This window comes from Bufo gargarizans, chromosome 2 (genome assembly GCF_014858855.1).
Source record: "Bufo gargarizans isolate SCDJY-AF-19 chromosome 2, ASM1485885v1, whole genome shotgun sequence".
NCBI classification, from domain to species: Eukaryota; Metazoa; Chordata; class Amphibia; order Anura; family Bufonidae; genus Bufo; species Bufo gargarizans.
In genome coordinates this window covers 15258547-15546904 of record NC_058081.1, presented here as the reverse complement: position 1 = coordinate 15546904, position 288358 = coordinate 15258547, and the positions used below count along the sequence as shown (strand labels likewise).

The window sequence follows — 288358 nt, the reverse complement described above, 5'->3', positions numbered from 1 at the left end:
TTTGGTTGCTTTTGCAGTATGCTTTGGGTCATTGTCCATCTGCACTGTGAAGCGCCGTCCAATGAGTTCTGAAGCATTTGGCTGAATATGAGCAGATAATATTGCCCGAAACCCTTCAGAATTCATACTGCTGCTTTTGTCAGCAGTCACATCATCAATAAATACAAGAGAACCAGTTCCATTGGCAGCAATACATGCCCACGCCATGACACTACCACCACCATGCTTCACTGATGAGGTGGTATGCTTAGGATCATGAGCAGTTCCTTTCCTTCTCCATACTCTTCTCTTCCCATCACTCTGGTGCAAGTTGATCTTGGTCTCATCTGTCCATAGGATGTTGTTCCAGAACTGTAAAGGCTTTTTTAGATGTCGTTTGGCAAACTCTAATCTGGCCTTCCTGTTTTTGAGGCTCACCAATGGTTTACATCTTGTGGTGAACCCTCTGTATTTACTATGGTGAAGTCTTCTCTTGATTGTTGACTTTGACACACATACACCTACCTCCTGGAGAGTGTTCTTGATCTTGCGAACTGTTGTGAAGGGTGTTTTCTTCACCAGGGAAAGAATTCTCCGGTCATCCACAACAGTTGTTTTCCGTGGTCTTCTGGGTCTTTTGGTGTTGCTGAGCTCACCGGTGCGTTCCTTCTTTTTAAGAATGTTCCAAACAGTTGTTTTGGCCACGCCTAATGTTTTTGCTATCTCTCTGATGTTTTTGTTTTGTTTTTTTTTCAGCCTAATGATGGCTTGCTTCACTGATAGTGACAGCTCTTTGGTTCTCATCTTGAGAGTTGACAGCAACAGATTCCAAATGCAAATAGCAGACTTGAAATTAACTCTGGACCTTTTATCTGCTCATTGTAATTGGGATAATGAGGGAATAACACAGACCTGGCCATGGAACAGCTGAGAAGCCAAGTGTCCCATTACGTTTGATCCCTTAACAAGTAGGAGGCACATATGCAAACTGTTGTAATTCCTGCACCGTTCACCTGATTTGGATGTAAATACCCTCAAATTAAAGCTGACAGTCTGCAGGTAAAGCACATCTTGTTTGTTTCATTTCAAATCCATTGTGGTGGTGTATAGAGGCAAAAATTTTAGAATTGTGTTGATGTTCCAATATTTATGGACCTGACTGTACTGCGCTGGTCCTTAAGTCACAGACAGTCCCCCCCGCCGATCAGCTGTTTGAAGAGAAAGCAGTGCACATACAAGCACTGCCTTCTCCTCATTGTTTGCCTGCTTGCCCTCGCAACTGCATTCATTTAAATGGGACAGCTCCTTCCTGTCCAAGTGAGTAGTAGGGTAATGTCCCATAGAAGTGAATGGGGATGCCATAGTTGCAATTACACTGATCTTCACTGCAGTCGGTAAGAAGGTTAACAATGAGGAGAAGGCTACACTTGTATGAGTGCTGCCTTCTCTTCAAACTGCTGATCGGTGGGGGTGTCGGGAGTCGCTCCCTCCCCCCACTGATCTGGAAAGGTCATGAATAGGGATGAGCGAACTCGAACTGTATAGTTCGGGTTCGTACCGAATTTTGGGGTGTCCGTGACACGGACCCGAACCCGGACATTTTCGTAAAAGTCCGGGTTCGGGTTCGGTGTTCGTCGCTTTCTTCGCGCTTTTGTGACGCTTTCTTGGCGCTTTTTGAAAGGCTGCAAAGCAGCCAATCAACAAGCGTCATACTACTTGCCCCAAGAGGCCATCACAGCCATGCCTACTATTGGCATGGCTGTGATTGGCCAGAGCACCATGTGACCCAGCCTCTATTTAAGCTGGAGTCACATAGCGCCGCCCGTCACTCTGCTCTGATTAGCGTAGGGAGAGGTTGCGGCTGCGACAGTAGGGCGAGATTAGGCAGATTAACTCCTCCAAAGGACTTGATTAACTGATCGATCTGCAGCTGTGGATCATTGAGCTGCTGATCCTCAATTGCTCACTGTTTTTAGGCTGCACAGACCGTTTGTCAGTCTCATTTTTCTGGGGTGATCGGCGGCCATTTTGTGTCTTGTGGTGCGCCAGCACAAGCTGCGACCAAGTGCATTTAACCCTCAATGGTGTGGTTGTTTTTTGGCTAAAGCCTACATCAGGGTGAAGCTGTCACACCAAGTGCATTTAACCAGCAATAGTCTGTTCATTTTTTGGCCATATACAAAATCAGGGGCAAGCTGCGCCTGTCACCAAGTGCATTTAACCCTCAATGGTGTGGTTGTTTTTTGGCTAAAGCCTACATCAGGGTGAAGCTGTCACACCAAGTGCATTTAACCAGCAATAGTCTGTTCATTTTTTGGCCATATACAAAATCAGGGGCAAGCTGCGCCTGTCAAGAAGTGCATTTAACCCTCAATGGTGTGGTTGTTTTTTGGCTAAAGCCTACATCAGGGTGAAGCTGTCACACCAAGTGCATTTAACCAGCAATAGTCTGTTCATTTTTTGGCCATATACAAAATCAGGGGCAAGCTGCGCCTGTCACCAAGTGCATTTAACCCTCAATGGTGTGGTTGTTTTTTGGCTAAAGCCTACATCAGGGTGAAGCTGTCACACCAAGTGCATTTAACCAGCAATAGTCTGTTCATTTTTTGGCCATATACAAAATCAGGGGCAAGCTGCGCCTGTCACCAAGTGCATTTAACCCTCAATGGTGTGGTTGTTTTTTGGCTAAAGAATACATCAGGGTGAAGCTGTCACACCAAGTGCATTTAACCAGCAATAGTCTGTTTATTTTTTGGCCATATCCCAGTCTAATTCTGTCACTAAACCCATACCTGTCACCCAGCGCCTAAATACTAGGCCTCAAATTTAATTCCCTCTAAATCTCTCGTTACCCACCGCTGTACTGTTGTTGCTGGGCAAGATATTTAGTGTCCGTCAAAGCACATTTTTTGTTCTGGGTTGAAGTACAATTCTCAATTTAGCAATTTCATAATTTAGTGGTTTCTGCTATATCAGAGCTATTTGAAATCTATCCCTAAAAGGGTATATAATATTGAAGGTGCACATAGGGTCATTCAGAATAACTTCACACACACGCTTCTGTGCATTTCCAAGTCTAATTCTGTCACTAAATCCATACCGGTGACCCAGCGCCTAAATACTAGGCCTCAAATTTAAATCCCTCTAAATCTCTCGTTACCCACCGCTGTACTGTTGTTGCTGGGCAAGATATTTAGTGTCCGTCAAAGCACATTTTTTGTTCTGGGTTGAAGTACAATTCCCAATTTAGCAATTTCATAATTTAGTGGTTTCTGCTATATCAGAGCTATTTGAAATCTATCCCTAAAAGGGTATATAATATTGAAGGTGCACATAGGGTCATTCAGAATAACTTCACACACACCCGCTACTGTGTATTTCCAAGTCTAATTCTGTCACTAAATCCATACCGGTGACCCAGCGCCTAAATACTAGGCCTCAAATTTAATTCCCTCTAAATCTCTCGTTACCCACCGCTGTACTGTTGTTGCTGGGCAAGATATTTAGTGTCCGTCAAAGCACATTTTTTGTTCTGGGTTGAAGTACAATTCTCAATTTAGCAATTTCATAATTTAGTGGTTTCTGCTATATCAGAGCTATTTGAAATCTATCCCTAAAAGGGTATATAATATTGAAGGTGCACATAGGGTCATTCAGAATAACTTCACACACACGCTTCTGTGCATTTCCAAGTCTAATTCTGTCACTAAACCCATACCTGTCACCCAGCGCCTAAATACTAGGCCTCAAATTTAAATCCCTCTAAATCTCTCGTTACCGTTGTCCTGTTGTAGCTGGGAAAGTTATTTAGTGCCCGTCAAAGCACATTTTTTGTTCTGGGTTGAAGTACAATTCCCAATTTAGCAATTTCATAATTTAGTGGTTCCTGCTATATCAGAGCTATTTGAAATCTATCCCAAAAAGGGTATATAATATTCAAGGTGCACATAGGGTCATTCAGAATAACTTCACACACACGCTTCTGTGCATTTCCAAGTCTAATTCTGTCACTAAATCCATACCGGTCACCCAGCGCCTAAATACTAGGCCTCAAATTTATATCCCGCTGAATTTGAATACAATACATTGGGCCAAATAATATATTTGTTGTTGTGGTGAACCATAACAATGAGAAAAACATCTAGTAAGGGACGCGGACGTGGACATGGTCGTGGTGGTGTTAGTGGACCCTCTGGTGCTGGGAGAGGACGTGGCCGTTCTGCCACATCCACACGTCCTAGTGTACCAACTACCTCAGGTCCCAGTAGCCGCCAGAATTTACAGCGATATATGGTGGGGCCCAATGCCGTTCTAAGGATGGTAAGGCCTGAGCAGGTACAGGCATTAGTCAATTGGGTGGCCGACAGTGGATCCAGCACGTTCACATTATCTCCCACCCAGTCTTCTGCAGAAAGCGCACAGATGGCGCCTGAAAACCAACCCCATCAGTCTGTCACATCACCCCCATGCATACCAGGGAAACTGTCTCAGCCTCAAGTTATGCAGCAGTCTCTTATGCTGTTTGAAGACTCCGCTGGCAGGGTTTCCCAAGGGCATCCACCTAGCCCTTCCCCAGCGGTGAAAGACATAGAATGCACTGACGCACAACCACTTATGTTTCCTGATGATGAGGACATGGGAATACCACCTCAGCATGTCTCTGATGATGACGAAACACAGGTGCCAACTGCTGCGTCTTTCTGCAGTGTGCAGACTGAACAGGAGGTCAGGGATCAAGACTGGGTGGAAGACGATGCAGGGGACGATGAGGTCCTAGACCCCACATGGAATGAAGGTCGTGCCACTGACTTTCACAGTTCGGAGGAAGAGGCAGTGGTGAGACCGAGCCAACAGCGTAGCAAAAGAGGGAGCAGTGGGCAAAAGCAGAACACCCGCCGCCAAGAGACTCCGCCTGCTACTGACCGCCGCCATCTGGGACCGAGCACCCCAAAGGCAGCTTCAAGGAGTTCCCTGGCATGGCACTTCTTCAAACAATGTGCTGACGACAAGACCCGAGTGGTTTGCACGCTGTGCCATCAGAGCCTGAAGCGAGGCATTAACGTTCTGAACCTGAGCACAACCTGCATGACCAGGCACCTGCATGCAAAGCATGAACTGCAGTGGAGTAAACACCTTAAAACCAAGGAAGTCACTCAGGCTCCCCCTGCTACCTCTTCTGCTGCTGCCGCCTCGGCCTATTCTGCTGCTGCCGCCTCGGCCTCTTCCTCCGCCTCTGGAGGAACGTTGGCACCTGCCGCCCAGCAAACAGGGGATGTACCACCAACACCACCACCACCACCTCCGTCACCAAGCGTCTCAACCATGTCACACGCCAGCGTTCAGCTCTCCATCTCACAAACATTTGATAGAAAGCGTAAATTCCCACCTAGCCACCCTCGATCCCTGGCCCTGAATGCCAGCATTTCTAAACTACTGGCCTATGAAATGCTGTCATTTAGGCTGGTGGACACAGACAGCTTCAAACAGCTCATGTCGCTTGCTGTCCCACAGTATGTTGTTCCCAGCCGGCACTACTTCTCCAAGAGAGCCGTGCCTTCCCTGCACAACCAAGTATCCGATAAAATCAAGTGTGCACTGCGCAACGCCATCTGTGGCAAGGTCCACCTAACCACAGATACGTGGACCAGTAAGCACGGCCAGGGACGCTATATCTCCCTAACTGCACACTGGGTAAATGTAGTGGCAGCTGGGCCCCAGGCGGAGAGCTGTTTGGCGCACGTCCTTCCGCCGCCAAGGATCGCAGGGCAACATTCTTTGCCTCCTGTTGCCACCTCCTCCTTCTCGGCTTCCTCCTCCTCTTCTTCCACCTGCTCATCCAGTCAGCCACACACCTTCACCACCAACTTCAGCACAGCCCGGGGTAAACGTCAGCAGGCCATTCTGAAACTCATATGTTTGGGGGACAGGCCCCACACCGCACAGGAGTTGTGGCGGGGTATAGAACAACAGACCGACGAGTGGTTGCTGCCGGTGAGCCTCAAGCCCGGCCTGGTGGTGTGTGATAATGGGCGAAATCTCGTTGCAGCTCTGGGACTAGCCAATTTGACGCACATCCCTTGCTTGGCGCATGTGCTGAATTTGGTGGTGCAGAAGTTCATTCACAACTACCCCGACATGTCAGAGCTGCTGCATAAAGTGCGGGCCGTCTGTTCGCGCTTCCGGCGTTCACATCCTGCCGCTGCTCGCCTGTCTGCGCTACAGCGTAACTTCGGCCTTCCCGCTCACCGCCTCATATGCGACGTGCCCACCAGGTGGAACTCCACCTTGCACATGCTGGACAGACTGTGCGAGCAGCAGCAGGCCATAGTGGAGTTTCAGCTGCAGCACGCACGGGTCAGTCGCACTACAGAACAGCACCACTTCACCACCAATGACTGGGCCTCCATGCGAGACCTGTGTGCCCTGTTGCGCTGTTTCGAGTACTCCACCAACATGGCCAGTGGCGATGACACCGTTATCAGCGTTACAATACCACTTCTATGTCTCCTTGAGAAAACACTTAGGGCGATGATGGAACAGGAGGTGGCCCAGGAGGAGGAGGAGGAGGATGAGGAAGAGGGGTCATTTTTAGCACTTTCAGGCCAGTCTCTTCGAAGTGACTCAGAGGGAGGTTTTTTGCAACAGCAGAGGCCAGGTACAAATGTGGCCAGCCAGGGCCCACTACTGGAGGACGAGGAGGACGAGGATGAGGAGGAGGTGGAGGAGGATGAGGATGAAGCATGGTCACAGCGGGGTGGCACCCAACGCAGCTCGGGTCCATCACTGGTGCGTGGCTGGGGGGAAAGGCAGGACGATGACGATACGCCTCCCACAGAGGATAGCTTGTCCTTACCCCTGGGCAGCCTGGCACACATGAGCGACTACATGCTGCAGTGCCTGCGCAACGACAGCAGAGTTGCCCACATTTTAACCTGTGCGGACTACTGGGTTGCCACCCTGCTGGATCCACGCTACAAAGACAATGTGCCCACCTTACTTCCTGCACTGGAGCGTGATAGGAAGATGCGCGAGTACAAGCGCACGTTGGTAGACGCGCTACTGAGAGCATTCCCAAATGTCACAGGGGAACAAGTGGAAGCCCAAGGCCAAGGCAGAGGAGGAGCAAGAGGTCGCCAAGGCAGCTGTGTCACGGCCAGCTCCTCTGAGGGCAGGGTTAGCATGGCAGAGATGTGGAAAACTTTTGTCAACACGCCACAGCTAACTGCACCACCACCTGATACGCAACGTGTTAGCAGGAGGCAACATTTCACTAACATGGTGGAACAGTACGTGTGCACACCCCTCCACGTACTGACTGATGGTTCGGCCCCATTCAACTTCTGGGTCTCTAAATTGTCCACGTGGCCAGAGCTAGCCTTTTATGCCTTGGAGGTGCTGGCCTGCCCGGCAGCCAGCGTTTTGTCTGAACGTGTATTCAGCACGGCAGGGGGCGTCATTACAGACAAACGCAGCCGCCTGTCTACAGCCAATGTGGACAAGCTGACGTTCATAAAAATGAACCAGGCATGGATCCCACAGGACCTGTCCGTCCCTTGTCCAGATTAGACATTAACTACCTCCCCATAACCATATATTATTGGACTCCAGGGCACTTCCTCATTCAATCCTATTTTTATTTTCATTTTACCATTATATTGCGAGGCTACCCAAAGTTGAATGAACCTCTCCTCTGCCTGTGTGCTAGGCCTAAATATATGCCAATGGACTGTTGCAGTGGTGGCTGACGTGAAGCCTCATTCTCTGCTATGACATGCAGACTGATTCTCTGCTGTCATGAAGCCAGATTGTCTGTTACGGGACCTCTCTGCTCTGCCTGTGTGCTAGGCCTAAATATATGCCAATGGACTGTTGCAGTGGTGGGTGACGTGAAGCCTCATTCTCTGCTATGACATGCAGACTGATTCTCTGCTGACATGAAGCCAGATCCTCTTTTACGGGACCTCTCTCCTCTGCCTGGGTGCTGGGCCTAAATTTATGACAATGGACTGTTGCAGTGGTGGCTGACGTGAAGCCTGATTCTCTGCTATGACATGCAGACTGATTCTCTGCTGACATGAAGCCAGATCCTCTGTTACGGGAGCTCTCTCCTCTGCCTGGGTGCTGGGCCTAAATTTATGACAATGGACTGTTGCAGTGGTGGCTGACGTGAAGCCTGATTCTCTGCTATGACATGCAGACTGATTCTCTGCTGTCATGAAGCCAGATTGTCTGTTACGGGACCTCTCTCCTCTGCCTGGGTGCTGGGCCTAAATATATGCCAATGGACTGTTGCAGTGGTGGCTGACGTGAAGCCTCATTCTCTGCTATGACATGCAGACTAATTCTCTGCTGACATGAAGACAGATTCTCTGTTACGGGACCTCTCTCCTCTGCCTGGGTGCCGGGGCCTAAATATCTGAGAATGGACTGTTCCAGTGGTGGGTGACGGGAAGCCAGATTCTCTGCTATGGAACCTCTCTCCAATTGATTTTGGTTAATTTTTATTTATTTAATTTTTATTTTAATTCATTTCCCTATCCACATTTGTTTGCAGGGGATTTACCTACATGTTGCTGCCTTTTGCAGCCCTCTAGCTCTTTCCTGGGCTGTTTTACAGCCTTTTTAGTGCCGAAAAGTTCGGGTCCCCATTGACTTCAATGGGGTTCGGGTTCGGGACGAAGTTCGGATCGGGTTCGGATCCCGAACCCGAACATTTCCGGGATGTTCGGCCGAACTTCTCGAACCCGAACATCCAGGTGTTCGCTCAACTCTAGTCATGAATAGAAAAAAATAAAAAAACAGACAAAGCCTTTAAGGAGATTCTCTTAGTAGTCTGCTGCTGCCCTCCTCCAACACCCTACACATTCCAAGTCCCACTTGGTGTAGCTTGGCGGCCAGTGCCGAATGCCACGGAAGTCCATCCTCTAATTTTACTAAGATGTAGAGGCTGAGAAGGAGACACTCGTGTCCACAGCACTGAAGCCAGCTGTACTCACCCTTTTTGGGATCTTTCTCACCGGACCGCAGTCTTCACTGATGTGCTCTTCTCCTCCTCAAGTTCTGACGAAGCACGGCTCCAAACAATGAAATCTAGAAGGTCGAAAAAAATCTTTTGTAATATACTATTAGCCCAAGAGGTAGAAAATGTAAGATGAATAAAGTCATTGAATCCTAGATGTGACCTCAGCAGTGTGCTTGGCTATTTTCAGTTTTGGTGTTTCGTTATAGAGATAAGTGTGGCCCCCACAGGTGGAACCCACACCTAACTGACATTGGTGGCATTTTGTAGCAACACGCCACCAATGTCTAAGATTACACAGCCCCTTTAATACTTAATTTGAATTTTTTTATTTCTTCCTTTGCCTCCAAAATCAGGAACTTTATAATTTACATAGTCCTTTATTTCAATATGCGCTACTGGTAATGCTCCGAATCCCCCGTGTAGCGATCAGAGGAGTCGGAGCTTGTGTACGGCAGCCCCTGTCTTAGTAAATGACAAGAGGCTGCTGCAAAGTGTTTCCTACGGAGCCCCTATTTGTAGCCGGGCTCGATAGGAATCTAGTAAAATCATTATAGACTCCATTGCTAGTTAACTACAAAAAGCTTAAATACGGTAGGTCCGAAAATGGCAAAAAATAAAATAAAATAATTATTTTTTTCCAGTATCAAAACGCAAGAAAAACTATACATATGTGGTATCCGCCAGATTTATACTGACCTGAAGAATCAAGATCACAAGTGAAAAAGAAAACCCTGTAAGGGCTCATTCACACGAACGTGTGCTGCCCGTTGCCTTATTGCGGACCGCATTTGCGGATCCGTAATACACGGACACTGTTCTGTGTGCATTCTGCATCATGAATGTGGACCCAATCACTTCAATGGGTTCGCAAATCCGGAGATGCGGAACGGTGCAGAACGGAAGCACAGAACGGAACACTTCGGAAGCACTATGGAGTGCTTTCTGTGGTTCTGTTCCGTGCCTCCGCACCGCAAAAAGATAGAACTTGCAATCCCCATGCGGCTGCCCCATGGACTGTGCCCGTGCAATGCGGATCGCGTGTTAACAAGCCCTAAAACTGTAGCACAGTTGTTGTTTTTTTTTTCCAATTCCACCACCTTTGGAATTTTTTACCACTTCCAACTATATTATATGCATTATTAAATGGTTGCGTTGGAAAGTATAACTTGTCCTGCTAAAAACAAGCCCTCATAAAGCTATGTGAACGGAAAAATAAATAAAAAAGTTAAGGCTCTGGGAAGGCGGAGAGCACAAAACGAAAAAATGCAAAAGGAAAAAAACCCTCTGAGGTAGAAGGGGTTAAAAGAAAACCTTTGAGAGAATTTTTTTTTTCTTTGCATCACCATTTTCTGACAGCCATAACTTTTTCATATTTCTTTATGAGGGCTTTTTTGTTGGTGAACTGTAGTTTTTATTGGTACCATTTTTGGGGTGCGTGCAATTTTTTGATCATTGTTAGGGCATATGCACACAACCGTAAGCCCCCCGAGACATACAGTCCGTGAGCGAGCCATATGTCCCGTAGCGGCATTGATCGTGCGCACAGGAGCGCACAGCTTCATAGGTTACTACTGTCTACTGTCCCATAATCATACATCTTAGTAATTTATGAAGCTAAGCGCTCCCGTGCACATGATTAATGCCGCTCCAGGACATATGGCCTGCTCAAGGACAGAACGTCTCAGAGGGCATATGGTTGTGTGCATGGGCCCTTATTAAAAAATATATATATTTGGTGCGTGTGTGTGTTGTGGGGCGGGGATGGTCACCAAAACTGTGTTTTTTAGTATTTTTATATTTTAATGGTGAAGATTTTTTTTTGCTTATTTATCTTTATATAAAAAATTGAGAAGGGGGTGATACTGTCTACAGCTTGCAGTACATGGCAGCCTCCCTTTTCTGCCTGCTGTTCCGCCATGTACTAATGCTTATTATGGAACATATGTCACGGTCGTTCCCGTGGCAGGTACCAGGAGATCAGAGAGACTGGCAACACGTGGGTGAAAAAGTTCCTTGTGGATCTTACTGTCTGTGTTTTGGTGAATGCCACACCCCTTACTTCAGGTGTTGCTTGTTGGTAATTTACCTTTCCCATAAGTAGCCACTTTTCACTGTTGGAGGTGCGGTTTATAGATGTTCTTCCTGTCTTCTTACTAGCTGTGTGTTTTAACTTTTGTATGTTCATTATCATACCATTCTTTTGACAAAGAACCTGGGTGCCCGAAACATGTCAAGAAGGTGATGTTTTTCACTGCTTGAGTGTTTATTTTTTTCTACAAATAAAGTGACCAGTTTGGAATATGGCGGTGCTGGTTTTTTCTCAATCAGGGAAATAATGTGAGTTCGGTGAGTGACATATACCCATTTTTGGTGTGAGGTACAACTCTACTGCATCCATGTCAGGGAAATTAATATAGTTAATCTGTCTGTTACATCGGTGGGTTATATATACCAATTGTTTGTGTGAGGTACACCTGCACTGCATCCGTGACACTGAAATTAATATAGTTATCCGTCTGTTAGTTTTGTGGGTGACCTTAAAGAATAAGGAGAGCATCAAATAAGGGATGTAGCCCTGGTCGTGGTGCTGCTGCTGTTGGTGGAGATCCTGTTGCAGAGAGAGAACGTGGTCGATCTGTGACAGCTACATGCACAAATGAAACACCTTCCTCAGGTGCGAGTAGGCGACAGAGCCTTCAGCTTTATTTAGTAGGCCTGAATACTGGTGCATGAATGGTGAGGCCAGAACAAATAGAGGCGATAGTAGATTGGGTTGCTGACAGTGCCTCCAGTTCCTTCACATCGTCTCCCACCCGTTGCCCTGCTGAAAGGGCAGAGTTGGCACCTGCAGTCCATGGGCATCAGTCTTTCACCAACCCCCTTGCAAATCAGCCAAGCAGTCTGAGTCCCAAGTCATGCAGCAGTCTCTTCTGCTTTTTGATGACTCTGTTAGCAGGGTTTCCGTGGCCCATCCACCTACACTGCCCCAGAAGTGGAAGAGTTCGGGTGCACCGATGCCCAACCACTTATGTTTCAGGATGTTGACATGGGAGGACTATCGCAGCACGTCTCGGATGATGATGAAACACAGTTGCCAAGTGCTGCGGCTTTCTGCAGTGTGCAGACCGACAAGGAGGGCAGGGGTGAAGACTGGGTGAAAGATGATGTGGAGGATGATGAGGTCCTAGACCCCACACGGAATCAATGTCATGCGAGTGACATGTGCAGTTAAGAGGAAGAGGTGGTGGTCACTAGAGATGTCCCGAACTATTCGCCGGCGAACAGTTCCCGGCGAATATCGCATGTTCGCGTTCGCAGCGGCGAGCGAACATATGCGATGTTCGGTCCGCCTCCTATACGTCATCATTGAGCAAACTTTGACCCTGTACCTCACAGTCAGCAGACACATTCCAGCCGATCACCATACCCTCCCTCTCAGACCCTCCCACCGCCTATCAAAAAGCAAGGACAGCATCCATCTTAGATTAATTCTGAAGCTGCAGTGTCACAAAGTTGTAATCACAATGCGATGAATACAGGTTATATTGATTGCATTGCGATTACAACTTAGAGCTGCTGGGTTCCTAATGGTTATAATGATAGAGTATAACAAAGATTGAGAATATAGTGCTGTATTCGTTGTCAATTCTAGCAATACAACCATTAGGAACTCAGATCTAAGTTGTAATTGCAATGTGAATAATGCAGGTTATATTAATCGCATTTCGAATTCAAGCTAAGTTCCTAATGGTTGTATTGCTAGAATTGACGAATATAACGAATACAGCACTATATTCTCAATCTTCGTTATATTCTAGCAATACAACAACCATTAGGAACCCAGCAGCTCTAAGTTAAATTCGAAATGCGATTAATATAACCAACTTTCTCAAATCCGACAGTACATTCTAGCATGGAGCCGTTCCCATGGTGATGGGGACGCTCCATGAGCACGGAAGTCGGCAGAAGCTCTAAGTTGAAATCGCAATGCGAATAATTCAAGTTCCATAAATCGCATTGCGATTTCAACAGAACTTCTGCTGACTTCCGTGCTCATGGAGCGTCCCCATCACCATGGGAACGACTCCATGCTAGAATGTACTGTTGGATTTGAGAAAGTTGAAATCGCAATGCGATTAATTCAAGTTCTATAAATCGCATTGCAATTTCAACTTACCACACTCTGCGTCAACTACGAAATTTTCCATGGGAGTTTTGCCATGGATCCCCCTCCGGCATGCCACAGTCCAGGTGTTAGTCCCCTTGACACAACTTTTCCATCACTATTGTGGCCACAAAGAGTACCTGTGGGTTTTCAAATTCGCCTTCCCATTGAAGTCAATTGCGGTTCGCCCGGTTCGCACGTTCGCGAACATTTGTGAAAATTCACGTTCGCCGTTCGCGAACAGAAAATTTTATGTTCGCGACATCACTAGTGGTCACACAGCACCAGCCACACAGCAAAAGAGGGAGCAGTGTGCAAAAGCAGATTGGCCGCCCCCTAGTCAGTACGCCTGCTACTGCCCACCGCACCCACCAGGGACTGAGCACACAAAAGCCAGCTCCAAGGAGTTCCCTGGCGTGGCAGTTCTTCAGACAATGTGCTAACGACAAGATGCGAGTGGTTTGCACGCTGTGCCATCAGAGCCTGAAGCGAGGCATAAATGTTCTAAACCTGAGCACGACCTGCATGACCAGGCATCTAAATGCAAAGCACGAGCTACAGTGGAGTAGACACCTCAAAAACCACAAAAGATCTCAGGCTCCTCCTGCTTCCTCTTCTGCTGCAGTCTCGGCCTCTTCCTCCCCCTCTGGAGTCACGGTAGTACCTGCCACCCTGCAAACAGAGGATGTGGCAACAACACCACCACTGTCACCGTCACGAAGCATCTTTACACTGTCCCAAGGAAGGGTTCAGCTGTCTATCCCCCAAACACTGGAGAGAAAGAGGAAGTACCCCCCCTACCCACCCACGATCCCTGGCCCTGAATGCCAGCATTTCAAAATTCCTTGCCTTTGAAATGCTGTCATTCCGTCTGGTGGAGACAGAGACTTTTAAAAACCTTATGGTGGTAGTTTTCCAACAGTATGTGGTTCCCAGCAGCCACTACTTTTCCAGACGAGCCATCCCTGCTTTGCACAACCAAGTGGCAGACAAAATCAGCCAGGGGGAAACTCATCTGTTTGGAGGAAAAACCACACACCGCACAGGAGCTGTGGATGGGCATGGAACAACAGACCAATGAGTGGTTGGTGCCACTGACCCCTTAAGCCCGGCCTGGTGGTGTGCGATAACGAGCGAAATCTTGTTGCAGCTCTGGGCCTAGTCCAGCAGTAGATGCTGCTCTCTCTCTGCTCTGATTTCTTCCAAGTTCTGACTTTTTTGTGTATGGATATCAATAGTAAATTTAGAGACAGAGGCCAGAGAAGGATGGGGAGAAGGAAATGAGTACAGAAATATCCAGAATCCATTATTTACACCAATACCATTGATTACAAAAAACATTTAAAAACTGTGGATAAAATACAGACAGGAGTCGGGATTATCAGTCTATAGTTAAGTGGTTTTAGATTTTCAAAGTTTTAGTCTACAGGCGTTACCCTCCAAATCATATAATAATCATTCTTCTATAAATTCACGATGAGGTATGGTATGTGACTGTTGTATTAGTGGTTAGTACAGATATTTTCAGGGTACCCTACACCCACACATTCAGGTTTTAGATGGAGGATGATAACATTTGCCATTAATGGTATCTGCCTCATCTACCCTGGCTTTTCATGATGTGACCCTCAGCCTGAGGAGCTCACCTCAGCGTTATCTCCGGTGTCTGCAGTGTCCATATGTGCTGATAATATAATATAATAAACTCTAGATATTAGTGGAAAAGTCTTGGAGATATTTCTGCTGTAATGAAAAACCTCAGAACATCATAGAGTCTTGCCAGTCTGGTCACAGAAGGATCATTACAACTTCATTTTATAAATTTTTAGGTAGAAAGCTCAGCTCCGCACAACGCTCCCCTGTGTTTACCCAGAATAAGTCTAATTATATGATGGAGGCAAAATCTGTAAGGACTGATTATTTCTTTATTATTGGACATAATTGCTTTAAAATGAAGACATACAATTACATATGAGGAAATTATTATATTGATATTTAGACTTTTTAAATTCAATAAATATTTAGGTTACTAAAAAAATGCATGGACAAAAATATGATCAATATTTAACAAAGAGGTTATCATTGACCTTAAAGGCTATGTACACATTTGGCACATATTTTTTTACTATTACATTGTGCTCATTGTGAGCTATTATTTTTTTTTCTCAATTGGTATTACTAATGTTGAGCCCTTTTCTGTGTACAGCCTTGATATTCTCTAGGAGCGTGCTGTCTGCTTTTACTCTGTTCCATCAGGCAGCTCAACTGACGGCTCTTAATCTCTGACCTTCTCCTCATTATAGCTCAGTTCTTATTTTACTGATAAGAATGTGGCTTAAATAAGTGTTTATGAATTTTTTAATAATTTAGCGTTAAGGGAAGGGACATTTATTAACAGATATACGCCACAGTGAGATATTAGAGTCACTGATTTTGTTGCACACCATTTTGAAGCAAAATCTGCAACTTTTCTCCGCTTGGAAAAGTGGCGAGAAAAGTGGTCATTGTGGGGGTGGGGAAGCGGGCAGTCCACTCATTTATCATTCTCCACACCAGATTTTTTGCATGGAAATTGATTAAATCTATGTCAGCAAGTGAACTGGTGTAGATTTAAGTCTGTTGCATGGCCTGCTGGAGGAAGCACCAAACTTATGTAGAACTGTGGCACTTCCCCCAGCAGTTCAGAAGGACAAAAGACCCGGCAGTGAATGGGTATGAGATACAATATCTCTGATATGCACGGCACTGTGCTTGGCAAGATGCGGGTATATAACTATATAAATGGGCAATTATAACACGTAAATTCAGACAGGAGTAGCTTATATTATTATACAGTATTACATATTTTCCTTTGTCTTTATGATGACTTCAGCCCTCTTCAGAAGCATTGGATGGCCTGGAGTTGCACAGTCTATGATCAGATACATCCGCTCAGTAACTCTGCTTCGTCAACCGCACACTGAGTATTAGCTTCTTCCAGCCTACTGTGTAAAGGCTAATTTAATTCAGCCCCAGATTGAGGATATCCTGATGGTAATCAATTATCATCTATTCAGGGATAGGGTTTGTACCGAACATTGCTGTGTCCAGGCACCCAGACCCAAACACGTACTTTGCTGGGGAAGTCCGTTTTTGGTGTTCGGATGTTGAATAAAGCTTGTTGAAAGGCTGCAATGCAATCAACAAGCTTTTAAGCTGTTGTCACTTGGAAGCCAACACAGTCATGCCTAGTATTGGCATGGCTGTGATTGGCCGGTGCAGCACGTGACCCGGCTTGCATAAATCCTGGATTACCCGTTGTGCCGTCATTCTGCTCTAACTAGCTGCCGTGAACTGTGAGTGTTAGTCTTATAATCTGGCTGCGAAGTCTGTGGGTGACCTATGGGCAGTTTTTGTGGGTGCAATACATCACCTTTGCACCAGTTACATAGAAATACTTAATCAGGCTGTTAATTCTGTGGGTGACCTAAAGCCATTAGAGATGAGTGAATCAAATCCACTGAAGTAGAATTCGATCTTAATTTCAGGATAAATTTGATTTGCCGCAAAGCCGAATTTCCTTGTGCTTTGTAGTAGCGAATTGAATATAGTAAAAAAGATAAAAAATAATACTTACCTCCTCCATTTGCTAATGACTGGCTGGCCGCCACCATCTTGGTTGAAGATATCGGCCGAAATCCCGTGTCATCTCTTGGCGCTAAAATTTAACGCCAGATTTTCAAGCAAGGTGGTAGCGGCCCGTCCATCGCGAGCAAATGTTTTTAAACTTAGATGCCGCCATGTATGAACACGGCATCTGAGAGGTACAATGATGGGGAGCGGCGCTATCGCCGCTCCCTGTCATTGCACCTGCTACTAACAAAGAAAAGCGCTTCGTAACTAAGTAATTCGTCACAAAGCAAATTTCTTGGGAAAATTCGGCGAAGCAGCCAAATCAAATTTTCTAAAACTTTGCTCATCTCTAATAGCCATTTTTGGGGTGCAATACACCTCCTTTGCACCCGTGACAAAGAACTACAATAGTTAATCAGTTTTGCTAATTCTGTGGATGACATATAGCCATTTTTAAGGGTGCAATACACATCCACTGCATCCGTGACACTGAAATATAATAGTTAATCTGAATGAGGAAAGCATCAAATAAGGGACGTAGCCCTGGTCGTGGTGCTGCTGGTGTTGGTGATGCTCCTGCTGCCGGGAGAGGACATGGTCGATCTATGCCAAATATGCACCCATATGAAACACCGTCCTCTGGTGCACACAGGCAAAAGAACGTTCTGCGTCATTTTGTAGGCCTGAATACCGCTCTAAGAATGGCAAGGCCAGAACAAGTAGAGGCGGTAGTAGATTAGATGGCTGGCAGTGCCTCCAGTTCCTACACATTGTCTTCCATCCGGTCCCCCCCTGAAAGTGCAGAGTTGGCACCGACGGTCCATGGGCATCTGTCTTCCACCTCAACCTCTTGCACATCAGCCAAGCAGTCTAAGCCCCAAGTCATGCAGCAGTCACTTATGCTTTTTGATGACTCTGCTGACAGGGGTTCTGTGGGCCATCCTCCTATTCCTGTCTAAAAAGTGGAAGAGATTGAGAGCACTGATGCCCAACCACTTATATTTGAGGATAAGGACGTGGAAGGACCGCCGCAGCACATCTTTGATGATGATGGCAAAACTGTCACGTCCTATCGCTGACCCTGTTGTGCCTGGGGTCAGAAGGTCGCACTTCCTCATTCTTCTCTACCGTCTACTCATCCGGTCAGCTTAACACTAGCACCACCAACTTCAGCACTGTTCTGAAACTCCTCTGTTTGAACACCACGCAGGAGCTGTGGACGGATATCAAAGAACAGACCGAGTGGTTGGTGCTGCTGAGCCTCAAGCCTGGCCTGGTGGTGTGCCATAATGAGCAAAATATCGTAGCAGCTCTGGGCCTAGCCGGTTTGATGCACATCCCTTGCCTGGTGCATGTGCTGAATTTGATGGCACAGAAGTTCTGAAAAATTACCCCGAGATAGCAGAGCTGCTGCAGAAAGTGAAGGCCAAGTCTGCACGCTTTTGGTGTTCTTACCCTGCTACTGCTTGCCTGTCTGCGCTGCAGCGTAACTTCTGCCTTCCCACTTACCACCTCATACTGTATGTGACATACCCACAAGGTGGAGAGACTTTGTGAGCAGCAAGCGGCGATAGTGTAGTTTTAGCTGCAGTAGGCACGGGTAAGTTGCACCATTTTACCTCGAACTAATGGGTCTCCATGCGCCCCGCTGACCCATGCCTCATGTGTGCTGGTTTGCGTCACTTTGAATACTCCACCAACATGGCCAATGCTGATGACACTGTCATCAGCGTTACTATCCCACTTCTATGTCTCCTTGAAAAAAAACGCTTCAGGCAATGATGGATAGGGTGGAGGCACAGGAGGAGGAGGAGGAGGAACAGGGATCCTTCACAAGGTTATCAGGCCAGGTGTCCACACTTTGCTCGGAGGGTGGGTTCCTGCACCAACAGCGGCCAGGTACACAGCTGTCCAGTCAGGGCATAGTTTTGGAGGATGAAGATGATGATAATTAGGAACCGTGTGGATCCCACAGGAATTGTTTGTACCTTTGGCAGTGTATAGAAGTATACCGGCCGCACCCAGCCATTGTTATACTCCAGCACAGTTTGTTCTGTTTGCCATTTCCCAATGTTTTTGGGGCACCCCAAATTATAAATAAATAAAAAAACAACACAAAAACAGTGTTGGCTACCTCCTCTGCCTCCTCCGCCTCATCCACTTACACCGCCACATATACGTAGAGTAGAGAACTATACTGGCCGCACCCAGCCATTGCTATACTCCAGCTCAGTTTGTTCTTTTTGCCATTTCCCAATGTTTTGGGGCCTCCCTTAAAAAAAAAAATATATATATAATTAAAAAAGCAACAACACAAAAACAGTGTTGGCTACCACCTCCGCCCCTTTCACCTACTCCTCCATGCCCACCTCCTCTTCCACTCGGACCTCCACCAACTGGTTTTAAAATTATTATTTGTTATATTGGCAAGTATACCGACCATTGTCATACTCCAGCACAGTTTGTTCTGTTTGCTATTTACCAATGTTTGGGGACCTCCCCAAAACAAAACAAAAAAAAATTAAATAAAAAATGCCTCCTCCTCTTCCACCTACACCACCATGTCTACACTTCTACAACCTCCTCGACTTCCTATTCCACTTGGACCTCCGCCTCCTGTTTCAAGATTATTATTTTTCATTTTTATATATTTTACATTATTTTAAGTCACTTCCCTATTCACATTTGTTTGCAGTTCAACTTTTCTGCTCTTACCCCCATTTTGCTTCCTTTTGCAGCCCTCTAGCCCTTTCCATGACCATTTTACAGCCATTTTACAGCACCAAAGTTCAGGTCCGCATTGGCTTCTATGGGGTTCGGGGTCAAGTTCGTGTACCCGAACTGAACTTTGAAACAAAGTTCGGCCAAACCCGTTGAACCTGAACATCCACGGTTTCACTCATCACTATTCAGGGGTATAGATGGCCTTGCAGTTCGCAGCAAACTTTGCTCGTTGGCGTTTTGCCGAACGGGTGAACATATTGCGATGTCTGCCGGCGCCATATTCTTTTACATTGTGAAGAACTTTGACTCATGACACATCCGTCAGGTGGTACAGGACAGGCAATTGAGACGTTTCAGCACATGGATATACCCTCACCTTATAAATAGACCCGATCTGGCCGCCATTTTACATTCAGTCTTTTGCCAGTGTAGGGAGAAGTTGCTGTGTGGAGCAAGGACAGACTGTTAGGGACCAGTGATGGCCAGTTCGCCGTGTTCGCCCGCGAACACATGCGAGCTGCCATCTTAACTCACAAGTCCGGCGATGCACAGGTAAGTCCTTACCTGTGCCTGTGCGCGAGCCGGTCTGAAATAAAATGCGGTCTCCGGGTGCAGGCAGTTCCGAGAACAGCCCGATGAAGGCCCCCGGAGGCTGTTCTCGGAACTGCCTGCTCCCGGTGACCGCATTTCACTTCAGACCAGCTCGCGCACAGGCACAGGTAAGGACTTACCTGTGCATCGCCGGACTTGTGGGTTAAGATGGCAGATCGCATGTGTTCGTGGGCGAACACGGTGAACTGGCCATCACTGTTAGGGACATCAAACGCTAGCTAATAAGTCCTTTTAAAGACTGGTATAGGTGTGCTATTGATAGGTGTGACATACTGAGGGGTGCAATATACTTATAATATACTTTCTAACATAGAAAGTATATTATAGTGCATTTGTATTGTGCAGCAGTTGTGTGCGGTTCTGTTGCGTAACCGCAGCTATAAATGGGGGGAACAAACGCTATTGGAACAAATAATTTCTACTGGTGTTATATACCAGTTGCCCACCCAAAAAGTGATTGAAGCAGGGATGTTATATACCAATAATATACTTTCTATATAGTGCACTTGGGTAGTGCAGCATTGGATTGCGGTTTTGCTGCGTTATCTCAGCTACAGACATTGGAACAACGTACTCCCGTGGCCTAAAATAAAAACTTTCTAGGCTCCAGCAGGGCACATTTCTGAGAATTTCCCTTTAAGATGCATAAAAATGTCCCCTGATTAAGATACATATAGAGAGCATTTGCATATCAATAAAATGCAGATATCCCTGCAGCTGTTTAACATGCAGACCAAAGAAAGGTATCTCTTCAATCAGCATGATCAACTTTATCAGGCCAAATGGTTTAATAGGGCTGATCATGCTGACAGAGCCTCTTGAAAGGGGTTGAATATTTGGGGTGATAAGAACCCTTCCCATGACTTTGGTCCTTCCAGTGTCCTGTGACTGCCAAAAAGTTCCAGTGGACTTTGTGTTTGCTACATTAAGAGGATTTCAGTATTATAACAATAGACATTTGGTTTGTCTTGAGAGTTAATTCCTAGTTGTTATAGTCCTTCCAAATTTAAACAGATTTATGGTTGGTCTTATTTGGGACCCCTGAATAGTGCTTTCCCAAAGAGTGTGTCTAGGTTAAACCCCCTGAGCCTGTGGTGCACTGCTTGGGGTTAATAAACGATGTGGACAGAATGGCACTAGACTTTGTAGCTCCAAAGTTCCCCTCTATGTTATCATTAGGAGTAGAGATTAGCAGATTGATTCCAAATTTTGGAAAAATTTCTGTTGCCTCCAAATTCAAATTTTTGGTGAGTTTTGAAGATATAGAGAGAAATAAAACTGAAAGAGAGACATGAGAGAAAAAAAAACATAATGAGGCCTAGAAGATCTCAGGGCATTAGACCCACTTTTTCAGACCAATTCGAGAACTTTTCATTCTTGTGGGACTTATGTATACTCTAGTCAAATCTTTCAACCAATTCATTAGAATCAGATCTGAAACAAATGTCAAAATGCTCATCTTTAGTCACAAGAGTTTTGTTTCTGTTGCTGTGAGAGTCTGAGAAGTTTGGGTAGAGTTTTGCATTGTTTATACAGGTCAAGTGTAAGAGTTTGTGCGAGAAAATAGCTTCTCTGGCTAAATTAATATAAATTACTCACTGTCTGTAACTTCGTATTTATCGGTAGGAAAGTTTGGAGGAATCAGCAGGGAAATTGTCCAGCTTAGTTAGGGAAAAGAGTTAGCAATGTGAACATCTATGTTTCATTCTTTTCATGTCATTTTAACCCATGTATTACATTACACTGTAGCATATCAAACTAGTGTTCTTTTTTATGAACCACCATAACTAGATCAGAAAAAAAGATTACCGTATTTTTCACCCCATATGACGCATCCCCCCCAAAAAAAGCGGGGGGGAAATGCAACTGTGTGTTATGGGGCAAATACTAATGAGCAGCTACCATTATGGAAGCACTCATTAGTACCGGAGGACCGGGAAGCGGTGAAGGCTTTGTACTCACCGCTTCCTGGTCCTCGGCTGTCGGCTGTGCACAGCATGAGGCGTTCTGTGACGTCACGCTGTGCGCAGCCTTCCCTCAGTTGCAACATTTCCTACCACGCTATCCATCTATCACATATCGGCTAGCTAGGAACCTCCGTGACCATTTGGTCCAGAGCCACTATGTCCGTAAAGAACCCGGCCTCTTTGGTACCAAGGGAATTCCCTGGGGAAACAAGGAGTGTGGCAAATGTGCGGTCTGTGCCAATATGGAGAGGGCTACACATTTCTGCAACTCTACACATGACAGAGAATTTTAAATCACTCAATTAGTTGTACCACAGTTGGGGTGATCTACTGGGCAATATGTTTGTGTAGCCTTATCTATGTTGGTCTGACATCAAGACAGTTTAGGAGAAGGATCAGAGAACATGTACTCTCAATAGAAGCAGCAAAGGATGAGGAGGATCCTACACAGCTGCAGACAGTGGCCAGACACTTTAAGGAGAAACACTACTCTGATGGATCAATCTTGCACTTTAGGGGAATTGATCGGGTGATTGGAAGAAGGAGATTGGAAGAAAATTTTGGGCCAAAAAGAAACAAAGTGGATTTGTGTCCTTAACACAGTCACTCCATTTGGACTCAATGAGGGAAATAGTTTTGCCCCATTTTTGTAAGATATTGATATAGGGTATCCCCACCTCCTGTTTATATGACCGTGCTCGGCTCTTGTGGTGATTCCCCGACCCGGGTTATGGGCCTGCATTTTAACAGTTTGAGATTTTTTAACTTTAGTGTATATATGATATTGTTTTTAACTGTTGTTACTCATGTATCTTTCCATCCAACACCACTTGATACCCACAGTATTCTGGGCCCGTGTTCCTGTCATGCTCCAACATGTTAAGATGGAAGGACTTTGGATATCTTTAATCCTCCAGTTATGAACAATGAGAGATCATCGAGGGGCCTCGTCTTTTAATCTCCCCTTTAGGAAACCATCATAATTTAATTTTGGTCAACCATTGGGACCTTTGTGGGGTCTGTTTCAGTGCCACCGACTGCTATTGATAATAATAATATTTTTAAATATTTGTATTTGCTCTTGCTATGCACGTTCACAGCATGTCACACTGCACATGCACTTTTCACTTTATTTTAATATTTTCAAGTATCACCATTTGTGGTTTTTTCACTTATGTCAAAAAAAAAATATTGTGTTTTGCTATATATTTATTCTTAATGAAGTATGCGCACCTTATTATTATTCGTTTTGCACAAGTGGAATTATCATACCTTTTATGTATTTTAGGTATTTATTAATGTATTTACATACAAGTATATATTTTTTTATTTATATATTTTTTCATTACTATATATAATTAGATAGGAGTAGGGGTTAAGAAGCGTATATGAACTATAGGGTTGACCTGATCGATATCTATATTGGTCTATAGGGGGAGTTTTGGATGCCCTGTAGCTGATATATTATGATCTCCTATTTTCTATCTCCTTACAGGCCGCCTAACATAAGTGTAGATTTGAGATGAGGGCAAAATTGCCCCTACCCAAGATGGCGAGTATGCGACTCCCAGCCACTGGGAAATGGACCAGGCTGGTCCTCCCCTTCCCGCATCTGCAGGTGTGATGCTGGGAGGGACTTCCCTCTTCATGTGGTCTCTCATGTGACTCCCCAGCGCCGGGGCGAGATTCGCCGGCGGACGCTGTGGAGTCACATGACAGATACACGTGATCTGGAATCCAACGGGATTAAGTGAAATCCTGCGAGATGTGGGCGTCCATGGTCTTGGGATAGGACGGAGTAAACACGAGTTCATCTATGAGGCCACAGGTGTGTTCTTTTAATTGTCCAAATGGACTTCATTGATGGGGTTATATAAGGTGGTTATAGTGGAGGGATGCGCCCCCAAGAGGAAGCAAAGGCGAAACGAGCGTCGGGGTTGGAGCCCTCCCCTCACTCCTGGTATTTACTACTCTGTGCTATGTAAGTGTTACACTCCTTTTGGACCATGGCTTTTGTGCCCCTTTTGCCATTTAAGTACAAATAGATGTTGAGATAAGGTTATGGATCTGCAAGCTTCCCCTTTGGGAGACTTGTAACAGTAGGTAACCTTTACAGCAGTATATGACAGCACATACATATATTGTATGTTCATTACACCCATTTGACATCTGTGATTGTACAATGAGAAGTCACTTTTTGTCTTAGAACACATAGGTCATGAAGTGTCACCATGTACTGAGCTGCCGTGTGGTAATAGATATGGAGGTATGCCTAGGTGGATTACAACTTCAGCTCTGTTAAAAGGGTGAGAAATAATTGATTTTGACCAGCACAGCTGACTATCTGTAATCCGCACTTACCTGTACAATAGTGTTATAGATATTGTGCACAGATCTTTAAACATTGTACTGTCGCCAGAAGGAGTGGTGTGGAGGGGGACCTTTTTTGTCGCAGTATTGTCCTGTAGTCACTGCCATTAAATGTAATCTGTCCACAATTATGTTTGTATATATTTTTTTTTTTTTAAACAAAAAAGAATGAACTTGTATTAAGGCTGAGGTCAGCCTGTATTTGTGGGCAGGGCGTCGGCACCCTATATATACTTGCCTCCCCTGTTCTCTAGTGGTGTGACTCACTTACTTCAGTAGGAGGAGCCACATCTAGCTGCCGTCACAAGCAAGCCACCTTTCGTCTCCACGCAAGCCTCGCATCGCAGAGCACTACCATTCCGGACAGATTTCTTCAGGCCCCAAGTAAGTACCGGGAGCTCGGAGCCCTCAGCTTCTTCCCTGTCCCCTGCCAGGGATCTCTTCCCGCGAGAAGTCCGCACGCCTCGCATGCGGGCCACGGTGGAACGCACGCACGTCCGCCGGCGCTCCAGGCACTTCCAGCAGAGCGCCGAGCGACTCCCCCCCACACACGTCCGCCACCCACTCCTTCAGGGACGGAGCAAGCGACGGGGACAGCATTCCGCAGCAGGGCACAGGTCCAGGGTTCCTCCCCTCCACCTCTGAAGCACTCAGGGGCGCCGCGCACCGCCCGCACAGTCGCCAGATCCTCTCCGCAAACACAGGAGCACGTGCTATACAGCAGAGGTGGCACGGTTAGGCAGCAGGGGCACATCAGGCACTGGCGGCGAGCCGGCAACGGGCAGCCCGGCTCCCAATCGGTATCAGGAGGCACATCTCACACAACGGATGCATAACCTCACACCTATCACCCTGCCAAGTCGCGGGTCAGTCCAGGCCGGGGCTGCCGCATAACATGGAGGCGGGGCCCCACGGCAGCAGTAGGCACCGGGGGCCCCGATTGCGATTCACAAGCGTCACCGCTTCATCGCATGTCCCAGCCAGGCGGAGGGGACAGCAATGAACGAACAGTCGAACAGGCCCATAGCTTATCCGGGCCGTCCATATGCAACCACGTCGCAAGTTTGAAATATCAGCTGTTTTGTTACCTGAATTGTCCGGGCCATGTGCAATACCGCATGGCTCCCGGATCGTCCAGGCCAAGTGTAATATTGCATATTACCTGGATCGCCCAGGCCGAGTTTTAAATGTTGCATGTCACCTGGATCGTCCAGGCCGAGTGTAATGCTGCATGTCACCTGGATCGTCCAGGGCGAGTTCAAATGTTGCATGTCACCTGGATCGTCAAGGCCGAGTTCAAATGTTGCACGTCACCTGGATCGTCCAGGCCGAGTTCAAATGTTGCACGTCACCTGGATCGTCCAGGCCAAGTTCAAATGTTGCACGTCACCTGGATCGTCCAGGCCGAGTTCAAATGCTGCATGCCACCTGGATCGTCCAGAACGAGTGTAAATGTTGCACGTCACCTGGATCGTCCAGAATGAGTTTAAATGTTGCATGTCACCTGGATCGTCCGGGCCAAGTGTAATGCTGCATATCACCTGGATCGTCCAGGCCGAACCCAATGTTGCATGTCACCTGGATCGTCCAGCCCATGTGCAATGTCGCATGGCTCCCGGATCGTCCAGGCCAAGTGTAATATTGCATGTTACCTGGATCACCCAGGCCGAATCCAATGTTGCACGTCACCTGGATCGTCCAGGCCGAGTTTCAAATGTTGCATGTCACCTGGATCGTCCAGGCCGAGTGGAATGCTGCAGGTTACCTGGATCGTCCAGGCCAAGTTCAAATGCTGCATGTCACCTGGATCATCCAGGCCGAGTTCAAATGCTGCATGTCACCTGGATCGTCCAGGCCGAGTTCAAATGTTGCATGCCACCTGGATCGTCCAGGCCGAGTTTTAAATGTGGCATGCCACCTGGATCGTCCAGGCCGAGTTCGATGTTGCATGTCACCTGGACCCCGCCGGGCCAGCTGCTGCAGACCTCAACTATGTCAGTTGTTTGTTACCTGGATCGTCCAGGCCGAGTTTTGAATGTTGTATGTCACCTAATTCTCCCAGGTCTAGCCTCCACAGATGTTATTGTTCGTTACCTGGATCGTCCAGGCCACGTTAAATGTTGTACGCCACCTGGATCGTCCAGGTTCAGCTACCGTTGACTCCGCCATGTCATTTATTTTGTCTCCCGGGTTCCCCAAGACAAACTAACTGCTTGGCCGCCAGGTCCAGCCGCGGCTACCACACTATGTCAGGCGGAGCCCTCCACACTCCCGCATGCTATCCTGACCCGCCTTTAATTAAGAACCCCCCGGACGGCGAAGGGTCTCACGGTCCGCATCTTGCCTCCACGGCTACGTTATTCAGTCTACTTAATGTTCCCCCTCAGATTCCTAGAAGTGTCTACCGACCACCATCGTCTCCAATTCAGGCAAAGCCCCGCAAGTGGCAAGCCACGAGCGGTCCATTCCACAACCTAGGAGCAGGTCTTGGTCCGGTTAAAAGACTGGTCCACGATGTCACAGGTGTCCGACATAGAGGACAATGGTTCCATGCTAGGCTCTTTGATTTCGGGCCGGGCCAACAACGGGTCCCTCCGGAGCTGGACCATCCCAAGACTGATCATGGAGCTGAACAAAAGAGGGATTCGGTATCCAGCTTCTGCCAGGAAAGCCGAACTTTATAGGCTACTGACAACAGAGGCCGGGCCCTCAGAGGAACAAACCTCCCTTCCGTCCATTCAACTCTCATTGGCCCAACTCCAGTCCTCCATCAATGGCTAAGTCAGCTCCATCTCAGACATCCAGTCCAGGGTGGGGGTCCTGGAATCTCAGCCGTCAGTGTCCAGTCAGACGCAGGCACCAGCACCATCCCTGCTTCTCCCACAGCTTCTTCCAGGTACACCCATGCCCCCCCCCCCCCCCAGATTGCCCCATCTCATTCCTTACCAGATAGCCTCAAAAAGGATATCTTGGCAGGAAGGGATATAAACCTAGCATCGATCCTGATAGCGTCCCAAGATGTCCCAGAAAGTCGAGTGATTAATTGCGGGGACGTGTCAATAGTCCTGAAAGCAAAGGACGCACGCATGAATAGACAGTTGACCGTCCCCAAATTCATGCTGGCCTTCAGCATATACAGGGATGTGGTATGTTAAGCCCAGCCAGACAGGAGGGAGGAACTGGACAAATACCTATATCGGGTCACCGACCTGGGCCAGAAATATGGTGGATCGGCTTTTTACGATTTCCACCGGTCCTTTTCTGCCAAAGCAGCAGCAGCGCTCGCCCAATTCCAGTTTGTCACTAATTGGGCGGAGATGGACATGGAACTTTTCTGCCGGCACTTCGCGGGTCTCCGGGCTCCCACATGCGCAAGCTGCCAATCCATATTCCACTCCACCGAATGGTGCCCGAACTCCAACCCTGCTACTCCGCAAGGGGCGTGGCACGGCCCCTCTGGAACCCAGGGGAACTTCAGCACAATCGACAAACTAGGGAGACCCATAGTGTACCTCGGCAAGAGCCAACTATGCAACAACTTTAATCTGGGAAGTTGTGCCTTCAACGCATGTAGGGCACTCCACATTTGTTCACTATGTTTCAGAGCCCACCCTCGCTCCACGTGCCCTAGGAAGACGTCCAAACAGCTATGACTAACCGACATCAATGTCAAATTGCTGTCGGGGGCTCCTCGATAACCACCATGACCGAGCCTTCGTAGAGTTCCTGATATCTGGCTTCCACGAAGGGTTTCATACAGGGATAATCGCCTTTCCACAAACCAATTGGGAGGGTCGTAACCTACTATCCGCTAGTCAGGACCCGGAAACGGTCGAATCTCTGCTCCAAGCGGAGGTCACTAAGGGTTTTTTGTTGGGCCCCTTCTCTGGTGTTCCCTTCCAGCACTGGCGCATTAATCCAGTCGGCATTGTGTCTAAACAGTCGTCAAATAAAAAACGTCTCATCTACGACTTGTCAGCTCCACATGCTTCTTCCACCCCAAGCCTGAATTCCCTGATACCTTCAGACGAGTATTCGATGCGTTATTCCTCCATCGACCTGGAGGGGAGAGGGGGGGTTGGCACTTGATACTGGGACACCTAGCACTGCTATATCTCTATATGACAGCTGTCCCTGCACACTCAGCTCTGCTATATCTCTATATATGACAGCTGCCCCAGCAAACCCAGCTCTACTACATCTATACACATGACAGCTACCGAAACACAGCCAGCTCTGCTACATCTATACACATGACAGCTGCCCCCAACACACTCAGCACTGCTATATCTCTATATATGACAGCTGCCCCAGCAAACCCAGCTCTACTATATCTATACACATGACAGCTGCCGAAACACAGCCAGCTCTGCTACATCTATACACATGACAGCTGCACCAGCACAATCAGCTCTGCTATATCTCTATATATGACAGCTGCCCCAGCAAACCCAGCTCTACTACATCTATACACGACAGCTGCCGAAACACAGCCAGCCTGCTACATCTATACACATGACAGCTGCCCCAGCACACTCAGCTCTGCTATATCTCTATATATCTATCTACTGTATAGCAATACTTAGAGATATATAGATGTAGCAGAGTTGGGTGTGCTGGAGCAGCTGTCATATATAGAGATATAGCAGAGCTGAGTGTGCTGGGACAGCTGTCATATAGAGATATAGCAGTGCTGGGTGTGTTTGGGCAGCTGTCATATGCATAGATGTAGCAGAGCTGGGTTTGCTGGGGCAGCTATCATATATAGAGATATAGCAGAGCTGAGTGTGCTGGAACAGCTGTCATATAGAGATATATCTGAGATACTGCTATATCTGTATATGACAGCTGTCTCGGCACATTCAGCTCTGCTATATCTCTATATATGAGCAGCTGTCATGTGTATAGATGTACACTTAGCCAGCTATAACAGTAGAAGTCTCATATTTTTTCAGTCAGCAGCAAGGCATCTGGTATGGTCTAGTGGTTAGCTGCTTTGCCTCTGAAGCAGAAGGTCGTGGGTTTGAATCCCAGCAGAATCTTTTCTGAAATACAAGCACTGACTCCATATATGGACATACAGGGCGGGACCCAATACAAGGCGGGACACAGGAAGAGGCTGCATCGCATCGCTGACATGGAGGTAAGTAGAAGTGTTTATTTATTTTTTTTAATACCCGACTGTTACTGCCATGGGGGAGCGGGAGGCACCTGATACTGGCAGTGGCACCTGATACTGGCACATGGGGGGAGGGGGGTTGGCACATGATACTGGCACCTGGGGGGAGAGGGGGGTTGGCACCTGATACTGGCACATGGGGGAGAGGGGTTGGCACCTGATACTGGCATGGGGGGGAGGGAGAGTGGCACCTGATACTGGCATGGGGGGGAGGGAGAGTGGCACCTGATACTGGCATGGGGGGGAGGGAGAGTGGCACCTGATACTGGCATATTGGGGGGGAGAGTGGCACCTGATACTGGCACCTGGGGGGGAGGGGGGGTTGGCACCTGATACTGGCACATGGGGGGGAAGAGGCACCTGATACTGGCACATGGGGGGGAGAGGGGTTGGCACCTGATACTGGCATATGGGGGGGAGGGAGAGAGGCACTTGATACTGGCACTTTTTTTGTGGGGGGGGACATGGCACTATGATACTGGGACATGGGGGGGAGAGGCACCTGATACTGGCACCTGGAGGGGAGGGGGGGGGTTGGCACTTGATACTGGGACATGGGGGGGGAAGAGAGGAACCTGATACTGGCACATGGGGAGGGGGAGGGAGAGAGGCACTTGATATTGGCACTTTTTTGTGTGGGGGGGGGAGATGGCACTATGATACTGGGACATGGGGGGGAGGAGAGAGGCACTTGATACTGGCATGTGGGGGGGGGGGTTGGCACAATGATACTGGCACATGGGGGGGAGAGGCACTTAATACTGGCCTTTTTTTGGGGGGGAGATGGCACTATGATAATGGGACAAGGGGGGGAGAGAGAGGCACTTGATACTGGCACATGGGGGGGGGTTTGGCACTATGATACTGGCACATGGGGGGTGGGAAGGAGAGAGGCACTTGATACTGGCACATGGGGGGAGATGGCACTATGATACTGGAACATGTGGGGGGGGGAGAGGCACTTGATACTGGCACATGATGGGGGGGCATCTATGGGGACACTTACTGGCACATTAGTGGGGGGCATTATGGGGGACACTAGGCCGGCAGCCTATCAGATGCCGGACACTGAGGGGCATCTACTGGGGCACTATATATGGGGCATTTTATACTGGTACATTATGGGGGGCACTAGCAGGAAGGGGGGAGAGGAGCACTATGGGGGAATTTACTGGGGGCACTATATAGGGGTATTTTATACTGGCACATTATGGGGACATTAGCTCAACTGGGGGCATTACAAGGGGGTATTTTTGCACTGTCACATTATAAGGAGAATTATTACTACTGGGGGGCATTATGGTGGGCTTTATTACTCCCCCATGGTATGACCCCCTAGTAGCAGCACCAGCCTCTCCCTGCTCTGCTATCCCTCTGCCCCTTCTCCAAATCCTTATTATAAATTCTTTCTCATTAGGATAAAGCACAACATCAGCTCCACCGAGCCCCCGGCCAAGTGTGGAAGTGGCGTCCGAGATCCCCAAGGGCCAAGCCAAGTAACTGTAAGTTTTCATATGAAATATGTTTATGTTATACACATATAGCCTACACTGTGCCCCACAATGTACAGTATACCTCTATATTGTGCCCCACAATGTACAGTATACTGCTACACTGTGCCCCACAATATACAGTATACCTCTACACTGTGCCACACAATATACAGTATACCGCTACACTGTGCCACACAGTATACCGCTACACTGTGCCACACAGTATACCGCTACACTGTACCACACAATATACAGTATACCGCTACACTGTGCCACACAATATACAGTATACCGCTACACTGTGCCACACAATATACAGTATACCTCTACACTGTGCCACACAATATACAGTATACCGCTACACTGTGCCACACAATATACAGTATACCGCTACACTGTGCCCCACAATATACAGTATACCGCTACACTGTGCCCCACAATATACAGTATACCGCTACACTGTGCCACACAATATACAGTATACCTCTACACTGTGCCCCACAATATACAGTATACCTCTACACTGTGCCACACAATATACAGTATACCTCTACACTGTGCCACACAATATACAGTATACCGCTACACTGTGCCCCACAATATACAGTATACCTCTACACTGTGCCCCACAATATACAGTATACCTCTACACTGTGCCCCACAATATACAGTATACCGCTACACTGTGTCACACAATATACTGTATACCGCTACACTGTGCCACACAATATACACTATACCGCTACACTGTGCCACACAATATACACTATACCGCCACACTGTGCCACACAATATACAGTATACCTCTACACTGTGCCCCACAATATACAGTATACCTCTACACTGTGCCCCACAATATACAGTATACCTCTACACTGTGCCACACAATATACAGTATACCTCTACACTGTGCTACACAATATACAGTATACCTCTACACTGTGCCCCACAATATACATTATACCTCTACACTGTGCCCCACAATATACAGTATACCGCTACACTGTGTCACACAATATACTGTATACCGCTACACTGTGCCACACAATATACACTATACCTCTACACTGTGCCACACAATATACAGTATACCTCTACACTGTGCCCCACAATATACAGTATACCTCTACACTGTGCCCCACAATATACAGTATACCGCTACACTGTGTCACACAATATACTGTATACCGCTACACTGTGCCACACAATATACACTATACCTCTACACTGTGCCCCACAATATACAGTATACTGCTACACTGTGCCCCACAATATACAGTATACCGCTACACTGTGCCACACAATATACAGTATACCTCTACACTGTGCCCCACAATATACAGTATACCTCTACACTGTGCCACACAATATACAGTATACCTCTACACTGTGCTACACAATATACAGTATACCGCTACACTGTGCCACACAATATACAGTATACCGCTACACTGTGCCAAAGGAGTGGGGTTTACACAGGAGGAGGGAGATGCAAAGCGCGCTGGGGGGGGCCCTTACAAATATTTGCTGTGGGGCCCAGTCACTTCTAGTTACGCCCCTGAGTGCAACAGTCCATTGTCATATATTTAGGCCCAGCACCCAGGCAGAGGAGAGAGGTCCCGTAACAGAGGATCTGGCTTCATTTCAGCAGAGAATCAGTCTGCATGTCATAGCAGAGAATCAGGCTTCACGTCACCCACCACTGCAACAGTCCATTGTCAGATATTTAGGCCCAGCACACAGGCAGAGGAGAGAGGTCCCGTAACAGACAATCTGGCTTCATGTCAGCAGAGAATCAGTCTGCATGTCATAGCAGAGAATCAGGCTTCACGTCACCCACCACTGCAACAGTCCATTGTCAGATATTTAGGCCCAGCACACAGGCAGAGGAGAGAGGTCCCGTAACAGACAATCTGGCTTCATGTCAGCAGAGAATCAGTCTGCATGTCATAGCAGAGAATCAGGCTTCACGTCAGCCACCACTGCAACAGTCCATTGTCATATATTTAGGCCCAGCACCCAGGCAGAGGAGAGAGGTCCCATAACAGAGGATCTGGCTTCATGTCAGCAGAGAATCAGTCTGCATGTCATAGCAGAGAATCAGGCTTCACGTCACCCAACATTGGAACAGTCCATTGTCATATATTTAGGCCCAGCACCCAGGCAGAGGAGAGAGGTCCCGTAACAGAGGATCTGGCTTCATGTCAGCAGAGAATCAGTCTGCATGTCATAGCAGAGAATCAGGCTTCAAGTCACCCAACATTGGAACAGTCCATTGTCATATATTTAGGCCCCGGCACCCAGACAGAGTAGAGGTTCATTCAACTTTGGGTAGCCTCGCAATATAATGGTAAAATGAAAATAAAAATAGGATTGAATGAGGAAGTGCCCTGGAGTACAATTATATATGGTTAAGGGGAGGTAGTTAATGTCTAATCTGGACAAGGGACGGATAGGTCCTGTGGGATCCATGCCTGGTTCATTTTTATGAACGTCAGCTTGTCCACATTGGCTGTAGACAGGCGGCTGCGTTTGTCTGTAATGACGCCCCCTGCCGTGCTGAATACACCTTCAGACAAAACGCTGGCCGCCGAGCAGGCCAGCACCTCCAAGGCATAAAAGGCTAGCTCTGGCCACGTAGACAATTTAGAGACCCAGAAGTTGAATGGGGCCGAACCATCAGTCAGTACGTGGAGGGGTGTGCACACGTACTGTTCCACCATGTTAGTGAAATGTTGCCTCCTGCTAACACGTTGCGTATCAGGTGGTGGTGCAGTTAGCTGTGGCGTGTTGACAAAACTTTTCCACATCTCTGCCATGCTAACCCTGCCCTCAGAGGAGCTGGCCGTGACACAGCTGCCTTGGCGACCTCTTGCTCCTCCTCTGCCTTGGCCTTGGGCTTCCACTTGTTCCCCTGTGACATTTGGGAATGCTCTCAGTAGCGCGTCTACCAACGTGCGCTTGTACTCGCGCATCTTCCTATCACGCTCCAGTGCAGGAAGTAAGGTGGGCACATTGTCTTTGTACCGTGGATCCAGCAGGGTGGCAACCCAGTAGTCCGCACACGTTAAAATGTGGGCAACTCTGCTGTCGTTGCGCAGGCACTGCAGCATGTAGTCGCTCATGTGTGCCAGGCTGCCCAGGGGTAAGGACAAGCTGTCCTCTGTGGGAGGCGTATCGTCATCGTCCTGCCTTTCCCCCCAGCCACGCACCAGTGATGGAGCCCGAGCTGCGTTGGGTGCCACCCCGCTGTGACCATGCTTCATCCTCATCCTCCTCCACCTCCTCATCCTCGTCCTCCTCGTCCTCCAGTAGTGGGCCCTGGCTGGCCACATTTGTACCTGGCCTCTGCTGTTGCAAAAACCTCCCTCTGAGTCACTTCGAAGAGACTGGCCTGAAAGTGCTAAAAATGACCCCTCTTCCTCCTCCTCCTCCTCCTCCTCCTGGGCCACCTCCTCTTCCATCATCGCCCTAAGTGTTTTCTCAAGGAGACATAGAAGTGGTATTGTAACGCTGATAACGGCGTCATCGCCACTGGCCATGTTGGTGGAGTACTCGAAACAGCGCAACAGGGCACACAGGTCTCGCATGGAGGCCCAGTCATTGGTGGTGAAGTGGTGCTGTTCCGCAGTGCGACTGACCCGTGCGTGCTGCAGCTGAAACTCCACTATGGCCTGCTGCTGCTCGCACAGTCTGTCCAGCATGTGCAAGGTGGAGTTCCACCTGGTGGGCACATCGCATATGAGGCGGTGAGCGGGAAGGCCGAAGTTACGCTGTAGCGCAGACAGGCGAGCAGCGGCAGGATGTGAACGCCGGAAGCGCGAACAGACGGCCCGCACTTTATGCAGCAGCTCTGACATGTCGGGGTAGTTGTGAATGAACTTCTGCACCACCAAATTCAGCACATGCGCCAGGCAAGGGATGTGCGTCAAACCGGCTAGTCCCAGAGCTGCAACGAGATTTCGCCCATTATCGACACACCACCAGGCCGGGCTTGAGGCTCACCGGCAGCAACCACTCGTCGGTCTGTTGTTCTATACCCCGCCACAACTTCTGTGCGGTGTGGGGCCTGTCCCCCAAACATATGAGTTTCAGAATGGCCTGCTGACGTTTACCCCGGGCTGTGCTGAAGTTGGTGGTGAAGGTGTGTGGCTGACTGGATGAGCAGGTGGAAGAAGAGGAGGAGGAAGCCGAGAAGGAGGAGGTGGCAACAGGAGGCAAAGAATGTTGCCCAGCGATCCTTGGCGGCGGAAGGACGTGCGCTAAACAGCTCTCCGCCTGGGGCCCAGTTGCCACTACATTTACCCAGTGTGCAGTTAGGGAGATATAGCGTCCCTGGCCGTGCTTACTGGTCCACGTATCTGTGGTTAGGTGGACCTTGCTACAGATGGCGTTGCGCAGTGCACACTTGATTTTATCGGATATTTGGTTGTGCAGGGAAGGCACGGCTCTCTTGGAGAAGTAGTGGCGGCTGGGAACAACATACTGTGGGACAGCAAGCGACATGAGCTGTTTGAAGCTGTCTGTGTCCACCAGCCTAAATGACAGCATTTCATAGGCCAGTAGTTTAGAAATCCTGGCATTCAGGGCCAGGGATCGAGGGTGGCTAGGTGGGAATTTACGCTTTCTCTCAAATGTTTGTGAGATGGAGAGTTGAACGCTGCCGTGTGACATGGTTGAGATGCTTGGTGACGGAGGTGGTGGTGGTGTTGGTGGTACATCCCCTGTTTGCTGGGCGGCAGGTGCCAACGTTCCTCCAGAGGCGGAGGAAGAGGCCGAGGCGGCAGCAGCAGAAGAGGCCGAGGCGGCAGCAGCAGAAGAGGTAGCAGGGGAGCCTGAGTGACTTCCTTGTTTTTAAGGTGTTTACTCCACTGCAGTTCATGCTTTGCATGCAGGTGCCTGGTCATGCAGGTTGTGCTCAGGTTCAGAAAGTTAATGCCTCGCTTCAGGCTCTGATGGCACAGCGTGCAAACCACTCGGGTCTTGTCGTCAGCACATTGTTTGAAGAAGTGCCATGCCAGGGAACTCCTTGAAGCTGCCTTTGGGGTGCTCGGTCCCAGATGGCGGCGGTCAGTAGCAGGCGGAGTCTCTTGGCGGCGGGTGTTCTGCTTTTGCCCACTGCTCCCTCTTTTGCTACGCTGTTGGCTCGGTCTCACCACTGCCTCTTCCTCCGAACTGTGAAAGTCAGTGGCACGACCTTCATTCCATGTGGGGTCTAGGACCTCATCGTCCCCTGCATCGTCTTCCACCCAGTCTTGATCCCTGACCTCCTGTTCAGTCTGCACACTGCAGAAAGACGCAGCAGTTGGCACCTGTGTTTCGTCATTCATCAGAGACGTGCTGAGGTGGTATTCCCATGTCCTCATCATCAGGAAACATAAGTGGTTGTGCGTCAGTGCATTCTATGTCTTCCACCGCTGGGGAAGGGCTAGGTGGATGCCCTTGGGAAACCTTGCCAGCAGAGTCTTCAAACAGCATAAGAGACTGCTGCATAACTTGAGGCTCAGACAGTTTCCCTGGTATGCATGGGGGTGATGTGACAGACTGATGGGCTTGGTTTTCAGGCGCCATCTGTGCGCTTTCTGCAGAAGACTGGGTGGGAGATAATGTGAACGTGCTGGATCCACTGTCGGCCACCCAATTGACTAATGCCTATACCTGCTCAGGCCTTACCATCCTTAGAACGGCATTGGGCCCCACCATATATCGCTGTAAATTCTGGCGGCTACTGGGACCTGAGGTAGTTGGTACACTAGGACGTGTGGATGTGGCAGAACGGCCACGTCCTCTCCCAGCACCAGAGGGTCCACTAACACCACCACGACCATGTCCGCGTCCGCGTCCCTTACTAGATGTTTTCCTCATTGTTACTGTTCACCACAATAAGAAAAATATTATTTGGCCCAATGTATTGAATTCAAATTCAGGCCTTTTTTTACAGACACCTAACACTATGGCTATCTATTTAGGTACCGTATTACACTAATACAGGCACAGCAGTAACCACAGATTTAGCTGACTATGAATTTGAGGCCTAGTATTTAGGCGCTGGGTGTCAGGTATACGTTTTATGGACAGAATTAGACTGGGATATGTACAGTAGCGTGTGTGTGAAGTTATTGAGAATGACCCTATCAGCACCTTGATTCTGATATACCCTTTTAGGGATGTATTTAAAGTAGGCCTGATACAGCAGAAACCACTAAATTAGGAAATTGCTAAATTGGGAATTGTATTTCAACCTAGAACAAAAACTGTGCTTTGACGGACACTAAATAACTTGCCCAGCCACAACAGTACAGCAGTAACGACAGATTTAGCTGGATATAAACTTGAGGCCTAGTATTTAGGCGCTGGGTGACAGGTATACTTTTACTGACAGAATTACACTGGGATATGGCCAAAAAATGAACAGACTATTGCTGGTTAAATGCACTTGGTGTGACAGCTTGACCAACCACACTACTGAGGGTTAAATGCACTTGGTGACGGGCGCAGCTTGCCCCTGATGTAGTATATGGCCAAAAAATAAACAGACTATTGCTGGTTAAATGCACTTGGTGTGACAGCTTGACCCTGATGTAGGCTTTAGCCAAAAAACAACCACACCATTGAGGGTTAAATGCACTTGGTGGCAGCTTGTGCTGGCGCAACACAAGACACAAAATGTCCGCCGATCACCCCAGAAAAAAGTGACTGACAAACGCTCTGGGCAGCCTAAAAACAGTGAGCAATTCAATAGCAGCAGCTCAATGATCCACAGCTGCAGATCGATCAATGGATGGAGTCTTTTGGAGGAGTTAATCTGCCTAATCTCGCCCTAACGTCGCGGCTGCAACCTCTCCCTACGCTAATCAGAGCAGAGTGACGGGCGGCGCTATGTGACTCCAGCTTAAATAGAGGCTGGGTCACATGGTGCTCTGGCCAATCACAGCCATGCCAATAGTAAGCATGGCTGTGATGGCCTCTTGGGGCAAGTAGTATGACGCTTGTTGATTGGCTGCTTTGCAGCCTTTCAAAAAGCGCCAAGAAAGCGACGAACATGTTCGGGTCCGTGTCACGGACACCCCAAAATTCGGTACGAACCCGAACTATACAGTTCGGGTTCGCTCATCCCTAATCCTGAGCCAATCCGTCACGCCCGTAGTGAACCCAGCCTAAATGAGTCCAGACCCTTAAGATGAATTCCAAACGTAGCTTTACATGAATAAACTTGAATCGAACACAATTTCAGGCTTTGGTCTTGGTCCCAGCAGGTTTAGGCCAATAACTGGCAGGCAAACACTTCTGCTCTAACTACAATCCTCTGCTGTGTGGACAGACTGGCTTGGGAAACTTGAATCTTCTTCCTTAAGCTGGATACCCTCTCTCTTTGACATTACCAGGGAACTCTCCTCCTGGATCTTGAGTTTTTTTTTAATTACTACTCGCTGGCCAGCAGAGCTGATAATGCTCTGGCTGCAATAATGTGCACGTGTAGCAGAGACCTGCCCCCTGCGACCTTCCCCTAGCAGGGGGTAAGCTAGAACTCCCTCTCACTGGTTCTCTACCCTTGCTGCAGGAAGTGGGAGCAGCCCACCTCTCTCCAGAAGGGGGAAGAATGGAAAGGAGTATTCTATATCACTAACACTAGCTCTGCCGTATTACTGCCACCTGCTGGTGAACCAGGTAAATTACATATTATACAATTACATAACATAAGAAGAAAGTATACTCCAACAATACAGGAAAAAAACATAAACCTAATAGGTAAGAGAAGTTACAACACAAGAAACCACATGTATGTGTACCAACCTAATGCAACCTAATAGCGTCAAATCCCTGATAAATAATGGATATAGGGAGATCAACCTGGACCTGCAAGGAGCGCACCTCGACGCGCCTTTCTTTTAGCTTTCTCAATGCCCCTTGAGAAAGCGGAGTGAAACGTGCGTTACTCCTAGGGTAGTTTTTAACTTTGTGTACCTGCTGGGGAGCTGCTTTTTTGCAACGCTGACTGCACTGCTGCTACATACTTATTTATATATTTATTTATGTATATGTAGTTTTTTAAATGATGTCACTCAACATATTTTATTATCGTTATATATGTGTGTCTTTTGGTAATATTGTGTATATTGTCACACATTCTTTTTCATCTTATTGATGATTATATTGGTTGTACCTGTCATAATGGCAGACTGAATGGCTAGAGGCTGGATGCTATACACCTGTGGTAATGGCAGACTGCATGGCTAGAGGCTGGATGTTATACACCTGTGGTAATGGCAGACTGCATGGCTAAAGGCTAGATTATATACACCAGTGGTAATGGAAGACTGCATGGCTAGTTTCTGGATGTTATGCACCTGTCATAATGGCAGACTGCATGTCTAGAGGCTGGATGTTATACACCTGTGGTAATGGCAAACTGAATGGCTAGGGGCTGGATAATATACACCAGTGGTAATGGCAGACTGCATGGCTAGGGGCTGGATTATATACACCAGTGGTAATGGCAGACTGCATGGCTAGGGGCTGGATTATATACACCAGTGGTAATAGCAGACAGCATGACTAGGGGCTAGATTATATACACCAGTGGTAATGGCAGACTGAATGGCTAGGGGCTGGATGCTATACACCTGTGGTAATGGCAGACTGCATGGCTAGAGGCTGGATGTTATACACCTGTGGTAATGGCAGACTGCATGGCTAGAGGCTAGATTATATACACCAGTGGTAATGGAAGACTGCATGGCTAGTTTCTGGATGTTATGCACCTGTCATAATGGCAGACTGCATGTCTAGAGGCTGGATGTTATACACCTGTGGTAATGGCAAACTGAATGGCTAGGGGCTGGATAATATACACCAGTGGTAATGGCAGACTGCATGGCTAGGGGCTGGATTATATACACCAGTGGTAATGGCAGACTGCATGGCTAGGGGCTGGATTATATACACCAGTGGTAATAGCAGACAGCATGACTAGGGGCTAGATTATATACACCAGTGGTAATGGCAGACTGAATGGCTAGGGGCTGGATTTTATACACCTATGGTAATGGCAGACTGCATGGGTAGGGGCTGGATATTATACACCAGTGGTAATGGCATACTGCATGGCTAGGGGCTGAATTATATACACCAGTGGTAATGGCGGACAGCATGACTAGGGGCTAGATTATATACACCAGTGGTAATGGCAGACTGCATGGCTAGGGGCTGGATTTTATACACCTATGGTAATGGCAGACTGCATGGGTAGGGGCTGGATGTTATACACCAGTGGTAATGGCATACTGCATGGCTAGGGGCTGGATGTTATACACCAGTGGTAATGGCAGACTGCATGGCTAGGGTCTGGATGTTATATACCTGTGGTAATGGCAGACTGCATGGCTAGGGGCTGCATGTTATACACCAGTGGTAATGGCAAACTGCATGGCTAGAGGCTGGATGTTATACACCTGTGGTAATGGCAGACTGCATGGCTAGGGGCTGGATTATATACACCAGTGGAAATGGCAGACTGCATGGCTAGCGGCTGGATGTTATACATTAGTGGTAATGGTAGACTGCATGGCTAGAGGCTGGACTTTTTTATTAAAATATAAATAAATAATTTACATAATGGCTATAATTCAGTAGCCCGTAAGCATTTTCATTCTATTCTTATACAAAACAAAACAAAACTCTAACTGTGTCTTCTAGATCAGCCCACCACCAGAACAAGGAGTAATACTCAGTCAGGGAACCCCAAAACAAAAGCTTCTCCACAGGCGAGAGGCCTTGGGGTCCCCCCAGTTTTCATACTCCAGAGAGCGCACCTTCACCAGGTCACCCATAATGTTCCTATATACCGTTTCCACTGGGAGGATTTTACGACTCGTCGATACTAGACACCGTGCACACCAGATGTGATGCCTAACCACTGCACTAACTAAAAATAAAGTGCGACGGTCCCTCCCACCAAGGTCTTTGAATGCTCCATAGGCCCATTCCGCATAAGACAAGGCGGCCAGCCTAGGCCAACCAATGGAGGTCCCTACCCTTTTGTACACCTCTACTGTATATTAAAGAGACAGTGAAGCAGGAAGTGGTCCATGCTTTCTAGCACGCCCCCACACTCCTCCGAGGGACAACCTTTTTCCTCAGAGTTCCTGCACTTCACATTATCCCTTACATATAGCTTTTCATGAAAGCAGTGCCAAGTGACATCCCAAACTTTCTTAGGGATCCTTTCTGAATTAAGCAAAAGTAGCCCACCCTCCAGATCCTGACTTGGGCAATCCTTCAAGGCCAGCGGAACCTGGGCAAAAGAAGACAGGACCCCCCTGTCAAGGGAACCCCTCGACATGGTCTCTATCTCAGTCCTTCTCAGGCCCCACCGCCTTATGATCTTCAGAACCAGAGCAACGTAAGTCGGGAGATGTCCATGTGACGCACGCAGGTCTTTCACACGCCCTCCTCTCTCCCATCCTGGAAGAAGGGCCGGAACCATTCCCTACAGGAAATTACCCAAAAAGGAGCCCTCTCCTTCCAGAGGTTTGCAATGTTTATTTTCAAGAAGGTATTTGTTAAAAATACCATTGGGTTGACCATATCCAACTCGCCTAGTCTCTTGTACGGTAAGTCACCTTTCTCCTGATTAGGTTCAGCCTATTTCCCCATAACATCTGGAAAAAGAGGCTGTAGACCGTTTCCCAGAGAGAGCCCAGCAAGACACAGACACTGCTCAAATATAAAAGCACAGGAATCAGGTAAGCTTTGCAAAAGTTAACCCTTTGCCTAAGGGATAAAGACAACAAAAATTTTGTTGATGATAATCCTCATCTTGGCCAAAGCTGATGCCTAAGATCTTTATTGATTTCTGGGGTTCTGGAAGAAGTGCCCTGGAGATCGAAGACAGGATCCCCTTCCCCCAGCCAGATATTCTCACATCTGTCCCGGTTAATCTGGGACCCGGAAATTTCCGAATAGCGATTCACCTCTGACATCACCCGTCCTACCTCCTCTTCCGAAGAGGCAAAAATAGAGACATCATCAGCGTATGATACCACCTTCAGAGATGGCCCCCCCATGGCCAGTTCTATCCCCACCCACGCCAACTGTCCACGATCTACCCTTCTGATGAAAGGATCGATCGCAAACACGTACAGCAGAGAGCTTAAAGGACATCCCTGGTGGACACCGGGAGCAACTCCAAAAGGACGACCCAACCAACCATTAACTAACGGGAAACTCTCCGCCCCTTTGTACAAGGGTTTTAGCCAATCTACAAACCTCCCAGGTAGACCATACCACAAGAGGACGAACCACAGGTATTCGTGATCCACTCGGTCAAAAGCCTTAGCCTGATCCAGGGATAACAAAAGCCCCTTTCAAAGACCCGCCCTGCCCCATTCCACAGCCTCCCGGACACTGAGAGCGGCGCTAAAAGCGCTCCGACTTGGAACTGAACAGTGCTGGGACCCCGAAAGGAGCTTTGGCGCAAATTCCGCCAGTCTGCAGAAGAGTATCTTTGCCAAAATCATTGAGAAGCGATATTTGTCTCCAATTCTCAATGCGGGATTGATCCTTACCCTTTGACAGAATAACCAGGGCGGACTTACCCATTGACCTTGGCAGAGTGCCAGAGGAAAGACACTCATTATAGACCTTGGTCAAGAGGGAAACTAATTGTTCCTTAAAAGTCTTATACCACTCGGATGTTAAGCCATCCGGACCCGGTGATTTTTTTGGGCCTAAGCCCATCAATGGCCAGTCTCACTTCCTCTTCCCTGATAGGTTCTGTCAAAATATCAAGAGAGGGGTCTATTCCTGCCTTGGGAATCGCCCCAGCCAAGAAAGCTGAAAGACTGTCCCGATTTAGTTCTTTCCTACCCAAGAGGTGAGAGTAGAAAGACCTGATGACCTCCAGGATACCTGATTTGGACCTATTCAGGGAGCCTGTACTGTCAATCAGGCCCATCACTAGTTTACTTCTTACTGCCATCTTACAGTACCTGTAAGGGTCGGGCGAGCGGTATTTCCTGAAATCCCTCTCGGCAACCAAAGAGGCGTACCTATCATACTGACACCTCTTGAGTAAGGATTTGACACAAGAGATATCCTCAAAGGATTGTCTTACCATCGCTTCTTCCAGGAGAGACAAATTCAACTTCCATATTCCTTTTCCCTTGCGGGGAGTCTCTGTAACATTCAAAGAGAAACTAATTAAACAGTGATCGGAGAATTCCACTTCCTCATCTTGTAAGGCCGAAATAACAGCCTCCTCCTTCAAATAAAACCTATCTATTCTAGACCGACGATTTTCCTGATGAAAGGTGAAATCCACGTGATCCAGATTTTTGCCGTAAATGAGCATCCACCAGACGAGCTTCCTCAACTATTTTACTCAAGACGACACCATCAGTATCCAGCCCACCTCTGGAGCCTCCCCTATCACAGACTCTAGTCACATTGTTAAAGTCTCCTCAAAAGATCACTTGTCGGCTGGTAAAATGAAAAGGCTTACTCCTCATAAGAAGACATTTACGGTCCCACCTACTTTATGGTCCATAGATGTTGATTAATCTTAATTCTTGTCTTCCCATGAGGACATCTAATGTAGAATCAGACACCTTCTTATTTCCAACTCGATAATCCTCCTGCATTCTACTCTTTCGGCGGTTTTAAAAGGACTGCCACCCCGCTACGTGGCTTGGTCGCAAGAGACCAGAATGACGGACCGAGCCGCCATTCCTGCTTGGCTTTTGCCAGCAAATCAACACTTGTTAACCAGGTCTCTTCCAAAAATAAAATATCAGCATCAATACAGCTGAAAAAAATCAAAGGCCATAAAATGGGCCACGTCTGACTTAATGCTAGCAACAATAATACTTGCTAGCGTCAACAGGGTGAGTTCCGCCATCATACATGGTCGAGTTGGATAGCTTTCTTTTTCCGCCCTCCACCACCACCCTCCTCATCATTATCTCCTGATCCTTCATTTTCCTTTTGCCTTTTCAGACACACTGATACATCAATACCGTTCTGTTTTCCCACGGAATCAGGATTAGCCCCCCCTCCAGAAGAAGGAGGGAAGGGCCCGGCAACCTGTGAGGAGGCCTTTTCGCCCTCCGGTACCACATCCCCCTCCTCCCCAACTGGAGTTGGGGGATCCTCGTCAAGGACCTGATACCAGTTGAAGAGATCCACTAATTCTTCCTCTGGTATCTGGTCAAGGGTGAGTGGAACAGATGAATCCCACTCCAGAGAGGGCTTGCAACCCTCTCCTTTCTTTTTCCTCCTGCTCCGTTTGTTCCTCCTATCCCTCAACCACATCCTGTAATCCTAGTCCATGCTTTCGCCGTACGAGGATGCGGATGTAGCAGAGGGGTTGGCTTCCTCAGGCTGAACCCCAGGTCCTCCCTCCTCATCGCTGTACCCTGGGTCGCTACAACCTGGATCCTTAGCTAAAAGTTCTGCCAGAGGATCAACTAAGGGACCAGCTGCCGCCTGCTCTCTATCTCTACTGCGTTTTTCTTGCTGTTTAATCTTGGAAGGCCTTAGGTTCTTAACTGTACCCTGTCTGCTTCTTCCAGTGCTGGTATCACCGGCACTCGTCCCTTTACCAACTGGCACAGTCCCGGCAGCAGGACCTTCTTCAACAACAGACCCAGCTTCATGACTAGCATCCGCTTGACTCTGGGCCCGGCCTTGAGCCTTGTTGGAAAAGGCAAGCGGACAACGACTGAAGGGATGACCCAGGTCCCTGCACAGGTTACACCGAATCCGCCTACAGGATGCGGCAAGATGACCAATGTCCCCACACTTTGCACACTTGCGAACGTTGCATTGTGCCCTAAAGTGGGTGGGACTACCACACCTATAGCAGACCTTCGGCTGTCCCCTTAATTCTATCTCTACCCAAGAAAGCAGAGGAGGGGATATGAGCAACTGAGTTGCCCTGTGCCCTCAGCTTTACGCTGAAGGTCCAGGCACCTGACCAGATGCCATGATCGTCCAAAACTTTGGCGGGGAATTGTCCACCCTCGCCATAACGACTGAGCCATGTCGTAATGTCCACGCTAGAAAGTGATTTGTTACAGGTTAAGACTTTCTTGACCATCGTCTGACGGGTTATAGCCTGGACAGAAAATCCCCGCCAGGCCGGGGTGTTCTTCGCCAGTTCATATTTCGACCAGAAGAGCTCAAGCCCCTCTTATCTAACAAAACTAACATCAAAACTCTTGGTGCCATAGGGATGGATTAGGGCAAAGATGTAATTTGCCACAAAGCCCATCCCCAGGAGAAGCTCCCTAACGTCTTTCCTAGAAGGCGTTGCTTCCTCACTCCTCCAAGAGAGATGGGCCACATCTTCATCCTCGACTTCCGTATCTGCTGCATAAGCAGCTACCAATTCCTCATTCATACTCTCACCATTTATATCTTCATTTGCCTCACCATTCATTTCACTATTTACATCCTTATTTGTAACAATATTCTCATTCATAATCTCTTTTGCGTCTCCTCCTAAGTTACCACTCACAACATCTTTTACCTTGCTTACAATCTCATCGCTCTTCACTCCCTTCAGACTGGTCGGGTTCCCTGTGGTATTGAAACTGAATGAAGCTAATGAATTCAATAATTCAGAGTTGTGTCCCAATACTTGTCTGTATAGTGTACACGTGTATATACACTCACCTAAAGAATTATTAGGAACACCTGTTCTATTTCTCATTAATGCGATTATCTAGTCAACCAATCACATGGTAGTTGCTTCAATGCATGTAGGGTTGTGGTCCTGGTCAAGAAAATCTCCTGAACTTCAAACTGAATGTCAGAATGGTAAAGAAAGGTGATTTAAGCAATTTTGAGTGTGGCATGGTTGTTGGTGCCAGACGGGCCGGTCTGAGTATTTCACAATCTGCTCAGTTACTGGGATTTTCATGCACAACTATTTCTAGGGTTTACAAAGAATGGTGTGAAAAGGGAAAAACATCCAGTATGCGGTAGTCCTGTGGGCGAAAATGCCTTGTTGATGTTAGAGGTCAATGGGCCGACTGATTCAAGCTGATAGAAGAGCAACGTTGACTGAAATAACCACTCATTACAACCGAGGTATGCAGCAAAGCATTTGTGAAGCCACAACACGCACAACCTTGAGACGGATGGGCTACAACAGCAGAAGACCCCACCGGGTACCACTCATCTCCACTACAAATAGGAAAAAGAGGCTACAATTTGAAGACCGGCTACGACTGTTGAAGACCGGAAAAATGTTGGCTGATCTGATGAGTCTCGATTTCTGTTGAGACATTCAAATGGTAGAGTCCGAATTTGGCGTAAACAGAATGAGAACATGTATCCATCATGCCTTGTTGTGGTGGTGGTGGTGTAATTGTGTGGGGGATGTTTTCTGAGCACACTTTAGGCCCCTTAGTGCCAATTGGCCATCGTTTAAATGCCACAGGCTACCTGAGCATTGTTTCTGACCATGTCCATCCCTTCATGACCACCATGTACCCATCCTCTGATTGCTACTTCCAGCAGGATAATGCACCATGTCACAAAGCTTGAAACATTTCAAATTGGTTTCTTGAACATAACAATGAGTTCACTGTACTAAAATGGCCCGCACATTCACCAGATCTCAACCCAATAGAGCATCTTTGGGATGTGGTGGAACGGGAGCTTCCTGCCCTGGATGTGCATCCCTCAAATCTCCATCAATTGCAAGATGCTATCCTATCAATATGGGCCAACATTTCTAAAGAATGCTATCAGCACCTTGTTGAATCAATGCCATGTAGAATTAAGGCAGTTCTGAAGGCAAAAGGGGGTCCAACACCGTATTAGTATGGTGTTCCTAATAATTCTTTAGGTGAGTGTATATATCACATACTCATTAATAGAGTTGAGCGAACACCTGTATGTTCGAGTTTGAAAAGTTCGGCCGAACTTCCCTGAAATGTTAGGGTTCGGGATCCGAACTCGACCCGAACTTCACCCCGAACCCGAACCCCATTGAAGTCAATGGGGACCCGAACTTTTCGGCACTAAAAAGGCTCAGGAACAGGCCATTGTCAGATATTTAGGCCCCGGCACCCAGACAGAGGAAAGAGGTCCCATTGCAGAGAATCAGGTTTCATGTCACCCACCACTGGAACAGGCCACTGTCAGATATTTAGGCCCCGGCACCCAGACAGAGGAGAGAGGTCCCATTGCAGAGAATCAGGCTTCAGGTCACCCACCACTGGAACAGGCCACTGTCAGATATTTAGGCCCCGGCAGCCAGACAGAGGAGAGGTTCATTCAACTTTGGGTTGCCCCTCAATATAATGGTAAAATAAAAAGCCCTGGAGTACAAGAATATATGGTTAAGGGGAGGTAGTTATAAATGTCTAATCTGCACAAGGGACGGACAGGTCCTGTGGGATCCATGCCTGGTTCATTTTTATGAACATCAGCTTGTCCACATTGGCTGTGGATAGGCGGCTGCGTTTGTCTGTAATGACACCCCCTGCCGTGCTGAATACACGTTCAGACAAAACGCTGGCCGCCGGGCAGGCCAGCACCTCCAAGGCATAAAAGGCTAGCTCTGGCCACATGGACAATTTGGAGACCCAGAAGTTGAATGGGGCCGAACCATCAGTCAGTACGTGGAGGGGTGTGCACACGTACTGTTCCACCATGTTAGTGAAATGCTGCCTCCTGCTAACATGTTCCGTATCAGGTGGTGGTGCAGTTAGCAGTGGCGTGGTGACAAAATGTTTCCACATCTCTGCCATGCTAACCCTGCCCTCAGAGGAGCTGGCCGTGACACAGCTGCTATGGCGACCTCTTGCTCCTCCTCTGCCTTCGCCTTGGGCTTCCACTTGTTCTCCTGTGACCAACGCGCGCTTGTACTCGCGCATCTTCCTATCACGCTCCAGTGCAGGAAGTAAGGTGGGCACATTGTCTTTGTACCGGGGATCCAGCAGGGTGGCAACCCAGTAGTCCGCACTAGTGATGAGCGGGAGGCGCCATATTCGATTTCGCAATATTTCGAGAATATTTGATTGAATATTCGTGTTATATTCGTCGAAATCGAATATTCGTAATTATTCCAAATTGTCGCGAATAATATGCGATTTAATTAATCACGTATTGCGGAATTTTTCCTTTGATAGTATAAGGCAACGTTCCTATGAATAATTGACTATGGCTAGGCTAATATGTGTATTTTACGAAATTTCGTAATATTGCTCTAACTTCGTCTTTTAGAATATTACGAATATTCTAAAAGACGAAGTTAGAGCAATATTACGAAATTTCGTAAAGTACACATATAGATTGTAATTTAGCTAATATAGTGCTATAATCCTTTTTTTTTCTCTTTTTTTTTGCCTCTTCTGAACTTAAGTTTTGTAAAATATGTACACTAATAAAAAAATTACTATAGCAGTATATTAGCTAAATTACAATCTATATGGGTATTTTACAAAATTTGGTAATATTGCTCTAACTTCGTCTTTTAGAATATTCGTAATATTGCGCTAACTTCGTCTTTTAGAATATTCGTATCGTAATATTCTAAAAGACGAAATTAGAGCAATAGTAAGAATATACGTAAAAAGTTGAAATTGCGATGCGATTAATATAACTCGAAGTAATCGCATGGCGATTTCAACTTGACACTGTTATATTCCATATTCGTTAATTCTAGCCTAATATGGAATATAGCAGTGCTAAGTTGAAATCGCCATGCGATTACTTCGAGTTATATTAATCGCATCGCAATTTAAACTTTTTACGTATATTCCTAATATTGCTCTAACTTCGTCTTTTAGAATATTACAATACAAATATTCTAAAAGACGAAGTTAGCGTAATATTACGAATATTCTAAAAGACGAAGTTAGAGCAATATTACGAAAATTCTAAAAGACGAAGTTAGAGCAATATTACGAAATTTCGTAAAATACCCATATAGATTGTAATTTAGCTAATATGGAATATAGCAGTGCTAAGTTGAAATCGCAATTCGGATATTATAACTTGAATTAATCGAATTGCGATTTCAACGTAATTCTCAAATCCGACAGTACATTCTAGTATATGGAGACGTTCCCATGGTGATAAGGACGCTCCATGAGCACGGAAGTCAGCAGAAGCGGCAACGGGCACTGACTGGAGCAGCCAGGAAGCCAGGAATACAAAGGACAGGTAAGAACAACTTTAGGGAAGTGGGAAAGAAAAAAATACAAAAATTTACAAAAAAACAAAAAAAAACGAATATTCGATTTCGCGAATATATAGAACGATATTCTAAATATTCGCGAAATCTCGAAATTGCGATATTCGAGAAAAAAATTCGCAATTCGAATATTCGCGCTCAACACTAGTCCGAACACATTCAACTGTGGGCAACTCCGCTGTCGTTTCTTAGCACTGCAGCATGTAGTCGCTCATGTGTGCCAGGCTGCCCAGAGGTAAGGACAAGCTGTCCTCTGTGGGAGGCGTATCGTCATTGTCCTCCGTTTCCCCCCAGCCACGCACCAGTGATGGGCCCGAGCTGTGTTGGGTGCCATTCCGCTGTGAACATGCTTCATCCTCATCCTCCTCCACCTCCTCCTCATCCTCGTCCTCCAGTAGTGGGCCCTGTCTGTCCACATTTGTACCTGGCCTCTGCTGTTGCAAAAAACCTCCCTCTGAGTCACTTCGAAGAGACTGGCCTGAAAGTGCTAAAAATGACCCCTCTTCCTCCTCCTCCTTCTCCTCCTCCTCCTGGGCCACCTCCTCTTCCATCATCGCCCTAAGTGTTTTCTCAAGGAGACATAGAAGTGGTATTGTAACGCTGATAACGGCGTCATCGCCACTGGCCATGTTGGTGGAGTACTCGAAACAGCGCAACAGGGCACACAGGTCTCGCATGGAGGCCAAGTCATTGGTGGTGAAGTGGTGTTGTTCCGCAGTGCGACTGACCCATGCGTGCTGCAGCTGAAACTCCACTATGGCCTGCTGCTGCTCGCACAGTCTGTCCAGGATGTGCAAGGTGGAGTTCCACCTGGTGGGCACGTCGCATATGAGGCGGTGAGCGAGAAGGCCGAAGTTACGCTGTAGCGCAGACAGACGAGCAGCGGCAGGATGTGAACGCCGGAGCGCGCACAGACGGCCCGCACTTTATGCAGCAGCTCTGACATGTCGGGGTAGTTGTGAATGAACTTCTGCACCACCAAATTCAGCACATGCGCCAAGCAAGGGATGTGCGTCAAATTGGCTAGTCCCAGAGCTGCAACGAGATTTCGCCCATTATCGCACACCACCAGGCTGTGCTTGAGTCTCACCGGCAGCAACCACTCGTCGGTCTGTTGTTCTATACCCCGCCACAACTCCTGCGCGGTGTGGGGCATGTCCCCCAAACATATCACTTTCAGAATGGCCTGCTGACGTTTACCCCGGGCTGTGCTGAAGTTGGTGGTGAAGGTGTGTGGCTGACTGGATGAGCAGGTGGAAGAAGAAGAGGAAGCGGAGTAGGAGGAGGAGGCTACAGGAGGCAAAGAATGTTGCCCTGCAATCCTTGGTGGCGGAAGGACGTGCGCCAAAGAGCTCTCCGCCTGGGGCCCAGCCGCCACTACATTTACCCAGTGTGCAGTTAGGGAGATATAGCGTCCCTGGCCGTGCTTACTGGTCAACGTATCTGTGGTTAGGTGGACCTTGCCACAGATGGTGTTGCGCAGTGCACACTTCATTTTATCGGATACTTGGTTGTGCAGGGAAGGCACGGCTCTCTTGGAGAAGTAGTGGCCGGCTGGGAACAACATACTGTGGGACAGCAAGCGACATGAGCTGTTTGAAGCTGTCTGTGTCCACCAGCCTGAATGACAGCATTTCATAGGCCAGTAGTTTAGAAATGCTGTCATTCATGGCCAGGGATCGAGGGTGGCTAGGTGGGAATTTACACTTTCTCTCAAATTTTGTGAGATGGAGAGCTGAACGCTGCCGTGTGACATGGTGGAGTTGCTTGGTGACGGAGGTGGTGGTGTTGGTGGTACATCCTCTGTTTGCTGGGTGGCAGGTGCCAAGGTTCCTCCAGAGGCAGAGGAAGAGGCCGAGGCATTAGCAGAAGAGGTAGCAGGGGGAGCCTGAGTGAGTTCCTTGTTTTTAAGATGTTTACTCCACTGCAGTTCATGCTTTGCATGCAGGTGCCTGGTCTTGCAGGTTGTGCTAAGGTTCAGAACGTTAATGCCTCGCTCTGATGGCACAGCGTGCAAACCACTCGGTTCTTGTTGTCAGCACATTGTTTGAAGAACTGCCATGCCAGGGAACTCCTTGAAGCTGCCTTTGGGGTGCGGGTGCCTTTGGCGGCGGGTGTTCTGCTTTTGCCCACTGCTCCCTCTTTTGCTATGCTGTTGGCTCGGTCTCACCACTGCCTCTTCCTCCGAACTCTGAAAGTCAGTGGCACGACCTTCATTCCATGTGGGGTCTAGGCCTTATCGCCCCCTGCATCGTCTTCCACCCAGTGTTCCTCCCTGACCTCCTGTTCGGTCTGCACACTGCAGAAAGACGCAGCAGTTGGCACCTGTGTTTCATCATCATCAGAGACGTGCTGAGGTGGTATTCCCATGTCCTCATCATCAGGAAACATAAGTGGTTGTGCGTCAGTGCATTCTATGTCTTCCACCGCTGGGGAAGGGCTAGGTGGATGCCCTTGGGAAACCCTGCCAGCAGAGTCTTCAAACAGCATAAGAGACTGCTGCATAAGTTGAGGCTGAGACAGTTTCCCTGATATGCATAAGACTGGGTGGGAGATAATGTGAACGTGCTGGATCCACTGTCGGCCACTCAATTGACTAATGCCTGTACCTGCTCAGGCCTTACCATCCTTAGAACGGCATTGGGCCCCACCAAATATCGCTGTAAATTCTGGTGGCTACTAGGATCTGGGGTAGTTGGTTCACTTGGACGTGTGACTGTGGCAGAACGGCCACGTCCTCTCCCAGCACCAGAGGGTTCACTAACACCACCACGACCATGTCCGCATCCCTTTCTAGATGTTTTCCTCATTGTTATCGTTCACCACAATAAGAAAAAAATTATTTGGCCCAATGTATTGAATTCAAATTCAGGCCTTTTTTTACATACACCTAACACTATCTGGCTATCTATTTAGGTTCCGTATTACACTAATACAGGCACAGCAGAAACCACTGATTTAGGGAATTGCTAATTTGGGAATTGTATTTCAACCCAGAAAAAAATATATCCTTTGCCAGACAGCAGACAGTATTACAATTGGCTGGCCACAGCTGAAACACCAGATTTAGGGTATTGCTATTTTGTCAATTGTATTTCACCCCTCAATAAAATAGCAAGCACAGCCAAGCCCCTGATGTAGGATATAGCAAAAAAACAACAACACACTATTGATGGTTAAATGTACTTAGTGGCAGCTTGTGCTGGCGCACCACAAGACACACAATGGCCGCCGATCACCCCAGAAAAAAGTGACAGAAAAACGCTCTGGGCAGCCTAAAAACAGTGAGCAATTAACTAGCAGAAGTTGAATGATACACAGCTGTAGATCGATCACTTCAGTAAGTGTTTTGGAGGAGTTAATCACTGCCTAATCTCGCCCTAACAGCAGCAGCTGCATCCTCTCCCTATACTGATCAGAGCAGAGTGACGGGCGGCGCTATGTGACTTCAGCTTATATAGAGCCTGGGTCACATGCTGCACTGGCCAATCACAGCCATGCATATAGTAGGCATGTCTGTGATGGCCTCTTGGGGCAAGTACTATGACGCTTGTTGATTGGCTGCTTTGCAGCCTTTCAAAAAGCGCCAAGAAAGCGCTGAACACCAAACCCGAACCTGGACTTTTACATAAATGTTCGGGTCCGTGTCACGAACACCCCAAAATTCAGTACAAACCCAAACTCATTAACACACCACGCGTTATAGAATACATTTTTTTTATTATTAAAGTCAATAAACAAATGTGTAAAAGCTCCATTAAGTATTACTTAGGTGCGTCTTCTCCTTTAACAAAAAAATAAATAAAACCACTGTGCACTTTTCAGTGAGGAAGGAATGTCAGGGGCAGTCACAGAGTACAAGATGATGCAATGTCCGGAGGATCTGACATTGTTCATTGAGTTACATTCACTTTCACTTTCCCTGGAATTTCCTCTCTTCTTTAGATAAGTGAGGAGAAGGGACAGAGTCCTGTAACAGGAGACGGAGCCGAGAGAAGAGAAGACATTTATTCTACTTCTTATAGGTAAGTAATAGGACTTTGAGGACTCTCCTCACGCTCTGGGGTCATGTATGAAAACTGTGGCCTGGGGCACTGAAGACATCAAACCTGGGACTTGTTTATAGGAAATGTCACACAAGGAATGTGACAACTCCAGATCCAGGAATTACAAGGTTAAAGACGCGCAGAGAATGAGCTGCCTGCGGGGATCTGACTGTAATCTGCTAATAGAAAAAGTTACCTAAGTTTATTCATTGGAAGGGTATTTATTTTTTCATCGCCCTGTCAGGCTTCGTTTACACTCCAGGTTTGGATTTTTTCTTTTTGTGTCCAGCCATAACTATAACCCCGAAAGGACACAGAATAGTTTGATGCTTAACCTCTTCAGGACACATGACGTACCAGTACGTCATGTATAGTTCCGATCACCGCCGTCCGGCGGGCGCTGATCGGAACCTGGTGCCTACTCAAATAATTGAGCAGGCACCTTGGCTAGATGCGCCGGGGGGTCCTGTGACCCCCCCATGTTGGCGATCGCAGCAAACTGCAGGTCAATTCAGACCTGCGGTTTGCTGCGTTTCTGGGTTATTCAGGTCTCTGAGGACCCGATAACCCGGAACAGGATGGTGATCGGTGGTGTGATTTTACCCCACCAATCACCATCCTGCGATCCTGAGAGTTGAGAGTTCACCTCTCAGGATCGCTTCTGATTGGTAGGTGGGCGGGCGGCGGGAGATTCAAATGTTGCCAGCGCTCTTCTCCTCTTCCTTTTGTGTCCCAGAGCCGAGGAGAGGGAGCGCTGCCTGCACGTCGGTGGGATCTGAGCCAGCATCACCCCATCTGTGCCCCAGCACCCATCCTTGCCCCCCAGGACCCGATCTGTGCCCCAGCACCCCCCATCTGATCAGCAGGTAATTAAGGCTGAGTTCACATCAGCGTTCAGCCTTTCCGTTCTCCTGCTCCGTTATAGGAGCAGGAGAACGGAAAGGACGGATTGGGCACATAACTGAGACGAGCGGAGCCTACGGACCCCATAGACTATAATGCATGCAGTACTTTTGTCTCCGCTCCAAAATCATTTTCTGAGCGTAAACCTAACGGACCCCATTATAGTCTATGGGGTCCGTAGGCTCCGCTCGTCTCAGTTATGTGCCCAATCCGTCCTTTCCGTTCTCCTGCTCCTATAACGGAGCAGGAGAACGGAAAGGCTGAACGCTGATGTGAACGAGGCCTAAGGAAAGTCTAGGGAAAGGTTGGGCTAGGCAGGGATAATAAAGGGAAAGTTAGTGTGAAAAAAACTTTTATTGCATCACCCCATCACAGCTGTGTGACCCTAGACCCCCCAAGGGTGCTGCCGCTTGCCCCTCTGCCCCCCCCCCCAACTTTTTTGGGGTGCAGGCAGTTATTTAAAAAAAATTTGTGCGTACGCTGACTGTGGCCGGCACTCTTAGCGTCCGGCCACTCTTAGCGCATCGCACACCCCACCGCTGATCAACTTCGGACAGTTGATCAGCAGTTTTTAATTTTTTTAAAACTTTTTTTTCTAATTGTTTGCCCTTTTTTTAGTCTTTTTTTTTTCTGTTAGTTTTAGGAATAAGTCCACAAACACCTGTGCCCCCACACACGCACACCAAATATAGATTTACACGCACGCACATATACACGCAGACACACACTCCCCTATGGCCCGCCGGATGTACTGGGTCGAGGAGGCATACGCCCAGCTTGCCTCCGAGTCCAAGAATCCCAGTGAGGACGAGGATGACCCCACTTTCCTGTTGTCATCCACGTTCTCCTCATCATCTAGTGATGATGATGAGCCCCCAAGGCGGCGGAGCAAGGGGACCGCAATGTTATGGACCCTGTGGCCCACCCTAGTACGAGCAGCTCTGGGGCTCGTACTAATTTTCCGGCCCACCAGTTAAATCCACCGGAGCCCCTTGCCGGTGAACTTGTCTAGTATACCCCAAGGCGATTTGAGCCTGTGATTCCTGATTTTGTAGGCCAACCAGGAATCCGGATTTCCACAGTGGGATTCACTGAATATTACTTTTTTAGTCATTTTTTCAGTGACCAACTGGTAAATCTAATGGTGGAGCAGACGAACCTGTATGCCCAACAGTTCGTTGCTCAACACAGGGGCTCCTTTTTGGCTAGGCCCGGTGGCTGGACGCCGGTCAGTGCAGCCGAGATGAGGACATTTTGGGGCCTCATGCTGCATATGGGCCTAGTCAAGAAACCTAGTGTCAGGCATTAGTGGAGTGGGGACGTCCTCTACCAGACCCCACTTTACAGTATGGCCATGACACGTTCCCGGTTTGAGGCCATCCGGAAATGTCTGCATTATTCAGATAATGCATGTCCCCCCACTCTGGATGTTAGCAGGAAACTTGTGTGGGACCTTATGCACCCACTGCTAGATAAGGGTTACCACCTTTACGTGGATAACTTTTATACTAGTATCCCCTTGTTCCAGTCCCTCGCCACCAGATCCACGTCCACTTAAGGAACCGTGCGGAAAAATAATGCGGCCTCCCTGCCCACCCCCTCCAGGTACCTATCCTTAGGGGTGAGACCCGTGCCCTTACCACTGGAAACCTGTTGCTGGTCAGATATAAGGACAAGAGGGATGTCCTTGTACTGTCCACAGTTCATGGTAACGGCATCACCCCTGTCTCTGTGCGAGGTACCGCGGCAACGGTCCTCAAGCCTGATTGTATCGTCGACTACAATCGGTATATGGGAGGAGTTGATCTCTCTGATCAAGTCCTCAAGCCATATAATGCCATGCGCAAAACCCGGGCATGGTACAAAAAAGTTGCGGTCTACTTGGTGCAGGTTGCCATGTACAACTCTTTTGTGTTGTCCCGGAGCGCGGGCAACACAGGGACATTCCTTCCGTTCTATGAGGCAGTCCTCAGGGCCCTGATCTTTTCGGACCGGGAAAGAGCAGGCTGGAGTATATTAGGAACTGGAGGCACCCGGATCGTCCCTAGCCAACACTTTCCAGGTGTGGTCCCCCATACTGGAAAGAAGGGACGAACCCAAAAAAGGTGCAGAGTGTGTCACAGGAATGGATACAGAAGGACACCACTACTCAATGTGACATGTGCCCCGATCATCTGTTGGTTGTTTCAGGGAGTACCACACTTCCATGGAGAACTAAATTTATATCCCAATGTAGCCACTGACAATCGGATAAAAAAAACTATTGGTTCTCAGACTTGAGACACCCCAAAAAATTGTAAAAACTAAAATAATTTAAAAAAGTATACAAATTAGGTATCTCCACGTCGGTAATAATCTCCTCTATAAAAATACCCAATGTCCTAACCCCCCAGATTAACACTGTCCAAAAAAAAAAAAAAAACGGTGCAAAAAAAAGGATTTTTTTTTGTCACCTTACATAACAAAAAGTTTAATAGCAATCAATCAAAAAGTCATATAGCCCCCAAAATAGTGCCAATAAAACCGTACCCTGATCCCGCAAAAAATGAGCCCCTACCTAATACAATCGTCAAAAAAATAAATAAATAAATGACTCTTAGACTTTAGAGATACAAAAAAAATATTTTGTATCAAAAAGGATAATGTAGTCTAAAACCTAAATAATAAAAAAAGTTTACTTATTAGGTAACGCCGCGTCTGTAAGAATCTCCTCTATAAAAATACCAATGACCTAACCCCCCAGATTAACACGGTCACCCAAAAATTTTTAAACGGTGCCAAAACAGCTTTTTGGGCATTTTTCCCATTTCAATCCGTTTTTTCCGGTAACAAAGCAAGGGTTAACAACCAAACAAAACTTAATATTTATTACCCTAATACTGCAGTTTACATAAACGCCACATTTGTGGTCGTAAACTGCTGTATCGCTTAATGGCAAATGGAAATGAAATTTCAAAATTTAAATTTTTGGTAACCTTGCCTGACAAAAAATAATATAGAGCAACCAAAAATCATATGTACCCTAAAAATAGTCCCAACAGAACCGCCACTTTATCCCGTAGTTTCCAAAATGGGGTCACTTTTAGGGAGTTTACGACCACATATGGGGTGTTTCTGTAAACGGCAGTCAGGGCAATAAAGATACAGTCTTGTTTGGCTGTTAACCCTTGCTTTGTTAGTGGAAAAAATGGGTAAAAGAGGACCTTTCTCCGATTATGACAATGTGAACTAAGTATACAGACATAGAGAGCGGCGCCCGGGGATCTCACTGCACTTACTATTATCCCTGGGCGCCGCTCCGTTCTCCTGCTATGCCCTCCAGTATCTTCGCTCAGTAAGTTATGGTAGGTGGAGATTTCAGTCACTAAGTTATGGTGGGCGGAGTCTGCCCTTGTTCTGCTCTAGCACTGGCCAATCGCAGCGCAGAGCTCACAGCCTGGGAGGTTATTTTCTCCCAGGCTGTGAGCTCTGCAATGCTATTGGCCAGGGCTACAGCAGAACAAGGGCAGACTCCGCCTACCATAACTTTGTGACCGAATATACCGGAGGGCATACCGTGAGAACGGAGCAGCGCCCAGGGATAATAGTAATTGCAGTGAAATTCGCGGGTGCGGCTCTCCATGTCTGTATTCTTAGTTCACAGTGTCAGGATCGGTGAAAGGTCCTCTTTAAAATTGAAAATTTGGCATAAAAATGAAATTCTCAAATTTCATCCCCATTTGCCAATAACTCTTGTGCAACACCTAAAGGATTAATGAGGTTTGTAAAATCAGTTTTGAATATCTTGAGGGGTGTAGTTTCTTAGATGGGGTCACTTTTAGGGAGTTTCTACTCCAGGGGTGCATCAGGGGGGTTGAAACAGGACATGGTGTAAATAAACCGGTCCATAAAAATCAGCCCTTCAAAAACCACACAGCGCTCCTTTCGCTCTATGTCCCGCCGTGTGGCCATACAGTAGTTTACGGCCACATATTGGGTGTTTCTGTAAACGGCAGAGTCAGGACAATAAAAATACAGTCTTGTTTGGCTGTTAACCCTTGCTTTGTTGGTGGAAAAAAATGGGTTAAAATGGAAAATTTGGCAAAAAAATTAAATTCTCAAATTTCATCCCCATTTGCCAATAACTCTTGTGCAACACCTAAATGGTTAACAGAGTTCTTAAAATCAGTTTTGAATACCTTGAGGGGTGTAGTTTCTTAGATAGGGTCACTTTTATGGAGTTTCTGCTCTAGGGTTGCATCAGGGGGGCTTCAAATGGGACATGGTGTAAATAATCCAGTCCAGCAAAATCTGCCTTCCAAAAACCATATGGCGCACCTTTCCCTCTACGCCCCACTGTGTGGCCGTACAGTAGTGTACGACCACATATGGGGTGTTTCTGTAAACGGCAGAGTCAGGGAAATAAAGATGCAGTCTTGTTTGGCTGTTAACCCTTGATTTGTTAGTGAAAAAAATTGGTTAAAATTGAAAATTTGCCCAAAAATCTAAATTCTGAAATGTTATCTCCATTTGCCATTAACTCTTGTGGAACACCTAAAGGGTTAACAACGTTTGTAAAATCAGTTTTGAATACCTTGAGGGGTGTAGTTTCTAGAATGGGGTAATTTTTGGGTGGTTTCTATTATGTAAGCCTCGCAAAGTGACTTCAGACCTGAACTGGTCACTAAAAATTGGTTTTTTGAAAATTTTTGAAAAATGTAAGATTTGCGTCTAAACTTCTAAGCCTTGTAACATCCCCCCAAAAAATTATATCATTCCCAAAATGATCCAAACATGAAGTAGACATATGGGGAATGTAAAGTAATAACTATTGTTGGAGGTATTACTATATATTATAGAAGTAGAGAAATTAAAACTTGGAAATTTGCAATTTTTTTACAAATTTTTGCTAAATTTGCAATTTTTTTACAAATAAAAATGATTATTTTTTTTTACTTCATTTTACCAGTGTCATGAAGTACAATATGTGAAAAAAACTATCTCAGAATGGCTTGGATAAGTCAAAGCGTTTTAAAGTTATCACCACTTAAAGTAACACTGGTCAGATTTGCATTAAAATGGCCTGGTCCTTAAGGTGAAATAAGGCTGTGTCCCAAAGGGGTTAAGGAACCCCAATTTTTTTTCTGACTTTCTGCATTTCAGAAGTGATAACTCACTACATTGCTGTATGAGAGCTGATTTTATGTAGCTTTGAATGACATCATTTTAGGGTTACCCTGTTAGATATCGTTTGTCCCTCTGTATAGCTGCAGTGTCGCAGCAGAACCGCACACAACTGCTGCACAATACAAATGCACTATAATATACTTTTTTATGTTAGAAAGTATAACTATACCACACCCCTCAGTATATCACACCTATCAATAGCAAACCTATGCCAGTCCTTAAAAGCACTTTTGTGGCCCTATTAGCTAGCGTTTGGTGTCCCTAACAGCCTGTCCCTGCTCCACACAGCAACCTCCCCCTACACTGGCAAAAGACTGAATGTAAAATGGCGGCCAGATCAGGTTTATTTATAGGGTAGGGGGTATGTCAATGTGCTGAAACGTCTGTATTGGCTGTTCTGTACCACCTGATGGATGTGTCATTGGTCAAACTTTGGTGCAATGCGAACAGAAAACGCGCATGCGAATATCGCCATATGTTCGCATGTTCGCACTAAATACACCTGTGATTAGAGATTAGCAAATTTCTCAAAAATTCTATTTGGCTAGTTTGCCGAATTCTCCCCAAAAAATTGGTTCGATACAAATTTATTTGTGGCAAATCACGTTAAATGGCTATTTCCTGGCGGCAGAGAGCCTGTATAGTGGTGTAGAACACTGTGCCTTGCAGTAACACGCATAGGGAGTCTGCTGTGGTAGTGAAATAATACTGTGAGTCAGTATGACATGCAGATGACAGGCGTCACTCTTAGAATCACTGCACACTTCACTTATTTGGGCAGTTAAGGGGCCAAAACTGACCAAATAACTCAAGTGTGAGCTCAGCCTTACAGGTCGATGTTAGCGCCAGTTATAAAGAACCGTGCAGAGGCTCAAGATCCTACTGTAGCGTGAAAGAGTGCACTCCTTTTACACAGTCGTCAGCTGATTCCACATAGATGTCTACAGAACCTGTTCTATTAAACGCTTATACAAGTAGAGCCCCCCGACAGAGTGGAGAGGGGGTCAGCAGTAAGTTTGTGTTGACGTCACTGATTATTTTGCCCTTCCTCTGATCAGTCAGAACAACAACCCCCAAAAAACGGATCCTGTCTGTGAAACAGCCGCCTTCACTCGATCAGCATTTGGTCAGTAATCCATCAGTATTGCTAAAGCAAAAAAAAAAAACAGGAGTGGATCCAAAACAGAGATGACACCTGAATGGAATATTTGCATGTCTTCTGTGTTTTCTACCCACTCCTGCTTTTGGCTACCAAATCATAAGACAATTATGATGGGACCATACAGGCCTTACATCTGCTACACAAACAGGATCCGTTGTGCATCTCATTTTTCCTTCCTTCTGACAGATCAGAAGAATGGTCAAATAAATGATGATGTCAGCCAGACCAAAAGCCAAAATTGTGGCCTAGTCATGAAGTGGGGAGGGTAGGAACAGCATGAGAAGTCCACAGAGTGGCCCAATGACATAGTGGTGAGGTGGAAGCAGCATGTAGACTCCTGTTTGTGCGCTGATGCTCCTCCTCGTGTTCCCGTACTTGGTGCAGAAGTTTTACTTCCCTGCAGTTAGTAATTGTCCATTCGGTATACGTTGTTCACCGGATCATTGAGGCTTGGATCCGGAATCAATCCAGGTATTGTGTAGCTTGGCATGCTGCCTCGCGTCCCGGCCAGGGGCGTGATGCTACAACAGGGGGAGGTTTTCACAGAAAGTGATTAGCGCTCACTCGGAGCTGTGAGTGACGTCACTGCAGCGGTCATCAATGACCACCGGTGCCAGGTATCTCTTCCCCAACGTGTTTCGAACAGACGCTGTTCTTCCTCAGGATAGGGGAACATATATATAACATAAACATATATATAACATAAACAGAAAATATGAAGGTCACCCACTATCTCGTCACTATAATATAAAACACGGAGGCAGCTTTGTGGGGTAGAAGCAATACAGATGAACAAAAGGGGAGGGGACTACATTAAAGAAATGTCCAAAAAAGAGTCAAAATGCATATTCAATATGGACACCCTAATACCCAATGGTTTAAACGCAGAGATAGAACTGTTTGCGTTTGAATGATGACTGGTGATGGATTCATGCAGGATTGGCAGGGAAGGGGTTAAGGTTCCAAACAAGCGCATAAATAGAGAGAGCGTGAACAGCCAGGTAATACTCCCTGAGGAAGAACAGCGTCTGTTCGAAACACGTTGGGGAAGAGATACCTGGCACCGGTGGTCATTGATGACCGCTGCAGTGACGTCACTTACAGCTCCGAGCGAGCGCTAATCACTTTCAGTGGAAACCTCCACCTGCTGTAGCATCACGCCACCGGCCGGGACGCGAGGCAGCATGCCAAGCTACACAATACCTGGATTGATTCCGGATCCAAGCCTCAATGATCCGGTGAACAACGTATACCGAATGGACAATTACTAACTGCAGGGAAGTAAAACTTCTGCACCAAGTACGGGAACACGAGGAGGAGCATCAGCGCACAAACAGGAGTCTACATTTCAGGTACACTGGTTAAGCCAGTTGAATACTTGTACATTAATGTAATCCCATGTGCATTAATTTAGCTCATCTGTGATTCCTGCATATTAATCTCAACACGTCCCATAGCGCAGTATCATAAATATTTAATACATTACCTTTCCTTGTACGGCAGTCTGTGTGGTTCTGCCGGGATACTGCTGCTGCTACACTTAGCATTCACGGAGCGCCCCTGAAGCGACCCTCTGTTTAGTCCCAATTATTATAATTATTCTATTTATTAAAAAAATATATATATATAATCGCAGCTGTCTCTAGAGTCAACTTTCCTATTTGATTGCTAGAATTAGCGAAGTTGACGAATAGGTAGTGTGACAGGGTGTCACAATGTTTTGCAGAGAAAGTGCTGGATGGTGTGTACATTGCACCAAGTTTCCAGCACTTCATGTGTTAAAAGGCTCCAGGAAGGTTTGGTTTTCCTTGTATCCAGAAGCTTTCTGGGAAAAAGAAAACCAGTTTAGGGTCCTGGAGCCGGTCAGGGAAGAGTTGGGTGGGTTCCCTGACCACCCGGAGCCAGTCCGGGTTTTACCTCCCTGGGGGACTGCTCACACAGATGTACTAATTAAGTCAGCAGCCCTGACCCAGGAGCTCTCTCTCTGGCAGTCTGTTTGAGAAGCTGCCAGCCCAGGAGCTCTGAGAGCGGTTGGCTTCTCCACCTAACTTCTGAACTGTAAGTTGCTCTGTTTTCCCCTTGAAAATGCTCTTTGTGTTTTGTGTTATGAGTTTAGCTAGGGCTGCCGAGTGAGATAGGCAGGAGCCAGACGGCTATTGTTGTTTTTGGTTTTGTTTGTTAATTTGAGCAACTTGCAAAATAAACTAGCAACAGTCTGACACACAAGCTACAAAGGTGTTAGTGTACCTGTTTCGGCCCAAGACAACCCCGCAGGAAGGCGTAACAGTTCACAAATTGGTGTCGGATGCGGGCACACGGATCCCTGCCAGATACCACCCATCTAGCAACTTGAATTGCATTTCATCTTATCATCCAGTACGATGGAAGACCTGGTGTTGAGGTTGGCACAAGCCTGTGCAACCCAGCAAGACGCAAATGCAGTCCAGCGAGAGACTAATGCCAGACATGAAAAGGCTTTGGCTGCCCAGCAGGAGGCGCAGCAGGAAATTGTACGTCTGTTGAGTACTCAGGTGACTGCACTAGCTGAGGCTGCGGAAAGAGACCGGCAAATGCAAGATGAAGCTGCTCGGAAAGACAGAGAAGCTCTTACAGAGGTTCTGCAGCAGCTGGCGAATACGCATCCGGATCGACCTAGCAATAGTGGGTTGATTAAAGCAAGCCATTTTCTTCAGAAAATAACCCCACACGATGACGTGGAAGCGTTTCTGAATACCTTTGAACGTACCGCAGATCGGGAGGCGTGGCCTAAGCCTCAGTGGGCGGGGTTGGTTGCTCCGTTTCTAACTGGTGACTCTCAGAAAGCATATTTTGATTTGTCTGCCGAGGATGCCCAGGACTACGAGAAGCTAAAGCTTGAAATTCTCCGCCGTTTGGGTGTCACTCCTGCTGTGCGGGCCCAACGCGTGCACCGCTGGAATTACCAACCTAATAAGTCTCCCAGGTCACAGATGCATGACCTAATTTATCTGGTACGAAAGTGGTTGCAACCTGAGATACTCACGGCACCCCAGATTGTCGAAAGGGTCACAATGGATCGCTTCCTGACAGCGCTGCCGTATGAATTAAGAAAATGGGTCAGTCACGCTGATCCAAAGTCTGCCAATGAGTTAGTTGAGATGGTTGAACGCTACCTCGCAGCAGAGGGTTTTTTGGCAGGGGGGTCTGACCCCGAGAACTTGCCTATAAAGCGGCGTCTGCCCGCAGTGGCGGGGAGAGGCGCCTCAACCTTAAATGATGGTCCTGGTTTGAAATTGTGCGTGAAGACCAACATGGATCCTAGGCTGCTGAAAGAGACCCTACCAGGCTCTGGTGTCCAGTGCTGGAGGTGCAAAGCCCGGGGGCATGTGGCTGCTAAATGTCCTGACGTCCCAGTACCTATGGAGTGTGGAGCCGCTCAGCGCCTTTCCTTCTTTGCTCATCCAGCGTGTCTGACGTCTGCGCTGGCTCACATGGCACAAGTCAAAGTGGATGGAAGGAGTGTCCAGGCCTTGCTGGATTCTGGGAGCCTCGTTACGCTTGTACATTCAGACCTGGTAGCTCCAGACCAGCTGAAAAACCAGTGCATGGGTGTTGTGTGCATACATGGTGATGCAAAAAGTTATGGTACAGCGGTGGTCCCCATTGAGACTCAGTTTGGTGTGACATCCCATGAGGTTGGAGTGTCTAAATCCCTGATGCATAGTGTCATACTAGGGCGGGACTTTCCTTTGTTCTGGGACCTGTGGGCGGTCGACTTTCCACCTCAAGTTTCCCTAAGTGTGAGGGATGAAACTCTGGCTAGCCTGCCTAACTTTGGGGATTCCGGTTCTGAAGCACCGGCCGGTGGACTGACCCCAGTTGAGCCTGACCAGTTCCCCTTCTCTGTGCTAGTGGGGGAATCCGAGAGACCACAAGAGTCTGTGGAAGAGTTACCTATGCCAGAAATAAACTGCTCTCAAGATAACTTTGGCACATCCCAACTGAGGGACCCAACGTTAGCTCATGCTTGGGAAAATGTGGCTGTGGTTAATGAGGTTGCCCACAGTACGGGCTTGGAGAAGGTGTACCCTCACTTTGCTGTCAACCATGATCTTCTCTATCGTGTTGATAATATAAGGGGTGAAGTCGTAGAGCAACTAGTTGTTCCCAAATCGCATAGGAAAGTGGTTCTTGACCTGGCTCATAAAAACCCCATGGGAGGACACCTGGCAGCCGAGAAAACGCAGCAACGGGTACTCCAGAGGTTTTTTTGGCCTGGCATATTTGCAGAAATCAAACGATTCTGTTCGTCTTGCCCAGAATGTCAGTTGACGTCCCCTGCGCCTCATTACCGGGGACCCTTGGTACCGTTACCCATCATTGAGGTACCTTTTCACCGGATTGCAATGGATTTGGTGGGGCCCCTGGTGAAATCCGCAAAGGGACATCAATACATTCTTGTGGTTTTAGACTATGCCACTAGGTATCCCGAGGCGGTTCCTCTGCGGAACACGTCAGCTAAAACAATTGCCCGGGAGCTGTTTCATATGTTTGCTAGAACGGGCATTCCAAAAGAGATCCTGACGGATCAAGGAACGCCTTTTATGTCAAACTTAATGAAAGGTTTGTGTAAGCTGCTGGGTATAAAACAGTTAAGGACATCTGTCTATCACCCTCAAACTGATGGGTTGGTTGAGCGCTTCAACCAAAACCCTCAAGAGAATGTTAAAAAGGGTCGTTGAGGCAGACGGGAGAGATTGGGATTGCCTGCTCCCCTACTTGATGTTTGCTGTTCGTGAGGTGCCTCAGTCGTCTACTGGGTTTTCCCCGTTTGAGCTTTTGTATGGGCGACAACCCCGGGGGCTTTTGGATATTGCAAAGGAGTCGTGGGAAGAGGAGCCCTCTCCCCACCGCTCCGTGGTGGAACATGTTCTACAGATGCAGGATCGCATCACAGCTGTAATGCCCATAGTACAAGAACATATGAGACAGGCTCAAGAGGCCCAAAGTCGCATATACAATCGGGGAGCCAGACTCAGGGTTTTTCAGCCGGGTGACCGGGTCCTGGTTCTGGTTCCCACCGTCGAAAGTAAATTCCTAGCGAAATGGCAAGGGCCCTATGAGGTTGTAGAGAAGATAGGGGAGGTGAATTATAAAGTCCACCAACCTGACAAACGGGAAAAAATGCAAATTTATCATGTCAATTTAATAAAGGCCTGGAAGGAACCGTTAGTTTCTATGGCGGCTGAGCCTCTCAGCCCTACACTTCAGGGGGGAGTTACTGAGGTGAAGGTCTCGGAGACTTTGTCAAGGGCACAAGCCCAAGAGGTAAAGGAATTCCTCCTTAGGAATGCTGATGTGTTTTCAGAGTGGCCAGGTTGCACTCATGTAATTAAGCATGATATTGTTACAGATCCACAAGCTCGGGTTCGCTTGAAGCCATATCGCATTCCTGAAGCTCGCAGACAGACAGTAGCCGGTGAGATCCAGAGAATGTTGGAGCTAGGTGTTATTGAGCCGTCCCATAGTGATTGGTCTAGCCCTGTGGTGTTGGTACCAAAACCGGATGGGTCCTGGCGGTTTTGCAACGACTTTCGCGAATTAAACGATATCTCAAAGTTTGACGCTTATCCCATGCCACGGGTGGATGAGTTGATAGAAAGGTTAGGTCCAGCCAGGTACATTACCACCCTGGATTTAACCAGAGGTTATTGGCAGATTCCACTTACTTCAACGGCTAGGGAAAAGACAGCATTTTCTACTCCTCAGGGCCTATTCCAGTATGTGAGAATGCCGTTTGGGCTTCATGGGGCCCCTGCCACCTTTCAGAGGTTGATGGATGAAGTCCTTAGGCCACACCGGCACTTCGCGTCGGCCTACCTTGACGACGTGGTGATATTCAGCTCGGATTGGGAAAGTCATCTTCCCAAGGTCCAAGCGGTGGTAAACTCAATTCGGCAGGCTGGTCTGACGGCCAATCCCAAGAAATGTGCCCTGGGCCTTGAAGAGGCACGATACCTAGGGTACATTATTGGTAAAGGCCTCATCAAGCCTCAGGCTCAAAAGGTACAGGCAATTAAGGAGTGGCCTCAACCTTGCACAAAAAAACAGGTGAGGACGTTTCTGGGCATGGTAGGGTATTACCAAAGGTTTATTCCAGATTTTGCCTCCATAGCTGCTCCGCTTACGGACCTAATCAAGGGCAAAAGCTCAGGGGGAATTTCTTGGAACAAAGATGCTGAGGTTGCGTTCTGTAAACTCAAGGAGGTGTTATGCAGTAGGCCAGTTTTGATCGCTCCTGATTTCAAAAAAAAGTTTGTTGTTCAAACAGATGCTTCCAATGTGGGCCTAGGGGCCGTGTTGTCACAGTTGGTGCATGGAGAAGAACACCCAGTGATATATTTGAGTAGGAAGCTAACCCCAGCTGAGAAAAACTATAGTATTGTGGAGCGCGAGTGTTTGGCCATCAAGTGGGCTTTAGAGACTCTGCGATACTATCTGCTCGGCCGTCAATTTCAGTTAGTGACAGATCACTCCCCTCTTACCTGGATGTCACGGGCCAAAGATCATAATGCAAGGGTGACCCGCTGGTTCCTGTCACTACAGGACTATAATTTCTCAGTGGAGCACAGAGCAGGAAAGCTGCAGGCCAATGCTGACGCTCTCTCCCGAACTCATTGTATGTTCTCGGAAAGTGTCCGTACCCACGGGTTCGAACAGAGGGAGGGGGTATGTGACAGGGTGTCACAATGTTTTGCAGAGAAAGTGCTGGATGGTGTGTACATTGCACCAAGTTTCCAGCACTTCATGTGTTAAAAGGCTCCAGGAAGGTTTGGTTTTCCTTGTATCCAGAAGCTTTCTGGGAAAAAGAAAACCAGTTTAGGGTCCTGGAGCCGGTCAGGGAAGAGTTGGGTGGGTTCCCTGACCACCCGGAGCCAGTCCGGGTTTTACCTCCCTGGGGGACTGCTCACACAGATGTACTAATTAAGTCAGCAGCCCTGACCCAGGAGCTCTCTCTCTGGCAGTCTGTTTGAGAAGCTGCCAGCCCAGGAGCTCTGAGAGCGGTTGGCTTCTCCACCTAACTTCTGAACTGTAAGTTGCTCTGTTTTCCCCTTGAAAATGCACTTTGTGTTTTGTGTTATGAGTTTAGCTAGGGCTGCCGAGTGAGATAGGCAGGAGCCAGACGGCTATTGTTGTTTTTGGTTGTGTTTGTTAATTTGAGCAACTTGCAAAATAAACTAGCAACAGTCTGACACACAAGCTACAAAGGTGTCAGTGTACCTGTTTCGGCCCAAAACAACCCCGCAGGAAGGCGTAACAGTTCACAGTAGCTAAAACGAAGATGGAGAATACTTTGTTATCTTCGCTTTGAGGAATATTCGTCATCTTCGCTAATTCTAGATATCAAACCAATAGGAAAGTATTAAGTTTTAAGTTACAATCGCAATACCCGATTATTTAAATTGCATATTAATCACAATAACTAGAATAATGACGAATATTCGATTTCGACAAATATGACACAAATATTCTATTGAATATTCGCAAATTTCGTCGAAAATCGAATATGGCACCTGCCGCATATCACTAGTGAGGATTTGAATATGAGGAGGGATTGCTTGTATGCGGTGAATTGATCAGAGAAACATATAACATATACATAAACATTTAACATATAACACGTAACTACAAACATCGAAACAAACAGATCTGACAAAACAGACATGAACACATAAAGGGCCTGTGAGACAGTGACAGGTCTCACGCAGGTTGGAGGTAAGGAAGGGGTGGATAGTGCGGTTCACGCCCCTGTTCCACCACAGGTGAGACCAGCTGGAGGTAATCAGGCTGGCACAAAGCACCTCCCAGGGTGTCAGCAAGGGGGGAGTGTGTTACCTGTAGACAGAGGCCTGGAGGCTCTGTCTGTGTGGTCTCAGCTGGGCAAGGCTGAGGGACCACAAGTCTGGGAGATAGCCTGGAGGTGGGGGACAAAGTGACGCCTGGGAGGGTCGCAGGGCTATAGTCAGGCGGGCTACTAAGCCCCAATCCCCCACAAGAAACACTGGTCTGTAGGCAGTGGGCGTACTGTGCTCTGTACAGCCAGGAGGCTGTGGGACATTGGCTGACCAAGCTGCATGGGTTCACAGGGTGTGAACTGTAACTTAGGTGAGTCAGGAACTTCATTTTTAGTTAGAGACCAGCCGGGCAGGTGTTTATTTTGTATTATTTATGTTTGGTTTGCTGATGCACAATAAATGCACTGTTGGGACATGAAACTTGGTGTCCTGAAGACGATTCTTGTGAGAATGACCCCCGAATAAGAGATGATCCCTTACAATTGGTGGAGGATGCGGGCAAGTTGTCCATGAGAGAAGGGCAACGGTCAGTTGCTAGGGGCTACGATGAGAAAGAGCAGGTGCTGCTGAATCCTGCTGTGCTGGAGTTAAAGGGCTGGAAGCCTGTTTGTTCGGTGGAGCAGGTGCTGCTCATGCTATTGTAGACTATTTTGCTGAAGTGCAAGTAAAACTGCAGTAAATTAAAGGGCCAGTAGCCCAGCAAAAGTGGCCTTGTGGCTGAAAGTTTTTCCTGCTACGAGACTGTTTGTTGCCATGGGTCTCGGGGAAGAATACGTCCGACGGACGTGGGAGATTAAACGGCAGGAAAAACTGGTCAAACAGATGGGTTGTGCCCCAAGTGAGTTGGCGAAATTTGATGCAGAGCGAGAGGCTCTGGAGGCGCAGCTGCAGCTAGCCCTGAATAGAGGGTCCTCAACGCTGTATGGACCCTGCACAAAGTTCCAAGAGGTCGGCAGTGTGCGCGGAACGCCGGAGAAAAAAGAAAGATATCCCATTGCCAAGGGCAACTGTCGGGAAGATAAAGAGGGGGAGAGTGTTTCAGCTCACAGGAAGTCGAGTGCTCCCTACCAGTGGAGACAGAGTCCTAGAGAGGATGTGCCGAGGATCTGCAAGGCGGTTGCTAAGGGCGACCAACGACAACAGCGTGCGACTGCCCAGCAGTTATGGAGCGAAGCAAGTGGCTCATATTCTGCGGCTGGAGTATCCTTGGCTCCCGGGACTGCTAAACCCGTGACATCGCTGAGTAAGAGTGTTCCTGTTATTGATTATGTGACAGTGAGCCGGCGGCAGCTGATACCTGTCGGGCCGGTAGGTGTGAGTCGCGGAGGCAAGAAACTATTGCGAAAATGTGTGATAACATGGAAAAACCAGTGTCTGAACAGGCGGGTAAGCTTGTTGTGATTGCTCCCTCGCAGGAATCTGCAGGGGAGAATGTTCTTGAGTTACCCAAAATGCCCAGAATCAAGGCTAGACATGGGATGACAAGGATCCGGGATCCCATGCTAGCCCGGGTAAGAGGTAGCACAATATTGAAACCTGAGACTGGTAAAATAATAAAGGCGCTGGACAGTCGTGCGGATAAGGACTATCTGCTGATTTTCACTGAGCGTGAGACTCCAATGAGAACAGGGACATATGAATTTGATATTACAGATACTCTCATGTATGAGGGAGTATTGGGCCGTGATATCGGTTTGTTGCTGTGGGGTAAGGGAGACACTTCTGCAGATGGTGACAAAACTCCTGCAGAACCTGTACCTGTCCCTTTAAGTGAAGGTCTAAGGGAGCTGCACTTTGACCTGCATGGGGAAAGAATATTGACCATTGGAAACAATGGTGCTGGTCAAGTGCAAAGTGATGGTGACAAAAGTGTGGAAATGCATAAGGAAAATGTGATGTCATATGAAATATGTGGTGACAGTGATATATCTTTTCCGTTGCAGGTTGTGGTCAGGGGAGAAGCGCCCCCTGGTGGTAAAAATGTAAATGATGATGAAACTTTATTTTCTGCATCTGCTATGTTTCATGAAGCACAATATGATGTAATCAAATGGTTTGAAGACATGCATATAAGTAGTGTGGAGCAAAGCCCAGCTCCAGCTCGGTGTTTGAAGGTGCAGGAAAATATGATGGGGTTAGAGGGTGTACCGCACGTACCAGAGGTGGAAATGCAGTGTCCACAATATTGGTTGGTTACTAAGGAAGTGTCCCAGGTGGGGATTAGCTCATCGGTGCCCCTAGAGGTCAGAATTAATAATGACACGAGCGGTATAGGTGCCGTATGTTCTTTGACCGATAGCAACCCAGAGAATGAAGCTACCATGTCAAGGTCCTGCGAAACAAAGGTGGTTACTCTCTCTCCTCACGCTCCCTAGAAACGTTAGAGACGGGACTAGCTGTCTTTACAGAGCAACTGAAGAAAGTTTCAGAAAGAGAATGGTGATACTCCTACATCTGCTGCAGCAGAGCCGAGCAAGGAGCAGCTCGAACCGGAGGCCCAAAAGCGGAGCACTTCCCACAAGCTTGTGCAAAAAGCTGAAAAAAAACTGCTGAAAAAAATGGAGTTGGTGGTTCAGCGCCTGGGGAAACAGGAGAAGTGTGACTGGCTCCTAGCTGAAGAGAATTGCATCTCGGCTCGATATGGTGAAAAACGTGACCAAACAGAGACTGATGCTTGGGAAAAGGAGACCAAGGCCCTCTCCTTGGCTAGAGCCCTGGAAGAAGCGCTTGAGGAGCATGCTGAATTGGAGAGGCTGAACAAGCAACTCAGAGCAGAGACGGAAAATCTCATGAGCTTAAAAGATGAGTTGGAAAAACCTGAAGAGGAGAGTTCTCTGGAAGACGTCAAGAAGCCAGAGCCTGTTAAAAATGGGACTGGAGAGGGTGGCACTGTGGCGCTGGCTGTGGCAGAGAAGATGGAAGATGCTTCTGCTAAACCAGTTGATGGGGCTGATCTGGATGCCGAAGACCACAGACCCGTGGTAGCGTGTAACCTAGGCCTGGAAGACATCCCCTCTGCATACAGGGCCTTCCAAATAGCCAGCAGGCTGCTGGGGAAGAAGCACGAGGAGGTGAACGATCAGTTTTCGGATCCGGGCTGTTACGATGGGCTGTATCTCCTGACACCTCCACAAAAGGAGAACAGTGTCCTGGGTGAGCCTCTGGAGAAAATTACAGAAGACGAGGAGTCTGCTGAAGACCCTGGTGCCTCCTGCCTCGATGAGAAAGAGGGGGAGGGGTTAACAGGGCAAGTGTATGGTGCCATGTCCGAGAAGGATGAGAAGGCCAAAGAGACTGGAGACTTTAAGAAGACAAAGACTGAAAAAGTTAAGGCCGATGTGTTGGTTGACGTGAAGTCCCCAGGTGCTACAGAGACCAAAGTTAAGCCAAAGGGAGCCGCGGCCGAAGTGGAAAAAGCCACTAAAGAAAAACTGCCATAGTAGCTGGGGTAACTACTGCTGGAAAAAGGAAGAAGTAACCCTGATGCACGTAAAAGAAGCAAGTAGGGGCAAACATGCTCTGCTGAAGGAGCCCTGCAAAGCAAAGGAGAAAGTGTCGGGATATGACCATGACTGGGAACAGTTCAGGCAAGAGCTGCAGCAGTCCAAGAAAGTACGTGAGGCGCATGTACAGGAGCCAGAGGATCTAAAAAGAGAGAGAGATCAAAATATACGACAGTGCATCATTATCACTCAGGAAAGAGTAGGAAAAGAGTATCTGGCCATGAGATGGGCACATGAGGCCTTTAGGCACTTTCGGTTAGGCAAGATGTTGGTTTTGGTGATAAACCAAGCTCTGTTGGCATGGGTCTGGCAGAACAAAGGGAAGGTATGTGTCACCGAGGTTCCTGGCCTCGGTGAAATAAGAACCGGTAATTTTCTGTGTCAGCGGCAGCTAGTGCTCGCTGACACTGTGTTACTTAGTGTGGCTGTAAAGCCGATCTGGGCCGATTCTTATTGGGAGCAGCCAAGAGCAGGGTGGGTGGCTGTTCCCCACGTCCAGGCCAGGTGGATGCCCTCTCACCAGCCTCCCCTGGTTATGCAGGTGTTCACCCTCAGGGGCTTGAAAACAAAGGGGGGGGGGGTATGTGCGACAGTGACAGGTCTCACACAGGTAAGAAGCAAGGAAGGGGTGGATAGTTTGGTCCACACTCCTATTCCACCACAGGCGAGACCAGCTGGAGGTAATCAGGCTGGCACAAAGCACCTCCCAGGGTGTCAGCAAGGGGGGGAGTGTGTTACCTGTGGACAGAGGCCTGGAGGCTCTGTCTGTGTGGTCTCAGCGGGGCAAGGCTGAGGTACCACAAGGCTGGGAGATAGCCTGTAGTTGGGTGACGAAGCGACGCCTGGGAGGGTCGCAGGGCTATAGTCAGGCGGACTACTAAGCCCCAATCCCCCACAAGAGACACTGGTCTGTAGGCAGTGGGCGTACTGTGCTCTGTACAGCCAGGAGGCTGTGGGACATTGGCTGACCAAGCCGCACGTGTTCACAGGGTGTGAACTGTAACTTAGGTGAGTCAGGAAACTCTGTGTTAGTTAGAGACCAGCCGGGCAGGTGTTTATTTTGTATTATTTATGTTTGGTTTTCTGATGCACAATAAATGCACTGTTGGGACATGAAACCTGGTGTCCTGAAGACGATTCTTGTGAGAATGAGACGATCCCTTACAGGCCCATGAGAAACGTTTCATTGAATTCAATTATAAAATGTAGAGCTCAATCTAAAATGTTCGCACCAATAAAATAAAATAAAATCTTCTGAGAAAAATAAAATAAAAATCCTCAATGCGCATTATAAAAAAAATTAAATGAAATATCATACTCCATACATATTCACATTTTCATTTATTCATTTCTTGCTGCATATCCACACACAGCTCATTACCACACCCTTATTTCTGGAGTACAGACTGCGCACACAGCTCATAAGCATCCATTGGTCTTCAGAACTTCAATCATATTCAACACAACTATGATTTAAAGGGAACCTGTCACCGGGATTTTGTGTATAGAGCTGAGGACATGGGTTGCTAGATGGCCGCTAGCCCATCCGCAATACCCAGTCCCCATAGCTCTGTGTGCTTTTATTGTTTAAAAAAAACGATTTGATACATATGCAAATTAACCTGAGATGAGTCCTGTCCCTGACTCATCTCACATACAGGACACATCTCAGCTTAATTTGCATATGTATCAAATCGTTTTTTTACACCATAAAAGCACACAGAGCTATGGGGACTGGGTATTGCGGATGGGCTAGCGGCCCGCTAGCAACCCATGTCCTCAGCTCTATACACAAAATCCCGGTGACAGGTTCCCTTTAAAGCTGCATTCATTCACAGTCCACTGACTGAGTTGACTCTCAGGTACATATATTTCAAACTATGTAGTCACACAGCTTTCCTGGATACAGATACACACACCACACCCAGAATTGCTGATAATCTCTGTTGCTGTTCTGTCATTCTTTCCAACGCCTTCTGGTCTCCAATCTGTAATCATTCAAAATCTTAGACAGCTTTACAAGTTATAATGGTAAAACAATTTTTGTTAAATCCAAATCATCTTATATGCCACGTGGTCTTAATCAATTAGTGGTGCACATATATAATAATTTTCCTTGACGCTGGGTTCAGACCTGAGCGTTCGCGATGGAGCACTCTGTATGCGCGATTGTACGGGCGTTTGCAATCGCGCATACAGAGACAAGCGAACGCCCATTGTCGCGCGTTCCCGCTAAAGTCTATGTACGGGAACGCGCGACAAGATGCCCCAAAGAAGCACATGTACTTCTTGGGGCGTCGGGCGTTTTACAGCGCGATCGTACGCGCTGTAAAACGCTCAGGTGAGAACCATTCCCATAGGGAATCATTGGTTCTTGCCTGTTGAGCGTTTTACAGCGCGTAGGAACGCGCTGTAAAATGCTCAGGTCTGAACCCAGCCTTAAGTCTGGGTTCTCATATTACAATCAGCTGCTTGGGAAAGAAGGAAGAAAAATTATTAATTACACATATCCCATACTCTCTTACTTACTCCTCATACCTTCTCCCTCTCCCTTCTTCATAGTCACTTTTGCATTGTCAGAATCCAACATCTCTTATCTAAGGAATGTTTGCCTAGCAAACTATATGTCTCTTATGTCTTCTAGGCTAAGCATGGGGAATGTAATCAGTCCACCACAGCCGTCACCCCCCTTTCCTGACTCTTATCACTCAAGGATTAATCCAGCTTTCCTGAGACTTCAGCAAAGGGATTAACTCATAGCTAGACAGACTACAAGGGGGATGGGACTATACAATACCACTATCTGTTTGTCTATATCCCTTAACAGCCCAGACACAGGTAGGGCATTGTTCAAGCTCTGGTGTCCAAAGTCTGCAAGCTCTTACTTCACAGAGTCTTACAGATTTTCACTAGAATCTGCTCAGTTCTACAACTTTCAAAAGAACTTTGCTAGATTCGAACAAGCCTACTACAGTTCCACTCACAGCTCATAGCAGATTTGCACAACACGTACAACCGTAATAATCTGCCTGCAGATTATTAATTCCAGCGAATGCCCGGGTTCCCATTTGAATTGGTGGGTCCAAGCTACCCTATCTCTATGTAACACTAGTCTAAATGGGGTGGAGACTCCATTGATCATGCTATAACCCATGGCTGTCTACCCCAAAATAACACATGACCGACACCCCAGAGTGTTCAAGAGAAATAGGCAATCATACTCACATCCTACCTAGAATGGAGGCCTGGTGGAGTCTTTTGAGACAAGGTGGGTAGCATAATTTTAACCTGTTATCCCCTCCTCCAGTGTGCATCATGCATGTGTCTGAGATCACTCAAGAATGTGGTCTTATCAGCACAATGGGGGATGGTTTTATCTCTCTAAATCACTTCATTACAAGGGGAAATTATAAGCTATTACAGAGTACAGAGTATTAAACAGAATTAAAGGGGAGAACCAATCAGTCACTTAAAATACAACCAAAGGCAAGTCAAAATGTCTTTTTTTTCAGGACCTTTGGGACCCACTATGGTATCAGGACCTGACTTACTATAACTGACAGTATACAGTAAATGAAATACAGTTCTATGCAAATGCAATATAGCAATAGATGGGGCACAACCAAATTAGAAGTGCACATAAATGAGGTAATAGCACAATAAAAGTTAAAAATCTAGAAAAAAATGAACTTTTTAAAACAGTAAAACAATACTAATGAGCGATGTGCATGGACTTTAGATATGTCCTGTCTAATTAAGATAAGCAGGGGAAACCAAATGCCTTTTCTGTGCTTTACTTATTGATTCAGGGAGAAAGTAGTGGGGGGACGGAGGATTGGTTTGGGAGATGTAGAGGAGGAATGTGGTGTTATGTGATTTTATGTCAATGAACAATAGTAAAGGTTTTTCATATGAAAGACATCACTGAATTTAACTAGGTGCAATATTTACTATAAAAACCTGTTAAACGGAGAATAATCATTTCATATAATAACATTTAATTTCTAGAAGAAGAAGTGATCCCACCAAATCCACATCAATAACTGCTCAATTTTGACATAAAGATGGGGCTGACATTAATGGAGGTCCTGGTGAGGGCTCTGAAGAAGCTGGAAGACTTAAGTTTCCAGAGATTCATAGAGAAGCTGAGTGTCTGGGAAGTCAGAGAAGAATATAAGGAAATTCCTAACGATGAGCTGACTGGGAAAGAACCAGAAAAAGTCGCTGGTCTCATCAATACATATTACAGATATGCCTATGGGGCTGAGCTGACCATGGCTGTTCTAGAGGATATAGATGAGAAGAAAGTCCGGGAAGAACTCCAGCAGGACCTAAGGATCGGTAAGAAGTTACAATGTGCATCTGACTGTAATATTATGGCTGATTTGTCAACGCGAGCGATCCAGAGACAAGTTTCCGGCCTCAGATATTGGCTAAAATGATGTCACTCCAATACATGTTGGCCGCAGTCTAGAAGGAGATTCACTTTTTTTATTTTTTAACTCTTCTCTTCCACTTTCTTTTAGGACTCATATACATTAGGGCTCATGTATAAGGCTATGAAGCTGTAATGGGTTTCCATAGAGGTCCATGAAGTATCTACTATATAGATGGAGCGTGTATAACTTTTTTTTTTTTTTTTGGGGGGGGGGGGGGGGGAATTGTACTGCACTGAATCCAACAGAAAATAAAAATATGAAGATAGAAAAGAAGGTGCTCTCCTCCAGAAGCATTGCATCTCCTTACCTAGGTCCTTACACGTGACACCCAACACAGCACACAAATGGTGTATGGCTCAACACTAAAGAACTGGACAATATCAGTGCACTTCCTTCTCTGTGCACATGAGCCCTTCATTTTCCTACTTGGTAGAGTAACGTGGTTTTCTTGGTTTTATATTCACAGTGGATATTCCAGGACATGGACTTGGAACAGCAATGTTTACAGGTAAGAGGATCATAGTCAAAAATGTCCGTTCTTATGGCTTATGATTTGCTATAATTAATTTACTGAATGACCAATGTCATTTGTTACACTGGTGTCTTCACAGACAGTAGAAGGTTGTCTGGGTCTCCTGATGCATCAAGGCCCATGTGTACAGTAACTGCTACAGATATTAGCTTAGCTCAGATTTCATTAAAAACACCAGTTTTCATCAAATCTGTTTAATACAATATTACAACATGCTAGTGAAACCATTGACAAGCCGCAATTCAGCACCCAACCACTGGGTGTCCCCACATTAACAGATACAGTATAGACATCTTGTGACAGAATATCTCTCTCAATGTTATGTTTTGTGATAACATTACACATCTAGGGATATGTTGGCCCATGTGGAAAAGGAAGGAGATGTCTGACTCTCTACACTCTGTGTCGGAGGTCCATTTATGTTGTATCAGAAATTTCTTAGAATGATTTACAATAATTTTTTTTAATGAAAATGTCAAGTTTGAGCTGATCAGTATTTCTCTGCACAAAATGTTTTCTTCACTTACTCTTTCATAGAATTTTATGTAGCGCTTGCTCATCATTTCAAGATCCCTTTCTGATGCCATTGAGTTTATCACTATACCATGCCGCCTCATAACGCCTGAACAGTGTAGAGGAAAAACAGAGAAATATTAATGGTCAAAGCTGAATAGTAGGAATGCAGTGTGTTGATGGTAGAAGATCATCATGGTGTGGCATGACTATGAGGGCTGCCATATTGCCTGTGCTGTTCTTAACATATGCTTTACAGCAGTTCCCACAGGCACAATGGCCTGGAAGGGACCTTATTGACTTCCATGGGATAGTATTCGAGGCATGCTCTGTGACATGTGTAGTGGTCAGGAGGGAGCAGATGAGCTGTGATATGACCGATTGTGAATGACGGATCCTGTGTTATCTATATAGAGGTGATATCTGTCATTGTAACCCTGTCTGTGATGATAATGAGAAGACTGCCACACTGGCCCCTACATTCATTTTGGGAGCTCCACGGTGCCCCTGTTCTCATCATCAATCTAATAGTTAACTAAACTTTTACTTGACTTTTTCCATGGCTTTTGTGAGATGATATCACGCTGCAGCAGGTTATCAGATTAAAGTTAAGGATTATTGTTTCTGATGGTGTTAGATGTAAATGTGTCCCTGAATGGTAAGAATGGAGAAGCAAAGAGTTACCAGTAGAAGTCAGACGGGAAATTCTGTTATTATGTATTTCGTGCTTTACATTATCAGTCATATACTATAGCCTCAAATATGTACAATAAGTGACATCTTTATCATTGGAGTTGGTAGAGGACCCAGATTTAGTTGATGGGTCCCCTTACAAGTTAAAGGGGTTGTTCGGGTTCAGAGCTGAACCTGGACATACCCATATTTTCACCCAGACAGCCCCACTAAGATGAGCATCAGAGCATTGTTATAATATATCTTATCAGATGGTAATGCTGTATCTGTGATGTAGAACCATCCTCTATCCTCATATGAGTAAAATTAGTTCTCTTTATATCTGTATATTTTTTTTATTAAGCTTTCTAATTGTTGATATTTTGAACGATCTGGAAGTAAAATAAATTTCAAGCTGAAATACTGTGAAAATTCCTGTAGTGAACTATATAAAACATGGAGAATGTCCCCAGTCATGTCATGATCTCGTGTCTTTCTCCTTCATCTCTTCTCTCGCTATACAGACAAGGTAAACTTTATAGACAATCACCGATCAGAGCTTATAAGAAGGATGACAGATGTAGATCCAGTTCTAAATGACCTCCAGGACCAAGGTCTCCTGACTCGGGAACAATATAATGACGTGATGGAAAACATAACTTTAGAGGAGAAGATGGAAGATCTGTGTGCTATTATCAGACACTTGGAGGATACTGAGAAGTACACGGCTTATACAGTGCTCGAAGAACACAATGAAAGACTCGTAAAAGGCTTGGAAACAGAGGACACAAAGTGGGGAGATCTTTGGCCATGTGTCACGGGTAAGTCTTGTGCAATAGGTGATACTCATAACATCATCTTTAGATAGAGGATGATGAACTCTCTGAAGAATATGTAACTTAAAAACAGAATCATTAAAGGGGAATTATGGGATCTGTCTTGATGGTGTCTCCTTAATGTGTGATCAGTATGGTCCTCACCCCAATGATCCTCAGATCGCCTTCACTATAGTAATGGCATATCGGTCATTTTGATTTTTTTCTGTTATGTCATTCACAGTATGGGATATTTTTTTTTATATTTTAATAGTTCAGACATTTTGAGACCCAGCATTGCCCATGGTATTTTTTTTTTATAATTGTTATATATATATATATATATATATATATATATATATATATATATATATATACAGTACAGACCAAAAGTTTGGACACACCTTCTCATTCAAAGAGTTTTCTTTATTTTCATGACTATGAAAATTGTAGATTCACACTGAAGGCATCAAAACTATGAATTAACACATGTGGAATTATATACATAACAAAAAAGTGTGAAACAACTGAAAATATGTCATATTCTAGGTTCTTTAAAGTAGCCACCTTTTGCTTTGATTACTGCTTTGCACACTCTTGGCATTCTCTTGATGAGCTTCAAGAGGTAGTCATTTAGATGCCATGGTCACATGTGGCATCTAAAGGGTTGAATATTTGTGATCGGCATTATCGCCAGTCGCAGACATTAGCTCCAGGCCTCTGTTGATTGAAACAGTAGGAACTTGCGAAACTTTGCTCGCTAGCAGACGCCATATATAAAATCCCTCCTTCTGCTGAACATGTACGACGAGGGGTTAAAGTCTAAGTGTCAAATAAGATGACTTTTCAGAATAAGCAACAACCTGTGTAAAATATCTCTGACCATTACATGACTTGCGTCTAGCAATGTTTATACATTTTCTCCTTTGCATGCTGCATCTGTAATTCTCAATTGTCTCTGAGTTTTTATCGAGTACTCAGAAGCACCATATCTGACATTGTAAAGTATTGCTGAGCAGCATGAATGTGAATGAAGCTCCTAGGGTGAGAAATCATTTTTACTAATAGATGCCAAGTCATGTTTGCTTGTTTCTCTCTGCAATTCTTCCCCTCTCCTCCCCATAGACTTCTATGGGATAATATAATCTGATCCTTCAGTGAGCAGGCAAACAATTTTTTTAAAGTCTGATTTATTACACATTTCATACAGTAAGTTAGTTTACAAAATGGCGAAGGAAGAAAATAGTTGATAATTTGAGAAAAAGGCGTTTTCTCTTATCGGATATATTAAAGCTTCGTATGTGTTATTTATTTATGCAAAGTTGCAAAAGATCTGCTTGTGTGGACGGGTGGCAGACTATTGTCTTACACTCATGAGGTAGAAGCCAATTTTCTCATTTTAGGGAAAAAAAAAATCCTTCCCAATCAGGCAATCAAGATAACTCCCTAATAAAACTACCCTTCTCCAGAAATCTAGTAACTATAACCTGTAACAATATTACACTCCAGAAATACATCCAGGCCCCTCTTGAACTTTTTTAGTAAATTCACCATCTCCACCTCCTCAGGGCTCATGCCCATGACCGTCCGTATTGCGGCCTGCAAACATGCGGCGGCCCAACTGTCGGTGTCCGCAGCATGGGCCCGGCCGGCACACGGTCAGAGAGTTCCATAGTCTCACTGCTCTTACCGTACAGAATCTTCTTCTATGTTTGTGTACAAACCTTCTTTCCTCCAGACGCAGAGGATGTCTCCTCGTCACAGTCACAGTCCTGGGATAAATAGATGATGGGAGAGATCTCTGTACTGACCCCTGATATATTTATACATAGTAATTAGATGTCACTTCTGTCGTCTTTTTTCTAAAATGAATAACCCTAATGTTGATAATCTTTCAGGGTACTGTAGTTGCCCCATTCCAGTTATTACTTTAGTTGCCCTCCTCTGATCCATCTCCAGCTCTGCTATGTCTGCCTTGTTCACAGGAGCCCAGAACTGTACACAGTACTCCATGTGTGGTCTGACTAGTGATGTGTAAAGTGATAGGACTATGTTCTCATCATGGGCATCTATGCCCATTTTGATGCAACCCATTATCTGATTGGCCTTGGCAGCAGCTGCCTAACACTGGTTTCTACAGCTTAGTTTGCTATTCACTAAAATTCCTAGGTCCTTTTCGGTGTCAGTGTTACCTAGTGTTTTACCATTTAGTATGTACGGTTGACTTGAATTATTCCTTCACAAGTGCATAACCTTACATTTGTGTCACAACCAGACAGCTGAGAAGCTCTGACAGAAGCCTTTCAGAACCATCTCCTTGAGTTTTCTTTGTTGTGGTGTTCAGTTCCTCATCTCGTTAGCCTCTCTCAGCTGTCATGTAGTTGGACTGATTGCATCCTTTTAAATTCCGCCCCATAATGCATTACTGGGTGGCTTTTACTTCTTCCTGGAGTGTGTGTGCATGCTGATCCTGTTTTCCAGTCTGCTACAAAGTTAAGTGCTGTACATTTATCTGTTATTTTCTGTTTGCTGGATCCCAGGTGACCCTGACTCCCTCCGTGTCTGGTGTAGGGAGCCGGTGGTCGTGTCCCCTCACTATTGTAGGGTGTTCAGGGGTTATATAGTCGAGGTACGTGGATATGCAACCATCCACCTTTGGGATCTTTGCATAGGCTGAGCAGCCAGGGAAAGTGCCAGGTCTTGTGCAGGGGTCTCCCTTTTGGTTCCTTAGCTTTGGATCCACTCAGTCATATATGCATTTTGCTTTGTCTTGTTTCCTGTACACCGTCCGTGACATTATAAGCCGACAAATCTGTCTCAAGCATGGATCCGGTTTCACTTTTGGCTGAACGTCTTCAGGGTCTTTCATTGGAGTTAGCTGATCTCCGCAGGACTTTTTCTCAGCTTCAAGTGACCGGTTCAGCTGGCGTTCATGGAGTTTGTTCTGAGCCTAAGATCTCACTCCCGGATACGTTTTCCGGGGGTAGTGAGAATTTTGTGCGTTTTAGAGAGGCTTGCAAACTCCATTTTCGCCTTCTTCCCCATTCCTCTGGTGATGAGGAACGGAGGGTGGGAATCATTATATCGCTGCTCAGGGGTAACGCTCAGTCTGGGCCTTTTCGCTGCCGGAGGGGGCACGGCCCCTCCGTTCAGTGGATGAATTCTTTTTAGCCCTGGGTCAGATATATGATGATCCGGATAGTATTGCTCTGGCTGAGTCTAGACTACGTCTCTTATGCCAGGGTACACAATCCGCAGAGATATACTGCTCAGAATTTCGGAGATGGGCAGCTGATACTGGTTGGAATGATGCTGCACTCCGAAGTCAATTTTGCCATGGTCTTTCAGAGGGATTGAAAGATGCATTTGCCTTTCATGAAAGGCCTATTTCCTTGGACTCTGCTATGTCTCAGGCCGTTCGTATTGACAGGCGTCTTAGAGAGAGAGGAGAGATCTCTCCTTCCTGTCATACTCAGTCCCAGGACAGTGCAGCGTTCCCATTCTGTGTGCAGGGGTCTCAGTCGCTGTCAGCCCCTTCTGAGCAGGAGCCCATGCAGCTGGGGTTGATTGCTTCTGACAATAGAAGATTCAGCCCGCATGGGAGGGTTTGTTTTTGTTGTGGCGGTATAAATCATTTGGCAAATGTTTGTCCCTCTAGGAGATTCAGGCAGTTCTCTGGGAGTAATTGTCATGGTCTTACCTCCTTGCTGTTCCCTTCGTTTGACATGTGCTGGCGGCCATCTTGGTTTCTGGGTTTTCTTGTAGCCTCCCACCCTGCGGCTCCTCCTTCCCACTGGGAGGAGCTGGATGCCTAGCTCATATATATAGGAGGTCTGTGGCTTCAGTTCCTTGCTTGGTCCTCCTGTGTTCACATGCTTCCAAGACTGCTGCTGCTTCTGGTTCCTGATCCTGGCCTCGTCTGACTACCCCGTTGGTTCCTGATTCCGGCTTCGTCTGACTACCCCGTTGGTTCCTGATTCCGGCTTCGTCTGACTACCCCGTTGGTTCCTGATTCCGGCTTCGTCTGACTACCCCGTTGGTTCCTGTTCCTGGCTTCGTCTGACTACCCTTCTGGTTCCTGACCTCTGTCTCCGCAAGACCCTGCTTCGGTTTAGCCATCCGTTCGGACTTTGCTACGGCTTGCTCTTCAATAAAACCTTCTTATTTTCCACTTATCTCTTGTTGTACGTCTGGTTCATGGTTCCATGACATTAGGACCAAGCCATGAATTCTGACGGTACAGGGCCACCCTCGCTACCTACGCTGGTTGCCAGACTTGATCAGCAGGATCACCTGTTGGGTCGGTTCGCTGTGGCGTTGCAAACCCTGCTTGAACGCACGGCTCATTTAGCTTCCGTTGCCGATGGGTCGGTTGTCGCTCCTGGGCCCGCTCCTACTGCCGCTCCGGTTGTTGCGCCAGAGTCTACCCTGACACCTGTTGCTGCGCCTGTGGGGTTTCAGGGTATGACCGGTTCTGCCCCCCTTCCACAGCGCTTTGGGGGAGAGCCAACTCAGTGCCGAGGTTTCCTTAACCAGGTGGGCATTTACTTCGAGTTGCTGCCACATGCCTTTCCTACTGAGAGATCAAGGGTGGGCTTCTTGATCTCGCTGCTCTCGGACAAGGCCTTGGCCTGGGCCAGCCCTTTATGGGAGAACAACAATCCGGTGGTTGCCGAGTTTTCCGGTTTTGTTGCTTCTCTTCGGAAGGTATTCGATGTGCCGGCTCGTGCTGCCTCTTCTGCGAAGCTCCTTATGTCCATCAGACAGGGTTCACGATCCGTAGCTGAATACGCCATTGAGTTTCGTACCCTGGCAGCAGAGGTGGGCTGGAATAATGAGGCTCTGGTCGCTGCTTTCTCTCATGGTCTCTCGGATGCCTTGAAGGATGAGGTTGCAGCTAAGGACCTACCAGTGGAGCTCGAGTCTCTTATTTCTTTCCTGATTTTGATTGACACCAGACTCAGGGAGAGACCTTCCTTTAAGGAGAGCCTGCGGAGGTCTCCTAACAGATTGGCGCCTACGTTTGCTGTCCCACCCGTGCCTCCCTCTCCTCCCACGCCTCCTGGGGATGACTTGTCTGGGGGTGAACCCATGCAGCGGGGGTTTGCTCGCCTGTCTGAGGGGGAGAGGGTACTCCGGAGACGCGAGGGCCGATGCATGTACTGTGGTCTCGGTGGGCATTTTCGGTTGGCATGTCCGAACCGTCCGGGAGAACGCTCGCACCTGAGGTCCTGTCGGGGGCAGATCTTGGGTGGAGTCTCCTCGTCCCCGGTTTCCCGTGTTGACAAACCACTGATCACGGTTGTCCTCTCCTGGGTCGGGGGCTCGGTGACGACCCAGGCGTTGGTGGACTCTGGTGCTGGTGGTTTGTTCATTGATAGAGTGTTCGTTGCCGCCAATTCCATTCCTCTGCAGCCTCGAGGTTCCCCACTGGCTCTTGAGGCGATAGACGGCAGACCCCTTCTGCCGCCACACGTGACTCATGAGACCCTTCCAGTGGGGATGGCCATTGGTGCCGTTCACAGAGAGTCGGTCTGTCTCCAGGTTATTTCGTCTCCACACTACTCGGTGGTCTTGGGGTACCCCTGGCTCCAGAAGCATAATCCGACTTTCGATTGGAGATCGGTCGAGATCCTCTCGTGGTCACCGCAGTGTGGGGCTAGTTGCATCCATGGGCCTGTCAAGTTGCTGTGTACTTCCTCGGACTCTCTGTTGCCTCCTGAATACGAAGAGTACCGGGATGTATTCGATAAGGTGCGCGCGGTTGCCCTACCTCCGCACCGCCCATACGATTGTGCCATAGAGTTACAATCCGGTGCCGTTCCTCCTCGTGGCAAAGTCTATCCACTGTCGGTAGCGGAGAATGAGGCCATGGAGGAGTACGTGAGGGAGGCGCTTTCACGCGGACACATTCGCAAATCCTCGTCCCCGGCAGGGGCTGGATTTTTCTTTGTGAAAAAGAAGGGCGGCGAGTTGAGGCCTTGCATCGATTACAGGGGTCTCAATCGCATCACGATCAAGAACGCTTACCCGATACCCTTGATTTCCGAGCTGTTCGATCGCCTCAAAGGGGCCACGGTCTTTACCAAACTCGACCTGAGGGTGGCATATAACCTGGTAAGGATCAAGGCGGGCGATGAGTGGAAGACCGCGTTTAACACCAGGACCGGTCATTATGAATCCTTGGTTATGCCCTTTGGGTTGTGCAATGCGCCCGCAGTCTTCTAGGAATTCATCAACGATGTTTTCCGTGACCTGTTGCAGCAGTGTGTGGTGGTCTATTTGGATGACATCTTGGTATATTCTGAATCCATGGAGGCCCACATTATGGATGTCAGACGAGTGTTGCAACGGTTACGAGAGAACAGGCTGTTCGGTAAGCTTGAGAAATGCGAATTTCACCGATCCCAGGTAACCTTCTTAGGTTACATCATTTCCGCTGAGGGGTTCTCCATGGATCCTGAGAAGGTTTCGGCTGTCTTACAGTGGCCCCAGCCCAGTGGTCTCCGTGCCCTGCAGCGCTTTTTGGGCTTCGCCAATTATTATCGGAAGTTCATCAGGGACTTTTCTATGCTAGCCAAGCCTCTCACGGATCTGACCAGGAAGGGCAGTAATCCGCAGGTCTGGCCGCTCGAGGCCATCCGAGCTTTTGAGGCTCTAAAGTCCGCCTTTGTGTCGGCTCCGATTCTGTCGCATCCCAACCCTGGGTTGCCTTTTGTCCTCGAGGTGGACGCGTCTGAGACGGGAGTAGGCGCCCTCCTGTCTCAGCGTAGAACACCAGAGGGTCCTCTGCTTCCTTGTGGGTTTTACTCCCGGAAACTGTCTTCCGCGGAGTGCAACTATCAGATTGGTGACAGGGAGTTATTGGCCATCGTGCAGGCCCTTAAAGAATGGAGGCACTTGCTCGAGGGCTCGGTGGTTCCGGTTCTCATCCTGACGGACCACAAGAATCTGACCTACCTTTCTGAGGCCAAGAGATTGACACCACGTCAGGCCAGATGGGCTCTGTTCTTGTCACGTTTTAATTACGTGGTCTCCTACCTACCCGGCTCCAAGAACATCAGAGCGGATGCCTTATCACGGCAGTACTCCGAGCTGTCCGGGGAGGAGTCGATTCCGACTACGGTCATACCCCCGAATCAGATCCTGGCCGCTATTCGCACCAGCCTGACTTCTCCTCTGGGTGAGCAGATTTTGGCGGCTCAATCTGGTGCTCCCTCTGGGAGACCCAACGTCAGATGTTTTGTGCCTGAGGAGTTGCGCACTCGGTTGTTGCGAACCTACCATAACTCCAAGGCCGCGGGGCACCCTGGAAAGAATCAGCTGTCCTGGGCGGTTTCACGTCTGTTCTGGTGGCCTTCTCTACGTTCCGACATCGCCGCATATGTAGCGGCATGCTCCGTTTGTGCCCAGAGTAAGTCCCCTCGGCACCTTCCGTTGGGCCTTTTGCAACCCATAGCCACCGGGGAGCGTCCATGGTCACACCTGGGGATGGATTTCATTGTGGACCTCCCTGCATCCTGAGGCCATACGGTCATTCTCATGATTGTGGATCGGTTTTCCAAAATGTGCCACTGTGTTCCTCTCAAGAAGTTACCCTCTGCACAAGAGTTGGCCTCGATTTTTGCCAGGGAGGTCTTCCGGTTGCACGGTTTGCCCAAGGAGATTGTGTCGGATCGGGGGAGTCAGTTTGTGTCCAGGTTCTGGCGCGCCTTTTGCTCCCAGTTGGGGATTCATCTCTCTTTCTCCTCGGCCTACCACCCTCAGTCCAATGGGGCCGCAGAACGATCCAATCAGGCCTTGGAGCAATTCCTTCGTTGCTATGTCTCCGATCACCAAGACAATTGGGTTGACCTCCTGCCTTGGGCTGAGTTTGCCAGGAACACGGCGGTGAACTCTTCCTCTGGGACGTCTCCCTTCATGGCCAATTATGGGTTCCAACCTGCCGTGTTACCGGAGGTATTCTCTCCCCAGGATATTCCGGCTGTGGAGGATCACCTTTCCGTCCTACGTGCTTCTTGGGTACAGATCCAGAGGTCCCTTGAGGTCTCTGCGCAGCGCCAGAAACTCCAGGCTGATCGCAGACGAGCGCCCGCTCCTTCCTACCAGGTCGGAGACCGCGTATGGTTGTCCACCCGCAACCTCAACCTTCGAGTGCCCACTCCCAAGCTGGCGCCTCGCTTTGTTGGTCCCTTCCGAGTGCTTCGCAGGGTAAACCCGGTAGCCTATGCCCTTGCGCTTCCTCCTGGCATGCGGATCTCCAACGTGTTTCATGTCTCCCTGTTGAAGCCACTGGTGTGTAATCGTTTCACTTCCTCGATTCCTCGGCCTCGTCCGGTCCAAGTGGGCAATCGTGAGGAGTATGAGGTGAGCAATATCCTGGACTCACGCCTGGTCCGCGGCCGGGTGCAGTTTTTGGTCCATTGGCGTGGTTATGGTCCAGAGGAGCGTTCCTGGGTTCCCTCCGCAGATGTCCATGCTCCGGTCTTGCTCCGAGCCTTCCACGCACGCTTCCCTCAGAAACCATTCCTTACTCCGCGGAGGAGGGGCCCTTGAGGGGGAGGTACTGTCATGGTCTTACCTCCTTGCTGTTCCCTTCGTTTGACATGTGCTGGCGGCCATCTTTGTTTCTGGGTTTTCTTGTAGCCTCCCACCCTGCGGCTCCTCCTTCCCACTGGGAGGAGCTGGATGCCTAGCTCATATATATAGGAGGTCTGTGGCTTCAGTTCCTTGCTTGGTCCTCCTGTGTTCACATGCTTCCAAGACTGCTGCTGCTTCTGGTTCCTGATCCTGGCCTCGTCTGACTACCCCGTTGGTTCCTGATTCCGGCTTCGTCTGACTACCCCGTTGGTTCCTGATTCCGGCTTCGTCTGACTACCCCGTTGGTTCCTGATTCCGGCTTCGTCTGACTACCCCGTTGGTTCCTGTTCCTGGCTTCGTCTGACTACCCTTCTGGTTCCTGACCTCTGTCTCCGCAAGACCCTGCTTCGGTTTAGCCATCCGTTCGGACTTTGCTACGGCTTGCTCTTCAATAAAACCTTCTTATTTTCCACTTATCTCTTGTTGTACGTCTGGTTCATGGTTCCATGACAGTAATAAAGAAACAAAGAGGAAAAAATCTTTTAAAAATGTTCCGTCTGTTACTATTGGCAGGGTTGAGGCGGAAATTGAAGGTTTTCCGTTTGCTTGTAGTTCCCGTTTTGTCCTGCCTGCTAGGGTGGCGCTAGAGAGCAAGAGCATTTTTTGTGAGATTTTTGTGGATAGTGGAGCAGCGGTCAAACTCATTGATAATCAATTTGCAATAACTCATGGTTTCCAGGTGTGCACTTTGGGAAAGGATATTCCTGTTTTTGCTATTGATTCCGCTCCACTTTCTCAGAAATCATTAAAGGGCATAGTTCACAATATCCGTTTAATTGTGAGTGATGCTCATGTTGAGGATGTGTCATGTTTCGTCCTTAGCGGTTTGCCTACTCCTCTAGTGTTGGGGCTACCCTGGCTCACTAAACATAATCCCACCATTGATTGCCAAGCGAGGCAAAATAAATGGTTGGAGTGACTTTTGCAGAGAGAATTGCCTCACGACATCTGTTTCTGAGGTTGCTACTAAGACTGTACCATCTTTTCTCTCTGAATTTTCGGATGTCTTCTCTGAGAGTGGAGTTCAGGATTTTCCCCCGCACAGGAAGTACGATTGCCCTATTAATCTCATCCCAGACGCCAAGCTGCCTAAATCTCGTTTATACAATCTTTCCCAACCTGAAAGGATCGCTATGCGTGCTTATATCTCTGAGAGTCTGAGAAAAGGACACATACGACCCTCAAAGTCACCTGTTGCCGCTGGTTTTTTCTTTTGTTAAGAAAAAAGATGGTTCTTTAAGACCTTGTCTGGATTTCAGGGAGCTGAACAGTATCACTATTCGTGACCCTTATCCGCTTCCTCTGATCCCGGACCTGTTTAACCAGGTTGTTGGGGCTAAAGTCTTTTCCAAATTAGATCTAAGAGGGGCATACAACCTGGTCAGGGTCAGAGAAGGAGACGAATGGAAGACGGCCTTCAATACCCCTGAGGGCCATTTTGAAAATTTAGTTATGCCTTTTGGTTTGATGAATGCCCCAGACGTTTTTCAACATTTCGTGAACAGCATTTTTTATCATTTGATGGGAAAATTTGAATTAGTGCATTTGGATGACATTTAGATTTTTTCTCCTGATTTAAAAACTCATAAGGAACATTTACGTCAGGTCTTGCTCATTCTGCGGGAGAATAAATTATATGCAAAACTGGAAAAATGTGTGTTTGCGGTTCCAGAAATTCAATTTCTGGGGTTTCTTCTCTCCGCTTCTGGTTTTCGCATGGACTCCGAGAAGGTCCACGCTGTGCTTGAGTGGGAGCTTCCTGAGAATCAGAAGGCGCTGATGCGTTTTTTGGGCTTTGCCAATTATTACAGGAGGTTTATTTTGAATTATTCCTCTATTGTTAAACCACTCACTGATATGACCAGAAAGGGGGTAGATTTTTCTTCTTGGTCGGTAGAGGCGCGTAAGGCTTTTTCTAATATCAAGGAGAGTTTTGCTTCCGCTCCCATATTAGTGCAACCTGATATTTCTTTACCCTTCATAGTTGAGGTTGATGCTTCTGAGGTGGGTGTGGGTGCGGTCTTGTCTCAGGGTTCCTCTCCTGCCAAATGGCGACCGTGTGCCTTTTTCTCGAAAAAACTCTCCTCCGCAGAGAGAAATTACGATGTGGGAGATAGGGAATTGTTGGCCATCAAGTTGGCTTTTGAGGAATGGCGCCATTGGCTAGAGGGAGCCAGACACCCTATTACCGTGTTTACTGACCATAAAAATCTGGCCTACTTGGAGTCAGCCAAGCGTCTGAACCCGAGACAGGCCAGATGGTCTTTGTTCTTTTCAAGATTTAATTTTGTTGTCACGTTCCGCCCTGGGGTTAAGAATGTGAAGGCAGATGCCCTGTCACGTTGTTTTCTGGGAGGCGGGAATTTTGAAGACCCGGGTCCCATTTTGGCTGAAGGTGTGGTGGTCTCTGCTCTTTTTTCTGAATTGGAGGCAGAGGCGCAGGCAGCCCAGTCAGAGGCTCCTGATCTTTGTCCTCCTGGGAGGTTGTTTGTGCCTCTCGCTTTAAGACACCAGAATTTTAAGGAACACCACGATACGGTCCTTGCTGGGCACCCGGGGGCAAGAGCCACACTGGATCTCATCGCTCGGAGATTCTGGTGGCCCTCGCTTCGTAAGTCGGTTGAGGGTTTTGTGGCAGCCTGCGAGACTTGCGCTTGTGCCAAAGTCCCTCATTCACGGCCGTCAGGTCCTCTCCTTCCCTTACCCATTCCTTCCCGTCCTTGGACACATCTGTCCATGGACTTCATAACGGACCTGCCTCGTTCCTCGGGGAAGACTGTGATTCTGGTGGTGGTGGACCGTTTTAGCAAAATGGTGCATTTCATCCCTTTTCCTGGTTTGCCCAATGCTAAGACGTTGGCGCAGGCATTTATTGATCACATTGTCAAATTGCATGGTATTCCTTCAGACATAGTCTCTGATAGGGGCACGCAGTTTGTTTCCAGATTCTGGATGGCTTTCTGTTCTCGCTTGGGGGTTCGGTTGTCATTCTCTTCTGCTTTCCACCCGCAGTCGAATGGCCAGACGGAGTGCGTCAATCAGAATCTGGAGACATATCTGTGCTGTTTTGTGGCAGAGAATCAGGAGGATTGGTGTTCTTTTTTGTCCCTTGCTGAGTTTGCTTTAAATAACCGTCGTCAGGAGTCCTCTGATAAGTCACCATTTTTTGGTGCATATGGGTTTCATCCGCAGTTTGGGACTTTCTTGGGAGAGGGGTCTTCTGGTTTACCTGATGAGGACAGATTCTCCTCGTCTTTGTCATCTATTTGGCAAAAGATTCAGGATAATCTAAAGAGCATGAGTGAGAGATATAAGCGTGTGGCAGATAAGAGACGTGTGCTTGGTCCGGACCTGAATGTTGGTGATCTGGTGTGGTGTTCTACCAAGAATATCAAATTGAAGGTTCCCTCCTGGAAGTTTGGTCCTAGGTTTATTGGGCCTTACAAAATACTGTCTGTCATCAATCCTGTTGCCTACCGTCTTGATCTTCCTCAGACTTGGAAGATCCATAATGTTTTTCATAAGTCTTTATTGAAACCTTATGTTCAACCCATTGTACACTCGCCTTTGCCTCCTCCCCCGATTATGGCTGATGGGAATCTTGACTTTCAGGTCTCTAGGATTGTGGATTCTCGTCTTGTCCGCGGTTCTCTCCAGTACCTTGTTCATTGGGAGGGTTATGGTCCTGAGGAGAGGATGTGGGTCCCAGTGACGGACATTAAGGCCTCTCGTCTCATCAGGGCTTTCCATAGGTCCTATCCTGAGAAGGTGGGTTCTGAGTGTCCGGAGTCCACTCGTAGAGGGAGGGGTACTGTCACAACCAGACAGCTGAGAAGCTCTGACAGAAGCCTTTCAGAACCTCCTCCTTGAGTTTTCTTTGTTGTGGTGTACAGTTCCTCATCTCGTTAGCCTCTCTCAGCTGTCATGTAGTTGGTCTGATTGCATCCCTTTAAATTCCGCCCCATAATGCATTACTGGGCGGCTTATACTTCTTCCTGGAGTGTGTGTGCATGCTGATCCTGTTTCCCAGTCTGCTACAAAGTTAAGTGCTGTACATTTATCTGTTATTTTCTGTTTGCTGGATCCCAGGTGACCCTGACTCCCTCCGTGTCTGGTGTAGGGAGCCGATGGTCGTGTCCCCTCACTATTGTAGGGTGTTCAGGGGTTATATAGTCGAGGTACGTGGATATGCAACCATCCACCTTTGGGATCTTTGCATAGGCTGAGCAGCCAGGGAAAGTGCCAGGTCTTGTGCAGGGGTCTCCCTTTTGGTTCCTTAGCTTTGGATCCAGTTAGTCATATATGCATGTTGCTTTGTCTTGTTTCCTGTACACCGTCCGTGACAATTTGTCAGTATTAAACCTCATCTGCCACTTATCTGCCCAAGCCTCCAATCTATCCAGATCCCTCTGTAGTATATACAGTATACTGTCCTCTGTAATATATAATATATATATATATATATATATATATATATATATATATATCTTATACTGTTTTCTGTAGTATATATACAGTATACTGTCCTCTGTAGTGTTAATATATTTATATATATAACAACAAAGAGAACAGGTACCACAAAATACCCAAAATATCAAAAATGTATTAGACATAAAAACATACATATAAATACAAATCTGTAGAGACTATACAAAGTGCCCACAGCGGCAGCTCACACAGATTCCATGGTATAGCATTTATAGGAATAACCTATCATATCTACAGCAACGGTATTCAGGATCTACATAGCACATGTCTAAAACCCAGTATCTATCACAATAACTGTCTAACATATGCGATGCAGGTGTAGCCGATGTAAATGGCACATATAAGATCTCTCTCTTACCCGATATCTCGCTGCGTGTGTGTGGGCTGTCGCTGTCTGGCGTGGTCCTCCACGCACGTTTCGCGTTAGCTTCTTCAGGGCATCCTCCTGAATGTGTACATATTTAGGAGGTACACACGTGCAAGCACCAGGTGGTGTCGATCTAGTTAATTGATTTCTATATATATATATATATATATATATATATATATATACATATATTATACTGTCCTCTGTAGCAAATATATCTCCACATGTCTGGCCAATAGCTGAGTCGTCAGCTTTTTTCTGAAGTTACACCTAATGTAAGACAGTAGTGATTATTCCAGACTTTAACTCAGTAGAAGTATACATTTTTCACAGAGGTAAAACATTGATGTAATTAGTACAGTTTGTACTGAAACTTTCTTTTATATATTTTTTTGTTAAAATAAATTGTGTGAGATACACGCTGTAATGCAGGTGGTCCATGACTTTAGACAACTCCTCTCTCCTGGTGGGGATGGCTGCTGGAGTACTCGGTGTCTCCACTGCTTCACACTGCTGGCTCCTCACGACATTCTCTACCTGGATCCTGGTTCTCGATCCCTTAGCATGCTTGGCAGTGTTAATGTTCCCTGGGGTATATACAGTAAGGCACCATCTTTTATGAGACAGTGCTTGAGCACAGTTCTTAGCTTTTCTAGTCCTGCAAAGGTGCACTATTGTATGTTTTGATCTACCATGCTGTGGCACCAGTCCTGGTCTCTGCCTGATCAAAATATTGACCCTGTTACACAAATTTTGACCTCTACTTGGTCACTTTGTTGACCTTGCACCTTCTGCCCTCACTCATTGTCGGTTTATCATATTTCACAAACCTCTGACCTCTGCCTGGTCACCTTATTTACCCTGTGCCTCCTGCCTTGACCCATTGTCAGTTTACCATGTTACATGAACTCTGCCTTCAGCTTGCCCTCTGACCACACTTCTGCCTTTTCACTTGGTTCCACACACTGGTATCTTTTGACCTGGTGGCCCCTGCAATAAAGTGCCAGTTTTCACCTTCCTCATATTGTTATTATTCATGGAGACGTTCTCAGACACAATAAGATTAGGATCATACCACATTTAAAACAATGCATGGTATAAACAGAACCTAAACTATTATCCTCATCATTCTTGTCCCTGAAATCAATAACATTATCTTCATCTCAAGTAAACTATTAAGTCATTGATCCTTGTCCCCCCTTTCTGATTCTTGTGTTTCTTGTCTCTATGACAAAAAGCCACAACCATCAGCCGACTAAGAATATAAAACATGTCCTTCCAGTTATAGGTGCTTCATCAGCATTAGAAGAACCTGGTAAGTGTAAATGTGACCTGTGCCCATTTCTCCACATGGAGCTCTCCTCCTCTGCATACAAAAAGTGAAGAATATAGTTATCTCCCCAAAACGTTATTCTCAATATTCCAAAAGCTAATAAAAAATAAATAAATTGTGGAAATCAGAAGAAGCAAATATCATATGTGTCATTAGCAGCCTCAGCTGGTGGAGAACTTGGACACTTACCAGTTGCACCAGTTCATCCGTTAGATGAATTTGTCCTTGATTCACTTTCATCTATAAACTTCTGAAACCCTGATCTACTCATGCTCTACCTCTGCTTATTCTGTTATTGACCAATTACAGTCTGGTTTCTACAGAAAATCCTCTAAAGTGTCAAATAATAATAAAAATAATCTTATATAGCGCCAACATATTCCGCACCACTTTACAATCAGGGGGTTCATGTACAAACAGAGTCATAAATAGCAGCAAACAGTTAAACAACTGAAACACAAGGAATGAGGGTCCTGCTCACAAGAGCTTACAATCTATGAGGAGATGGAGGAGTCACAAAAGATAATAAGTGCTTGATTTGTGCAATGGTCCGACCATCTTAACACAATAGGGGAGTAGATATAAAGCTGCCTGAGCCGTCACTAGCCGATATCTGTAGGGCCTCTGAGTACAGGGGTGTGGATACTGATGGATCAGGTCCGAACAATGATGCTGAAGGGAGAGTGGAGGGCGGTGAATTGAGGAGAGTTAGATCAGGAGATGCTATAGGCTAACCTAAAAATATATGTTTTTATGGAGCGCCTAAAACTGTGGATGTTATGAATGTTGGAGACAGGAGTGAGATATTTGGATTATGGTGTCATAAGTCATTGGCTGAATGGAGGGAACGGGTAGGATGGTAGACAGAAATAAGGGAAGACATGTAGTTTAAATTGAATCCTGTCCTGTATGGGCAGCCAGTGCAATGACTGGCAGAGGCATCTGATTAACGGCTAGACAGATAGATCAGCCTGGCTGCTGCATTCATGATAGATTGGAGAGGGCAGAGTCTGATGAGGGGGAGGCAAATTAGTAATTATGTCCCTCACAATGTGTGGCACTACCATAACCCTTAGCCAGCACACCTTCTGGTTTGGGGTTATGTTTGACTCAGATCCTTGTTTAAATGGATGCTTTCCCTGTGTGAGGGTGCCTAAGCTTTAGGTACTGTAACTTTGCTAGTTTCTGTGAAGGTGAACTATTTTACATTCTGATTTGCCATGTGAAACCTCTGCCTGTTTACTGTGTTTGATCCTCCACTGTGTGACCTGACTTCTGCCTGACTCCTGTATTGACCTGGTGCTGTCTGCCCAAATCTTTAGAATGTTAACTGGATGCAACATACTCTGCCTGCCCTGACCTTGGCATGTCCACTGACTAGGATTTTGCACTTCTCCTTTGGTACCACACACCAATCCATTTTGACCCACATATTGTAGGTAAGCTGTTGCTAAACGGAGACTACTTGTGGAGATAGTGGCCTGATGGTTCCCCTGCAGTGAAGATCAGATCCTTGTAGAGGGATTACCTGGAAGGCCACTAAAACAAAGCCCTTAGGAGTAGCCCCAAGCCAAAGCCATTCTGTGGCACAGTGGGTCCACATCTACTATGTTATATTACATATGTTGATTAGAGATGGCCCGAATAGTTCGCCGGCGAATAGTTCCCGGCGAACATAGCTTGTTCGCGTTCGCTGCGGCGGGCGAACATATGCGAAGTTCAGTCCGCCCCCTATACATCATCATTGAGTAAACTTTGACCCTCTACCTCACAGTCAGCAGACACATTCCAGCCAATCAGCAGCAGACCCTCCCTCCCAGACCCTCCCACCTCCTGGACAGCATCCATTTTAGATTCATTCGGAATCTGCATTCACAGAGAGAGGAGGGACAGTGCTGCTGCTGCTGATTCAATAGGGAAAGCGTTAGCTAGGGCAGTGTTCTGTGTCCACAGACTCATCTGCTGTGAGGACAGCGTCCAGACAGCACCCCAAAAAGCCCTTTTCAGGGCTGGTACATCAGTGTGCTTTTTTTTTATTTTTTATATATACATATATTGCAGTTGCCTGGCTGCCCGTGTGTGAGAGGCTGCAGGCTCAGTCACAGACAGCACTGTGTGCACACCACTCATACAGGTGGCTAGACCTCCACTTATACCGTTACAGGGTGTCACTCACTCACAAATACCTCGCAGATAAAAAAAAATTATATTTAATATTTTTCTGTGATATAATCCCATTTGCAAGCCCGTGTGTGTCAGGCCCACACAGACTGTATTGTGGCTACTGGCTAGGCCTCCACTTATACAGTTACAGGGTGTCACTCACTCAAATACCTTTTAGATAAAAAAAAAATTCAATTTAATAAATGGACCCCAAATTGGGGACGTAACAGGGATTAAACTGATGAGAAGAGAGAACTACAGGAAATACCACTCATATCGGGTGGGACAGTAAATTGCACGGCGCAGACGCAGTGACCGTGGATTCAAACAAAGGGGAGGGAGCCAGCGTTTTTTTAACCATCTCCCCGTTTGAAAAATCAATTCAATTCACCTTTCGGGGACCCTTGGTGTTGTACGTGGCCGGGTGGAGGAAGAAACCTTCAATGACATCAGCGGGACATGGCTAGCTTGGTATCCAACCTTGTGCAAATGGGAAGTTTGCGGTTGTTTGCGGTGCATTAAAAGAGGAGTTTGGTCTGTCAATGTCTGCGAAGCGGGCGTAACCCTTACACTGCCTGATCAATACAACATCATACCTGATCATATACACACACTGGATGTTTTAAACCACGTTGTTCAAAATAAAATTGGATTGTTAGGTGATTTATGCCCTTTATGGATTAAAACCCAACTCTGCGTAAACTATGTCATTTTCCATGGGAGTTTTGCCATGGATCCCCCTCCGGCATGCCGCAGTCCAGGTGTTAGTCCCCTTGAAACAACTTTTCCATCACTATTGTGGCTAGAAAGAGTCCCTGTGTGTTTTATAATTCGCCTGTCTATTAAAGTTTATGGCGGTTCGCCCGTTCGTGAACATTTGCAGAAATTCGCGTTCGGCGTTCACGAACGGAAAATTTTATGTTCGCGACATCGCTAATGATGATTAAGGAAATAACTTTTTTCTTTGCTTTTTGGCTTTTTTGGAGATTGGGGGGGTGATTGGGAAATGTAGAGGAGAAACATGCTGTTAAATTTTTGTTCTTGAATGATGTTACTTTGTTTTATATGAAAAAGACAAAATGAAAAAAAAAGAAAGAAAATAACATGTCTGCAGGATGGTAAATTGTGATGTGAACCTGTATACTGTATAATATTGTTGGATTTTTACAAGTTATTTTTTTTTTTATAAAATACTGATATATTTAGAGTAAACACATCTGATAAAAATGTTCATTTTCTCAGAGGAAGAAGGGAAGCAACACCAGAAACCACCCAACCCTATTTTAAGAATGGGGCTGACATTACAGGAGGTCCTGATAAGGACTCTGAAGAAGCTGGAGGAGTCAAGTTTCCAGAGATTCATAAAGAATCTGAGTGTCTGGGAAGCCAGAGAAGAATATGAATATGAAAATATTCCAAAAAATGAACTGACTGGAAAGAATCCAGAACACATTGCTGGTCTGATCAATACATATTACAAATATGCCTATGGGGCTGAGGTGACACTAGCTATTCTGGAGGACATAGATGAGAAGAAGGTCCGAGAAGAGCTCCAGCAGGAGCTAAAGGAAGGTAAGAAATCATAATCTGCATCTTATAGTCCTGTCAGTCACCATAAAGATCTACTGTACTATCTCCTCCACCTACTCTACATGGACTACAAGCAGATTGTCTTTAGATTATTCTTTTAGTCCCTCACAGACCTCCACCAAATGGGTTTCTCTACAGCAAGGTGACATATTGTCATGGTAGTTGTTGACTGCCAAGAAACCCTGGAGAGAAGACTGAAACAGTTTTCACCACTCAATGAGCATTGTGTATAGAATTAAGGCAGTTTTCTTGTCTGGGGGGTCATGTGACAGGTCACATGATCACTGGATTGCTGAGACTAAGAGGGGGTTAGTGGCTCTATCCAAAGGCAGCATTATATGCCCAAATGTGTCAAAAATAAAAAAATCTGAAGATTTTTCTGACCTTTTGAAGGATGGGGTAAAGTTAATTTTAGTGGCTACAATTGTGTATTTAATATATTTACTGTCAAGTCAGAAAATGCTTAAACTGTATATGAAACTTGATGGTAGACAATGATGAACACAAAAAAAAACTATTTTAGTGTGATATATTATTACTAGAAAATATAGCTTAAAATGTAAAAAAAATCCCTTTTTTTCCTAACCAAGTCTAAAATTGTAAAAAAAAAAACAAAAAAAAAACATAATTTGTGTATAAACACAATATGAAAAAATCTGCACTATTCATAAAAAAACTGAAAAGAACACATACCCCTATCCCAAAAAATAAATACAAGAATCTAGGGACAGTTCACATCTCTGCTTCATTTTCCATTTCTGATACGTCAAGTAAAAAAGAAATTCTGTAACAAAAAAAAAAAGAATCCTGTGCATCAGTTATGCACATTTGCATTTGCTTTAGCCATTTCCGTCTGCGGACAGGATCTTTTTTTATTAATTTTTTTACAGGATCCTGTTTTTTTATTTTTTATCTTTTCAGTTATTCTGACAGAAGAACGGAAAGTTAAACAGATATGTGAACTCTTCCTTTAGTCTAACATATTTGGAAAAAAAAAAGTAGGGGTGTATTAACTGATAAAACAGCCAAGCGGCCTTGAAGGCCTCGTTCAGCTGCATGAAATAATACCTTGCACTTAGGGATCTGTTGCTTCATCCGGGAGAAAAAAGTACTTTTTAATACTTATGTAAATGAGAAGCTAAGTGCACTGAGGGCAGGCTCTAGACACACTGTGCTCTCTTGCTCTCCTGCTTCCTCTGCCAGTCCCTCCGTTTCCTTCTTGATTCTCTATGCCCGGTGAGATGATTATGCAGAAATCTGGCCCCATTTGAAAAGCTAGAACCACCCATCACAGTCCGCACATCAATGAGGAGCGAAGTGTGGCCGCACTGCCATGTATAACCTCTCTCATTAAGGGGCAGACTTACTAATGCTACTCAGAGCTATGCTATGGACACCTTCAGGGCGTTTACATTTTTTTTCTAATTGCAATTTACTCCTTTTAGGGCTAAAAAAAAAAAGATTTCATTGAGTCTTTATTAAAAATGCTCCGGCATTTTTGAGATTCAACAGTTAAAAATCAGTCTTCTTTTCAAGCTGTCACGTTGTGTTTTCTTTGAATCCCATCATCAGATGGCTAATGTGTAGCTCTTATCTGTGACTTCTTGACCTCATAAACCCTCATTAGAACTTTTAAAAAACTAATAGGAACATGTCTTAAAAAAAGTGTTTAAGTCAATAGTTATTTGTTCTGTTACCATTTCTATAAAAAAAACTTGGTTCTGTCACCACATCTATGTAGTAAGCTTGGTTCTATCACCGTATCTATGTAGTAAGCTTGGTTCTATCACCGTATCTATGTAGTAAGCTTGGTTCTATCACCGTATCTATGTAGTAGACTTGGTTCTGATACTATGTAGCAAATGTGGTTCTGTCATTGTACTTTTTCTATGTAGCAATCTTGGTTCTGTCATCACATCTATGTAGTAATCTTGGTTCTGTCATCACATCTATGTAGTAATCTTGGTTCTGTCATCACATCTATGTAGTAATCTTGGTTCTGTCATCACATCTATGTAGTAATCTTGGTTCTGTCATCACATCTATGTAGTAATCTTGGTTCTGTCATCACAGCTATGTAGTAATCTTGGTTCTGTCATCACATCTATGTAGCAATCTTTGTTCTGTTGCCATCACTATGTAGTAAGCGTGGTTCTGTCACTATGTAGTAAGATTGGTTCTATCACTATGTAGTAAGCGTGGTTCTGTCACTATGTAGTAAGATTGGTTCTATCACTATGTAGTAAGCGTGGTTCTGTCACTATGTAGTAAGATTGGTTCTATCACTATGTAGTAAGCGTGGTTCTGTCACTATGTAGTAAGATTGGTTCTATCACTATGTAGTAAGCGTGGTTCTGTCACTGTTCTTTTTCTATGTAGTAATCTTGGTTCTGTTGCCATCTCTATGTAGTAAGCTTGGGTCTATCCCTGTAGTTATGTAGTAATCTTGGTTCTGTCATCATACTGAATCTATGTAGTAATCTTGGTTCTGTTGCCATCTCTATGTAGTAGACTCGGTTCTATCACCGTATCTATGTAGTAATCTTAGTTATGTCAACGTATCTATGTAGTAATCTTAGTTCTGTCAATGTATCTATGTAGTAACCTTGATTCTGTCATTGTATCTGTGTAGTAAGCTTGGCTTTGTCACTGTATCTATGTAGTAACCTTTGTTCTGTCATTGTATCTGTATAGTAAGCTTGGTTCTGTTACCATATCTATGTAGTTATCCATATCCATATCTATGTAGTAATCTTGGTTCTGTCATCACATCTATGTAGTAATCTTGGTTCTGTCATCACATCTATGTAGTAATCTTGGTTCTGTCATCACATCTATGTAGTAATCTTGGTTCTGTCATCACATCTATGTAGTAATCTTGGTTCTGTCATCACATCTATGTAGTAATCTTGGTTCTGTTGCCATCTCTATGTAGTAAGCTTGGTTCTGTCCCTATGTAGTAAGATTGGTTTTATCACTATGTAGTAAGCTTGGTTCTGTCCCTATGTAGTAAGATTGGTTTTATCACTATGTAGTAAGCGTGGTTCTGTCACTGTACTTTTTCTATGTAGTAATCTTGGTTCTTTCACTGTATCTATGTAATAAGCTTGGTTCTGTTGCCATCTCTATGTAGTAAGCTTGGGTCTAACCCTGTAGTTATGTAGTAATCTTGGTTCTGTCATCATACTGTATCTATGTAGTAATCTTGGTTCTGTCACTATCTATAGGCACCACTGAGGACACTGTAGCTCTGAGGGGGTCGGCACCACTGAGGTCACTGTTGCTCTGAGGGGTCGGCACCACTGAGGACACTGTTGCTCTGAGGGGTCGGCACCACTGAGGTCACTGTTCCTCTGAGGGGGTAGGCACCACTGATGACACTGTAGCTCTGAGGGGGTCGGCACCACTGAGGTCACTGTTGCGCTGAGGGGTTGGCACCACTGAGGTCACTGTTGCTCTGAGGGGGTCAGCACCACTGAGGTCACTGTTGCTCTGAGGGGGTCGGCACCACTGAGGTCACTGTTGCTCTGAGGGTCGGCACCACTGAGGTCACTGTTGCTCTGAGGGGTCGGTACCACTGAGGTCACTGTTGCTCTGAGGGGTCGGCACCACTGAGGTCACTGTTGCTCTGAGGGGTCGGCACCACTGAGGTCACTGTTGCTCTGAGGGGTCGGCACCACTGAGGTCACTGTTGCTCTGAGGGGGTCGGTACCACTGAGGTCACTGTTGCTCTGAGGGTCGGCACCACTGAGGTCACTCTTGCTCTGAGGGGTCGGTACCACCGAGGTCACTGTTGCTCTGAGGGGTCAGCACCACTGAGGTCACTGTTGCTCTGAGGGGTCGGCACCACTGAGGACACTGTTGCTCTGAGGGGTCGGCACCACTGAGGACACTGTTGCTCTGAGGGGGTCGGTACCACTGAGGTCACTGTTGCTCTGAGGGGTCGGCACCACTGAGGTCACTGTTGCTCTGAGGGGTCGGCACCACTGAGGTCACTGTTGCACTGAGGGTCGGCACCACTGAGGTCACTCTTGCTCTGAGGGGTCGGTACCACCGAGGTCACTGTTGCTCTGAGGGGTCGGCACCACTGAGGTCACTGTTGCTCTGAGGGGTCGGCACCACTGAGGTCACTGTTGCTCTGAGGGTCGGCACCACTGAGGTCACTCTTGCTCTGAGGGGTCGGTACCACCGAGGTCACTGTTGCTCTGAGGGGTCGGCACCACTGAGGTCACTGTTGCTCTGAGGGGTCGGCACCACTGAGGACACTGTTGCTCTGAGGGGGTCGGAACCACTGAGGACACTGTTGCGCTGAGGGGGTCGGCACCACTGAGGACACTGTTGCGCTGAGGGGTCGGTACCACCGAGGTCACTGTTGCTCTGAGGGGGTCGGTACCACTGAGGACACTGTTGCGCTGAGGGGGTCGGCACCACTGAGGACACTGTTGCGCTGAGGGGTCGGTACCACTGAGGTCACTGTTGCACTGAGGGGTCGGTACCACCGAGGTCACTGTTGCTCTGAGGGGTCGGCACCACTGAGGTCACTGTTGCTCTGAGGGGTCAGCACCACTGAGGACACTGTTGCTCTGAGGGGGTCGGTACCACTGAGGACACTGTTGCTCTGAGGGGGTCGGTACCACCGAGGTCACTGTTGCTCTGAGGGGGTCGGCACCACTGAGGTCACTGTTGCTCTGAGGGGGTCGGTACCACTGAGGACACTGTTGCTCTGAGGGGGTCGGCACCACTGAGGTCACTGTTGCTCTGGGGGTCGGCACCACTGAGGACACTGTTGCTCTGAGGGGGTCGGCACCACTGAGGTCACTGTTGCTCTGAGGGTCGGCACCACTGAGGTCACTGTTGCAGTGATTTTATGAGGTTTAAAGGGTTTGTCCTAAGATCGATATTTATCACCTGTCGTTAAAGAGGACCCCGCACCTCTCCTGATTTGTCTGTTTTGGTAACTACTTGCACCCTCCATGTAATAACAATCCTGGATCATCTATTCTTATGACCTTATGTTGCACAATTCCTTTGTTATTCCTGTTATTAGTTATGAATGACTTGCTGGCAGTGTGCAGTGAAGGTCCAGATGGGTGTGCCTGACATTATTCAATCAGTGCTGTCAACTGGTAACACCCAGCTGGACCTTTATTGCAGACTACTAGCAATTCGTTCATAAGTTCTAGTAGGAATAATAGAGGAATGGCACAATATAGAATCACAAGAATTGACTCCTCAGAATTGTTATTGCATGGGAAATGCAAGTCGTTACTAAAACAGACATGTCCCCTTCAAGTACATGATCACTGGGGCCCCCACCTTGGTTACCATGTTCTAGTGTTCTCTGGGTCAAGTATGGAGGGGTAAATAGTGTTGATCTTGGGACAATCCCTTTAGTTTTTGCTGTTGTTTCTGTGCCTCTGGTCACTGGAGTTTGCCCACCAAAGTTTTGTCCTTGTAGATGAGCTCTCAGGTGGGTATGTCGGTGCCACCGGGGCTGTTGGTAGACTCTGAAGAGACCTGACGCACTGGCGCGGAGCAGGACACAATGGATGGTGGTGCATGCTGGTGCCAAGGGTACAAGCGAAAGACGTAGGCACATACCTCTGGTGCCAGGTGCTCGCACCGCCACAGTCACATGTTGTGGATCTGGATGATGTCATCACGCAGTGATAACCACTGATCTAGGGTGCAGCAACCTTTGGTACTCCAGCGCTGCTGTGAAACTACAACACCCAGCATGCACACTTGCTCAGCTGTTCTTGTAACTCCTAAAGAAGTGAAATGAGGATACTGGGAGTTGTAGTTTCAGAACAGCTGGAGTGCCGGAGGTTGCTGATCCCTGATCTAGAGGCTGTTTTGTGCTATGCTTGATCTTGCTATAAAGGAGAGTTTATCTTCCAGGACCAGGTTGCCCCATCTCATGCCACAAAATTGCCACCACCGCTGTGGTTATTGGATTATACAGTTTTGCAGCGAAGACTTCATGCGCTTGGCAGACGGACTGTATGTCCTGGAGGCTCTAAATGGCCACATGCAGTCTTTGTAGCACCATGTGCCGCCATGCAGCGCCGCGTTACAGATCCTTATAGCAGCGTCTGATGGAACGTGCTGCAATGAATCCTTGATTGATTCATAAGAAAGCTGACAGGTGACATAGAGGTCTATGGGTGACAGGTCTGTCCGTTATGGAGGTTGTATGGAGGTCTCCTGTTGGCGTGTCCAGCGCTGGGACCCCCGCTGACTTCTATAAGCAGGAGTCTGAAGCGCTCAGCCACTTTTCCACACTCCTCAGCACCCTAGTGAAGACGGTCACCTAGATGTTCTTTTGAGGCCGTCTTCAGTACCGCACTCAGCAGGGAGGAGAGGCAGCGCTTCAGACTCATCATTAGAGAGGAAATCAAGGTGCTCAGATCCGGGACCCCCACTATATTTCACAGCAAGGCCACTTACCCCGCCAGTAAGGATCATGCGCCTCCTTCCTCACTTCAGAGCGGCGTGCCATAAGCTCCGGCAGTCGGCTCAAACTGACCAATAACAAAGCTCCTTACTGTAAGGAGCCTTGTTATTGGTTGTTTCAGGCAGCAGCGCTCGCTGCACTGATGAATGGCAGGGAAAAGTCTAAGGCGTATCGGTACGCCTTAGACTTTTTCCAGGGAGTAAAATGGGCTGAACAGGCGTCTATGACGCTTGTACAGGCGTTATTTCGACCTCTGAACGTATCTATGTAGTAATCTTGGTTCTGTTACCATATCTATGTAGTAGACTTGGTTCTGTTACCATATCTATGTAGTAATCTTGGTTCTGTTACCATATCTATGTAGTAATCTTGGTTCTGTTACCATATCTATGTAGTAGACTTGGTTCTGTTACCATATCTGTGTAGTAATCTTGGTTCTGCCACCGTATCTATGTAGTAATCTTGGTTCTGTTACCATATCTATGTAGTAGACTTGGTTCTGTTACCATATCTATGTAGTAATCTTGGTTCTGCCACCGTATCTATGTAGTAATCTTGGTTCTGTTACCATATCTATGTAGTAGACTTGGTTCTGTTACCATATCTATGTAGTAGACTTGGTTCTGTTACCATATCTATGTAGTAGACTTGGTTCTGTTACCATATCTATGTAGTAGACTTGGTTCTGTTACCATATCTATGTAGTAGACTTGGTTCTGTTACCATATCTATGTAGTAATCTTGGTTCTGTTACCATATCTATGTAGTAGACTTGGTTCTGTTACAATATCTATGTAGTAATCTTGGTTCTGTTACCATATCTATGTAGTAGACTTGGTTCTGTTACCATATCTATGTAATAATCTTGGTTCTGTTACCATATCTATGTAGTAGACTTGGTTCTGTTACCATATCTATGTAGTAATCTTGGTTCTGTTACCATATCTATGTAGTAATCTTGGTTCTGTTACCATATCTATGTAGTAATCTTGGTTCTGTTACCATATCTATGTAGTAATCTTGGTTCTGCCACCGTATCTATGTAGTAATCTTGGTTCTGTTACCATATCTATGTAGTAGACTTGGTTCTGTTACCATTTCTATGTAGTAATCTTGGTTCTGCCACCGCATCTATGTAGTAATCTTGGTTCTGTTACCATATCTATGTAGTAGACTTGGTTCTGTTACCATATCTATGTAGTAGACTTGGTTCTGTTACCATATCTATTTAGTAGACTTGGTTCTGTTACCATATCTATGTAGTAGACTTGGTTCTGTTACCATATCTATGTAGTAGACTTGGTTCTGTTACCATATCTATGTAGTAATCTTGGTTCTGTTACCATATCTATGTAGTAGACTTGGTTCTGTTACCATATCTATGTAATAATCTTGGTTCTGTTACCATATCTATGTAGTAGACTTGGTTCTGTTACCATATCTATGTAGTAATCTTGGTTCTGTTACCATATCTATGTAGTAATCTTGGTTCTGTTACCATATCTATGTAGTAGACTTGGTTCTGTTACCATATCTATGTAGTAGACTTGGTTCTGTTACCATATCTATGTAGTAGACTTGGTTCTGTTACCATATCTATGTAGTAGACTTGGTTCTGTTACCATATCTATGTAGTAGACTTGGTTCTGTTACCATATCTATGTAGTAGACTTGGTTCTGTTACCATATCTATGTAGTAGACTTGGTTCTGTTACCATATCTGCAGGGCCGGACTGGGGATAAAAACCAGCCCTGGAAAAAGTTGCATACCAGCCCCACAGCTTTGCGTCATTATTTACTTGTTTATAATAGGAGAAAGCATTCATTTAAAAACATGTGTGTAAACACGAATATGAACTTTGCCCCATGATAGCTCTTTTGTAGAACCCCCATAAAAACTTAGTTACTTGACTTGGCCCTTGGGGATCTCGGACGCCACTTCAATACTTGGCCGGGGGCTCGGCGGAGCTGATGTGTTTTATCCTAATGAGAAAGACTTCATAATAAGGATTTGGAGAAGGGGGCAGAGAGATAGCAGAGCAGGGAGAGGCTGGTGCTGCTACTAGGGGGTCATACCATGGGGGAGTAATGAAGCCCACCATAATGCCCCCCCCCAGTAGTAATAATTCTCCTTATAATGTGCAAAACATACCCCTTTGTAATGCCCCCAGTTGAGCTAATGTTCCCATAATGTGCCAATATAAAATACCCCTTCTCAGTGCCCCCGTAGATGACCCCCATAGTGCTCCTCACCCCCTTCCCCATAGTACCCACCATAATGTATATAGATGCCCCCAATCATGTGCCAGTAATAAGAGCCCCCCCACCATCATGTGCCAGTAGCCAGAGCCCCCCCATATCATGTGCCAGTAGCCCCCACTTATCATATGCCAGTAGCCGCCCCTTATGTGCCAGTAGACGCCCCTTATGTGCCAGTAGACGCCCCTTATGTGCCAGTAGCCCCCCTTATCATGTGCCAGTAGCCCCCTTATCATGTGCCAGTAGCCCCCCTTATGTGCCAGTAGCCGCCCCTTATGTGCCAGTAGCCGCCCCTTATGTGCCAGTAGCCCCCCTTTATGTGCCAGTAGCCCCCCTTTATGTGCCAGTAGCCCCCCTTATCATGTGCCAGTAGCCCCCCTTATCATGTGCCAGTAGCCCCCCTTATGTGCCAGTAGCCCCCCTTATGTGCCAGTAGCCCCCATCATGTGCCAGTAGTCCCCCTTATGTGCCAGTAGCCCCCCTTATCATGTGCCAGTAGCCCCCCTTATCATGTGCCAGTAGCCCCCCTTATGTGCCAGTAGCCCCCCTTATGTGCCAGTAGCCCCCATCATGTGCCAGTAGTCCCCCTTATGTGCCAGTAGCCCCCCTTATCATGTGCCAGTAGCCCCCCATCATGTGCCAGTAGTCCCCCTTTTGTGCCAGTAGCCCCCATAAAGTGACAGTAGTCCCCCTTATGTGCCAGTAGCCACCCTTATGTGCCAGTAGCCATCCTTATGTACCAGTAGCCCCCCTTATGTGCCAGTAGCCCCCCTTATCATGTTCCAGCCCAGTAGTCCCCCCTTATCATGTGCCAGCCCAGTAGTCCCCCCTTATCATGTGCTAGCCCTGTAGTCCCCCCTTATCATGTGCCAGCCCAGTAGTCCCCCCTTATCATGTGCCAGCCCAGTAGTCCCCCCCTTATCATGTGCCAGCCCAGTAGCCACCCTTATCATGTGCCAGCCCAGCCCAGTAGTCCCCCCTTATCATGTGCCAGCCCAGTAGTCCCCCTTATCATGTGCCAGCCCAGCCCAGTAGTCCCCCCCTTATCATGTGCCAGCCCAGTATTGTACCTATATAAAAAAAATATATAAAACACTTATACTTACTTCCAGCGATGCGATTCCGGCCTGTGTCCCTCGCTATACGGCTCAGGCGGCACAATGACGTCATTGCACCGGCCTCTGATAGGCTGCCAGCACTAGGCCGGCAGCCTATCAGAGGAACCTCTCCCTCCTGTGCCGCAGCACAGACATCTGTATCGCCATCCTGAGGACGGCAATACAGATCACTATGGAGATGAGCGCTTCCACAATGGAAGCGCTCATCTCCTGCTCTGCCCTGCCGCCGGCTGCCCCCACTTGTCACCAGGGCCGATATCCGGCAGGCTAGTCCGGCCCTGCATATCTGTGTAGTAGACTTGGTTCTGTCATTGTATCTGTGTAGTAAGCTTGGTTCTGTTACCGTATCTATGTAGTAAGTTTTGTTCTGGTATGCTTATTGTATCTATGCAGTATTGGACTGTTATTGGGTCTGCATTCTTCATAAAGTCCAGGGCGCATGGAAGCCTTTATGCACCCCTGGGCCTGCAAATCAAAAAGGAGAGGGAGCAGTTTGGAAAAGGGAGCAGGAGGCAGAACAACACACAAAGTGGCTTGGTTCCACCCAAGATACACTAAGTTGCTAATTTACATATTAATTAAAAGTTGTTACCGAAATATCCTGGTTCTGGACCACTTAAGTTACCTAAATATGGATTCTGGTAGAATAACGTGTGACTTTTATTGTTTATATTTACAGTAGATATTCTACGACAAGGACTTGGAACCAGAATGTTTACAGGTAAGAAGAAGTTTGTTACGTACAATGTTCAGATTGACTGTATATTTGCTGCTTTACAGTAATTCATTTACAGACGAGTGCCTCATATAATGCAGGAGGCTTAATACAGTAAGTTGTAGAGGTCCCTCTGTGCCCCTTACAGTTTACCATTCCCATAATTCATAGAGTTGACCTGGATGAATTATGAAATGTCAGCTTTGTGCTGCTCAGTATTTCTCACTCACGTTCTTCTCTACACTTACACATATAGTCATATATAACACTTTATCTTCTTCTCAAGATCTCTGCCTTACATCATTTAAGGAAAATGTTCCTGCTCATATCTAGAAGCTATAACGTCACCCCCATTCATAGTATTATGTAGCTTGTTAGCATGTGAACAGCTTTCACAAAAATCGGTGCACTACAGGGAAAATGCAATAGACCATATATGATGACACCCTCACCCTGGTATTAAAATGAGACTTTAACCAATATATTCTGTGGCAGACCTCTCTGCCTTTGGATTACTATATAAACCCTGATTTGTCTGTTTTTTCAGCGGTTGCTGGTTGTTTGCCCAGATCAGAGCTATCCAGGGATGTGTAGTTTATGGGGATATGTGCGGTTTTGGGGTGTTTTCTGTGTTTTGGGAAAGGTGTGCGTTTTCTGCCTGTAAGTGATTAAGTTGGCCCATTGTGTTTGTTAATTGTATCACAGGCAGAGCCCATTGTGTTTGTTAATTGTATCACAGGCAGAGCCCATTGTGTTTGTTAATTGTATCACAAGCAGAGGGGGGGGGGGGGTTGTAAACATTTGGTGTAAGACCTGCATAAAAGGCTGACATGTAGCCCCATTAAACAGTTTCTGCATGACCCTCAATACAGAGCCTTGTCTCGTACTGGGGGGGGGGGATAATTTGTATGATTCCTGTTCGGCGCCTAGTGTTCGGTAGCTGACTTTATATTCGGTAAAAACAGCTTTGGTGGCGTTAACCCCTTTACCTACTAGGGGGTGCCGTAACATATTCTTATCAAGAACATACCGGAGCCCGGGCACCATGTCAAGGTCTCTCAAGTGGCACGGGACCTAACGCTAACCTACCTATGCCGCATGGGCAATTTGTGAATTTATGTTTATTTAGCCACAACCACACATTTTGTGTAGGATGGTTTTGTTGTACATGTGGTCCGCTGCAGGCATCCTCCACTGTATGCACTGGTGCGGGGGCAGTATCCTCCATTGTATGCACAGTTGCTGGGTATTGCTGTTAGCAACAGATCACATGTGCAGGATCTGCTCCCCCAATCATAGGTGCGCAGCAGCATATGGGGTTCTGAGCATTTTCTGCCATCTAAGACCACTTAACCTAGTGTTTTTTTTATGTAATCAGCTTTGAGGCAAAATATGAAAAACATGTAAAGCTGAGCAGAAAAAAGGAAATGGGCATGGGAATGACGGGTGGTTTGTTTTAGTGTGGATGGCAGCAGATATGACAGCTTTGTATTTTGGTATATAGTGACAGGAGCAGAGGGAGAACAGAGACCCTCATCTGATTGTGTAAAACTGCCCCTTGCTGCCTGGCAGCACCCGATCTCTTACAGGGGGCTGTGATTCGCACAGGTGCTGCACCTGAGGGGTTAATTGTGCATATCATAGCCCCCTATAAGAGATCAGAGGCTGCCAGGCAGCAGGGGGAAAACCCCCCTCCCTCCCCAGTTTTAATTTCATTGGTGGCCAGTGCGCCCCCCCCCCGGCCCCCCTCCCTCTATTGTAATATCATTGGTGGCCAGTGTGCGGCCTCCCCCGGCCCCCCCTCCCTCCCTCTATTGTATTATCATTGGTGGCCAGTGTGCGCCCCCCCCTCTATTGTATTAATATCATTGGTGGCCAGTGTGCGGCCTCCCCTCCCCCCCGATCATTGGTGGCAGTGGAGAGTTCCGATCGGAGTCCCAGTTTAATCGCTCTGGGGCTCCGATCGGTAACCATGGCAACCAGGACGCTACTGCAGGCCTGGTTGCCATGGTTACTTAGCAATATTACAATATTAGAAGCATCATACTTACCTGCTGCGCTGTCTGTGACCGGCCGGGAGCTCCTCCTACTGGTAAGTGACCGATCATTAAGCAATGCGCCGCACAGACCTGTCACTTACCAGTAGGAGGAGCTCCCGGCCGGTCACAGACAGCAGGTTAGTATGATGCTTCTAATATTGTAATATTGCTAAGTAACCATGGCAACCAGGTCTGCAGTAGCGTCCTGGTTGCCATGGTTACCGATCGGAGCCCCATCGATTAAACTGGGACTCCGATTGGAACTCTCCGCTGCCACCAATGATCGGGGGGGGGGGGAGAGGGGAGGCCGCACACTGGCTACCAATGATATTACAATAGAGGGAGGGAGGGGGGGCGCACACTGGCCACCAATGATAATACAATAGAGGGAGGGAGGGGGGGCCGGGGGGCCGCACACTAGCCACCAATGATAATACAATAATGGGAGGGAGGGGGGGCTGGGGGAGGCCGCACACTGGCCACCAATGATATTACAATAGAGGGAGGGAGGGGGGCCAGGGGTGGGGGCCGCACACTTGCCACCAATGATATTCAAACTGGGTAGGGAGGGGGGTCTGCCCCCTGCTGCCTGGCAGCCCCTGATCTCTTACAGGGGGCTATGATATGCACAATTAACCCCTTAGGTGCAGCACCTGAGGGGTTAATTGTGCGGATCACAGCCCCCTGTAAGAGATCGGGTGCTGCCAGGCAGCAGGGGGCAGTCATGTACACAGTTCGTAGTATATTCTAACTAGAAGCGTCCCCATCACTATGGGAACGCCTCTGTGTTAGAATATACTGTCGGATATGAGTTTCACGATCTAACTCATATCTGAAAGTTTATTCTAACATAGAGGCGATGGGGACGCTTCAAGTTAAAATATACCATCGGATTGGAGAAAACTCTGATCCTATGGTATATTAACTCCTGACTTTACATTGAAAGTCAATGGGGGACGGATCCGTTTGAAATTGCACCATATTGTGTCAACGTCAAACGGATCCGTCCCCATTGACTTGCAATGTAATTCAGGACGGATCCGTTTGGCTCCGCACGGCCAGGCGGACACCAAAACAACTTTTTTTTCATGTCCGTGGATCCTCCAAAAATCAAGGAAGACCCACGGACGAAAAAACGGTCACGGATCACGGACCAACGGAACCCCGTTTTGCGGACCGTGAAAAAATACTGTTGTGTGCATGAGGCCTTAGGTAGATGTTTGTATGACCTGTCCTGCAATCCATTTTTATCACAAATCCAGAAAATTTGGGTAAACCGCAAATTAAAAGTATTTCCGTTAATTAACCGGTATAAATGATGAGCATGTCATAAATGTATGGTGTGGAAGACACATTGCCATCGAAATGATGAGCATGTCATAAATGTATCTGTAATACCGACACACACAGCCCAAAACCACTTGTAGATTTGGTTCACATGGGCCTTACTCGTGTTCTGCCCAGGACAGCCCAAAAATGCAGATATACCGTAGTTTATGAAAGTTAGAGACGATCCATGCAGTTTCAGGACTGATAACAATCTCTGTACAGTGCCCTGGAATCTATTAGTGCTATTGAAAATGAATAAAAAAAATCCCTCAATAAATACAGTGAGGAAATATCAAAGACTTGTAGATGGAGAAGAGGAAGAAGATAAAACCTCCATTATACAAGGATAGGTGTAGATTTATTATCAAGGTTTGTGATGAGATTTTAGATCACTGCAAATTCCTAAATGAAACATTGTATAAAACATGGAGGACATCCTTGGACATGTAATGATCTCGTGTCTTTCTCCTTCTTTTCTTCTCTCTCTCTAAAGACAGGGTAAACTTTATATGCTATGACAGATTAGATTTAGATCTTATGATGGCGCTAATTGATACAAATTCAGTTCTACATGATCTCCGGGACCAGGATCTACTGACTCAGGATCAGTTCAATGATGTGGTGGAAAAGGAGACCTGGAACGATCTGTATGATATTATCAGAACCTGGGAGGACACTGAGAAGTATATGGCTCATACGGTTCTTAAAAAATATTCCAGTGGTAAGTCTAGAAAATAATGATAATAATAATCTTTATTTATATAGCACCATTTTGTTCCACATCACTTTACAATCAGAGGGCTCGCGTACAGTGCAAAATCAGATGTTACATATAAGTAATTCAACACTCCAATTTGAGTGAGTGCCCTGCTCACAAGGGCTTACAAGTAGGGGAGATCTACTAGGTAAACAGTGCTTGGTTTGTACAATGGTCAAGCCAGCTTAACTAATAGGAGAGAAAATCTAAAGCTGCATGGGACAGCCACTGCCTCAGCTGCCTCAGGTTTGAATGGGGCCTTCTCCAGACCACATGTTTGAGCTCGTTCCACAGGCTCATAGAAGGCACTTCAGAGTAATCCAATGCATTGCTCTTGCCATTCTTGAATGTTTTTAGTTGTGTTTTGCGGCATTCTCCTTTTGGAGAACCTATGACCTGCGAGTGAGAGCAAACTTTCTGACGCTGCACAGCACATTTTACTCCAGAATGCCTTGATAGTGTTGAGATTTCATTGTACCCTGCACAGATTCAAGCCCCAAAAAGCATCCTCCTTATGTTTCACAGTAGGTACAATGGGGATCATTTATTATATATTTTCACACTGGTCTTAAGTGTGTCTTTGCTGCTGGAGGAAGCACCACACAACTTTGGCATGCCCTACAGCAGCTCCCTTACTTGGGTAGATTTGAGCTATTTTCTGTGCCTAAAACTGGTATATAAAATAATGACTGAGACGCGCCTGCCGGGCCACCCTGTTCCCCATCCACACCACACCCTCTTTCCTCAATCTGTCAGAAATGTGGCGTGAGCAGAGAAGTTGTAGATTTTACTGCAAAATGGCAAGCAACAATCTAAAGGACATTCTCCCACAAGCTTTGTTGCATGTCAATATGCATTTTAGCAAATTCCAGTCTTGCTTTTTTTATGCTTTGCTATTTACAGTGGTTTCCTCTTCGGTTGTCTTCCATTAAGTCTACTTTGGTGAAGACAGCAATGGATGATGCGATCTTAGACTGATGTACCTTGACCTTGGAGTTCACCTCTAATCTCTTTGGAAGTTGTTCTGGGATTTTTGGTTACGATTAGGGATGAGCGAACCCGAACTGTATAGTTCGGGTTCGTACCGAATTTTGGGGTGTCCGTGACACGGACCCGAACCCGGACATTTTCGTAAAAGTCGGGGTTCGGGTTCGGTGTTCGTCGCTTTCTTGGCGCTTTTTGAAAGGCTGCAAAGCAGCCAATCAACAAGCTTCATACTACTTGCCCCAAGAGGTCATCACAGCCATGCCAACTATTGGCATGGCTGTGATTGGCCAGAGCACCATGTGACCCAGCCTCTATTTAAGCTGGAGTCACGTAGCGCCGCCCGTCACTCTGCTCTGATCAGCATAGGGAGAGGTTGCAGCTGCGACGTTAGGGCGAGATTAGGCTGATTAACTCCTCCAAAAGACTTCATTCAGTGATCGATCTGCAGCTGTGGATGATTGAACTGCCGCTATTGAATTGCTCACTGTTTCTAGGCTGCCCAGAGCGTTTTTCAGTCACTTTTTCCTGGTGTGATCGGCGGCCATTTTGTGTCTTGTGGTGTGCCATCACAAGCTGCCACCAAGTGTATTTAACCCTCAATGGTGAGGTTGTTTTTTGGCTAAATCCTACATCAGGATGAAGCTGTCACACCAAGTGCATTTAACCAGCAATAGTCTGGTTATTTTTTGGCCATATACTACATCAGGGGCAAGCTGTCACCAAGTGCATTTAACCCTCAATGGTGTGGTTGTTTTTTGGCTAAATCCTACATCAGGGTGAAGCTGTCACACCAAGTGCATTTAACCAGCAATAGTCTGTTTATTTTTTGGCCATATACTACATCAGGGGCAAGCTGTCACCAAGTGCATTTAACCCTCAATGGTGTGGTTGTTTTTTGGCTAAATCCTACATCAGGGTCAAGCTGTCACACCAAGTGCATTTAACCAGCAATAGTGTGGCTATTTTTTGGCCATATCCCAGTCTAGTTCTGTCAGTAAACGTATACCTGTCACCCAGCGCCTAAATACTAGGCCTCAAATTTATATCCAGCTAAATCTGTCGTTACTGCTCTGGCTGGTCAAGTTATTTAGCGTCCGTCAAAGCACAGTTTTTGTTCTGGGTTGAAATACAATTCCCAATTTAGCAATTTCCTAATTTAGTGGTTTCTGCTGTATCAGGCCTACTTTAAATTTATCCCTAAAAGGGTATATCAGATTCAAGGTGCACATAGGGTCATTCTGAATAACTTCACACACACGCTACTGTGCATTTCCAAGTCTAATTCTGTCAGTAAACCTATATCTGTCACCCAGTGCCTAAATACTAGGCCTCAAATTTATATCCAGCTAAATCTGTCGTTACTGGTGTGGCTGGTCAAGTTATTTAGTGTCCATCAAAGCACAGTTTTTGTTCTGGGTTGAAATACAATTCCCAATTTAGCAATTTCCTAATTTAGTAGTTTCTGCTGTATCAGGCCTACTTTAAATTTATCCCTAAAAGGGTATATCAGATTCAAGGTGCACATAGGGTCATTCTGAATAACTTCACACACACGCTACTGTGCATTTCCAAGTCTAATTCTGTCAGTAAACCTATACCTGTCACCCAGCGCCTAAATAATAGGCCTCAAATTTATAGTCAGCTAAATCTGTGGTTACTGCTGTGCCTGTATTAGTGTAATACGGTACCTAAATAGATAGCCAGATAGTGTTAGTTGTCTTTAAAAAAAGGCCTGAATTTGAATTCAATACATTGGGTCAAATAATATTTTTGTTGTTGTGGTGAACGATAACAATGAGGAAAACATCTAGTAAAGGACGCGGACATGGTCGTGGTGGTGTTAGTGGACCCTCTGGTGCTGGGAGAGGACGTGGCCGTTCTGCCACAGCCACACGTCCTAGTGTACCAACTACCTCAGGTCCCAGTAGCCGCCATAATTTACAGTGATATTTGGTGGGGCCCAATGCCGTTCTAAGGATGGTAAGGCCTGAGCAGGTACAGGCATTAGTCAATTGGGTGGCCGACAGTGGATCCAGCACGTTCACATTATCTCCCACCCAGTCTTTTGCAGAAAGCGCACAGATGGCGCCTGAAAACCAAGCCCATCAGTCTGTCACATCACCCCCATGCATACCAGGGAAACTGTCTGAGCCTCAAGTTATGCAGCAGTCTCTTATGCTGTTTGAAGACTCCGCTGGCAGGGTTTCCCAAGGGCATCCACCCAGCCCTTCCCAAGCGGTGGAAGACATAGAATGCACTGATGATGAGGACATGGGAATACCACCTCAGCATGTCTCTGATGATGACGAAACACAGGTGCCAACTGCTGCGTCTTTCTGCAGTGTGCAGACTGAACAGGAGGTCAGGGATCAAGACTGGGTGGAAGACGATGCAGGGGACGATGAGGTCCTAGACCCCACATGGAATGAAGGTCGTGCCACTGACTTTCACAGTTCAGAGGAAGAGGCAGTGGTGAGACCGAGCCAACAGCGTAGCAAAAGAGGGAGCAGTGGGCAAAAGCAGAACACCCGCCGCCAAGAGACTCCGCCTGCTACTGACCGCCGCCATCTGGGACCGAGCACCCCAAAGGCAGCTTCAAGGAGTTCCCTGGCATGGCACTTCTTCAAACAATGTGCTGACGACAAAACCCGAGTGGTTTGCACGCTATGCCATCAGAGCCTGAAGCGAGGCATTAACGTTCTGAACCTTAGCACAACCTGCATGACCAGGCACCTGCATGCAAAGCATGAACTGCAGTGGAGTAAACACCTTAAAACCAAGGAAGTCACTCAGGCTCCCCCTGCTACCTCTTCTGCTGCTGCCGCCTCGGCCTCTTCTGCTGCTGCCGCCTCGGTCTCTTCTGCTGCTGCCGCCTCTGCCTCTTCCTCCGCCTCTGGAGGAATGTTGGCACCTGCCGCCCAGCAAACAGGGGATGTACCACCACCACCTCCGTCACCAAGCATCTCAACCATGTCACACGGCAGCGTTCAGCTCTCCATCTCACAAACATTTGAGAGAAAGCGTAAATTCCCAACTAGTCGCTTGCTGTCCCACAGTATGTTGTTCCTAGCCGGCACTACTTCTCCAAGAGAGCTGTGCCTTCCCTGCACAACCAAGTATCCGATAAAATCAATTGTGCGCTGCGCAACGCCATCTGTGGCAAGGTCCACCTAACCAAAGATACGTGGACCAGTAAGCATGGCCAGGGACGCTATATCTCCCTAACTGCACACTGGGTAAATGTAGTGGCAGCTGGGCCCCAGGCGGAGAGCTGTTTGGCGCACGGCTGTTTGGCGCACCTCCTCCTTCTCGGCTTCCTCCTCCTCTTCTTCCACCTGCTCATCCAGTCAGCCACACACCTTCACCACCAACTTCAGCACAGCCCGGGGTAAACGTCAGCAGGCCATTCTGAAACTCATATGTTTGGGGGACAGGCCCCACACCGCACAGGAGTTGTGGCGGGGTATAGAACAACAGACCGACGAGTGGTTGCTGCCGGTGAGCCTCAAGCCCGGCCTGGTGGTGTGTGATAATGGGCGAAATCTCGTTGCAGCTCTGGGACTAGCCGGTTTGACGCACATCCCGTGCTTGGCGCATGTGCTGAATTTGGTGGTGCAGAAGTTCATTCACAACTACCCCGACATGTCAGAGCTGCTGCATAAAGTGCGGGCCGTCTGTTCGCGCTTCCGGCGTTCACATCCTGCCGCTGCTCGCCTGTCTGCGCTACAGCGTAACTTCGGCCTTCCCGCTCACCGCCTCATATGCGACGTGCCCACTAGGTGGAACTCCACCTTGCACATGCTGGACAGACTGTGCGAGCAGCAGCAGGCCATAGTGGAGTTTCAGCTGCAGCACGCACGGGTCAGTCGCACTACGGAACAGCACCACTTCACCACCAATGACTGGGCCTCCATGCGAGACCTGTGTGCCCTGTTGCGCTGTTTCGAGTACTCCACCAACATGGCCAGTGGCGATGACGCCGTTATCAGCGTTACAATACCACTTCTATGTCTCCTTGAGAAAACACTTAGGGCGATGATGGAAGAGGAGGTGGCCCAGGAGGAGGAGGAGGAGGAAGAGGGGTCATTTTTAGCACTTTCAGGCCAGTCTCTTCGAAGTGACTCAGAGGGAGGTTTTTTGCAACAGCAGAGGCCAGGTACAAATGTGGCCAGCCAGGGCCCACTACTGGAGGACGAGGAGGACGAGGAGGACGAGGAGGTGGAGGAGGATGAGGATGAAGCATGGTCACAGCGGGGTGGCACCCAACGCAGCTCGGGCCCATCACTGGTGCGTGGCTTGGGGGAAAGGAAGGACGATGACGATACGCCTCCCACAGAGGACAGCTTGTCCTTACCTCTGGGCAGCCTGGCACACATGAGCGACTACATGCTGCAGTGCCTGCGCAACGACAGCAGAGTTGCCCACATTTTAACGTGTGCGGACTACTGGGTTGCCACCCTGCTGGATCTACGCTACAAAGACAATGTGCCCACCTTACTTCCTTCACTGGAGCGTAATAGGTAGATGCGCGAGTACAAGCGCACGTTGGTAGACGCGCTACTGAGAGAATTCCCAAATGTCACAGGGGAACAAGTGGAAGCCCAAGGGCAAGGCAGAGGAGGAGCAAGAGGTCGCCAAGGCAGCTGTGTCACGGCCAGCTCCTCTGAGGGCAGGGTTAGCATGGCAGAGATGTGGAAAAGTTTTGTCAACACGCCACAGCTAACTGCACCACCACCTGATATGCAACGTGTTAGCAGGAGGCAACATTTCACTAACATGGTGGAACAGTACGTATGCACACCCCTCCACGTACTGACTGATGGTTCGGCCCCATTCAACTTCTGGGTCTCCAAATTGTCCACGTGGCCAGAGCTAGCCTTTTATGCCTTGGAGGTGCTTGCCTGCCCGGCGGCCAGCGTTTTGTCTGAACGTGTATTCAGCACGGCAGGAGGCGTCATTACAGACAAACGCAGCCGCCTGTCTACAGCCAATGTGGACAAGCTGACATTCCTAAAAATGAACCAGGCATGGATCCCACAGGACCTGTCCATCCCTTGTGCAGATTAGACATTAACTACCTCCCCTTAACCATACATTATTGTACTCCAGGGCACTTCTTCATTCAATCCTCTTTTTTTATTTTAATTTTACCATTATATTGCGGGGCAACCCAAATTGAATGAACATCTCCTCTGTCTGGGTGCCGGGGCCTAAATATATGCCAATGGACTGTTCCAATATTGGCTGACGTGAAGCCTGATTCTCTGCTATGACATGCAGACTGATTCTCTGCTGACATGAAGACAGATTCTCTGTTCAGGGACCTCTCTCCTCTGCCTGTGTGCTGGGCCTAAATATATGACAATGGACTGTTGCAGTGGTGGCTGACGTGAAGCCAGATTCTCTACTATGACATGCAGACTGATTCTCTGCTGACATGAAGACAGATTCTCTGTTCAGGGACCTCTCTCCTCTGCCTGTGTGCTGGGCCTAAATATATGACAATGGACTGTTGCAGTGGTGGCTGACGTGAAGCCTGATTTTCTGCTATGATATGCAGACTGATTCTCTGCTGACATGAAGACAGATTCTCTGTTACGGGACCTCTCTTCTCTGCCTGGGTGCTGGGCCTAAATATATGACAATGGACTGTTGCAGTGGAGGCTGACGTGAAGCCTGATTCTATGCTATGACATGAAGACTGATTCTCTGGTGACATGAAGCCAGATTCTCTGTTACGGCACCTCTCTCCTTTATTTTATTTTTATTTTTATTCATTTCCCTTTCCACATTTGTTTGCAGGGGATTTACCTACATGTTGCTGCCTTTTGCAGCCCTCTAGCCCTTTCCTGGGCTGTTTTACAGCCTTTTTAGTGCCGAAAAGTTCGGGTCCCCATTGACTTCAATGGGGTTCGGGTTCGGGACGACGTTCGGTTCGGGTTCGGATCCCGAACCCGAACATTTCCGGGAAGTTCGGCCGAACTTCTCGAACCCGAACATCCAGGTGTCTGCTCAACTCTAGTTACGATTCATATTATTGGTCTCTTCAATTTGTCATCAATTTTTCTCTTGCAGCCACGTCTAGGGAGGTTGGCTACAGTCACAAAGACCTTAAAGGGTTTCTACCACCTCGTTTTGACATATTTAGCTGTTAGACACTAGCGATCCGCTAGTGTCTGCTCTATCAAACAATGCTATTATAATAGCTTTTTGTGCAGCCGTTTGCCTAAATAACGAACTTTTATTGATATGCTAATGAGCCTCTAGGTGCTATGCGAGAGTCTTTTCAGCACCTAGAGGCTCGGTCTACTCACACAAAATGCCGCCCAGCGCGTCCCTCCAGCCCGCCCATCTCTTCTGGAATGCAATCCTCCCTCTGAGTCAGCGGACAAATTCTCGCGCCTGCGCCGTGCGCGTCTTTCTTCGGCGCAGGCGCAGTTAATGTCTGACCGCTCCCTGCACAGACATCTCGGTCATCTGCTCAGGCGCAGTGGAGATGTCTGTGCAGATAACTGTGGAGATAACTGCGCCTGCGCCAAAGACAGACGCGCACGGCGCAGGGGCGAGAATTCGTCCGCTGACTCAGAGGGAGGATCGCATTCCAGAAGAGATGGGCGGGCTGGAGGGACACGCTGGGCGGCATTTTGTGTGAGTAGACCGAGCCTCTAGGTGCTGAAAAGACGCCCGCATAGCACCTAGAGGCTCATTAGCATATCAATAAAAGTTCATTTTTTAGGCAAACGGCTGCACAAAAAGCTATTATAATAGCATTGTTTGGTAGAGCAGACACTAGCGGATCGCTAGTGTCTGACATCTAAATATGTCAAAACGAGGTGGTAGAAACCCTTTAAACTTCTGAATAATATGTGTAACTGTAGTAACGGGAACATCATGCTGTTTGGAGATGGTCTTATAGCCTTTAAAATGTTTGTCAATAATTTTCTTTCTAATCTCTAGAGACAACATTCTCCTTAGATTTCTTTTGCCTATGTTCAGTGTGGTACCCACTATGATACCAAACAGCACATGGACTTCTTTTTACCCTGTAAATAGGCAGACAAGTATGAAGACACTTGTGATGCTAATTACAAAAAATATCTTAGTTTAACATGTCCCTATAGTTAAGCTTAAGCATTGTCTCCAGATTTTAATAGTGTTATAAGTGCATGGGTTTAGTTCAGATATGACATCCCTTGGGATCTCCTTTGGGAGAAAGAGAAGAGATCGCAGAGGTATTGTCATCTGAGCTGTATCTGTTTGGACATCTAATCGACCTTCATGAAGTCTTAGCCATTCCAGACATCTAAGTCCCTAATTCGCTTTATAATATAGCAAGAAATCAGGGAGGCAAATGCCGCCTCTGCTGTTAGGCTGTATGAGTTGTGTGTGAGACAGTCTGGGTCTACCTTTTTTCCAAAGATATGTCGAGAGAATAGTGTGTATTTGCTAAAAGAAGCTGTTAGGTAGGTGTATATGTAGGTTTTGCAGAAAATATAAGATCCTAGGGCATATTATAGTTTTAATCAGTGCTCTTCTGCCAAACCATGAGGTGAATGGCGTTTCCCAGGAGTCTAATAAGGCTTGTATTTGCATAGGCATATTTAGGAAATTGGCCTCGTAAAGGTCTGAAGGATTTGAGGTTAAGTGGATCCCCAGAAATTTTATATAGTCATTTGACCATTGAAAAGGGGAGTGAAAGTGTAAGAGTTGTTGTGTCTGTGAATTTAGGGATACGTTTAATACTTGCAATTTTGAGAAATTTATGAGGAAGTTGGACATCTTCCCAAATTCGTTCAAAATCAAGTGAATAGCCGGCAGTGCCTGCTGAGGATTAGTGATGATGATCAATAAATCGTCAGCATAGGCTGCAGTTTGGTGGTGTGTATCTCCAACTTCCCTCAATCCTGTCATCCTGTCTCATTGTTCGCAATAGGGGTTCAATGGTAAGTACAAAGAGTAAAGGGAACAGGGGCAGCCTTGTTGAGTTCCATTGCGGATGGTAAAGGGGGGGACAAGGTAGATCTGACCAAAACCCTTGCAAGGGGGTCTCGATACATTGCCATAATTGCGTTTACAAACTGCGGAGGTATACCATATTTTGAGAGTGTCTTAGTCATAAATAACCAATCCACTCTGTCAAAAGCCTTTTTGGCATATGTTTATAATAGTATCAGGGGTGTAGAGAGGGATTTTGCTCGGTATATAATATTAATCAGACGGGTTGTGTTCATGTGTCCCTCTCTGCCTGCAACAAATCCAACTTGTTCCATGTTAATGAGTTTAGTGAGTAAGGGTTGTAGTCTAAGGGCCAACATTTTTGCATATACTTTTAAATCTACATTAAGTAGGGAAATGGGTCTGTAACTTGCACATGACGTCGGGTCCGTCCCATCCTTGGGGATAATGACAACTGTGGCTGTTAACATTTGGTGTGGTAAATGTTTGTTTTAAAGGGCAGCGTTGCAGACAGAGAGTAGTCTGGGGAGTAAAGTGGTTTGAAATGTTTTATAATAAAATAGTGGTAGGCCATCAGGTCCTGGGCTTTTACGGAGAGAGGTTTTTCTATTGGGTTGGGTCAGCTCTTCAATAGAGAAAGGGTGGTATAACAAGGTCGCTTCGGTATCACCTAGTCGTGGAAGGGTGACAGAATCTAACCAGGTTTCTATCTCTCGCCCCCTGGTCTCTTCTTCTTGTGGTGTGGCAGAGCCACGTAAGTTATACAATTGTTGATCAAATTCGCTAAAGCGCGCAGCAATTTGTTCCGTAGACAACAGCTGGCGAGAAATAGCTGATTTAACATTATGGATGTAAGTTCTAGCTTTTCCTTTTTTTTATTGAGTTAGCATGAATTTTGAAGCCTTGTCTCCATGGGCATAGTACTTGAATTGAGCTGAGAGGTATATTTTCGCAGACCGGGTATTTATCAAGTTTCTTAGTTCTGTTCTAAGTGTATCTAACTTGGTCAGATCTTCTGTTTTTAGGGATTTTTTGTGTTTTTGTTCTAGTTTCTGGATCCGGGTTGAGATGTCCAAAATCGATGCCTCTTTTCTCTTCTTTAGATATGATCCCAAGGAGATAAGATGACCCCTTACTACGGCCTTGTGGGCCTCCCAGACCACCAAATCTGAAATATCTGGGGTTTCGTTAAGGCTGAAATATTCTTCAAATTTTCTTCTGATGTCATTGATATGGTCAGCACTACCCAATATTGTTTCATTGAGGCACCACAAAGAGGATGGTCTAGGAAGGCCCCCAAGAGTTAGATCCAGAAATAGTGGTGCGTGATCAGAAAGCAATATGTTCCCTATGAAGGCCTTTTTACAGTGTGAGACCAGGTAAGGGGGAACAAGTAAGCAATCGAGCCTTTGATAGGATTTATGGGCTGATGAGAAAAAGGTGTAATCCTTTTCAGAAGGATGTAATGTTCTCTATGTGTCAACTAATCCTGCTTCTGCAATGGATCTCTGGATTTTCCGGATTGTTAGATGAGACAAGGCTGATTTCCCTGTGGATGTGTCTAGTCGTGGGTCTAGGACTACAAAATCACTAAAGAGTGTCAGTGTTCTTTTGAGCCATGTATGTTGTAACGTGTTGGGAGTGTAGATATTGCCAAGCGTGTATGTTTGGTTTCCTATGTTCCCTTTTAGGAATATGTATCTACCCTCTTCATCTATTAAGGTCGAGCGCACCTCCAAGGGGAAGTTTTTATGAATAGCTATTGAGGTACCTTTTGTCTAAGAATCGGGTGCCACACTGTGGTACCAATGATTGTATATGGATCTCGGCAAATTGGGGATATGGTGTTTCTTGAAGTGGGTCTCTTGTAGTAGTACTACGTCCACCCGGTGTTTGCGCATGTGTTGGATGACTTGGCCCCTCTTGGACGGTGCTCCAGACCTTGAACATTAAAGGAACATACATTAAGTGATGCCATCACATTGTTGAAATGTTAGTGGATACTTCTTTGGAGTGGACCTCGCCGAAGCAGACGTGTCTAAAAAACAAATTTTACAAACATAGCATAAAAATGAAAACATTAAATATAACAGAAGGAAGTAACATTCCAAGGTGCAAAATAAACTTATAGCTCACTTTCAACACATTTTTAACTACTAGTAATATGCTCAGGTGAAGTGACATATCAAGGAGCTCGTGCCACAGGCTAGGTGTATAAGGATCAGCCTGTGGAGATTGTTAAGGGAGGGGGTCGGTGTGACCAATTTTAGGACCTTAAAGAAGGGTACGGGCAGGGAGTTTAAACATATCATAGATGCAATGATAAGGGTAGAAGGATTAGGACTGTTAACAATACTTGAGTAGCTTATAGTAATATATCTACCCTCTATCAGGGGCAGTATAATGAAAGCTTGGATGATACTTATTCTTTATTGTCCTCTATTATTCTCCGGGGGGTTAGCTTGTCCAGCTTTCTCTTCACCCATTGTTGTTGTCTCAAAGGATGAGATGGTGTTTACGGAGCGATGAATAGGAGTGGCGGAAGGTCTGTCAGGTTCTGGGCTGCGTTCCAGTCCGGAATCTCCAATGGCTCAATTTCTAGGGCTTGATACATGATCTGCAGGTCCGCAGGTGATCAGATGGTTATCTTACGTCCAGGGGTGTAACCAGCGGTAAGTTATGTTTCTGTCCTTAAGGGCATTTAGTAAATGCTTTAGAGCTCTCCTCTTTTGTAGCATCAAGGAGGAGAGGTCCTGGAAAAGTGAGATATTAGCCCCTGCAAATGTGAGCAGAGTTGGTGTGCGGGCTGCTTGCAGAATTTTTTCTTTCGTCTGAAAGCTTGCTAGGCGGCAAATCACATCTCTAGGCGGCTCATTGTGTCTCGGTAAAGGGCGCAGCGCCCTGTGTGCTCTGTCCATTGTGAGATCCATAGTGGAATCTGGGCCTAGTAGTAGTTTAAAGCGCTCAGTTACTGATTCCATGAGGCCTTCAGTTGACACTGTTTCAGGGAGGCCTTTTATGCGGATATTGTTACGTCTTCTGCGATTATCTTGGTCCTCGACCATGTTATATAAGTAATTGATGTGGGTTTGAACATTGTCCAAGCTGTGTTAGACCACTGCCCCAAAATCTACTATGGCCTCCACTATCTCCACCCTTTCAGTCACTTTCAGTCACTTGCCTCAGATCTCACTTGATTTCCTGCAAGTCTTTCTTTATTGGGCTCAGGGCTTCCACTAGCAGGTCTTTCATAAAGGCTCTCGAGACTGGGAGATGTTCTCGGTTGTAAGCTTTGATGTCCTGCTCCGCTTCTGGGTCTGCTGGGAAATCCCCTCCAGCGCCATCTTTCCGCTCTGCCTGAGTGAAAGCGAGTCGGCTTTTCTCATAAATTTATCAATATCGCCGACTATTTGCCCCGGTTTGAGTGATCCCGGTGTGTTCCTGGGTCTCTCCTTTGTAGTTTTGCCCATGTTTTCTTCTTTTTAAAGCTGATGAAGTCCGTTTTCCTCATTGACATGTGAGCGCTGCTCCGATGCCCGGCTCCGCCCCCCTTTTTTCAAAGTTTAAATTTATTTTTACACTATTTAGACATAAAAAAACTATACATATGTGGTATTATTGTAATTGTACTGACCCAGAGAATGAAGGGCATGGGTCAGTTTTGCTGCAAACAAAACGCAGTGGGAACAAAACTCATAAATCTGTGGAGGAATTGCGGTTTAATTTCCAATTCCACCCCATTTGAATTTTCTTTTTTACTGCTTCCCACTACATTTTATGCCACAATTAATGGTGGCATTAAAAAGTATAACTTGTCCCGAAAAAAATTAAACCGTCATACAGCTATGTGAACGGAAATATAAAAAAGTTATGGCCCAAGGAAGATAGGGGGGAACGATTTTGTTTTAATATATGCAAATAAACTTCTAGGAGGAATGGGGCTGTTGCCGTTACACCCAGAGGCTCTGCTCTCTCTGCAACTGCTGCAACCTCTGCACTTTGGTTGACATGGCCAGGCAGTGTAAACGTCACTTGTACCTCCTGAACCTATATTTAATTAAAAGGAATATTTCTCATTGTTTGCAGCCTTAGATCAAGACTGGACCACCATAGAGGTCATCTCTGGTTGGGCTCCAGCAGGGAAGAAGTAGTTTTACATGGCGGCTGGTTAACCCCTTTCCGACATATGACGTAATAGTACGTCATGGCGGCAGGTGCGTTCCCGCATTTTAATGTACTATTACATCATGGTGATCGGGCGGGCACCGGAGCGATGCGTGCACGATCACTGCTGGAGCCCGGCAGTCCCTGATAGCCGGGCCCCTGCTGTATCCTCTGGCATCGCTGTACAAGCTGATGCCGGCGGATTAACCTCTTCTTTGCCGCGATCAGGGTTGACTGCAGCATAGAAGTGATTTGCGGCGGGTCAGGGAGCCCATCGGGTCCCCGCGCTGCTGTGGCGGGGACCTGATGGGTAAGAAGGCAGCCCGATGCCGTGCAGAGGCTGCCCAATGCCTTGCATGGCATTGGGACCTGCCTTCTATGGGTGCCCAGGAGATCCTGCCTCAGGCCCAGTCTCCTAGGCAACCTGTTAGTGTATTACTCACTGTAGTACACCAACAGGCAATGCATTACAATACAGATGTATTGTAATTAGGGATGAGCGAACCTGAACTGTATAGTTCGGGTTCGTACCGAATTTTGGGGTGTCCGTGACACGGACCCGAACCCGGACATTTTCGTAAAAGTCCGGGTTCGGGTTCGGTGTTCGTCGCTTTCTTGGCGCTTTTTGAAAGGCTGCAAAGCAGCCAATCAACAAGCGTCATACTACTTGCCCCAAGAGGCCGTCACAGCCATGCCTACTATTGGCATGGCTGTGATTGGCCAGAGCACCATGTGACCCAGCCTCTATTTAAGCTGGAGTCACGTAGCGCCGCCCGTCACTCTGCTCTGATCAGCATAGGGAGAGGTTGCGGCTGCGACAGTAGGGCGAGATTAGGCAGATTAACTCCTCCAAAAGACTTGATTAATTGATCGATCTGCAGCTGTGGATCATTGAGCTGCTGATACTCAATTGCTCACTGTTTTTAGGCTGCCCAGACCGTTTGTCAGTCACTTTTTTCTGGGGTGATCGGCGGCCATTTTGTGTCTTGTGGTGTGCCAGCACAAGCTGCGACCAAGTTCATTTAACCCTTAATGGCGTGGTTGTTTTTTGGCTAATTCCTACATCAGTGTGAAGCTGTCACACCAAGTGCATTTAACCAGCAATAGTCTGTTTATTTTTTGGCCATATACTACATCAGGGGCAAGCTGCGCCTGTCACCAAGTGCATTTAACCCTCAATGGTGTGGTTGTTTTTTGGCTAAATCCTACATCAGGGTGAAGCTGTCACACCAAGTTCATTTAACCAGCAATAGTCTGTTTATTTTTTGGCCATATACTACATCAGGGGCAAGCTGCGCCTGTCACCAAGTGCATTTAACCCTCAGTAGTGTGGTTGGTCAAGCTGTCACACCAAGTGCATTTAACCAGCAATAGTGTGGTTATTTTTTGGCCATATCCCAGTCTAATTCTGTCAGTAAACCTATACCTGTCACCCAGCGCCTAAATACTAGGCCTCAAATTTATACTCAGCTAAATCTGTCGTTACTGCTGTACTGTTGTGGCTGGTCAAGTTATTTAGTCTCCGTCAAAGCACATTTTTTGTTCTGGGTTGATATACAATTCCCAATTTAGCAATTTCATAATTTAGTGGTTTCTGCTGTATCAGAGCTATTTTAAATCTATCCCTAAAAGGGTATATCAGATTCAAGGTGCACATAGGGTCATTCTGAATAACTTCACACACACGCTACTGTGCATTTCCAAGTCTAATTCTGTCAGTAAACCTATACATGTCACCCAGCGCCTAAATACTAGGCCTCAAATTTATATCCAGCTAAATCTGTCATTACTGCTGTAGCTGGTCAAGTTATTTAGTGTCCGTCAAAGCATAGTTTTTGTTCTGGGTTGAAATACAATTCCCAATTTAGCAATTTCATAATTTAGTGGTTTCTGCTGTATCAGAGCAATTTGAAATCTATCTCTAAAAGGGTATATAATATTCAAGGTGCACATAGGGTCATTCAGAATAACTTCACACACCCGCTACTGTGCATTTCCAAGTCTAATTCTGTCAGTAAACCTATACCTGTCACCCAGCGCCTAAATACTAGGCCTCAAATTTATATCCAGCTAAATCTGTGGTTATTGCTGTGGCTGGGCAAGTTATTTAGTGTCCGTCCAAGCACAGTTTTTGTTCTGGGTTGAAATACAATTCCCAATTTAGCAATTTCCTAATTTAGTGGTTTCTGCTGTATCAGGCCTACTTTAACCACTTTAGCCCCGCTAGCTGAAACCCCCTTCATGACCAGAGCACTTTTTACACTTCGGCACTACACTCCTTTCACCGTTTATCGCTCGGTCATGCAACTTACCACCCAAATGAATTTTACCTCCTTTTCTTCTCACTAATAGAGCTTTCATTTGGTGGTATTTTATTGCTGCTGACATTTTTACTTTTTTTGTTATTAATCAAAATGTAACGATTTTTTTGCAAAAAAATGAAATTTTTCACATTCAGCTGTAAAATTTTGCAAAAAAAACGACATCCAGATATAAATTTTTCACCAAATTTATTGTTCTACATGTCTTTGATAAAAAAAAAATGTTTGGGCAAAAAAAAAAATGGTTTGGGTAAAAGTTATAGCGTTTACACACTATGGTACAAAAATGTGAATTTCCGCTTTTTGAAACGGCTCTGATTTTCTGAGCACCTGTCATGATTCCTGAGGATCTACAATGCCCAAACAGTAGAAAAACCCCACAAATGACCCCATTTCGGAAAGTAGACACCCTAAGGTATTCGCTGATGGGCATAGTGAGTTCATAGAACTTTTTATTTTTTGTCACAAGTTAGCGGAAAATGATGATGATTTTTTCTTATTTTTTTTTTCTTACAAAGTCTCATATTCCACTAACTTGCGACAAAAAATAAAAAATTCTAGGAACTCGCCGTGCCCCTCACAGAATACCTTGGGGTGTCTTCTTTCCAAAATGGGGTCACTTGTGGCGTAGTTATACTGCCCTGGCAATTTAGGGGCCCTAATGTGTGAGAAGAACTTTGCAATCAAAATGTGTAAAAAATGACCGGTGAAATCCGAAAGGTGCATTTTGGAATATGTGCCCCTTTGCCCACCTTGGCAGCAAAAAAGTGTCACACATCTGGTATCGCCGTACTCAGGAGAAGTTGGGGAATGTGTTTTGTGGTGTCATTTTACATATACCCATGCTGGGTGAGAGAAATATCTTGGCAAAAGACAACTTTGCCCATTTTTTTATACAAAGTTGGCATTTGACCAAGATATTTTTCTCACCCAGCATGGGTATATGTAAAATGACACCCCAAAACACATTCCCCAACTTCTCCTGAGTACGGCGATACCAGATGTGTCACACTTTTTTGCTGCCAAGGTGGGCAAAGGGGCACATATTCCAAAGTGCACCTTTCGGATTTTGCAGGCCATTTTTTACACATTTTGATTGCAAGGTACTTCTCACACATTTGGGCCCCTAAATTGCCAGGGCAGTATAACTACGCCACAAGTGACCCCATTTTGGAAAGAAGACACCCCAAGGTATTCCGTGAGGGGCACTGTGAGTTCCTAGAATTATTTTTTTTTTGTCACAAGTTAGCGGAAAATGATGATTTTTTTTTTCTCTTTTTTCCTTACAAAGTCTCATATTCCACTAACTTGCGACAAAAAATACAAAATTCTAGGAACTCGCCATGCCCCTCACGGAATACCTTGGGGTGTCTTCTTTCCAAAATGGGGTCACTTGTGGCGTAGTTATACTGCCCTGGCAATTTAGGGGCCCATATGTGTGAGAAGTACTTTGCAATCAAAATCTGTAAAAAATGACCGGTGAAATCCGAAAGGTGCACTTTGGAATATGTGCCCCTTTGCCCACCTTGGCATCAAAAAAGTGTCACACATCTGGTATCGCCGTACTCAGGAGAAGTTGGGGAATGTGTTTTGGGGTGTCATTTTACATATACCCATGCTGGGTGAGAGAAATATCTTGGCAAAAGATAACTTTTCCCATTTTTTTATACAAAGTTGGCATTTGACCAAGATATTTTTCTCACCCAGCATGGGTATATGTAAAATGACACCCCAAAACACATTGCCCAACTTCTCCTGAGTACGGCGATACCAGATGTGTGACACTTTTTTGCAGCCTAGATGCGCAAAGGTGCCCAAATTCCTTTTAGGAGGGCATTTTTAGACATTTGGATCCCAGACTTCTTCTCACACTTTCAGGCCCCTAAAAAGCCAGGGCAGTATAAATACCCCACATGTGACCCCACTTTGGAAAGAAGACACCCCAAGGTATTCAATGAGGGGCCTCGCGAGTTCATAGAAATTTTTTTTTTTTTGCATAAGTTAGCGGAAATTGATTTTTTTTGTTTTTTTCTCACAAAGTCTCACTTTCCACTAACTTAGGACAAAAATTTCAATCTTTCATGGACTCAATATGCCCCTCACGGAATACCTTGGGGTGTCTTCTTTCCGAAATGGGGTCACATGTGGGGTATTTATACTGCCCTGGCTTTTTAGGGGCCCTAAAGCGTGAGAAGAAGTCTGGAATATAAATGTCTAAAAATGTTTACGCATTTGGATTCCGTGAGGGGTATGGTGAGTTCATGTGAGATTTTATTTTTTGACACAAGTTAGTGGAATATGAGACTTTGTAAGAAAAAACAAAAACAAACAAAAAAATTCTGCTAACTTGGGCCAAAAAAAGTCTGAATGGAGCCTTACAGGGGGAGTGATCAATGACAGGGGGGTGATCAATGACAGGGGGGTGATCAATGACAGGGGGGTGATCACCCATATAGACTCCCTGATCACCCCCCTGTCACTGATCACCACCCTGGTAAGGCTCCATTCAGACGTCCGTATGATTTTTACGGATCCATGGATACATGGATCGGATCCGCAAAACACATGCGGACGTCTGAATGGAGCCTTACAGGGGGGTTATCAATGACAGGGGGTGATCAGGGTGATCACCCCCCTGTCACTGATCACCCCCCCTGTAAGGCTCCATTCAGACGTCCGTATGATTTTTACGGATCCATGGATACATGGATCGGATCCGCAAAACACATGCGGACGTCTGAATGGAGCCTTACAGGGGGGGTGATCAATGACAGAGGGGTGATCACCCATATAGACTCCCTGATCACCCCCCTGTAAGGCTCCATTCAGACGTCCGTATGATTTTTTACGGATCCACGGATACATGGATCGGATCCGCAAAACACATGCGGACGTCTGAATGGAGCCTTACAGGGGGGGTGATCAATGACAGAGGGGTGATCACCCATATAGACTCCCTGATCACCCCCCTGTAAGGCTCCATTCAGACGTCCGTATGATTTTTTACGGATCCACGGATACATGGATCGGATCCGCAAAACACATGCGGACGTCTGAATGGAGCCTTACAGGGGGGGGGTGATCAATGACAGAGGGGTGATCACCCATATAGACTCCCTGATCACCCCCCTGTAAGGCTCCATTCAGACGTCCGTATGTGTTTTGCGGATCCGATCCATGTATCAGTGGATCCGTAAAAATCATGCGGATGTCTGAATGGAGCCTTACAGGGGGGTGATCAATGACAGAGGGGTGATCAATGACAGGGAAGTGATCAGGAAGTCTATATGCGTGATCACCCCCTTGTCATTGATCACCCCCCTGTAAGGCTCCATTCAGAGGTCCGCATGTGTTTTGCGGATCCGATCCATGTATCAGTGGATTCGTAAAAATCATGCGGATGTCTGAATGGAGCCTTACAGAGGTGTGATCAATGACAGAGGGGTGATCAATGACAGGGAAGTGATCAGGAAGTCTATATGCGTGATCACCCACTTGTCATTGATCACCCCCCTGTAAGGCTCCATTCAGACGTCCGTATGCGTTTTGCGGATCCGATCCATGTATCAGTGGATCCGTAAAAATCATGCGGATGTCTGAATGGAGCCTTACAGGGGGGTGATCAATGACAGAGGGGTGATCAATGACAGGGAAGTGATCAGGAAGTCTATATGCGTGATCACCCCCTTGTCATTGATCACCCCCTGTAAGGCTCCATTCAGAGGTCCGCATGTGTTTTGCGGATCCGATCCATGTATCAGTGGATCCGTAAAAATCATGCGGATGTCTGAATGGAGCCTTACAGGGGGGTGATCAATGACAGAGGGGTGATCAATGACAGGGAAGTGATCAGGAAGTCTATATGCGTGATCACCCACTTGTCATTGATCACCCCCCTGTAAGGCTCCATTCGGACGTCCGAATGCGTTTTGCGGATCCGATCCATGTATCCGTGGATCCGTAAAAATCATACGGACGTCTGAACGGAGTCTGACAGGGGGGTGATCAATGACAGGGGGGTGATCAATGACAGGGGGGTGATCAGGGAGTTTATATGGGGTGATCATGGGTGATCAGGGGTTTATAAGAGGTTAATAAGTGACGGGGGGGGGGGGGTGTAGTGTAGTGTGGTGTTTGGTGCGACTGTACTGAGCTACCTGAGTCCTCTGGTGGTCGATCATAACAAAAGGGACCACCAGAGGACCAGGTAGCAGGTATATTAGACGCTGTTATCAAAACAGCGTCTAATATACCTGTTAGGGGTTAAAAAAATCAGATCTCCAGCCTGCCAGCGAGCGATCGCCGCTGGCATGCTGGAGATCCACTCGCTTACCTTCCGTTCCTGTGAGCGCGCGCGCCTGTGTGCGCGCGTTCACAGGAAATCCCGGCCCTCGCGAGATGACGCATATATGTGTGACTCTGCGCAGGGCTGCCACCTCCGGACCGCACATCTGCGTTAGGCGGTCCGGAGGTGGTTAAATACATCCCTAAAAGGGTATATCAGAATCAAGGTGCTGATAGGGTCATTCTCAATAACTTCACACACACGCTACTGTGCATATCCCAGTCTAATTCTGTCCGTAAAACGTATACCTGTCACCCAGCGCCTAAATACTAGGCCTCAAATTTATATCCTGCTAAATCTGTCGTTACTGCTGTACTGTTGTGGCTGGGCAAGTTATTTAGTGTCCGTCAAAGCACATTTTTTGTTCTGGGTTGAAATACAATGCCCAATTTAGCAATTTCCTAATTTAGTGGTTTCTGCTATATCAGAGCTATTTAAAATCTATCCCTAAAAGGGTATATAATATTCAAGGTGCACATAGGGTCATTCAGAATAACTTCACACACACGCTACTGTGCATTTCCAAGTCTAATTCTGTCAGTAAACCTATACCTGTCACCCAGCGCCTAAGTACAAGGCCTCAAATTTATATCCTGCTAAATCTGTCGTTACTGCTGTACTGTTGTGGCTGGGCAAGTTATTTAGTGTCCGTCAAAGCACATTTTTTGTTCTGGGTTGAAATACAATTCCCAATTTAGCAATTTCCTAATTTAGTGGTTTCTGCTGTATCAGGCCTACTTTAAATACATCCCTAAAAGGGTATATCAGAATCAAGGTGCTGATAGGGTCATTCTCAATAACTTCACACACACGCTACTGTGCATATCCCAGTCTAATTCTGTCCGTAAAACGTATACCTGTCAGCCAGCGCCTAAATACTAGGCCTCAAATTTATATCCAGCTAAATCTGTGGTTACTGCTGTGCCTGTATTAGTGTAATACGGTACCTAAATAGATAGCCAGATAGTGATAGGTGTCTGTAAAAAAAAAGTCCTGAATTTGAATTCAATACATTGGGCCAAATAAAATTTTTGTTGTTGTGGTGAACGATAACAATGAGGAAAACATCTAGTAAAGGACGCGGACGCGGACATGGTCGTGGTGGTGTTAGTGGACCCTCTGGTGCTGGCAGAGAACGAGGCCGTTCTGCCACAGCCACACGTCCTAGTGTACCAACTACCTCAGGTCCCAGTAGCCGCCATAATTTACAGCGATATTTGGTGGGGCCCAATGCCGTTCTAAGGATGGTAAGGCCTGAGCAGGTACAGGCATTAGTCAATTGGGTGTCCGACAGTGGATCCAGCACGTTCACATTATCTCCCACCCAGTCTTCTGCAGAAAGCGCACAGATGGCACCTGAAAACCAAGCCCATCAGTCTGTCACATCACCCCCATGCATACCAGGGAAACTGTCTGAGCCTCAAGTTATGCAGCAGTCTCTTATGCTGTTTGAAGACTCCGCTGGCAGGGTTTCCCAAGGGCATCCACCCAGCCCTTCCCCATCGGTGGAAGACATAGAATGCACTGACGCACAACCACTTATGTTTCCTGATGATGAGGACATGGGAATACCACCTCAGCATGTCTCTGATGATGACGAAACACAGGTGCCAACTGCTGCGTCTTTCTGCAGTGTGCAGACTGAACAGGAGGTCAGGGATCAAGACTGGGTGGAAGACGATGCAGGGGACGATGAGGTCCTAGACCCCACATGGAATGAAGGTCGTGCCACTGACTTTCACAGTTCGGAGGAAGAGGCAGTGGTGAGACCGAGCCAACAGCGTAGCAAAAGAGGGAGCAGTGGGCAAAAGCAAAACACACGCCGCCAAGAGACTCCGCCTGCCACTGACCGCCGCCATCTGGGACCGAGCACCCCAAAGGCAGCTTCAAGGAGTTCCCTGGCATGGCACTTCTTCAAACAATGTGCTGACGGCAAGACCCAAGTGGTTTGCACGCTGTGCCATCAGAGCCTGAAGCGAGGCATTAACGTTCTGAACCTGAGCACAACCTGCATGACCAGGCACCTGCATGCAAAGCATGAACTGCAGTGGAGTAAACACCTTAAAACCAAGGTAGTCACTCAGGCTCCCCCTGCTACCTCTTCTGCTGCTGCCGCCTTGGCCTCTTCTGCTGCTGCCGCCTCGGCCTCTTCTGCTGCTGCCGCCTCGGCCTCTTCCTCCGGCAGCGTTTAGCTCTCCATCTCACAAACATTTGAGAGAAAGCGTAAATTCCCACCTAGCCACCCTCGATCCCTGGCCCTGAATGCCAGCATTTCTAAACTACTGGCCTATGAAATGCTGTCATTTAGGCTGGTGGACACAGACAGCTTCAAACAGCTCATGTCGCTTGCTGTCCCACAGTATGTTGTTCCCAGCCGGCACTACTTCTCCAAGAGAGCCGTGCCTTCCCTGCACAACCAAGTATCCGATAAAATCAAGTGTGCACTGCGCAACGCCATCTGTGGCAAGGTCCACCTAACCACAGATACGTGGACCAGTAAGCATGGCCAGGGACGCTATATCTCCCTAACTGCACACTGGGTAAATGTAGTGGCGGCTGGGCCCCAGGCGGAGAGCTGTTTGGCGCACGTCCTTCCGCCGCCAAGGATCACAGGGCAACATTCTTTGCCTCCTGTTGCCACCTCCTCCTACTCGGCTTCCTCCTCCTCTTCTTCCACCTGCTCATCCAGTCAGCCACACACCTTCACCACCAACTTCAGCACAGCCCGGGGTAAACGTCAGCAGGCCATTCTGAAACTCATATGTTTGGGGGACAGGCCCCACACCGCACAGGAGTTGTGGTGGGGTATAGAACAACAGACTGACGAGTGGTTGCTGCCGGTGAGCCTCAAGCCCGGCCTGGTGGTGTGCGATAATGGGCGAAATCTCGTTGCAGCTCTGGGACTAGCCGGTTTGACGCACATCCCTTGCTTGGCGCATGTGCTGAATTTGGTGGTGCAGAAGTTCATTCACAACTACCCCGACATGTCAGAGCTGCTGCATAAAGTGCGGGCCGTCTGTTCGCGCTTCCGGCGTTCACATCCTGCTGCTGCTCGCCTGTCTGCGCTACAGCGTAACTTCGGCCTTCCTGCTCACCGTCTCATATGCGACGTGCCCACCAGGTGGAACTCCACCTTGCACATGCTGGACAGACTGTGCGAGCAGCAGCAGGCCATAGTGGAGTTTCAGCTGCAGCACGCACGGGTCAGTCGCACTACAGAACAGCACCACTTCACCACCAATGACTGGGCCTCCATGCGAGACCTGTGTGCCCTGTTGCGCTGTTTCGAGTACTCCACCAACATGGCCAGTGGCGATGACGCCGTTATCAGCGTTACAATACCACTTCTATGTCTCCTTGAGAAAACACTTAGGGCGATGATGGAAGAGGAGGTGGCCCAGGAGGAGGAGGAGGAGGAGGAAGAGGGGTCATTTTTAGCACTTTCAGGCCAGTCTCTTCGAAGTGACTCAGAGGGAGGTTTTTTGCAACAGCAGATGCCAGGTACAAATGTGGCCAGCCAGGGCTCACTACTGGAGGACGAGGAAGAGGAGGAGGTGGAGGAGGATGAGGATGAAGCATGGTCACAGCGGGGTTTCACCCAACGCAGCTCGGGCCCATCACTGGTGCGTGGCTTGGGTGAAAGGCAGGATGATGACGATACGCCTCCCACAGAGGACAGCTTGTCCTTACCCCTGGGCAGCCTGGCACACATGAGCGACTACATGCTGCAGTGCCTGCGCAACGACAGCAGAGTTGCCCACATTTTAACGTGTGCAGACTACTGGGTTGCCACCCTGCTGGATCCACGCTACAAAGACATTGTGCCCACCTTACTTCCTGCACTGGAGCGTGATAGGAAGATGCGCAAATACAAGCGCACGTTGGTAGACGCGCTACTGAGAGCATTCCCAAATGTCACAGGGGAACAAGTGGAAGCCCAAGGCCAAGGCAGAGGAGGAGCAAGAGGTCGCCAAGGCAGCTGTGTCACGGCCAGCTCCTATGAGGGCAGGGTTAGCATGGCAGAGATGTGGAAAAGTTTTGACAACACGCCACAGCTAACTGCACCACCACCTGATACGCAACGTGTTAGCAGGAGGCAACATTTCACTAACATGGTGGAACAGTACATGTGCACACCCCTCCACGTACTGACTGATGGTTCAGCCCCATTCAACTTCTGGGTCTCCAAATTGTCCACGTGGCCAGAGCTAGCCTTTCATGCCTTGGAGGTGCTGGCCTGCCCGGCGACCAGCGTTTTGTCTGAACGTGTATTCAGCACGGCAGGGGGCGTCATTACAGACAAACGCAGCCGCCTGTCTACAGCCAATGTGGACAAGCTGACGTTCATAAAAATGAACCAGGCATGGATCCCACAGGATCTGTCCATCCCTTGTGCAGATTAGACATTAACTACCTCCCCTTAACCATATATTATTGTACTCCAGGGCACTTCCTCATTCAATCCTATTTTTATTTTCATTTTACCATTATATTGCAAGGCTACCCAAAGTTGAATGAACCTCTCCTCTGTCTGGGTGCCGGGGCCTAAATATATGCCAATGGACTGTTCCAATGTTGGGTGACGTGAAGCCTGATTCTCTGCTATGACATGCAGACTAATTCTCTGCTGACATGAAGCCAGATTCTCTGTTACGGGACCTCTCTCCTCTGCCTGGGTGCTGGGCCTAAATATCTGACAATGGACTGTTGCAGTGGTGGCTGACGTGAAGTCTGATTCTCTGCTATGACATGCAGACTAATTCTCTGCTGACATGAAGCCAGAGTCTTTGTTACGGGACCTCTCTCCTCTGCCTGGGTGCTAGGCCTAAATATATGACAATGGACTGTTGCAGTGGTGGCTGACGTGAAGCCTGATTCTCTGCTATGACATGCAGACTAATTCTCTGCTGACATGAAGACAGATTCTCTGTTACGGGACCTCTCTCCTCTGCCTGGGTGCTGGGCCTAAATATATGCCAATGGACTGTTGCAGTGGTAGCTGACGTGAAGCCTGATTCTCTGCTATGACATGCAGACTGATTCTCTGCTGACATGAAGCCAGATCCTCTGTTACGGGACCTCTCTCCTCTGCCTGGGTGCTGGGCCTAAATATATGCCAATGGACTGTTGCAGTGGTGGCTGATGTGAAGCCTGATTCTCTGCTATGACATGCAGACTGATTCTCTGCTGACATGAAGCCAGATCCTCTGTTACGGGACCTCTCTCCTCTGCCTGGGTGCTGGGCCTAAATATATGACAATGGACTGTTCCAATGTTGGGTGACGTGAAGCCTGATTCTCTGCTATGACATGCAGACTGATTCTCTGCTGACATGAAGACAGATTCTCTGTTACGGGACCTCTCTCCTCTGCCTGGGTGCTGGGCCTAAATATCTGACAATGGACTGTTGCAGTGGTGGCTGACGTGAAGCCTGATTCTCTGCTATGAAATGCAAACTAATTCTCTGCTGACATGAAGCCAGAGTCTCTGTTACGGGACCTCTCTCCTCTGCCTGGGTGCTGGGCCTAAATATCTGACAATGGACTGTTGCAGTGGTGGCTGACGTGAAGCCTGTATCTCTGCTATGACATGCAGACTAATTCTCTGCTGACATGAAGCCAGATTCTCTGTTACGGGACCTCTCTCCTCTGCCTGGGTGCTGGGCCTAAATATATGCCAATGGACTGTTGCAGTGGTGGCTGACGTGAAGCCTGATTCTCTATGACATGCAGACTGATTCTCTGCTGACATGAAGCCAGATCCTCTGTTACAGGACCTCTCTCCTCTGCCTGGGTGCTGGGCCTAAATATGTGCCAATGGACTGTTGCAGTGGTGGCTGACGTGAAGCCTGATTCTCTGCTATGACATGCAGACTAATTCTCTGCTGACATGAAGACAGATTCTCTATTACGGGACCTCTCTCCTCTGCCTGGGTGCTGGGCCTAAATATCTGACAATGGACTGTTGCAGTGGTGGCTGACGTGAAGCCTGATTCTCTGCTATGACATGCAGACTAATTCTCTGCTGACATGAAGCCAGAGTCTCTGTTACGGGACCTCTCTCCTCTGCCTGGGTGCTGGGCCTAAATATATGCCAATGGACTGTTGCAGTGGTGGCTGACGTGAAGCCTGATTCTCTGCTATGACATGCAGACTGATTCTCTGCTGACATGAAGCCAGATCCTCTGTTACGGGACCTCTCTCCTCTGCCTGTGTGCTGGGCCTAAATATATGCCAATGGACTGTTGCAGTGGTGGCTGACGTGAAGCCTGATTCTCTGCTATGACATGCAGACTGATTCTCTGCTGACATGAAGCCAGATTCTCTGTTACGGGACCTCTCTCCTCTGCCTGGGTGCCGGGGCCTAAATATCTGAGAATGGACTGTTCCAGTGGTGGGTGACGTGAAGCCAGATTCTCTGCTATGGGACCTCTCTCCAATTGATATTGGTTAATTTTTATTTATTTATTTTATTTTTATTTTTATTCATTTCCCTATCCACATTTGTTTGCATGGGATTTACCTACATGTTGCTGCCTTTTGCAGCCCTCTAGCCAGTTCCTGGGCTGTTTTACAGCCTTTTTAGTGCCGAAAAGTTCGGGTCCCCATTGACTTCAATGGGGTTCGGGTTCGGGACGAAGTTCGGATCGGGTTCGGATCCCGAACCCGAACATTTCCGGGAAGTTCGGCCGAACTTCTCGAACCCGAACATCCAGGTGTCCGCTCAACTCTAATTGTAATGCATTGCAGAGGGGATCAGACCCCCAAAAGTTAAAGTCCCAAAATGGGATAGAAATAAAGTGTAAAAAAAATGTAAAAAAATGAGTTTTTAATAAAAAAAGAAAGTTTCAAATAAAAAACAAAGCAAAAAAAAAAAAAAACCTTTCCCCTGATATTATAATACAAAATAGGAAAAAAAAATAGAAAACACACATATTAGGTATCGACGTGTCCGTAACAAACGGCTCTATAAATATATCACATGATCCACCCCATCCAATAAACAACATAAAAAAAATAAAAATAAAAACTGTTTAAAGAAAAGGCATTTTTGTCAACTTACATCACAAAAAGTGCAACACCAAGCGATCAAAAAGGTGTATGCCCCAAAAAATGGTTCCAAGAAAACCATTACCTCCTCCCGCAAAAAATTAGTCCCTTACATAAGACAATCGCCCAAAAAAATAAAAACTATAGTTCTCAGAACATGGAGACACTAAAACATAAATTTTTGATTTCATAAATGCAATTATTGTGTTAAAGTTAACATGGGGTCACTTTTGGGAGTTTCTACTGTAAGGGTGCATCAGGGGGTCTTCATATGGTGTCTAAAAACCAGTCCAGCAAAATCTGCCTTCCAAATACCATACGGCGCTGTTTTCCTTCTGCGCCCTGCTGTCATCAGTTTACAACCACATGTGGGGTGTTTCTGTAAAGCTCAGAATCAGGGTAATAAATATTGAGTTTTTTTTGGCTGTTAACCCTCGATGTGTTAAAGAAAAAAAATTATTAAAATGGAAAATCTGCCAAAAAAGTGAAATTTAGAAAATTCCTCTCCATTGTCCTTTAATTTTTATGGAACACACAAAATGGTTAACAAAGTTGTAAAATCAGTTAACAAAGTTGTAAAATCAGTTTTGAGTAACTTGAGGGGTGTAGTTTCTACAATGGGGTCATTTATGGGGGGTTTCTACTATATAAGCCCCACAAAGTGACTTCAGACCTGAACTGCTCCTTAAATATTGGGTTAATATTGGGGAATTGCTTCTAAAATTCTAAGCCTTCTAACGTCCCCCAAAAATAAAATGACATTTACAAAATGATTCAAACATAAAGTAGACATATGGGGAACACTCTACATGCATCATTGTCCCCAATCTCTTCCCTTTCCTGCTCCAATAAGGCTGTAAATCACTACAATGACACTCTAAGAAGCACCCTGGACAAAGTAGTGTGCCCTACCCTCAGAACCTTCAAACACAGACCAAAGCAACCCTGGCTTACACCGCAAACTGGCTTACAGCAGCTGCTCCAGGAGTGCTGAAAGCCTATGGAGGAAAACCCACACCCGAGAATTTCCTCCATTACAAATTCATGCTATGGACCTATAACTCTGCCCTCAACCTCGCTAAACAGACTTACTTCACCACTCTAATCTCCTCACTGTCCAACAACCCCCCCAAAAAAACTCTTTTACACTTTCCAATCCCTCCTCAGTCCTAAAGTTCAGGCACCCACCACAGACCTCTCTGCTGAAGACTTAGCCGCCTACTACAGAGAAAATAGAACATATCCATCATGAAATCAGCTCCCAGCCACTAAGTGCTATTCACCCCCCCCCCCCCCCACGCATCTCCTCTGGCTCACTGTCCACATTTAATCACGGAAAAAAGTCTCCAATTGCGCCTCTGATCCCATTCCCTCACACCTACTTCAGTCTCTCTCTCCGGCTGTCACCACTCGCCTAACAAAAATCTTCAACCTCTACTTCTCTTCTGGTATCTTCCCCTCTTTCACACAATCTATCATTACTTCATTAATAAAAAAAAAACATCTTTTGACCCATCCTGCACAACCAACTACAGACCAGTCTCCAATCTTATGCACTAAATAAATGTCTTGGAAATAGCTCACCGACCCCACAACCACAGGAGGTGCACAATCTGATGATTTACCCTTCAAATTGGAATAACTGTTAATATGAGATTGGCACACTCATACATGCGGAGCCCCACAGAGTTTAAACAATTTATTATAACTGTACTTGGTTAAAATATAATAAAATACCTAAAATGTATAAGAAAAAAACTAAACAGTAGATTCAGCTATTTCTATATTGCTCTAGTATACTTATTGGAGATTCTGGTAGTATCCGAAATAAGTACAAATGCCCTGGATATAACTTGGTTACATATATATCTCTTGTGGACCTATTGGTTCTATATCTGGATAATATAATCACATATCAGGCTTGATAGTAACCATCTTCTGAGTTAATCACCAACGTACATATGTAACCATTCTTATTTGCGTAGTCCATACACTTCCCAAATAGTCTGTAATCAGTTTCTCATGAGAATCCTCTCATGGGCTTTCATTTGAATTTTCGAGAGTGTCCAAAGATTCTCTTTCGAAAATGTCCGAAAAAGGATTTTATCCGAAAGATTTTTCTATCCAGACTTTCATTTACATTGGCATTCGAAAAAATGACATCACAGAATCATGCAAAAGATCACATGCGAAGATTCTCTATAAACAGAAACTATGCTGGTGTTTTTCACAAGATGTACGTTAGAGTTATAGTCAATACCAATAACCCACAGTTGTGGGCTTACCTTTCCTTTTTATTCAGCTGTTTCTTTTCGAGTGGTGGGTTCCGATGGCAGGACGGCGTCCCGGTCTTTGCTGTGTCGGTTTTTCAGTACTCTACTGGGAACACATCCCATGTGAAATATAATCACTTCCAGCTAATTAAAGGTAGGTGTATGCAGAAAGCCTCTTTCTTGAATCCTCAATATTCTTTGTTGTTAACAGTGCACTGTTTGATCGGGGTTCAAGTCTTTCAGGGGTGAAACTTACGCCAGACGCGTTTCGGGGATAACTCTCCCCTTCCTCAGTGGCATCCCCCCCTGCAAGTAAATGTTGGATTTTTATATCCTTCAATAATCTTGTGAAAAAAAGGATCATGGGAAAAGAAGGATGGTATCATAGAAAAACCAGTGTCATGGAAGAGAAGGAATATGGAATCCTTCAATGTGGATCCTTCACATACATGGTTATTTTCTCAATGTTGAAAGTATTTCTTCTTACTCTAACTGTCTATAATTGTTTCAAAGTTCATAGACAATATAATTTTGTCAATTTTCTAATATTTTCATACATGCAAATTTTTGGTGCGTTTTTTTCTTGTGATGCGTTTTTTTCTCTATTGATGCGTTTTTTTGATATTTGTTGTATTTGTTCATACTGAATCAGCTGTATATCATATATTTTTTTTTTAAATCATTGCTAAATCCAGTTATAAGGCAATTTCTAGTCTGTCCTTCAAAATCACTAACTTCAAAGTTGAATTTCAAAGTTGAATCAAGTGGTGGTATGTCAGACATACTCAGGGAAGGATCAGGGGACATACACCCATGATCCAGGGGGGATCACAGTGTTGATAAACAGCCAGACTGTGATTCCCCGAGGACACACGGGCGCACGGCCCTATATCTATAAAAATCCCAAAATTTCCAGCTCTGAGTTTAGCCCCATTGGCATCATGCTCCCAAAATCATAAATACGACTAGATTCAGCTCTTGACATTTTTTCTATATGGTTTCCCCCCTCCAGTGCGTGTCTATCTTCTCCAGCGCCATAAATGGCAGGCCTGTGCAGCTTTTGTTATGCATCTCTTTGAAATGTTTGGATAGTGGGTTGTTTTCACATCCTTTTGTGATATTATTGAGATGTATTGATATCCTAACTTTGAGCTGTCTTTTAGTTCGGCCAATGTACTGTTTGGGACAAGGGCACTGGATTAGATAGACCACACTGGAGGAGTTACATGTCAGGGATTGTTTTACAGTCATCGAGAAGGCGTTCTGGGTTGAGGAAATTTCTGTTGTTTTTTTGGGAAATTTTGTTTTACTACATCCTATGCACATTCCGCATCTGAAGAAACCATTAGGGTTCAGCCAACCTGATGTGTTGGTTTTTTTCTTTTATTAAGGGAGCTATCTGTATACCCAGATTTGGAGGTTTGGTATAAGTAATGAGTGGTTGGGCCGGTAATATACACTCACCTAAAGAATTATTAGGAACACCATACTAATACAGTGTTGGACCCCCTTTTGCCTTCAGAACTGCCTTAATTCTACGTGGCATTGATTCAACAAGGTGCTGATAGCATTCTTTAGAAATGTTGGCCCATATTGATAGGATAGCATCTTGGAGTTGATGGAGATTTGAGGGATGCACATCCAGGGCACAAAGCTCCCGTTCCACCACATCCCAAAGATGCTCTATTGGGTTGAGATCTGGTGACTGTGGGGGGCATTTTAGTACAGTGAACTCATTGTCATGTTCAAGAAACCAATTTGAAATGATTCGAGCTTTGTGACATGGTGCATTATCCTGCTGGAAGTAGCCATCAGAGGATGGATATATGATCTCATTCTGTTTACGCCAAATTCGGACTCTACCATTTGAATGTCTCAACAGAAATCGAGACTCATCAGACCAGGCAACATTTTTCCAGTCTTCAACAGTCCAATTTTGGTGAGCACGTGCAAATTGTAGCCTCTTTTTCCTATTTGTAGTGGAGATGAGTGGTACCCGGTGGGGTCTTCTGCTGTTGTAGCCCATCCGCCTCAAGGTTGTGCGTGTTGTGGCTTCACAAATGCTTTGCTGCATACCTCGGTTGTAACGAGTGGTTATTTCAGTCAACGTTGCTCTTCTATCAGCTTGAATCAGTCGGCCCATTCTCCTCTGACCTCTAGCATCCACAAGGCATTTTTGCCCACAGGACTGCAGGATACTGGATGTTTTTCCCTTTTCACACCATTCTTTGTAAACCCTAGAAATGGTTGTGCGTGAAAATCCCAGTAACTGAGCAGATTGTGAAATACTCAGACCGGCCCGTCTGGCACCAACAACCATGCCATGCTCAAAATTGCTTAAATCACCTTTCTTTACCATTCTGACATTCAGTTTGGAGTTCAGGAGATTGTCTTGACCAGGACCACACCCCTAAATGCATTGAAGCAACTGCCATGTGATTGGTTGACTAGATAATTGCATTAATGAGAAATAGAACAGGTGTTCCTAATAATTCTTTAGGTGAGTGTAGGGCCAATTGTTTTATCATATAATACATGATGCCAGTGTCGTTTAATCAACTGTGATATTTGTCTTGATTGAGCATTATAGGGCAGGATTATTCTGAACTCAGATTTTTTGTCAAAGTCCTGTGGGGGTTTGGTTCCAAAAACGGATTTTCTGTCCAGCTGTCTCACTTTTCCCAATGCTTCCTCAAGTATTTTTACAGGATAATTATTTTCTCTAAACTGCAAACTCATTTTAGTAGCTTCCTCCTCAAAATTTTCATTTTCGGTACAGTTGCGCCTAATACTGCGGAACTGTCCGAGGGGGACATTTATGAGCCATTGTGGCAAGTGGCAGCTAGAGAAAAGAATAAATCAGTTTGTGGATGTTGGTTTGTGATAGGTGTTACACAGGTATTTGTTTTATTTTTTTATTATTCGTATATCTAGGAAGTCTACCTTCTCTCTATTAGTGCCTGCCGTAAAACACAAGTAATATAGATTTTTATTGAGATCCTGTATAAATTGTTGCAGTCCATTCTCACCATCTCTCCAAATGAAAATAACATTGTCGATGTAGCGCCGCCATAGGACCAGGTCACCCCCAAGCTTGAGATCTATGACCTCACATTCCCATTGGGCCAAAAATAAATTGGCATAGCTGGGGGCGAACCTGGTACCCATGGCGGTGCCCCTCAGCTGTAAATAATAATCATCATTGAAGAAAAAAAATAATTGTGGTGAAGAATGTGATCCACACCCTCTAATATGAAATTTATTTGTTCCTGCTGCAAAATACCACTGGAATTGAGTTGTTCTTTTAGGGCTAAAATTCCCTGTGTATGGTCTATTATTGTATAGAGGGACTGTACGTCCAGTGTGTTGATAATCCACTCTGGTTGGACGTCCAGTCCCTCTATATACCCCAATAATTTGGGTTGTGTCCTTTATGTAGGACTTGGTAGTTTTTACCAATGGTTGCAGAAGGATATCGATATATTGTGATAGGTTCGATGTTAAGGAGCCTATCCCCGAAATAATCGGGCATCCTGGAGGGTTTACTATATCCTTATGGATCTTCGGCAGGCAATGGAAGATCAGAAGTCTGCCCCATGTTCCTGTGATGTAATTATATTCTTGTTCAGTCAAAATATTTTGCTGAAGACCTTTATCACAATAATTTGCTAAAGCCAACTTAAATTCACTTGTCGGATCATTTTTTATTTTATTATATGTGGATTGGTCAGACAGCTTTGACAGACACTCCTCATTATATTGGTCTCTTCCCCAGATGACAATGGCGCCCCCTTATCGGCCGGGCGGATTACAATATTTTGTTCTTCCTGCAATTCTCTTATGGCGTTAATCTCTGCGCTAGTTAGATTATTTCTATCAAATCTTTTTGGTTTAATCTTATTTAGACCTATTTCTATGTTTTTTTGAAAGGCGGATATTTCTGGACTAATTTCCGCCCTCGAAAATTTCTTAGATTTATTTTTCAAGTTAGTACGTGTGAAGGGATCCATAAGGATATAGTAAACCCAACAGGACGCCCGATTATATCGGGGATAGGCTCCTTAACATCGAAGCTATAACAATATATCGATATCCTGCTGCAACCATTGGTAAAAACTACCAAGTCCTACATAAAGGACACAACCCAAATTATTGGTGTATTAGAGGGACTGGACGTCCAACCAGAGTGGATTATCAACACACTGGACGTACAGTCCCTCTATACAATAATAGACCATACACAGGGAATTTTAGCCCTAAAAGAACAAATCAATTCCAGTGGTATTTTGCAGCAGGAACAAATACATTTTATATTAGAGGGTGTGGATCACATTCTTCACCACAATTATTTTTTCTTCAATGATGATTATTATTTACAGCTAAGGGGCACCGCCATGGGTACCAGGTTCGCCCCCAGCTATGCCAATTTATTTTTGGCCCAATGGGAACGTGAGGTCATAGATCCCAAGCTTGAGGGCGACCTGGTCCTATGGCAGCGCTACATCGACGATGTTATTTTCATTTGGAGAGATGGTGAGAATGGATTGCAACAATTTATACAGGATTAGAGTTGAGCGAACACCTGGATGTTTGGGTTCGAGAAGTTCGGCCGAACTTCCCGGAAATGTTCGGGTTCGGGATCCAAACCCGACCCGAACTTCGTCCCGAACCCGAACCCCATTGAAGTCAATGGGGACCCAAACTTTTCGGCAGTAAAAAGGCTGTAAAACAGCCCAGGAAAGGGCTAGAGGGCTGCAAAAGGCAGCAACATGTAGTTAAATCCCCTGCAAACAAATGTGGATAGGGAAATGAATAAAAATAAAAATAAAATAAATAAAAATTAACCAATATCAATTAGAGAGAGGTCCCATAGCAGACAATCAGGCTTCATGTCACCCACCACTGGAACAGGCCACTGTCAGATATTTAGACCCCGGCACCTAGACAGAGGAGAGAGGTCCCATTGCAGAGAATCAGGCTTCATGTCAAAACAGAGAATCAGGCTTCACGTCACCCACCACTGGAACAGGCCATTGTCAGATATTATGGCCCTGGCATCCAGACAGAGGAGAGAGGTCCCATAGCAGAGAATCAGGCTTCATGTCATAGCAGAGAATCAGGCTTCATGTCATAACAGAGAAAAAGGCTTCACGTCACCCACCACTGGAACAGGCCATTGTCAGATATTTTGGCCCTGGCACCCATACAGAGGAGAGAGGTTCCATTGCAGAGAATTAGGCTTCATGTCACCCAACACTTGAACAGGCCACTATCAGATATTTTTAGGCCCCGGCACCCAGACAGAGGAGAGAGGTCCCAAAGCAGAGATTCAGGCTTCGTGTCATAGCAGAGATTCAGGCTTCATGTCATAGCAGAGCATCAGGCTTCACGTCACCCACCACTGGAACAGGCCATTGTCAGATATTTTGGCCCTGGCACCCAGACAGAGGAGAGAGGTCCCATTGCAGAGAATCAGGCTTCGTGTCATAGCAGAGAATCAGGATTCACGTCACCCAAAACTGGAACAGGTCATAGTCAGATATTTTGGCTCTGGCACCCAGACAGAGGAGAGAGGTCCCATAGCAGAGAATCAGGCTTCATGTCATAGCAGAGAATCAGGCTTCACGTCAACCACCACTGGAACAGGCCATTGTCAGATATTTAGGCCCCGGCACCCAGACAGAGGAGAGAGGTCCCATTGGAGAGAATCAGGCTTCGTGTCATAGCAGAGAATCAGGATTCATGTCATAGCAGAGAATCAGGCTTCATGTCATAGCAGATAATCAGGCTTCACGTCACCCACCACTGGAACAGGCCATTGTCAGATATTTTTAGGCCCCGGCACCCAGACAGAGGAGAGAGGTCCCACAGCAGAGATTCAGGCTTCATGTCATAGCAGAGAATCAGGCTTCACGTCACCCAAAACTGGAACAGTCCATTGTCAGATATTTAGGCCCCGGCACCCAGACAGAGGAGAGAGGTCCCATAGCAGAGATTCAGGCTTCATGTCAGCAGAGAATCAGGCTTCATGTCATAGCAGAGAATCAGGCTTCACGTCAACCACCACTGGAACAGGCCATTGTCAGATATTTTGGCCCTGGCACCCAAACAGAAGAGAGGTCCCATAGCAGAGATTCAGGCTTCATGTCATAGCAGAGAATCAGGCTTCACGTCACCCAAAACTGGAACAGTTCATTGTCAGATATTAAGGCCCCGGCACCCAGACAGAGGAGAGAGGTCCCATAGCAGAGTTTCAGGCTTCATGTCAGCAGAGAATCAGGCTTCATGTCACCCAAAACTGGAACAGTCCATTGTCAGATATTTAGGCCCCGGCACCCAGACAGAGGAGAGGTTCATTCAACTTTGGGTTGCCCCGCAATATAATGGTAAAATGAAAATAAAAATAGGATTGAATGAGGAACTGCCCTGGAGTACAATAATATATGGTTAAGGGGAGGTAGTTATAAATGTCTAATCTGCACAAGTGATGGACAGGTCCTGTGGGATCCATGCCTGGTTCATTTTTATGAACGTCAGCTTGTCCACATTGGCTGTAGACAGGCGGCTGCGTTTGTCTGTAATTACGCCCCCTGCCGTGCTGAATACACGTTCAGACAAAACGCTGGCCGCCATGCAGGCCTGCACCTCCAAGTTGAATGAGGCCGAACCATCAGTCAGTATGTGGAGGGGTGTGCACACGTACTGTTCCACCATGTTAGTGAAATGTTGCCTCCTGCTAACACGTTCCATATCAGGTGGTGGTGCAGTTAGCAGTGGCGTGTTTACAAAACTTTTCCACATCTCTGCCATGCTAACCCTGCCCTCAGAGGAGCTGGCCGTGACATAGCTGCGTTGGCGACCTCTTGCTCCTCCTTTGCCATCGCCTTGGGCTTCCACTTGTTCCCCTGTGACATTTGGGAATGCTCTCAGTAGCGCGTCTACCAACGTGCGCTTGTACTCGCGCATCTTCCTATCACTCTCCAGTGCAGGAAATAAGGTGGGCACATTGTCTTTGTACCGTGGATCCAGCAGGGTGGCAACCCAGTAGTCTGCACACATTAAAATGTGGGCAACTCTGCTGTCGTTGCGCAGGCACTGCAGCATGTAGTCGCTCATGTGTGCCAGGCTGCCCAGAGGTAAGGACAAGCTGTCCTCTGTGGGAGGCGTATCGTTATCATCCTGTGTTTCCCCCCAGCCACGCAACAGTGATGGGCCCGAGCTGCGTTGGGTGCCACCCCGCTGTGAACATGCTTCACCCTCATCCTCCTCCGCCTCCTCCTCATCCTCGTCCTCCTCTTCCTCCAGTAGTGGGCCCTGTCTGGCCACATTTGTACCTGGCCTCTGCTGTTACAAAAAACCTCCCTCTGAGTCACTTCGAAGAGACTGGCCTGAAAGTGTTAAAAATAACCCCTCTTCCTCCTCTTCCTCCTCTTCCTCCTCCTCCTCCTCCTGGGCCACCTCCTCTTCCATCATCGCCCTAAGTGTTTTTTTAAGGAGACATAGAAGTGGTATTGTAACGCTAATAACGGCATCATCGCCACTGGCCATGTTGGTGGAGTACTCGAAACAGCGCAACAGGGCACACAGGTCTCGCATGGAGGCCCAGTCATTGGTGGTGAAGTGGTGCTGTTCCGCAGTGCGACTGACCCGTGCGTGCTGCAGCTGAAACTCCACTATGGCCTGCTGCTGCTCGCACAGTCTGTCCAGCATGTGCAAGGTGGTGTTCCACCTGGTGGGCACATCGCATATGAGGCGGTGAGCGGGAAGGCCGAAGTTACGCTGTAGTGCAGACAGGCGAGCAGCAGCAGGATGTGAACGCCGGAAGCGCGAACAGACGGCCCGCACTTTATGCAGCAGCTCTGACATGTCGGGGTAGTTGTGAATGAACTTCTGCACCACCAAATTCAGCACATGCGCCAGGCAAGGGATGTGCGTCAAACCGGCTAGTCCCAGAGCTGCAACGAGATTTCGCCCATTATCGCACACCACCAGGCCGGGCTTGAGGCTCACCGGCAGCACCCACTCGTCGGTCTGTTGTTTTATACCCCGCCACAACTCCTGTGCGGTGTGGGGCCTGTCCCCCAAACATATGAGTTTCAGAATGGCCTGCTGATGTTTACCCTGGGCTGTGCTGAAGATGGTGGTGAAGGTGTGTGGCTGACTGGATGAGTAGGTGGAAGAAGTGGAGGAGGAAGCCTAGTAGGAGGCAACAGGAGGCAAAGAATGTTGCCCTGCGATCCTTGGCGGCGGAAGGACGTGCGCCAAACAGCTCTCCGCCTGGGGCCCAGCCGCCACTACATTTACCCAGTGTGCAGTTAGGGAGATATAGCGTCCCTGGCCGTGCTTACTGGTCCACGTATCTGTGGTTAGTTGGACCTTGCCACAGATGGCGTTGCGCAGTGCACACTTGATTTTATCGGATACTTGGTTGTGCAGGGAAGGCACGGCTCTCTTGAAAAAGTAGTGCCGGCTGGGAACAACATACTGTGGGACAGCAAGCGACATGAGCTGTTTGAAGCTGTCTGTGTCCACCAACCTAAATGACAGCAATTCATAGGCCAGTAGTTTAGAAATGCTGGCATTCAGGGCCAGGGATTGAGGGTGGCTAGGTGGGATTTTTCCCTTTCTCTCAAATTCTTGTGAGATGGACAGCGTAACGCTGGCGTGTGACATGGTTGAGATGCTTGGTGACGGAGGTGGTGGTGTTGGTGGTACATCCCCTGTTTGCTGGGCGGCAGGTGCCAACGTTCCTCCAGAGGCGGAGGAAGAGGCGGAGGCGGCTGCAGCAGAAGAGGCCGAGGCGGCAGCAGCAGAAGAGGTAGCAGGGGGAGCCTGAGTGACTTCCTTGTTTTTAAGGTGTTTACTCCACTGCAGTTCATGCTTTGCATGCAGGTGCCTGGTCATGCAGGTCTTGCTAAGGTTCAGAACGTTAATGCCTCGCTTCAGGCTCTGATGGCACAGCGTGCAAACCACTCGGGTCTTGTCGTCAGCACATTGTTTGAAGAAGTGCCATTCCAGGGAACTCCTTGAAGCTGCCTTTGGGGTGCTCGGTCCCAGATGGCGGCGGTCAGTAGCAGGCGGAGTCTCTTGGCGGTGGGTGTTCTGCTTTTGCCCACTGCTCCCTCTTTTGCTACGCTGTTGGCTCGGTCTCACCACTGCCTCTTCCTCCGAACTGTGAAAGTCAGTGGCACGACCTTCATTCCATGTGGGGTCTAGGACCTCATCATCCCCTGCATCGTCTTCCACCCAGTCTTGATCCCTGACCTCCTGTTCAGTCTGCACACTGCAGAAAGACGCAGCAGTTGGCACCTGTGTTTCGTCTTTATCAGAGACGTGCTGAGGTGGTATTCCCATGTCCTCATCATCAGGAAACATAAGTGGTTGTGCGTCAGTGAATTCTATGTCTTCCACCGCTGGGGAAGGGCTAGGTGGATGCCCTTGGGAAACTTTGCTATCAGAGTCTTCAAACAACATAAGAGACTGCTGCATAACTTGAGGCTCAGACAGTTTCCCTGGTATGCATGGGGGTGATGTGACAGACTGATGGGCTTGGTTTTCAGGCGCCATCTGTGCGCTTTCTGCAGAAGACTGGGTGGGAGATAATGTGAACGTGCTGGATCCACTGTCGGCCACCCAATTGACTAATGCCTGTACCTTCTCAGGCCTTACCATCCTTACAACGGCATTGGGCCCCACCAAATATCGCTGGCGGCTACTGGGACCTGAGGTAGTTGGTACACTAGGACGTGTGGCTGTGGCAGAACGGCCACGTCCTCTCCCAGCACCAGAGTGTCCACTAACACCACCACGACCATGTCCGCGTCCGCGTCCCTTACTAGATGTTTTCCTCATTGTTACCGTTCACCACAATAACAAAAATATAATTTGGCCCAATGTATTGAATTCAAATTCAGGCCTTTTTTTACAGACACCTAACACTATCTGGCTATCTATTTAGGTACCGTATTACACTAATTCAGGCACAGCAGTAATGACAGATTTAGCTGAATATAAATTTGAGGCTTATTATTTAGGCGCTGGGTGACAGGTATACGTTTACGGACAGAATTAGACTTGGAAATGCACAGTAGCGTGTGTGTGAAGTTATTGAGAATGACCCTATCAGCACCTTGAATCTAATATACCCTTTTATGGATAGTTTTAAAGTAGGCCTGATACAGCAGAAACCACTAATTTAGGAAATTGCTAAGTTGGGAATTGTATTTCAACCCAGAACAAAAATATATCCTTTGCTAGACAGCAGACAGTATTACAATTGGCTGGCCACAGCTGAAACACCAGATTTAGGGTTCTGCTATTTTGGCAATTGTATTTCACCCCTCAATAAAATAGCAAGCACAGTCAAGCCCCTGATGTAGGATATAGCAAAAAAATAACCACACTATTGATGGTTAAATGGACTTGATGGCAGCTTGCCCCTGATGTAGGATATAGCCAAAAAATAACCACACTATTGATGGTTAAATGGACTTGGTAGCAGCTTGCCCCTGATGTAGGATATAGCCAAAAAATAACCACACTATTGATTGTTAAATGGACTTGGTGGCAGCTTGCCCCTGATGTAGGATATAGCCAAAAAATAACCACACTATTGATGGTTAAATAGACTTGGTGGCAGCTTGCCCCTGATGTAGGATATAGCCAAAAAATAACCACACTATTGATGCTTAAATGGACTTGGTGGCAGCTTGTGCTGGCGCACCACAAGACACAAAATGGCCGCCGATCACCCCAGAAAAAAAGTGACTGAAAAACGCTCTGGGCAGCCTAAAACAGTGAGCAATTGAATAGCAGCAGTTCAATGATCCACAGCTGTAGATAGATCACTGACTTAAGTCTTTTGGAGGAGTTAATCACTGCCTAATCTTGCCTTAACAGTCGCAGCTGCAACCTCTCCCTACTCTGATCAGAGCAGAGTGACGTGCGGCGCTACGTGACTCCATCTTAAATAGAGGCTGGGTCACATGCTGCACTGGCCAATCACAGCCATGCCAATAGTAGGCATGGCTGTGACGGCCTCTTGGGGCAAGTAGTATGACGCTTGTTGATTGGCTGCTTTGCAGCCTTTCTAAAAGGGCCAAGAAAACGACGAACCCCGAACCCGTACCCGGACTTTTACGAAAATGTTCGGGTTCGGGTCCGTGTCACGGACACCCCAAAATTCAGTATGAACCCGAACTATACAGTTCGGGTTCGCTCATACCTAGTCCCGGGTTATAAGCGGTGACCCCAAGGTTCAGTGATGGGCCCTTTATTATTAAATTTATTTATTAATGATATCGAGGACGGGATTAATAGCACCATATCTATTTTTGCAGATGGCACTAAGCTGTGTAGTACTGTGCAGTCTATAGAAGATGTCCATGAACTACAAGCTGACTTGAACAATCCGAGTGATTGGGCATTAACTTGGCAAATGAGGTTCATTGTGAATAAATGTAAAGTTCTGCATCTTGGTAGTAATAATCTCTGTGCTTCATATGTCCTAGGGGATGTAACACTGGGAGAGTCACTTATAGAGAAGGATTTGGGTGTCCTTTTAGATTATAGATTGAATAACAGCATACAATGTCAGTCAGCTGCTTCTAAGGCCACCAGGATATTGCCATGCATTAAACAAGGTATGGACTTGCGGGGCAGGGATGTAATACTACCACTTTACAAAGCATTGGTGCGGCCTCATCTGGAATATGCAGTTCAGTTCTGGGCACTAGTCCACAGAAAGGAGTCACTGCAGCGGGAAAAAAGTACAGAGGAGAGCGACTAAACTGATAAGGGGCATGGAGGGTCTTCGTTATGAAGAAAGATTAAAATAATTACATTTATTTAATCTTGAGAAGAGACGTCTAAGGGGGGACATGATTAACCTACATAAAAATATAAATGGGCCATACAAAAAAAACTGTTCCATGTAAAATGCCCTCAAAAGACAAGGGGGCGCTGCCTCTGACTGAAGAAGAAAAAGTTCAGTCTCCAGAAGCATCAAAACTTGTTTACTGTAAGGACTGTGAATCTGTGGAATAGACTTCATCAGGACGTGGTCACAGCAGGAACAGTGGACAGTTTTAAAAAGGGTTTAGATGAATGAGTAATTTCCTTCCTTGGTTGAACTTAAGGGACTTATGTGTTTTTTCAACCATATTAGCTATGTAACTATGTACCCAATGAATGATTATTTCACAAATTTATTGGGTAATCGGCAGCACGTTTACGCCACACAATAATCACAAATGACCATTCCTATGAACTTTCATTATGGATTATCTGGCAGATTCTGAGTTTACCTATCATTCAGATTATGTTTTTCATCTTTTGATATTTTGGATAGAATTGTGCTGTGTCCACCCATTGGTGACGGTAACTAGTCATTATGTAGTAGGAGGCATTATTAAAATTTTCATATTTTTCTAATTTCTCTAGGTGTACATCACTTTCTGGTCAGACACACAAATGACCTGATTTGTATTATAAAGGAAGTAAATCCGGTTGTAGAGGACCTCCGATCCAATCATCTACTGGCTGAAAATCAGTATGCAGATTTACAAGCGATGACCACACCTGCAGAACAGATGAGACTTCTATGTGCTATTGTCCAGCATCAGTTAGATAAAGTGAAGGATCAATTCTACATTTCTCTCTGGAGATACAACTACACAGCCATCACTGACTTCGAAAAATCCAAACCATGGTCAAGCACTGTCTTCAGCAACGATCTACAGGACGGCACAGGATCTTCAGAATTATTCTATTCAGGTAACAGAAACCTTGTGGTGAAACTCTGAGTGGACTGTAATAACGTACAATTCATGTAGATGTAAATGATCATGAGTTCAAATTTTAGTTTTTTTTAGCAAATTGACAATATGAGGTTATTTATTTGGGGATCAATATACTGTAGCATAAAATAACACATGAGATCCTGTGGATAGCCCATAAATGTGTTGTTCTACAGTATGTATGGCTGCAACGATTACTCGATTAAATCGAGTAATTCGACACAAAAATATCCTCAATGCAAATTTTTTGCATCAAGGATTCGTTTGTGTCATGTAACCACGGAGCGGGAGTGAAGCACTTGCAAATAATCACCGCTCCGTGGTCACCCGCCTGCCGCACCGCACTGTACTGTACTGTATCCTGACACATCGTCAGGTCATAGTGCACGTAAGCGTTTACTATGACCTGACGCTGTGTGAACCGCAGAGAAGAAGACCGAGGAGTTGTGGAGCGGCGCCCCTACAGGAGAAGTAAGTTTTAAACTGGGACTAGCTAGGAGCAGAGATGGTGGCACTGGGGGAGCTGAGGACATGGTGGACTGCTGGCATGTGGGGGGGGGGGAGGGTGACAGCATAGAAAACTAATGGCACTGGGGGGGAGCTGATACAGAGCTTATGGCACTGGTGGGGCTGATGGTACTGGGGGCTGATGTCACAGAGCTGATGGCACTGGGGGAGCTGGCATAGAGCTGATGGCACTGGAGGAGGCTGATGGGACTAGGGGAGCTGGCACAGAGCTGATGGCACTGGGGGGCTGATGACACAGGGAGGTTGATGGCACAGAGCTGATGGCACTGGGAGGAGCTGATGTCACAGAGCTGACGGCACTGGGAGGAGCTGATGGCACAGAGCTGATGGCACAGAGCTAACGGCACTGGGGGGAGCTGATGGCACAGAGCTGACGGCACTTAGGGAGCTGATGGCACAGAGCTGACAGCACTGGGGGAGCTGATGGCACAGAGCTGATGGAACTGGAGGGGCTGGTGGCACTGGGGGGGCTGATGGCACTGGTGGGGGGTGATGGCACTGGGGGAGCTGGAAAAGAGCTGATGGCAATGGATGGGCTGATGGCACTGGGGGGCTGATGGCACTGGGGAGCTGATGGCACTGGAGGGGCTGATGGCACTGGGAGGCTGATGGCACAGAGCTGATGGCACTGGAGAAGCTGATGGCACAGAGCTGACGGCACTGGGGGAAGCTGATGGCACAGAGCTGACGACACTGGAGGGAGCTGATGGCACAGAGCTGATGGCACAAAGCTGACGGCACTGGGGGGAGCTGATGGCACAGAGCTGACGGCACTGGAGGGAGATGATGGCACTGAGCTGATGGCACAGTGCTGGCGCACTGGGGGAACTGATGGCACAGAACTGATGGCACTGGGGGAGCTGATGGCACAAAGCTGACGGCACTGGGGGAGATGATGGCACAGAGCTGATGGCACTGGGGGGTGCTGATGGCATAGAGCTAATGGCACTGGGGGGAGCTGATGGCACCGAGATGACGGCACTGGGGGGAGCTAATGGCACAGAGCTGACGGCACTGGGGGGAGCTGATGGCACAGAACTGAAGGCAGTAAGGGGACTGATGGCACAGAGCTGACGGCACTGGGGGGAGCTGATGGCACAGAGCTAAAGGCACTGGGGGAGCTGATGGCACAGAGCTGGTGGCACTTGGGGGGAGGGGGGCTGATGGCTAGTTCTATGTAATATCCAATGATCACCTTACTCAGGACAGCAAAGGATCTTCATAATTATTTCATTCAGGTAACAGAAACCTTGCAGTGAAACTTTGAGTGTACTGTAATAACGTAGGTAAATCATCATAATTTCAAATAGGGATGAGAGAACTCGAACTGTATAGTTCGGGTTCGTACCGAATTTTGGGGTGTCCGTGACACGGACCCGAACCCGGACATTTTCGTAAAAGTCCGGGTTCGGTGTTCGTCGCTTTCTTGGCGCTTTTGTGACGCTTTCTTGGCGCTTTTTGAAAGGCTGCAAAGCAGCCAATCAACAAGCGTCATACTACTTGCCCCAAGAGGCCGTCACAGCCATGCCTACTATTGGCATGGCTGTGATTGGCCAGAGCACCATGTGACCCAGCCTCTATTTGAGCTGGAGTCACACAGCGCAGCCCGTCACTCTGCTCTGATTAGCGTAGGGAGAGGTTGCGGCTGCGACAGTAGGGCGAGATTAGGCAGATTAACTCCTCCAAAGGACTTGATTAATCGATCGATCTGCAGCTGTGCATCATTGAGCTGCTGAAATTCAATTGCTCACTGTTTTTAGGCTGCCCAGACCGTTTGTCAGTCACTTTTTTCTGGGGTGATCGGCGGCCATTTTGTGTCTTGTGGTGCGCCAGCACAAGCTGCGACCAAGTGCATTTAACCCTCAATGGTGTGGTTGTTTTTTGGCTAAAGCCTACATCAGGGTGAAGCTGTCACACCAAGTGCATTTAACCAGCAATAGTCTGTTTATTTTTTGGCCATATACTACATCAGGGGCAAGCTGCGCCCATCACCAAGTGCATTTAACCCTCAGTAGTGTGGTTGGTCAAGCTGTCACACCAAGTGCATTTAACCAGCAATAGTCTGTTCATTTTTTGGCCATATACTACATCAGGGGCAAGCTGCGCCCGTCACCAAGTGCATTTAACCCTCAGTAGTGTGGTTGGTCAAGCTGTCACACCAAGTGCATTTAACCAGCAATAGTGTGGTTATTTTTTGGCCATATCCCAGTCTAATTCTGTCACTAAATCCATACCGGTCACCCAGCGCCTAAATACTAGGCCTCAAATTTATATCCCGCTAAATCTGTCGTTACCGCTGTACTGTTCTGGCTGGGCAAGTTATTTAGTGTCCGTCAAAGCACATTTTTTGTTCTGGGTTGAAATACAATTCCCAATTTAGCAATTTCATAATTTAGTGGTTTCTGCTGTATCAGAGCTATTTGAAATCTATCCCTAAAAGGGTATATAATATTCAAGGTGCACATAGGGTCATTCAGAATAACTTCACACACACGCTACTGTGCATTTCCAAGTCTAATTCTGTCAGTAAATCTATACCTGTCACCCAGTGCCTAAATACTAGGCCTCAAATTTATATTCAGCTGAATTTGAATACAATACATTGGGCCAAATAATATTTTTGTTGTTGTGGTGAACGATAACAATGAGGAAAACATCTAGTAAGGGACGCGGACGTGGACATGGTCGTGGTGGTGTTAGTTGACCCTCTGGTGCTGGGAGAGGACGTGGCCGTTCTGCCACATCCACACGTCCTAGTGTACCAACTACCTCAGGTCCCAGTAGCCGCCAGAATTTACAGCGATATATGGTGGGGCCCAATGCCGTTCTAAGGATGGTAAGGCCTGAGCAGGTACAGGCATTAGTCAATTGGGTGGCCGACAGTGGATCCAGCACGTTCACATTATCTTCCACCCAGTCTTCTGCAGAAAGCGCACAGATGGCGCCTGAAAACCAACCCCATCAGTCTGTCACATCACCCCCATGCATATCAGGGAAACTGTCTGAGCCTCAAGTTATGCAGCAGTCTCTTATGCTGTTTGAAGACTCTGCTGGCAGGGTTTCCCAAGGGCATCCACCTAGCCCTTCCCCAGCGGTGGAAGACATAGACTGCACTGACGCACAACCACTTATGTTTCCTAATGATGAGGACATGGGAATACCACCTCAGCATGTCTCTGATGATGACGAAACACAGGTGCCAACTGCTGCGTCTTTCTGCAGTGTGCAGACTGAACAGGAGGTCAGGGATCAAGACTGGGTGGAAGACGATGCAGGGGACGATGAAGTCCTAGACCCCACATGGAATGAAGGTCGTGCCACTGACTTTCACAGTTCGGAGGAAGAGGCAGTGGTGAGACTGAGCCAACAGCGTAGCAAAAGAGGGAGCAGTGGGCAAAAGCAGAACACCCGCCGCCAAGAGACTCCGCCTGCTACTGACCGCCGCCATCTGGGACCGAGCACCCCAAAGGCAGCTTCAAGGAGTTCCCTGGCATCCTGGCATGGCACTTCTTCAAACAATGTGCTGACGACAAGACCCGAGTGGTTTGCACGCTGTGCCATCAGAGCCTGAAGCGAGGCATTAACGTTCTGAACCTTAGCACAACCTGCATGACCAGGCACCTGCATGCAAAGCATGAACTGCAGTGGAGTAAACACCTTAAAAACAAGGAAGTCGCTCAGGCTCCCCCTGCTATCTCTTCTGCTGCTGCCGCCTCGGCCTCTTCTGCTGCTGCCGCCTCGGCCTCTTCTGCTGCTGCCGCCTCGGCCTCTTCCTCCGCCTCTGGAGGAACGTGGGCACCTGCCGCCCAGCAAACAGGGGATGTACCACCAACACCACCACCACCTCCATCACCAAGCGTCTCAACCATGTCACACGGCAGCGTTCAGCTCTCCATCTCACAAACATTTGAGAGAAAGGGTAAATTCCCACCTAGCCACCCTCAATCCCTGGCCCTGAATGCCAGCATTTCTAAAATACTGGCCTATGAAATGCTGTCATTTAGGCTGGTGGACACAGACAGCTTTAAACAGCTCATGTCGCTTGCTGTCCCACAGTATGTTGTTCCCAGCCGCCACTACTTCTCCAAGAGAGCCGTGCCTTCCCTGCACAACCAAGTATCCGATAAAATCAAGTGTGCACTGCGCATCGCCATCTGTAGCAAGGTCCACCTAACCACAGATACGTGGACCAGTAAGCACGGCCAGGGACGCTATATCTCCCTAACTGCACACTGGGTAAATGTAGTGGCAGCTGGGCCCCAGGCGGAGAGCTGTTTGGCGCACGTCCTTCCGCCGCCAAGGATCGCAGGGCAACATTCTTTGCCTCCTGTTGCCACCTCCTCCTTCTCGGCTTCCTCCTCCTCTTCTTCCACCTGCTCATCCAGTCAGCCACACACCTTCACCACCAACTTCAGCACAGCCCGGGGTAAACGTCAGCAGGCCATTCTGAAACTCATATGTTTGGGGGACAGGCCCCACACCGCACAGGAGTTGTGGCGGGGTATAGAACAACAGACCGACGAGTGGTTGCTGCCGGTGAGCCTCAAGCCCGGCCTGGTGGTGTGCGATATTGGGCGAAATCTCGTTGCAGCTCTGGGACTAGCCAGTTTGACGCACATCCCTTGCCTGGCGCATGTGCTGAATTTGGTGGTGCAGAAGTTCATTCACAACTACCCCGACATGTCAGAGCTGCTGCATAAAGTGCGGGCCGTCTGTTCGCGCTTCCGGCGTTCACATCCTGCCGCTGCTCGCCTGTCTGCGCTACAGCGTAACTTCGGCCTTCCCGCTCACCGCCTCATATGCGACGTGCCCACCAGGTGGAACTCCACCTTGCACATGCTGGACAGACTGTGCGAGCAGCAGCAGGCCATAGTGGTGTTTCAGCTGCAGCACGCACGGGTCAGTCGCACTGCGGAACAGCACCACTTCACCACCAATGAATGGGCCTCCATGCGAGACCTGTGTGCCCTCGTTGCGCTGTTTCGAGTACTCCACCAACATGGCCAGTGGCGATGACGCCGTTATCAGCGTTACAATACCACTTCTATGTCTCCTTGAGAAAACACTTAGGGCAATGATGGAAGAGGAGGTGGCCCAGGAGGAGGAGGAGGAGGAAGAGGGGTCATTTTTAGCACTTTCAGGCCAGTCTCTTCGAAGTGACTCAGAGGGGGGTTTTTTGCAACAGCAGAGGCCAGGTACAAATGTGGCCAGCCAGGGCCCACTACTGGAGGACGAGGAGGACGAGGATGAGGTGGAGGAGGATGAGGATGAAGCATGGTCACAGCGGGGTGGCACCCAACGCAGCTTGGGCCCATCACTGGTGCGTGGCTGGGGGGAAAGGCAGGACGATGACGATACGCCTCCCACAGAGGACAGCTTGTCCTTACCCCTGGGCAGCCTGGCACACATGAGCGACTACATGCTGCAGTGCCTGCGCAACGACAGCAGAGTTGCCCACATTTTAACGTGTGCGGACTACTGGGTTGCCACCCTGCTGGATCCACGCTACAAAGACAATGTGCCCACCTTACTTCCTGCACTGGAGCGTGATAGGAAGATGCGCGAGTACAAGCGCACGTTGGTAGACACGCTACTGAGAGCATTCCCAAATGTCACAGGGGAACAAGTGGAAGCCCAAGGCCAAGGCAGAGGAGGAGCAAGAGGTCGCCAAGGCAGCTGTGTCACGGCCAGCTCCTCTGAGGGCAGGGTTAGCATGGCAGAGATGTGGAAAACTTTTGTCAACACGCCACAGCTAACTGCACCACCACCTGATACGCAACGTGTTAGCAGGAGGCAACATTTCACTAACATGGTGGAACAGTACTTGTGCACACCCCTCCACGTACTGACTGATGGTTCGGCCCCATTCAACTTCTGGGTCTCTAAATTGTCCACGTGGCCAGAGCTAGCCTTTTATGCCTTGGAGGTGCTGGCCTGCCCGACGGCCAGCGTTTTGTCTGAACGTGTATTCAGCACGGCAGGGGGCCTCATTACAGACAAACGCAGCCGCCTGTCTACAGCCAATGTGGACAAGCTGACGTTCATAAAAATGAACCAGGCATGGATCCCACAGGACCTGTCCGTCCCTTGTCCAGATTAGACATTAACTACCTCCCCTTAACCATATATTATTGTACTCCAGGGCACTTCCTCATTCAATCCTATTTTTATTTTCATTTTACCATTATATTGCGAGGCTACCCAAAGTTGAATGAACCTCTCCTCTGTCTGGGTGCCGGGGCCTAAATATATGCCAATGGACTGTTCCAATGTTGGGTGACGTGAAGCCTGATTCTCTGCTATGACATGCAGACTAATTCTCTGCTGACATGAAGACAGATTCTCTGTTACGGGACCTCTCTCCTCTGCCTGGGTGCTGGGCCTAAATATCTGACAATGGACTGTTGCAGTGGTGGCTGACGTGAAGCCTGATTTTCTGCTATGACATGCAGACTGATTCTCTGCTGACATGAAGCCAGATCCTCTGTTACGGGACCTCTCTCCTCTGCCTGGGTGCTGGGCCTAAATATCTGACAATGGACTGTTGCAGTGGTGGCTGACGTGAAGCCTGATTTTCTGCTATGACATGCAGACTGATTCTCTGCTGACATGAAGCCAGATCCTCTGTTACGGGACCTCTCTCCTCTGCCTGGGTGCTGGGCCTAAATATCTGACAATGGACTGTTGCATTGGTGGCTGACGTGAAGCCTGATTTTCTGCTATGATATGAAGACTGATTCTCTGCTGACATGAAGCCAGATTGTCTGTTACGGGACCTCTCTCCTCTGCCTGGGTGCTGGGCCTAAATATCTGACAATGGACTGTTGCAGTGGTGGCTGACGTGAAGCCTGATTCTCTGCTATGACATGCAGACTGATTCTCTGCTGACATGAAGCCAGATCCTCTGTTACGGGACCTCTCTCCTCTGCCTGGGTGCTGGGCCTAAATATATTACAATGGACTGTTGCATTGGTGGCTGACGTTAAGCCTGATTCTTTGCTATGACATGCAGACTAATTCTCTGCTGACATGAAGCCAGATTCTCTGTTACGGGACCTCTCTCCTCTGCCTGGGTGCTGGGCCTAAATATATGCCAATGGACTGTTGCACTGGTGGCTGACGTGAAGCCTGATTCTCTGCTATGACATGAAGACTGATTCTCTGCTGACATGAAGCCAGATTGTCTGTTACGGGACCTCTCTCCTCTGCCTGGGTGCTGGGCCTAAATTTATGAAAATGGACTCTTACAGTGGTGGGTGACGTGAAGCCTGATTCTCTGCTATGATATGAAGACTGATTCTCTGCTGACATGAAGACAGATTCTCTGTTACGGGACCTCTCTCCTCTGCCTGGGTGCTGGGGCCTAACTATCTGAGAATGGACTGTTCCAGTGGTGAGTGACGTGAAGCCAGATTCTCTGCTATGGGACCTCTCCAATTGATTTTGGTTAATTTTTATTTATTTAATTTTTATTTTTATTCATTTCCCTATCCACATTTGTTTGCAGGGGATTTACCTACATGTTGCTGCCTTTTGCAGCCCTCTTGCCCTTTCCTGGGCTGTTTTACAGCCTTTTTAGTACCGAAAAGTTCGGGTCCCTATTGACTTCAATGGGGTTCGGGTTCGGGACGAAGTTCGGATCGGGTTCGGATCCCGAACATTTCCGGGAAGTTCGGCCGAACTTCTCGAACCCGAACATCCAGGTGTTCGCTCAACTCTAATTTCAAATTTTCGTTTTTTTGCAAATTGACTATATGAGGTTATAAGTTTGGGGACCAATAGAGCATAAAATAACACATGAGATCCTGTGAATAGCCCATAAATGTTTTGTTGTAATTATGGCTGCAACGATTACTTGATTTAATCGAGTAATTCAACACAAAAAAATCCTTGATGCAAATCTTTTGCAGCGAGGATTCGTTTGTGTCATGTAACCATAAAGCGGGAGTGAAGCACTTGCAATTACTCACCGCTCCATGGTCATCCGCCGGCCTGCACCGCGCTGTTCTGTACTGTATCCTGACACATCATCAGGTCATAATGCACATTAGCGCACACTATGACCTGACGCCGTGTGACGTCAGGACGACAGTGCAGCGCGCAAAGAAGAAGATGGAGGAGCTGTGGAGCGGCGCCCCTACAGGAGAATTACCTTTTAAACTGGGACTGGCTAGGAGCAGAGATGGTGGCATTGGGGGTGTCATGGAAGGTGTGCAGGAAACTAGAAAACACAAAATGAATATACGACTGACTGGATCCAAAACTAAGGAACAAAAGGGAGAGCCCTGCATCAGACCTGGCTCTCTCCCTGACTGCTCAGCCTATGCGAAAATCCCAATGGTAGATGATCGCATATCCTCGTACCTCGACTGTATAACACCTGAACACCCTATAATAGTGAGGGGACACGACCACCGCATCCCTACACTAGATACGGAGGGAGTCAGGGTCACCTGGGATCCAGCAAACAGATAAATTAACAAAACTTATCTTGTAGAAGACTGAGAAGTAGGAACAGCATGCACACACTCCAGGAAGTTGTATAAACTGCAAAGTGATGCACTATGGGAAAAGGATTTAAAGGGATGCAATCAGTGCAACTACATGACAGCTGAGAGAGGCTAACGAGATGAGAAAATGAAAGCAAAACAAAGGAACCTCAAGGAGGAGGTTCTAGACGTCTGTCATAGCTTCTCAGATGTCTGGTGGTGACAGTACCCCTCCTTCTACGAGTGGACTCCGGACACTCAGAGCCCACCTTCTCAGGATGGGACCTATGGAAAGCCCTAATGAGACGAGTGGCCTTAATGTCCGTCACTGGGACCCACATCCTCTCCTCAGGACCATAACCCTCCCAATGAACGAGGTACTGGAGAGAACCGCGGACAACACGAGAATCCACAATCCTAGAGACCTGAAATTCAAGATTACCATCAACCACAATCGGAGGAGGAGGCAAAGACGAGGGTACAATGGGTTGGACATAAGGTTTTAATAAGGACTTATGAAAAACATTATGGATCTTCCAAGTCTAAGGAAGATCAAGACGGTAGGCAAAGAATTGATGACGGACAAGATTGTGTAAGGCCCAATAAACTTAGGACCCAACTTCCAGGAGGGAACCTTCAATTTGATATTCTTAGTAGACAACCACACCAGATCACCAACATTCAGGTCCGGACCAGGCACACGTCTCTTATCCGCCACACGCTTATATCTCTCACTCATGCTCTTTAGATTATCCTGAATCTTTTGCCAAATAGATGACAAAGACGAGGAGAATCTGTCCTCATCAGGTAAACCAGAAGACCCCTCTCCCGAGAGAGTCCCAAACTGCGGATGAAACCCATATGCACCCAAAAATGGTGACTTATCAGAGGACTCCTGACGACGGTTATTTAAAGCAAACTCAGCAAGAGACAAAAAAGAACACCAATCCTCCTGATTCTCCACCACAAAACAGCGCAGATATGTCTCCAGATTCTGATTGACGCGCTCTGTCTGGCCATTCGACTGCGGGTGGAAAGCAGAAGAGAATGACAACCGAACCCCCAAGCGAGAACAGAAAGCCTTCCAGAATCTGAAAACAAACTGCTTGCCCCTATCAGAGACTATGTCTGAAGGAATACCATGCAATTTGACAATGTGATCAATAAATGCCTGCGCCAGCGTCTTAGCATTGGGCAAGCGTTTTTGCTAAAACGGTCCACCACCACCAGAATCATAGTCTTCCCCGAGGAACAAGGCAGGTCCGTAATGAAGTCCATGGACAGATGTGTCCAAGGACGGGAAGGAATGGGTAAGGGAAGGAGAGGACCTGATGGCCGTGAATGAGGGACTTTGGCACGAGCGCAGGTCTCGCAGGCTACCACAAAACCCTCAACCGACTTACGAAGCGCCGGCCACCAGAATCTCAGAGCGATGAGATCCACTGTGGCTCTTGCCCCCGGGCGCCCAGCAAGGACAGTATCGTGGTGTTCCTTAAAAATCTTGTGTCTTAAAGCAAGAGGCACAAACAACCTCCCAGGAGGACAAAGATCAGGAGCCTCTGACTGGGCTACCTGAACCTCTGCCTCTAATTCAGGATAAAAAGCAGAGACCACCACACCTTCAGCCAAAATGGGACCCGGGTCTTCAAAATTCCCACCTCCCGGAAAACCACGTGACAGGGCATCCGCCTTCACATTCTTAACCCCAGGGCGGAACGTGACAACAAAATTAAACCTGGAAAAGAGCAAAGACCATCTGGCCTGTCTCGGGTTCAGACGCTGGGCTGACTCCAAGTAGGCCAGATTCTTATGGTCAGTAAACACGGTAATAGGGTGTCTGGCTCCCTCTAGCCAATGGAGCCATTCCTCAAAAGCAAATTTGATGGCCAACAACTCCCTATCTCCCACATCGTAATTTCTCTCTGCGGATGAGAGTTTCTTCGAGAAAAAGTCACACGGTCGCCATTTGGCAGGAGAAGGACCCTGAGACAAGACCGCACCCACACCCACCTCAGAAGCATCAACCTCAACTATGAAGGGTAGAGAAATATCAGGTTGTACCAAGATCGGAGCGGAAGCAAAACTCTCCTTGATATTAGAAAAGGCCTTACGCGCCTCAACTGACCAGAATGAAAAATCTACCCCCTTTCTAGTCATATCAGTGAGTGGTTTAACAACAGAGGAATAATTCAAAATAAACTTTCTGTAATAATTGGCAAAGCCCAAAAAACGCATCAGCGCCTTCTGATTCTCAGGAAGCTCCCACTCAAGCACAGCGCGGACCTTCTCGGGTCCATGTGAAAACCAGAAGCGGAGAGAAGAAACCCCAGAAATTGAATTTCTGGAACCGCAAACACACATTTCTCAAGTTTAGCGTACAATTTATTCTCCCGCAGGATGAGCAAGACCTGACGTAAGTGTTCCTTATGAGTTTTGAAATCAGGAGAAAAAATCAAAATGTCATCCAGATACACTAATACAAATTTCCCCATTAAATGATAAAAAATGCTGTTCACAAAATGCTGAAAGACGGCTGGAGCATTAATCAAACCAAAAGGCATAACCAAATTCTCTAAATGGCCCTCAGGGGTATTGAAGGCCGTCTTCCATTCGTCTCCTTCTCTGACCCTGACCAGGTTCTATGCCCCTCATAGATCAAACTTGGAAAAAACTTTAGCCCCAACAATCTGGTTAAACAGGTTCGGGATCAGAGGAAGCGGATAAGGGTCATGAATTGTGATACTGTTCAGCTCCCTGAAATCCAGACATGGTCTTAAAGAACCATCTTTTTTCTGAACAAAGAAAAAACCAGCGGCAACAGGTGACTTCGAGGGTCATATGTGTCCCTTTCTCAGACTCTCAGAGATATAAGCACGCATAGCGACCCTTCAGGTTGGGAGAGATTGTATAAACGAGATTTAGGCAGCTTGGCGCCTGGGGTGAGATTAATAGGGCAATCGTACTCCCTGTGCGGGGGCAAGTCCTGAACACCACTCTCAGAGAAGACATCCGAAAATTCAGAGAGAAAAGATGGTACAGTCTTAGTAGAAACCTCAGAAACAGATGTCGTGAGGCAATTCTCTCTGCAAAAGTCACTCCAACCATTTATTTGCCTCGCTTGCCAATCAATGGTGGGGTTATGTTTAGTGAGCCTGGGTAGCAACCCGCTACCCACGAAACATGACACATCCCAGGACAGCGCTAAGGACGAAACATGACACAACCTCAACATGAGCATCACTCACAATCAAACGGTTATTGTGAACTATGCCCTTTAATGATTTCGGAGAAAGTGGAGCGGAATCAATAGCAAAAACAGGTATATCATTTCCCAAAGTGCATACCTGGAAACCATGAGTTATCAATGAGATTGACAGCTGCTCCACTATCTACAAAAATCTCGCAAAAAATGTTCTTGCTCTCTAGCGCCACCCTGGCAGGTAGGACAAACCGGGAACTACAAGCAAACGGAAAACCTTCAATTTCCGCATCAACCCTGCCAATGGTAACAGATGGAACATTTTTAAAGGATTTTTTCCTTTTTGTTTCTTTATTACTCTCAAAAAACTGCCTGAATCTCCTAGAGGGACAAACATTTGCCAAATGATTTATACCTCCACAACAGAAACAAACCTTCCCATGAGGGCTGAATCTTCTATTGTTAGAGGCAATCAAACCCAGCTGCATGGGGCCCTGCTCAGAAGGGGTTGACAGTGACTGAGACCCCTGTGCACAGAATGAGACCGCCGCACTGTCCTGGGATTGAGTATGACAGGAAGGAGTGATCTCTCCTCTCTCTCAATACGAACGGCCCGAGACATGGCAGAGTCCAAGGAGGTAGGCCTCTCATGAAAGGAAAATGCGTCTTTCAATCCCTCTGAAAGACCATGGCAAAATTGACTTTGGCGTGCAGCATCAATCCAACCAGTATCAGCTGCCCATCTCCGAAATTCTGAACAGTATATTTCTGCGGATTGTTTACCCTGACATAAAAGACGTAGTCTAGACTCAGCCAGAGCAACACGATCCGGATCATCATATATCTGACCCAGGGCTAAAAATAATTCATCCACTGAACGGAGGGGCCGTGCCCCCACCGGCAGCGAAAAGGCCCAGGACTGAGCGTTATCCCTGAGCAGCGATATGATGATCCCCACCCTCCGTTCCTCATCACCAGAGGAATGGGGAAGTAGGCGAAAATGGAGTTTGCAAGCCTCTCTAAAACGCACAAAATTCTCACTACCCCCGGAGAACGTATCCGGGAGCGCGATCTTAGGCTCAGAACAAGCTCCATGAACGCAAGCTGAACCGGTCACTTGAAACTGAGAAAGAGTCTTACGGAGATCTGCTACCTCCAATGAAAGACCCTGCATGCGTTCAGTCAAAAGTGAAACCGGATCCATGCTTGAGACGGTTTCGGCGGTTTATAATGTCACGGAAGGTGTGCAGGAAACTAGAAAACACAAAATGAATATACGACTGACTGGATCCAAAACTAAGGAACAAAAGGGAGAGCCCTGCATCAGACCTGGCTCTCTCCCTGACTGCTCAGCCTATGCGAAAATCCCAATGGTAGATGATCGCATATCCTCGTACCTCGACTGTATAACACCTGAACACCCTATAATAGTGAGGGGACACGACCACCGGCTCCCTACACTAGATACGGAGGAAGTCAGGGTCACCTGGGATCCAGCAAACAGAAAAACACAAATAAATGAACAAAACTTATCTTGTAGAAGACTGAGAAGTAGGAACAGCATGCACACACTCCAGGAAGTTGTATAAACCGCAAAGTGATACACTATGGGAAAAGGATTTAAAGGGATGCTATCAGTGCAACTACATGACAGCTGAGAGAGGCTAACGAGATGAGAAAATGAAAGCAAAACAAAGGAACCTCAAGGAGGAGGTTCTAGACGTCTGTCAGAGCTTCTCAGATGTCTGGTGGTGACAGGGGGAGCTAAGGACATGGCGGACAGCTGGCATGTGGGGGGGTGGGTGACGGCACACAGCTGACGGCACTGGGGGGAGCCTATGGATCAGAGCTGACGACACTGGGGGAGCTGATGGCACAGAGCTGACGACACTGGGGGGAGCTGATGGCACAGAGCTGACGGCACTGGGGGGAGCTGATGGCTCAGAGCTGACGGCACTGGGGGGAGCTGATGACACAGAGCTGACGGCACTGGGGGAGCTGATGGCACAGAGCTGACAGCACTGGGGGGAGCTGATGGCTCAGAGCTGACGGCACTGGGGGGAGCTGATGACACAGAGCTGACGGCACTGGGGGGAGCTGATGGCACAGAGATGACGGCACTCGGGGGAGCTGATGGCACAGAGCTGACGGCACTGGGGGGAGCTGATGGCACAGAGCTGACAGCACTGGGGGGAGCTGATGGCCCAAAGGACTGATGGCACAGTGGTCTGATGACTTTTTATAAAGGAAAACATTCTTTTAATAAGTTATTTCTTATTAGAGTACTCAATTAATTGTTGGATTAATAGATTACTTGATTACTAAAATAATCGATAGCTGCAGCCCTAGTTCTATGTAATATCCAATAATCACCTTACTCGCAGATTGTAGCGTTAGGAGAGGTGTAACTTGAAGGCCCAAATAAAAAAAAATCTGTAAATGCCCTCCCCCCACCCCCAACTATCCAGTATTATTTTTTGAACTGGTTCTCACAAATGGAGAAAAAGAACATTGAGGCAGGGCCAGAACAAGGTGTCTTGTTGCCCTTGTTGACACATATAGCAAATGCCCATCCAAAACACACACACACACACACACACACACACTTCAGCACACATGTCAAATTAATTCCCCTAATGCCACCTCAGTGAGATGGTCCCATATCCCCTAAATTTTAATGTAAGGAAATAGGGTCACATTAGGCAAAATGTTTATGTCATTCCAAATGTGACAGACACAGTTAATTGCATTATTGTATTGTATGACCCTCGTGGTGCCAGTCTCATTCATGTCCTCATAGTGGCAACCACAACTATCCCTCTTTATTTCAATCCCCTCCCCACAGAAAGACGTCAGTAACACAGTAAGAGACTTCATGTAGTCACTGTGTTGTCAGTCCACGGTGCCTCCTTTGTGCTTCCTTTCTTCTGGCCGCTGCAGAATCAAGTCTAGCAGCTGGAACAGAGAAGACCAGCAATACAAGGGCGAGATACTAGATTTCTGTGGTGGCAAACATGTATTGAGCCTCAGCTGGGCTATATACAGACTTTCTCCTTATTTGCCAACTGAATTGTGACACTTCTGACCACAGCAATATAACGATGGTGAATATGCTGCCTGGTCGTCACTATGTCTCTCTGCTCAGTGAACACAGAATGAGACAGAGACCCACACATGGCACAATGACACATGCACAAGGTTCAGTTCTACAGTCCATGTCATGGGACAGCTGCCTGCTGGTTTTTATACCCACTTGGTAGGATTGGAAAATGTATTGACTTGTTTTGGAGAAGCAGTACAAACATTTTCTTGGGAGCATCATAAATATAGTATGGAACCTGACAGAAGAGGCAGATATGTAAATGTGTAGAGGTAGTATAGAACATGAATAGTGTTAGTGATTCGAAGCATACCAGACGAAATTTCATGTAAAGTTTAGGAAAAATTTGACTCACAGCAAATTTCCTCACAAAATTATTATTTTTTTCCCTAAAATGGCAGCTACATGTGTTACAGAGTGAAAGTAAGAAGCCCGGGAACATGAGATCACCCATAATGCCATGCAGCAAGTCAATCCGCAGATATCGGTCCCCTCATACCTGATACCCTCATCCGGAGTGTTCTCCACCATGGTCCTGTGAGCTGAGCATAGGGAGAGATGTGACAAGTGCTCATGCACTAGGGACAGTGTTGAAGAAAGCTTTTAATTGTGGAATATTGTCTAGGGAGAGTGCAGGGACAGCGAAACGGGCAGGGACAAAAATGTTGCCGGCAGAGGTAGTAACAGGAGGAGGGGGGGGGGGTAAGTTGGTAGTAGCAGCAGCCGCAGCAACAGGCCAGAGCTGTCACTGTCATTCAGCAGTCGTGTTTTGACTACCAATCCCATTGTCCTTGAATGGTTGTCTCTTATTCTGTCATCAGACACATACAGCCAGGAATCGGTGGGTTCCTCTGACACCACACTTAGTTGGCATGGCCCAGGATCAAGCTCTGTGCCCTCAACTGTCCTGAATCAGCCTCTTTCCTTGCTGCTCCTTCTGTCAGGCAAGTAATGTATGCCACTAGCTTGCTCCGCTTTTCAGCAAGGGCAAGCTTGTTGAGGACATTCAGCAGCTACTGGCCAGCATAGACTTGGAGGATAGGTCGGCTGATTCCTCCTTTAGGTGTGCAAGGAGCAATGATGATTTTCGCGTGAGAGCAGGTTTTGAGCTTGGTCAGCGAAGTGGTCATGAGACTGGTAAGGTTGAGGAGCAGACAGTAGTGGATAATGATGAAGCTGATCACACATGGGAGCCGGGTGCATCAGAGGGTGAGGGTTGCAGCTTGCCTGTGAGACAGAGGCAGGCTGACAGCGTGCGGCTGAGCCAGCAGGGTGACATCAGTGTGATATCTAGAGCCAAAGGTTTCTTAGGGGAAAACTGTCTGCTACAAAGGAGACAACAGCGGTGCACTGGGTCAGAGGCAGCAGCAGGCAGTCACCACAGAGTGGTGGGGATAACGCCTTATTCACCGGTGTGGGAATTCTTCATTAAGTTGCTGGAGGACGTGGCCCAGGGGCGTACATAGAAATCATTAGGGCCCCATAGCAACAATCTGAATTGCGCCCCTGAACCCCACCCACTACCCACCCATGGCCCATTCCACTAATAATTAAACCGTTTTGGATAAATAACTAAAAAAGTAACTAAAAAATATATTTTCCAGTAAGGTTTTGTTCTGGAAATTATTAGCGTGTATTTAAGTAGACATGTAGTATGTGCAGTGACCAGGTACGGGTGGATTATATGCTGCATTTGCCGTGGCGCCAATTGCAGCGTGCGCAGGGTACTACCCTAGGGCCCTTCCAAGGTGTTATAACGCACGTCCCAGATTAGAATTGCCAGAGCAGTGTAATGGTCTATAATGTCTCTGTAGCGTGGTGGTAATTGTGTCACGGTGTCTCCTACCTGGGTACGGTGGGACTGCTGGCTCCTGGCTCAATTGCAATAAATTTGAGTGTAGTGACAGTAGGAGTAATAGAGGAACTTGGCAGAATAAATGATGTCAAGACCTTTAGATGAAGTTCAAACGTTGCTTTATTTGAAATAACTTGCATCCAAGCAGTATACAGGTTTGGTCTCTTGGTCCCAGCAGGTTTTGGCAATCATTGGCAGGAATGTGTACTTCTGCCCTAAATGTGGAGCTAGCAGGATAAATGTCTGCTTGGTAGCTCTGTAACTGTGGCAGGATCAGCTTCTGCACTATTCTGTAACTTCTGCCGTATGGGGACAGACTAGCTGATGAGGAATGGCTTCTCCTAGGACTCTGGACTTATCTCACAGATGGATTCTCAGGGGATGCTTTCTTCCTGGAAGTCTGGAGTTTGGCTGTAGTTTCTGCTCTCTTCATCCAGCAGAGCTGAAGGTGCTCAGACTGGGTATATGGCCACGTCTCTTGCAGGGACGTACCCCTACTTTCTACCCTAAGGAGGGAGTACTACCACACACACCTTTCCCCAACAGGGGGTAGGCTAGAACTGCTTCCAACTGGTTTTTCCCTCCCTTGCTGCAGGAAGAGGGAATCGTCCACCTCTCTCAAGCAGGGGGCAGAATAGAACAGGAATGTTGCACTCTGAACTGACATAATATTAAGACTATCTCTGCCAATGATGCTGCCACCTGCTGGTATGCCAGGATAATTACATGAACCATTACATTTAGCATAGTTGTATGTTTACATTTTTGAAGGACATGATGTAAATTATATCAGATGACATTATAAGAGGCGCTTAGAAGATAGTAGCGGGACAGATGTGTGTGGTAGCACAACTATCCACAGGATGTGTACACTGCTCAGATATCTCCAGAATTCCCATAGAAATTAATAGTACGGCCGTGCACATGTGTGACTGGCCCCTCCGTTTATTTCAGGGGGTACGGGGCCTCCATTCTCGTGTATAGGGGATAACTTGAAAGAACCTGAATAACCCTTTAAAGCAGGGATGTCCAACCTGCAGCCAGCTACTGCAAAACTACAACTTCCATCGTGCAACAGCTGTAGGAACGCATGTTGGACATCCCTAACTTAAAGTACAGGTAAAATGAAGTTTATTATAACCTATTATACGTGCAATAAGATGACTTTTTCTAAGATTTATTTATTTTTGTATGAGAAATAGGCACCTGAAATTCAAGTGCTTATAGCGCTTAATAATCCGTACTCTCGTACACCGCTGATATGACAGTGGGGTACAGAAGAACAGATTTCACTTGGGCTGCAGCGAGCAATGTATAGCACACATCACTGCTCCTGCCTGTCTGCTAAAGCCTGGCACAGTGGGCATAGGCAGGAAGAGAGTTTTATATGAGAGCAGAGCTAAAGGAGTGCAGGGCAGGAGCTCGCATAGCATCGTTCCTCCTGCTTGTGCCCACTCTGCACAGCGCCCCCCCCCCCCTCCATGAACTCTTCTAAATGCTAATGCTACAAAGTTCATGGGGGGGGGCTGCTGCGGCATTGTCGTCTATATAAGCATCAACAGCAAGCAGTGTTCATGGGGGGGCTGCTTGAGACACACTGTTTGATAAGATTATGTAGAGGACAGTGTGCCCCCCTCCCCCTGAACTCTGCTTGCTGCTGCCCCCCTCACACTAACACTCCCCCCCTTCCCCATTACCTTTTCTTTATTTTTTTACTTTTGACAGTGCACAGCTGCACACTACTCACAATGTCTGTAGCTGTGCAGGGCACGCTCTCTGGAGACATCCTTGAGCTGCAAAGGCAGAATAGTCTTTCCCAACATCGCCTTATATGCAATGTTTCCACTCGTTGAAACTCCATCCTTCCTATATGAGCAAAGGAAGGCGGTAAACAATTTCTATACAATGCAGGAGGACAGGAGTACTCACCTGTGTAACTTCGATGTTAACCAGTGGCAGCTCATGCGTGACACCTGTTCATTTGGGTAGGTGCTTTGAGCAGGCCACTTTATTTGTCAGTCGCCAGGACTTTATTTTGTCTGAATCTGAATCTGGCTGGCCAGGGGACAGGAGACGTGGTGCCTACATCTCACAGCCACCTAAACCCTGTGAGGGCTCAACTGGCAGAGCAGGAAGAGGAGGAGGACATTAGCACCTGGGAATTGTATACAGAAATAGGTGGTTTATCTGCACAAGCCACAAGAGAGGAGCAGGAGGGCGACGAGGAAGCCCACACAGATGACCCCACAGACCATGGCAGTATACAGTGGAGACCTTGCACAAATGGCCAGATGCATGCCTAGTTGCTTGCGCAATGACAACTGTATTATCACCATTTGGCAGAGTGATGACTACTGGCTCTCCACGATGTTAGACCTTCGCTATCAGCCAAAATGGGAGCTTTTTTCCACCTGCTGGTCCACTATGATGACTTGTCATGCTTGTTTCAGCCTTACCACTCTGTGACTGGGCCACTGTGTTAACTCCTCATACTGTTGCCACCCTCACCACTCTGTCAATGGGCCACTATGATGACTCTGCATGCTGTTGCCACCCTCACTAGTCTGTTCTGGGGACACTGGTGTCCATGTTTGACCTTGATGACGTTACAGTTTATTTTTCTGCTCTCCTGATCTGTTAGAAGAACAGAAAAATGAAAAACACAACTGATCCTGTCTTTGAAGCATCTATAAGGCCTTTATACCAGGATCGCTATTTTGAATCAGCATTTGATGATGATTTGAAAGCCATAAGCAGGAATGGGCCCAAAACACTGAATAAATGCAAATATTTCCTTCACGTGTCATCTCTGTTTTGGACCCACTCCTGTTTTGCCCTACCAATACTGATTAAATACTGATGCAAAAAAACTGACCAAAGACTGATTGTGTGATAGAGGCTGTTAAAGTCCTGCATGAAGGACTTCTTTATCATGTGAGTAAAGCCAATGTCAGGCACATATGGGCAATTTGAACATTAAGCATCTATCACACAGTCAGTATTTTGCATCAGGATTCGCTCATGATTTGAAAGCCGAAAGCAGGAGTATAGACAAAACACATAAGACATGCATATATTCCAATCACTTGTCATCTCTGTTTTGGATCCACTCCTGTTTTTGCCTTACCAACACTGATCAATTACTGACCAAATACTGACTGTGTAATGGCGGATACTAAAAAGACAGGATCATTTTTTTGGGTTGTTCTTCTAACGGATGAGAAGAAAGGAAAAATAAACAGTGATGTCAACACAAACTTGGGGCCACTACTTGTATCAGTATGTAACACAACAGGTTCTCTAGCAATCTATGTGGAAACAGGAGACAACGTAAAATGAGACAGCTCTTTCATGCTATAGTACCATTATATCAGACACTAACATTGACCTGTAAGGCTGAGTTCTCACTTCTGTTAATTGGTCAGTTAATTCCAGCCGTTACTGTATGGTGAGCCAAAATCAGGAGCCAATCCTACTCTCAGATAAGGTATCTTGAAAAGATCTGCACCTGCTCTGTGTTTTGGACCCTTAATTGACCAAATAACTGAAGTGTGAACTGAGGCTAATAGCGATGCACGCCAATGCGCACATGCATATACTGTATGTGACCTGCCTGTCATCCTGACACACAGTAACTGTTTCACTACCAGACGAGCTATGCATGTTTCTGTAATGCACACCGAGATACACTCTCCCTGCAGGCCGGGATATATCTGATTTAACTCGCTTTGCTACAAATTTAATTTGGACAAATCTAATTTTTGGGGAAAATTTGGCGAAGCATCTGAATTGAATTTTTGAAAAATTGCCTTATTTCTAATAGTCAACAATTTGTTAAAATGAGTCCAATACAATATACGGATGGGGTAGAGTTAACACTCCTGTTTTCTGAGATTTCTGAGTTGTGTTATCTAATCTAAGCAAATACCTTCAATTGCTTTTCAATGGCTTTTGTTTCAAGATAACGCGATGAGTTAAGAAATTTGAGTTAAGAGCTGGAGTGCTAACCCTGCTACATCTGTATGTCAGGTCCGGTACACAACTCTGATAAATGAATTTTTTACAAGACAATTTACACTTATTTTGTAGAAAAAAATAATGCAATTGGACAAGGTCCAATACAATAACGGCTGGCAATTTGGAGAAATATTACCGCATGGGAGATACAGTACACAAAGCGCGCACCAGCAATGATCATATCACATATCACTTCTGCCGCCACCACCACTCACACCACGTAAGCTTGCACTAGGTCTGACACAGCTTTTCAGGCTGCTCCAACAGAATCTACTTCTACGATATACAACAAATGTGACACAGACCAATACCTCAGGTTAGGTACACTAGTCTGTGCCAAATACAATTTTTTTAACTTTCATTTTCAATTATTTATTTATTTTCATTTGCATTTGAACCTATGGAAGTCTGTAACAAAAATCTACACTTCCAGTGACACTGGAAAATGTACTTTTTGTACAACTATCAACTGTCGGAATTTTGAAACAGGTTTTTGGAAAAAAAATGTGTAATTGGACACAGTCTGAGTCAAAAGTATACTGCCATTGATGCTGAAAAATACTCTTACTGTACACTTGTTAATTGATGATACTTTGCAAAAAAAAATAAAAAATTCCAGGGCAAATATAGCCTGCAAATACATTTAGGGTTTTGTATCTTGGTTTGGCTGCTGGAAGACTCCTGCACATAAAAACTGAGTACTGAAGCTTTAAATACTGATGTGCAGTGCATCAGATTCTGTATTCATGTGAACAGCTGAAGCCCTGTAACAGACACAAAGTGCACATCGTCCTGTCCTTAGTTCTGAAACCTGTCTAATAAATCTACAGCATCGTCCCAATCCATAGTACTGTCCCTGTAAGACCATAAACTTGCTGTATTGTGTCTACATTGTTGTGTCTGTGACAGAGTGGTCCAGTCTTATCAGTGGACAAACTTAGACTACACATGATGTCTCTGCTTGGGACCCTACATAGTGTCCATGATGCATGTCTATATCTTCGCTCCTGATTGACTGAGGTTGACTATAAGGCATTTTGGGTAAGCCTTCAAGCCATGGTCATGTGCTCCTCCATCTTCTTCTTCTTCACACAGTACTGCACTGAATTTTGCACAACTCGCCCTCAGTGAATCTTCAAAACTTTGGCTTCGCTTGGAAGTAGACCTTTTGTTAATTCAAGATGAATTCAATTCCTTTAATTTGCTCTTCTCTTCTTAGTGTTCAGGTCTCATTACCATAAAGGTTTCTCCTGTAGTATCAGTAGATACCACATTATTAATTGACAGTTTTCACCTTTTTTACATTTTCTATTTCATGTAGACATTCTCTACAATAACATGAGTTTCATAAAGTGCTTTTTTCCATAATCAGACTTGCCAACTATACAGCCAAAGCACGGTTTAGGGTACTTTCATACTTGCGTTGTTTGATTCCGGCAGGCAGTTCCGTTGATTTTTCATCAGGCAAAACGGATCCGGTATTTATTTTTATCTCATTTTTAAAGGTCTGCGCATGCGTAGACCGGAAGGACGGATCCGGCATTCCGGTATTTTGAATGCCTGATCGGGCACTAATACATTCCTATGGAAAAAAATGCCGGCATTCAGGCAAGTCTTCAGTTTTTTTCGCCGGAGATAAAACCGTAGCATGTTACGGTTTTCTCTTTTGCCTGATCAGTCAAAAAGACTGAACTGAAGACTTACTGATGCATCCTGAACGGATTACTGTCCATTCAAAATGCATGGGGATATGCCTGATCAGTTCTATTCGGGTATAGAGCCCCTGTGACGGAACTCTATGCCAGAAAAGAAAAACGCTAATATGAAAGTAGCCTAAACTATAATCCTCATCATCCTCCTTGACATCACTAACATTTTCTTCACTACAATGGCATCAAGTAAAATTTTGGGTTTTTGAGCTTCGTCCTTTTTTCTGATGTTTGTATTTCTTGTCTCTACAGCTGGTGATCCTGCGAGAAATAAGAAGGAGCTGACTCAGGATATGCACTATATTCCTCCAGTTATGGGAGCCTCATTAACATTAGGAGAACCCGGTAACTGTAAATATTATCTGTGTGCATTTCTCCATCTACAATATGTATACAGACATGAAGGAAATCTTTATCACCCCAAAAAATATTTAAACTTCTAAAAGATTCATTTAAAAAAAAATTGCTAAACTTAGAAATAGGAAGGTAAACTTGACCCAATGTCATTCAGCATCATACACGTTATTTGTAGTCTCAGCTGGTGGAGGGGTAGGACCCGTTAGATGAATGTGCCCCTCTTTCCTTCTAAATGACTTTAACCTGTGAAATGCACACCAGACTGCAATGTATTACAGCTTTAAAATTGCTTTAAAGGGAATGTGTCGCCCACTTCATGCAGCCGCTGTGATCACTATATCGTAGTGACCGACCATAATGAGTTTTGGCAATACCGTAGTGAGTTTAGGCAAACAATTTATTAGGAAGGTATGTGTCCCATACCAGTAATATCTCTTCCATTGAGGTGTATGGGAAAATAGCACTGTTAACAAAAACTAAACAAAAAAAGCCATTGTAAAACACCACTAACAACTGGAGCTGGGATTTTTTGCCTAAAAATGACTACAAAAATTCAAAAGTCTAAGTATGACGCTAGCCATAGGGTGCTGTCACAAGGGCAGGTTTATTAGGAGTTTTATGCAGGTTTTGAAGGATAAGCCATGTGAGGATTATATAGGAAGAGTAACAATATAGGGCAAATGCTACTTGCACTCAAACGTTGTGGTCGGGTGCAATTTTAGTCATGGTTTTCCAAAATGTACAGCCTTATAGCAGGCCTAACTAGCACAACTCAGAGCTGCAGAGCTCCAAATGCAGAGAATTAACCATAGATCTAAACTTGGAGAAAAAAGGAAAAGAAACACACAGGAACCCGGGGATGGGTCTAAGACCACACTGTACCAGTTCTATACATGTGGACATCATACGCAATTGCAGTTAAAATACATCCAATTTCTTTTCTGATTGTAGTTTTAATTTTTCCTGTCTTTTAATCTGGTCCAGACTAGTGTTGAACGCGAATATTCAAATTGCAAATTTTAGTCACAGATTTCGCCACTTCAAGAATTCACAAATATTTTGAATATAGTGCTATATATTCGTATTCGTGAATAGTGTTTATCGCGAATATTCGAATCGCAAATTGACTAAAAATTTACTGCGAATTTACTGCAAATGTATCGCAAATATCGGCACTTAGTTACATCCCTAGCAACCAATAGGAAATTTGCCTACCCCTTAGTGTTGATCGCGAATATTCTAATCGCAAATTTTTATCGCAAATATATTACATTGGCGATTTTCGCAATCAACTAAATAATGACTGGAGATCGTGAATTCTCGAATTTGCGAATTTATGGCTAATATTCGACCAAAAATTTGCAAAACATTGCAAATTCGAATATTGCCTATGCCACTCATCACTATTGGCTAGGGGTCTTGCGATGAAGTAGAAGACTGAGTCAATTATTCAAGCACCGCTTGGTTGCTGGTCAAGACACAACCGCTAGCTGACACTGGGAGGTCAGGCCTCTCGCTGCAACTCCTGCTGCCTTATTCTGCTTCCTGCAACAGAAACATTTTGTCACTGCCCGTTCCCTTTGATGGGCCCGTCACCTGTCTGTCTGACAAACTGTATAATAAAAGAATTCAATTAAAATTAAAATAATACCCCCCAAAAAGGTTGTAGTACGATGTAACTTCACCAATAAAAGCCAACTGAACGGCAATTATGACATATTTTTTTTTCCTTTTATTCCTATTAATACACCCCCCAAAAAAAAGTAAAACAATGTAAAATCAACGCAGAACGGCTAAAAGGACGTACGTATCTTTCCTATTAATACACCCTGTAAATGCCTGTATCAAAGAACTTGCACCCCAATCACAAGTAAGGTTTGCTGGAAATAGTGATGTATCATATACTGTAAACAACCTAAAAGCAATTTGGATCCGCAATTAGTGCAGCAAGGTGTAATAGAATCGCTCCTATTACCCAGGCTGTACACTCCCCTACTGCACCCTGTTCTCTATTTATAGTGTAGATGATGCCTCCATATCCTTTCTCTAAACCTTTACTAATCTTTCCTTGAACTTTTAAACCGTTTTTTCAGCACAATGAAGTCTTTCCTAGCACTGTCCCTAGCGACTGCTGACGTCTCTCCCTGCACTAAGTACACTGGAAAATGGGCGAATCCAAGATGGCTGAGGCTATTTATGGGGATGTGACATCACAGGGCTGGCTGGCTGCTGATTGGCTGCATGCATGGCATTGTGGGTGATCCCTCATTCCCAGAGTTCTTTGCTCCATGTCCTAACATGTGCAGCAGCCATTCGTTACCACGAAACGGGAGGAAATTCGGATTAGGTGCAAATCAAATTTTTCTTGAAATTCGGATCCAAATCCACTTCGTCAACTTCGATTCGCTCATCTCTACTCATAATAGTGTGTGACTCCACTGTGTAGATGGACACCACAATGAAATTGTAAGGCTCTGCTCTGTCTCATGTGTCCCATAGTATTTCACATTTAGAATATCAATAGACTAAATTCCAGATTAATTCAGCAGATGCGCAAGATGATGATGTAATATATCCGTTTTTTTGGGGGGAAAGCATACATTTCTGGTCAATATTAAGGTGGTTTGGAAGAACAAATAGAAAAGAATTGAAGAGAGATGAGCAAATTTCAGGAAATTTATTTGGGGTTCGATTCTAACAAATCCATAGGAAGATTTGATTCAAGCGCGACTAAATTCGGCCCAAATCGAAAGCACTCAGATTGGCCTGAAGAGTTGTGTGTGACACTCTAGGGCAGGGATCAGCAACCTTCGGCACTCCAGCTGTTGTGAAACTACAATTCCCAGCATGCTCCATTCCTTTCTATGAGAGTTCTTAGATGAGCAGAGCAAGTGTGCATGCTGGGAGTTGTAGTTTCACAACAGCTGGTGTGGTTGTCTACCCCTCCTCTAGGGTCTCCAAGGACTACTTCCAACTCCACATTTAATTTTTAACCTCTTAGTGACCGCCAATAAACCGTTTTATGCAGTCATTAAGGGGCCTTAGGCTAGGCCGCAGCCTTTTTTTACAGCAGCTTAGTCTAAGTCCTGCACAAGTCTCCTGTGTAGTCGAGAGCAGGGGCTCAGTGCTCGCTCTTATGTCTCGGATCAGCAGAAACTCTGATGTAGGCCTGGATCACTTAAGTGATTTAGAGTGAGGGAGCTCCCTCTATCTCCCATCAGCACCCTGTGAATGAGTTCACCTGGTGCCAATGTATTCACATGGCAGCCTAGGAGCTAATGAAGGTCCCAGGCCTGCTTGCAGTGAATCCCTACGATGATCAGTCCAGTATATTATCAACAGATTGCCTGTTAAAGTCCCTTAACCTATATGTATTTGGTATTGCTATAATAGTACTGACTCAGAGGATGAAGTTATGTTATTTATGCCAAAAAAAGGAACACTGCCAAATGTATAATGTAAGAAGCAAAATGTTGTGGTTTTGGTCACAGGTTGGTCACTAAGAGGTTATATTAAAACATGGTCCACAAATTATCCCTTTTTGGTGGCATATGCTTTCTACTCTGTCTTCTGACCTGTAGAATGGTGGCCACTTTTGTCCAAATTGTATCATAATATATAATGGTTCAACTAGAATCCAAATTTTTTTAAGCAATTTGAAACAAACTGGATTTTTGTTAGAATTGATTCGCTCATCTCTAGAACTGACCATGAAGCTTGATGAAGTCCCCGAGTGGGATGACTTCACTAGGGGTATTGCTGGGCATTTCTATGGACAAGGAAATCACAGAAAATAGCTTGTGATGTGATATATATTAATAACATGAAATATAACTTTCTTCTTTCAGCAACTAGGTTTCTGGAAAGGCACCGTTTGGATCTGATCAGTAGGGTGATCATGGTAGATCCAACTCTAGATGATCTCTATGAACAAGGTTTGCTAGGAGACAAGCAGTATGATCTTTTGCGACGTGAACCTTCCATCAGAAAGAAGATGACCGAGCTCCTGGACATTGCGAGCGACTGGGAGGAGAACTCCAATAAGAAGCTCTATACATCTCTGCGCGCATGCAACCGCTCTGTAATTAAGGATCTTAAGAGAGCGGATAGGCAGATGATTACAGGATCAAACTTATCCTCTTCGGGTATGTACATCATATTGTATGTAGAAAGTGTTTATCTTAATTAAAAACATGCTACCGTACTGAATTAAAAAGCAGATCTGTCACAAGGATATATGGGGCCATTTATCAAACTGGTGTAAAGTACAACTGGCTTTGTTGCCCCTAGCAACCAATCAGATTCAACCTTTCATTTTCCAAAGGATCTGTCAAAAATGAAAGGTGGAATATGATAGGTTCTTAGGTTATTACATGCTACCATAGCAACCAAAGTTCGCAAACAATTCGTACTACTGCCACTACTACTACCCTTATACAGCTACATCTCCTGCCTTGTTAATATTCTATTGCTGTCATTAAACCTCTTAGATCTGTGATGGCTAACCTCCGGCACTCCAGCTGTGCTAAAACTACAACTCCCAAGATGCACACTTGCTTGGCTGTTCTCAGAATGCCGTAGAAATGAATGGAGCATGCTGGGAGTTGTAGTTTCACCACAGCTAGAGTGCCGGTGGTTAGCCATCACTGTCCTAGATGATTAATAACATTTACCTGATATTTGTGATAATCAATGTTCTATCATCTTGTATTTTTCAGGTATTTGGTCTGGAAGTCACTCAAAAAGATCAACTTTTGCCAGAAATGACAACTTAAAATACAAGGAAGCACGAGAATGTAAGAGTAGATTCCATTTTCTTTTAGATAACTATTGTATATACTATGTACACAGTCAAGTCATATTATTATGACCACCTGCTAGCATGGACAGTGCAGCATGGACAGTAGATAGGAAGGCTGCTGAGAGTGACTCAATAATGTCCTGGCAGGGGCATACATAGAAATCACTGGGCCCCATAGAAAGAATCTAAATTGGGCCCTCATGCCCCATTCATAACCCCTCCCGACCACTCCTTTCTGGCCAGATATATAGTATATTTTTATTATTTTATTATAATAGTTGTGGTTACACAGAAAGAAAGAAAAAACACAGTAAACAAGAAACTATTAACAGGGGTAATGGACCCTGCCCACAAGAGCTTACAATCTATAAGGAAAGGGGGGTACCCAGTAGGTGAAGGTATAGGCTGCTCTTGTGGTTGTGTGGTGGCTGCATGATCATTGCAGATGGTAGGCTTTTCTGAAAAGGAGGGTTTTCAGGTTACTCTTGAAGCTTTGGATGTTGAGGGGACAGCCTGATGTGTTGGGGTAGTGAGTTCCAGAGTAGGGGAGAGGCACGTGATAAATCTTGTAGTCGATTGTGTGAGGAACAGATGAGACAAGAACTGAGGAGGAGGTCCTGTGAGGATCTAAGATTATGTGTGGGGGTGTATCGAGAAAGCAGGTCAGAGATGTAAGGAGGGGATAGGTTGTGGACGGCCTTATATGTAGTTGTAAATATTGTAAATGTAATTCGCTGGGCAATGGGGAGCCAGTGAAGGGATTGGAAGAGGGGAGAGGCAGAGGAGAAACAAGGGGAGAGGTGCATTAACCTGGCAGCAGAGTTGAGAATAGATTGGAGGGGAGCAGGAGTGCTTGATGGGAGGCCACACAGGAGGATGTTGCAGTAGTCCAGGTGGGAGATGATGAGAGAATGCACTAGTATTTTAGTTGACCACGGCATGAGGAAGGCACAAATACGAGAGATGTTCTTACGTTGGAAACGGCAGGTGGAGGTGAGGGTTTGGATGTGTGGCTTAAAGGACAGGGCAGAATCCAATTCTACCCCCAGGCAACTGGCCTGCAAGACTGGAGAAAGTGTTGTGCTATTAACTGTGATGGAGAGGTCAGTTAGGAAGGCTGAGTGACATGGGGGAAAGACAATGAATTCAGTTTTCTCCATGTTGAGTTTTAGTAAGCGGGATAAGAAGAATGAAGATATTGCTGACAGACACACTGGGATTCTGGATAGCAGGGAAACAACATCTGGGCCGGAGAGGTAGATCTGAGTGTCGTCAGGATAGAGGTGTATTGGAAGCCATGGGACTTTATGAGCTGTCCAAGGCCAAATGTATAAGTGGAGAAAAGCAGGGGACCCAGGACAGAGCCTTGAGGGACACCAACAGAACGGGGGCGTGATGAGGAGGTAGTGTATGAATGGGAAATGCATAACGTTCTGTTAGTGAGGTACGGTGAGATCCAAAAGACGACTAGGTCTTTGAATCTTTGACGCCAAGCGAAGAGAGGATTTGTAGGAGGTCAACAGTGTCAAAGGCAGAGGAAAGGTCAAGAAGGAGGAGCATAGAGTAATGACGTTTAGCTTTGGCAGCTAGCAGATCATTGGCGATTTTGGTTAGGGCAGTTTCAGTGCAGTGATTTAGTCTGAAGCCGGATTGCATTTGATCAAAAAATAAGTGGCATGAGAGGCGAGAGGACAATTCAAGATGAACATGTTGTTCTAGGAGTTTGGGTGCAAATGGGAGCAGTGAAATGGGACAATAGCTAGATAAAGTGGATGGATCCAGGTAAGATGCCAGTGGTTAGCGATAGGTTGAAGAGGTGGGTTGGGGCAGGGAAAACTATAGTGGTGAGGTTAGGGATGAGGTGGGATGGGTTTGGGTCAAGGGCACAAGTGGTGAGGTGTGATTTGGAGACTAAATTGGAAATCTTTTCTTCTGTGATGGTTGTAAACTGAGTTATGTGGGAAGAGCTTTCTGTGGTGTGTAGGGATGTAGTGGGGGGTGTTTGAAGCTATCACGGATTTTATCAATTTTTAACTCTGAAATATGAGGCAAACTCTTCAGCTGAGATGAGGGGTGCGGGAGGGGGCACGGGGGAGTAGAGAGTTAAAGGTATTAAACAGTTGTTTGGGGTTACGGGAGAAAGATGATATGAGAGTAGTGAAGTAGTCCTGTTTAGAAGAAAGCCCTGATTGTTAAGAAATGCCTGAAGAGCAGCTGCTGGATGCCTGTCCACTTTTCTTACTCAACACTGTCAATCAAAGGCAGTAAAACAAAACAATAGCTGATCTTAGGGATAACATCTACAAAAAATACTGCAGAGCCTCATTGAAGAGTCTCAACACAGCAATTCAAAGTGCAAAGCTCCCTGAGAAACAGTAATATGCAAAATAACTGTGGAGCCCCAGTTATGGGTCTTCAACACAGTGAAAACCAGATATCCCTCCAGGGAAGGAAAATCAAGCAAAGGCGTGTCCCCGCTTTAGAGATCAACAAATTCACCATATTATGTGGTCCCTATGTCAAGATCCAGCTTATGAGTAGTCTCCTAGGCATTGCTCCCGGTTAGGCAGAATCCTACTCCACACTAATGAATGATAGCACCCCAAAACAGCTGTCTGTGGATGGATAACTGACTTAGGTATTTATCCCTTGTCACTAGTTGTGAGGGATATCACCCCTCATGCCCGCTTGACGTCAACTATGTCGAGCTCACGAGATACGGTATGGTCACTGGTTACCAAGGCGTGACGTTACTCTCTCCTGGAGGAGCGGGTAATGTCAGTCTTGGTACAGTTTTCACATATTCCTCCTGTCCACACGGGCACAGAGCAGAAACAAGCTGAGACAGCCTTTTCACTGCCCCAGTGAAACAGCGCATTCTCAGCGTGGAAAGACTGCCACCAGTTCCTTGTTTGATAAAAGCCCGGTCTGTTAACAGGATTATATAGGGTAAGAAACCAACCCGTGGTAGCGTATTGATTTGCTAGTCCGAAACACGGACGTGGGGATTCGTGATCGAGATACAAGACAGCACAAGATTATCTTTATAATTAAATTATATATTTAATTGCCTTAAAGGGCTTGTGTCACCCCACTAAACCTTGGGAACGGGATCTTTCTCTGCTGGCTTTGCCTGTTAGCATTCAAAATCTGGCGCCTGCGCCGCGGCCGTACCTGCGCCGATGACGTCACATCTACACCCGGCGCAGGCGCATTGAGGATGGAGCGGCCGAGCAAGCGGCCGCCTCTCAGTGCGCCTGCGCCGATTGAAGACAGGTACGGCCGCGGCGCAGGCGCCAGATTTTGAATGCTAACAGGCAAAGCCAGCAGAGAAAGATCCCGTTCCCTGGCCCTGTCAATCACAATGCGGAGGGGGCGTCTTTAGGATTGGAGGATGCGGCTGCTACCAGCAAGTAGCCACCCTACTTGCTGGTAGCAAGGTAATTTGCATATTTTAAAAGCATGTTCTACAGGACCAAAATGATTAATTTGATTATGTAGGCATAAATCGCAGTGTGGGGATTATAAGTAAGCAACAAAAAAAAAAAAAAAAAGGTTTAGTGGGGTGACAGAAGCCCTTTAAGGGCACACTAGATAACACACTATACACAAAGAATATATACAGTGGTCTGAGGTTACGAATACAGGTAGTATGGTACAAACAGGATTAAACTGAATAAAAATCATTTACCGGGTAGATGAATGTTCCTTTGGGTTATGATGGTGGAATAGTCCTTGGCTGCGGTCACGTGGGGGCAGTGATGTCAGCAGTTTCCAGGTCTCTCCAAACACATGTCACGATGTGACCCCCTTTCAGAAAAAGACATGCCCGCTTGCTGGCATAAGCCTTTTAAACTGTAGCCGGCCCCTCCTCTTCCTGCCTCTGGGAATGGTCCCCGCTCCCCTCCCTGCTGAGCCTGGCAGCTCAATGACCCACAATACCCTTTAGGGTTCATAGCTTCAGACCAGAAGGTAACAGTGAGATGATTCTGGGACCAACAGACCCACCTGGGTTCCAGCTACAATTAGAGTCCAAGCATGGTACCGTTATTGGGTTTCTCTGGGGAGATATGTATATCTCCCTTCCCTGGCATCCAACCTCCAATCTATGACCATGGGCATGTTAGTCTTTGCCCCAGGATCGCATAAATATATTTGACCTATGTCTGGGATGGACGGGCGATTCATAATTTCTTATGAACTGCCAGTTCCATGATGTCTGGGAGGAAATGATAGATCTGGGCAAGGGCTGAGACCCCCTACGGAGAGGTATTCCTATAGGATTAGCTGACCTTCGTACTGGCTGGTTGAGGTGTGAATTCGTACGCATGTGGCTTCCTTGAAGCCAGAACCCCTGTGGAGTTCACTAACTCTGCTATCTTTTAGCAAATGGTGGGTGTGTGGACATTCCTCACACTAGTGTTGAGCGCGAATATTCGAATCGCAAATTTTTATTGTAAATATCGGCTATTCGAGAATTTGCAAATATTTAGAATATAGTGCTAGATATTCGTATTCGAGAATATTCGAGATTTTTTTTTTTCAACAGTAACCTCCCTTCAAACTTGTGGGCCAATGAGAAGGCTGCAATGTCTTTGTCAGAGCAATACTTAGTGCACCAATCAGTAATACCTTATAAAATGTGAAGTTGTATGTATTGCGAAAAACAGTTCACATCATTAGCCGATTTTAGCAATCGCTAATTTTAAAAAACACTCTATCTTCATATAAAGCGATTGTTCTGATGTGCATGTGGAATGTAATCAAATACACTGCTTTAATGTCAAATTACTTACAGTGATCAGGAGTTCTTTCTCACAGTCGAGAAAATTACTGCCAACCATGTTTTCTAATCGCATCAAACTTCGGGTAGGTTGAAAACAGTTGTTAAATTGGGCCACAGCCATTTTGCGCACACACATTGCAAAAAAATCAGCAATGTAATATTTGCGTAATGAACAAAAAAATGAATGGAGATCGCAAATTCGTGAATTCACGAATATATAACGAATAATCTGCAAATTATTTGTGAAATATTGCAAATTTGAATATAGCCCCTGCTGCTAATCATTATTTGTCACATGCTGAAGACTTGTAACACAGATGGATTTTGACATAGGGGCCACTTAATATGGTGGATTTGTTGATCTCTAAAACGGGTGATCTCTTCACTGTGTTGAAGACCCGGTGACACAGTTGACTGTGACACAATGTGCTTCTTTTATTAGTCAGTGTGTGTTGTGTTTCATAGTGAGGGTTGAAGTGATGGTCTTCACATCTCCCTGGTACCAGAGATAAGGTATGCTGATGACCTCTGTGACTCTCAGGAGACACATCTACACTTTACAGGGGTCTCAGTGCTCTGGCCGCGCTTCAAAGCATTCCTTACCCTTGGGGGTAGTGAACCCCCTGCCCCTGCTAGTGATAGTACAGACAGGGGAGGGGGATGTGTTTTATGGATAACTCTGAGACTGGGGGCACTAGTCATATTTTGGGAGATGTGAGAACAAGCTGAGGCGTTCTCTCCTCCTGGATTTGATTCAGTATGGGAACTTGAAATATCTTTAACATTACCTGCAATTTCATGTGTGACCTCCAATAAACTGCTCAATGATGACAACTCCTATAGCTCAGGGCCTATCTTCCTCAGTCACAAGCTGATTTTGTGACACCCATAACTGGGGCTCCACGGTTATTTTGCATAATGGGTGACAGTAAGGCAGGGATGATATCTCAAGAATATGCTGGACTTCTATGTCACAAGACATTCGCAGATAGCAGACTCCTAAGTGAAACCCATGTGTCTTTTGATGCTTCGCGCTTCCATCATATCATATGTGATGACAGATCCTCCTCTAGTTGGGTAAAGAAATAACGGTCTCAGTACGGTGAGGATTTATACAACTGTGTTGTTCTTGTGCTTTTAGCAATGGTTGACGTTTATGGCATGAAATGTCTTCGTGTTTTTTTCAGATGTACAGTCTGAAACTCAAAACTGTTCACCGGATGATGACTACTTGGATTTCGGAGGAAGAGGTAAACCACCCTGATCAGTTCAGATTGATGTTTTTTTCTTGTACTATCTTTTATGCATTTTATGATTGAGTTGATTCATGATTTCGTTATAGTTTAAACATTGAAATACCCTTTAGCCTGAAGCAATCACCAACATTTTTGCTTACATTTTGCTGCCACGGAGGGGTTTTAATTTTTGCAATTTTTTTCCATTAAAAAGCATTTTTTCAAATGTTCAAAGACATACACATGGAGTTTGCATGTTCTCCCCGTGTTTGTGTGGATTTCCTCTTAAACTCCAAAGTCCTACTGATAGGGACCTTAGCTGCGCTGAACATTATGAGCCTCGCTGATGAGGCTGATAGTGTTCATGCTGCAATTCTTATTTTGGCCACCAGATAGCAGGTCAGGATAAGAAATGAGCAATTCTCAGTCCAAACCCCATTTTAAAAATCCCTGATAGTACAAAATTAAAAATTAAAAAGCATAATTTATAGGCTCATATATGAGCTTCAAAATCATCACAAAAAAAATAAAAAAATAAATGTTAAAATATATATATATATATATATATATATATATATATATGTATATATAAAAAAAACATAAAAGTTTAAATCACCCACCCTTTCTGTATAATTAAATAATAAATACCTAAATAACAATAAATATAAACATCATGAGTATAACCGTGACCAAAAACGTCCATACTATAAAAAAATTAATAAATTCCAATACGATGAATAGCGTAACAGAAAAAAGGGTCAAAATGGCCAATTTGCCATTTTTTATTGCTTCTTTTATTTAAAAAATGTGATCAAAAAGTCATGACCACTCCAAAATGGTATGAATAAAAACTACAGATTTTCCCACAAAAACTGAACCCCCACTCAGCTCAGTAGACATAAGTATAAAAAAGTTATGGGGATCAGAATATGGTGATGTAATTTTTTTTTTTTATCAAAGTTACATTTTTTTTACACTATTTAGACATACAAAACCTATATATATTGGGTATCGTTGTAATTGTACTGACTCAGAGAATGAAGGTCATGGGTCAGTTTTGCCACAGACAAAACGCTGTGGAAACAAAACCCATAAAACGGTAGATGAATTGCGTTTTTTTTTTCCAATTCCACCCCATTTGGAATTTTTTTACCACTTCCCACTATGTTTTATGTCATAATTAATGATGGCATTAAAAAGCACAACTTGTTTGAAGGATATAGTGGCTCACCCTGTCAGTAACTATGAAGTGGGTGCTGCAAAGCCAGAATGACTCAACCAGTCAGAAAGAGTATATAAAAAGTATTAATTAAGGCCTCTTTCACACGACAGTATGGCTTTTTCAGTGTTTTGCGGTCTGTTTTAAACGGATCCGTTGTTCCGTTTTTTTGTTTCCGTTGTGTTTCGGTTTCCGTTTCGTTTTTCCGTTCCGTTTTTCCATATGGCATATACAGTATACAGTAATTTCATAGAAAAAATTGGGCTGGGATTAACATTTTCAATAGATGGTTCCGCAAAAAAACGGAATGGATACGGAAGACATACGGATGCATTTCCGCATGCATTCCGTTTTTTTGCGGACCCATAGACTTTAATGGAGCCACGGAACGTGATTTGCGGCCAAATATAGGACATGTTCTATCTTTCTACGGAACGGAAAAACGGAAATACGGAAACGGAATGCATACGGAGTACATTCCATTTTTTTTTGCGGAACCATTGAAATGAATGGTTCCGTATACGGACCGTATACAGAACGCAAAAAACGGCCCGCAAAACGGAAAAAAAAAAACGGTCGTGTGAAAGAGGCCTAAGGCTGAGCACTCACCATCTGGGCTATAGAAGACAAAATTGCTACAAATTGCCTGGGTAGTTTATTAATTAATTAAAAAGGCACAATATATGTACCAAATGTATAAAATAGGATGATACTTAAAAATAAACAATACGTATAAATACAGTGAGATTAGTAAGACTTCGAAATAGAATATAAGATTATACGTGAGATACATATAATTACACCATAAAAAGGTAAGTTAGGGTGAGCATATGTTGAATCACCGATAAAAAATGATGTAACAATTATGTCATACACTGATGATAAAACAGACGTAGGTATTCATGTACTGTCCGATCCAGAAAATAAATAAATATTGGCATCCAAGGTAGCCTCTAAAATGTCATATCTGTGAATCCTGATTGTATTCATTCCCATGAATGGAAGGTCATTTTGATGAGGCAGGGTTATATAAATATATATTGAACGGAAATGTTATATGTTTGTCTGCCAACCAATAATGATATTATTCTATCTGTCTGACACAGCCTAATAGGGCATACACTGCAGGAAGATATTGAGGCCTTCATTAGGCCCCAGGCTGCCACATACAGACATAGTACAGCAGTAGTGACAATTAGAGGTAATCAAAGTTTATAAAGATTTTATTTGACTGCTTCGTCACGAAGCGCATTTCTGTGTAAGTAGCGGGAGCTATGACGGGGAACGGCGATTGCCCCCCCCCCCCATTAATGAAACCCTCAGAGGCCGCATTCATCACCTTATCTATTTGAGAGAGAAGAGGCCACCATGGCCATTTTGACTGAAGACCCCGCGTGGTGCGTGATGACGTCATCACGCTGACCAGCGTGGTGACATCATACAACACTGTACACAAGATTTTGCGTGGGATCTTCAATCAAGATGGCCGCTGCGGCCTTTTCGTACTCATATGGATGACGTGATTCTGATATTTGTTTACCTCCATTTCAGGGAAAATTCATTTGTTATCACAAAGGATGAGGAAATTCCGATTTGCAGCAAATCAAATTTTTCCTGAACTTCAGATCGAAGACTACTTTGGATACTTTGATTCGCTCAACAGTAGTGCCGGTGCCTGACAGAGGAAGCCCTCTCTCTCTAAACCACTAAGATGCAATTGTATTGAATGCAGCATCTAGGGTTAAATTAGCTGGATCAGAGCTTTTGCTGATCTGAGCCATTAGAGCAGGAGCCTTTCTGCCATGTAAGAGTCAAGCTCCTGCTCTCCGCTGCACGCAAAACCGTGCTGCACTTAGACTAAGGTCCCTTAGTGACTGCTGTTAAAAGGGCATATTGTGGTCAGTACAGGGGTTAAGAAATGCCTGAAGAGCAGCTGCTGGATGCCTGTCCACTCTTCTGACTCAACACCGTCAATCAGTGGCAGTAAAACAAAACAATAGCTGATCTTAAGGATAACAGCTACAAAAAATACTGCAAAGCCTCATTGAAGAGTCTCAACACAGCAATCCAAACTGCAAAGCTCCCTGAGAAACAGTAATATGCAAAATAACCATGGAGCCCCAGTTATGGGTCTTCAACACAGTGAAAGCCAGATGTCCCTCCAGGGAAGGAAAATGAAGCAAAGGCGTGTCCCCGCTTTAGAGATCACCAAATTCACCGTATTATGTGGTCCCTATGTCAAGATCCAGCTTATGAGTAGTCTCCTAGGCATTGCTCCCGGTTAGGCAGAATCCTACTCCACACTGATGAAGGATAGCACCCCAAAACAGCTGTCTGTGGAAGGATAACTGACTTAGGTATTTATCCCTTGTCACTAGTGTTGAGCGTGAATATTCGAATCACAAATTTTTATAGCGAATATTGGCTATTTGAGAATTTATAAATATTTAGAATATAGTGCTAGATATTGTCTTTAACCCTTTCGCTACCAGCTCCGTACATGTACAGCACTGGAGCGATGTGGGGACATGGTGCCCGCTGGCATGTGCAGCAGGCATCATGGCTGGCAAATCTTTGCTGTTTTAAACGGCAGAGACCTGAAGCTAATTACCATGATCGCGGTAATTGAAGGCTTTAGGTGCCTTGATCAAGTGAGATCACGGCATCTAAATGATCAAAAACCTCAGCGGCCAATGAGTGCATCGGTAGTTGTGCTAAACATTATGAGCCTCGCTGATGAGACTGATAGTGTTCTTGCTGCAATTCTTATTTTGGCCAACAGATAGCAGGCCAGGATAAGAAATGAGCAATTCTCAGTCCAAACCCATTTTAAAAATCCCTGATAGTACAAAATGAAAAATTAAAAAGCATAGTTAATAGGCTCATATATGAGCTTCAAAATCATCAAAAAATAAATAAAAATGTTAAAATATATATATATATATAAAATAAAGGTTTAAATCACCCAGCCTTTCCGAATAATTAAAAAATACATACCTAAATAACAATAAATAAAAACATCATGAGTATAAACCGTGACCGAAAACGTCCATACTATTAAAAAAATAAAATAAATTCCAATACGAAGAATGGCGTTACAGAAAAAAGGGTCAAAATGGTCGATTTGCCATTTTTTATTGCTTCTCTTACCCAAAAATTTTTTATAAAATTATTATATCATTATTAGTCGGCAGACAAACATATAACATCTCCCTGCAATATACAGTACAGACCAAAAGTTTGGACACACCTTCTCATTCAAAGAGTTTTCTTTATTTTCATGACTATGAAAATTGTAGATTCACACTGAAGGCATAAAAACTATGAATTAACACATGTGGAATTATATACATAACAAACAAGTGTGAAACAACTGAAAATATGTCATATTCTAGGTTCTTCAAAGTAGCCACCTTTTGCTTTGATTACTGCTTTGCACACTCTTGGCATTCTCTTGATGAGCTTCAAGAGGTAGTCCCCTGAAATGGCTTACACTTCACAGGTGTGCCCTGTCAGGTTTAATAAGTGGGATTTCTTGCCTTATAAATGGGGTTGGGACCATCAGTGGCGTTGAGGAGAAGTCAGGTGGATACACAGCTGATAGTCCTACTGAATAGACTGTTAGAATTTGTATTATGGCAAGAAAAAAGCAGCTAAGTAAAGAAAAACGAGTGGCCATCATTACTTTAAGAAATGAAGGTCAGTCAGTCAGCCGAAAAATTGGGAAAACTTTGAAAGTAAGGGGTATTTGACCATGAAGGAGAGTGATGGGGTGCTGCGCCAGATGACCTGGCCTCCACAGTCACCGGACCTGAACCCAATCGAGATGGTTTGGGGTGAGCTGGACCGCAGAGTGAAGGCAAAAGGGCCAACAAGTGCTAAGCATCTCTGGGAACTCCTTCAAGACTGTTGGAAGACCATTTCAGGGGACTACCTCTTGAAGCTCATCAAGAGAATGCCAAGAGTGTGCGATGCAGTAATCAAAGCAAAAGGTGACTACTTTGAAGAACCTAGAATATGAAATATTTTCAGTTGTTTCACACTTGTTTGTTATGTATATAATTCCACATGTGTTAATTCATAGTTTTGGATAACTTTGGATACTTCGATTCGCTCAACAGTAGTGCTGGTGCCTGACAGAGGAAGCCCTCTCTCTCTAAACCACTAAGATGCCATGGTATTGACTGCAGTATCTAGGGTTGAATTAGCTGGATCAGAGCTTCTGCTGATCTGAGCCATTAGAGCAGGAGCCTTTCTGTCATGTAAGGCCTCTTTCACACGGGTGTTGCGGGAAAATGTGTGGGTGCATTACGGGAACACCCACGATGTTTCCGCGCGAGTGCAAAACATTGTAATGCGTTTTGCACTCGCGTGAGAAAAATTGTGCATGTTTGGTTCCCAAACCCGAACTTCTTCACAGAAGTTCTGGCTTGGGATAGGTGTTCTGTAGATTGTATTATTTCCCCTTATTACATAGTTATAAGGGAAAATAATAGCATTCTGAATACAGAATGCATAGTAAAATAACGCTAGAGGGGTTAAAAAAATATATATATATAATTTAACTCCCCTTAGTCCACTTGATCGCGATGCCCGGCATCTCCTTCTGTCTCCTTTACTGAACAGGACCTGTGGTGAGCATTCATTACAGGTCAAGGACCTGTGGTGACATCACCCCGGTCATCACATGATCCATCACCATGGTAAAAGATCATGTGATGGATAATCTGATGACCGGAGTGACGTCACCACAGATCCTTGACCTGTAATGAATGCTCACCACAGGTCCTGTTCAGTAAAGGAGACAGAAGGAGATGCCAGGCATCGCGATCAAGTGGACTAAGGTGAGTTAAATTATTATTATTATTATTTTTTAACCCCTCCAGCGCTATTGTACTATGCATTCTGTATTCAGAATGCTATTATTTTCCCTTATAACCATGTTATAAGGGAAAATAATAATGATCGGGTCTCCATCCCGATCGTCTCCTAGCAACCGGGCGTGAAAATCGCACCGCATCCGCACTTGCTTGCGGATGCTTGCGATTTTCACACAACCCCATTCACTTCTATGGGGCCTGCGTTGCGTGAAAAATGCAGAATATAGAGCATGCTGCGATTTTTTTACGCAACGCACAAGTGAGCGCTCATGTAAACAGCCCCATAGAAATGAATGGGTCGGTATTCAGTGCGGGTGCAATGCGTTCAACTCACGCCTCGCATCCGCGCGGAATACTCGCCCCTGTGAAAGGGGCCTAAGAGTCGAGCTCCTGCTCTCCACTGCACGCTGCACTTAGACTAAGGTCCCTTAGTGACTGCTGTTAAAAGGGCATATTGTGGTCAGTACAGGGGTTAAGAAATGTCTGAAGAGCAGCCGCTGGATGCCTGTCCACTTTTCTGACTCAACACCGTCTCTCAGTGACAGTAAAACAAAACAATAGCTGATCTTAAGGGTAACAGCTACAAAAAATACTGCAAAGCCTCATTGAAGAGTCTCAACACAGCAATCCAAACTGCAAAGCTCCCTGAGAAACAGTAATATGCAAAATAACCGTGGAGCCCCAGTTATGGGTCTTCAACACAGTGAAAACCAGATATCCCTCCAGGGAAGGAAAATGAAGCAAAGGCGTCTCCCCGCTTTAGAGATCACCAAATTCACCGTATTATGTGGTCCCTATGTCAAGATCCAGCTTATGAGTAGTCTCCTAGGCATTGCTCCCGGTTAGGCAGAATCCTACTCCATACTGATGAAGGATAGCACCCCAAAACAGCTGTCTGTGGAAGGATAACTGACTTAGGTATTTATCCCTTGTCACTAGTGTTGAGCGCAAAAATTCGAATCACAGATTTTTATAGTGAATATTGGCTATTCGAGAATTTGCAAATATTTAGAATATAGTGCTAGATATTCGTATTTGTAAATATTCAACAGTAACCTCCCTTCAAGCTTGTGGGCAAATGAGAAGGTTCCAATGTCTTTGTCAGAGCAATGCTTAGTGCACCAATCATTAATATCTACCGAGACCTTATAAAATGTGAAGTTGTGTGTATTGTGAAAAACAATTCACATCATTAGCTGATTTTAGCAATCGCGAATTTTTAAAAAACACTCTATCTGCATATAAATTGTTCTGATGTGCATGTGGAATGTAATTAAATACACTGCTTTAATGTCAAATTACTTACAGTGATCAGGAGTTCTTCCTCACAGTCGTGAAAATTACTGCCAACCATGTTTTCTTGTAAATATTTTATTTTCAATCGCCAAGAAAAAAGGCAAATATAGATTTTTGAAAGTAAGTTTCAACATATATCAAAGAAATACAGTGCATGACTTAAGTTGCTTCACTTCAAGCATAAACACTGTTCGAAAACAAAATTTGACGATTGCAAAACATCAATGTAAGATAAACATTGGAAATTGGGAAATAAAGGGAAACAGACAAAGGATAGGGGGGGATGGGGGGGGGCATAAACAGTATAAACTTTGAAAACAAGGAAAAAAAAAACATAAAAGGAATACCAGTCATCTAATCAGTAAAGACGAATAAGTGTCTAAAGGCAACAGAACAGTATCATTAATCAGCAAGTCAGGATCACAGACTCGGACTTGAATACAAGCATGCATATTTCTCCGGGGTCAAATAAGTGTCCCACACGTCCCAAGTATCTTGATACTTCTTAAGATTGTACGCTAGGGTCCATTTAAGTTTCTCAAAGTCCCGTATTTTCAATACTTCCATCAACCATTCTCTTATAGTCGGAGGGTCTTGTTGAAGCCAAAGTTTGGGTATCAGTATTTTGGCCGCGTTAAGGAGGTGTAAACACAACTCATTTTTAATAGGTGTCTGAGTAACATCAAATAAGTAGAACAAAACTAAGTCTGCCGAAATTTTTACTGTATATAAACTTCGGCTAGGTTGAAAACAGTTGCTAAACTAGGCCACACCCATTTTGCGCACGCACATTACGCAAATATTACATTGCCGATTTTCGCAATGAGCAAAATAATGAACGGAGATCCGCAAATTCATGAATATATAGCGAATAATTGGCAAATTATTTGTGAAATATCGCAAATTTCGAATATAGTCCCTGCCGCTCATCACCACTTATCACATCCTGAAGACTTGTAACACAGATGGATTTTGACATAGGGGCCACTTAATATGGTGGATTTGTTGATCTCTAAAACGGGTGATCTCTTCACTGTGTTGAAAACCCGGTGACACCGTTGACTGTGACACAATGTGCTTCTTTCATTAGTCAGTGTGTGTCGTGTTACATAGTGGGGGTTGAAGTGATGGTCTTCAGATTCCTCTGCTACCAGAGATAAGGTATGCTGATGACCTCTGTGACTCTCAGGAGACACATCTACACTTTACAGGGGTCTCAGTGCTCTGGCCGCGCTTCAAAGCATTCCTTACCCTTGGGGGTAGTGAACCCCCTGCCCCTGCTAGTGATAGTACAGACAGGGGAGGGGGATGTGTTTTATGGATAACTCTGAGACTGGGGGCACTAGTCATATTTTGGGAGATGTGAGAACAAGCTGAGGCGTTCTCTCCTCCTGGATTTGATTCAGTATGGGAACTTGAAATATCTTTAACATTTCCTGCAATTTCATGTGTGACCTCCAATAAACTGCTCAATGATGACAACTCCTATAGCTCAGGGCCTATCTTCGTCAGTCACAAGCTGATTTTGTGACACCCATAACTGGGGCTCCACGGTTATTTTGCATAATGGGTGACAGTAAGGCAGGGATGATATCTCAAGAATATGCTGGACTTCTATGTCACAAGACATTCACCCATAGCAGACTCCTAAGTGAAACCCATGTGTATTTTACTGCTTCGAGCTTCCATCATATTATATGTGATGACAGATCCTCCTCTAGTTGGGTAAAGAAATAACGGTCTCAGTACGGTGAGGATTTATACAACTGTGTTGTTCTTGTGCTGTTAGCAATAGTTGACGTTTATGGCATCAAATGTCTTCGTGTTTTTTTTCAGATGCACAGTCTGAAACTCAAAACTGTTCACCGGATGATGACTACTTGGATTTCGGAGGAAGAGGTAAACCACCCTGATCAGTTCAGATTGATGTTTTTTTTCTTGTTGCTTCATGATTTCGTTATAGTTTAAACATTGAAATACCCTTTAGCCTGAAGCAATCACCAACATTTTTGCTTACATTTTGCTGCCACGGAAGACATTGGGGGAGATTAATCAAGCTGGTTTAAAGTAGAACTGGCTTAATTGCCCATTGCAACCAATTAGAGTCCATCTTTCATTTTTCAAAGGAGCTGTGAAAAATTAAAGGAGGAATCTGATTAGTTGCTATGGGCAATTAAGCCAGTTCTACTTTACACCAGTTTGATAAATCTCCCCCATTGTCTTTAATTGTGAAAAGGACAACATTGTTGCCTCATACTGTCACAAGCATGCACACATAATACCATGTTTGTGTTTTTGTTTAGTTTTTTTTATAAATAGTTCCACAGTAGAACAAGTGACAGAAATGCAGTAGTTTCTGTCAGATAACGAGAAGAGCTACCATACACACCTAGGACTTGGAGGAGGAAAAAAATAATAATATATATATATATATATATATTTTTTTTTTATCAGACCTCAGATCAAACCTCCAAATCATACCCCTATTCTTTATCTGACCTCAGATTAGACCCCAAAATCAGACCCCCAAGCTCAACCAGGCCTCAGATCAGACCTTCATCAGACCCCATGCTCCATCAGCCTCTGCCCAGACCCCCAAGCTCCACGAGCCTCATATCAGACCCCCAAGCCCCATCAGCCTCAGATCAGACCCCATCAGCCTCAGATCAGATCCTCAGACCCACAAGCTCCATGAGCCTCATATCAGACCCCCCAAGCTCCATCAGCCTCAGATCAGCCTCAAACCAGCCGCAGATCAGCCTGCCACATCAGCTTCAGATCAGTCATTATAAAAAATAAATAAATAAACTTAGGTCACTTGCAGAAGAGTAGTTAGCAAGCAGGAACAGAATCAGGAAAGTCAGTGGGAACTATATAACAGAAGTAAGAAAATCCCGCTGTTATTTTCTTAACTCTGTGCTTGGAAGTCTCCTCAGAGAAGCAAGAAATGCCTCTAATTAGATAAAAACTCAGCACAACGAATGGTTGAAGAGCAACTACTGGATGTCAGTTAACTGGTCTGATCCAAGGAGCGGTCAGTCAGTGACAGGAAGGCGGGGTTGACACAGCTTACAGTACGAGTATGCAGGACCATTACAGATGAGACACCTAGGTGAAATAGTGTGCCTGTTATTAATTTAGAACACGTAAACCATTCCCAGTAAGTGAAGAAATAACTCCAAAAATAAATTGTAATATATTACGTAATTGACAAGTAAAATTCACACAATTAGCCAATAATAGTCATTAAAAAAAGTACAAATGCATTAATTAACCCCTTCGCTACCAGCGCCGAACTTGTACGGCGACGACAGCTGTGGATTAAATACCAGCGCCGTAGCACTACGGTGCGCTGATCGGACGGGCACAGGAGCTGCACCCGATCAGCTGCATGGGTCCTGCAGTGACTGATAGCCGGACCCATGCTGTATGCCTGGCATTGGTGAATACACTGATGCTGGCGCATTAACCCTAGATGTGCCGCGGTCAGCACTGACCGCGGCACCTGCGATGTCCGTGCAGGGTCCCTACTCCCATCAGGTCCCCCACTGCTGTGACGGGGACCCGATGGCTTGGACAGCAGCTCGATGCCTTCCTTAGGCATCATGGCTGCTATCCCTGTTATCCTGTGAGATCCAGCCCCCTGGATCTAACAGGCAGGAAGCTGTAAGGCCTCTTTCACACGGGCGTTGCGGGAAAATGTGCGGGTGCGTTGCGGGAACACGCATGATTTTTCCGCGCGAGTGCAAAACATTATAATGCATTTTGCACTCGCGTGAGAAAAATTGTGCGTGTTTGGTACCCAAACCCGAACTTCTTCACAGAAGTTCGGGCTTGGGATCGGTGTTCTGTAGATTGTATTATTTTCCCCTTATAACATGGTTATGAGGGAAAATAATAGCATTCTGAATACAGAATGCATAGTAAAATAGTGCTGGAGGGGTTAAAAAAATAATAATAATTTAACTCACCTTAGTCCACTTGATCGCGTAGCCCGGTCTTCATCTTGGCTCTGTGGAGCAACAGGACCTGTGGTGACGTCACTCCGGTCATCACATGATCCATCACCATGGTAAAAGATCATGTGATGACCGGAGAGACGTCACCACAGGTCCTGTTGCTCCACAGAGCTAAGATGAAGACAGAAGAGAAGCCGGGCTATGCAATCAAGTGGACTAAGGTGAGTTAAATTATTTTTTATTTTTTTTAACCCCTCCAGCGCTATTTTACTATGCATTCTGTATTCATAACCAAGTTATAAGGGAAAATAATAATGATCGGGTCCCCATCCCGATCGTCTCCTACCAACCGTGCGTGAAAATCGCACCGCATCCGCACTTGATTGCGGATGCTTGCGATTTTCGCGCAACCCCATTCATTTCTATGGGGCCTGCGTTACGTGAAAAACGCACAAAGAGGAGCATGCTGCGATTTTCACGCAACGCACAAGTGATGCGTGAAAATCACCGCTCATGTGAACAGCCCCATCGAAATGAATGGGTCGGCATTCAGTGCGGGTGCAATGCGTTCAACTCACGCATCGCATCCGCGCAGAATACTCGCCCCTGTGAAAGGGGCCTAAGTGTATTACCCTGTGTAATACACTTACAGCCAATGCATTACAATACAGAAGTATTGTAACGCATTGTACAGGGTATCAGACGCCCAAAAGTTGAAGTCCCAGAGTGGGCCAAAAAATAAAGTGAAAAAAAAAAAATTGCAAAAAAATTTTACAAAAGTTTGACAATTTTTTTAAGTTTCAAGTAAAAAAAAAAGTGGCCTTTTCCCAAAATAAAGTTTACATTTTTTTGCAAAAAATAGGGAAAATAAGAAAAGTAAACATTTTAGGTATTGCCGCGTCCGTATCCACCAGCTCTATAAAAATCACATGATCCACCCCGTCAGGTGAACGTCATAAAAAAATTAAATAAAAACAGTGCCAAAAAAAGTCATTTTCTGGAGACATTACCTTACAAAAATTGTAATGCCAAGCAATCAAAAAGTCTCAAAATGGTACCAATCAAACCACAAAAAAGAGCCCCTACCAAAGACAATCACCCGAAAAATATAAAAAAATATGGCTCTCAGAAAATGTCAACAGAAAAACAAGATTTTATTCTGTTCAAAAAGGCTTTCACTGTGTAAAACTTAAAAAAAAGAAAAAAAATAGACACATTGAGTATCGCCACGTCTGTAACAACCTGCTCTATAAAATGATCACATGAGATGGCCCCTCAGGTGAATGCTCTAAAAAAATGTTAAAGAAATATATGCCAAAACAGCCAGTTTTTGTCACCTTGCCTCACAAAAAGTGCAATGCCAAGTGATCAAAAAGTCTTGTCCCCAAAAAAGTACCAATTAAAATGTCACCTCATCCCACAAAAAATTAGTCCCGACCATAAGATAGTCAATTAAAAAATGAAAACCAATGGCACCCATAAACCAATCCATCAAAATCTGCACTGCAAAAGCCATATGGCGCTCCTTCCTTTCTGAATCCTTCCATGCGCTCCCACAGCAGTTTACCACCACATATGTGGTGTTGCCGTATTCAGAAGAAAATGGGTAACAAATTATGGGGTGCTTTTCTGGTGAAAATGAAAAATTTGGGGCTAAAACAACATTTTATTCGAATAAATGAAACTTTTCATTTTCACAATTAAGTGTTTTTATATTCCGTAAAACGCTTAGGGGGTTAAAGTGCTAAGTACCCCCTAATATATTCTTTAAGGGGTGTAGTTTTGAAAATGGTGTTACTTTTTGAGGGTTTTTACTGTAGGGGTATACCAGGGTCTTTTCAAATACAAAATGGCGCCTTAAAACCATTCTAGCAAAATCTGCCTCCAAAATCCATATGGCGCTGCTTTCCTTATGACCACTGGCACATGCCCATAGAGCAGTTTACTGCCACATATGGGGTATTTCTGAAAACTGCAGAATCAGAGTAATGCATATTGAGGTTTATTTTGCTGTTAACCTTTGCTGTGTTGCAAGATTTTATTTCACCTCCATTTTCATTTCATTCTTGTGAAACACCTCAAGGGTTAACAAAGTTTTTAATATTTTGAGGGGTGTAGTTTCTAAAATGAGGTCATTTATGGGGTGTTTCCATTACGTAAGCACCTCAAAATCACTTTATAACTGAATTGGTGCTTAAAAAAATTGTTTTGGAAATATTGGTGAAAATTAGAAAAATTGCTTCTGAAATTTGAAGCCTTCTAGCGTCCTAAAAAAAATTAAATGACATTTATGAAAATATGTCAACATAAAGTAGACTTATGGGGTATGTTGATTGATAACTATTTTATGTGGTATTACTATCTGTCTTAAAAGTACAGAAATTCAAATGTAGAAAATTTAGATTTTTTTCAAAATCTTTGGTAAATTTGGGATTATTTTATAAATAAAGGTGAAATATACCAACTCAAATTTTTCACTGTCATGAAGTACAATGTGTCATGAGAAAGCAATCTCAGAATAGCTTGGATAAGTAAAAGCATTCCAAAGTTATTGCCATATAAAGTGAAGCATGTCAGATTTGCAAAAATCTGCCTGTGATTTAAGATAAAAAGTGAATCGGAGTGAAGGGGTTAATGAAAACAATAATAATTAATCTAACCTTATGAGAGTGTAATAGTCCTTTTCTCCAACAAACAAAACCCAGCACATATTACCCAGTGAGGTGCATGTACAAAATAAAAAGCATGAGACATGCTATACTGTAGTGCGGTTCCTTTACACCTTGACGCGTTTCACAAAATTAATATTATCTAATGGCATTCCAGTCTGTTTTGGACATTGTAGCACATCATTATTAGTGTGGGGCGAATCGAACTCCACAAAGCGGAGTTTGATCCGAATTTCAGGGAAAATTTGATTCACTGTGAAGCGGAATTTCCTTTGTGGTAAAAAAAATTGTTTTTCCCTGAATGGCAGTAAAAAATTTAAAAAATCATACTGACATCATCCATTTGAGCGTGAAGAGCTGGCTGCTGCCATCTTGATTGAAGATCCCGCTCGAAATCCCATGTTCAGTGACGTATGACATCACCATGTTGGCTGATGTGATGACGTCATCACAGGCCACATGAGATTTCTTGCTGGATCTATAATGAAGAAGGTAAGTATGGTAAGTATGATTTTATGAATTTTTAAAATTTTACACTGTTATTACTATCAGATGCGGCGATCAGCTCAGAGGTAATTCGTCACAAAGCAATTTTTTTGTAAAATTCGGTGAAGCAGCCGAATCAAAGTTTTCAATACTTCGTTCCTCTCTAGTCATTATTTTTGGTCACTTTGCTGTGTTTTGTTTGTTGGAGAAGTGAACTATTGTAGCCACATAAGGTTTGATTAATTCATATTTTTTATGAATTAATCCTGCATTTGCACTTTTTGAATATATTTATTGGTCATTATTAGAGATGAGTGAAGTATTGGGAAATTCAACTCGGGTGCTCCTCCGAATTTTACAAAAATGACTTTTTTATTTGTGAGTAGCGAGTGCCATGACAGGGAACGGCGATACCACCGCTCCCCATCATTCTACCCCTCATATCCTGTGTTTATACATGATCGCAACATCTGAGAGTAAAAAGCGTGTGAAATTTAGAGAAAAAACTAATTAAATCATACTTACTGCCTCCATTTGCTCGCAACGGGCCAGCCACCGCCATCTTGCTTGAAGATCTGGAGCGAAATCTCGTGCGGCCCGAGATGACTTTGTCACGCTTGCCGGCGTGGTGACGTCATGCTGTACGTCACCATGGACAAGATTTTGGCAGAGATCTTCAATCAAGATGGCGGGGGGTGGTTTCTCGTGAGTAAATGGAGGAGGTATTTTATTTTATTTTTTTACACTATTTCAGGTTAAATCGATTCACTACCACAAAGCACGAGGAAATTCGGCTTTGCGGCAAATTGAATTTATCCTATTTGTGAAATTTGATTCACTCATCTCTAGTCATTATTGATGTATCTTTGTAGCACTCTCTTTAGTCATGCTAATCCATAACCATGTTAGGTACTGTAGCAGCCAATCTAACATTAATTGTATCTGATATAATGACATTTGAGTAATTAGCTAAATTTTATTAATCAATAAAGTAATGTATAACATTTTTTAAGTTATTTTTTTATACTGGGAATAGTTTAGGTTTTCTATGTTTAGTGGCAAATTCTTGGTTTAATAAGGTAACATTGTATCTAATATATGTCTTTTATGGTTACTAATTTATGCTGCTCTCAGACAGAATGCATGTGCTAATAGATTCCCTTTCAGAATTAGGTAGAGAATGCTAGCTGGGAAATAAATCATTGTTTTAGTATTGTGGGGATTTATACAACTTTAGTGCTCTTGAGTTTTTGGGAACATGTGATGTTAATGACATCCAATGTTGTGTCTGCTTGTTCTTAGATACACAGTCTGACCCTCATGAAAATTATGATCTCTTCAGAAATGAGGATTCTGATTTCGCCTTGAATCCATATCAAAAAGGTAAACTGATGTACAGACATTATTAAAGGGGTTCTCTAGGAATGATTTAAAATGGCTGCCAGCAGCCTGTCCTAGAATATGAGTTGCACTGGTTTCCTCCACTTGTTGAGCTTTCTAGAGGGGGTGAGGTGACGGGGCCTCAATAGCATTGAGCGAGCATGCTCGGCCAAACTGCTGTTCGGCTCGAGCATCGCTATGCTCGGCACATTGCAGTGCTCAGCCAAATATTGCGGGTGCTCGAGTACAAATTAATACAATGAAAAGGTTAGACCCGAGCATCAAACCAGGCACCCGCTGCTCTGAAGAAGAGAGGGTGTATGGTTTAGAAAAAGGTTAGAAATTGATGGAAACCCCATCAAAATGGTTTGGAAAAAGCATTAAGAGGATGGCTGGATGCGTCTTGGACTCCTACTATCTATGACATACAATAGACAACCACACAAAGGCTATATGCCAAAAGCCAGGTATGTGGAAGCCAACAATCTATCCATGAGACAGATACCAGTCAGTATACCTTACAATGGCAGCCTTGTGCACTATGAGACATTCCAAACCAGCTCTCATCTGGCTGAATGCCAGTAAGCCTCAAAGTTGCTTGACATCTGTTGGATGGCTTGGGTGGACCTGCACACCTAGATCAATATCATTAGGGCGACAAAAAGTTTTCTGATTGTCCTAACATAATATTCAATAACCTTTCTATACAGTTTTGTCATGTAAAAACTCATTTGCATCAACATGGGCATATGGGAAAGACATGCAAATGAGCAGAATCTTCCTTGTTTTTAATCTGAAAAACCATTTGCATGGGAAATGTGCGATCTACACTACTCATGAACAGGGCCATCTATTGGATTCATAGTCTGGTCATATGAGTCATGAACGGCGCCATCTAGTGGTTTTATAGTCTTATGACAAGACTATTAGACTATGAGTCTTATGACAAGACTATTAGTCTTGTCATAAGACTATGAAACCAATAGATGGCGCTATTCATATTGTTGGGGCACTAGTAAGTGGGGCACCCTGCTCAACAGAGTCTACACACCGTCTAACACTCAGCCTTTTGCATGGAAAATCTGCGATAAAAATTTGCGAATAGAATATTCGCGATCTACACTACTCATGAACAGCGCCATCTATTGGATTCATAGTCTTGTCATAAGACTATGAAACCAATAGATGGCGCTGTTAATGAGTCATTACAAGCAGTGCAATTGTCCTCAGATACACCCTAGCAAGCTTATATTACCGCAGATAAAGTGCTAGAAGATGTGTGAATGATAGCAGCAATCCGATATACACCTCAGTGTTAGCGCAGGCTATTATAGGCTGAGTGCTACACGGAGTGTGGACTCTGTTGAGCAGGATGCCCCACTTACTAGTCCCCCAGCAAAATGAACAGTGCCATCTATTGGTTTTATAGTCTTATGACAAGACTATGAATCCAATAAATGGCGCTGTTCATGAGTAGTGTAGATTGCACATTTTCCATGCAAATGGTTTTTCAGCTGAAAAACAAGGCAGATTCTGCTCATTTGCATGTATTTCCAATATACCCATGTTTATGCAAATTAGTTTTTACATGACAAAACTGTATAGAAAAGTTATTGAATATTATGCTAAGACAATCAGAAAACGTTTTGTCCCCCTAATGATATTGATCTAGGTGCGCAGGTCCACCCAAGCCATCCAACAAATGTGAGGGAACTTTGAGGTTTACTGGCATATAGCCTTTGTTTGGTTGTCTATTGTATGTCTTAGACAATAGGAGTCCAAGACTCATCCAGCCATCCTGTTAATGCTGTTTCCAAACCATTTTGATGAGTTTTTTCATCAATTTCTAGCCTGTTTTTGTGAACCAGACATCCTTTTCTCTTCTGAGCAGGGGGTGCCTGGGGTTCTCCCATTGACTTCCATTATGCTCGGGTGCTCGGTAAAGCACTCGAGCATACCGATGTGTTTGGCCAGAGCACACGAGCACTTTGGTGCTTGATCAACACTAGGCCTCACTACAGACTACGCTCTGGCACTTGCACATACTACATACTGGGGAATTTTTCTGTCAGGCTGCTAAGTCACTATGGCATATCGTAGACAGGATCACATCATTACCATCTATTGTATGGCAATGTAATGAGTATGGCAGTATATCCTTAACATAGGTCATCAAATATAAGATTGGTTGGGGGTCTGACTCGCAGAACCCCTGCTTATCAGAAGATTGAAGAGGCCACAGCGTCAAGCACAGTGTCATACATTGCATAGTGGCTGTGATTGGTATTGCAGCCCAGGCCAATTTAATTGAATGGGACTGAACTGCACATACAGTAGACCATGTTACGTCACTGGCCTAGGAAGATGTTCACTGGAGTGCCACTACCTTATCAAACAGCTGATCAGCAGGGCCGCTAGGAGTCAGATCCTCTCCAATGTGACAGGGCATCAATATTTTACTTCCAGAAAACCTCTTTACTGAAGGTAATGAGAAGACATAAATAAAGTTAATCTATTTTAATATAAAACTATAGCCTGTACAACCAACATGTTGTCATCAACCATCACCCCTACCAGCCTATTATAAAATAGGTGGCCAAAGGGAATGATGTAGCAAGCAAAACTGAGCCTACTCAAAGCAATTGCAGTTCACAGGGACTAGTCATACAGGTAAGGAGGAAGTGTCTTTACTGTCTACCACTAATCTACACTCTATGGAGACTGCATGGTAACTGAAAAAGTGAATCCATCTGCTCCATTGTATGCAGCATAAGAAATCATGCAATAAATTTCTGTTACAAACAATCATTATGGAACCCCTGTGCCAACTAACCAGTCTGATGTTGAGATAGACCTGTCCTGACAACACCCTGTTTTCACCCTTAAACCCCTATACAGATATCTTGTTTTCACTGCACGGGAACCACCAAGCAACTGCTTCTTGAAATAGTCCCAGTGTAGTTGGCGGCAGACACACAAGTTTAGAGACTCCAGTACAAGGCACAGAGTGACAGGCAACGTGCACAGACAGAACCACTAGTAATAGCCAGACTGGCTTCAGAGAGCCTGTAAAGTTGTGTAAAACACTGTGCCTTGCAGTAACACACATAGGGAGTCTGCTGTGGTAGTGAAACAATACTGTGAGTCCATGTGACATGCAGATGACAGGCGTCACTCTTAGAATCACTGCACACTTAACGTATTACGGGGCCAAAACTGACCAAATAACTCAAGTGTGAACTCGGTCTAAAGGTCAACGTTAGCGGCAAGTATAAAGAACCGTGCAGATGCCCAAGATCCTACTATAGCGTGAAAGAGCGCACTCCTTTTACACCAATTCACTGATTCCACATAGATTTCTACAGAACCTGTTCTATTAAACACATATAAGTCTTAGGATGCACCCTGGGTCTCAATATTTTGTGACCTATTTGCAGGCGTGAAGATTGTTATTTTTATTTATTTTTTCCTCTTCTTTGTTTCCTCCCCTTTTTTTTTTTTTAAATGATGTACTGTATGTTGCATAAGATAATGCCAGCAAAGGTCCCTGGAAGAAAGTCTTTGGGAGTAAGTGGAAGTAGCCCAGCTGCAAAAATTGATAAATTCTTGAAGTCCCGAGGGGGATAGCATTGTATAAGAAAGTACATGAATAGAATATTAACATGGAACATTCGTGGAATGGCCGAGAGGGCTAAGCGGGTGGTCATATTTGATGTAGTCGTGAGACATCTTCCCGCAATAGTATGCCTTTTAGAAACACATCTTACAGATGAGAACATCAGTTATGCGAAAAGGAAATGGGCAAAATATGACTACCATGCTTGCTGCTCGGCGTATTCCCGGGGTGTTAGTGTATATGTCCATAGAACTATGGACTACATTCCAATTGCCCATAGAATCGATAGTATTGCCTGTATATTGGCATTTGTTTATGTCCCCCCCTCCCTTTTCTATGTGTGTCATGTCATACTTGGTGGATTTTATTGGCTCCATAGGAAGATGTCCGGTTTTGGTAATTGGAGACTTTAATGATGTCATGGATTTAAAGAAAGACAGATACTCTAAGGATCATCCCTATAATGTAGATATAGATAAATTAACATTATTAAGAAGGGTCTCCCTGGAGATGGCATTGACAGACATTTGGCAATACCTATATGCGGGAAAAAAAAGTATTCTCTTGCTTTAGCCAGGCAAATACCGCTATGTCCAGAATAGATTTAGCTTTAGCTAATCCTGATCTCTTAGATTGTGTAACAAAAATGAAGTATGAAATTCATACGATATACGACCACTCCCCAATGGTAGCTACGATAAAAATGGGGAATGTCAAAAAGAAAACAAGGATCTTTAGATTAAATCCCCACTGGATCAAGTTGATTAAGTACTACTGTACAATAACAGTTTGAGGAAGCTAGATTGGAGTATAAAAATTATTTATTCGAAAAGGCTCAACATAGGGTCTTTTTTACAGGAGCTAAATATTTCTCTCAAGCAGGGAAAGCAGGAAACCTTCTGTCACTTTTTATCCAAAATCAAAAAAATATTAACAGAATAAAAAATATCAGATTGGGAAATGGAGAGATAACGACGCGCCCGAAGGAGATTGAGCGAGAATTTGTTAAAGTATAACTCATATATTTTTTTTTTGGAGTATTGGATTGTGATGATTAATATCTCCTTGGTGGCCCTATTTAAACTTTTCACTGTGTATTCAATTACCCCTTAATTCCACATTTTTGTTCCCTGTACTGCCTACTTTTACCTGTGCTTAAAATAGGGTTGCTAGGCATGGTCCGTCTATCTGTTGAAGGACGGAGCATGCACCGTGCAAGGTCACATTACTGACAGCCAGGGATTGTAAGTAAATTATTAAAGCCAGGTACTCCCCAGCAGCTGATAACAGTGCCTGGGCTGTGTGCACTTCTCCCTGTCCCTGCGCTTGGCAGACGCTCCCTCACTCAGCAGAACTGGAGAAAGCAGAGTTGAATCAGCGCACAACAGGGAAGGGAGATCTGCCGTCTGCTCAGTGTATAAATGAAAGCAACATGTGGTAAGATGATCCCTTTGTGCTGCAGGAGATTAACCCTTTAGGGGAGGGCTCTGGTTACTGACACTTTTGGGGGGCTATTGTTACTGGCTAGTGAGGGCAGGCGGGATTAGCCTCAGTTATCCTTTAAGCACTATAACACCTTATATACAAGCAATAGAAACCAGCAGGACGGAGACATCGAAAAGTTCCTGGAGAATATTAACCTTCCTAAATTAACAGAGCAGGAGTGCAAAATATTAAATAGACCTATAGATCTACAGGAAGTATTTGAGGCCGTTAGGACCATTCAGGGAAACTCCTCCCCGGGGACTGATGGGCATCCGTTTGAGATCTATCGTCAACACGGGGACATAATCCTGCCAATGCTATTACAGGTCCTAAATAGCACTTACCAGACAGGTCAGTTACCTGTATCTCTATCTGAAGCAGTGATTACACTTATTCTAAAAAAGGGTAAGGATGAGAGAGAGATCGGTGCATATCGCCCGATTTCTCTCCTAAATACAGACTATAAAATCTGCGCAAAAATACTCACTAATAGACTAAAGGGAGTAATCGATAGGTTAATCCATCCTGACCAGACTGGATTTATGCCCAAGAGATTGGTACAAACTAGTATACGAAGAGCCTTTTTAAATATGCAGGTTGAGCGGGCGGGTTCCCGCTCCATCCTGTCATTAGATGCTGAGAAGGCGTTTGACAGGGTGGAGTATCTCTGGAAAGTAATGTATAGGATGAATATGGGTAATTATTTTATTAAATGGGTCCAGATCCTGTACAATCAACCTAAGGCCAAAATTAACATCAACGGAGTATGGTCGGAGCAAATGGAGCTGCATAGAGGAACTAGACAGGGATGTCCCCTCTCTCCCTTACTGTTTGTGTTATTTATAGAACCATTGGCAGCCAAAATAAGAGCGGGCGAAGGGATTTCCGGTTTTGGTATGAAGGGGACCTCTGATAAGATAAGTATGTAGATGACATTCTGATCTTCCTGGAGAACCCCATATAGCAGCTGCCATATCTCATGGAACTAATAAATAAGTTTAGCGATGTTTCGGGATATAAAGTCAACTGGGCAAAATCAGTATTGCTACCACTCGATCAGGAAAACCCACCGAATTCCCTAGGAATTGGGGTATTAAAAATGACGGAATCTATGGAATATTTGGGTATAAAGCTAAGTGCAAGCATACTAGATTTTGCGTGACTGAATGTCACCCCCCTGCTGACTAGATGTAAAAGCAAAATTGGTGTTTGGCAGAAGTTACCTATTGGACAGGCAGACAAAATTGCATTAATAAAAATGATATTGCTTCCCCAGATCCTGTATATATTGGCAGCCTGTCCAGTTTGGATAGAGGATCGTCTCTTTAACCATTTGGAACGACTGCTGAATGACTTAATCTGGGGGAGAAAAAGGGTAAAACTTAAGCAAAAATATCTCTGGTTAGCGGAGGAAGACGGAGGACTAGCGGTCCCTTTCTTTCAGGGAAATTATCTGGCCTCTCAAGTCAATAATATAAAAGAATTCTTGGAACGAGGTTTTAATGGCCTAAAATATGATATATTCAGCATACTGGAGACGGTATTTATTAAAAATAAAGGGAAAAAATTCCCAATATGTTGAATGGTGGACTTGTCTTGGGAAAAGATAAAAAAAATATTGGGAATCTTCAATGCTTCAAATCTCTCACCTTTGTGGTGTAATAGTAATATAGCAGAATTTCAGTTAATCACTGATTACAAATACTGGGTAAATTATGGTATTATTTATGTATCACAGTTAGTAAAGAATGGGAGAATAAGAGCACTAAAAGAATTATGTCCTGGAATAAATGCAGAGTTAATGGGCCAGTATGGGTGTCACCAATTAAAACACGCATTTGAAGCTACACAAAATAGGGAATATCTTACTACAATAAAACACAAATTTATAGACTTTTGTCACAATCACATGAGATCATGGGTGACCATATCGCAGGTGTATAGGATAATAAGGAAAGTAATGGGGAAAATATTAAAGTTCAACAGCGAGGAAAAATAGGTAAAGGATATAGGATCAAACACAATTGAATCGGGTAATATATATAAAAATATAAAAAAGACAACAATATATAGTAATTTTAGGATCATCTATTTTAATATTATCCACAGAATATATTTGACTCCAATGTTGCTTAGTAAGATCTACAAAGAACGAGAATCAAAATGCTGGAAATGTAGTGAAGAGTCCGCTGACTATATCCATATGACCTGTTCAAATATGCAATAAGCTAAGACAAACAGTGGGAGATCTGAGTTTAATGTAATATGAAATTGAACAGGGAGTGTATGAAATTTTCAAAATAGCCTACGACTATGTATTAGACCTACATTTCTCTCTCTGCTCAATGTGTTATATAATATATTATATCTGCTATGTTGGCAGAATTTGTATTGATATATTCAGATTCGGTCCTGTTAAATTGTTTTTTCTTAACTTTGTGTTATAAAGGAAAAAATTGAATAAATAAACTTAAAACAAAAAACAAAAACACATATATGTAGCGCTCCCCCGACAGAGTGGAGTGGGGGTCAGCAGTAAGTTTGTGTTGACTTCACTGATTATTTAGCTCTTCCTCTGATCCGTCAGTACAATAAACCCCAAAAAATGGATCCTGTCTGTGGAGCATCCGCCTTCACTCAGTCAGCATTTGGTAATGCATCAGTATGGCTAAAGCTCAAAAAAACAGGAGTGGATCCAAAAGAGAGATGACACATGAATGGAATATTTGCATGTCTTCTGTGTTTTCTTACCCACTCCTGCTTTTGGTCTCTACAATGACAGAGTGTGGAAGTGGCAGCAACAGCATCAGGAGGCCATAAAGTAGCACAATGACAGAGTGTGGAGGTGGCAGCAGCAGCATCAGGAGGAGGCCACAGAATGGCGCAATGACAGTGTCAGAAATCGAACCGGGAGACTCCGGCGTCCTAGGCTGTAGCCTTGCTCACTAGACCACAGAGCTTACTGCACAGTTTCTGTTACTTTTTTGAACCACCTCCTTGACCTGAATTCTCCTGCTTTCGGTTTGACCAATCAGATCTGTGTACGCCCTATTTAACCACTTCAGCCCCGCTAGCTGAAACCCCCTTCATGACCAGAGCACTTTTTACACTTCGGCACTACACTCCTTTCACCGTTTATCGCTCGGTCATGCAACTTACCACCCAAATGAATTTTACCTCCTTTTCTTCTCACTAATAGAGCTTTCATTTGGTGGTATTTTATTGCTGCTGACATTTTTACTTTTTTTGTTATTAATCAAAATGTAACGATTTTTTTGCAAAAAAATGTCATTTTTCACTTTCAGCTGTAAAATTTTGCAAAAAAAACGACATCCATATATAAATTTTTCGCCAAATTTATTGTTCTACATGTCTTTGATAAAAAAAAATGTTTGGGCAAAAAAAAAAATGGTTTGGGTAAAAGTTATAGCGTTTACACACTATGGTACAAAAATGTGAATTTCCGCTTTTTGAAACGGCTCTGATTTTCTGAGCACCTGTCATGATTCCTGAGGATCTACAATGCCCAAACAGTAGAAAAACCCCACAAATGACCCCATTTCGGAAAGTAGACACCCTAAGGTATTCGCTGATGGGCATAGTGAGTTCATAGAACTTTTTATTTTTTGTCACAAGTTAGCGGAAAATGTTGATGATTTTTTCTTTTTTTTTTTTTCTTACAAAGTTCCATATTCCACTAACTTGCGACAAAAAAATAAAAAATTCTAGGTACTCGCCGTGCCCCTCACAGAATACCTTGGGGTGTCTTCTTTCCAAAATGGGGTCACTTGTGGCGTAGTTATACTGCCCTGGCAATTTAGGGGCCCAAATGTGTGAGAAGAACTTTGCAATCAAAATGTGTAAAAAATGGCCTGCAAAATCCAAAAGGTGCACTTTGGAATATGTGCCCCTTTGCCCACCTTGGCAGCAAAAAAGTGTCACACATCTGGTATCGCTGTACTCAGGAGAAGTTGGGGAATGTGTTTTGGGGTGTCATTTTACATATACCCATGCTGGGTGAGAGAAATATCTTGGCAAAAGACAACTTTGCCCATTTTTTTATACAAAGTTGGCATTTGACCAAGATATTTTCCTCACCCAGCATGGGTATATGTAAAATGACACCCCAAAACACATTCCTCAACTTCTCCTGAGTACGGTGATACCAGATGTGTCACACTTTTTTGCTGCCAAGGTGGGCAAAAGGGCACATATTCCAAAGTGCACCTTTCGGATTTTGCAGGCCATTTTTTACACATTTTGATTGCAAGGTACTTCTCACACATTTGGGCCCCTAAATTGCCAGGGCAGTATAACTACGCCACAAGTGACCCCATTTTGGAAAGAAGACACCCCAAGGTATTCCGTGAGGGGCACTGCGAGTTCCTAGAATTATTTTTTTTTTGTCACAAGTTAGCGGAAAATGATGATTTTTTTTTTTCTCTTTTTTCCTTACAAAGTCTCATATTCCACTAACTTGCGACAAAAAATAAAAAATTCTAGGAACTCGCCATGCCCCTCACGGAATACCTTGGGGTGTCTTCTTTCCAAAATGGGGTCACTTGTGGCGTAGTTATACTGCCCTGGCAATTTAGGGGCCCATATGTGTGAGAAGTACTTTGCAATCAAAATCTGTAAAAAATGACCGGTGAAATCCGAAAGGTGCACTTTGGAATATATGCCCCTTTGCCCACCTTGGCATCAAAAAGTGTCACACATCTGGTATCGCCGTACTCAGGAGAAGTTGGGGAATGTGTTTTGGGGTGTCATTTTACATATACCCATGCTGGGTGAGAGAAATATCTTGGCAAAAGACAACTTTTCCCATTTTTTTATACAAAGTTGGCATTTGACCAAGATATTTTTCTCATCCAGCATGGGTATATGTAAAATGACACCCCAAAACACATTCCCCAACTTCTCCTGAGTACAGCGATACCAGATGTGTCACACTTTGTTGCAGCCTAGATGCGCAAAGGTGCCCAAATTCCTTTTAGGAGGGCATTTTTAGACATTTGGATCCCAGACTTCTTCTCACACTTTCGGGCCCCTAAAAAGCCAGGGCAGTATAAATACCCCAGATGTGACCCCACTTTGGAAAGAAGACACCCCAAGGTATTCAATGAGGGGCCTGGCGAGTTCATAGAAATTATTTTTTTTTTGCATAAGTTAGCGGAAATTGATTTTTTTTAGTTTTTTTCTCACAAAGTCTCACTTTCCGCTAACTTAGGACAAAAATTTCAATCTTTCATGGACTCAATATGCCCCTCACGGAATACCTTGGGGTGTCTTCTTTCCGAAATGGGGTCACATGTGGGGTATTTATACTGCCCTGGCTTTTTAGGGGCCCTAAAGCGTGAGAAGAAGTCTAAAAATGTTTACGCATTTTGATTCCGTGAGGGGTATGGTGAGTTCATGTGAGATTTTATTTTTTGACACAACTTAGTGGAATATGAGACTTTGTAAGAAAAAACAAAAACAAAAACAAACAAAAAATAGCCGCTAACTTGGGCCAAAAAAATGTCTGAATGGAGCCTTACAGGGGGAGTGATCAATGACAGGGGGGTGATCAATGACAGGGGGGTGATCAATGACAGGGGGGTGATCACCCATATAGACTCCCTGATCACCCCCCTGTCACTGATAACCCCCCTGGTAAGGCTCCATTCAGACGTCCGTATGATTTTTACGGATCCATGGATACATGGATCGGATCCGCAAAACACATGCGGACGTCTGAATGGAGCCTTACAGGGGGGTTATCAATGACAGGGGGTGATCAGGGTGATCACCCCCCTGTCACTGATCACCCCCCCTGTAAGGCTCCATTCAGACGTCCGTATGATTTTTACGGATCCATGGATACATGGATCAGATCTGCAAAACACATGCGGACGTCTAAATGGAGCCTTACAGGGGGGGGTGATCAATGACAGAGGGGTGATCACCCATATAGACTCCCTGATCACCCCCCTGTAAGGCTCCATTCAGACGTCCGTATGATTTTTTACGGATCCACGGATACATGGATCGGATCCGCAAAACACATGCGGACGTCTGAATGGAGCCTTACAGGGGGGGTGATCAATGACAGAGGGGTGATTACCCATATAGACTCCCTGATCACCCCCCTGTAAGGCTCCATTCAGACGTCCGTATGATTTTTTACGGATCCACGGATACATGGATCGGATCCGCAAAACACATGCGGACGTCTGAATGAAGCCGTACAGGGGGGAAGTGATCAATGACAGAGGGGTGATCACCCATATAGACTCCCTGATCACCCCCCTGTAAGGCTCCATTCAGACGTCTGTATGATTTTTTACGGATCCACGGATACATGGATCGGATCCGCAAAACACATGCGGACGTCTGAATGGAGCCTTACAGGGGGGTGATCAATGACAGGGGTGTGATCAATGCAGGGGGTGATCAGGGAATCTATATGGGTGATCACCCGCCTGTCATTGATCACCCCCCTGTAAGGCTCCATTCAGACGTCCGTATGTGTTTTGCGGATCCGATCCATGTATCAGTGGATCCGTAAAAATCATGCGGATGTCTGAATGGAGCCTTACAGGGGGGTGATCAATGACAGAGGGGTGATCAATGCAGGGGGTGATCAGGGAATCTATATGGGTGATCACCCGCCTGTCATTGATCACCCCCCTGTAAGGCTCCATTCAGACGTCCGTATGTGTTTTGCGGATCCGATCCATGTATCAGTGGATCCGTAAAAATCATGCGGATGTCTGAATGGAGCCTTACAGGGGGGTGATCAATGACAGAGGGGTGATCAATGACAGGGAAGTGATCAGGAAGTCTATATGCGTGATCACCCCCTTGTCATTGATCACCCCCCTGTAAGGCTCCATTCAGAGGTCCGCATGTGTTTTGCGGATCCGATCCATGTATCAGTGGATCCGTAAAAATCATGCGGATGTCTGAATGGAGCCTTACAGGGGGGTGATCAATGACAGAGGGGTGATCAATGACAGGGAAGTGATCAGGTAGTCTATATGCGTGATCACCCACTTGTCATTGATCACCCCCCTGTAAGGCTCCATTCAGAGGTCCGCATGTGTTTTGCGGATCCGATCCATGTATCAGTGGATCCGTAAAAATCATGCGGATGTCTGAATGGAGCCTTACAGGGGGGTGATCAATGACAGAGGGGTGATCAATGACAGGGAAGTGATCAGGAAGTCTATATGCGTGATCACCCACTTGTCATTGATCACCCCCCTGTAAGGCTCCATTCAGACGTCCGTATGCGTTTTGCGGATCCGATCCATGTATCCGTGGATCCGTAAAAATCATACGGACGTCTGAACGGAGCCTGACAGGGGGGTGATCAATGACAGGGGGGTGATCAATGACAGGGGGGTGATCAGGGAGTTTATATGGGGTGATCATGGGTGATCAGGGGTTTATAAGGGGTTAATAAGTGACGGGGGGGGGGTGTAGTGTAGTGTGGTGTTTGGTGCGACTGTACTGAGCTACCTGAGTCCTCTGGTGGTCGATCCTAACAAAAGGGACCACCAGAGGACCAGGTAGCAGGTATATTAGACGCTGTTATCAAAACAGCGTCTAATATACCTGTTAGGGGTTAAAAAAATCAGATCTCCAGCCTGCCAGCGAACGATCGCCGCTGGCAGGCTGGAGATCCACTCGCTTACCTTCCGTTCCTGTGAGCGCGCGCGCCTGTGTGCGCGCGTTCACAGGAAATATCGCGTCTCGCGAGATGACGCATATATGCGTGACTGTGCGCAGGGCTGCCACCTCCGGAACGCGAATCTGCGTTAGGCGGTCCGGAGGTGGTTAAGGAAGACAATGTCACTTCCTCCCTTGCCAGATTATTGAGCTATCTCAGCCGTAGTCTTGCTTCAGCCTCTCAGTATTTGTCTGCTAACCTGCTCGTGTACCGAACTCTGCCTTCATCGACTACTCTCCTGCCTCATCCTGAATCCTTGTACCTGCCATCTCGTGTACCGAACTCTGCCTCATCCTGAATCCTTGTACCTGCCACCCCGTGTACCGACCCAGAACTGCCTGACTACTCTCTTGCCTTCCTCATTCTTCGGCACTCATCTACCAGGTGGACCTTATCGGGTCCATTGAGCCACCACCATTCCTGCATATCGGGATCATTCATCCATTCCGTTTCCGTGATCCTCTGTTCCTGTGTTGCTGCCATTGGACTCCTTCCCCTCTTCGAGTAACCTCTACAAGCAATTGTGCAGGTAACCATACCAGAATAATCTGGCCTCAAAAATGGAGTCCGCGGTGACGCTCCTGAAAACACAAGTTATAGAGCTACAAGAATTCGGAACCACTTATCAGGAAAAGTTTTCCCAGTTACAAAGTGTGGTACAAGATCAACAAGGGGAAATAATCGCCCTACAGAGACCACTCCTGGATGGGCAGGCCCCAGCTGGAGATACGCGCATGCCGTTCCCAGCAAGGTTTAATGGAGATCAACGCCAATTCCGAGGTTTTTTGAACCAATGTCGAATCTATTTCGAAATGAATCCAGCCCGGTTGACTACTGGAAAGATGAAGGTATTGTTCATCATCAATCTTCTGTCTGATGAGGCTCTCGCATGGGCATCTCCTTATGTGGAGACCGACAGCAGCCTTCTGCAGGATCTGGAGACCTTCATCTCCGCCATAAGTCAGGTGTTTGATGATCCTAATCGTTGTGCTACTGCGGAACTAAAACTACATAATCTACGCCAAGGAAACTGTTCAGTGGCCGTTTACACAGCCGAATTCCGCCGCTGGGTGACCGACACCACAACCAAAAGAGTCAGTTCCGGCGGGGGTTGTCTGAACAAATGAAAGATGACCTTGCTAGGACAGATATTCCAGAAGACTTTGAAGACTTCATTTAACTTTGTATCAGAGTCGATCAGAGACTTACTGAAAGGAGAAGGGAGAAAGCATGGGCGCAGGAAAACCGACCCACCTATTTTTTCAGACCATCGGCTCCCCGTAATCCTGAGCCTGCACCAGAACCTTTGCAAATCAATGCATTACGGAGATCCATAACTGTAGCGGAAAAGGAAAGACGCATCTCAGAAGATCTTTGTCTCTACTGTGGAAAAATGGGACATTATGCTATCGACTGCCCTAGAAGGGTCCGTAGAATAAACGCGGTCAGAGAGATAGAAGAACAATTGGAATCAGAAATTCCATATTCCATACACTCTGAAATAAACTCTATTTCCCCTATTGCTTGGAAGAAAGACCAAACTACAATCCCCGAGTCTCATTTCATGGTAACCATTCAGATCTTCACCTCAGAACTCGAAATTTCCTGCTCTGCTATGCTGGACTCTGGGGCCGGGGGCAATTTTATGGACTTAACATTTGCACATAAAAACCATATCCCACTATTAAGCAGAACAACACCATTGGATATGGAGACTGTCGACGGCTCACCTCTTTCCTCAGGTCCAGTTACGCAAGAAACTGAAAAGCTCCAAATACGCATCAACACGGATCACCTTGAGGACATCCATTTTTTTTTTATCTCTTCACCCAAATTTCCCATAATCTTGGGGATCCCATGGTTGGCGATTGATTATCCATCCATTGACTGGGAAAATCATGTACTACACTTCCCGTCGGAATTCTGTCAGTGTTATTGCCTGCAAGACCCTCAGTCTTCGGCTCCAGCGATCCCTCTGGTTCCGGAACAGTCTACAAGTGAGTTATTACCTCTGCCATACAAGAATTTTCAGGATTTTGGCGACAAGAAAAATGCAGATAAGCTTCCTCCTCACCGTTCTTACGACTGTCCGATTGAACTATTACCGGGAGCGGAAATGCAGTTTGGCTGCATTTATCCGCTTTCTGATCCTGAATTGAAGGCTTTGAAAAAATATCTAGATGAAGATCTAAAAAAGGGATTTATCTGACCCTCTACCTCTCCAGCTGGTGCTCCTTATTTCTTTGTGGAAAAGAAAGATTCCTCTTTACGCCCCTGTACAGACTACCGGAAACTTAATAATATCACTGTAAAAAATCAGTATCCCCTTCCTTTAATAATATCTGAACTTCTCGAAAGACTGCACACTGCCAGAATATTTACGAAACTCGATCTCAGAGGAGCATATAACCTGGTGAAGACTGCTTTCCGAACTCGGTATGGACATTTCGAATACCTCGTTATGCCTTTCGGACTGTGTAATGCGCCAGTTACATTTCAACACTTTGTTAACAATGTGTTCCGGGACATGTTGGATCAGTTCGTAATAATATACTTGGACGACATTCTAATTTTTTCTGAAAGTCTGGAGCAACATTGTATGGACATCTGCAAGGTTCTACAGAGACTTCGAGAACACCAACTCTACATTAAACTCGGGAAATGCAAATTTGAAAAGACAACGGTTCAATTTTTGGGAAACATCATTTCTCCGAAGGGTCTAGAGATGGACCCCAGCAAGATTAGAGCTGTAACGGAGTGGCCTACTCCCAGAAATGTAAAAGTCATACAAAGATTCATCGGTTTTGCTAATTTCTACAGGAGATTCATCCGGAATTTCTCCAGGGTCATCAAACCAATCAGACAACTCACAAAGAAAACAGTACACTTTACCTGGACTCCCGAGGCACAAGACGCATTTAGTCAACTAAAGACTCTGTTCACAGGCGCACCAATACTAATCCATCCAGATCCTGAACTACCATTTACGGTAGAAGTGGATGCATCTGATTCAGCAATGGGGGATAGGGAAATGAATTAAAATAAAAATTAAATAAATAAACATTAACCAAAATCAATTGGAGAGAGGTTCCATAGCAGAGAATCTGGCTTCCCGTCACCCACCACTGGAACAGTCCATTCTCAGATATTTAGGCCCCGGCACCCAGGCAGAGGAGAGAGGTCCCGTAACAGAGAATCTGTCTTCATGTCAGCAGAGAATTAGTCTGCATGTCATAGCAGAGAATGAGGCTTCACGTCAGCCACCACTGCAACAGTCCATTGGCATATATTTAGGCCCCGGCACCCAGAAAGAGGAGAGAGGTCCCGTAACAGAGAATCTGGCTTCATGTCAGCACAGAATCAGTCTGAAGAACTGTCTTCATGTCAGCAGAGAATTAGTCTGCATGTCATAGCAGAGAATGAGGCTTCACGTCAGCCACCACTGCAACAGTCCATTGGCATATATTTAGGCCCAGCACAAACACAGGCAGAGGAGAGAGGTCCCGTAACAGAGAATCTGGCTTCATGTCAGCAGAGAATCAGTCTGCATGTCATAGCAGAGAATGAGGCTTCACGTCAGCCACCACTGCAACAGTCCATTGGCATATATTTAGGCCCAGCACACACACAGGCAGAGGAGAGAGGTCCCGTAACAGAGAATCTGTCTTCATGTCAGCAGAGAATTAGTCTGCATGTCATAGCAGAGAATGAGGCTTCACGTCAGCCACCACTGCAACAGTCCATTGGCATATATTTAGGCCCAGCACCCAGGCAGAGGAGGGAGGTCCCGTAACAGAGAATCTGTCTTCATGTCAGCAGAGAATTAGTCTGCATGTCATAGCAGAGAATGAGGCTTCACGTCAGCCACCACTGCAACAGTCCATTGGCATATATTTAGGCCCAGCACACACACAGGCAGAGGAGAGAGGTCCCGTAACAGAGAATCTGGCTTCATGTCAGCAGAGAATCAGTCTGCATGTCATAGCAGAGAATGAGGCTTCACGTCAGCCACCACTGCAACAGTCCATTGGCATATATTTAGGCCCAGCACACACACAGGCAGAGGAGAGAGGTCCCGTAACAGAGAATCTGGCTTCATGTCAGCAGAGAATCAGTCTGAATGTCATAGCAGAGAATGAGGCTTCACGTCAGCCACCACTGCAACAGTCCATTGGCATATATTTAGGCCCAGCACACCCAGGCAGAGGAGAGAGGTCCCGTAACAGAGAATCTGGCTTCATGTCAGCAGAGAATCAGTCTGCATGTCATAGCAGAGAATGAGGCTTCACGTCAGCCACCACTGCAACAGTCCATTGGCATATATTTAGGCCCAGCACACACACAGGCAGAGGAGAGAGGTCCCGTAACAGAGAATCTGTCTTCATGTCAGCAGAGAATTAGTCTGCATGTCATAGCAGAGAATGAGGCTTCACGTCAGCCACCACTGCAACAGTCCATTGGCATATATTTAGGCCCAGCACACACACAGGCAGAGGAGAGAGGTCCCGTAACAGAGAATCTGGCTTCATGTCAGCAGAGAATCAGTCTGCATGTCATAGCAGAGAATGAGGCTTCACGTCAGCCACCACTGCAACAGTCCATTGGCATATATTTAGGCCCAGCACACACACAGGCAGAGGAGAGAGGTCCCGTAACAGAGAATCTGTCTTCATGTCAGCAGAGAATTAGTCTGCATGTCATAGCAGAGAATGAGGCTTCACGTCAGCCACCACTGCAACAGTCCATTGGCATATATTTAGGCCCAGCACACACACAGGCAGAGGAGAGAGGTCCCGTAACAGAGAATCTGGCTTCATGTCAGCAGAGAATCAGTCTGCATGTCATAGCAGAGAATGAGGCTTCACGTCAGCCACCACTGCAACAGTCCATTGGCATATATTTAGGCCCAGCACACACACAGGCAGAGGAGAGAGGTCCCGTAACAGAGAATCTGGCTTCATGTCAGCAGAGAATCAGTCTGCATGTCATAGCAGAGAATGAGGCTTCACGTCAGCCACCACTGCAACAGTCCATTGGCATATATTTAGGCCCAGCACCCAGGCAGAGGAGAGAGGTCCCGTAACAGACAATCTGGCTTCATGTCAGCAGAGAATCAGTCTGCATGTCATAGCAGAGAATCAGGCTTCACGTCACCCACCACTGCAACAGTCCATTGTCATAAATTTAGGCCCAGCACTAGTGTTGAGCGGCATGTCCCATATTCGAATTCGCGAAATTTTGTGAATATTCGAAAGAATATTCGTAAAATATTCGCGATTATTCAAATTCGTTATTATTTCGCATATGCGATAATTCGAATTTTCGCATCGCATAATACATATGCTATGCAAAATTCACATGTGCGCTAATGAAATCGCCTTACGAAGATTCGCAACTCAATTCAATCACTAATGTATGAATGCAATGCCCTTTGCCTCTGTTCTGGGACAAGTGTAGATATTCGCATGTGCGCTAATAAAATCGCCTTACGAAGATTCGCACCTCAATCACTTTCTAGGGAATGTGAGACTTTTGGGAATCAATCGAGATACAGTGGGGGGTGATGACAGTAGTTGACAGAGTACAGATCAATGTAATCTGTAAGGTGGAAAGTAAAATAAAAAATACGAATATTCGTAAATCGAATTTTACGAAGTTCTACGTATTCGCGAATATGGTGCTATACTATATGAATGCACAGGCCTTTGCCTCTCTGTTCTGGGGACAAGTGTAGATATTTGCATTTGCGTTAATAAAATCGCCTTACGAAGATTCGCAGCTCAATTCAATCACTAATGTATGAATGCAAAGCCCTTTGCCTCTGTTCTGGGACAAGTGTAGATATTCGCATGTGCGCTAATAAAATCGCCTTACGAAGATTCGCAACTCAATTCACTAATGTATGAATGCAAAGCCCTTTGCCTCTGTTCTGGGACGTGCCGATATTCGCATGTGCGCTAATAAAATCGCCTTACGAAGATTCGCGCCTCAATCACTTTCTAGGCAATGTGAGTAAGATCTGAGCTGTTGGACCTTTGGGAAACAATCAATTATATGTGTACTGTAATTTTGTGGGGGGGGGGGGGGGAAAACAAAAAACGAATATTCGTTTTTACGAATATATAGCACTATATTCGAAATATTCGCGAAATCGCGAAGTTGCGATATTCGCGAAAAAAAAATTCTTTTCGAATATTCGCGCTCAACACTACCCAGCACCCAGGCAGAGGAGAGAGGTCCCGTAACAGACAATCTGGCTTCATGTCAGCAGAGAATCAGTCTTCATATCATAGCAGAGAATCAGGCTTCACGTCACCCACCACTGTAAGAGTCCATTTTCATAAATTTAGGCCCAGCACACAGGCAGAGGAGAGAGGTCCCGTAACAGAGGATCTGGCTTCATGTCAGCAGAGAATCAGTCTGCATGTCATAGCAGAGAATCAGGCTTCACGTCACCCAACATTGGAACAGTCCATTGGCATATATTTAGGCCCCGGCACCCAGACAGAGGAGAGGTTCATTCAACTTTGGGTAGCCTCGCAATATAATGGTAAAATGAAAATAAAAATAGGATTGAATGAGGAAGTGCCCTGGAGTCCAATAATATATGGTTAAGGGGAGGTAGTTAATGTCTAATCTGGACAAGGGACGGACAGATCCTGTGGGATCCATGCCTGGTTCATTTTTATGAACGTCAGCTTGTCCACATTGGCTGTAGACAGGCGGCTGCGTTTGTCTGTAATGATGCCTCCTGCCGTGCTGAATACACGTTCAGACAAAACGCTGGCTGCCGGGCAGGCCAGCACCTCCAAGGCATAAAAGGCTAGCTCTGGCCACGTGGACAATTTATAGACCCAGAAGTTGAATGGGGCCGAACCATCAGTCAGTACGTGGAGGGGTGTGCACATGTACTGTTCCACCATGTTAGTGAAATGTTGCCTCCTGCTAACACGTTGCGTATCAGGTGGTGGTGCAGTTAGCTGTGGCGTGTTGACAAAAGTTTTCCACATCTCTGCCATGCTAACCCTGCCCTCAGAGGAGCTGGCCGTGACACAGCTGCCTTGGCGACCTCTTGCTCCTCCTCTGCCTTGGCCTTGGGCTTCCACTTGTTCCCCTGTGACATTTGGGAATGCTCTCAGTAGCGCGTCTACCAACGTGCGCTTGTACTCGCGCATCTTCCTATCAAGCTCCAGTGCAGGAAGTAAGGTGGGCACATTGTCTTTGTAGCGTGGATCCAGCAGGGTGGCAACCCAGTAGTCCGCACAGGTTAAAATGTGGGCAACTCTGCTGTCGTTGCGCAGGCACTGCAGCATGTAGTCGCTCATGTGTGCCAGGCTGCCCAGGGGTAAGGACAAGCTGTCCTCTGTGGGAGGCGTATCGTCATCGTCCTGCCTTTCCCCCCAGCCACGCACCAGTGATGGACCCGAGCTGCGTTGGGTGCCACCCCGCTGTGACCATGCTTCATCCTCATCCTCCTCCACCTCCTCCTCATCCTCGTCCTCCTCGTCCTCCAGTAGTGGGCCCTGGCTGGCCACATTTGTACCTGGCCTCTGCTGTTGCCAAAAACCTCCCTCTGAGTCACTTCGAAGAGACTGGCCTGAAAGTGCTAAAAATGACCCCTCTTCCTCCTCCTCCTCCTCCTCCTCCTCCTGGGCCACCTCCTCTTCCATCATCGCCCTAAGTGTTTTCTCAAGGAGACATAGAAGTGGTATTGTAACGCTGATAACGGTGTCATCGCCACTGGCCATGTTGGTGGAGTACTCGAAACAGCGCAACAGGGCACACAGGTCTCGCATGGAGGCCCAGTCATTGGTGGTGAAGTGGTGCTGTTCTGTAGTGCGACTGACCCGTGCGTGCTGCAGCTGAAACTCCACTATGGCCTGCTGCTGCTCGCACAGTCTGTCCAGCATGTGCAAGGTGGAGTTCCACCTGGTGGGCACGTCGCATATGAGGCGGTGAGCGGGAAGGCCGAAGTTACGCTGTAGCGCAGACAGGCGAGCAGCAGCAGGATGTGAACGCCGGAAGCGCGAACAGACGGCCCGCACTTTATGCAGCAGCTCTGACATGTCGGGGTAGTTGTGAATGAACTTCTGCACCACCAAATTCAGCACATGCGCCAAGCAAGGGATGTGCGTCAAATTGGCTAGTCCCAGAGCTGCAACGAGATTTCGCCCATTATCACACACCACCAGGCCGGGCTTGAGGCTCACCGGCAGCAACCACTCGTCGGTCTGTTGTTCTATACCCCGCCACAACTCCTGTGCGGTGTGGGGCCTGTCCCCCAAACATATGAGTTTCAGAATGGCCTGCTGACGTTTACCCCGGGCTGTGCTGAAGTTGGTGGTGAAGGTGTGTGGCTGACTGGATGAGCAGGTGGAACAAGAGGAGGAGGAAGCCGAGAAGGAGGAGGTGGCAACAGGAGGCAAAGAATGTTGCCCTGCGATCCTTGGCGGCGGAAGGACGTGCGCCAAACAGCTCTCCGCCTGGGGCCCAGCTGCCACTACATTTACCCAGTGTGCAGTTAGGGAGATATAGCGTCCCTGGCCGTGCTTACTGGTCCACGTATCTGTGGTTAGGTGGACCTTGCTACAGATGGCGTTGCGCAGTGCACACTTGATTTTATCGGATACTTGGTTGTGCAGGGAAGGCACGGCTCTCTTGGAGAAGTAGTGCCGGCTGGGAACAACATACTGTGGGACAGCAAGCGACATGAGCTGTTTGAAGCTGTCTGTGTCCACCAGCCTAAATGACAGCATTTCATAGGCCAGTAGTTTAGAAATGCTGGCATTCAGGGCCAGGGATCGAGGGTGGCTAGGTGGGAATTTACGCTTTCTATCAAATGTTTGTGAGATGGAGAGCTGAACGCTGGCGTGTGACATGGTTGAGACGCTTGGTGACGGAGGTGGTGGTGGTGGTGTTGGTGGTACATCCCCTGTTTGCTGGGCGGCAGGTGCCAACGTTCCTCCAGAGGCGGAGGAAGAGGCCGAGGCGGCAGCAGCAGAATAGGCCGAGGCGGCAGCAGCAGAAGAGGTAGCAGGGGGAGCCTGAGTGACTTCCTTGGTTTTAAGGTGTTTACTCCACTGCAGTTCATGCTTTGCATGCAGGTGCCTGGTCATGCAGGTTGTGCTCAGGTTCAGAACGTTAATGCCTCGCTTCAGGCTCTGATGGCACAGCGTGCAAACCACTCGGGTCTTGTCGTCAGCACATTGTTTGAAGAAGTGCCATGCCAGGGAACTCCTTGAAGCTGCCTTTGGGGTGCTCGGTCCCAGATGGCGGCGGTCAGTAGCAGGCGGAGTCTCTTGGCGGCGGGTGTTCTGCTTTTGCCCACTGCTCCCTCTTTTGCTACGCTGTTGGCTCGGTCTCACCACTGCCTATTCCTCCGAACTGTGAAAGTCAGTGGCACGACCTTCATTCCATGTGGGGTCTAGGACCTCATCGTCCCCTGCATCGTCTTCCACCCAGTCTTGATCCCTGACCTCCTGTTCAGTCTGCACACTGCAGAAAGACGCAGCAGTTGGCACCTGTGTTTCGTCATCATCAGAGACATGCTGAGGTGGTATTCCCATGTCCTCATCATCAGGAAACATAAGTGGTTGTGCGTCAGTGCATTCTATGTCTTTCACCGCTGGGGAAGGGCTAGGTGGATGCCCTTGGGAAACCCTGCCAGCGGAGTCTTCAAACAGCATAAGAGACTGCTGCATAACTTGAGGCTGAGACAGTTTCCCTGGTATGCATGGGGGTGATGTGACAGACTGATGGGGTTGGTTTTCAGGCGCCATCTGTGCGCTTTCTGCAGAAGACTGGGTGGGAGATAATGTGAACGTGCTGGATCCACTGTCGGCCACCCAATTGACTAATGCCTGTACCTGCTCAGGCCTTACCATCCTTAGAACGGCATTGGGCCCCACCATATATCGCTGTAAATTCTGGCGGCTACTGGGACCTGAGGTAGTTGGTACACTAGGACGTGTGGATGTGGCAGAACGGCCACGTCCTCTCCCAGCACCAGAGGGTCCACTAACACCACCACGACCATGTCCACGTCCGCGTCCCTTACTAGATGTTTTTCTCATTGTTATGGTTCACCACAACAACAAATATATTATTTGGCCCAATGTATTGTATTCAAATTCAGCGGGATATAAATTTGAGGCCTAGTATTTAGGCGCTGGGTGACCGGTATGGATTTAGTGACAGAATTAGACTTGGAAATGCACAGAAGCGTGTGTGTGAAGTTATTCTGAATGACCCTATGTGCACCTTGAATATTATATACCCTTTTAGGGATAGATTTCAAATAGCTCTGATATAGCAGAAACCACTAAATTATGAAATTGCTAAATTGGGAATTGTATTTCAACCCAGAACAAGAAATGTGCTTGAACGGACACTAAATAACTCGCCCAGCTACAGCACTAAGGACAGATTTAGCTGGATATAAATTTGAGGCCTAGTATTTAGGCGCTGGGTGACAGGTATGGGTTTAGTGACAGAATTAGACTTGGAAATGCACAGTAGCGGGTGTGTGAAGTTATTCTGAATGTCCCTATGTGCACCTTGAATATGATCTACCCTTTTAGGGATAGATTTCAAATAGCTCTGATATAGCAGAAACCACTAAATTATGAAATTGCTAAATTGGGAATTGTATTTCAACCCAGAACAAGAAATGTGCTTGAACGGACACTAAATAACTCGCCCAGCTTCAGCACTAAGGACAGATTTAGCTGGATATAAATTTGAGGCCTAGTATTTAGGCGCTGGGTGACAGGTATGGGTTTAGTGACAGAATTAGACTTGGAAATACACAGTAGCGGGTGTGTGAAGTTATTCTGAATGACCCAATGTGCACCTTGAATATTATATACCCTTTTAGGGATAGATTTCAAATAGCTCTGATATAGCAGAAACCACTAAATTATGAAATTGCTAAATTGGGAATTGTATTTCAACCCAGAACAAGAAATGTGCTTGAACGGACACTAAATAACTCGCCCAGCTACAGCACTAACGAGAGATTTAGCTGGATATAAATTTGAGGCCTAGTATTTAGGCGCTGGGTGACAGGTATGGGTTTAGTGACAGAATTAGACTTGGAAATGCACAGTAGCGGGTGTGTGTGAAGTTATTCTGAATGACCCTATGTGCACCTTCAATATGATCTACCCTTTTAGGGATAGATTTCAAATAGCTCTGATATAGCAGAAACCACTAAATTATGAAATTGCTAAATTGGGAATTATATTTCAACCCAGAACAAGAAATGTGCTTGAACGGACACTAAATAACTCGCCCAGCTACAGCACTAAGGACAGATTTAGCTGGATATGAATTTGAGGCCTAGTATTTAGGCGCTGGGTGACAGGTATGGGTTTAGTGACAGAATTAGACTTGGAAATGCACAGTAGCGGGTGTGTGAAGTTATTCTGAATGACCCTATGTGCACCTTGAATATTATATACCCTTTTAGGGATAGATTTCAAATAGCTCTGATACAGCAGAAACCACTAAATTTTTAAATTGCTAAATTGGGAATTGTATTTCAACCCAGAACAAAAAATGTGCTTTGACGGACACTAAATAACTTTCCCAGCCACAACAGGACAGCGGTAACGAGAGATTTAGCGGGATATAAATTTGAGGCCTAGTATTTAGGCGCTGGGTGACCGGTATGGATTTAGTGACAGAATTAGACTGGGATATGGCCAAAAAATAACCACACTATTGCTGGTTAAATGCACTTGGTGATGGGCGCAGCTTGCCCCTGATGTAGTATATGGCCAAAAAATGAACAGACTATTGCTGGTTAAATGCACTTGGTGTCACAGCTTGACCAACCACACTACTGAGGGTTAAATGCACTTGGTGACGGGCGCAGCTTGCCCCTGATGTAGTATATGGCCAAAAAATGAACAGACTATTGCTGGTTAAATGCACTTGGTGACGGGCGCAGCTTGCCCCTGATTTAGTATATGGCCAAAAAATGAACAGACTATTGCTGGTTAAATGCACTTGGTGTGATAGCTTGACCAACCACACTACTGAGGGTTAAATGCACTTGGTGACGGGCGCAGCTTGCCCCTGATGTAGTATATGGCCAAAAAATAAACAGACTATTGCTGGTTAAATGCACTTGGTGTGACAGCTTCACCCTGATGTAGGCTTTAGCCAAAAAACAAACGCACCATTGAGGGTTAAATGCACTTGGTGACAGGCGCAGCTTGCCCCTGATGTAGTATATGGCCAAAAAATAAACAGACTATTGCTGGTTAAATGCACTTGGTGTGACAGCTTCACCCTGATGTAGGCTTTAGCCAAAAAACAACCACACCATTGAGGGTTAAATGCACTTGGTCGCAGCTTGTGCTGGCGCACCACAAGACACAAAATGGCCGCCGATCACCCCAGAAAAATGTGACTGACAAACGGTCTGGGCAGCCTAAAAACAGTGAGCAATTGAGGATCAGCAGCTCAATGATCCACAGCTGCAGATCGATCAGTTAATCAAGTCCTTTGGAGGAGTTAATCTGCCTAATCTCGCCCTACTGTCGCAGCCGCAACCTCTCCCTACGCTAATCAGAGCAGAGTGACGGGCGGCGCTATGTGACTCCAGCTTAAATAGAGGCTGGGTCACATGGTGCTCTGGCCAATCACAGCCATGCCAATAGTAGGCATGGCTGTGATGGCCTCTTGGGGCAAGTAGTATGACGCTTGTTGATTGGCTGCTTTGCAGCCTTTCAAAAAGCGCCAAGAAAGCGTCACAAAAGCGCGAAGAAAGCGACGAACACCGAACCCGAACCCGGACTTTTACGAAAATGTCCGGGTTCGGGTCCGTGTCACGGACACCCCAAAATTCGGTACGAACCCGAACTATACAGTTCGAGTTCGCTCATCCCTAGTTTTCATGAGCTGTATGCCAAAATCATCAATATTAAAACAATAAAAGGCTTGAACTACTTCAGTTGTGTGTAATTAATCTAAAATATATGAAAGTCTAATGTTTATCAGTACATTACAGAAAATAATGAACTTTATCAAAATATGCTAATTTTTTTAGAAGGACCTGTATATGGTGTATGTATATGTAAGCATGTGTTGTGACGCCGCGTGTGACCGCCGTTGTATAGGGAACCTGTTGTTAAAAATTTGAATCCCACCCCTGCCCCCACCGCACTAAACACCCGCTCTGATGCCACACTACTGGCCGGGCAGGACAGCTTTTCCAGGGCAAACTTGGCCAGTTGCGGCCACAAATCCAGTTTGGCTGCCCAGTAGTCCAGGGGATTTCCAATGCTGGGTGGCAGGGTGCTGTCCAAGTATGTCACCACCTGCTAGTTCAGGCCCTGCTCCAGGTCTAGATGTTGCTGCTGGTGAGTAGTTTCTTCACTATACGGGTGAAGAAAGCTGCTCATTAGTGTTGATCGAGCATGCTTGGCTGAACACCATTTTAACTCGAGCATCGCGATGCTCGGCACATCGCAGTGTTCAGCCGAAAACCGAGTGTGCTCGAGAGCGATGCTCGAGTCTCCTTACCACATGTTTTTTGGCTGCTATGCAGCCAATAAACAAGCAAGGAAGTACTGTTCCGTTGCCATGTTGGTTACTGCCATTACAGTGATTGGCTGGCCGGAACGTGTCATTGGGTGTTATATAGCACCCGATGACACGTGTTCGGCTCAGTTTTAGTCAGGGAGAACTGCAGCAGAAGGGACAGACAGTGTAGGGACAGGAATTGTTTATTTTTTTTAGGCAGGGATTAGTGTGGAAAGGTGTGCGAGACCAAAAAGTCCTTTTAAGGACTAGTGTTTTATCTGGCTGCAATCTATATTATTAGCGCAACCCGATATTACCTATGCTACGTGTCCAGTATAATGTTTGCGCGTCCTAAATATCTGTGACATTCAGTCTAAATTTATATTAGCCACTGGTGACAGCGACATTACCTGTGATATGTGTCCAATGTAACGTTTGCACATCCTAAATATCTGTGACATTCAGTCAAAAAAAATTATTAGCCGCTGGTGACAGCGACATTACCTGTGCTACGTGTCCAGTATAATGTTTGTGCATCCAAAATATCTGTGACATTCAGTCAAAAAAATGTATTAGCCGCAGGCGACAGCGACATTACCTGTGCTACGTGTCCTGTATAACGTTTGTGCATCCTAAATATCTGTGACATTCAGTCCAAATATTTATTAGCCGCTGATGATAGTGATATTACCTGCGCTACGTGTCCAGTATAACAATTGCGCATCATTAATATCTGTGACATTCAGTCAAAAATTTTTGTAGCAGCTGGTGACAGCGATATTACCTGTGCTACGTGTCCAGTATAACTTTTGCGCATCCTAAATATCATGTTGTATTGAATACACTGTATTCCCATGCACCCCTTCCACCACAAAAAGGGTATTTGGTTTAATCTTCCCTTTGTCGTCCTCCTCCCCCTTCATCATATCAACATGCTTATTAGGCTGCCCTCGCTCCTAATGTTTTAGACGGTCAGATCAGCAGCAGGCCCTCGCCCATAATATTTTAGATGGTCAGATCAGCAGCATACCCTCACCCCTAATGTTTTAGATGGTCAGATCAGCAGCAGGCCCTCGCCCATAATGTTTTAGATGGTCAGATCAGCAGCAGGCCCTCGCCCATAATGTTTTAGATGGTCAGATCAGCAGCAGGCCCTCGCCCATAATGTTTTAGATGGTCAGATCAGCAGCAGGCCCTCGCCCATAATGTTTTAGATGGTCAGATCAGCAGCAGGCCCTCGCCCATAATGTTTTAGATGGTCAGATCAGCAGCAGGCCCTCGCCCATAATGTTTTAGATGGTCAGATCAGCAGCAGGCCCTCGCCCCTAATGTTTTAGATGGTCAGATCAGCAGGCCCTTGCTCCTAATGTTTTTGAGGGTCACCAGCAGGCCATCAATCATAATTTTTCAAGAGTGTGTATGATGCACTTCCGCATCCGTGCTTCCGTTTCCGCAAAAAAAGTAGAACATGTCCTATTCTTGTCCGCAATTGCGGACAAGAACAGGCATATTCTATTAGTGCCGGCAATGTACGGTCCACAAAATGCACATTGTCGCTTTCCGTGTTTTGCGGATCCGTGGCTCCGTGTATCCGCAAAACACATTGCGGACGTGTGAATGGAGCCAAATAAAGGGTTTATTGGCGTGACGGTTCCTTTATTTTTGGCAGCCCTTTCACTTAGTGCATAGGCTTTATGAGTGTAGGAGTCCCACTACCTGAACAATTGTACCACAATGTGAATGAGGCCCTACTTTATGTGATATACAGGTTGTATTGGAGTGCCTCTTCCTTGTAATTTTTGGCAGCACTTGCACTTTATATACAAGTAAATATACAGCAAGGAATGTTTCCTAACAATTTTTCCTCTAAAATAGATTTTTTTTCCTTCGGTTTTAAGCGTATTATTGTCAGTCTGTAAAAGTGGCGTACTAATCGGACAACATCGTTCCCAGCAGCGACCTGGGAGTCCAAGATGCATCCAGACATCCTCCCCATGCTGTTCCTGAACCATTTTGGTGGCATTTCCATCAATTTCTGACCTTTTCCTGTGAACCAGACACCCTCCCCTCTTCAGAGCAGGGGGTGCCTGGTTTAATGCTCGGGTTCTCCCATTGACTTCCATTTTGCTCGGGTCCTCTGCCGAGCACCTGAGCATCCTGAAGTGTTCTACTCGAGCACCAGAGCACCAGAGCACCCGAGCACTTTGGTGCTCGATCAACACTACTGCTCATCAGCGACTCTAGACTCAAGTTGCTGCTGATAAAGCAGGAACTGCTCATACCCCCCCCAACCTGCCACAACAGCCATGGCAGAGGAATGTGAGCACAGAGGGCCCCCCGGTCAGATCTGCAAAAGGATGGATGATGGCGCACATAAGCAGCGGCCAACTGACTACATAGGATGTCTCTATAGTAGTTCAGTTTTTTCCTCCCTCTCAGCGGGTGTAAAACAGGCCTCCATTTTGGACTGGGAGCAAGGGTTCAACAAAGTGGAGAGCCAGAAGTAAATTCGGCTGTCACTACGCAAGGATGTGAGCATACATCGGGCCATTTGCGCAAGTGACTCAGAGGGACTCCCTGCCTCCATTTTCACTGCATACTGCCACGGTGTGTCTGGGTCCTCTGCCTTGTCTTCCTCATCACCCTTTAGCTCCTCTGGCTGCTCCTACTCCTCCTCTCCTGTCACCTGTGTAGAAATACCACCCATTTTGCTTGTGCTTTAATGTCCTCCTCCTCCTCCAGTTCAGCCCCGACAGGGCTCATGTGGCTGTGAGATGTAGGAGCCACATATCCAGTCCCCTGACCAGCAACAGTTACCAGCATCTTTTCCAGGACATGAAGCAATGGAATGACGTTGTTAATCCCATAGTCCTGGCGACTGACAAATAAAGTGGCCTTCTCAAAGGGCACGAGCAAACAGCAGGTGTCACGCATGAACTGCTACTGACGAACATCGAAGTTACACAGAGGAGTACTTCTGTCCGCTTGTATCATCAAGAAATCGTTTATGGCCTTTCACTAGTAACATAGTAACATAGTACATAAGGCCGAAAAAAGAAATTTGTCCATCCAGTTCGGCCTGTTATCCTGCAAGTTGATCCAGAGGAAGGCAAAAAAAAAAAAACTGTGAGGTAGAAGCCAATTTTCCCCACTTTAGGGAAATACAAAATTCTTTCCCGACTCCAATCAGGCAACAGAATAACTCCCTGGATCAACAACCCCTCTCTAGTAGCTATAGCCTGTAATATTATTACACTCCAGAAATACATCCCGGCCCCTCTTGAATTCCTTTATTGTACTCACCATCACCACCTCCTCAGGCAGAGAGTTCCGTAGTCTCACTGCTCTTACCGTAAAAAATCCTCTTCTATGTTTGTGTACAAACCTTCTTTCCTCCAGACGCAGAGGATGTCCCCTCGTCACAGTCACAGTCCTGGGGATAAATAGATGGGATAGATCTCTGTACTGACCCCTGATATATTTATACATAGTAATTAGATCTCCCCTCAGTCGTCTTTTTCTAAAGTGAATAACTCTAATTTTGATAATCTTTCAGGGTACTGTAGTTGCCCCATTCCAGTTATTACTTTAGTTGCCTTTTTCTGGACCCTCTCCAGCTCTGCTATGTCTGCCTTGTTCACTGGAGCCCAGAATTGTACACAGTCCTCCATGTGTGGTCTGACTAATGATTTGTAAAGTGGTAGGACTATGTTCTTATAACGGGCATCTATGCCCCTTTTGATGCAACCCATTATCTTATTGGCTTTGGCAGCAGCTGCCTGACACTGTTTTTTGCTGCTTAGTTTGATGTTTATAAAAATTCCTAGATCCTTTTCCATGTCAGTGTTACCGAGTGTTTTACCATTTAGTATGTACAGGTGACTTGCATTATTCCTTCCCATGTGCATAACCTTACATTTGTCAGTGTTAAACCCTCATCTGCCACTTGTCTGCCCAAGCCTCCAATCTATCCAGATCCCTCTGTAGTAGTATACTGTCCTCTTCAGTGTTAATTACTTTACACAGTTTAGTGCCATCTGCAAAAATGGATACTTTACTATGCAAGCCTTCTACAAGATCATTAATAAATATATTGAAGAGAATAGGGCCCAATACTGACCCCTGAGGTACCCCACTAGTGACAGTGACACAATCTGAGTATGTACCGTTAATAACCACCCTCTGTTTTCTATCATTGAGCCAGTTACTTACCCACATACAGACGTTTTCTCCCAGTCCGAGCATTCTCATTTTATATACTAACCTTGTATGTGGTACAGTGTCAAATGCTTTGGAGAAGTCCAGATATACGACATCCATTGATTCGCCGCTGTCAAGTCTAGAACTTACCTCCTCATAGAAACTGATTAAATTAGTTTGGCATTACCGATCCCTCACCAATAGGGATGAGCGAACCCGAACTGTATAGTTCAGGTTCGTACCGAATTTTGGGGTGTCCGTGACACGAACCCAAACACGAACATTTTCGTAAAAGTTCGGGTTCGGTGTTCGGCGCTTTCTTGGCACTTTTTGAAAGGCTGCAAAGCAGCCAATCAACAAGCGTCATACTACTTGCCCCAAGAGGCCATCACAGCCTTGCCTACTATTGGCATGGCTGTGATTGGCCAGTGCAGCATGAGACCCAGCCTCTATATAAGCTTGGGTCACGTAGCGCTGCACGTCACTCTGCTGATACAAGCGTAGGGAGAGGTTGCAGCTGCGACGTTAGGGCGAGATTAGGCAGATTAACTCCTCCAAAAGACTTCATTCAGTGATCGATCTCCAGCTGTGGATCATTGAACTGCTGATATTCAATTGCTCACTTTTTTTAGGCTGCCCAGAGCGTTTTTATATCACTTTTTTCTGGGGTGATCGGCGGCCATTTTGTGGCTTGTGGTGCGCCAGCACAAGCTGCGACCAAGTGCATTTAACCCTCAATAGTGAGGTTGTTTTTTTGGCTAAATCCTACATCAGGATGAAGCTGTCACACCAAGTGCATTTAACCAGCAATAGTCTGTTTATTTTTTGGCCATATACTACATCAGGGGCAAGCTGTCATCAAGTGCATTTAACCCTCAATGGTGTGGTTGTTTTTTGGCTAAATCCTACATCAGGGGCAAGCTGTCACCAAGTGCATTTAACCATCAATAGTCTGGTTATTTTTTGGCCATATACTACATCAGGTGCATGTTGAGCCTGTGTCACCCAAGTGCATTTAACCATCAATAGTGTGGTTATTTTTTGGCCATATACTACATCAGCTGCAGGCTGAGCCTGTGTCACCCAAGTGCATTTAACCCTCAATGGTGTGGTTGTTTTTTGGCTAAATCCTACATCAGGGGCAAGCTGTCACCAAGTGCATTTAACCATCAATAGTCTGGTTATTTTTTGGCCATATACTACATCAGGTGCAGGTTGAGCCTGTGTCACCCAAGTGCATTTAACCATCAATAGTGTGGTTATTTTTTGGCCATATACTACATCAGGGGCAAGTTGAGCCTGTTACCCAGCGCCTAAAAAATAGGCCTCACATTTATATTCCTCCAAATCAGTACTGTTTTAGCTGGTCAAGTTATTTTTAGTGACCGTAAAAGCACAGTTTTTGTTCTGGGTTGAAAAACAATTCCCAAATTTGCCATTCTCAAAATTAGTAGTTTCTGCTATATCAGGCCTACTTTAAATCTATCCCTAAAAGGGTATATTAGATTCAAGGTGCTGATAGGGTCATTCTGAAAAACTTAACACACACGCTACAGTGCAGATACAAGTCTAATTCTGTCCGTAAACGTATACCTGTCACCCAGCGCCTAAATAATAGGCCTCACATTTATATTCAGCTAAATCTGTGGTTACTGCTGTGCCTGTATTAGTGTAATACGGTACCTAAATAGGTAGCCAGATAGTGTTAGGTGCCTGTAAAAAAAGGCCTGAATTTTAATTCAATTCATTGGCCCGAATAATATTTTTTTTATTGTGGTGAACGGTAACAAAGAGGAAAACATCTAGTAAGGGACATGGACGCGGACGTAGTGGTCTTAGTGGACCCTCTGGTGCTGGGAGAGGACGTGGCCGTTCTGCCACAGCCACACGTCCTAGTGTACCAACTACCTCAGGTCCCAGTAGCTGCCAGAATTTACAGGGATATTTGGTGGGGCCCAATGCCGTTCTAAGGATGGTAAGGCCTGAGCAGGTACAGGCATTAGTCAATTGGGTGGCCGACAGTGGATCCAGCACGTTCACATTATCTCCCACCCAGTCTTCTGCAGAAAGCGCACAGATGGCGCCTGAAAACCAAGCCCATCAGTCTGTCACATCACCCCCATGCATATCAGGGAAACTGTCTGAGCCTCAAGTTATGCAGCAGTCTCTCATGCTGTTTGAAGACTCTGCTGGCAGGGTTTCCCAAGGGCATCCACCTAGCCCTTCCCCAAGGGTGGAAGAGATAGAATGCACTAACGCACAACCACTTATGTTTCCTGATGATGAGGACATGGGAATACCACCTCAGCATGTCTCTGATGATGACGAAACAAATGTGCCAACTGCTGCGTCTTTCTGCAGTGTGCAGACTGAACAGGAGGTCAGGGATCAAGACTGGGTGGAAGACGATGCAGGGGACGATGAGGTCCTAGACCCCACATGGAATGAAGGTCGTGCCACTGACTTTCACAGTTCGGAGGAAGAGGCAGTGGTGAGACCGAGCCAACAGCGTTGCAAAAGACAAAGAGGGAGCAGTGGGCAAAAGCAGAACACCCGCCGCCAAGAGACTCTGCCTGCTACTGACCGCCGCCATCTGGGACTGAGCACCCCAAAGGCAGCTTCAAGGAGTTCCCTGGCATGGCACTTCTTCAAACAATGTGCTGACGACAAGACCCGAGTGGTTTGCACGCTGTGCCATCAGAGCCTGAAGCGAGGCATTAACGTTCTGAACCTTAGCACAACCTGCATGACCAGGCACCTGCATGCAAAGTATGAACTGCAGTGGAGTAAACACCTTAAAAACAAGGAAGTCACTCAGGCTCCCCCTGCTACCTCTTTTGCTGCTGCTGCCGCCTCGGCATCTTCTGCTGCTGCCGCCGCCTCGGCCTCTTCCTCCGCCTCTGGAGGGACGTTGGCACTTGCCGCACAGCAAACATGGGATGTACCACCAACACCACCACCTGCGTCACCAAGCATCTCAACCATGTCACACGGCAGCGTTCAGCACTCCATCTCACAAACATTTGAGAGAAAGCGTAAATTCCCACCTAGCCACCCTCGATCCCTGGCCCTGAATGCCAGCATTTCTAAACTACTGGCCTATGAAATGCTGTCATTTAGGCAGGTGGAGACAGACAGCTTCAAACAGCTCACGTCGCTTGCTGTCCCACAGTATGTTGTTCCCAGCCGGCACTACTTCTCCAAGAGAGCCGTGCCTTCCCTGCACAACCAAGTATCCGATAAAATCAAGTGTGCACTGCGCAACGCCATCTGTGGCAAGGTCCACCTAACCACAGATACGTGGACCAGTAAGCACGGCCAGGGAAACTATATCTCCCTAACTGCACACTGGGTAAATGTAGTGGCGGCTGGGCCCCAGGCGGAGAGCTGTTTGGCGCACGTCCTTCCGCCGCCAAGGATCGCAGGGCAACATTCTTTGCCTCCTGTCTCCTCCTCCTCCTACTCAGCTTCCTCCTCCTCTTCTTTCACCTGCTCATCCAGTCAGCCACACACCTTCACCACCAACTTCAGCACAGCCCGGGGTAAACGTCAGCAGGCCGTTCTGAAACTCATATGTTTGGGGGACAGGCCCCACACCGCACAGGAGTTGTGGGGGGGTATAGAACAACAGACCGACAAGTGGTTGCTGCCGGTGAGCCTCAAGCCCGGCCTGGTGGTGTGCGATAATGGGCAAAATCTCGTTGCAGCTCTGGGACTAGCCGGTTTGACGCACATCCCTTGCTTGGCGCATGTGCTGAATTTGGTGGTGCAGAAGTTCATTCGCAACTACCCCGACATGTCAGAGCTGCTGCATAAAGTGCGGGCCGTCTGTTCGCGCTTCCGGCGTTAACACCCTGCCACTGCTCGCCTGTCTGCGCTACAGCGTAACTTCGGCCTTCCCGCTCACCGCCTCATATGCGACGTGCCCACCAGGTGGAACTCCACCTTGCACATGCTGGACAGACTGTGCAAGCAGCAGCAGGCCATAGTGGAGTTTCAGCTGCAGCATGCACGGGTCAGTCGCACTGCGGAACAGCACCACTTCACCACCAATGACTGGGCCTCCATGCGAGACCTGTGTGCCCTGTTGCGCTGTTTCGAGTACTCCACCAACATGGCCAGTGGCGATGACGCCGTTATCAGCGTTACAATACCACTTCTATGTCTCCTTGAGAAAACACTTAGGGCGATGATGGAAGAGGAGGTGGCCCAGGAGGAAGAGGAGGAAGAGGGGTCATTTTTAGCACTTTCAGGCCAGTCTCTTCGAAGTGACTCAGAGGGAGGTTTTTTGCAACAGCAGAGGCCAGGTACAAATGTGGCCAGACAGGGCCCACTACTGGAGGACGAGGAGGACGAGGATGAGGAGGAGGTGGAGGAGAATGAGGATGAAGCATGTTCACAGCGTTGTGGCACCCAAAGCAGCTCGGGTCCATCACTGGTGCGTGGCTGGGGGGAAACACAGGACGATGACGATACGCCTCCCAAAGAGGACAGCTTGTCCTTACCTCTGGGCAGCCTGGCACACATGAGCGACTACATGCTGCAGAGTTGCCCACATTTTAACGTGTGCGGACTACTGGGTTTCCACCCTGCTGGATCCCCGGTTCAAAGACAATGTGCCCACCTTACTTCCTACACTGGAGCGTGATAGGAAGATGCGCGAGTACAAGCGCACGTTGGTAGACGCGCTACTGAGAGCATTCCCAAATGTCACAGGGGAACCAGTGGAAGCCCAAGGCGAAGGCAGAGGAGGAGCAAGAGGTCGCCAACGCATCTGTGTCACGGCCAGCTCCTCTGAGGGCAGGGTTAGCATGGCAGAGATGTGGAAAAGTTTTGTCACCACGCCACAGCTAACTGCACCACCACCTGTTACGGAACGTGTTAGCAGGAGGCAACATTTCACTAACATGGTGGAACAGTACCTGTGCACACCCCTCCACGTACTGACTGATGGTTCGGCCCCAATCAACTTCTGGGTCTCCAAATTGTCCACGTGGCCAGAGCTAGCCTTTTATGCCTTGGAGGTGCTGGCCTGCCCGACGGCCAGCGTTTTGTCTGAACGTGTATTCAGCACGGCAGGGGGCGTCATTACAGACAAACACAGCCGCCTGTCTACAGCCATTGTGGACAAGCTGACGTTCATAAAAATGAACCAGGCATGGATCCCACATGACCTGTCCATCCCTTGTGCAGATTAGACATTAACTACCTCCCCTTAACAATACATTATTGTACTCCAGGGCACTTCCTCATTCAATCCTATTTTTATTTTCATTTTACCATTATATTGCGGGGCAACCCAAAGTTGAATGAACCTCTCCTCTGTCTGGGTGCCGGGGCCTAAATATGTGACAGTGGCCTGTTCCAGTGGTGGATGACGTGAAGCCTGATTCTCTGCTATGACATGAAGACTGATTCTGTGCTGACATGAAGCCAGATTCTCTGTTACGGGACCTCTCTCCTCTGTCTGGGTGCCGGGGCCTAAATATGTGACAGTGGCCTGTTCCAGTGGTGCGTGACGTGAAGCCTGATTCTCTGCTATAACATGAAGACTGATTCTGTGCTGACATGAAGCCAGATTTTCTGTTACGGGACCTCTCTCCTCTGCCTGGGCCTAAATATGTGACAGTGGCCTGTTCCAGTGGTGGGTGACGTGAAGCCTGATTCTCTGCTATGACATGAAGACTGATTCTGTGCTGACATAAGGCCAGATTCTCTGTTACGGGACCTCTCTCCTCTGTCTGGGTGCCGGGGCCTAAATATGTGACAGTGGCCTGTTCCAGTGGTGGGTGACGTGAAGCCTGATTCTCTGCTATGACATGAAGACTGATTCTGTGCTGACATGAAGCCAGATTCTCTGTTACGGGACCTCTCTCCTCTGCCTGGGTGCCGGGGCCTTAATATGTGACAGTGGCCTGTTCCAGTGGTGGGTGACGTGAAGCCTGATTCTCTGCTATGACATGAAGACTGATTCTGTGCTGACATGAAGCCAGATTCTCTGTTACAGGACCTCTCTCCTCTGCCTGGGTGCCTGGGCCTAAATATGTCACAGTGGCCTGTTCCAGTGGTGGGTGACGTGAAGCCTGATTCTCTGCTATGACATGAAGACTGATTCTCTGCTGACATGAAGCCAGATTCTCTGTTACGCGACCTCTCTCCTCTGCCTGGGTGCCTGGGCCTAAATATGTGACAGTGGCCTGTTCCAGTGGTGGGTGACGTGAAGCCTGATTCTCTGCTATGACATGAAGACTGATTCTGTGCTGACATAAGGCCAGATTCTCTGTTACGGGACCTCTCTCCTCTGCCTGGGTGCCTGGGCCTAAATATGTGACAGTGGCCTGTTCCAGTGGTGGGTGACGTGAAGCCTGATTCTCTGCTATGACATGAAGACTGATTCTGTGCTGACATGAAGCCAGATTCTCTGTTACGCGACCTCTCTCCTCTGCCTGGGTGCCTGGGCCTAAATATGTGACAGTGGCCTGTTCCAGTGGTGGGTGACGTGAACCCTGATTCTCTGCTATGACATGAAGACTGATTCTGTGCTGACATAAGGCCAGATTCTCTGTTACGGGACCTCTCTCCTCTGCCTGGGTGCCGGGGCCTAAATATGTGACAGTGGCCTGTTCCAGTGGTGGGTGACGTGAAGCCTGATTCTCTGCTATGACATGAAGACTGATTCTGTGCTGACATAAGGCCAGATTCTCTGTTACGGGACCTCTCTCCTCTGCCTGGGCCTAAATATGTGACAGTGGCCTGTTCCAGTGGTGGGTGACGTGAAGCCTGATTCTCTGCTATGACATGAAGACTGATTCTGTGCTGACATGAAGCCAGATTCTCTGTTACGCGACCTCTCTCCTCTGCCTGGGTGCCTGGGCCTAAATATGTGACAGTGGCCTGTTCCAGTGGTGGGCGACGTGAAGCCTGATTCTCTGCTATGACATGAAGACTGATTCTGTGCTGACATGAAGCCAGATTCTCTGTTACGGGACCTCTCTCCTCTTTCTGGGTGCCGGGGCCTAAATATGTGACAGTGGCCTGTTCCAGTGGTGGGTGACGTGAAGCCTGATTCTCTGCTATAACATTAAGACTGATTCTGTGCTGACATGAAGCCAGATTCTCTGTTACGGGACCTCTCTCCTCTGCCTGGGTGCCGGGGCCTAAATATGTGACAGTGGCCTGTTCCAGTGGTGGGTGACGTGAAGCCTGATTCTCTGCTATGACATGAAGACTGATTCTGTGCTGACATGAAGCCAGATTCTCTGTTACGCGACCTCTCTCCTCTGCCTGGGTGCCTGGGCCTAAATATGTGACAGTGGCCTGTTCCAGTGGTGGGTGACGTGAAGCCTGATTCTCTGCTGACATGAAGCCAGATTCTCTGTTATGCGACCTCTCTCCTCTGCCTGGGTGCCTGTGCCTAAATATGTGACAGTGGCCTGTTCCAGTGGTGGGTGACGTGAACCCTGATTCTCTGCTATGACATGAAGACTGATTCTGTGCTGACATGAAGCCAGATTCTCTGTTACGGGACCTCTCTCCTCTGCCTGGGTGCCGGGGCCTAAATATGTGACAGTGGCCTGTTCCAGTGGTGGGCGACGTGAAGCCTGATTCTCTGCTATGACATGAAGACTGATTCTGTGCTGACATGAAGCCAGATTCTCTGTTACGGGACCTCTCTCCTCTTTCTGGGTGCCGGGGCCTAAATATGTGACAGTGGCCTGTTCCAGTGGTGGGTGACGTGAAGCCTGATTCTCTGCTATGACATCAAGACTGATTCTGTGCTGACATAAGGCCAGATTCTCTGTTACGGGACCTCTCTCCTCTGCCTGGGTGCCGGGGCCTAAATATGTGACAGTGGCCTGTTCCAGTGGTGGGTGACGTGAAGCCTGATTCTCTGCTATGACATGAAGACTGATTCTGTGCTGACATAAGGCCAGATTCTCTGTTACGGGACCTCTCTCCTCTGCCTGGGTGCCTGGGCCTAAATATGTGACAGTGGCATGTTCCAGTGGTGGGTGACGTGAAGCCTGATTCTCTGCTATGGCATGAAGAGACTGATTCTCTGCTATGGGACCATTGTCCAATTGATATTGGTTAATTTATTTTATTTTTATTTTTTTTAATTCATTTCCCTATCCACATTTGTTTGCAGGGGATTTACTTACATGTTGCTGCCTTTTGCAGCCCTCTAGCTCTTTCCTGGGCTGTTTTACAGCCTTTTTAGTGCCCAAAAGTTCGGGTCCCCATTGACTTCAATGGAGTTCGGGTTCGGGACAAAGTTCGAATCGGGTTCGGATCCCGAACCCGAACATTTCCGGGAAGTTTGGCCGAACTTCTCGAACCCGAACATCCAGGTGTTCGCTCAACTCTACTCACCAAGCCATGCTGATATGGCGTTATTTGCTTATTTCCGCTCTAAAATAGCATCTCTGAGAAAACCTTCAAACAGTTTACCCACAACAGATGTTAAACTTACCGGCCTATAGTTTCCAGGCTCTGTTTTTGGACCCTTTTTGAATTTTGGCACCACATTTGCCATGCGCCAATCCTGTGGGACATTCCCTGTCTGTATAGAGTCTGCAAATATCAGAAATAAGGTTCTGGCTATGACATTACTTAATTCCCTTAGGATACGGGGGTGTATGCCATCCGGTCCTGGCGATTTCTCTATTTTAATCTTTTTAAGTCGCTGATGTACTTCTTCCTGGGTCAGACAGGACACTTTTAATGGGGAATTTATTTTTACATACTGCTGTCTCTTTGTAATCGCTTCAGTGATAGACTGCTGATGGAATGACTGACGAGGAGGAGGAGCAGGAGCATCAGGACCAGCAGCTGATGGGAAGGACAGACAGCTCCCTTTGGCTGATGTGGTGGAGCTTTGACTGCCTGAAATCGGGTGCGTGCCACTGGTTGATACAGCGGTTGCTGCAGCAGGCTGCACCACCACATCAGAGCCACGGTTCTCCCAGGCCACTTTATGATGACGCTGCAGATGTTGACACAGGGCCGTGGTGCCAACATTAGCACACTGGCCACACTTCACCTGCCCACAGAGTCTACAAATGACCATGTTCACCTCCTCCAGCGGCTTAACAAAAAACTGCCACACCGCCGAGTAGGTGATTTTACCCCCAACACTCCACACTGACTGACTGCTCCCGCCGCTGCTTCCATGAACCCCTGTACCCCTACTTTTCCAGCAGGTAGGCTCCTGTGAAGCGGGTGGTCTACCCTAGGCACGTTTGGCTCCCGACCTCCCACTGCTGCCACCATGCTGACTTCTGGCCACCCTAGCAACTTGCTGGCTCCACCGCTGCCTCACAGGCAAGCTGCCACCCTCTTTTCCCGATGATGAAGCCCCTAATTCACCGGCTCCCACGTACGATCGGCTACATCGTCATCATCGAGTACTGTCTGCACGTCACTGATGTCCTCCTTAATGTTCTTTTGGTCAGGAGCCTGAGCGCTTGCAACACCAGCTTCCACGCCACTCTCCTCATCACTACTTGCCCACCTACAGGAGGAAGCGGCGGATGTCTCCTCCACATCTTTGCTGGCCAGTAGCTGCTGCATGTCTTCTAGTAACTCGTCCTTGCTGTATAGTGGAGCTGAGGCCACAGCATACAGTACTTCTCTGGCTAAGGGAACAGAAAAGGACAGAGGCAGTGTTATCGCAACTCTAGCGATTTTCTTCTTCTTTGTGTGGTGCCGAACTAATTAGGATTGAAGGTATGAGCTCATACAGCTTTCTCAATGAGACCAATACAGGCTGGTATCATGGAAAATATGCATAATTTATGCAAGTTACATTCACTTATATAGAATATATGAGGTAGACAAAAGGGATGTTTCTTAAGGAAAGGTAATTGGCTCTTTAAAAAAAAATGGGAGTAGTTCATCAACATCCCTGAGTTTATTGGCAGATTTGAAAGTGGCAAACTAAACTTCCATCCTCCCCCCTACAGTGATCTTAAAACAAAGAAATGTATATGAGGCTCACACGACTAATTAGCTGCCCCCCAGTGGTCAAAAGTGAATAATACAAAAAATAAAAAATAAAAATATATATATATATATATATATAAATATATATATTGTGGGGGGTTAGCTCTTCTCTGGGGGTCATTCTCACAGATACGCCTTTAGGACACCAGATTTCAGGTCCAAACAGTGCATTTATTGTGCAACACCAGCAACAACAAAATGACAAAATAATAAACACTTGCCCGGCTAGGCTCTAACTAACACAGAGTTTCCTGACTCACCTAAGTTACAGTTCACACCCTGTGAACTCATGCGGCTTTGTCAGCCAATGTCCCACAGCCTCCTGGCTGTACAGAGCACAGTACGCCCACTGTCTCTAGTTCAGTATTTCTTGTGGGGGATTGGGGCTCAGTAGTCCGCCTGACTATAGCCTTGCAACCCTCCCAGGCATCGCTTTGTCCCCCACCTTCAGGCGCTCTCCCAGCCTTGTGGTCCCTCAGCCTTGCCCAGCTGAGACCACACAGACAGACCCTCCAGGCCTCTGTCCACCAGACCAATGTATCTTGTGGGGGATTGGGGCCTAGTAGTCCACCTGACTATAGCCCTGCGACCCTCCCAGGCGTCACTTTGTCCCTCACCTCCAGGCTATCTCCCAGCCTTGTGGTCCCTCAGCCTTGCCCAGCTGAGACCACACAGACAGAGCCTCCAGGCCTCTGTCTACAGGTAACACACTTCCCTCCCTTCTGACACCCTGGGAGGTGCTTTGTGCCAGCCTGATTACATCCCGCTTGTCTCACCTGTGGTGGAACAGGGGTGTGGACCGAACTATCCACCCCTTCCTTGCCTCCAACCTGCGTGAGACCTGTCACTGTCTCACAATATATATATATATATAGACAAAGAAAACCTCTCTCACAATTCCCTCCGTTTTGCTGCGGTCCACATGCGGTGGGACTGCTCCCCCAATGAGAAACACGCTACAGTGTTTGGGGTTTGAGCAACTCCCCCATATCTGCCACGATATATCTGTGGTTCACATGCGGTGGGGCTGCTCGCCCAATGAGAAACACGCTACAGTGTTTGGGGTTTGAGCAGTTCCCCCCATATTGGCCACTGTAATTCTGTGATTTTGCGGTAAATAGACACTAGGTGAACAAGCAAAGTGAGGTACTATCCCAACGCCCTAAATGACGAAGAGCTGGATTTTCCTTATTTCTGGTGCCCCCAACTCCCTTTCAGGTTTTCTTTCACCTTGTCCTATTTACTCTGCAACCATCAACAAGGTTTTATTTGCTTTAGGACAGAATTGCATTCCTCAAATAGTTGCTCATAATAATCCTTGTCTTTGACAGGGTCACAGTGCATATACAGGGTGTTCGAGGGCATGGCCGAATTAAACATTTTAAAAACAATTTTCCTAAAACAAGGAACTACACAACACCCTATTAAAGCCAATGCTAAAAATACTATTGCCAAAGTCAGTAACAAATTTACCAACACACTAGACCAGTTCCCAAACCACTGTTCTAGCCATGAGGTGAACGGGTTATAAATTCCAGAGTTTTCCGCCAGTTCATTCGATAAAGCTGTCAGTCCTTTCAAAGCCTTGGTTATACTTCCATCAGGGGCAGTGTGGTTCGGAATATAGGTGCAGCAGGAACTTTCAATCATCTTTCAGACCCCTCCTTTTTCCGCCAAAATCATGTTGAAGGCCAGTCAGTTTTGCAGAGTCATCACCGAAGAAGACCTCAGTTGTTATGCTATTCCTGTCACAGCATCCCGGGTGTAATTCACAAATCTCTGTTGGTTATGATACAGATAGTTAATCCAATCTACGTTCTTATTTATGCTAATCATGGGAATTATTGACTTGAATCCTGCAGCTATCTGGTTTCTAGCCTTAAGTTCATCAGGAACTCCTCTAAGGACTCCTATAGCATCAATGCAAACATGAGAATCAAAGGATGTAGGGAATGACCTCCTTAGCTGTGACCGGACATTGGTTTTCTTACTGACTTGATCCCACTCAGTAGGTGAAAATAGAACAAATGGAATCAGCACCTTAATCAGGGTACATTGGCCAATCCATTCCATTTGTATCCTGGGCCAGAGTTTTAAGTCTCCACACAACCACCAGATATCTGAATGTTGATAATCTTGGTTGATAAACTAACTGCCAGGGTAAGCTTCAGAGTCACTATCTGTCTCATTTAGATGTTATAGGAACAATATCCTGGAGGGAAAGCAACAAGGTCTTTGTCTGTATTATTGCAATTAAAACAGGTATAATTTCCAGGGTATGGCGTTATACCGAAACCCATATGGTCTCTCTCTTGAACAGTAGGATATAGCAATTCTAATGTCCTGCAGGGGAAATTACTTGGAATTGTTTCAGTGTACATCTTAAGGATGCACTTGAAACCTTCAGGTTCTGTAATCTCATTCAAAGGGAAAGGTACCGTACCTAAATGAGGTCGGGTTGCAGCACAAGCAATGCAGTTGGATCTCTTCTGGGAAAGAACCGTATAGCGGATCCATTCTATCCATACATTTGTATCTGAAAATCCGGTCTCTAAGGCCAATTTGTCTTCGTACTTTCGGTTGGCAAAATATTTAATGCCAATTATAGGTAGGGATGTAAGAGGCACAGGTGCAACTGGACTTTGAGGCTTTTGTCTTTGCCTAGGGGATCTGTGCCACTTACCCATGCTCCTAAAACATATATCCCAGAATCCTGTTGGATAGGATTTCTAATAGACAGAAACAAAGGATTACATTCATTATATTTGCAATTATTTGGTGGTGTTCCTGTCACGGGTAAGGAAGGTAGAGAGGAAGTGCACCCCGTAAACTGCCACCCTTAACCCTGTCCCTGCCTACTTGCACCACCCACCCTAGGTGACGGGGCGCAACTGGGGCGATGGTCCCTGACCTACGTAAGTGTAAAGCAGAGCGAACAGAGAAAGGGAGGAACAGACAGCCAAGGCAGAAGGCGGTAAACAAGACTAAGGCAAACGGATAGACAGGGAAGTGAATGAGACAACAGTACCCAGTAATGGGAAAGGCAATGGCGGGAAAACAAGCCGAGGTGGGTCCGGGAGGTCACGTCAATACAAGAGATGAGGCAGGAGATGAAATCCGAGAACGAGCCGAGGTCAAATCCGAGAGATAGCGTAGGTACCAAGGGAGCGGGCAAAGCAAGGTCAGGAAACAAACAAGGTCAATACCAGAGGTCAAGTAGGAAGTAGGGATGAGCGAACTCGAACTGTATAGTTCGGGTTCGTACCGAATTTTGGGGTGTCCGTGACACGGACCCGAACCCGGACATTTTCAACAAGCGTCATACTACTTGCCCCAAGAGGCCGTCACAGCCATGCCTACTATTGGCATGGCTGTAATTGGCCAGAGCACCATGTGACCCAGCCTCTATTTAAGCTGGAGTCACATAGCGCCGCCCGTCACTCTGCTCTGATTAGCGTAGGGAGAGGTTGCGGCTGCGACAGTAGGGCGAGATTAGGCAGATTAACTCCTCCAAAGGACTTGATTAATCGATCGATCTGCAGCTGTGCATCATTGAGCTGCTGAAATTCAATTGCTCACTGTTTTTAGGCTGCCCAGACCGTTTGTCAGTCACTTTTTTCTGGGGTGATCGGCGGCCATTTTGTATCTTGTGCGGTGCTGCGACCAAGTGCATCCAAGCTGCGACCAAGTGCATTTAACCCTCAATGGTGTGGTTGTTTTTTGGCTAAAGCCTACATCAGGGTGAAGCTGTCACACCAAGTGCATTTAACCAGCAATAGTCTGTTCATTTTTTGGCCATATACTACATCAGGGGCAAGCTGCGCCTGTAACCAAGTGCATTTAACCCTCAATGGTGTGGTTGTTTTTTGGCTAAAGCCTACATCAGGGTGAAGCTGTCACACCAAGTGCATTTAACCAGCAATAGTCTGTTAATTTTTTGGCCATATACTAAATCAGGGGCAAGCTGCGCCCGTCACCAAGTGCATTTAACCAGCAATAGTCTGTTCATTTTTTGGCCATATACTACATCAGGGGCAAGCTGCGCCCGTCACCAAGTGCATTTAACCCTCAGTAGTGTGGTTGGTCAAGCTGTCACACCCAAGTGCATTTAACCAGCAATAGTCTTTCATTTTTTGGCCATATACTACATCAGGGGCAAGCTGCGCCTGTCACCAAGTGCATTTAACCCTCAATAGTGTGGTTGGTCAAGCTGTCACACCAAGTGCATTTAACCAGCAATAGTCTGTTCATTTTTTGGCCATATTCTACATCAGGGGCAAGCTGCACCCATCACCAAGTGCATTTAACCCTCAGTAGTGTGGTTGGTCAAGCTGTGACACCAAGTGCATTTAACCAGCAATAGTCTGTTCATTTTTTGGCCATATACTACATCAGTGGCAAGCTGCGCCCGTCACCAAGTGCATTTAACCCTCAGTAGTGTGGTTGGTCAAGCTGTCACACCAAGTGCATTTAACCAGCAATAGTGTGGTTATTTTTTGGCCATATCCCAGTCTAATTCTGTCACTAAATCCATACCGGTCACCCAGCGCCTAAATACTAGGCCTCAAATTTATATCCCGCTAAATCTGTCGTTACCGCTGTACTGTTGTGGCTGGGCAAGTTATTTAGTGTCCGTCAAAGCACATTTTTTGTTCAGGGTTGAAATACAATTCCCAATTTAGCAATTTCATAATTTAGTGGTTTCTGCTATTTTAGAGCTATTTGAAATCTATCCCTAAAAGGGTATATAATATTGAAGGTGCACATAGGGTCATTCAGAATAACTTCACACACACGCTACTGTGCATTTCCAAGTCTAATTCTGTCAGTAAATCCATACCGGTCACCCAGCGCCTAAATACTAGGCCTCAAATTTATATCCCGTTAAATCTGTTGTTACCGCTGTCCTGTTGTGGATGGGCAAGTTATTTAGTGTCCGTCAAAGCACATTTTTTGTTCTGGGTTAAAATACAATTCCCAATTTAGCAATTTCATAATTTAGTGGTTTCTGCTGTATCAGAGCTATTTGAAATCTATCCCTAAAAGGGTATATAATATTCAAGGTGCACATAGGGTCATTCAGAATAACTTCACACACACGCTACTGTGCATTTCCAAGTCTAATTCTGTTAGTAAATCCATACCGGTCACCCAGCGCCTAAATACTAGGCCTCAAATTTATATCCCGCTAAATCTGTCGTTACCGCTGTCCTGTTGTGGATGGGCAAGTTATTTAGTGTCCGTCAAAGCACATTTTTTGTTCTGGGTTGAAATACAATTCCCAATTTAGCAATTTCATAATTTAGTGGTTTCTGCTATATCAGAGCTATTTGAAATCTATCCCTAAAAGGGTATATAATATTCAAGGTGCACATAGGGTCATTCAGAATAACTTCACACACACGCTACTGTGCATTTCGAAGTCTAATTCTGTCACTAAATCCATACCGGTCACCCAGCGCCTAAATACTAGGCCTCAAATTTATATCCCGCTGAATTTGAATACAATACATTGGGCCAAATAATATTTTTGTTGTTGTGGTGAACGATAACAATGAGGAAAACATCTAGTAAGGGACGCGGACGTGGACATGGTCGTGGTGGTGTTAGTGGACCCTCTGGTGCTGGGAGAGGACGTGGCCGTTCTGCCACATCCACACGTCCTAGTGTACCAACTACCTCAGGTCCCAGTAGCCGCCAGAATTTACAGCGATATATGGTGGGGCCCAATGCCGTTCTAAGGATGGTAAGGCCTGAGCAGGTACAGGCATTAGTCAATTGGGTGGCCGACAATGGATCCAGCACGTTCACATTATCTCCCACCCAGTCTTCTGCGGAAAGCGCACAGATGGCGCCTGAAAACCAACCCCATCAGTCTGTCACATCACCCCCATGCATACCAGGGAAACTGTCTCAGCCTCAAGTTATGCAGCAGTCTCTTATGCTGTTTGAAGACTCCGCTGGCAGGGTTTCCCAAGGGCATCCACCTAGCCCTTCCCCAGCGGTGAAAGACATAGAATGCACTGACGCACAACCACTTATGTTTCCTGATGATGAGGACATGGGATTACCACCTCAGCATGTCTCTGATGATGACGAAAAACAGGTGCCAACTGCTGCGTCTTTCTGCAGTGTGCAGACTGAACAGGAGGTCAGGGATCAAGACTGGGTGGAAGACGATGCAGGGGACGATGAGGTCCTAGACCCCACATGGAATGAAGGTCGTGCCACTGACTTTCACAGTTCGGAGGAAGAGGCAGTGGTGAGACCGAGCCAACAGCGTAGTAAAAGAGGGAGCAGTGGGCAAAAGCAGAACACCCGCCGCCAAGAGACTCCGCCTGCTACTGACCGCCGCCATCTGGGACCGAGCACCCCAAAGGCAGCTTCAAGGAGTTCCCTGGCATGGCACTTCTTCAAACAATGTGCTGACGACAAGACCCGAGTGGTTTGCACGCTGTGCCATCAGAGCCTGAAGCGAGGCATTAACGTTCTGAACCTGAGCACAACCTGCATGACCAGGCACCTGCATGCAAAGCATGAACTGCAGTGGAGTAAACACCTTAAAACCAAGGAAGTCACTCAGGCTCCCCCTGCTACCTCTTCTGCTGCTGCCGCCTCGGCCTCTTCCTCTGCCTCTGGAGGAACGTTGGCACCTGCCGCCCAGCAAACAGGGGATGTACCACCAACACCACCACCACCTCCGTCACCAAGCGTCTCAACCATGTCACACAGCAGCGTTCAGCTCTCCATCTCACAAACATTTGAGAGAAAGCGTAAATTCCCACCTAGCCACCCTCGATCCCTGGCCCTGAATGCCAGCATTTCTAAACTACTGGCCTATGAAATGCTGTAATTTAGGCTGGTGGACACAGACAGCTTCAAACAGCTCATGTCGCTTGCTGTCCCACAGTATGTTGTTCCCAGCCGGCACTACTTCTCCAAGAGAGCCGTGCCTTCCCTGCACAACCAAGTATCCGATAAAATCAAGTGTGCACTGCGCAACGCCATCTGTAGCAAGGTCCACCTAACCACAGATACGTGGACCAGTAAGCACGGCCAGGGACGCTATATCTCCCTAACTGCACACTGGGTAAATGTAGTGGCAGCTGGGCCCCAAGCGGAGAGCTGTTTAGCGCACGTCCTTCCGCCGCCAAGGATCGCAGGGCAACATTCTTTGCCTCCTGTTGCCACCTCCTCCTTCTCGGCTTCCTCCTCCTCTTCTTCCACCTGCTCATCCAGTCAGCCACACACCTTCACCACCAACTTCAGCACAGCCCGGGGTAAACGTCAGCAGGCCATTCTGAAACTCATATGTTTGGGGGACAGGCCCCACACCGCACAGGAGTTGTGGCGGGGTATAGAACAACAGACCGACGAGTGGTTGCTGCCGGTGAGCCTCAAGCCCGGCCTGGTGGTGTGTGATAATGGGCGAAATCTCGTTGCAGCTCTGGGACTAGCCAATTTGACGCACATCCCTTGCTTGGCGCATGTGCTGAATTTGGTGGTGCAGAAGTTCATTCACAACTACCCCGACATGTCAGAGCTGCTGCATAAAGTGCGGGCCGTCTGTTCGCGCTTCCGGCGTTCACATCCTGCTGCTGCTCGCCTGTCTGCGCTACAGCGTAACTTCGGCCTCACCACCTCATATGCGACGTGCCCACCAGGTGGAACTCCACCTTGCACATGCTGGACAGACTGTGCGAGCAGCAGCAGGCCATAGTGGAGTTTCAGCTGCAGCACGCACGGGTCAGTCGCACTACAGAACAGCACCACTTCACCACCAATGACTGGGCCTCCATGCGAGACCTGTGTGCCCTGTTGCGCTGTTTCGAGTACTCCACCAACATGGCCAGTGGCGATGACGCCGTTATCAGCGTTACAATACCACTTCTATGTCTCCTTGAGAAAACACTTAGGGCGATGATGGAAGAGGAGGTGGCCCAGGAGGAGGAGGAGGAGGAGGAGGAGGAGGAGGAAGAGGGGTCATTTTTAGCACTTTCAGGCCAGTCTCTTCGAAGTGACTCAGAGGGAGGTTTTTGGCAACAGCAGAGGCCAGGTACAAATGTGGCCAGACAGGGCCCACTACTGGAGGACGAGGAGGACGAGGATGAGGAGGAGGTGGAGGAGGATGAGGATGAAGCATGGTCACAGCGGGGTGGCACCCAACGCAGCTCGGGTCCATCACTGGTGCGTGGCTGGGGGGAAAGGCAGGACAATGACGATACGCCTCCCACAGAGGACAGCTTGTCCTTACCCCTGGGCAGCCTGGCACACATGAGCGACTACATGCTGCAGTGCCTGCGCAACGACAGCAGAGTTGCCCACATTTTAACCTGTGCGGACTACTGGGTTGCCACCCTGCTGGATCCACGCTACAAAGACAATGTGCCCACCTTACTTCCTGCACTGGAGCGTGATAGGAAGATGCGCGAGTACAAGCGCACGTTGGTAGACGCGGTACTGAGAGCATTCCCAAATGTCACAGGGGAACAAGTGGAAGCCCAAGGCCAAGGCAGAGGAGGAGCAAGAGGTCGCCAAGGCAGCTGTGTCACGGCCAGCTCCTCTGAGGGCAGGGTTAGCATGGCAGAGATGTGGAAAACTTTTGTCAACACGCCACAGCTAACTGCACCACCACCTGATACGCAACGTGTTAGCATGAGGCAACATTTCACTAACATGGTGGAACAGTACGTGTGCACACCCCTCCACGTACTGACTGATGGTTCGGCCCCATTCAACTTCTGGGTCTCTAAATTGTCCACGTGGCCAGAGCTAGCCTTTTATGCCTTGGAGGTGCTGGCCTGCCCGGCGGCCAGCGTTTTGTCTGAACGTGTATTCAGCACGGCAGGGGGCGTCATTACAGACAAACGCATCCGCCTGTCTACAGCCAATGTGGACAAGCTGACGTTCATAAAAATGAACCAGGCATGGATCCCACAGGACCTGTCCGTCCCTTGTCCAGATTAGACATTAACTACCTCCCCTTAACCATATATTATTGGACTCCAGGGCACTTCCTCATTCAATCCGAGTCTACCCAAAGTTGAATGAACCTCTCCTCTGTCTGGGTGCCGGGGCCTAAATATATGCCAATGGACTGTTCCAATGTTGGGTGACGTGAAGCCTGATTCTCTGCTATGACATGCAGACTAATTCTCTGCTGACATGAAGACAGATTCTCTGTTACGGGACCTCTCTCCTCTGCCTGGGTGCTGGGCCTAAATATCTGACAATGGACTGTTGCAGTGGTGGCTGACTTGAAGCCAGATTTTCTGCTATGACATGCAGACTGATTCTCTGCTGACATGAAGCCAGATCCTCTGTTACGGGACCTCTCTCCTCTGCCTGTGTGCTGGGCCTAAATATATGCCAATGGACTGTTGCAGTGGTGGCTAACGTGAAGCCTCATTCTCTGCTATGACATGCAGACTAATTCTCTGCTGACATGAAGCCACATTGTCTGTTACGGGACCTCTCTCCTCTGCCTGGGTGCTGGGCCTAAATTTATGAAAATGGACTCTTACAGTGGTGGGTGACCTGAAGCCTGATTCTCTGCTATGACATGAAGACTGATTCTCTGCTATGACATGAAGACTGATTCTCTGCTGACATGAAGCCAGATTGTCTGTTACGGGACCTCTCTCCTCTGCCTGGGTGCTGGGCCTAAATTTATGAAAATGGACTCTTACAGTGGTGGGTGACGTGAAGCCTGATTCTCTGCTATGACATGAAGACTGATTCTCTGCTGACATGAAGCCAGATTGTCTGTTACGGGACCTCTCTCCTCTGCCTGGGTGCTGGGCCTAAATATCTGACAATGGACTGTTGCATTGGTGGCTGACGTGAAGCCTGATTCTCTGCTATGACATGCAGACTAATTCTCTGCTGACATGAAGCCAGATTGCCTGTTACGGGACCTCTCTCCTCTGCCTGGGTGCTGGGCCTAAATATCTGACAATGGACTGTTGCATTGGTGGCTGACGTGAAGCCTGATTCTCTGCTATGACATGCAGACTAATTCTCTGCTGACATGAAGCCAGATTGCCTGTTACGGGACCTCTCTCCTCTGCCAGGGTGCTGGGCCTAAATTTATGAAAATGGACTGTTGCAGTGGTGGGTGACGTGAAGCCTGATTCTCTGCTAAGACATGAAGACTGATTCTCTGCTGACATGAAGCCAGATTGTCTGTTACGGGACCTCTCTCCTCTGCCTGGGTGCTGGGCCTAAATTTATGAAAATGGACTGTTGCAGTGGTGGGTGACGTGAAGCCTGATTCTCTGCTATGATATGAAGACTGATTCTCTGCTGACATGAAGCCATATCCTCTGGTACGGGACCTCTCTCCTCTGCCTGGGTGCTGGGCCTTAATATCTGACAATGGACTGTTGCATTGGTGGCTGACGTGAAGCCTGATTCTCTGCTATGACATGCAGACTAATTCTCTGCTGACATGAAGCCAGATTGTCTGTTACGGGACCTCTCTCCTCTGCCTGGGTGCTGGGCCTAAATTTATGAAAATGGACTCTTACAGTGGTGGGTGACGTGAAGCCTGATTCTCTGCTATGACATGAAGACTGATTCTCTGCTGACATGAAGCCAGATTGTCTGTTACGGGACCTCTCTCCTCTGCCTGGGTGCTGGGCCTAAATTTATGAAAATGGACTGTTCCAGTGGTGGGTGACGGGAAGCCAGATTCTCTGCTATGGGACCTCTCTCCAATCGATTTTGGTTAATTTTTATTTATTTAATTTTTATTTTAATTCATTTCCCTATCCACATTTGTTTGCAGGGGATTTACCTACATATTGCTGCCTTTTGCAGCCCTCTAGCCCTTTCCTGGGCTGTTTTACAGCCGTTTTAGTGCCGAAAAGTTCGGGTCCCCATTGACTTCAATGGGGTTCGGGGTTCGGGACGAAGTTCGAATCGGGTTAGGATCCCGAACCCGAACATTTTCGGGAAGTTCGGCCGAACTTCTCGAACCCGAACATCCAGGTGTTTGCTCAACTCTAGTAGGAAGCAATAATAATAGTACACACAGCCCTAGAGTCAAAAATCACAGGCAACCTGTAGCCAGCAGGCCGCCTGTATTTATAGTGGGGAGTGAGGGTCATGTGACGTGGCCAGCGTCACATGACCGACAGACAAACAAGTCGAGCACCGAGCGATCAGCTCGACGCTCAAGGCACACCTAGGAGCAGGGAGCCTCCCAGCTAACGAAGCCGCCCTGGGAACGAGGCCAAACACAGATCCTCACTCCCGAACAAGGCAACAGGTCTGCGGCTGATAGGAGACCGAGTGCGCCTTCGGCGCCCTGTTACAGTTCCCTTCAGGATAGTCATCCTTTGCAATAAATTCTCAACTTTATTAGATATATTGGAATGGCTCACCCTCCAAATTGCAGGGAGTGGGTGCTCCCCCTAAAAAAGGTAACCCCAAACCTTTGAGGGAAATAAATTATACAAGGATAGGGGGGCACACCTACATCTGGATTCACACAGAACACTAGCCAATATATTAAAAAGATTTTTTTAATATAATATATATAACAAATAAGGTACCTAATTAATCACACTAAAATAGCATAAAATACAAATGTTGAAACAAAATCACATGAAATCACACTAAGGGTTAATGTATAATTAAATCGCGGACTTCAATCTTAGATTCAGTGCCTAATTCAAAGTTTCTAAGTTTCAGCCAATAAATTAGTGAATACAGTCTCTTTAGTGGTCTGCGGTATACCTGCGGTTCATTCAATGTAGAAAATTTCACTATATTTAGTGATTGCTGAATAAATGTAGTCGCCTCTTGGTTTGCGGTATATAGTTTTTCACCGCTTTAACATTGGTTTCACAGTTGCAGCCTTGGCTGTTACACTGTGATTAATTGCAACAAGTTACTCACTTTTTAGAAGCAATGGAGTGTTCGTCTTTCTGTGCTTAGCGTGGCGTCCCACGTGTTTTCAGCACATGTGGGCTATCCTCCGGTCGGCTTTAGGGTGATTTAAAAATAGCTTTCAAAAAAGGAAACAGTCCGCTTTGACGCCGGGGGCGATGGATGATTGGACCCGCTTTAGAATCTGGCGCAGCTTTATGTCTTTTTGTGCAAGACAGGACAGGACTTTCGTTTCTTTGCTGGAGATTTTCGGATATTTTTGCAAATCCCAAGGCGGTGCGCAGAAGGTATGCTGCGGTTTTCTTCTTAGCTTAGAGACTTGTGTACACCGGACGCGTTTCAGAGTTAGCAGGACTCCTTCCTCAGTGGTCAAGTCTCATTTATTGTATGGCGGTTTATATAGGCCTGAATCCATTTAATCATGGTATTATACATAGATAATTATTTAAAAAAAGACATAAAGCTACGCCAGATTCTAAAGCGGGTCCAATCATCCATCGCCCCCGGCGTCAAAGCGGACTGTTTTCCTTGTTTGAAAGATATTTTTAAATCACCCTAAAGCCGACCGGAGGATAGCCCACATGTGCTGAAAACACGTGGGACGCCATGCTAAGCACAGAAAGACGAACACTCCATCGCTTCTAAAAGGTGAGTAACTTGTTGCAATTAATCACAGTGTAACAGCCAAGGCTGCAACTGTGAAACCAATGTTAAAGCGGTGAAAAACTATATACCGCAAACCAAGAGGCGACTACATTTATTCAGCAATCACTAAATATTGTGAAATTTTCTACATTGAATAAACCGCAGGTATACCGCAGACCACTAAAGAGACTGTATTCACTAATTTATTGGCTGAAACTTAGAAACTTTGAATTAGGCACTGAATCTAAGATTGAAGTCCGCGATTTAATTATACATTAACCCTTAGTGTGATTTCATGTGATTTTGTTTAAACATTTGTATTTTATGCTATTTTAATGTGATTAATTAGGTGCCTTATTTGTTATATATATTATATTAAATAAATCTTTTTAATATATTGGCTAGTGTTCTGTGTGAATCCAGATGTAGGTGTGCCCCCCTATCCTATTTGAATCCCCAACACTTAGGGCTAGTGTAAATGGTGGGGAGACAAGAGCAAAAGGAAAACAGCGGCACTGCTCCTTTAAGAAAGTCACCCACGCCTCCTTCAACTCCGGAACTCCTAGACCCGCGGCTGCACAAGCGAACCCAGACAGTGTAGTGCTCAGTGTTACAAGAGTAATACTTGACGTGGAAGTTAGGTAATAGATGCGCGGCACTCACCAGGGTCGAATCTTCAAAGAAGCTTTATTGCTAACTAGCAAAGTAGCATCAGCTGCACAGGCTGGGGAGCGGGACGGACCAGGTGTGGACTGGCGGTGACGGCCGTTTCGCGCTTCCTCGGACCGCTACTGATGTGTATTTAAGGGCGACCATAGGTCATCACCATGACGACCGTGGACGCTCCCCAGGTGCGCGCTGTAAACTATACAGAAAGGGAGCATTGTAACATTACGTACATGCTGCAGGGCACTACAGCAACATAAAGCAACACATTAAAATGATGGAGGAGACTAGTTACATAGCGTACAGACGAGGTGCTAGAAAGCAAAGGAAGATACAATGAAGTTAGTGTATAAATGCTGTTTCCCTTGCGCTATATGAAGCAGCGGGCGATGGCCCTATCAGGGAGTGGGGGCACGGGGAAGAAAGTTCCCTTAATGCCCTGCTGCGCTAGGAGCAGGAATAAAGGAAGGAGATTGGGAAGCAATCACCAAGGGCAACAGACGAGGGTATTGTGGCATGAACAGTGAGCACTGGCACCCTGAGTGTTTGATAAAGGCTATGTGTTAGCCGAAACATAACAACCTTTTTTTACACGTTTTTTCCCATAAGTGGTTCCCAATAAAGGGATTTTTTTACCGGACATGCTGCCTCCATCATCATTCATTGGACTTCAGATTCAGGGACTTCAGTGGGAGACTGCAGTAAATCAGTTTCTTCTTACTGCTTTGTATTGTATTTTTGTTTTTGTTGTGTAATCCCCATCTAGTATGTGTTCCATTATTGACAGCAGTCTAGTGCACATGTTGTCTGATGTATGCAGTCCTGGAACAGCCGTTTGAGAGTGTATATAATTGTTCAAAATGTGAGCAATTACCCGTTTGGAATCGCAAATTGAGTATCTAAACGGGCGAGTTTCCACACTGAAAGGCGTTAACAATTTGGAAAAGAGTTTGCTGCTCACCGAGCAAGCACTCTATGGGGTAGATGAGGGGGAGGGTGACAGAGAGGAGGCTGAGGAAAATGAGGAAGCTAGCTGGGTAACAGTTAGAAAGCGGGGTAGAGGGAAGAGTGCCAGGGAGGCAAAACAAGCTTTGGTTTTCAAACAAGCATCTAGATCTGATTTATTTTGTAATTGCTTGTATTTAGTATAGCAACGGAGTTATTCAATAAAATGTATCTGTATAGCGCTACTTTTTTATTTATTTATTTGCCCACATGCTCCTTTTCATCCTTCAACTACCTCCTGACCAGTGATAGGCAGAAAGGAAATCCCCCCTCTTATGGAAAGAAGAGATTGGTGGGACACAGGGGAACGTTTGGAACAGGGACATTTTGGGATTGGTGACACTAGTATGAATTTATATTTTTTTAGGCCTGGTAAAGTTATTTTTATAATGTTTTTATCTGTCAGAAAACATCTTTAAACACACTACAAAGTCATGAAAGTTATGAAATCTACTTTAACTAATATGAAAACTTTCTCGATTCTTTAGAACGTAAGCATTTTGTTGATGAGCACTGCTGGGATCTAATTCGAAGGATAATCATGGTGGATCCAGTTCTAGACGATCTCCAGGAACAAAATCTTGTAACGCAGGAACAGTACGATGCCTTAATGAAATTGAAAACTCCCCAAAAGAAGATGATAGATCTATATGATATTGTGAGGTTCTGGACAAACCTGAAAAAGGACCAGGTTTATCTGGCTCTGAGACAACACAACCCAGCATTCATCCGAGTGCTAGAGAAATCTGACCAAATGCTGAAATCGCGTAACAGAAGTAAGTTCACATTGTAGAACTTTCTGTCTACTTATATCATTCTATTATATATTCAGGGAAACTATAACAAATTGCATTTATCTCCACAGATAAGGGGTCCTACTATATGAAGCTCACCCTTGACTTGGAGACAGGTTCTTCTGGTAAGTTTTACATTTTCTACAAATTTTCCTTCTGTAGTAACTGTAGTAAATGTGACACGAAATTCACATTTTCTGTTTCTGTGGCAGTTCTATGAGAGTAGATTATACACTGACAAGTAAAATGATAACAATGTTTTGAACTTTTGCCTTTCAGGCTCCATATCTCACCATCCACTACAGCTTTGAATATGAGACTACCATCATTTTATAGACAATCATCTTGGCTATCTCGTACATAAATTGGACTTGTAACTATTTAGCATATAATTAGTTATGCAGATTCTTGTCATGTAACTGCATTGTTACTGTTTTTCTCCTGGAGGAACAATCTTTTTCTTCTTGTATACAACAAATTACAACCTGTTCTCACATTCCCTAATAGCTCAGTGTGTTATTCGGTTGATTGCCAAGATGCCATGACAGTTGTAAAAATATGAAATTAAATTTGTCCATCCATTCCAAAGCCAAGAGGTGGACGTCCAGGCAAAATATCGGAGTCTACAAGTCATCTCATCACAACGTCTATCAGTTCTGGCGCGACAAACACTTCAGTGAAGGGGGCTTTTATAAGTCATAACAGTGAGATCAATGACGTCCATGAAAGCACTGTGTGATGCGCATTACACAAGTCTGGAATGGTGGCCCCAAAAAAGGCGAAGAAGCATTGACTTTAATAACATCATAAAAAGCATCGGTTTGAGTTTGCAAAAAAGTACGAACAGTGGAAAGTAGAAGATTGGAAACTGTGATTTGGAGCGATGAGATGAAAGTCAAAAGAATAGGCTCTGATGGGTGCAAATGGTTCTGGAAGAAACAAGAGAAAATGAGGGCTGATGGATCGAGAAATTGAAGTAATTGTCAAGTTCCGTGGAGAAAGCCCGTTTATGTGGGGCTGTTTCACAGCCAAAGGCGTTGGATACTTCACCAGGATGAATGGTGGTCTCAATACTGAGCCATATGTGAGTATCCTACAAGACAAGTAACTTTGTACACTTGAGTATTATGGGTATGAAAAGGATGACATAGAGTTCCATCAGGACAACGATCCGAAGAATACATTGATATTGGTAAAGAAATGCTACAGTGACAATGAAGTAGAGGTTCTGGATTGGCCTCCACAGTCTCCAGACCTCAAGCTAATTAAACACTTGTGGGCAGAGTTGAAGAAAAAGCTGTATTCGTACCCAAGCGAGTCGACCAGTATGCACCAATATTGGGAACATGTAGAAGAGACCTGGGAACAGATTTTAGTTGAGACATGCTTGAATCTGATCAGACCATGCCCATAAGGATTCAGGCAGTGTTGAAATAAAAAGTTGGATTTACAAAATAGCAACAAAATAATAAAAAATGTTATTTAGAATTTTAGGAGAAAAACAGTAACAATGCAGTTACATGACAAGAATCTGCATTACTAATCAAATGCTAAATAGTTGCAAGTCAAATTTATGTATGAGATAGCCAAGATGATTGTCTATGAAATGATGGGAGTCTCACGTTCAAAGCTGTAGTGGATGTTGATATACTATATGGAGCCTGAAATTCAAAAGTTCAAAACATTGTTACCCCTTTGCTCATCAGTGTATAAATCACACTGTTATGTAATAATGTTATTTCTCCCCCTCAACATCCACAACTACGCATCAATCACAACCTTCTTATGTGCACAGTGCAGGTTACAAACCTAAACATGTTGAACATTGTATAGTTTTCTACTGCTTTCCTAACTCTGAAGACCTATTCCAGTTACTCCACACATTTGGATATGATGAGAGAAGTGGCACAGGCCCAAATACCATAATATAATGCGTGTGCATCAGAAAACGGATACATCTACCTTAGCATATGTCTCCCCAATGTGTGACCACCAGCCTCGGTTACAGAATGGTGCTTCCAATAATTATTCTAATCTTTATCATTATAACTTGTCTACAGCTGGAGAACATTTTCTGGACAAGAATAAATCAGGACTGATAAATGTAATGAGCACAGCGGATCCAGTGGTGGAGGACCTCAGAGAAGAAGGCCTGCTGACAGAAGAACAGTATCACAATATTCTACTGAAAGAAACTTCTAAAGAGAAGATGGCAGAGATCTATAATATCACTGATAGCTTTGATAATGTAAAGAAGGATAAAGTGTATTTAGCTCTCAGGACACACAACCGCTCACACATCAGAGTTATGGAGAGAATTAGCAATCCATCACTGTCTGTGTCTGAAAACTCAGGTAGGAAACATGTTTAGTGTTTAGTGTTATATAGTTTAAAGGGAACCTGTCATCAACTTTATGCTTCCTTTACTAAGGACAACATAATGTAGTGAGAGACACACTGACTTCAATGGCCTGTCACTCATAAGCTAAATTTTAAGGGAACTTGTCATCTCGGATATGCAATTTTAGTTGCCCACAGTACCTTAATCATGCACTTATGAGGTTCTGGAAGAAGTTCTTATTGCAGATTTCAAACTAGTAAATGCACTGAAAATGCACTTTTAACCTTCCTCCCGCTGTATGGAAATGTGCCTGTTCAAGTCAAGGAGGCCGGTGTTTTACCCGTCTAAGTCAAGGTTTCCCTGTCCAACCCCCACCTCCTGCATCTTGATTGACAGAGCCTGTGCAGGATCTAATGAGACCTGGTAAAAACATCAATCAAGATGAAGGAGTTGGGGGTTGGGCGCGGAAATCTTGACTCAGAGAAGTAAAACACCGACCTCTTTGACTTGAAAAGGCTAATTTCCATACAGCGGGAAGAAGATTAAAAGTGCATTTTCAGTGCATTTACTAATTAGAAATCTGCAACAAGACCTTCTTCCAGAAGTGCATGATTAAGGTACGATGGGCAGCTAAAATTGCATATCCAAGATGACAGGCTCCTTTAAATTATTTCTGAAAACCAGCATTATAATCTTTATGGACCGGGTCTGAAAGAGAGTCATGCCTGCCTGACAGTTTTTTATGAGTTACCCCTCTCCCTGCTCAATTGGGGGAAAACTGAGAAGAAAGCTGTCAATCATGAATAGATGGGCAGAAAGAGGGGTAACTCATAAATAACTGTGACTCTTCTCGGGCAGCCATGACTATTTTTTAGACCAGGGCTCCCTGAGGGCAGTATAAAGTTGGTGACAAGTTCACTTTAAGCTCTTAATAAGATTTATACTGATGCAAAGTTTCATATACGGTGGTGAGGTACATAATGAAATTCTGACTTCCTGCAGCCACCTCTAGGGGGAGCTCAGGAGTTGACTGCATACTGTTATATATATTTTTTTTTAATTTGATTTATCTTTTGAGATCTGAGATCTTTAGCTGTGCTCTAACCCCCCTCCGCTTTCCCCCCCCAAAAAAGAATAAAATAAATTAACACCCTATGCTAATGCAGTGGGTTTGGAGACCTGTGTAGAGATGTAAAGATGAGCTGCCACTTAGCCTGACCTGTCTGATGTAGTAAATACTTGCAGTCCCCACATAACAGCAATTCTGGAGCATCTGACAAGATAATATCAAACTGTGCAGGACGACACCTCCAACTGATAAGACTCAGTCGTCAATGTATTCATACATCTTCAGTGGGAATAACAGAGGAACTCTATAAAGCAGAGTTATGAGAAAAGATGACCCAGGATTATATTACAGGGAGCACTGAAGAACAGAAGGGAAATCCAGCATCCGATAAAACGGAGATCTTTATTGACAGCAGTGTCCACGCGTTTTGTGTCTTTAGAGACTGATCCTAGCTCATGACATGGGGATCACTGTTATGAACTAAATCAGACAGAAATGAAAGGGCCTCTTTATAAGGGACTTAAAACGGAAATATGGACCTATTTAAGAAATGTTGACCACATTCTGACAGCCTCATTGTAATAACACGGAGAACGGTAATGTATTTTATGCTGCTAACCGCTGATTGTCTCAGCTATGGAGACTTGCTCTGTGGGTAATAATCTCATGTACTCGATATCATTTCATTCTTTACTTCAGGAGATGCAGTAAAATATATCGATCTTGGGCCTGAGGAAAAGGACAATCACACAGTTTGGTAAGAGATTTCCTGATAGTCTCGTTGGACTGAAAAAGAGAGTCAGTTCAGAGATGTCATTTATGCACAGTTTAAAAAAAAGAAAATTGAACAAAAAGAATTGAAAGTTGGCTAATGTTCTATAGCTAGTTTCCTGTCCATTTCTGGGTCCTCAGGCTTCACTCATGAACCAAACATGAACCTTTGCCAGTGTCCTCTAAAAGCAGGTCCTTAGTAGGTTAGGTCCTCACCATTTCCACAGCATGGTACATATCAGATTGCCTTGACAACTAACCTGCTGCTCCTTCTCCTGATTTATTTCCCATAATATCTAAACTAAACTAGAGCTTCACTGATTTAACCCCTTGAGGACAGGGTGATTTTCCATGTTTGGGTTTTCATTGTTTACTTCTGACCTTTCCAGAGCCATATTTTTTTGAGGGACAAGTTGTACTTTCTAATGGCAAGCAATGGAATGCAATGTAGTAGGAAGCTTGTAAAAAACTGCAAATAGGGTGAAAATAGACCTTGCTTTTTTTTTTTTTGCTTTTTTTGGAAGGTGAAGTACCGGTAACTAAAATGTTTTTTTTTTTTTTTTTACCTCGTTCATACATAAAAACAGTATGAGCAAATTGGAATGCAATTTTTTTGTTTATTTTTATTATGAGGAAAGGGGGGTGATTTGAATTTTTATATTTTTTTATATTTTGGAAAACATTTTTTAACCCTTTTTATTATATATATATATTTATTTGTCCCTTGGAGACTTTTACATATTGAGCATGACCCAAATATGTAATCCTTAGATCAATTGTCCTATAGGCTTGCAATTAATTACCACTGCGGTCTAAAATGATGAGGGGGGTTAAAGTTGAGCCTTTTATATTTCTATGAAATCATCTCCCTTTTGCTTTTGTAATGCGGGGGAACTGGGTGAGGATGTTGTAGAAGATGTCCAGACTTGTAAGCAACAATGATTTACTTAATGCCATATGATCCTTTAATAGGTTACAATTGAACACTTCAGTAATACAGTGAGCAACAGTAGAATATGAATAGAATACAGTAGAATCATCTCAAATAGGTTTAGAAGTGCCACTTACTGTAGGTATGCACAGATTCAGCTGTGTGACTCCTTTAACAGTCTCTCTTCACACAATATGGTCTCTATACTCCATTATCGGAACAGTCACTGATGTATTGGTAGTACTGTTCCCAAGTGCCTCCTGCTGTTTGCTGAACTCCTCAGCAGACATCATTGATGTATTGGTAGTAATGTTGCCCAGTGCCTCCTGCTTTTTGCTGAACTCCTCTGCAGACATCATTGATGTCTTGGTAGTACTGTTCCCAAGTGCCTTCTGCTGTTTGCTGAACTCCTCTGCAGACATCATTGATGTCTTGGTAGTAATGTTGCCCAGTGCCTTCTGCTGTTTGCTGAACTCCTCAGCAGACATCATTGATGTCTTGGTAGTACTGTTCCCAAGTGCCTCCTGCTGTTTGCTGAACTCCTCAGCAGACATCATTGATGTATTGGTAGTACTGTTCCCAAGTGCCTCCTGCTGTTTGCTGAACTCCTCAGCAGACATCATTGATGTCTTGGTAGTACTGTTCCCAAGTGCCTCCTGCTTTTTGCTGAACTCCTCTGCAGACATCATTGATGTCTTGGTAGTACTGTTCCCAAGTGCCTTCTGCTGTTTGCTGAACTCCTCTGCAGACATCATTGTCTTGGTAGTAATGTTGCCCAGTGCCTTCTGCTGTTTGCTGAACTCCTCAGCAGACATCATTGATGTCTTGGTAGTACTGTTCCCAAGTGCCTCCTGCTGTTTGCTGAACTCCTCTGCAGACATCATTGATGTATTGGTAGTAATGTTGCCCAGTGCCTCCTGCTGTTTGCTGAACTCCTCAGCAGACATCATTGATGTATTGGTAGTAATGTTCCCAAATGCCTCCTGCTGTTTGCTGAACTCCTCAGCAGACATCAATGATGTCTTGGTAGTAATGTTCCCAAGTGCCTCCTGCTGTTTGCTGAACTCCCCTGCAGACATGCCATGTAGGCTCTAGTTTTATGATCTGCTTTACTGATATTTTTGTCCTAGGGCAGTGGTGGAGAACCTATGGCACTGGTGCCAGAGGTGACACTCAGAGCCCTCTCTGTGGACACTCACACCCTGGAAAAAGACTATTGTGTACCAATATGTTTTAGACTTTTCCTGTCATTCATCAACACAGGGCGCACTATGAACGGCACAAGCAGCACTCTTAATGTAGGCAGGCTATTATAGTTAAATGATAAAGTACGATGTTGGACTGTAGTATTTAGGTTAAATTTCCGTGTTGGTACTTTGCGATAAAGAAGTGGGTTGTAGGGTTGTAGTTTGGGCACTCGGTCTCTAAAAGGTTCACCATCACTGGTCTAGGGGATGATGAAAATCACATGGCGGCACCATTGCTCTGCAGGGGCCGATTGCCCATAGACGCTACAGGGAAATTTACCAGTGGGCTGATGCCCAGGAGGGCTGCCTGAGCTCTCCTCCTGACCACCAACTATGTAGCATAAGTAGTGATTTGTCGCTCCCAGAGTTAATTAACATGGGGGGCATCAAATCTTTATGTACCTGGCCAGGAACCACAGTTGCCCTCCTAATTCAACTGTATTGCCATCCTTTGGCAATGGAAGTAGGAGGACAGATTGTGGCAGCTGGCGCAAGTCACCACAGAGGGGCAGCTTTTGAGGAGGTATATATTGGTGCTGGGGCATTATTTTGTGCTGCACTGTAGTTTTCGATGTTGTTGGGCCAGTTTATTGTGTCATACTGAAGAATTTTTCTCTGTTGGGCTGTATTTTGTGCTGCAATATGGTAATGATGGCGCTGCCTTCTGTCAGTTTGGACCCACCCACAACATGGGGCAACTTTTAAGGTTTTTTTTCCAGGGCCACTTTAAGTTCCCAGTCCTCTGGTGCTCTGAACAACACTCTCCTCTTCTCCCTGCTTGACACGCACATAGCACACATAATCATGTCTTCTGCCAAACTCTGTACATAAATCTGCTCCCCAAGGAACCAGTTTCTTTCATGTCATGTCCTCTAACAGAAGCTACAATTATGCATCCTGCTTTCCACCATAAATGCCGGGCAAATACCGCTAGAAGGTGCCAGTGTCCATAGTCCTGTGGCTATAGTATGTACAGTACTTTGAAGCTGTAAGTAGTTAGCATACCTCTACATGGTGCATGCATCACAGATACGTAACCAGCAGGAAACACTTCTAGGAAAGAATGCTCCTGTATCATAGCATCTAAATGGAGCAGGGTGTGATTTAAAAAAAAAATAATAATTATTCTCTTCCAGATTCATACATACAAAGAAATTGTCCTTGGTCAGATTTGAATCTTGAATTGCAATGCTGAAAATTAATAATGATTACTATTGACTTCTGATTACGATTTTCTTGACCTTTTCAGGAAGGTTCCTGGGTCTATTATATTCACCATAATCTGTTGCATCTGCAAGGAGATGTACAAAACTCCTGTAACATTGATCTGTGGCCATAACTACTGCCTGGAATGTATTGATAAGACCTGGAACAATCAGGATAGTGATGATACGTCCTGTCCCATCTGCAGAAGAAGGTTTAAGAACAGGCCTGAACTAAACAAGAACCTGGTTCTCTGTCAAATAGCAGAATTTTGTCAATCATCAAAGTCAGACAAGAAGACACATGAGTATTGTACATATTGTACTTCACCGTTGCCACGGCGTGCAGTTAAACAATGCTTGTTATGTGACGCTTTTCTCTGTGAAGACCATTTAAAGGTCCATAGCAAACAAGCAGAACACGTATTGTTGGACCCCAGCGTATCTCCAAAGAACAGAAAATGCTCCATCCATAAAACAGTCCTTGAGTATTACTGCAGTCAGGACTCTGCCTGTGTCTGTTCCCACTGCTGTATAGTTGGTGAACATAAAGGACACCAGGTGATACCTATCGGAGAAGCCATGGAGATGAAGAAAGACAAACTGAGGGACACTGAAGAAAATCTAAAGCTCAAAAAGTCAGAGATAGAGAAAAGTATAAAGATTTGCCTGCTAAAAGTTCAAGAAAAAGCACATACTGCATCAGAAACTGTTGAGGTTGAAGAGATGAGGGAAATCCTAGAATTAGTCCAGGGAGGTCTATTCATAGAAGAAGGACAAGCTGAATATCTAGTTGAGGATCTCATTAGGCAGCTGGAAGCTAAAAGGTCTCATTTGACCCAGTGTATTGCCCACATTGAAGAGCTGTGCTATGACACTGACCCATTCCTGGTCTTACAAGATCAGGAGGACTATAACCTGTAGTCCTTTGTGCATGAGAGATACAAGTTGCTGTAGTTGTGAGTTATCCCCTCCCTTGTGCTTCTCAGCTGTGTCAGTCTCATAGGAATGAATAGAGAAGTAACTGACTTTCTTTCCTGTGTCAGTTGGACATCAGAGTGCTGATCACATGACACAGCTGAGGATCAGAAGGGACAGGATATCTCACAGATACATTCACTAGTGAGAAGATTACATTCACTACAGTTTACATGATGCACCTTTCTAACAGATCAGAGAATACACGTTTTTGTGGGAGTTCTTCTTTAAGTATTTTTTGTTAGTAGAAAGGACTTTTCCCTCCAAAGTGAGATGTATGGTCTAGGTGCATAGAGATGATTTTGTGATAGCTCACACAGGTTTACTTTTAGTTTACCTAACGCATTTATCAAATATATGTAATTTCAAAGCATTTTTAGGATACATTTTTTATGCCATTTTTATTTTGCGTCCTTTTGTATAAGGTATCTTTGAAAATCGATAACCCAAAATTTTCTAAATGAAAAATAAAACTTGCCTCTCGAAAGAAGCCCATTATAGATACATGATGCCACAAACTTACCTGTCCGTGGTCCAGCGGTAAGATCTTCTGAGCGGCTGTACCGGATGAGACATGCTGCTGAGCCAGTACTATATTGACCTCCCGGCTTTGACCTTTTCCTGCACGACCTTTCTCTGTGTGTTGTCTGAACAGGTCCCAGCAGTTCTTACCGTGGGTGCTTGGTTTGACTCCCTGCACTTACCAGCATAGGGACGGTCGACCAGTTGTGGACTTGCCGCTTAGGGCTTTCTCTGCAAGTAGTCAGGGACAGTGGGTTGGGTGCAAGTTTGGGCTCACTGAGTAAGTGTATTTCTCTGCCTACTGTGCTGACACAGGAATGAAAAAATAACTAAAGCTAATCCCCATTAAGGTGACAAAGTATGAAAAAAAGTATATAAAGAAAAAAGACTGAAGCTTTAGAAGACAGTAAATACAGGTTGATTCAATTTTTGAGAGAAATTGTTAGATTTAAATATTTAATAGAAGTATTTACCGGAAATAAAAGTTTCTTGTTGTATTATCAGATTTTTTTCTATTTCAGGGAAGTAAAATCTTAATTTGTGATTCAAGCAGCATGCACATGCGGAAATGTTCTCTCATGTATAAATGATTGATTTTAAAATACAATTGGACTTTCAAACAACTGTTAGGACAGCCCTGGGGGCCCTTTAAAGCTTGTCACCACCATGATAGGAAAACAAAGACATCTACCACACAGTATTGAGTTGTTAATAGTGTTGATCGAGCATGCTCGGCCGAACCCTATGTGCTCGAGCGCAATGCTCTAGTCTCCTCCCCGCACGTTTCTTGGCTGCTACGCAGCCAATAGACGTGCAGGTGAGTGCCGCCATCACTGTAATGCCGTATCCATGTTGGTTTTTGGCATTACAGTGATTGGCTGGCCGGAACGCGTCATCAGGTTCTATATAGCACCCGATGACGCTTGTTCGGCTAAGTCTTAGTCAGTGAGACCTGAGCATAGGAAGGGACAGACAGTGTAGGGAGTGTTATTGGAATAGTTTTGTTAGAAAAACCCACAATATTTTATAGGGTTTGCTCACCTGCAGGCCCTCGCATATAATCTTTTAGAGGGTCAGCTCAGCAGCAGACCCTCACCGCTAATGTTTTAGATGGTCAGCACGGCAGCAGGCCCTCATCCATAATATTTTAGATGGTCAGCTCAGCAGCAGACCCTCACCCCTAATGTTTTAGATGGTCACCAGCAGGCCATTAATCATAATTTTTCAAGGGTGTGTATGATGCCCTCCTTTATGTGTAACAAAGGGTGTTTTGTAGTGCCGGTTCCTTGTAATTTTTGGCAGCCCTTTCACTTAGTGCATAGGCTTTATGAGTGTTGGAATCCCACTACCTGAACTATTGTACCACAATGGTAATGTAGCCCTTACACTTATGTATGTCTATGCAAGATGTACCGTATATCAGCCTTGTGTCTTATACCACACTCATACGCCTGAGTGTACCATTGACTTTTTGGTTGTTCTTGATTTGCTTTATTTCATTTATGTATCTCTAATGCAATAATCTTGAAATCTTAAAAAACAATGCTTAAAAAAAAAAAGTGTCCAGGATTTTAAAGCAAACTGTTTACTGAAAATATAAACGTGTGTAAGATAAAAACATGATTTAGTTGGTACTATTAAAAAAATGGATCGCTTTCTTCATTTATCAGAAGCATTATACATAGTTGTAACACTGTCTATAACTGATCAGAAGCTCTGCACTCACTAAAAAACTAAATCAACTGAGTTTTTTTTTTCTGTCTCAATCATCTTACATTAACTGCTTCATTACCGGACTGTTTACCACTTCCTTACCAGGTCGATTTTGCAGATTTTGCAATGGATCTACAGTATCTAACTTCAAATAACTATTTCATTTCTGAGGCAACCTACATGATTTTTTTTTAACAGGACACATTAGATGATAGATATTAGATGCCATTAGATCACAAATATAATATTCAAAAATATTGAATTACAAAACAATTTACATTTTGAAAATATATATATATATTTCCTTTCTCATAATTTTTTCCTGTTACTTAACTTTTCAAGACAAAACATTTCTAAAACCATTTCCATTTGTGTGTACTGTTAAAATGGAAGCAAATTGTGTAATTTATTTACCAGCTGGGCTCAGGGCAATACTTCAAAGTACTGTAACGCATTTTTTATTTTGAAGGCCTATTTTTCTATTGCTGGTTCTATGGCACCGCACTGCCAGAACAGATGTACAGTGCCAAAACATTAGAAACTCCTTCAAAGTGATTTTTTTTAATGTTGACCCCCTAAGGTATTTTTCTTGAGGAAATTTCAACAATTGAAACTTATATGAAAAAATATGCGTGTTGTCATGAACCAGCAGTTCTGAACCCATTGTGCCACATGACTAACCTCTTCTAGGGGCATTGTCTAAGTGGACCCCTCATTCTTCACAGTACACCTGATGGTGGGGATAGACTTTCCCGAGGTTAACACCAGGTCGCTACCTCTTGAGGAGGATTGACACACAAAGCAGCTGGTTCAGGTGGACCAGGGGGTACCAGTGCAAGGTACCAGAGGTACAGTTGAAGTCAGCAGGCCAAGTCATAACCAGGAGAGACAATGCAGGACCAAAGGATGAGGCAGAGAGAAGTCAAACAAGCAATGGGTCAGGGGAGGTGGCACAGGTAGAGGTCATGTAATCCAGGTCACCAATAGTAGAGTTGAGACAGAGCAGGTAAGGATCAAACAGGCAGCAGAGTCCAGAAACACACACAGGTCAGGTAAACAGGAACACCAGCACAGACAACAGCGATCTTTGCAGGACACAAGGACCTTTGACACCCAAGCATCTGGGAGGGAACTGGACCACTTATATAGGTGCAAGAAGGCTAGGATTGGTAAGAATGGTCACGGACTGTGGGGGTGAATGAGGAAACACCAGCAGCTGATCACTGCCGAACACAGAGCCCAGTAGGGGAACTTCGGCAGTCAGCAACCACTGTGTATTTGTATTTTACCCCTAAATATAGTTAAAACTATACTTATATTTTTTATTTTTTTACATAAAGACAAAAATGTGTATAAGTTACACACAAAGTCAGCTATACTATTGCTAAAACTAATAACTATACTTTTTATTTGATTATTTATAAAGAAAACTTGGGGGGAAAAATCTGTATATTTAGGTCATTTACTCATGTGAAATATGCCTAAATTAGGCGTACTTCAGGTGAAGATGGCGGCGCAACAGTTAGTTGTGCCGCTATCTGCAACTTTTCCCCGCTGACGCCAGGTCTAAAATTGTGGGCTTGGCGTAGGTGGCGAAGTGTAGGGGCCAGCAGGCTCGTCTCATTCATTATTTTCGACGCCTGTTTTAGGCGTAGAAAATGGTCTAAATGTAAGACAGCAAGGCAGTAGGGTTGAGCGAACCCAAACTTTAGGATTTTTCGACCCCGGATCCGAACCCGAACAAATTTTGTAAAAGTTCGGGTTCGGTGTTTGGCGATTTCTTAGCACTTTTTGAAAGGCTGCAGAGCAGCCAATCAACAAGCGTTTAACTATGTGCCCTTAGAAGCCATCACAGCCATGCCTACAATTGGCATGGCTGTGATTGGCCAGTGTAGCATGTGACCCAGCCTCTATATAAGCTGGAGTCATGTAGCGCTGCACGTCACTCTGCTCTGATCAGTGTAGGGATAGGATGCTGCTGGACTGGTGATTTCAGGGAGAGAATAGGAGAGAATCTTTAATCAGAACTCCAATTGAACTCAGCGATCTACATAGATTTAGTTGTGTGGGTGCAGTGCACAATCTTTTTACCCTGCCCTGAGCCCAGTGACAGAGAAAAATTACTTTTATCCGTCTGTTAGTTAGGTGGGCGGAGGCAGCCATTTTATGCAAGCTCAGTGCACCAGCACTGCATATGTGCCTTTGTGACATTCAAATCCAAACTTGAAATACTGCAATAATAATCTTGTTTTTTTTATTTTTTTTAAATTTTGGCAATATCCTACATCTGGTGCCTTTGCAGCATTAGTCAGTGTGCAATTTAGGCTAGAAATACAGCTAAAATTTTCTGGGTTTTAAAAAAACACCCTTTTTGGGCAAAATATACCGTTTTTCAGCCCTTTCTGCATCAGCACGTGTGAAATTCAAGCATTATATACAGCTGTCATATTCGGTTAGTAAAAAAACACCCTTTTTGGGCAAAAATCTTTAATTGCGGCCTAGTCTGCATCTGTTCGCGTGAGATACACCCTTTAGATACTGTGTTTCTATTCTGCTATTAAAAAAACACAGATTTTGGGCAAGATCCTAAATTTGAGAAATATGAGGAGAGCATCAAATAAGGGACGTGGCCCTGGTCGTGATGCTGCTGGTGGAGCTCCTGTTGCAGGGAGAGGACGTGGTCCATCTGTGCCAGCTACACGCACAAGTGAAACACCTTCCTCAGGTGCGAGTAGGTGACAGAACCTGCAGCGGTATTTGGTCGGGCCTAATGCAGCTCTACGAATGGTGAGGACAGGACAAGTACAGGTGAAAGTAGATTGGGTTGCTGACAGTGCACCCAGTTCCTTCACATTGTCTCCCAACCAGTCTCCTGCTGAAAGATCAGAGTTTGCACCTGCAGCCCATGTCCATCAGTCTTTCACCTCACCCCCTTGCAAATCAGCCAAGCGGTATGAGCCCCAAGTCATGCAGCAGTCTCTTCTGCTTTTTGATGACTCTGTTAGCAGGGTTTCCCAGGGCCATCCACCTGGCCTTGCCCCAGAAGTGGAAGAGATTGAGTGCACCGATGCCCAACCACTTATGTTTCAAGATGAGTACATGGGAGGACCATCACAGCACGTCTCGGATGATGACGAAACACAGGTGCCAACTGCTGGGGTTTTTGAAAGTGTGCAGACCGACAAGGAGGGCAGGGGTGAAGACTGGGTGGAAGATGATGTGGAGGACGATGAGGTCCTCGACCCCACATGGAATCAAGGTCATGCGAGTGACCTGTGTAGTTCGGAGGAAGAGGCGGTGGACGCACAGAGCCACTAGCACAGCAGAAAAGGGAGCAGGGTGCAAAAGCGGAGCGGCCGTCCCCTAGACAGTATGCCTGCTACTGCCCAACGCAGCAAGGGACCGAGCACACAAAGCCAGCTTCAAGGAGTTCCCTGGTGTGGCAGTTCTTCAGACAATGTGCTGATGACAAGACACAAGTGGTTTGCACGCTGTGCAATCAGAGCCTGAAGCGAGGCATAAACGTTCTCAACCTGAGGACAACCTGCATGACAAAGGCATCTAAGTTCAAAGCATGAGCTGCAGTAGAGTAGACACCTCAAAAACCAAGAAAGGTCTCTGGCTACGCCTGCTTCCTCTTCTGCTGCAGTCTCGGCCTCTTCATCCACCTCTGGAGTGATAGTGCCACCTGCCACCACGCAAACAGAGGATCTGCAAGTAACACCACCACCTGGGTCACCAAGCATCTCTACAATGTCCCACGGAAGCTTTCAGCACTCCATATTCCAAACACTGGAGCGGAAGAGGAAGTACCCCCCTACCCACCCACGATCCCCGAACTTGAATGCCAGCATTTCTAAATTACTGGCCTTTGAAATGCTGTCATTCAGTCTGGTGGAGACGGAGAGATTTAAAAGCCTTATAGTGGTGGCTGTCCCACAGTACGTCGTGCCCAGCTGCCACTATTTTTTCAGGCGTGCCATCCCTTCCCTGCACAACCAAGTGGGGGACAAAATCAGGTGTGCACTGCGCAATGCCATCTGTGGCAAGGTGCACCTCACTACGGATACGTGGACCAGTAAGCACGGTCAGGGACGTTATATCTCCATAACAGCACACTGGGTAAATGCAGTGGCGGCTGGGCCTGAGGCGGATAGCAGTTTGGCGCATGTCCTTCCACCACCGAGGATTGCAGTGCGCTTCAGTTTGCCTCCTGTTGCTTTCTCCTCCTACTCCACTTCCTCATCCTCTACCGGATCCTCATCCGGTCAGCGTAACACCTTCACCACCAACTTCAGCACAGCCAGGGGTAAACGACAGCAGGCAGTTTTAAAACTTATCTGTTTGGGGGACAAACCCCACACCGTGCAGGAGCTGTGGATGGGCCTTGAGCAGACCGATGAGTGGTTTGTGCAAGTGAGCCTCAAACCCGGCCTGGTGGTGTGCGATAATGGGTGAAATCTCGTAGCAGCTCTGGGACTAGCCGGTTTGACACACATCCCTTGCCTGGCGCATGTGCTGAATTTGGTGGTGCAGAGATTCCTTAAAAATTTCCCAGATATGTTAGAGCTGCTGCATAAAGTGCGGGCCGTCTGTGAGCGCTTTTGGCGTTCTCATCCGGCTGCTGCTCGCCTTTCAGCGCTGCAGCGTAACTTCGGCCTTCCCGCTCACCACCTCATATGCGACGTGCCCACAAGGTTGAACTCCACCTTGCACATGCTGGCCAGACTGTGCGAGCAGCAGCAGGTGATAGTGGAGTTTCAGCTGCAGCACGCATGGGTGAGTCGCTCTGCGGAACAGCACCACTTCACCACAAATGACTGGGCCTCCATGCTAGACCTGTATTCCTTGTTGCGCTGTTTCGAGTACTCCACCAACATGGCCAGTGCCGATAACGCCGTTCTCAGCGTTACTATCCCACTTCTATGCCTCCTTGAAAAAACGCTGCTGGCGATGATGCAAGAGGATGTGGCATAGGAGGAGGAAAAGGGATCATTTCATTGGGTGGCTCCAAGGGTGGGTTCCTGCACCCAAAACGCCAGGTACACAATTGTCCAGCTCATGGCCATCACTGGTGCGTGGCTGGGGGGATACAGAGGACACAGACGATACACCTGCCACAGAGGACAGCTTTTCGTTGCCTCTGGGCAGCCTGGCACACATGAGCGATTACATGCTGCAGTGTCTCCACAACGACTGCCGAGTTGCCCACATTCAAACTTGTGCTTATTACTGGGTGGCCACGCTGCTGAATCACCGTTACAAGGACAACGTACTGTCCTAAATTCCGTCACTGGAGCATGATCGTAAGATGCGCGAGTACAAGCGCACGCTGGTAAACGCGCTGCTGGTGGCATTCCCACCTGACAGCGGGGGCACAGTGGAAGCACAAGGCGAATGCAGAGGAGGAGGAAGCACCTCAGAAAGCAGGGTTAGCATGGCCGAAATGTGGAAAAGCTTTGTCAGCACGCCACAACAACCAGCACCACCAGCTGATATGGAACGTCTTAGCAGGAGGCAGCATTTCACCAACAGGGTGGAGCAGTATGTGTGCACACGCCTACTTGTACTAAATGACAGGTCTGCCCCCTTCAACTTCTGGGTCTCCAAATTGGGCACATGGCCTGAGCTTGCCTTTTACTCCTTGGAGTTCTGGCCTGCCCTGCAGCCAGTGTATTATCTGAAAGTGTGTTTATCACGGCAGGGGGCATTATCACAGACAAACGCAGCCGCCTGTCCACAGCCAATGTGGACAAGCTCACGTTCATTAAAATGAACCAGGCATGGGTTCCACAGGACTTGTCCGTACCTTGTGCAGAATAGACATAAGGTATACCTGCCTTAACCAGCCATTGTTATACTACAGCGCAATTGCTCATTCTTGTATTTTGGATATTTCACACTCTTTTGGAGTGTATCCTAATTTAAAAAAATAAATAAAATTAAAACCAAAAACCAGTGTTGGCTACCTCGTCCTCCTCCACCGCTGCTTCCACCTACACCGCTACGTCCACCGCCTCCTCAAACTCCTACCCCATATGGACCTCATTTTACTAATTTGTCTGTTACATTTTTGGGTGAAATTCACAAATTTTTGGGTGTGATATACCACTACTATACCTAGTAGACACGTTAAAAAAATTCACTAATTTGTCTGTTACATTTTTGGGTGAAATTCACAAATTTTTGGGTGTGATATACCACTGCTATACCTAGTAGACAGGTAAAGAAAATTCACTAATTTGTCTGTTACATTTATGGGTGAAATTCACCAATTTTTGGTGTGATATACCCCTGCTCTACCTAGTTGACAGCTTAATAAATTTCACAAATTTTTGGGTTACATTTTCGGGTGACATTCAACAATTTTTGGCTGTGATAGATCCCTGCTCTACCTAGTAGACAGTTTAATAAATTTCCCTAATTTTTCTGTTACATTCTTGGGTTAACATTTTACAATTTTTGCTGTGAATAAACCCCTGCTCTGCATAGGTGACAGGGACCGAAAATTTTAAAAATAATCTGTTCCATTGGTATGTGACATTAACCCATTTCTGGGATAAAAAAAAACCCTGCTCTGCATAGGTGACAGGGACTTAAATTTCTAAAATTCGTCTTTAATTGGCCCTTTCATTCGATCCTTCTGCTTTGATAACTTGTCCCACATTTCCGCTTCATCCCATTGCAGCAATTGACCTCCCTTGGATGAGGACTCCCTTTCTCACGCTCCCTCTCTGGCGTGGAACCCTGATTCGCCGATAACCGTGATCAACATAGTAGGCTCAGAAAAGAACATCGAAAGTTGATAGAGAAGATATCCAAATGAATGGTGGACGTCACAGGGATGTGCGATCAGGCAGAAGTTATCTAGAGTCAACAAAGCGGCAGCAGGGCCTCTCCTGGCTAACGTTTCCAAATCCAAAATACCCCAGTGACATTCTTTATAATTTTTTATTAATCATTCCAATAACAGGGCATCTTAAGAGTCCTGTATTGTTATTTATCGTCACTACTTCCCCGAGTCGGGAGTGGGTAATTGCCGCGCCCCCCCTCCTTTCCTTCAATTCTTCTGCTTTAATAATTTGTCCCACATTTCCGCTCAATCACAATTAAATTTCATCCATTGATCTCCCTTGGATGTGGTCTCTCTTTTTCACGCTCCCTCTCCGGCGTGGAACCCTGATTCGCCACTAACCGTGATCAACATGGTAGGCGCAGAAAAGAACATCGAAAGCTGACAGAGCAGATATCCAATTGGATCGTGAACATCACAGTGACATGCGACATGGTGGGGCAGTATGTTTGCACATGCCTACACAAACTGACTGATGGGTCTGCCCCCTGCAACTTCTGGGTCTCCAAATTGGTACATGGCCTGAGTTTGCCCTTTACGCCTTGGAGGTGCTGGCCTGCCCTGCAGCCAGTGTATTGTCTGAACGTGTGTTTAGCACGACTGGAGGGGGTTATCACAGGTTATATTTCCCAATGTTTTGGGGTGTACCCTAATTTAAAAAAATATAAATAAATTTAAAACCACAAAGCAGTGTAGGCTACCTCCTCCACCACCGCTTCCACCTACACTGCCACATCCACCGCCTCCTCAACCTCCTACTCCATATGGACCTTGTCCTCTTAGATCAAGATTATTATTTTTTATTTTTACGTATTTTATGTTATTTAAAGTCATTTCACTATCCACATTTGTTTGCAGAGCACTTGCCATGCTCTTAACCACATCGTAATGCCTTTTGCAGCCCTCTAGCCCTTTGCATTACATTTTTACAGCCATTTTAGTGCTCAAAAGTTCAGTTCCCCATAGACATCAATGGGGTTCCGGTTCGGGGTCAAGTTCGGGTGCCGAACTTGAATTTTCTTGTGAAGTTCGGCCGAACCCGTCGAGCTCGAACATCCAGGGGTCCGCTCAACTCTAGTCATGGGCAATCCAGGCCTTGATCCTTTTTATAAGAGTCAACCTGTCAGCATTTTCATTTGACAGGCGGATACGCTTATCTGTTATAATGCCACCAGCAGCAATAAATACCCGCTTAGACAAAACGCTGGCGGCATGGCAGGCCAGCACCTCCAAGGTGTAGAGCGCCAGTTCGTGCCAAGTCTCCAGCTTGGACACCCAGTAGTTGGAAGGCACTCAGGGATCACGTACTCCTTCACCATCTTCCAAAACTTTTCCCTCCTTGTGACACTAGGCCGCGCATCAGGGTAAGGGTGCTGGCGGGGTGTCATGAAACTGTCCCAGGCCTTGGAGAGTGTTGCCCTGCCTCTGTTGGAACTGCTGTGTGTTCCCCTTGTCTCCCTTCCTCGGTTGCCCAAGTAAGTACAGACTCTGCTGCCAGCGTTGTCAGATGAAAATCTTTGGAGCAATTTTTCAACAAGGACCTTCTGGTATTGCACCGTTTTTCTTGTCCTCTCCACCAGGAGGATGACTCTCAATCTCCTCATACTCTTCTTCCTCTTCTGCCCACCCATGCTGAACAAATGGAAATAAACTTCCATGGGTTCTACCTACCCTCTGTAGCGGAGGCAACCGCCTCCTGCTCCTCCTCCTCTTTGTCGCCCTTGGGATGTGTGTGAGGATGCCGAGCTCCAAAGCCGCCACCAAGTTACGGCCATTATCATACACAACCATGCCTGGTTGTAGGTTGAGTGGCGAGAGCCACAGCTCAGTCAGGTCTCTTATCCCCTGCTACAGCTCTGTGGCGGTGTGCTGTTTGTCCCCTAAGCATATAAGCTTCAGCATGGCTTGTTGCTCCTTCCCCACTGCAGTGCTACACTGCTTCCAGCTACCAGCTGATGACTGACTGGTGCTGCACACGGATATTTCGGAGGTGGAAGTGGAGGAGGAGGCAGAGGAGGAGAAGTGGGTGTTGGAGCCACTAACGTAGGTGGTGGCGGAAACCCTGATGGAATTGGGGCCCGCAATCCCTGTCGTCGCTCCCGGCCTCCACAACATTCACTCAGTGTGCCGTCAGGGAAAGGTAGCGTCCCTGGCCAAAAGCACTTGTCCATGTGTCCTTGGTTAAGTGGACCTTCCCAGTAACTGTGTTGGTCAGGGCACGTGTGATGTTTTGGGACACATATTGGTGTAAGGCGTGCATAGCACACCTTGAAAAATAGTGGCAGCTGGGGACAGAGTACCGCGGGACGTCCGTCGACATCAGGCTGCGGAAGGCCTCAGTGTCCACAAGCCTAAATGGCAACATTTCCAGGGCCAGTAATTTTGAAAGGTGCGCATTTAGTGCTATGGCCTGTGGATGGGTATTTGTGCTTGCGTTCAAAAGCCTGGGGTAATGACATTTGGATGCTGCGCTGGGACAGGGAAGTGGATGTGGTCACTGATGGTGCTTGCGAAGGTCCAGGTGCAAGGCGGGAGGCATCCGGGCCTGCGCCTTCGACAGGCGATTGGCCAGCACGTAACATAGGGGAAGAGGAGGCAGTGGTGTGAACCGCAGACACAGATTGTGGACCCAGGCATTAGTCCCACTTATTACGGTGCTTGGATGCCATGTGGCGGATCATGCTGGTGGTGGTGAGGTTGCTAGTGTTCACACCCTGGCTCATTTTGGTACGGCACAGGTTGCAAACTACTATTTTTTTTTGTCGTCCGCAATTTTCTCAAAAAAGTGCCATGCTGCGGAACACCTACCCCTTGGTAAGGGAGATTTCCGCAAGGGTGTTGTCACGGAAGGTGTACAGGAAACAAGACAACACAAAATGAACATATGGCTCACTGGATCCAAAACTAAGGAACAAAAAGGGAGATCCCTGCATCAGACCTGGCACTCTCCCTGACTGCTCAGCCTAAGCGAGTATCCCAATGGTAGATGATCGCATATCCTCGTACCTCGACTGTATAACACCTGAACACCCTATAATAGTGAGGGGACACGACCACCGGCTCCCTACACTAGACACGGAGGGAGTCAGGGTCACCTGGGATCCAGCAAACAGAAAATCACTAATAAATGTACAGCACTTATCTTGTTGAAGACTGAAAAATAGGATCAGAATGCACACACACTCCAGGAAGTAGTATAAGCCGCACACTAATGCATTATGGGGAGGAATTTAAAAAGATGCAATCAGTCCAACTACATGACAGCTGAGAGAGGCTAACGAGATGAGGAACTGAAAACCAAAACAAAAGAGAACTCAAGGAGGAGGTTCTGAAAGGCTTCTGTCAGAGCTTCTCAGCTGTCTGGTTGTGACAGTACCCCTCCCTCTACGAGTGGACTCCGGACACTCAGAGCTTACCTTCTCAGGATGGGACCTATGGAAAGCCCTGATGAGACGAGTGGCCTTAATGTCAGTCACTGGGACCCACATCCTCTCCTCAGGACCATAACCCTCCCAATGAACGAGGTACTGGAGAGAACCGCGGACAAGACGAGAATCCACAATCCTAGAGACCTGAAATTCAAGATTCTCATCAACCATAATCGGAGGAGGAGGCAAAGGCGAGGGTACAATGGGTTGAACATAAGGTTTCAATAAGGACTTATGAAAAACATTATGGATCTTCCAAGTCTGAGGAAGATCAAGACGGTAGGCAACAGGATTGATGACAGACAGGATTTTGTAAGGCCCAATAAACCTAGGACCCAACTTCCAGGAGGGAACCTTCAATTTGATATTCTTGGTAGACAACCACACCAGATCACCAACATTCAGGTCCGGACCAGGCACACGTCTCTTATCTGCCACACGCTTATATCTCTCACTCATGCTCTTTAGATTATCCTGAATCTTTTGCCAAATAGATGACAAAGACGAGGAGAATCTGTCCTCATCAGGTAAACCAGAAGACCCCTCTCCCGAGAAAGTCCCAAACTGCGGATGAAACCCATATGCACCAAAAAATGGTGACTTATCAGAGGACTCCTGACGAAGGTTATTTAAAGCAAACTCAGCAAGGGACAAAAAAGAACACCAATCCTTCTGATTCTCCGCCACAAAACAGCGCAGATATGTCTCCAGATTCTGATTGACGCGCTCTGTCTGGCCATTCGACTGCGGGTGGAAAGCAGAAGAGAATGACAACCGAACCCCCAAGCGAGAACAGAAAGCCTTCCAGAATCTGGAAACAAACTGCGTGCCCCTATCAGAGACTATGTCTGAAGGAATACCATGCAATTTGACAATGTGATCAATAAATGCCTGCGCCAGCGTCTTAGCATTGGGCAAACCAGGAAAAGGGATGAAATGCACCATTTTGCTAAAACGGTCCACCACCACCAGAATCACAGTCTTCCCCGAGGAACGAGGCAGGTCCGTTATGAAGTCCATGGACAGATGTGTCCAAGGACGGGAAGGAATGGGTAAGGGAAGGAGAGGACCTGATGGCCGTGAATGAGGGACTTTGGCACGAGCGCAAGTCTCGCAGGCTGCCACAAAACCCTCAACCGACTTACGAAGCGCAGGCCACCAGAACCTCCGAGCGATGAGATCCACTGTGGCTCTTGCCCCCGGGTGCCCAGCAAGTACCGTATCGTGGTGTTCCTTAAAAATCTTGTGTCTTAAAGCGAGAGGCACAAACAACCTCCCAGGAGGACAAAGATCAGGAGCCTCTGACTGGGCTGCCTGCACCTCTGCCTCCAATTCAGGAAAAAGAGCAGAGACCACCACACCTTCAGCCAAAATGGGACCCGGGTCTTCAAAATTCCCACCTCCCGGAAAACAACGTGACAAGGCATCTGCCTTCACATTCTTAACCCCAGGGCGGAACGTGACAACAAAATTAAACCTTGAAAAGAACAAAGACCATCTGGCCTGTCTCGGGCTCAGACGCTTGGCTGACTCCAAGTAGGCCAGACTTTTATGGTCAGTAAACACGGTAATAGGGTGTCTGGCTCCCTCTAGCCAATGGCGCCATTCCTCAAAAGCCAACTTGATGGCCAACAATTCCCTATCTCCCACATCGTAATTTCTCTCAGCGGAGGAGAGTTTCTTCGAGAAAAAGGCACACGGTCGCCATTTGGCAGGAGAGGAACCCTGAGACAAGACCGCACCCACACCCACCTCAGAAGCATCAACCTCAACTATGAAGGGTAGAGAAATATCAGGTTGTACCAAGATGGGAGCGGAAGCAAAACTCTCCTTGATATTAGAAAAGGCCTTACGCGCCTCTACCGACCAGGAAGAAAAATCTACCCCCTTTCTGGTCATATCAGTGAGTGGTTTAACAATAGAGGAATAATTCAAAATAAACTTCCTGTAATAATTAGCAAAGCCCAAAAAACGCATCAGCGCCTTCTGATTCTCAGGAAGCTCCCACTCAAGCACAGCGTGGACCTTCTCGGGGTCCATGCGAAAACCAGAAGCGGAGAGAAGAAACCCCAGAAATTGAATTTCTGGAACCGCAAACACACATTTTTCCAGTTTCGCGTATAATTTATTCTCCCGCAGGATGAGCAAGACCTGACGTAAGTGTTCCTTATGAGTTTTGAAATCAGGAGAAAAAATCAAAATGTCATCCAAATACACTAATACAAATTTTCCCATTAAATAATAAAAAATGCTGTTCACGAAATGCTGAAAAACGGCTGGGGCATTCATCAAACCAAAAGGCATAACCAAATTCTCAAAATGGCCCTCAGGGGTATTGAAGGCCGTCTTCCATTCGTCTCCTTCTCTGACCCTGACCAGGTTGTATGCCCCTCTTAGATCTAATTTGGAAAAGACTTTAGCCCCAACAATCTGGTTAAACAGGTCCGGGATCAGAGGAAGCGGATAAGGGTCACGAATAGTGATACTGTTCAGCTCCCTGAAATCCAGACAAGGTCTTAAAGAACCATCTTTTTTCTTAACAAAGAAAAAAACTGCGGCAACAGGTGACTTCGAGGGTCGTATGTGTCCTTTTCTCAGACTCTCCGAGATATAAGCACGCATAGCGACCCTTTCAGGTTGGGAAAGATTGTATAAACGAGATTTAGGCAGCTTGGCGCCTGGGAGGAGATTAATAGGGCAATTGTACTCCCTGTGCGGGGGCAAATCCTGAACTCCACTCTCAGAGAAGACATCCGAAAATTCAGAGAGAAAAGGTGGTACAGTCTTAGTAGCAACCTCAGAAACAGATGTCCTGAGGCAATTCTCTCTGCAAAAGTCACTCCAACCATTTATTTGCCTCGCTTGCCAATCAATGGTTGGGTTATGTTTAGTGAGCGAGGGTAGCCCCAACACAAGAGGAGTAGGTAATCCGCTAAGGACGAAACATGACACATCCTCAACATGAGCATCACTCACAATTAAACGAATATTGTGAACTATGCCCTTTAATGATTTCTGAGAAAGTGGAGCGGAATGAATAGCAAAAACAGGAATATCCTTTCCCAAAGTGCACACCTGGAAACCATGAGTTATCGCAAAATGATTATCAATGAGATTGACAGCTGCTCCACTATCTACAAAAATCTCACAAAAAATGTTCTTACTCTCTAGCGCCACCCTGGCAGGCAGGACAAAACGGGAACTACAAGCAAACGGAAAACCTTCAATTTCCGCCTCAACCCTGCCAATAGTAACAGATGGAACATTTTTAAAAGATTTTTTCCTTTTTGTTTCTTTATTACTCCCAGAAAACTGCCTGAATCTCCTAGAGGGACAAACATTTGCCAAATGATTTATACCTCCACAACAAAAACAAACCTTCCCATGCGGGCTGAATCTTCTATTGTCAGAGGCAATCAGCCCCAGCTGCATGGGCTCCTGCTCAGAAGGGGCTGACAGCGACTGAGACCCCTGCGCACAGAATGAGACCGCTGCACTGTCATGGGACTGAGTATGACAGGAAGGAGAGATCTCTCCTCTCTCTCTAGGACGCCTGTCAATACGAACGGCCTGAGACATAGCAGAGTCCAAGGAGATAGGCCTCTCATGAAAGGCAAATGCATCTTTCAATCCCTCTGAAAGACCATGGCAAAATTGACTTCGGAGTGCAGCATCATTCCAACCAGTATCAGCTGCCCATCTTCGAAATTCTGAGCAGTATATCTCTGCGGATTGTTTACCCTGGCATAACAGACGTAGTCTAGACTCAGCCAAAGCAACACGATCCGGATCATCATATATCTGACCCAGGGCTAAAAAGAATTCATCCACTGAACGGAGGGGCCGTGCCCCCACCGGCAGCGAAAAGGCCCACGACTGAGCGTTACCCCTGAGCAGCGATATAATGATCCCCACCCTCCGTTCCTCATCACCAGAGGAATGGGGAAGAAGGTGAAAATGGAGTTTGCAAGCCTCTCTGAAACGCACAAAATTCTCACTACCCCCGGAGAACGTATCCGGGAGCGAGATCTTAGGCTCAGAACAAACTCCATGAACGCAAGCTGGAGCGGTCACTAGAAACTGAGAAAGAGTCTTACGGAGATCAGCTACCTCCAATGCAAGACCCTGGAAGCGTTCAGTCAAAAGTGAAACCGGATCCATGCTTGAGACGGTTTCGGCGGCTTATAATGTCACGGAAGGTGTACAGGAAACAAGACAACACAAAATGAACATATGACTCACTGGATCCAAAACTAAGGAACAAAAAGGGAGACCCCTGCATCAGACCTGGCACTCTCCCTGACTGCTCAGCCTATGCGAATATCCCAATGGTAGATGATCGCATATCCTCGTACCTCGACTGTATAACACCTGAACACCCTATAATAGTGAGGGGACACGACCACCGGCTCCCTACACTAGACACGGAGGGAGTCAGGGTCACCTGGGATCCAGCAAACAGAAAATCACAAATAAATGTACAGCACTTTTCTTGTAGAAGACTGGAAAATAGGATCAGCATGCACACACACTCCAGGAAGTAGTATAAGCCGCACACTAATGCATTATGGGGAGGAATTTAAAGGGATGCAATCAGTCCAACTACATGACAGCTGAGAGAGGCTAACGAGATGAGGAACTGAAAACCAAAACAAAAGAGAACTCAAGGAGGAGGTTCTGAAAGGCTTCTGTCAGAGCTTCTCAGCTGTCTGGTTGTGACAGGTGTGCTCCATGGAACACATGCGGGCCTGTTTGTTGTGAGCCCGCCTTCTCCCTTTTGCCACCCCACTGCCTCTTCCAGCCTGTTGCAGTTCTGCAGATCTCTCCCCCTCTGTACTGCTGTCCACGCTCGGCTTTCCACCTTCCTAGGTTGGGTCAGTGACCTCATTGTCCACCACCTCCTCTTCCACTTCCTCACTCTGATCATCCTCCTGATTTGTTGACCTAACCACAATCTCAGTGATTGACAACTGTGTATCATCCTCTTCCTCAACCTCTTGAGGCAGTAATTGCGGTTGTGATTGGCAACTGTGTCTCATCATCATCCACCTCATTAAACACTAATTGCCGTTCCCCATCATCATGTTCTTGTAACTCTGGATGCTCAAGAGGTTGGGAATCGGGGCACAAGATCTCAGGTCCCTCTTCAAGCGTGCTTGGCGAGAGGGCCAAATCAAGTAATGGCGATGAAAAGTGCGTGTGGGATCACTTGTTTTGCCACACTGTAAATGGTGGGAGGACGGAGGATCATGGTGAGGATTGTGTGGACCAGACTCCTGGCTACAGAGACTGGACTTGGTGGAAGACAGGGTGGTGCTTAAATGACTGGAAGCACTATCTGCTGCAATCCAACCGACCACCTGCTTGCACTGGGCTGACTTCAATAGTAGTCTCCTGCGCCCTGCAAACTGGGACATGAAGCAAGGTATCTTGGATGATTGTTTTTCTTGTGCTCTGGCAGCAGGCACAGTTTCAATGCGCCAAGGCCAAGGCCTCTGCGTGCACCATATACATCACGGCCACTTCCCCGTCCCTTAATGCCCGCCTTCTTTATATTAAATGTTGTATGCACGCTTGACACACAAGATGTGGCACGGATGTCACAGTTATCAGCAAGCACAGTATATAGAAAAAGTACGTAAAAGTATGTAAACTATCTCTTGTCCTGACACACACACGCTATTGCAGCACAGATGTGAACACTGCAAGGACCGTTTATAGGAAAATGATGGATACATTATGGAAAAATATAATTGTTTTCGATAATATTTTTCCCAATATCTGGGCCTGACACACACATGCTATTGCAGCACAGATGTGACAATTCATTGCAAGGACCGTTTATAGCAAAATTATGGATAAATTATGGAAAAATATAATTGTTTTCGCTAATATTTTTCACAATATCTGGCCCTGACACACACACGCTATTGCAGCGCAGATGTGAGAATTCACTGCAAGGACCGTTTATAGGAAAATTATGGATAAATTATGGAAAAAATATAATAGTTTTTACTAATATTTTTCCCAATATCTGGACCTCACACGCACACGCTATTGCAGCACAGATGTGACAATACACTGCAGACACTGTATACAGGCAAAGTGTGGATAAATTATGGAAAAAATATAACTGTTTTCGCTAATATTTTTCCCAATATCTGGGCCTGACACACACACACTATTGCAGCACAGATGTGACAATTCACTGCAGGGACCGTTTATAGAAAAAATGTGGATAAATTATGGAAAAAATATAATTGTTTTCAATAATATTCCTCCTATCTCTGCCCCTTCCTATCTCTGCCCCTGACACACAGAAGGTATTGCTGAACAGATGTCACAAGTCACTGCAGACACCCTCTATAGAAAAAGAATCGTAAAGTATGGAAAAAAAATCGAACACTACTTTGCAAGATTAGATTGCTGCCACCACACACAATAGTCCTTAAAAGGACTTTTGGGTCTTTGAAACGTTTTAAAATTGAATAAATTGCGATCACAAACTCCCTACACTATCTGTCCCTTCCTAAGAGCAGCTTTCTTTAACTCTCAATGAGCCAAACCTGCGTAATCGGGTGCTATATAGCACCCGATGATGCGTTCCGGCCAGCCAATCACTGTAATGCCAGTAGCCAACATGGCTACTGGCATTACAGTGATGGCAGTACTTACCTACACGTTTATTGGCTGCTTAGCAGCTGCGAAACGTGCGGGGAGGAGATTTGAGAATGGCTCTAGAGCACATGTGTTACTCGGCCAAGTACAGCTATGTGCCAAGCATGCAGCCGAGCAGGTATTCGGCCGAGCATGCTCGCTGAACACTAGTCGTTATTTCCAGGATTAAAAAAACAAAACAAAGGGAGAGATTTATCAAACTGGTGTAAAGTAGAACTGGCTTAGTAGCCCATAGCAACCAATCAGTTTTCACATTTCATTTTTCAAATGAGCTATAAAAAAATGAAAGGAGGAATCTGATTGGATGCTATGGTCAACTTAGGCTAATTTCACACTAGCGTTCAGAGCGGGTCCGTCTGGTATCTGCACAGACGGATCCGGTCCTATAATGCAGATGTTTGGATCCGTTCAGAACGGATCCGTCTGCATTATAGTTTAAAAAAAATTCTAAGTGTGAAAGTAGTTCAGACGGATCCGTCCAGACTTTACATTGAAAGTCAATAGGGGGCGGATCCGTTTGAAAAATGCACCATATTGTGTCACCTTTGAACCGATCCGCCCCATTGACTTCAATTGTAAGTCTGGACGGATCCGTTTGCCTCCGCACGGCCAGGCGGACACCCGAAGGCTGCAAGCAGCGTTCGGGTGTCCGCTTGCTGAGCGGAGCGGAGGCTGAACGCTGCCAGACTGATGCATTCTGAGCGGATCCGCATCCACTCAGAATGCATTGGGGCTGGACGGATGCGTTCGGGGCCGCTTGTGAGAGCCTTCAAACGGAGCTCACGAGCGGACACCCGAACGCTAGTGTGAAAGTAGCCTAAGACAGTTCTACTTTACACCAGTTTTATAAATCTCCCCCAAAATCGCTACTTAATTCTAGAATTTAACCCCTTCCTGACCAGCGGGTGACTTAACCCCTCAGGTGAAAAAATAAATAAATAAAAACAGTGCAAAAAAAAAGCAATTTTTTGTCACCTTACACCACAAAAATTTCAACACCAAGCAATAAAAAAGGCATATGCCCCCCCCCCC

The 288358-nt window shown here is 46.0% G+C and overlaps 1 protein-coding gene across 3 annotated transcripts; it reads left to right on the top strand.

Annotated features, from left to right (window-relative positions):
- The first annotated feature begins 53240 nt into the window (after positions 1 to 53240).
- LOC122927080 lies at positions 53241 to 269723 on the top strand. Of its 3 annotated transcripts, none has more exons than XM_044278654.1 (19): positions 53241 to 53359; positions 75958 to 76290; positions 76855 to 76896; positions 78630 to 78926; positions 97154 to 97483; positions 108018 to 108056; positions 111912 to 112139; positions 153712 to 154044; positions 177217 to 177309; positions 181170 to 181466; positions 182040 to 182117; positions 188096 to 188158; positions 197375 to 197437; positions 203955 to 204035; positions 259288 to 259575; positions 259665 to 259718; positions 261654 to 261947; positions 263703 to 263760; positions 267202 to 269723. In XM_044278654.1, exons 2-19 carry the CDS (start codon positions 76014 to 76016, stop codon positions 268076 to 268078), a joined length of 3792 nt encoding a protein of 1263 aa, XP_044134589.1. In that variant the 5' UTR covers positions 53241 to 53359; positions 75958 to 76013; the 3' UTR covers positions 268079 to 269723. The 3 variants fall into 3 exon arrangements, with proteins under 3 accessions (XP_044134589.1, XP_044134588.1, XP_044134590.1); XM_044278653.1 differs by having other exon boundaries at positions 108015 to 108056; XM_044278655.1 differs by lacking the exon at positions 181170 to 181466 and having other exon boundaries at positions 108015 to 108056.
- The last annotated feature ends 18635 nt before the right edge of the window (positions 269724 to 288358 follow it).

Bases quoted from the DNA above. Each gene is read 5' to 3' on its own strand.
- LOC122927080 (XM_044278653.1), top strand. From the start codon at position 76,014: ATGGGGCTGACATTAATGGAGGTCCTGGTGAGGGCTCTGAAGAAGCTG. The intron at 177,310-181,169 runs GTAACTGTAAAT...TTCTTCTTTCAG, and splicing joins ATTAACATTAGGAGAACCCG to CAACTAGGTTTCTGGAAAGG. The intron at 263,761-267,201 runs GTAAGAGATTTC...TGACCTTTTCAG, and splicing joins AAGGACAATCACACAGTTTG to GAAGGTTCCTGGGTCTATTA.